General features: G+C 43.2%; 1 protein-coding gene across 2 annotated transcripts; it reads right to left on the bottom strand.

Annotated features, from left to right (window-relative positions):
- Window positions 1-89,806: 89,806 nt before the first annotated feature.
- zfyve27 (zinc finger, FYVE domain containing 27) lies at window positions 89,807-285,593 on the bottom strand. 2 transcript variants are annotated; one of them, XM_060842493.1, is made up of 11 exons: window positions 284,819-285,593; window positions 278,374-278,444; window positions 275,137-275,323; window positions 268,771-268,866; window positions 265,936-266,048; window positions 231,976-232,109; window positions 225,464-225,535; window positions 198,888-199,032; window positions 93,892-93,938; window positions 92,027-92,108; window positions 89,807-90,338 (listed from the first exon to the last, which is right to left on the bottom strand). In XM_060842493.1, the coding sequence occupies exons 1-11, from the start codon at window positions 285,139-285,141 to the stop codon at window positions 90,274-90,276; spliced, it is 1,335 nt and encodes a 444-aa protein (XP_060698476.1). In that variant the 5' UTR covers window positions 285,142-285,593; the 3' UTR covers window positions 89,807-90,273. The 2 variants fall into 2 exon arrangements, with proteins under 2 accessions (XP_060698476.1, XP_060698477.1); XM_060842494.1 differs by lacking the exon at window positions 225,464-225,535.
- Between the last annotated feature and the right edge of the window lie 2,765 nt (window positions 285,594-288,358).

Here is a 288,358-nt window from a genome sequence, read left to right as displayed (position 1 = left end):
GTCTTCCACGGGGGATTTGAGAGTCCCATGAGGGTGAGGAGTCAACAAAGAACCTTTGGGATGTTCTGAAATCTGAAAGGTGCTCAATTCACGCAAATTGTTTCTTTCCCGCTATCCCTTGATTGGCTTCCAAATTTCCGGTCCCATTTCTCATGGGTGCCAAGCTTAATGGGTGGCTACTGCACAACCAAATGTGGCCAATGTCATGCCAACAAATGAATGTTGACTGACCGCCAGGTGACCTGATGAAGGAGCAGCGCTCTGAAAGCTTGTGATTTTAAGTAAACCCTTTGGACTGTAACCTGTTGTCATGTGGCTTCAGACTTTTGTCCACCCCAGTCCAACACCAGCACCTCCGCATCTCAAATTGGGAGTCCAGATTGGAGTACCCAGCCTGATGACGGGGCAAGGGTGTGGAGGATGCAGAAGTGAGGGCTGGGAAGGGAGAGGTGGGGGTAGTGGAGGTGGGGACAGTGTGTCACAATCAGAGAACATGAGTGGAAAGTCCAGAAAGCAACTGGTCAGAGTAAAGCTCTGCTGCCTCACCAGAGACCTGGGTTCGATTTCAGCCTCGGACGATTGTCTGTGTGGAGTTTGCACGTTCTCCCCGTGTCTGCATGGGTTTCCTCTGGATGCTCCGGTTTCCTCCCACAGTCCAAAGATGTGCAGGCCAGGTGGATTGGCCATGCTAAATTGCCCATAGAATTAGGTGCATTATTCAGGAGTAAATGAAAGGAAATGGGTCTGGGTGGGTTACTCTTCGGAAGGTCAGTGTGGACTGAAGGGTCGAAGGGCCTGTTTCCACTCTGAAGGGAATCTAATCTAATCTGAATGGACCATAAAGGGGTCAGAGTTCATTTAAGAGGTTGGAACGAATGAGAAATGCAGGCTACAGGGTGTTGGAGAGGTGGGTCTTGGAGTGAAAGTTGACAAATACATGAGGCAGAATGGATTCCAAGGTGAAGTCAATACAGAGCAGTGTAGTAGAGTGCAAAGGATCCCATGTGGGGCATTTCTTCATTGATATCCTTTAGGAAAGGAAACTGCCATCTTTACCTGGTCTGGCCTACATGTGACTTCATACCCACAGCAATGTGATTGAATCTTGACTGTCCTCTGGGCAATTAGGGATGGACAATAAATACTAGTTTAGTTGGTGACACCCTCATCCTGTGAAAGAATAGAAAGAAGAAAGCACCAGCATGGAGCACTTGGGCTGAATGGCCTCTTTCTGTGCCACATACTCAATGTAAGCAGGAGATCACTACATGACCAGTGAGACCATTTCACAGGTACAGCTAATCCATCCTCAAATGACATAGAAGCATGCATGAGGGTCTTAGCAGAAGTGGTAAGGTCCCTACCTCTGAGCAAGAAGAAACAGGTTCGAATCCTTGTTTCAGAGCTCTGTCATAACATCGCTGAATAGGTTCTTGCAGAAATAGAACCTTTGAAACATGCATGTGTTTTAACTCTGCAAAATGATCAGGAATAATCTGGCTGATAGCTGTCCTGTGGAAACATCCTGATGGAGAATCATGTAATCCCTATAGTGAGGAAGCAGGCCATTCGGCCCATCAAATCCACACCAAGCCTCCAAAGAGCATCATACCCAGACCCATTGCCCTACCCCCATCCCTGTAACCCTGCATTTCCTATGGTTAACCCACCTCGCCCACAGATCCCTGGATGCTATGGGGCAATTTAGCATGGCCAATCCATCTAATCGGCACATCTTTGAACTATGGGAGGAAACCAGAGCACCCAGAGGAAACCTATGCAGACACGGGGAGAATGTACAACCTCCCTGAGGGTGGAATTGAACCCAGATCCCTGGAGCTATGAGGCAGCAGAGCTAATCACTGAGTCTCTTGGCAAATATAGTTTATGATGCATTGAACAGGCATGGTGTACATCATGTGGCTCCCAATCAGTAAGGTTGACTGCGAGGATCTGACTGGGAAGGTCTTTCTTTGTGGAATCTTTGAGGCCACTGCCATTGATCTTCTTGTCTGTTTCGGTTTCTGGACCAGGCTAGTGCAGATGGCAGTCAAGAGTGTGGAAAAGCACAGCAGGTCAGGCAGCGTCCAAGGAGCAGGAAAGCTGACAAAAGCCCAAAACATCAATTCTCCTGCTCCTCGGATGCTGCCTGACCTGCTGTGCTTTTCCAGCACCACACTCTCGACTCTAATCTCCACCATCTGCAGTCTAATGAATGCTACTACAAGAGGAAGTAAGGAGAATATGCTTCAGTTATCCAGAGCACATTGGTTCAGTGGTTAGCACTGTTGCCTCACAGCACCAGGGACCTGGGTTCAATTTCAGCCTCAGGTGACTCTCTGTGTGGAGTTTGCACATTCTACCTGTGTTTCTTCCTACAATCCAAAGATGTACAGGTTAGATGAACTGGCCATGCTAAATTGCCCATAGTGTTCAGGGATGTGTAGGTTAGATGCATTAGTCTGGGTAAATGTTAAGTAATAGGTTAGGGGAATGGGTCTGGCTGGGTGACTCTTCGGAAGGTCAATGTGGAATAGTTGGGCTGAAGGGCCTGTTTCCACACTGTAGGGATTCTATGATTTTAAGATCACCTCTCAAATACTGTCTGCAGTTGTTTTGCCTCCTTATGTAAGAAAGGATGGAAATGCATTGAGGTGGTTGCAAGGAGGATTCTGTGATTAATACTTGGAATGAGCTTTATAAGGAGAAGCTGGGCCTGTTTCCTTTGGAGTTTAGAAGAGCGGGGCGTGTCTTGATTGAAAGGTGAGTGAAACACTCCACAGAGGCCGGTATCCCATCACCATGTTACCCTTTACTTATATGTGCAGTGTACTTGACACTGACTCAGCTCCCTCAGAGCCAGCTCTCAGAGTGAACAGAACCTCTGACCCTCCTGTTTATATCAGTCAGACAGGACTCCCCAATTGGACCAGATTGACAGCCCCAATCAGGGAACTCATATTCTATGAGGTCCACCTGGCTGACCTAATTTCAATCACTTCAGCGGGAAAGAACGTTTATTGTCTCAAAATTAGGGGTTGCACTTTTCAGGCAGTGATGAGAAGTATTTTATTTTTCTTAGAGAATTGCATGGTTTTGTAACTGTGTCTCAGAGGCAACACCACTGAATAACTTCCAGGCAGAAACCAATCGATTCCTTTACAGTAAGGGAATCAAAGGTGATCGATAGAAAGGTGGTACACAACAGACTAGCCCTGATCTTATCAGATGGTTGAATCGGCTTGAGGGGCTGAATGGCTTACTTCTGCTCTATATTCATTCATCAGCTTCTAACCTGGGATTTGAACCTACAACCTTCTGGACTCTGGACACTCCTGACTGAGTACAGCACAATGGATTTGTTTTCTCATCCTCTCGTAGTTAACTCGTGTCACACTCCGAAAGATTGAACCTCTTTCTTTCAGGGTGTCCAAGAGCACAAGGTAGCACAAACATTGCTTTGAGTTTTATTTCGGTGCTATGTGAGAATCCTCCCTCCATTGAGAACAGAAGGTCACAGCTGTGAATAATTGTCCCATTCCTCACTGACACTCAATATTTTAAGAGCTAAAAAAAATTAAAAACAAGAGATAAACCTCAGGAGAAACAAGGGCAAGTTAGAGCATTTAAATTATAGAGAAATGATGCATAATTTTCTGGCACAGTATTAATATCAAACAAGCTTACATGGTTCCTCAGAGAAAACCATTAAGTAACTGGCCAATATAATTATTATTATTGGTTCCATATTAGAGTACCCAACAGAAAAATGATTGGCCTAGCAAAGCCTAATAGCAATAATTGACAGGGGTTTGGATTTTGACATGGATAGGACCAGATCCCACCAACACCCTTCAAAATATAGTAATGAGATAGCCAAGACCCTAACTTTCATACTGTTGGTTACTCATTCATGGGATGTGGGCATTGTTTCCTTGGCTAGCATTTAAAGAAGTTTATAAAATCATGAGGGGCATGGATAGGGTGAATAGACAAGGTCTTTTTCCCCAAGGTAGGCAAGTCCAAAACTAGAGGGCATAAGTTTAGTGTGAGAGGGGAAAGATTTAAAAGGGGTCTAAAAGGGCAACTTTTTCACGTAGAAGGTGGTGCGTGTATGGAATGAGCTACCAGAGGAAGTGGTGGAGGCTGGTACAATTACAACATTTCAAAGGCATCTGGATGGGTGTATGGATAGGAAGGGTGAGGGGGATATGGGCCAAATACTGGCAGATAGGACTAGATTTATTTAGGATTACTGGTCAGCATGAACAAGTTGAACTGAAGGGGCTGTTTCCATGCTGTCCAATTCTACGGCTCTATATTAAAAACTGCAATACACATCATTCAAAGTAAAAGGAATTTAACTAGTGTCTCCAGGGAACTGCCCGGGACTTTAGGGAGAGAACTTTCCTGACGCTGACTTTTATTTGTAGTCTTCACTGGGAACTCACTCGAGACAGCAGCTTGTACCAAGCTCCAATGTACTGAGCAGTCTTACTGTACAGTAACACGTGTTAAACAGTACTCCCGAGATGAGGATTTTAAAGTAATAAAATCATCTTCGAATAAGAAGTCATTATTACTAGAGCGTTGGTATATAGTTGGTGTAAAAGAAGTGACATTAAGTTTTTGAATTTTTTTAAAGTTAAGGAAGTGAATCTGCACGGGATAATACAGTATAGGAAGGAAGCTGGATCAAGAGTATAACAATAATAATTAAGAGTTACCTAAAGTTCCAGCAGATGAGTTGAAATTTTAGTTGCAAAAAAAAAGAACAGGAAATGACATCACCGACCTAAAGAAACCAAAAGTCTATAAATGGAGAGGCAGGACGTGTCACCAGTGTTTCACCAGAGACTCTCATTGATGATGTCACCCAGTCATGGTGACAAAGTGTCTGAAAACAAATCTTCCAGCTCAGCTCGCTCAGCGAGTTGACTGACACACTGACCCTGTCTCTCTGTTGGAAATGAGCTAGGTTGAGGTACAGCACAAGATTTTTTATTCATTCACCGGATTGAGATGTCGCGGCTGGGCCAGCATTCGTTGCCCGTCCCTAGTTGATCAGATTCTATTCCCTACAGTGTGGAAACAGGCGCTTCGGTCCAACCAGCCCACACTGACCCTCCGAAGAGTAACCCATCCAGACCCGTTTCCTCTGACTAATGCACCTAACACTATGGACAATTTATCATGGCCAGTTCATCTGTCCTGCACATCTTTGGACTGTGGGAGGAGACCAGAACACCCGAAGGAAACCCACGCAGACACAGGGAGAACGTGCAAATTCCACACAGACAGTTGTCTGAGGCTGGAATTGAACCCGGGTCCCTGGCGCTGTGAGGCTGCAGTGCTAATCACTGAGCCACCATGTTGCTCTTGAGAAGGTGGTGGGGAGCTGCCTTCTTGAACCACTCTAACTCCATCATTGTAGGTGTCCCCACAATACTCTTAGGGAGGGAATTCCAGGATTTTGATCCAGTGAAGGAACAGTGGTATATTTCCAAGTCAGGATGGTGAGTGGCTTACAGGAGAACTTGCTAGTGGTGTTGTTCCCATGTATCTGCTGCCCCTGTCCTTCAAGTAAAAAATGAGGTCTGCAGATGCTGGAGATCACAGCTGCAAATGTGTTGCTGGTCAAAGCACAGCAGGTTAGGCAGCATCTCAGGAATAGAGAATTCGACGTTTCGAGCATAAGCCCTTCATCAGGAATGAAGGGCTTATGCTCGAAACGTCGAATTCTCTATTCCTGAGATGCTGCCTAACCTGCTGTGCTTTGACCAGCAACACATTTGCAGCTGCCCCTGTCCTTCAAACTAGAAGCAGTTTGGGATTTGGAAGGTGCTGTTGAATGAACCATTGTGAGTTGTTGTATGTTATGAGTTGTATGTTGTGAGTTATAGATGGTACACACCGCTGCTACCATGTATTGATATTGAAGATAGTGAATGCTGCTCTTGTCCTTGTGGGTAAAAGTGGTCATGGGTTTGGAAGGTACTGCCTAAAGATCTTGGGTGAATTTCTGCAGTGCATCTTGTTAAAATATTCCTATTGATTGTAGATGGAGGAGGGAGTGAATGTTTGTGGATGTGGAGCAATTCAAGCGTGCTGCTTTGTCCTGGATGGATCAAGCTTCTTGAGTGTTGTTGGAGCTGCACCCATCCAGGCAAGTTGGGATTACTCTATCACATTCCCGACTTTTACCTGCAGTTCTCCCCTAAACTTTCCCCCTCAGACCTTGAAACTGTGCCCTCTTGTAGTTGATATTTCCACCATGGGAAAAAGAGCCTGATTATCCACCCTATCGATGCCCTTCATAATTTTGTAGACCTCTATCAGGTTCCCTCTCAGCCTCCATCTGTCCAGTTAAAATAATCTGAGTTTTTCTAACCTCTCCTCTTAACTAAAACCCTCTATACCAGGCTACATCCTGGTAATGGATGATCTAGCCAGCGGCATTCCTGTCAGGAATGTGACTTATCCTGTATAATCATCATATGGCCATTCCCCCATAACAACTGGGCCACTAGATCATAAAACCATTTATGACAATATAGAATCATGTAAAATTAATTTTAGACTCAAAATCCATGAAACCACTTCGAAACAGAACAAATCCCAACCAGAACTGATTTGAAAATTTTCCAAATTAATTCTCTCTCCCCAGTAGATTACAATATCAGGAAACTGTTGAGTACTGTGCCTTTAAGAGAGCAGTGTTCTATGCTGTTTCTCCAGCAGAGGGGTATTGTCACAGTGGTGTCAGAATGACTCCTTCAGACAGCCACTTGGTAAACGATTCTCCCTGGGTGTGTCTTTTTTTAAATTAGACAAAAGAATCACAAGTGGACAGGGTCAGGGCTCACACAGACCCAGGAAGGTTTTTAGTTTTGCTTTCAGTTAGAGAGAAGGTTTCTGCTGACTGCTGAGCTAAAGGCTTTGAGTTCCCGACAGCTGAAGTCTGAGACAGCGAGGCTTCTTCTTAAGGTCATTCAGCCCAAATGATCCATGCAGTGTCATATTATACAATGGTGCAATGGTATCATTGTGCTGGACCAATGACCAAGTGATACGAGATCAAGTTCCATCTCGATAACGGAGGAATTCAAATTCAAATCATTAAATAAATCTGGAAAAGCAAACTAGTCAGTAAAGGCAATAAATTAACTACCAGATTGTCTTAAAAATATATTTGCTTCCCAAATGTCCTTGATGGAAGAAACTCTGCCACCCTCAGATGGTCTGACCAAAACATGCTTCAGATCCCAGAGCCAAATTGATTGACACTTAACACTTCCTCGAAATGGCCTCACAAACTATTCAGCCACATTCAAAAATGGGCTGACCACTAACTTCTCAGGAACAATGAGGGAGACAGTGCTGCCAATTCGAGCAATCTTCGTATCCTATGAATGACTAAATGAAAAGGTCCCCTCCCAGCTTTCCTCCTCTCTCCTCTCAGTAAATCTCTCTGTTCCTTTGTCTCTCATTCCTGCCTAGATTGTCCTTCAATTCGGTTCAAACCGGTTTTGAGGGAATGCTGCTATTAATCTCATTTCAATACATGGGAAAGAACAGTGATCTCTCAGAGTGCCTGTGCCAAAATTAATCCCACAACCAACATCTTTAAAAATAGATTAACAGCTTTGTTGCTTCATGTCTATTCCATGCGACACTGTTGGCACAAAATGGCTGCCTCTTTCGACTCCATAGCAACAGTTGAAAAATAAATCAGTGCCTCCATGACGTGTTATGGTTAATTCACATTGAGAGCACTGTTTGAAGAATAAAGCATCATGATGTGGAATGAGTGGAAGATGTTATTATTGAGTTTGAACTTGTTTAATGGAATTTTTGTCTCTGTGGATTGAAGAATGATGAGGAAAGAATAAAAATAAAGAAGCAGCATCAAAGCAGTGGGGAGGAATAAGTGGTTTCCATCACCCGCTAAGAATTTGTTAAACCAGCATGAAGACAGCTGAGATAACTTCAACCATTAAGTTCTATAATCACCATGAGTTTATTTTACTAATGAAGAGGAGAATATTCAAGTTCAAATACGCTGATGAGGAGATTTAAGGAATGTGGGACCATCCTCTTAGTTGAGTCAAGGATCGGTGCTGGGTCCACTGCTTTTCATCATTTATATAAATGATTTGGATGTGAATACAGGAGGTATGATTTGTAAGTTTGCAGATGACACCAAAATAGGTGGTGTAGTGGACAGTGAAGAAGATTAACTCAGAGTGCAATGGGACCTTAATCAGATGGGCAAATGGGCTGAAGAATGGAGTTTAATTTAGATAAATGTGAGGTGCTGCATTTTAGTAAGGCAAATCAGAGCAGGAATTATACAGTTAATAGAGTGTTGCCGAACTAAGTGACCTAGGAGTGCAGGTTCATAGTTCACAGGTAGGTAGGATAGTGAAGAGGGTATTTGGTATACTTTCCTTTATTAGTCAGAGTATTGAGTATAGGAGGTGGGAGGTCATGTTGTGGCTGTATAGGACATCACTTTTGGAATACTGCATTCAATTCTGGACTCCCTGGTATCAGAAAGATTTTGTTAAACTTGAAAGGACTCAGAAAAGATTTACAAAAATGTTGTTCAGGGTTTGGAGGGTTTAAGCTGTCGGGAGCAGGTGGGGTTTTTCTCCCTGGAGTGTCAGAGACTGAGGGGTGACCTTATAGAGGTTAACAAAATCATGAGGAGAATGGATAGGGTAAATAGACAAGGTCTTTTTCCTGGGGTCGGGGAGTCCAAACCTAGAAGGCAGAGTTTAAGGTGAGAGGGGAAGAGTTTAAAAAGGACCTGAGGGTCATGTTTTTCATACAGAGAGTGGTGCATGTATAGGGAATGAGCTGCCAGAGGAAGTGGTGAAGGCTGGTACAAATACAACATTTAAAAGGCATCTGGATGGTACATGTATAAGAAGAGCTGAGTGGGATATGGGCCAAATGATGGCAAATGGGGATTAGATCAGTTTTGGATATCTGGCTGGCATGGAAGAGTTGGACCGAAGGGTCTGTTTCCATGCTGTACATCTATGATTCTATGAGTCAAGCTTATCGTCCTGACCCAGCCTCAATCACAAGGGCAGCACTATCTCAACCAAACCCTCACTAGCAGACCCAGCTCTCATAGAAACTGGCAGCAGAAGTGGGCCATACAAACCTTCAAGCCAGCTCAATAGGATCTTGGCTCATCCTTTACCCCAAAAACGACAGTCTCCCCATACCTCTTGATGCTTTCAAAACCTAAAAATGCATCTATCTCTTTTTTTTGGATAAATGTAAGGCCTTGGCCTCCACAACTTTCTGTGGTAGAGAATTCCGCAAGTTCACAACCCTCTGAGTGAAGAAATGTTTCCTCATCTCAGTCCTAAATGATGCACCCCATATCCTGAGACTGTTTCCTGGGAAGAGGTGGTCATGCCTCGGGAAGTCAACCAGGTTGATAAGGAAGCCACTGCCATTCTTGCACTGCTGGGTGGAAGCCCCAGTCTTGTTCTTGAAGTTCAGCTCAATAGGGAGAGAGCAGTAGACTTATTGGTGATTCCTGATGAAGGGTTTTTGCCCGAAACGTCGATTTTACTGCTCCTCAGATGCTGCCTGAACTGCTGTGCTCTTTCAGCACCACTAATCCAGAATCTGGTTTCCAGCATCTGCAGTCATTGTTTTTACCTTATTGGTGATGTAGCTTTCTTGTTCATCCATGTGAGCATGAGTGTGGACTTACTGTGATGAGCGTAGACAACTTTGGACACGTTACATACTATGGATTTCTTGTTCATGATGGCAAGGATCTGGTCTACTGTAGCATTTATTATTTTGCTGGATTCGACTGAATTATCAATCCCCCCCCAGCAATCCCTAGCCAACACAACTCTCACCATCAGCCCACACCCAACACAACTCCCACCAAAAGCCCCCACCAACCCAACTCCCATCAGTAGCCCCACCCAACTCTCACCAACATCCTCCAACAAACCCAACACTCTCCAACAACCCCCACCGAACCCAAATCCCACCAATAGCCTCTACCCAACCCAACCCAACTCCCACCAAGAGCTCCAACCAAGTCCAACTCTCACCAAGAGCTGCCACCCAACCTAACTCCCACCAATATCCCCACCCAACTCCCACCAACATGCCCCAACCAACACAATCCCACCAACAGCCCCTACCAAACCTAACATCCACCATCAGCCCCCAGCCAACCCAACTCCCACCAATAGCCCCTACCCAACCCAACTCCCACCAACAGTCCCCACCCAACCCAACTCCCACCAATATCCCCACCCAACTCCCACCAACATGCCCCAACCAACACAATCCCACCAACAGCCCCTACCAAACCTAACATCCACCATCAGCCCCCAGCCAACCCAACTCCCACCAATAGCCCCTACCCAACCCAACTCCCACCAACAGTCCCCACCCAACCCAACTCCCACCAATAGCCACCACTCAACTCCCACCAATAGCCACCACTCAACTCCCACCAATAGTCCCCACCCAACCCAACTCCCATCATCAGACCCACCCAACCCAAGTCCCACCAATAGCCACCACCAAACTCCCACCAATAGCTCCCACCAAACCCAACCTAACTCCCACTAACAGTCCTCACCCAAACTAACTTTCCCCAACATCCCCATCCAACCCAACTCTTATCATCACCCCCTCACCCATCATCAACACTTAGCATTGCAACATTTGCCAATTCCACATTGTTTTCAATTCCCTCCATGGCCTTGCTCCTCACTAACTCTATGATTGTCTGAAACCCCACAACTCTCTCAGATCTCTGCGCTTTCGAATTTGGGCCTCTCTTGCATCTCCAGTTGTAATCTTGCCACTATTAGTGGCTGTGCCTTCAGCTGCCTGGGCTCGAAGCTGTGGAATTCCCTCTTTAAACCTGTCTGCCTTCGATACTTTGCTTTTATTCTTTCAGACATTCCTTCAAATCTGCCTCTTTTGATGCTCTGCCATCTAATTTCCATTTTACATTCTATTTTGCTGTCTAATGTGGCTTCATAATGTGTTTGTGAAGAGAGTTGGGATGTTTTACTACCCTAAGTGTGTTACATAAATATAAGTCATTTTTTATTGATGAAAAGAGAACAAACCACTGAAACACTCTATATTTTAAAGGGGTGACGGGGGAAACTTAAATCAACTAGGATTAAAAAACTGCATTAAAGCCAAAATAAACCCAATATTTTTAACTCATTCTCTCCCGAGATTATAGCATGCTGCAATTTCTGGGCTCCCTCTGTTTTCACCTCAGACATTTCAAAATCAACATTTGTGTCAATGAACAATTTCATAAATACCTCCTTACAGTATCACCCAGGTCCTTCATCTAGCTTTCTCAGGAAAGCTTCTACAATGTCCCTTTAATCCAGCCTTCTGACCACCATTCCATAAACTGTTTGTCATGTAAGACTTGTATCTCATCCTCCTTGACATAGAGTTCCACATTTAAAACTTTTCTAAAACATTACTCCTTTGGCAACGACTCAAGACAGAACAATTGCCCATTGCTACTTTGGCAAACACTGCATGAGCAGTTTGTTGAAGTGCACAAGGACAGATTTATTTAAGAAAATGAACCATATATAAATCAAACTTGTGTACGTTATATTAAAATAGATAGATTTCTGAAGCGCTGGGGGCCCATTGATATACATTAACCACACACACGCTGTCCCAATATGTCTCGGCCACCTGACATATATATACTGAATTTAGTGGAGCCTAACACGCAACTTTTGATTTTGTTGGACACGTTCCCTCAGTGGGGGGATTCCCTAGCTAGTTGGTTAGAGTTTGGGTCAAATTAACAGCAACTGAGTGAGCTCATGAAGGAGGCAGTGGTGTAAAGGTGATCTCACTGGGCTAGTAATCCAGAAACCTGGGTTAATGCTGTGGAATATGGGTTCAAATCTCATCAAAGCAGCTGATGGAATTCAAATTAAAAGCTAGTTACTATTACAGAGACTCATGATCTGTTAGTGACTGTCATAAAATTCCATCTTGTTCACTAATCTGCTGTCCTTAAGCGGTCTGCATTACATGTAACTACAAGACCGCAGCAATGTGGTTGATCCTTAACTAACCCTGCAATGGCTGAGTGAGCTATTAAAGTCAATCCCATTTAGGGATGGGCAAGTCATGTTAGCCTTGCCAATATCCCATGAAAGAATTAAGGAAAACAACTCGCCATCTATCTGAGGGGAATTTGACAGAGTGATCATGCCTCAAGTTATATATTACAGATTCTCACCCTCTAGTGCACAGATATACCCTATGATTCCATCTCGACTACAGTTATTTACAGTTATTCTACTTTGCTAACTCTGCTTCTTCTTAATTTATTCATGGATTGTGAGTATTATTGCTAGTAAAGAAAGAACAAAGAAAATTTACAGCCCAGGAACAGCCCCTCCTGCCCTCCAAGCCTGAGCCGATCCAAATGTACTACCTAAACCTGTCGGTCAATTCCTAAACATCTGTATCCCCCGGTCCCCACCTACTCATGCATCTGTCCAGACACATCTTAAATGAATCTACCGTGCCTGCCTCTACCACCTCTGCTGGCAACGGGTTCCAAACGCCCACCACCCTCTGTGTGAAGTACTTGCCACGTGTATCCCTCTTAAACTTTTCACCTCTCACTTTGAAAGCGTGACCTCTCGTGTTGAATCCTTCACCCTGGGAAAAAGCTTGTCTCTATCCATCCTCTCTATACCCTTCATGATTTTGTAAACCTCAATTAGGTCCCACCTCAATCTCTTTTTTTCCTAGTGAAAATAAACCTAACCTACTCAACGTCTCTTCATAGCTAGTACCTTCCATACCAGGCAACATCCTCGTAAACCTTCTCTGCACCCACTCCAAAGCGTCCACATCCTTTTGGTAATGTGACTTCCAGAACTGTACACAGTATTCTAAATGCGGCAGAACCAATGTCTTGTACAATGTTAACATGACTTGCCAGCCCTTACACTCAATACCCCGGCCAATGAAGGTAAGCATACCATTTGCCTTCGTGATCACTCTATCCATCTATGCAGCAACCTTCAGGGTACAATGGACCTGCACTCCCAGATCTCTCTGCCCGTCAACTTTTCCCAAGGCTCTTCCTTTCATTGTATAATTCGCTCTGTTAATCTGTTAATCCAGAACCCAGCTAACGTTCTGGGGATCCAGTTTCAAATCCCACCACTGCAAATGGTGAAATTTGAATTCAATAAAAAAAATGTGGCATTAACAGTCTGATGATGACCATGAATCTTTGCCAATTGTTGAAAAAACCCACCTGGTTTGCTAAATGTCCTTTAGGGATGGAAACTACCATCCTTTCCTGGTCTGGCCTACATGTGACTCCAGACCCACAGCAATGTGGTTACTCTTAGCTGCCCTCTGGGTAATTAGGGATACCCTCATGCCATGAATAAATTTTTAAAATTCATCATAGAGACAGGCCCTTCTGCCCAACTCATCCATACTGCCCAGATTTCCTAAATTAAACTAGTCCCATTTTCCTGCGTTTGGCCCATATCCTTCTAAACCTTTCCTTTCCATGTACCTGTCCAAATGTCTTTGAAATGCCGTTGTTGTACCTACTTATATCACTTCCTCTGGCTTTCTAAACCCGAAAGGTAAAACTGGTTTAACCACGGCCAGCATCAAACTAACCCCGTCAGCCAAGCTCAGTGTTGGGACAACGGACTGAGCTCATTCGAAACTTCCGAACTGATTCAAAGAGGAGAAAGAAGGCACAGAAAGACTTGATTTCCCAAAGTGCCCTTTAGAACCTCCAGACATCCCAAAGCATTTCATAACCAGTCAAATAGTTTAAAAATACAGTCACCATGCTCTGGTTGACACTTGCAATCTGGTAAGTGCAGCATCCAATTGTTCTGTAATGTTATAGAATTACAGTGCAGTACAGGCCCTTCAGTCCTCGATGTTGCGCTGACCTGTGGAACCAATCTGAAGCCTATCTATCTTACACTATTCCATTTTCATCCATATGTTTATCCAATTACCATTTAAATGCCCTTAAAGTTGGCGAGTCTACTCCTGTTACAGGCAATGCATTCCACAGTACTCTCTGAGTAAAGAAACTACCTCTGACATCTGTCCTATACCTATCACTTCTCAATTTAAAGCTATGTCCCCTCATGCTAGCCATCACTATCCGAGGAAAAAGGCTCTCACTGTCCCCCCTATCTAACCCTCTGATTATCTTATATGTCTCAATTAAGTCACCTCCCAACCTTCTTCTCTCTAATGAAAACAGCCTCAAGTCCCTCAGCCTTTCTTCATAAGACCTTCCCTCCATACCAGGCAACATCCTGGTAAATCTCCTTTGAACACTTTCCAAAGCTTCCACATCCTTCCTATAATATGGTGACCAGAACTGTACACAATACTCCAAGTGCAGCCGCACCAGAGTTTTGTACAGCTGCAACATGACCTCTGACTCGTAAACTCAATCCCTCTATCAAAAAAAGCTAACACACCGTATGTCTTCTTAACAACACTATCAACCTGGGTGGCAACTTTCAGGGACCTATGTACATGGACACTGAGATCTAGAACATAGAACATAGAACATAGAACAATACAGCACAGAACAGGCCCTTCGGCTCACAATGTTGTGCCGAACATTTGTCCTAGCTTAAGCACCTATCCATGTACCTATCCAATTGCTGCTTAAAGGTCACCAATGATTCTGACTCTGCCACTCCCACAGGCAGCGCATTCCATGCCCCCATCACTCTCTGGGTAAAGAACCTACCCCTGACATCTCCCCTATACCTTCCACCCTTCATCTTAAATTTATGTCCCCTTGTAACACTCTGTTGTACCCGGGGAAAAAGTCTCTGACTGTCTACTCTATCTATTCCCCTGATCATCTTATAAACCTCTATCAAGTCACCCCTCAGACTTCACCATTCCAATGAGAAAAGGCCTAGCACTCTCAACCTATCCTCGTACGACCTCTTCTCCATTCCAGGCAACATCCTGGTAAATCTCCTCTGCACCCTCTCCAAAGCTTCCACGTCTTTCCTAAAGTGAGGCGACCAGAACTGCACACAATACTCCAAATGTGGCCTTCCCAAGGTCCTGTACAGCCACAACATCACCTCACGACTCTTGAATTCAATCCCTCTGCTAATGAATGCTAATACACCATAGGCCTTCTTACAAGCTCTATCCACCTGAGTGGCAACTTTCAAAGAGCTATGAACATAGACCCCACGATCCCTCTGCTCCTCCACCTGACTAAGAACCCTACCGTTAACCCTGTATTCCGCATTCTTATTTGTTCTTCCAAAATGGGCAATCTCACACTTGACAGGGTTGAACTCCATCTGCCACTCCTCAGCCCAGCTCTGCGTCATATCTAAGTCTCTTTGCAGCCGACAACAGCCCTCCTCACTATCCACAACTCCACCAATCTTCGTATCGTCTGCAAATTTACTGACCCACACTTCGACTCCCTCTTCCAAGTCATTAATAAAAATTACAAACAGCAGAGGGCCCAGAACTGATCCCTGCGGAACTCCACTTGTAACTGGGCTCAAGGCTGAATATTTACCATCTATCTCCACTCTCTGACTTCGACCGGTTAGCCAGTTCTCTATCCAACTGGCCAAATTTCCCACTATCCCATGCCTCCCAACTTTCCGCATAAGCCTACCATGGGGAACCTTATCAAATGCCTTACTAAAATCCATGTACACTATATCCACTGCTCTACCCTCATCCACATGCTTGGTCACCTCCTCAAAGAATTCAATAAGACTTGTAAGGCAAGACCTACCCCTCACAAATCTGTGCTGGCTGTCCCTAATCAAGCAGTGTCTTTCCAGATACTCATAAATCCTATCCCTCAGTACCCTTTCCATTACTTTGCCTACCACCAAAGTAAGACTAACTGGCATGTAATTTCCGGGGTTATCCCTATTCCCTTTTTTGAACAGGGGCACAACAGTGTCCACTCTCCAGTCCCCTGGTACCACCCCTGTTGACAGTGAAGACGAAAAGATCATTGCCAACGGCTCTACAATTTCCTCTCTTGCATCCCGCATAATCCTAGGATATATCCCATCAGGCCCGGGGGACTTGTCTATCCTCAAGTTTTTCAAAATGCCCAACACATCTTCCTTCCCAACAAGTATCTCCTCTAGCTTACCAGTCCGTTTCATACTCTTCTCTTCAACAATATGGTCCCTCTCATTTGTAAATACTGAAGAAAAGTACTCATTCAAGACCTCTCCTATCTCTTCCGACTCAATACACAGTCTCCCACTACTGTCCTTGATCGGACCTACCCTCGTTCTCATTCTCATGTTTCTCACATACGCATAAAAGGCTATCCTTGATTATCCTTGATCCTACCCGCCAAAGATTTTTCATGCTCCTAATCCCTTTCTTCAGCTCCCTCCTGGCTATCCTGTATCCATCCAAGGCTCTGTATGAACCTTGTTTCCTCAACCTTATGCAAGCCTCCTTCTTCCTCTTTACTAGACATTCAACCTTCCTCGTCAACCAAGGTTCCCTCACACGACAATCTCTTTCCTGCCTGACAGGTACATACATATCAAGGACACGTCATATCTGTTCCTTGAAAAAGTTCCACATTTCAACGACATCCTTCTCTGACAGCCTATGCTCCCAACTTATGCTCCTCAGATCCTGTCTTGCAGCATCGTATTTACCCTTCCCCCAATTGTAAAACCTATCCTGTTGCACGCACCTATCTCTCTCCATAACTAAGGTGAAAGTCACAGAATTGTGGTCACCATCACCAAAATGCTCACCCACTAACAAGCCCATCACTTGTCCCCCTTCGTTACCAAGTGCCAAATCCAATATGGCCTCCCCTCTGGTCGGACAATCTACATACTGAGTTAGAAAAGCTTCCTGGACACACTTCACAAATACTGCCCTGTCCAAGCTACTTGATCTAAAGAGCTTCCAATCAATATTTGCCCATGACTACTACCCTGTGGCTTCTGCACCTTTCCAAAATCTGTTTCCCAATCTGTTTCTCCACATCTCTGCTGCTATTGGGGGACCTATAGTAAACACCCAACAAGGTGACTGCTCCTTTCCTACATCTGACTTCAGCCCATACTACCTCCAAAGGCTCGAACTGCCTTTCTGCAGCCATTATACCATTTCTAATTAGCAACACCACACCCCCTCCTTTTTTACCACTCTCCCTAATCTTACTGAAACATCTGTAACCAGGAACCTCCAACAACCATTCCTGTCCCTCCTCTATCCACGTTTCCGTGATGGCCACAACATCATAGTCCCAAGTACCGATCCACGCCTTAAGTTCTCCCACCTTATTTCTGATACTCCTTTGTTGAAGTATGCACACTTTAACCCATCTCTGTGTCCGCAAGTATTCCCTGACAGTGCTACCTTCTCCACAGCCTCCCTACATTCTTGGACATCCTGAAAAACAGCTAACCTACTTGCTGGACTACAAGTCCGGATCCCATCCCCCTGCCAAATTAGTTGAAACCTGCCCGAAGAGTGCTAGCAAACCTACCTCCCAGGATATTGGTGCCCTTCTGGTTCAGGTGCAACCCATCCTGCTTGTACAGGTCCCACCTTCCCCGGAATGCAGTCCAATTGTCCAAATACCTGAAGCCCTCCCTCCGACACCATCCTTGCAGCCACATGTTCAACTGCACTCTCTCCCTATTCCTTGCCTCACTGTCACGTGGCACTGTCAACAACCCAGAGATGACGACTCTGTCCGTCCTAGCTTTTAGCTTCCAGCCTAACTCCGAGCTCCTGAATGACCTCCCCACCCCTCTTCCTACCTATGTCATTGGTGCCCAATGTGCACCACGACTTCTGGCTGCACACCTTCCCCCTTAAGGATTCTGAAGACAAGGTCCGAGACATCTCCGACCCTGGCACCCGGGAGGCAACAAACCAATCGAGAGTCTCGCCCATGTCCCCAGAACCGCCTGTCTGTCCCTCTAACTATAGAGTCTCCTATAACTAGCGCTCTCCTCCTCTCCCCCTTTCCCTTCTGAGCCTCAGAGCTGGACCTCATGCCAGAGACCCGGTCAGTGCAGCTTACCCCTGCTAGGCCGTCCCCCCCAACAGTATCCAAAGCGGTATACTTATTGTTGAGGGGAACAACCACAGGGGATCCCTGCACTGCCTGTTTCCTCCCCTTCTCACCTCTAACTGTTACCCAGCTACCTCTGTTCTCTGGCGTAACTATGTCCCTGTAGCTTCTATCTACCACCCTCTCAGCCTCTCGAATAATTCTCAGTTCATCCAACTCCAGCTTCAGTTTCCTAACGCGAGATCTCTCTGCTCATCTACACTACCAAGAATCTTACCATTAGCCCAGTACTCTGTATTCCTGTTACTCCTTCCAAAGTGAATCACCTCACACTTTTCCACATTAAACTCCATTTGCCACCTCTCAGCCCAGCTCTGCAGCGTACCTATGTTCCTCTATAACCTGCAACATCCTTCAGTACTATCCACAACTCCACTAACCTAAGTGTCATCCACAAATTTACTGACCCATCCTTCTACATCCTCATCTAGGTCATTTATAAAAATGACAAACAGCAGTGTACCCAAAACAGATCACTGCAGCACACCACTAGTAACTGAATTTTTCCCATCAACCACCACCCTCTGTCTTCTTTCAGCTAGCCAATTTCCGATCCAAACCGTTAAATCACCCTCAAACGCATGCCTCCATATTTTGAACAATAGCCTACTGTGGGGAGTCTTATCGAATGTCTTACTGAAATTCATATACACTACATCAACTGTTTTACCCTCATCCATTTACTTAGTCACCTTCTCAAAGAACTCAATAAGGTTTGTGAGGCACGACCTGTCCTTCACAAAACCATGTTGATTATCCCTAATCATCTTATTCCTTTCTAGATGATTATAAATCCTATCTCTTATAACCTTTTCCAACACTTTTCCACAACCAAAGTAAGGCTCACTGGTCTTTAATTACCAGGGTCATCTCTACTCCCCTTCTTGAACAAGGGAAAAAGCGAGGACTGCAGATGCTGGAGATCAGAGCTTAAAAATGTGTTGCTGGAAAAGCGCAGCAGGACAGGCAGCATCAAAGGAGCAGGAGATTCGACGTTTCCGGCATAAGCCCTTCTTCAGGATTCCTGAAGAAGGGCTTATGCCCGAAAAGTCAATTCTCCTGCTCCTTTGATGCTGCCTGACCTGCTGCGCTTTTCCAGCAATACATTTTCAAGTTCTTGAACAAGGGAACAACATTTGCTATCCTCCAGTCTTCTGCCACTATTCCTGTAGACAATGACAAAATAAAGATCACAGCTTAAGGTTCTGCAATCTCCTCCCTGGCTTCCCAAAGAATCCTAGGATAAATCCCATCCGGCCCAGGGGACTTATCTATTTTCACACTTTTTCAAATTGCTAACACCTCCTCCTTGCGAACCACAATCCATTCCAGTCTAGTAGCCTGCATCTCAGTATTCTCCTCAACAACTTTGTCTTTTTCCAGTGTGAATATCGACAAAAGGTATTCATTTACTGCTTCCCCTATCTCCTCGGACTCGACACACAACTTCCCCCTATTATTCTTGATTGGCCCTAATCTTACTGTAGTCATTCTTTTATTCCTGATATACCTATAGAGAGCTTTTGGGTTTTCCTTGATCCTATCCCCCAATGATTTCTCATGTCCCCTCCTGGCTCTTCTTAGCTCTCTCGTTAGGTCTTTCCTGGCTAACTTGTAGCTCTCAAGAGCCTTCATGTCTCATCCCAACATAAGCTGCCTTCTTCCTCTTGACAAGAGATATAACTTCTTTAGTAAACTACTGCTCCCTTGCTCGACCACTTCCTCCCTGCCTGACAGGTATATATTTATCAAGGACATGCAATAGCTGTTCTTTCAATAAACTACACATTTCAATTGTGCCCATCCCCTGCAGTTTCTTTCCTTACCCTATGCATCCTAAATCTTGCTAATTGCATCATAATTGTGCCTATCCCTTTCCATTGCCAAAGTAAACATAACTAAATTGTGGTCACTATCACCAAAAAGCTCACCTACCTCCAAATCTAGTATGAACCTGTGGCCTGGTTCATTCCTCAGTACCAAATCCAATGTGGCCTTGCCCTTGTTGGCCTGTCTACATACTGCGCCAGGAAACCCTCCTGCACATATTGGACAAAAACTGACCCATCTAAAGTATTTGAACTGTAGTATTTTCAGATAATATTTGGAAAGTTAAAGACCCCATAACAACTACCCTATTACTCTCACTCCTATCCAGAATCATCTTTGCTATCCTTTCCTCTACATCTCTGGAAGAATTTGGAGGCCTATAGAAAACTCTTAACAGGGTGACCTCTGCTTTCCTGTTTCTCACCTCAGTCCATACTACCTTAGTAGCCGAGTCCTCAATGGTCTTTCTGCCACCATAATACTGTCCTTGACCAACAATGTCACACCTTTCCCTATTTAACCATCTTCTTTATTCTTATTAAAACATCTAAGTCCCAGTACCTGCAACAACCATTCCTGTTCCTGCTCTATCCATGTCTCTGAAATGGCCACAACATCGAAGCCCCAGGTACCAACCCATTCTGCAAGTTCACCCACCTTATTCCGGATGCTCCTGGAGTTGAAGTAGACACATTTCAAACCACCTTCCTGCTTGCTGATACACTCTTGTGATCTTGAAACCATACTCCTGACCTCACCACTCTCAATCACCTGGACACTGGAATTACAATTTAGGTTCCCATCCCCCTGCTGAATTAGTCTAAACCCTTCCAAAGGGCATTAGCAAATTCCCCCCCAGTTCCCCCCACCTCTCAGGTTCAAGTGTAGATCATCCTGTTTGTAGATGATCCCAAACCTATCCCAAACTGAGCCCCAATTATCCAGGTATCTGAAACTCTCCCTCTTGTAACATCCCTGTAGCCATGGATTCAACTGCTCTCTCTCCCTGTTCCTCACCTCGCTAGTACATGACACAGGCGACAAACCAGAAATAACAATTCTGTTCTAGCTCTCAGCTTCCACCCTAGCTCCCAGGAATTTCTGCCTTAGATCCCGACCTTTCTTCCTACCTATGTCGTTGGTATCTATTTGGACCACAACTTGGGGCTGCTCCCCCTCCCCCTCAAGGATCCCGAAAACACGATCAGAGACATCACAAACCCTGGCACCTGGGAGGCAACACACCAACCGTGAGTCTCTCTCGTCCCCACAGAACCTCCTATCTGTCCCCCTTACTATGGAGTCCCCAATGACTATTGCTCTGCTCTTCTGGTATACTTGTTATTAAGGGGAATGGCCACAGGGGTTCCCTGCACTGTCTGCTGGTTCCCTTTCTGTCCTGTAACCCATCTGCCTTTTCTTGTACCTGAGGTGTGACTACCTCCCTGTAACTCCTCACAATGACCCCCTCTGCCTCCTGAATGATCCGAAGCTCATCCAGCTCCAGCTCCAGTTCCCTAACGCGGTGTTTGTGGAGCTAGACTTGGGTGCACTTCCCACAGATGCAGTCAGCAGGACACTCGTGGTGACCTACACCTCCCACATTCTGCAGGAGGAACATGCAACTGACCTAACCTCTCTTCCCACTATTCTAAATTCCCAAAGAGACGACCGAAAATTAAAGAGTAAAAGAAAACTAGTTACCTTACCAATCTGGCGCACAGAACCCTTTTTTTGGTTAGAGGAGGAGGATGGGCGGAGACACTATCTGAGGAGTGTTTCGGGTAACACAACCACCCAAATACATTACTTCACTTTCTCAGCAGACCCGTGCCCACCCCTGCTCAGCCTGAGCTCTGTCTATTAAGCTTTTAAAGCAGTCAATTACCTCCCAGCCGCCCCCACTCCTCTCTCATCGCTACCACTGGAAAAATGGAGGCCTGACTCTTGAGGTCAGACCCTTTTGATTCATTGATTGTATTGATTCATTCATGGGATGTGAGTATCACTGGCATTTATTGCTCATTCTTAGGTAACCAACCGTGTATGGTGGTGAGCGGGCTTCACGTACCAGTCTTTGAGATACTAGTACACCCTCAGTGCTGTTGGGAGAAGGGACTTCCAGAGCTGAAAATGTGTTGCTGGAAAAGCGCAGCAGGTCAGGCAGCATCCAAGGAACAGGAAATTCGACGTTTCGGGCATAAGCCCTTCATCAGGAATGAGGAAAGTGTGAAGGGACTTCCGGAATGTTGATCTTTTGTCAAGCTTGTTGGGTGTTTTTGGAGCTGCACCCATCCAGGCCAGGGGGAAGTATTCCATCACAGTTCTGACTTGTGCCTTGTAGATGGTGGACAGACTTTGGGGAGTCAGGAGGTGAGTTACTCGCTGCAGGAATCCAGGCCTTATATGATTAGATTAGATTACCTACAGTGTGGAAACAGGCCCTTCAGCCCAACCAGTCCACACCGACCCTCCGAAGAGTAACCCACCCAGACCCATTTCTCTCTGACTAATGCATTTACGGGCAATTTATTCTGGCCAATTCACCTGACCTGCACATCTTTTGGACTGTGGGAGAAAACCAGAGCATCCGGAGGAAACCCACACAGACACGGGGAGAATGTGCAAACTCCACACAGCCAGTCAGCTGAGGCTGGAATCGAACCTGGGACCCTTGTGTTTGAGGTTAGTCAAATTCAGTTTCTGGTCAATGGTAACATCTCCCCAAGTTTTTGATAGTGGGGGTTTCAGTGATTGCAACACCATTGAATATCAAGGGGCAGTAGTTAGATTCTCTTTGTTGAAAATGGTCATTGCCTGACACTTGTGTGACATAGATGTTCCTTGTCACTTGTCAGCCCAAGTCTGCTTATTGTTGCAGGTTTTGCTGCATTTGGATATTGGCTGCCTCCGCGTCTGTGGTGTCACAAATGATGCTGAACTCCCATTGTGCAATCATCAGCCCGTTTCTGACCTTATGATGGAGGGAGGGTTATTGATGAAACAGCTGTACATGGTGGGGGCTGAGACTCCCCAAGGAGTCGGGTCTATCAACACTTATTGGTAAGTGTTGGCATCCATAAGTAGTGTGTTTGCTTTTTCAATATAGTCTCTTTGATTTAGAATGACTGTCAAGCATCCTTTGTCTGCAGGTAGGATAACAACGTTTTTTATCTTTTTTATAGTCTTTCCAGTGCTTTCCTTTCTTGTGTATTGAGTGTGTTTCCTTCCTTTTTTTCTGCCTAATATTGGTGCGTCTCCTGATGAAGGGCTTTTGCCCGAAACGTCGATTTTCCTGCTCCTCGGATGCTGCCTGAACTGCTGTGCTTTTCCAGAACCACTCGAATCCAGAATCTGGTTTCCAGCATCTGCAGTCATTGTTTTTACCTGATGCGACTACCTGTCTGATGGTTTGCTGGGTTTCTTCTGTGAGTTGGTTGTCTTTTAATGTTATTTCTAATGCTGCTAAGAAATCTTTCTTATCTGCATCCTGACAGTTACAGATCCTTACAGATGTCAACACTTTCCAACAGGTGGCGATAGACCCGACACTACAACTAGAGAACTGAATCACAACCCTACTCAACAAAACTTCGGAAATCTGGAGAAATAAATAAGACCGTCTTCCAAAAAATGAAACCAGATGGATCCAACACACTATGCTGCTACGGATTACCCAAAATTCACAAACCAGGAGTCCCCCTCAGACCGATAGTCTCGCTACATGGAACACCATCTTACAGATTGACCAAGGAGCTACACCAAAGACTAAAACACTTAGTAGAAGACTCATCCACTCCACACAAGAATTCCTGAAGACCATTAAAGACACTAAGATAGAAGAGGATGAAATAATGGTCTCCTTTGATGTAACAGCCCTGATTACGTCAATCAACATTAACCTGACCAAGAAAACACTGACTACACTATTAAAAGACCCAAAGACACATACACCAACCACTAACTTCATCAACAAGGAGAATATCTCAAGCTAGTGGACCTATGCCTTACCACCCACCTCACCTTCAACAACAAAATCTACAGACAAACCAGTGGAACAGGGTTCTTAGCAGAGGCAGTAATGCAGAGACTTGAGCAAACAACTCTGCCAACTATCCAACCCAAACTCTGGGTCTGCGACGTGGATGACACCTTTGTCATCACTAAACAAAACAAGTTAGAGGAAACCTTCAAGGCCATCAATAATATCCTTACTGGCATAAAATTCACTAAAGAGGCAGAAAGCAACAATAAACTGCCATTCCTAGATTTCACATTAGGCCAAACAGCCAACAGGGAAATTCAAACCAGTGTCTACAGAAAAACAACACTTACAGACCAAATGGTAAGCTACAGAAACAATCACCCCAACACCCACAAACGAAGCTGCATCAGAACATCATTTCAACGAGTTAACACACACTGCAGCACAGAGGAACTACACAGACCAGAGGAAAATCACCTATACTGTGTATTCAAATGGAATAGGTACCCAATGAACAACAACAAACCCAAACAAGTAGACAAAACACGTTCAGAAACCTTAGCTACTTCTCCCTTACACCAAAGACATGTCGGAAATGACAGCCAGACTATTCAGCCCCTTAGCATCATGGTAGCCCACAAACCCACCAACACACTAAAATAGCAGCTAATGAACTTGAAAGACCCTATATAGCCAATGAGCAAAACTAATGTCATTTCCAAAATACCATGCAAGGACTGTGACAAACACTACATTGGACAAACAGGCAGGAAACTAACAACCAGGATACATGAACACCAACTAGCCACTAAAAGACATGACCCTCTCTCACTAATATCCTCACATACGGATGAGGAGGGACATCACTTCAACTGGGACAACACATCCATCCTAGGACAAGCCAAACAAAGAGAATTCCTAGAAGCATGGCATTCCAACCAGAACTCTATCAATAAACACATTGAGTTAGACCCCCATCTACCACCCCTGGAGAAAAGGAACAGGAAGTGACCTCACCACAGGAAATGACATCACCAACCCAAAGAAACCCAAACATATAAATAGAAGGCAGGAATTTACATCATTGCTTCACCTGAGGCCCCACTGAAGATGTTACCTAGTAGGGTAATGAAACATCTGGAAATGAACCTTCCAGCTCAGTCAGCAAACCTACATCCATTCAAAAGATTTTTATTACAGCTTCTAGAGGTTTACATATATAACAGACACTGCAGTGTCAGGGATAATATCTTTTTGATGAGGAACAGTAACACACTTCCATCAGAGAATCATGCTCAAAGTGGCCTGAGTTAAAGTGACTGAGACTTTTACACCCCCAGGTCACAGAAGATGATATAGTGGTGATATAATGAATACATCTGCTACATAGAAAACAGGAGCAGGAGTAGGCCATTCAGCCCTTCAATGCTGCTTCTTCACTTAATACCATCATGGCTGGTCATCCATCATGGCTGTTCCTTTTCTCCAGGGGTGGTAGATGGGGTCTAACTCAATGTGTTTGTTGATAGAGTTCTGGTTGGAATGCCATGCTTCTAGGAATTCTCTTTGTTTGGCTTGTCCTAGGATGGATGTGTTGTCCCAGTTGAAGTGATGTCCTTTCTCATCTGTATGTGAGGATACTAGTGAGAGAGGGCCATGTCTTTTAGTGGCTAGTTGGTGTTCATGTATCCAGGTGGCATGATACTAAGGGGCTGAGTAGTCTGGCAGTCATTTCCGACATGTCTTTGATGTAGGGGAGAGGTAGCTAGGGTTTCTGGACGTGTTTTGTCTGCTTGTTTGGGTTTGTTGCTGTTCATTGGGTATCCATTCCATTTGAATACATGATATAGGTGATTTTCCTCTGGTCTGTGTAGTTCCTCTGTGCTGCAGTCTGTGTTAGCTCGTTGAAATAATGTTCTGATGCAGCTTCTTGCTATGTTGAACCCTTGAGCCCTAAGTACTATATCACCTTCTTGAAACAAAAATGATGTTTTGGCCTCAACCACTTTCTGGGACAGAGAATCCACAGGCTCCCCACTCACTGGGTGAAGACGTTTCTCCTCATCTCAATCCTACCTCTATCCTTAGACTGTCAGCCTGGATTCTGTTAAAGCTGTACTGCATGGTAATTGTGAGACATAACACAAAAGGTAAGATAAGTGTACTTCAATCAGGAGACTGTACCAGAATTCAACTAACATCAAAACCCAAATTACACCTGGTGGCTGTGTTATAAATCAGACTGGGTAAAACTTCAGTAGATGAAAGGACTGCAGATACTGGAGATTAAAGTCGAGAGTGTGGTGCTGGAAAAGCACAACAGGTCAGGCAGCATCCGAGGAGCAGGAGAATCGACGTTTTGGGAAGAAGCCCTTCATCAGGAATGTGGCTGTGGGCTGAGGGGGTGGTGAACTCCAGCAGATCCCATTTGTTAACTCTTTCATGACCAGGTCCTTATACAACAGCAAGTTTCAACAAATAGCAATGTGATAGTGATCATAGGATCTGTTTTAATGATGTTAATTGAGGAATAAATATTGACCCAGGAATCCTATGGAGAACCTCCATGCTCCTGTTTGGAAGGGACGAGCATTTATGTTTAACTACCTTCATCTAAGAAGCCAAATATAATCTCCATTTAAAGTCTCATCTGAAAGACAGCAGGTCAGACAGTGCAGCACCCCCTCAGGACTGCTGTGGGGAGTGTGAGCCTGGAGCCATGCGTCATAAACAGTGCAGATCTCACCCATTGTGGAGAGACATCTTGCAAGGGTTAAAGAGAATAGATGGCTTCTGAACGTTCAGTGACAAAGAGCTGTGAGCAAGGTGGGGGTTGGAGAGATTCAGGGAAGTGACAATGGATGCTGTGCATTGAAACAGTACAACATCAGTTCCTGCATCTAGCTCTCAATGTGCTCCTTTGAAAACAGGGTCATCGAGCAGGCACTCTCACAATCAGATGACAGATCAACAAAAACTCTCACCCAAGGTCAACAGTGGCTGGGCTTCCCACTTTTGATGAGTGAGAAAATGACGTTTACACTGAAACTTCCCATGATCTTTCCCGTTAGAAGTTAAACTGGATACAAGACAGCATTTATCAGTCAGCAAGATATAGAGTTACAGAGTGTGTGCATGCTCTCACTGAGATTATTCGCTGGCTCTGATAGACAAGTTAACCTCGTCAGCAGGCAGGCTGAGAGAGGACACTTCTCACACTGACTTCCTTATTGCAAACATAATCAATGAAGAGGTATCTGTGCAGCTGCAGGATTGTGAATGATCTTTGTCATAGTTAGAGAGGGACTTCTCATTGTCTAACTATCTCTAAACAGGCTAGTCCAGAGACAATCCAATCGTACACCTTTTTACATCCCAGCTCTGGTTATAAAGATTTCCATACAGTACCTTGCTGAAATAGTGGCCCTCAATGTGCCTTACAGGCAATGAAACACTTTGGAAATGTAGATACTGTTGAAATGTAGGAACTGTGGCAGCCAAATCATGCACAGAAAGATCCCACAAACAGCACCATGATATTGACCAGATAAATCCATTTATGCTTGTGTTGTGTGAGGGATGCATGTTGACCAGCTCACTTGTGATCACTCCCCTGTTGTTCTTTGAAATTGTCCTCTGGGATCTTTTACGTACCCCTGAGGTCAAAGTCAAAAGTCACACGACACTAGGTTATCGTCCAACAGGTTTATTTGAAATCACAAGCTTTCGGAGCTGCTCCTTCATCAGGTAGAGTACTCCTCAGGAGACAGACAGGGCCTCAGTTTGTATTCTTATTCAGTGCAGCAATCCCCCTAGTGAGGAGAAAACTAAAAAATAGACTGGAAATTGTTCACACTTTGCTACTTTCAAATCAAAACCAAAACACAAGCAACTTACAAATGACACTTTAAAGAAAGTTATTTCTTATTGCGATGTGTGTATCATTTGCTCATCCCTAATTGCCCAGAGGGCAGTTAAAAGGCAAAAATGTAATCATGGGTTTAGAGTGACATGGAGCCAGGCTCGGTAAGACCAGCAGATTTCCTTCTCCAAAGGACAGTTGTGAACCAGGTGGGTTTTTTAAACACTGATTGACATAACCATTAGGTTAATTTGTAATCCAGAGTTTCATTGAATTCAAATTTTAACTTCAGCAGGGCCCCAGAACATGAGACTCAGAGTTGCTTATCCAGTTACATTCCCCTTTGGCCACCATCTCCCACTTACTGTGTACTCACTGAGCTCCAGCTCAATGGAAACTGTTCCTCTGAATTATGTCAGAAAATGGACCTTTCATTAAACACCTGGAAAATTAAAGTTTTCTTCCACAGCACTGCAACGTCCTCTTCAGTGAGATCCTGGAAAAGCTTGCAAGAGATGCTCAGTCTCAAGATAGTGGGTGGCACGGTGGCTCAGTGGTTAGCACTGCTGCCTCACAGCACCAGGGACCTTGGGCAACTGTCTGTGTAGAGTTTGCATGTTCTCCCCGTGTCTGTGTGGGTTTCCTCCTGGTGCTCTGGTTTCCTGAAGCTCAGGATTGACCATGCTAAATTTCCCATAGTGTCCAAGGATGCGCAGATTAGGTAGATTAACCACGGGAAATGCAGTGATAGGGTAGGGGGCTGGATCTGGGTGGGATGGTCTTCGAGGGACAGCACAGGCTCAAATCACAGAGTAAAGCTAACCCTTACACTATCCCCATCAAACCCTCCCAGGACAGGGGTCGCATGGTGTTAGGTAGAGAGTGAAGCTGCTTCTACACTGTCTCATTCCCCTACCTCACCTGTTGATAACAGTATAGTCAGGAAAATCTTCTGACTGGAACACAATAGCATAATTGTACACCTGTTATTCTTGTTGGTTGAACTTTGACCACATCAGGGAAAGCATGTCCTTGAGAAAATATGAAATGGGAGAAGCATAGTTGTTAATAAATCAGCCTTGTTATTCTGTGCTGCAAATTCAACGCAATACTCTGCCCACTTGAGTGGTATTTCTTTTCACCTTTTTAACAGCAGTGATTATTTGATCACTTGTTAAAATGATATAACAGATCTGGCTTGACTCACTCGTAAAACATCGATGCCACCTGAAAGATGATACATAGACATGCAGCATTCCCTCAGTCCTGGGGGTTTCAGCCTGCATTTTGGGCTCACCTCAATGGATTTCAAGGTTAAGAACTTGCATGTTGCCTGTGACCTTCAGTTAATCATCTGGGTTCAGATCAGGAGTGCTCCCCATCTCCTGCATTTGCTGGCAATATCCGAACATTCAACTATGGGACCTTGTACCTGAGGTAGACTTTCTTGTCACTTAGTGTCCACATACATGCTCTTTATCATAAACCTCACTCGGGAAGTGGCCAGGAGTTTTGTCTCATTCGAATATCCGGAGAGTATCAGATCCATCACACCCTCGACCTTGTTCTGTTTTTCATTGAGTTTTATTTTATTCAAGAGATGTGGGTGTAACAGGCTGGGCCAGCATTTATTGCCCAGAGGGCAGTTAAGAGTCAACCACATTGCTGTGGGTCTGGAGTCACATCGAGTCATAGAGATGTACAGCATGCCAGTCCAACCCATCCATGCCGACTAGATATTCCAACCTGCCACCTGCCAGCACCCGGCTCCAAACCCTTCCTATTCATATCCCCATCCAAATGCCTCTTAAATGTTGCAATTGTACCAGCCTCCACCACTTCCTCTGGCAGCTCATTCCATACCTATACCACCCTCTGTGTGAAAAGGTTGCCCCTTAGGTCTCTTTTATATCTTTCACCTCTCACCTTAAACCTATGCCATCTAGTTCTGGACTCCCCGAACCCAGGGAAAAGACTTTGTCTTTATCCTATCCATGCGCCTCATAATTTTGTAAACCTCTATATGGTCCCATCAGCCTCCAGGGAAAACTGTCCCAACCAGTTCAGCCTCTCCTTATAGCGCAAATCCTCCAACGCTGGCAACATCCTTGTAAATCTTTTCTGAACCCAGATCAGGATGGCAGCTTCATTTCTTAAGAAACATTAGTGAACCAAATGTTTTTTTTCTGACAATCAGCAATGTTTCCATCCTCATAATATCCTTAATTCCAGATTTTTCTTTTTATTAAATTGAATACAAATTCCACCAACTTCCATGGGCCGGATTTGAACCCAGATCACCAGATTGTTACTTTGCTCTCTGGATTAATGATTCAGTGATAAGACAATTAGGCCATTGCCACCCACGTTGAACTGCTCAGCCATGGTTTTATTGAATGGCAGAGTAAATGTGAGGCTTGAATGGTCTGCTTCTGCTCTTATATGCTCATGTGAATGCTTTTAAAATCTTCAGAAAAGGGCAGAATTTAACTTGATGTAAAGTTGATCAAAAGTTGTGAAAAAAACCAAAAGTTGACTGCTCGACTCTGTTAGTCACAATCCTTTAAAGCACCAATTGCAAAAGAAAACAAATTTCTTGGACAAATCCAAAGTTAAAGCAGGGCTCGAACAGTCTTGCAAGCCTGTTTTTACAATTAATGTGTTCCCCGCCCTGCATACGAATACTGCGACAATAGTGTGCCTGTGTACCACTCGCTGCTATGGATGAGTGTTTGTATGGGACACACAGAGACTGCATTCAGACTCCTAACCCTTCAGTTCCAGCTCTCCCCTTTGACCCTTGCACTGGTTGTAGACCCCAGCCCTGGAGTTTTGCTTGCCATTTGTGCAAAGAGCCACCAGCTGAGAGAAGACAAGGAAAAGTTGCCCGTGTGCAGTCGATAATTAGCGTAATCTTCCAAATCCATCTTGTCAGCAGCAATTGCAGGGTTAATGCAGTTAATCAATGTGTCTGTAGGGAAGCGGATTGTGTTCAGGTTCTTTTTAACCATGGCTTTTAAGGACAAGAATTAAGCTTGGCAAATCATGCTATTTGACCCACTCCACAAAGCAGCCCACTCTTGCCTGTTTACAACACAAGGAGAGTGTATTTGAGACGAGAACAGCAAATGGCTCCGAGTGCTTAGAATTGAATCGTAGTTAATGTGAGTGTGGGGGTGGGGTAGAGCCAGAGTATAAGGGGCTCTGAGGGAAATAATATTCTTTAATTAAATTTCCCTTAGCTGAAACTAAACACACTCTCATACTGAACAAACAAAAAAGAACTGCAGATGCTGGAAATCAGAAACAGAAGCAGATATTGCTGGAAAAGCTCAGCAGTTCTGGCAGCACCTGTGGAGAGACAGCAGAGTTAACGTTTTGGGTCCAGTGACCCTTCACCAGAACTGCACCCTTGTTCTGTGTGTTTATATGTCCTTCTTTCTGTTCCTCTTTTTAGCTTGTTTGCTGACCGCTACTTCCTTTCTGAGCGTCACAGAGCAGTACAGAAAGAGACCCTTCGGTCCAACCAGTTCATGCTGATCATATTCTCAAACTAAACTAGTCCCACCTCCCTGCTCTGGGCCTACATTCCTCCAAACCTTTCTTATTCATGTATCTATCCAAATGTCTTTTAAACATTGTAATTGTACCAGCATTCACCACTTCATCAGGAAGTCCATGCCATACCTGAACCCTGCTCTGTGTAAATAATTTGCCTCTCATGTCTTTTTTAAATCTCTTTCTTCTCATCTTAAAAATGTTCCCATTTGTCTTGCATTTCCCCCATCCTAGGGAAAATACAACTTTTATTAACTCGACTGAGACCCCTCATTTATTTACAAACTTCCAAAAGGTTGCCTCTCAACCTCCCTCATCAGATCCACGTTCCCACCTCCTCCCCCACCAGCCCTCACCTCACTCCTGGCACCTTGCCCTGCCACTGCCAGGACATGTAAAACCTGAGCCCACACCTCCCTCCAAGGCCCCAAGGGAGCCTTCCACATTTGACAGAAATTCACCTGTACCTCCACCAATGTGATTAGATTAGATTAGATTATCTACAGTGTGGAAACAGGCCCTTCGGCCCAACAAGTCCACACCGACCCGCCGAAGCGCAACCCACCTATTCCCCTACATTTACCCCTTACCTAACACTACGGGCAATTTAGCATGGCCAATTCACCTGGCCTGCACATCTTTGGACTGTGGGAGGAAACCGGAGCACCCGGAGGAAACCCACGCAGACACGGGGAGAACGTGCAAACTCCACACAGACAGTCACCTGAGGCGGGAATTGAACCCAGGTCTCTGGTGTTGTGAGGCAGCAGTGCTAACCACTGTGCCACCGTGCCGCCCTACTACTGTCATCTACTGTATCAATTGGACCCGATGTGGTCTCCTCTACATTGAGGAGACAGAGCGCCTACTTGCGGATTGTTTCAGAGAACATCTCACACCCACTAACCCCACTGCCCTGTGGCTGAAACTTCAACTCCCCGTCCCAGTCTGGCAAGGGTATGCAGGTCCCAGGCCTCCTCCATTGCCAAACCCTAACTATCTGACGCCTGGAGGAAGAATGCCTCATTTTCCGCCTTGGGACCCTGCAACCACATAGGATCAATGTGGATTTCACCAGTTTCCTCATTCCACCTCCCCCCACCTTATCCTAGTCCCAAGCCTCCAACTTGGCACTGCCCTCTTGACCTGTCCATTGTCTTTCCCACCCCCATCCGCTCCACCCTCCTCTCTGACCTACCACCTTCTCCCCCACCTTCATCTACCTATTGCATTCCCAGCTACCTTCTGCCTAGCCCCACCCCCCCTCCCATTTCTCTCTCAGAGCCCCCAGCCCACAAGCCTCATTCCTGATCAAGGGCTTATGCCTGGAATGTCAATTCTCCTGCTTCTCAGATGCTACCTGACCCACTGTGCTTTTCCAGCACCACACTCTCGACTCTGATCTCCAGCATCTGAATTCCTCACTTTCTTAACCTCCTACTTTCCAGTGAAAAAGTTACAGGCTATCCAGTCTTTCTTTATAACTCAAACCTTCCCTACCCAACAACATCCTGGTAAATCCCTAATGAACCCTCTCCAACTGAATAATATCCTTCCTATAACTGGGTGACCAGAATTGGGCACAGTATTTCAGAAGAGGCCGCACCAACGTCTGATACAACCTCATTTGTTCATACAAGGCAAGAATTTAGACCATATTTAACCAGTCCGAGATTGCCAATCCCAAACTATCTGCTCCATGGTGTGGTACTGCGATGGGACAGCAGTTACTGACTAATCTTGAATGTGCTATGTTGGATTTAAGTCAATAAGTCCAACTTAGCTACACTTTGGAGGAGTAACATAAATTCATATACAGGGATCCTTCATCTGCAAACAATAGGAATCTGTTCAAGGCTTGCCCTATTTTTGAACTATCCAGGAGCTGGGGGCTTTTATGAAAAAAGAGATCAAAAAGGCATGATGGGAAAGCAGGAACAGGGAACTGAGGTAAATAATCACTCACGATCATGTTGCACAGGGGATCAGACACGAAAGGTTGAGTAGCATGCTCCTGCGTTCCATGTTTCTATCGTATACTCTCCCTGGTGCTTCCACTACAGCAATGGCTCATTCAAGCACGGTCAACATGCTAACCAATCTCTTTCTCCAGAAGAATAAACATCCGTGATTGATTGAAATATGGTATTCTTGTTTCGGTCCTGATGTACACAAGATGGAAAGATGACAAGCCTCTCTCTTTAGAAATAGAATAATGAAACTTGCAGAGTTCCAATAAAATTCTTCGTGAGGTAAATTGGGCCAATCAATTTCTATTGGTCACTTTGTTGTTCTGTGAAGATGATAAAGTGATCCAGAGAGGAGGGACGTTTTGACATAGTTTTATTAGGATGAACCAGAAGACGATTTCTCCCTCAATGTCAGCAAACTTAAGGAGCTGGTCATTGACTTCAGGAGGTGGAGTGAAGGAAATGTATCATGGAGATGGTTGAAAGCTTCAAGTTCTAGCAGTAAATATCACCAACAATCTGTCCTGGTCAATCCAAGTGAATGCTACAGTCAAGAAAGCACATCAACGCCTTTACTTCCTCAGGATGCGAAGGAAATTCAGCATGTCCACAATGACACTTACCAATTTTTATAGATGCACCATCGTCAGCATCCCATCCAGATACATCACAGATTGGTATGATAACTGCTCTGCCCAAGACCGCAAGAAATTACAGAGCGTTATGACAAAGCCCAGTTCATCACGCAAACCAGCCTCCCATCCTATACTTCCTGCTGCTTTGGGAAGCAACCAACATAATCCAAGACCCCTTCCACCTTGGTTATACTCTCTTTCTTCAGGCAAAGGATGCAAACACCAACACACACCAACAGATTTAAGAACAGCTGCTTCCCCACTGTTATCAGACTTATGAACGGACCTCTCATATATTAGAGTTAATCTTTCTCTGTAGCGGTAACATTGTATTCTGTTCTGTTACCTGATGTAAGGTATGACTTGCCTGAATAGCATGCCGTTACAATACAGTGGTGAATGCCTCTGTCAATTAAACCAAACACCCAGAAAAGTTCTCCTTGCCTTGTAATCTGTTAAACTGTGAGTGACAGACAACTCCCAAATTCCACAATTTAATGACAATAACATCAATTTATTTTTTAACTCTAAAAGTGAACATTAAATAACAACTATTCACAACTCTAAGCCCCCTTTTTCTAACTGCGTATTATCTGCCTCCAACTCTATAACAATAGAGTTCCAATAAGACACTTATTAAAGTTACACCAACTTAATTTCAAAACCACACAGTGGCTAGTGTCATCAGCATCTGTCTTCTTAGAGTCATAGAGTCATAGAGATGTACAGCATGGAAACAGACCCTTCGGTCCACCTGCCCATGCCGACCAGATATCCCAACCCAATCTAGTACCACCAACTAGAACCGGCCCATAACCCTCCAAACCCTTCCTATTCATATACCCGTCCAAATGCCTCTTAAATGTTGCAATTGTACCAGCCTCCACCACTTCCTCTGGCAGCTCATTCCATAACTGTACCAACCTCTGTGTGAAAAAGTTGCCCGGAAGATCTCTTTTATATCTTTCCCGTCTCACCCTAAACCTATGCCCTCTAGTCCTGGACTCCCCCACACCAGGGAAAAGACTTTGTCTATTTACCCTATCCATGCGCCTCATAATTTTGTAAACCTCTATAAGGTCACCCCTCAGCCTCCGATGCTCCAGGGAAAACAGCCCCAGCCTAGTCAGCCTCTCCCTGTCACTCCAATCCTTCAACCCTGGCAACATCCTTATAAATCTTTTCTGAACCCTTTCAAGTTTCACAACATTTTCTGGCTGAGGTTTCTCCCTGGGTTGTTTTCTTTCTGTTTACAGTAAATGTGTTTCATTTCCTAATTTCTTGAGTCTCTTTTAATGACAGTTACTCTGTCTCTAATTTTTAAAATGCCTGCATTTTTATATCCTCAACAGTTGGATCATCTTACTAGTTCAATGTTCAATGTTAAATATAAACTCAATTGGGTTTTAGTATCCTGGGGTGTAATTTAAACTAATTGATTAAATTCAAATTGTTGTCAAAACAGCAACTAACTCAGGTATCCATTTCACAGCCAAATGTTATATCTTTTCAATTTTCCAGTCCACTCTGAGACTGCCATCTAGTCATATCACACAGGTGCTTGTAAGATCTCAGTTCAGAACAGCATTCACTCTCTTTTAAAGGTCTTCAATTTCATAACAAAGCAAAACAATACTTTTCACTGTACCTTGGTATGTATGGTAATAATAAAATCAAACTAAACCAAAATCAGAAAGAGTGGGGGATAAATCTGTTAAAAAGTGAACATTTAAAGGATATGGGACATGAGCCTTCGAGTCCTGGTGGGCATGGAGGAAATGGCTAAAGGTGGAGGGTAATGGAAGTACAGACACACTCTCAGACAGCTGGCACAGACACAATTGGCAGGAAAATGAATTGCAGCATTATACGGCTTGAAGGAGGCCATTTAGCACATTGTGGTTGTTCAAGCTCTTTGAGTAAGCTATCCTGTTAGTGTCCACTCCCTTACCCTTTCCCCATGGTCCCTAGAACATTCAGTGGAAAAAATGTTTCCATTCAGAGATAGGACACGAGCCGGAAGCATCAAACGGCCTCACTCGGTGCACTGAATCTCCATGTGGTTTTATCACTGCGCTGGCTGTGATAAGGGGTTCAGAGGACAAGGATGGAACCTCTCTGATCTGCAGCCCAATGTGATAACTGAAGCAGACGTGCGAAACCATTCAATAGCACACACCATGCTTTGGAATGAAAGAGTTGTGAAACACATGGTGTGTAAGAGCCATTGAATCCACAGGAAAACTGCCAAACCTTTCCTGGCACAGCAAATACAATGCTATTTACAGTTGCAGGTGCAAGACCAATTGGCAGCAAGCAATTTTGTTGTTTCATTTTGATCCAGAGGTTCTCTTGATCAAAGGGTAATCTCACATCTCGTAATTTCAGGCTGATTACTTCTCCTAGGAGTTCCAACAAACAACATGAGATCAGCTTGATCTGCAATGAATGACCACCCTCCATGGGACACACCTTCAGTGTTTCTGTGATCTTTCTGAGAATCAGCAAAACATACAGCAACTCACCGAGGCTCCTGAGACAGCATTTTCCTGAACCATGACCCACCCCACCACTTACACAGCCCAGGGAACAGCCACACACGAGTCTCCCCTTCTGGATGTGCAATCAGGAGCTGGCACAGACAGATCCACCCCCTCACCTCGAGGGAGCGACACAACACCGGCACCAATTGCCAAGTTCCCAGCATCTGATATGCGAGCATTTAGATTTGGGGGAGTTAGGAAGATGGAGAATTGAAGGTTGTTGGTGACGGGGTGGGGAGGTGAGGGCAGGGGAGCAGGGAAAAAGTGAGAAGATGTATGATGCAATAAGATGCATGAAGAAGATTGCAATAATTTTGGAATAAACAAAGCAAATCTGTTCCCGTGAGTTAACGCTTTAAGTCTGGTGACCCCTCCTCATTCACCAAACCCGAAATGTTAACTCTGTTTTCTCTCCACAGAGTTCACCCAGTTCTCTGGCCAGTTGCTAGTGAGATGGAGGCACGGGAATCAAGAGATTGAGCCCTCATGAGGAATGACACCATGGAGCAAATACAGGCCCATGAAGAGACGGGGGCTGGTACAATTATAACATTTAAAAGGCATCTGGATGGGTACATGAATAGGAAGAGTTTAGAGGGAAGTGCTGGCAAATGGGACTAGATTAATCTAGGATATCTGGTTGGCATGAATGAGTTGAACCGAAGGGTCTATTTCCGTGCTGTACAGTTCTATGACTGTAATTTGGAACCTTTAACTGTATTTTTTATTTACTATTTTATACAGAAAAGGATTATGATGTTGAACTCATAACTTATTTCTTTCTTTTCCTACTCTTTACCTAAGTTACCTGGTAGCTAAGATGGTGCCAAGGGTGGTGATATTGTAAACATTTTCACTGATCTCCTGTATCCCTCTACTTGAGTACATGTCACAACAAAACCTAATTCTAATTCATGTACTGCTCGACCCGTTGAGTTTCTCCAGTAGTATCTGTTTTTGTTTGTTGCAGATTTCCAGCATCCAGAAATCTTTATTTTATTTTCCAGTTCCTGTGAGTGGGTGGTATAAGGACTAGGGGACATGCATTTAAGGTTTTGGGCCATAGAGCTGAGAGTGGGGGAGGGGAGAAGAATGAGCAAAGATTGTTTTCCAAAGCCAGTGAAAATGACCCGGGACTCACTGCCAATGGGAATGGTGGAAGCAGAGGCAGGGAACATTTTGAAAAGGAAGGTGGGTGGGCACAGAAAGGAAAGAAATTTACAGAGCTGCAGGAGAACTGGGACTTCTCTGTTGGGTGGGGGGTAGTGGGGTGTGTGTGTGTGTGTGTGCGGGGGGGGTGGTTACTAGCATGGACATGATGGCCCAAATTGCTTCCTGTTCCATAAGTCTCTCGAAGACACATAGCGTCCTGACTTAGAACTACATCACTGTTCCTGCATTGTTGCTGGGTTAAAAGTGGAACCCCCTGACTACTCACACTTCAAATATTCTCACAAACATAGTCAAAAGTTACACAACTCCAGGTAATAGTCCAACAGGTTTCTTTGGAAGCACTAGCTTTCGGAGCAATGCACAGTGGCTCAGTGGTCAGCACTGATGCCTCACAGTGCCAGGGACCCACATTCGATTCCAGCCTCAGGCAACTGTCTGTGTGGAGTTAGGTGGTTTGGCCATGCTAAATCGCCTATAGTGTTCAGTGATCTGTAGGTTAGGTGCATTAGTCAGGGGTAAATATAGGGTAGTAGGTGAATGGGTCTGGGTGGGTTACTCTTTGGTGGGTCGGTGTGGACTTGTTGGGCCAAACGCACTGTAGGGATTCTATAACCTGGTGTCATGTGAATTTTGACTTTGTCCAGCCCAGTCCAACCCAACACCAGCACTTCCACATCATGACTTACACCATAGATCAGGAAGGCAGGTCATTGTCACTTTCACCCGTTTGTGGGGAAAGCAGTGCTTTGGACTAGCAATCCTGACCACAGGGCTGATGCTTTGGGTTCAAAGGGAAAATTATACCCTTTGATTTCAACGAAAGTCTAGCTTGATAGAGATGATGAGAAAGAGCCTAGTAAATTCACCACAGGCCGAGAGGACCAGAGGGCTGCTCTCTCATCAGAGAGGAAACGCTGGTTTAACCTGAGAGTCACCACATCTCAGGCGTGGGGAGAGGTTAAGAAGAGTCTTTCATGGCAACCTACGTAACAACTTGTCTGCTTTATTGAGATCCTTTAGGGAAAGAAATTGGCCCATCCTTACCTGGTCTGGCCTGCATGTGACTCTCAACCCAAAGCAACATAGTTGACTCCTAACTATCCTCTGCAGTGGCCCGAGCTAGCCACTCCATAGAATGGAATCGATAGAATCCCTACAAGAGTGGAAACAGGCCATTTGGCCCAACTAGTCCACACCGACTCTCCGAAGAGCATCCCACCCAGGTCCATCCCTCTACCTTGTAACCCTACATGGCTAAAGCACCTAACCTACACATCCCTGAACGCTATGGGCAATTTAGCATGGCCAACCAATCTAACCTGCACATCGTTGTACTGTGGGAGGAAACAGGACCATCCAGAAGAAACCCATGCAGACACAGGGAGAATATGCAACTCCACACAAATCACTCCACAAGAAAAGAGTAATTGGGGACAGGCGATAAATACAGATTGAACCAATGATATCTTGTGAACAGATTTTAAAAAAGAGGAAGGAATGCTAAATACAGAGACTTTTCCTTCACTCACATTCTCCCAATGAATTACTTTTAAAATGCAGCCATTGATGTCATGTGGGTAGAATTGGCAGCTAACCAGTCCAGCAGGAAGAATTGTTGTGGAGTGTCAAGGTAGTGGAAGATAATTTAGATAAGCCTTGGCCAGTTTGGTTTCTCAGTTCTTCTATATACTACACAGCCTCACAGAATAATAAAATACAGGTCAGTCCCTTTAGTCCATTATGCCTGGACAACTACTCCCTACACTCATCCCACTCTCCCCCACTTGCCCATAGCTCTGAATGTTCATCCAAGTACTTTTTAAAGATTGTGAGATTAGCTAACTCAACTGGCCTCCCAGGTAATGCATCCCAGTTCCCCCGCCTCTGGATGAAAAGAAATCCCTCAAATCCCCTCTTAACCTTCTGCCTTTCATTTCAAAAGTATACCCCTATTACTTGAACTTTGGACTAAGCTTCTCTACAATCACCCTGCCCATGCCCCTCATACTCTTATACATCTCTATTTCAGGTTGAGAAGGAGCTGTTTCCATGTTGTAGGACTCTCTGGCTCTATCAGGTTCCCCCCTCAAGTTTCTCTGCTCCAAAGAAAACAACCTGAGCGTATTCTCTTCATACACCTCCACAGAGAATATTCCATTTCAACAATGAGCCATTACAAAGATCAGAGTCCACCCAACGGCACTGGAAACTTGGGGTGGGTTAAGATATTTTCTAATCATTTGTTAGGACACACATTTGCTCATAGCTCAGAGGGAGATGCACTGCCACAGTGCCACATGAGTTCCCAAGTAAGGACTGTACCCCGATGTAGTAAGAATACTTTCCCAAGCAACCTGCTCAGAGATGTTAATACACTACTTTCAAGCAGGTGAGGCTGAGAAGCCAGGCTTCTTGGATCAGAGGTGCGGACACTGGCACTACCCCACAACAGTCCCCTTCTGGTTTGTCTGCTGTTACAGGCAGCAGAGATTGAAAACTCCCATGTTTATGTGGATTAATGCACAGCTGTAGAATCCCAACAGTGTGGAAGCAGGCCATTCAGCCCATCAAATCCACACTGACCCTCTGAAAAGCAACCACCCCAGACTCACCCTATCTCTGCAATCCCTATGGCAAACCCACCTAACCTGCACATTGCTGGACACAATGGGCAATTCAGCCAATCTGCACATCTTTGGACTGTGGGAGGAAACCAGAGCACCCGGAGGAAACCCACACAGACACAGGGAGAATGTGCAAACTCCACACAGTCACCTAATGCTGGAATCGAACCTGAGACCCTGCTGTGAGACTGGGGTGCTAACCACTGGGCAGCCCAGCTCTAGTATAATGGGAATTAACAAGTTAACAATGATGATGCATTTGATGATTTAACTCTGACATAAATAGACACAAGTTGGTAAGACTTTAAGGAGTAGAAAGTGTACATGAGAGAGTGGTATTCAGAATATTGACTGTAAATACAGAGTTTTACAGGACTTAGTGTCAGAAGTAAAGGACACAAATGCAGCAGGGTCAGAGAAGAAGCAATCTAGTTAACAGGAGAAACCAGAGAGTGCAGTACAGACACCCAATGCCCCAGACCTCATTGTAGGCAGAACCCATGAGAGTGGAACACAGTGTGGGCTTGAGTGCACGGGAGTAGCACAGAGACAGGAGCCAGAACACTCATCAGCAGAACGCTGATGACCTAAAGTTTACAGAAGAATAGAGAACCAGTGATTTAGAAATGCTGTGTAATACTTTGTAGATGTCTGTGCTTTGTTAACCTCTGAACTGGCCACTTACAGATTGAACAGATGTAACTGTTTCTCAGCTGGGTCACTCATTCCTGTCAGAATGTTTATCATTCTTTCTCCTCAGAAGAGTTCTGACAAAAGGACGGTGGGGGAAGTTAAGTGATAGACTGTTTCCCCTTTCATCTCCTTCCACAGCCCAGTCTAAGTAGGTGAAACTTTTAATACTCACTGCAATAGTATGGTCAGGATGTTCACCATTTACCAGATGTGGCTAACTGGGAATCCAGATGTGAAGAATCATTTCTGAACAGTAAATAAACAAAGACTAGTGAGACACCATTATTTGTCACGTGATCCAAATATTCGTATGGGCAAGATGTGCTTGTATGAACTTTAACCTCAATGTACCTTTGTTGGTTAAATGGGGGGACGTGAAGATGTGGCTGAAAGCTATTTGCTCATTGTGGCTTGCTTGCTCCTTGGTCATTGAGTGCTAATTGTTTGCTTATTAAATAAATTCTCCGGCATGAAAAGTACAGTCACCGGGATCGTGTGTTTTCTAACTCATTCACGGGATGTGCGCCTCACTGGCTGGGCAAGTGCTTTTGCACATCCTTCATGACCCTCAAGAAGATGGGGGTGAGCTGCCTTCTTGAACCACTGCAGTCCACCTCCTGCGGGTAGACTCACGGTGCCCTTAGAGATGGAATTCCAGGATTTAGACCTAGTGACACTAAAAGAACAGTGACATATTTCCAAGTAAGGATGGTGAGTGGCTTGGAGGGGGAAGATAGAAACATTGAAACATACATGATAGGAGTGGAAGGAGGCCATTTGGCCCTTTGAACCTGCCCTGCCATTCATCATAATCATGGCTAGTCATCCACCTCAATAGCCTAACCCTACTTTCTCCCCATAACCTTTGATCCCATTTGCCCCAAGTGCTACATCTAGCTGCCTCTTGAATATATTCAATATTTTGCCATCAACTACTTCCTGGGGTAATGCATTCCACAGGCTCACCACTCTCTGCATGAAGAAATATCACCTCATCTCTGTCCTAAATGGTCCACCAAACTGACAGACTGTGATTCTGGATCAGTGGTGCTGGAAGAGCACAGCAGTTCAGGCAGCATCCAAAGTGCAGCGAAATCGACATTTCGGGCAAAAGCCCTTCATCAGGAATAAAGGCAGTGAGCCTGAAGCGTGGAGAGATAAGCTAGAGGAGGGTGGGGGTGGGGAGAAAGTAGCATAGAGTACAATGGGTGAGTGGGGAAGGGGATGAAGGTGATAGGTCAGAGAGGAGAGGGTGGAGTGGATAGGTGGAAAAGGAGCTAGGCAGGTCGGACAAGTCCGGACAAGTCATGGGGACAGTGCTGAGCTGGAAGTTTGGAACTAGGGTGAGGTGGGGGAAGGGGAAATGTGGAAACTCTTGAAGTCCACATTGATGCCCTGGGGTTGAAGTGTTCCAAGGCGGAAGATGAGACGTTCTTCCTCCAGGCGTCTGGTGGTGAGGGAGCGGTGGTGAAGGAGGCCCAGGACCTCCATGTCCTCGGCAGAGTGGGAGGGGGAGTTGAAATGTTGGGGCACGGGGCAGTGTGGTTGCTTGGTGCGGGTGTCTTGAAGATGTTCCCTAAAGCACTCTGCTAGGAGGCGTCCAGTCTCCCCAATGTAGAGGAGACCGCATCGGGAGCAATGGATACAATAAATGATATTAGTGGATGTGCAGGTAAAACTTTGATGGATGTGGAAAGCTCCTTTAGGGCCTTGGATAGAGGTGAGGGAGGAGGTGTGGGCACAGGTTTTAGAGTTCTTGCGGTGGCAGGGGAAAGTGTCAGGATGGGAGGGTGGGTCGTGGGGGGCATGGACCTGACCAGGTAATCACGGAGGGAGTGGTTTTTGCGAAAGGCGAAAAGGGGTGGGGAGGGAAATATATCCCTGGTGGTGGGGTCTTTTTGGAAGTGGTGGAAATGTCGGCGGATGATTTGGTTTATGCGAAGATTTGTAGGGTGGAAGGTGAGCACCAGGGGCGTTTTGTCCTTGTTACGGTTGGAGGGGTGGGGTCTGAGGGCGGAGGTGCGGGATGTGGACGAGATGCATTGGAGGGCATCTTTAACCATGTGGGAAGGGAAATTGCGGTCTCTAAAGAAGGAGGCCATCTAGTGTGTTCTGTGGTGGAACTGGTCCTCCTGGGAGCACATACGGCAGCAGCGGAGGAATTGAGAATATGGGATGGCATTTTTGCAAGAGATAGGGTGGGAAGAGGTGTAATCCAGGTAGCTGTGGGAGTCGGTGGGTTTGTAAAAAATGTCAGTGTCAAGCCGGTTGTCATTAATGGAGATGGAGAGGTCCAGGAAGGGGAGGGAGGTGTCAGAGATGGTCCAGGTAAATTTAAGGTCAGGGTGGAATGTGTTGGTGAAGTTGATGAATTGCTCAACTTCCTCGTGGGAGCACGAGATGGTGCCAATGCAGTCATCAATGTAACGGAGGAAGAGGTGGGGAGTGGTGCCAGTGTCATTACAGAAGATCAACTGTTCTACGTAGCCAACAAAGAGACAGGCATAGCTGGGGCCCATACGTGTGCCCATGGCTCCCCCTTTGGTCTGGAGGAAGTGGGAGGATTCAAAGGAGAAATTGTTAAGGGGAAGGACCAGTTTGGCCAAACGAATGAGTGTGTCGGCGGAAGGGTACTTTGGGGACGTCGGGAGAGGAAAATACAGAGGGCTTGGAGGCCCTGGTCATGGCGGATGGAGGTGTAGAGGGATTGGATATCCATGGTGAAGATGAGGCGTTGGGGGACGGGGAAACGGAAGTCTTAGAGGAGGTGGAGGGCGTGGGTGGTGTCTCGAATGTGTGTGGGGAGTTCCTGGATTAGGGGGGATAGGACAGTGTCGAGGTAGGTAGAGATGAGTTCAGTGGGGCAGGAGCATGCTGAGACAATGGGATGGCCAGGGTGGTCAGGCTTGTGGATCTTGGGAAGGAGGTAGAACCGGGCAGAGTGGGGTTCCCGGACTATGAGGTTGGAAGCTATGGGTGGGAGATCTCCTGAGGTGATGAGGTTCTGTATGGTCTGGGAGATGATGGTTTGATGATGGAGTGTGGGATCATGGTCGAGGGAGCAGTAGGAAGAGGTGTCCTCGAGTTGGCGTTTGGCTTCAGCGGTGTAGAGGTCAGTGCGCCAGATTACCACTGCGCCCCTTTATCCGCTGGCTTGATGGTGAGGTCGGGATTGGAGCAGAGGGATTGGAGGGCTGCGCGTTGTGAGGGTGAGAGGTTGGAGTGGGGGAGGGGGGTAGACAGGTTGAGGCAGTTAATGTCCCAGCGGCAGTTAGAAATGAAGAGGTCGAGGGCAGATAATAGACCAGCGCGGGGTGTCCAGGTGGATGCAGTGTGTTGGAGGTGGGTGAAGGGGTCCTCGGAAGGTGGGCCCTGGTCATGGCAGATGGAGGTGTAGAGGGATTGGATATCCTCAGCACTGTCCCCATGATTTGTCCGGACTTGTCCGACCTACCTAGCTCCTTTTCCACCTATCCACTCCACCCTCTCCTCCCTGACCTATCACCTTCCTCCCCTCCCCCACTCACCCATTGTACTCTATGCTACTTTCTCCCCTCCCTCACCCTCCTCTAGCTTATCTCTCCACGCTTCAGGCTCACTGCCTGTATTCCTGATGAAGGGCTTTTGCCCGAAACGTCGATTTCGCTGCTCGTTGGATGCTGCCTGAACTGCTGTGCTCTTCCAGCACCACTGATCCAGAATCTGTTTCCAACATCTGCAGTCATTGTTTTTACCTGACAGACTGGGATGCCTGGTTCTGGATACCTCCACCATCGGGAACATCCTCCCTACATCTACCCTGTCTAGTCCTCTTAGAATATTATGGCTGTGATCCCCCCCATTCATCTGAACTCCAGTGAAAACAATCCTAACCCCGTCAATCTCTCCTGGTACATCAGTCCCTCCATCCCCGGAATCAGCCTGGGAAAGCTTTGCTGCACTCCCTCGAGAGCGAGAGCATCCTTCCTCAGAAAAGGAGACCAAAACTGCCCACAATATTCTCGGGGTGGCCTCACTGAGGCCCTGTATAACTGCAGTAACATAACCCTGCTCCTGTACTCAAACCCTCTCACAATGAAGGGGGTGGTGTTCCCATGTATCTGCTTCCCTTGTCCTTCTAGTAGGAACTGGTTGTGAATTTGGAAGGTGCTGTCTAAGGATTTTTGATGAATTTCTGCAGTGCATCATGTAGATGGTACACACTGCTGCTACTGAGCGTCGGTGGTGGGGAGAGTGGATACGAGATGAAGCTTCCACAAGGGTGGTGGAAGCAAATACAACTAAATGAATTTGAAAGGAAATTGGTCGGACAATTAAACAAATTAAATTCTCAAGGGAATGGCAACAAATTGGTTCTGTCTGGAATATTCTGTAGAGTTAGCATGGGCTCAATGGATTACATGGCCTCCTTTGTGGCATAATGACCATGACAAGGGAAGTGCGTTTGGATGTCTAGTCTCTCAGCTCTTAGTTAGCCATTTATAACTATATTTAACAGGTCGATAAAGTGCCACCTTCACATTAAGAATACCCTCCATCATGTTGGGTGGCACTATCACTGTGCTAAAAGGGACAGACTTCGAACAGATCTAGCAACTCAAGGCTGGACATCCAAAATACATTTCGTTGGAGATGACTGACCAGGATTGGAAAACTTTAGCGCTGAGGGAAGGTTGGGATCATTTAATTTGGAGCGAAAGAGGTTGAGAGGAGATTTAGTTGAAGCGGTGCCACAGGGCAGTATAGGTTAGCCCTGCTGCCTCACAGCACCACCCTCGAGCGACTGTCTGTGTGGAGTTTGCACATTCTCCCAGTCTCTGCGTGGGTTTGCTTCGGGTGCTCCGGTTTCCTTCCTCAGTACAAAGATGTGCAGGTTAGGTGGATTGGCCATGCAAAATTACCCATAGTGTTCAGGGATGTGTAGGTTAGGTGCATTAGTCAGGGGTGAAAGTAGAATAATAGGGTTGGGGATTGGGTCTGGGTGAATTACTCTTTGGAGGGTCAGTCTGGATCTGTTTCCACACTGTAGGGATTCTATGATCTGTTATACAATTATCAGGGGCCTCAATTGAATAAACAGGGACAGCTTTATGCAACAACAGGCAAAGCTCTGCAAGCATAAACTGAAGGCAATTGGTGGCAAGGGTTATATGGAAGAAGAAGATGATACGAGGGAATATGTAAGTTTGCATATTGTCCCCGTGTCTGCACGGGTTTCCTCCAGGTACTCCAGTTTGCTCCTACCGTCCAAAGACATGTCGGTCAGGTGGATTGGCCACAGTAGATGCTGGATATTGGGATAGGGTGGGGATTGGGTCTGGGTGGGATACTCTTTGATGATAGGAATCTGGAATGCATGGCCTGAAAGTGTAGTAAAGAAATGAACACCTAACAACATTTGCAAAGCCTCCTTAAAGAGCCCTGAAATGTAGAGCTATATCCGGGCCCAGCGCGGAGGAGAGTGACCTCCCTGCCCACTTTTTTGGAGCAAGTACAGCCCCTGGAATTAGGGGCGGATACATTGGCAGAGGTGAGGTCAGCCCAGCAGCAAAGATGGCGCCTTAGGATCAGAGACTTTGATGTTAGCTGGGTCCGGCAATGGCAGCAGCGAGGCGGTGATGGAGGAGAATGAATCCAGCTGGGAAGATGACACCTGAGAATCGACAGTTGGGTGTAGCCGGCGGTGAAGCAGTGGTGGAGGGCTGGTGGGGCGGGCATCGTTGACAGTGACGAGTTGGCTCAGGACTGATGGACTCTCCTCCAGCTAGATCTTTCTTTTCTTCCTTATTCTTAAATTATTCAAGTTGGCGCTGTTTCAAGGTGATAAATTAAGCTTCTCGCTGTATCTTGTTGTGTTCTTGCTGCAAAATACATGTGGCAATAAAATCAAATAAGCCGATTACAGGGTGGTTAGACTGGGCTGCACTGCTTTGGTCAATCAAGACACAAGATGGACAGAATGGCCTACATACAGTCATAGAGTCATACCGCATGGAAACAGGTCCTTCGGCCCTACCTGGTCCATGCTGACCATGATGCCCACTCAGCTAGTTCCAATTGCCCACATTTGGTCTGTATCCCTCCAAACCCTTCCCATCCGTGTACCTGTCCAAATGTTTTTAAATGCTGCTATTGTACCTGCCTTAACCACTTCCTCTGGCAGCCCATTCCATATATGTGCCACTCTCTGTGTGAAGAATTTGCCCCTCAGGTCCTTCTTAAATCTTTCCCCTCTCACCTTAAACCTATCCCCTCTAGTTTTTAATTCCCCACCCCTGGGAAAAAGACTATATGCAATCATCCTATCTATCTCCCTCATGATTTTACACACCTCAATAATGTCACCCCTCATTCTCCTACATTCCAAGGAATAAAGTCCTATCCTGGCCAACCTCTCCCTATAATTCAGGTCTACCAGTCCTGGCAACATCCTTGGAAATCCTTTCTGCATTCTTTCCAGTTTAACTATGTCTTTCCTTTGAGAAAGTGAGGACTGCAGATGCTGGAGATCAGAGCTCAAAATGTGTTGCTGGAAAAGCGCAGCAGGTCAGGCAGCATCCAAGGAACAGGAGAATCCACATTTCGGGCATGAGCCCTTCTTCAGGAACCATTCCTAAAGAAGGGCTCATGCCCGAAACGTCAATTCTCCTGCTCCTTGGGTGCTGCCTGACCTGCTGCACTTTTCCAGCAACACATGTTCAGCCATGTCTTTCCTATACCAGGGTGACCAAAACTGTAGACAGTACTCCGAGTGCGGCCTCACCAAGGACTTATATAACTCTAACCTGACATTCCAACTCCTACACTCAATGCCTTAATTCTCCATCTGCTCCTCTTACTGACATTGCTGTGTAGCAGAGGCACAGGGTGTGACTTTGATCCCAAAACTGAAAGATATGAGCTTGTCAGGTCACCTTTCAACTTTCTGCTTTCACAGCTTAACGTTTTAAGTTTCCTTGGCTGTGTGTTGAGGATCACCTCACCTCACTGTCTCTCATAAAACTGGCCTGTCTGCACCAGTTTAGGTAACGGATAAGCTTGACCAGGATGAAAGGTAGAGGGAACATGTCACTTTTAACAAACTGGAGGGGCCCATCCATTCTGGTGTATTTTGGCCAAAAAGTTGAAATCACAAATCATATCGAATCCTGATTGAGCCAGAAAATTCTGGCACCTTCTGCCTCCACCCACCCCCCCCACACACAGCTCTTTCAGCATTCACCTTCCCCACTCTCAAGATGAGTGACAGGGCAAATCAGAACTTGGGAGCAGATTTTTCGACAAAGATTCAACTGCTATCAGACCAAGGGGATTCATATGTAACTGAGTGTTGTTTTGATGTTTTCGAGACGTCTTCTGTTCTAGAGTTGGTTGAGAGGTTACGGAATCTGATTAGTGTAATCCTAACCTACCTCCTCCTAAACCACCCCCACTCTGTTAAAGTTGCCCCTATTTCAGAACGAACGGTTCTACACTGCCCCAGTCACTTAGAGAGAGTGCAAAGTTTGACTGCATTATGAAGGTCATATTCCTGTAATAGGGTGCCTTTTCTCTTTTGAGATTTTAATTGGTTTGGGCTTCACTTGGCTTATTTGTGAATATCTTTCTTCTGAAGAAAGATTGATTAATCTTAGACTTAAACTGATTGACTGAGCCAGCGCCCACTGCTTTCTAACTTCTCTTTCTATGAAGAAGTGCTTATGCACTCTCTCCTGAATGGCCTGCCTCTCGGTGTAAAATGATGTCCCTATCATCCTAGACTCCCTGACCAACACCAAACGTTTCTCTTCATTGATCCTATCAATTTCTGTTGAAACTCTCAACCAGGGCTCTTTAAAGGCACTGCCACAAGCTACTAAGAATCTTTGAGGGACTGAGGAGCCTGGAAGAGACCGTAGCAATTTGCTGCCAGTTCTAATTTCTCACATGTTGTGACCCCACCATTACATAGGAACAGAAGTAGGCCAATCAACCTTCCTGATGCAAGGTTTTTGCCTGAAACGTTGATTTTCCTGCTCTGCGAATGCTGCCTGACCTGCTGTGCTTTTCCAGCATCACTCTAATCTACAATCAGCCTTTCAGGTCTCGTCTGTCATTCAACTATATTGCAACTGATCTGTATGTGAATTCCATTAAACCATCTAAACTGGTTCAGTGGCTCAATGGTTAGCACAGTTGGCTCACAGTGCCAGGGACCTGGGTTCAAATCCTGCTAAAAGTGACTGTGTGAATTTTTCACATTCTCCCTGTGTCCTCCACGCACTCTGGTTTGCTCCTTCAGTTCAAAGATATGTAGGTCAGGTGGATCAATCACTGTAGATGTTGGGATCGGGTGGGATACTCATTGGAGGGTCAGTGAGGACAGAATGGTTTCTTCCCACACTGTAGGGATTCTATTCTGACCCTGTATCATTTCCCAGTGGAACACATTACCTTAAGGAGAATTATTTCTTATACATTGATGGGATGTGGCAATCACTGGATGGCCCATCCCTAGTTGCCCTTGAGAAGGTGGGGTTGAGCTGTCTTCTTGAAGTGCTGCAGTCCATGTGCTGTAGATAGACCCACAATGGCATTAGGGAAGGAATTCCAGGATTTTCACCTCATGACTGGAGGGTGATAGATTCCCAAGTCAAGATGCATCTTGGTGGGGAACTTTCAGGTGATGGTGTTCTTCTGTGCCGGATCCCATTCTCCTTCTAGACGGTGGAGGTTACTAGTTTGGAAGCTGTTGTTAGAGGAGCCTTTGTGAGTTGCTGTAGTCCATGTGCTGAGGGTAGTTTACCTTGATGACAAGGAAGGAAACTTTGACCAGGTCTTTGACCAAGTGACAATGAAGGAATTCTGACATAGTTTCAAGTCAGTATGGGGTGGGACATACAGAAGAACTTGCAAGGTGTTCCCATATAAAGACAGGCAGCTGCTGCCATTGTCCACTGGCTGGTGGAGGTTGTGAGTTCTGAAAGTGCTGTTGAAACAGCCCTGGTGCTTTGTTTCAATGCATCATGTAGATGGTACACACTGCTGCTGGGCTCCTCTGCGCCACTAATGGAGGAAGTGAAGGCTGAATGTTGACTGGCATTGTTGATGCATTTCAGTGCAAACACAGGGAGAAGGCAACAAGACCGTAAGACCATAAAATATCAGAGCAAAATTAGGCCATTCACCCCATCAAGTCTGCTCCGCCATTCAACCATTGCTGATGTATTTCTCAACCCCCTTCTCCTGTCTTCTCCCCATAACCTTTGATCCCTTACCTCTCAAGAACCTATATATCTCTGTCTTAAATACACCCAATGACTTGGCCTCCACAGTGCTCTGTGGCAATCAGTTCCACAGATTCACCACCCTCTAGCTGAAGAAATTTGTTCTCGTCTCAGTCCTAAAGCGTTGTCCCTTTACTTAAGGCTGTGCCCTCAAGTCCTAGTCTCTCCCACTAGTCGAATCATCTTCTCTACATCCAGGCCTCTCGGTATTCTAGTAAAAAGTGAGGTCTGCAGATGCTGGAGATCAGAGCTGAAAATGTGTTGCTGGTTAAAGCGCAGCAGGTCAGGCAGCATCCAAGGAACAGGAAATTAGACATTTCGGGCATAAGCCCTTCATCAGGAGTGAGGAAAGTGTGTCCAGCAGGCTAAGATAAAAGGTAGGGAGGAGGGACTTGGGGGAGGGGCAATGGAGATGTGATAGGTGGAAGGAGGTCAAGGTGAGGGTGATAGGCCGGAGTGGGGTGGGGGCGGAGAGGTCAGGAAGAAGATTGCAGGTTAGGAGGGCGGTGCTGAGTTTGAGGGAACCGACTGAGACAAGGTGGGGGGAGGGGAAATGAGGAAACTGGAGAAATCTGAGTTCATCCCTTGTGGTTGGAGGGTTCCCAGGCGGAAGATGAGGCACTATTCCTCCAACCGTCGTGTTGTGTTCTGGTGATGGAGGAGTCCAAGGACCAGCATGTCCTTGGTGGAGTGGGAGGGGGAGTTAAAGTGTTGAGCCACGGGGTGGTTGGGTTGGTTGGTCCGGGTGTCCCAGAGGTGTTCCCTGAAGCGTTCCGCAAGTAGGCGGCCGTCTCCCCAATATAGAGGAGGCCACATCGGGTGCAGCGGATGCAATAGATGATGTGTTTGGAGGTGCAGGTGAATTTGTGGCGGATATGGAAGGATACCCTCGACACGGTTCTGTCCCCCTTAGTCCAAGCACCCCCCACCTACGTTTGGGACACCACCCACGCCCTCCACCTCCTCCATGATTTTCACTTCCTCGGTCCCTAACGCCTTATCTTCACGATGGACATCCAGTCCCTGTACACCTCCATCCCAAATCACGAAGGACTCAAAGCCCTCCGCTTCTTCCTTTCCCGCCGTACCAAACAGTACCCTTCCACCGACACCCTCCTTCGACTGACTGAACTGGTCCTCACCCTGAACAACTTCTCTTTCCAATCCTCCCACTTCCTCCAAACCAAAGGAGTTGCCATGGGCACATGCATGGGCCCCAGCTATGCCTGTCTCTTCGTAGGATATGTGGAACAGCCCATCTTCCGCAACTACACTGGCACCACCCCCAACCTTTTCCTCCGCTACATCGATGACTGTATCAGTGCTGCCTCGTGCTCCCACGAGGAGGTTGAACAGTTCATCAACTTTACCAACACCTTTCACCCCAACCTCAAATTCACCTGGACCGTCTCAGACTCCTCCCTCCCCTTCCTAGACCTTTCCATTTCTATCTCGGGTGACCGAATCAACACAGACATCTACTATAAACCGACTGACTCCCACAGCTACCTAGATTACACCTCCTCCCACCCTGCCCCGTGTAAAAACGCCATCCCATATTCCCAATTCCTTCGTCTCCGCCGCATCTGCTCCCAGGAGGACCAGTTCCAATACCGTACAGCCCAGATGGCCTCCTTCTTCAAAGACTGCAGATTCCCCCCTGACGTGATCGACGATGCCCTCCACCGCATCTCCTCCACTTCCCGCTCCTCCGCCCTTGAGCCCCGCCCCTCCAACCGCCACCAGGACAGAACCCCACTGGTTCTCACCTACCACCCCACCAACCTCCACATACAGCGTATCATCCGCCGTCATTTCTGCCACCTCCAAACGGACCCCACCACCAGGGATATATTTCCCTCCCCTCCCCTACCAGCGTTCCGCAAAGACCACTTTCCTCATTCCTGATGAAGGCCTTATGCCCGAAACGTCGAATTTCCTGTTCTTTGGATGCTGCCTGACCTGCTGCGCTTTAACCAGCAACACATTTTCAGCTCTCAGTATTCTGCCAGGTTCAATCAGGTCTCCCCTCATCCTGTGTAACTCCATTGAATACAATCCCATAGGACAGAGACAGTAATAGGATGAGATGAAGTGTGCTGGTTAGATAGGCTGGTTGTGATCACTGAGCTCATGTATGCTACACAACCAAAACAGGGCCTTTAAGTCACTGGAGTGGGGTCTTCACAGGATTCTCCAAACCCATGGCTAAGAAAGCTGAGCCCACAGAAACCCATCAAGGCATGGTTCACTCAAACCCAGCTCCACTGGGTGGGACTTGTCATTCACGAACATGGTACTGCATTCTTATGGCAACCACAGATCGAGGACATGGCCGGAGATTCCCAGGAAGATAGCAGGAACACTGTAGGAACACCCTTGTCATATTTCCAAAGAGGTCAGCTCTGCACCCTGATTCACGGGAAAATATTTAAAATGCAGCAGACTAATCGAGGAAGATTTGATAATGATTTGGATGGGAATGGGACCCATGTCCCTACCCAAAGGAACGTGCCTTGACATGTAATTCACAATGCGAGGGCACAGTTTATTCCTGGAGTGTCTCTGGCATGAATGTTCGCGGGAAATGTACAAACTTCCAATTGCTCCAACATTATCTACCGCCAAGCCCCTCCCCCATCACTCACACTCCCCCTGCCCCGCCCACTACCCCACATCTCCCCTCCACCTGCACAGCCCTCCTCATACCTTCCCCCTCAAACCCTCACACACCATCTGCCCTGCACAGTCCCCACTCACACACCTCACACCTCCTCCCCACCCCCACCCTCCTCACCACCTCCCCTCCACCCTCCTCACAATCATCTCCTCCCACACATCCCCACCCCCGCACACTCCCCACTCTCACACCTCACACCTCCTCCACCCCCCACCCTCCTCACCACCTCCCCTACACCCTCCTCACAATCACTTCCCCCTCACACACCCCCACCCTCCTCACACTCTCCACTTACATACCTCACACCTCCTCCCCACCCCCACCCTCCTCACCACCTATCCCCTCCACCCTCCTCACAATCACCCCTCCCTCACACATCCCCAGCCCGCACACTCCCCACTCACACACCTCACACCTCCCCCCCACCCTCACCCTCCTCACCACCTCCCCCTCCACCCTCCTCACAATCACCCCTCCCTCACACACCCCCACTCCCCGCACACTCTCCACTCACACACCTCACACCTCCTCCCCATCCCCACCCTTCTCACATTCACCTCCTCCCACACACCTCAACCCCCGCACACTCCCCACTCACACACCTCACACCTCCTCCTCACCCCCACCCTCCTCACCATCTCCCCCTCCACCCTCCTCACAATCACCTCCCCACCACCCGCCCCCACTCCCTGCACACTCCCCACTCACACACCTCACACCTCCTCCCCACCCCCACCCTTCTCACATTCACCTTCCCCCCACACACTCCCTACCACCAACTCATTCACCGCCAACCCCACTGCCACACACACACACACACACACACTCCCACCGTCACTTCCCAACTCACATCCCCTACAATCATCCAGCCTCACCACCTCCCCTCCATTCCCCTCCCCACCTCTCCACAACGTGGCAGGGTCTGTACATCTTACTGTACCAGATTAGAAGCATTAACCCTCAATCCTGAGGGACCGCATGAGACAAAAGGTGGCCGATGAAGACTTATGAGTAACAGAAACACCACTATCAACCAGTTGGGCAGAACAGCCTGACTCTGTACTGTGTAACTCGACATACCTCAATATTCACGCCTGACAAAACTATCTCAAGTTTTGACATTTTTCAATTAACCCCCCCCCCACTCCATGTTCTCCAGCTTCAGTCACGATTCGGACAAAATTGGGCCTTATGTCTCAAACCCAGAACAACGTTGCCTTAAAATAAGAAACAAGTTAATTCCCGATGAGAGGGTATAGTTATTTCTGGAATTTCTGCCGATTTCCTGACAGTTTTGTCTTGGAAACAGGAGCCTGGAGAATGAAGTGGAATTCTCCGGATCTTAGGGGATTGATCAGGCCAGGATTTGAGTGGAGACTGTTTAAGGCATCACTCACTAAACAGTTTGGGTTTTCACTATCAGTATTACATAATGAAAGATGTGGTGCTGTAACAAGGCTGATGTATAACAGGCCTGCCATTTTCTGCTCCTCAGCACACAGCAGTATTATACTGCAACAACACATTCTGAGCTACTATACAGCTTGGTGGGGGAAGGGCTCAATTTCCTGAGTTGTTGCTGAAACCCTAATCATATCGTTGTGATCTCTAGAGTTTGCACTAGTATTTTCAGTGTACCACTGTACCATAGGTGAAAGTGAGGACTGCAGATGATGGAGATCAGAGTCAAGTTTAGAGTGATGCTGGAAAAGCACAGCAGCTCAGATAGCATCCGAGGAGCAGGAAAATCGATGTTTCGAGCAAAAGCCCTTCATTAGGAGTGAGGCTGATCTTGACTCTACCTCTATACCCTGTTCACCTCTCTCTTTAGATGATCTTGAAACAATTCTGGATGGTGTGGTCATGAGCCTGTTGTGCCATTCAATGACTGACCAATATCTGAACCCTGTCCACCTACCCTGGTTTCAATACTGCTTACTCAGCCTAAACCTACCAACAAAAACTGATGATTCTGAAGGGATCTGATGAAGGGTCACTGGACTTTGACCACGTTGGCTCTGTTTTCTCTCTCTTTCTCTCTTCACAGAGGCTGACAGACCCGCTGGTTTTCTCCAGTAGTTTAGCTTTGGATTTCCAGCATCCACAGTACTTTGGTTTTATAAAAACCTACAGCTTTGAAATCTTCAGTTGTTTATGAACTGCATGACCATTCTCGACAGCAGAGTTATAAATTTCCACTATCCTCTGATTGGAAGGACTAGTTCCTAAAGTCACCTCTACTCTAGTTTTAAGGATGGTCCACTATTGACTTTGATTTACTCAGCCAGAGAAGACAGTTTCTCATGAACAATTCCTTCAGTTGGGTCTTATAAAGCGACCAGTCAACTTAGGAAGGTAGTCGTGTTTTGGTAATGTCACTCAACTAGATTCCAATATGGCTAAGCTACTGTTTGAGAACAAAGGCTTAAATCCCACTAATGGCCAGATGGTGACATTTTAATTCAATAAAAATCATCTGGAATTAAAAGTTAACCTAATGCTGGCAGTCATAGAGCTGCAAAGCATGAAAACAGACTGCTCAGTCCAACACGTCCATGTTGACCAGATATCCTAAATTAATCTAGTCCCATTTGCCAGCATTTGGCCTATATCCCTCTAAACCCTTCCTATTCATAACCCAACCAGATGCCTTTTAAATGTTGTAATTGTACCAGCCTCCACCACTTCCTCTGGCAGCTGATTCCAAACACGCACCACCCTCTGTGTGAAAAAGTTGCCCCTTAGGTCTATTTTAAATCTTTCCTCTCTCACCCTAAACCCATGCCTTCAAATTTTGGATTCCCTTACCCTGGGAAAAGACATTGTGTATTTGTCCTATCCATGTCCCTCATGATTTTATAAACCTCTATAAGGTCATCCCTCAGCTTCCCACGCTCCAAGGAAAACAGCCCCAGCCTGTTCAACTTCTCCCTACAACTCAAACCCTCCAAACCCAGCAACATCCTCAAAAATATTTTCTGCATCCTTTCAACCATTGTTGCTTAAAAAGATCCATCCGGTCCACAAAACTGCTTAGAGAAGGAAATCTGCTGTCATTACCTGGTCTGGCCAATATGTGACTGCAGACCCACAGCAATGCAGTTGCCCTCTGGGCAATTAGGGATGGGCAATAAATTCTGGCATGGCCAGAGATGTCCACATACTATGAACAACCTCTTGCTTATGAAGAGAGTCAGCCTTCTGTGTTCAATGGAACCCAACCTTGTCTGGGTGACCCATTGTGTGAAATTGGAGCCACTGATTAAACCCTTTGTTGTATTCTCAAACGTGAAATGGCATCTTCTGATCTTTCCTCCCATAAGACAAACAGAAGCTAGGTTGATGAGAATGAAGATGGCTTAAGGTACAGACAGTGAGACCAAGAACGTATCCCAGTTACTTGTACAACAAGATGGGGAAATCTAAATGGCTTACTATTCAGGATAGAATGGAATGATAGTGGCATTCAGGCAGGATTGAAAAATGGGACAGAATTGAAGAAACGATCATCGGTCTTGTACCCCTAACCTTCCCATGTCCCCCTTGACCTCACCTTAGGGTGTTGCATCTGTCAGTGCTATATCCTTTAACTTGACAGTGATAGGAACAAACATCTCTTGGTCAATTGCATGCGTTGGAAGTTGTCGTCGAAACAACTTGAGCAAGCATGAGATTGCATCCACGCTGTCAGGGAGCTTGCTGTGTCCAGACACATTGACAGGCAGATGCTGTTTTCAGTTTGTGGTGTACAAGAATATGAATTGTAGGGTATAGCATTCACAGTCTGCATAAATCTGCCTTCCACTGATTGATTGTGAGACTTTTTTGGCTATTCGTAGTTCAGATGCTTCCTTCATCACCCAGAACAGCTGTACTATTTCAGCTTCACAGGAAACAGCTGCTGCACTCCCATCTTGCTGGTGGACAGAGAGTGCTACAAGAGGGGGACATCTTCACTCTTTCCTTGCTGGGGGGTCTCGAACTGTTTATTCGATTTCTGTTCTGTTTATGCTCCAAGCCGACAAATGTGAGCCGTGGAGAATTAAACAGATTCCATTTTGACACCCACTGAGCATTAGGATGTACCCCATCTGGTGTAATTACTGGTCAGACACAACCAACATAAAGCTCTGCGCTTCAGAGCAACCCTCCCTGTCCTGTCCCAGCAATGCAACGTCATCCATTACCCAATGGCTATCTCTCTCAAGTATTCCTGATCGGTATGTATTGTGACTTCAATAAAGATTTATCCTCTTTATTATCAGAACGCTAAGGGGCTTACTTGAAACTTTGCAGCATCGATCAACCAGTTTATGACAAAGAACTTCAAATTCTACAGCAACTTTCACAATCACCTGACCACACAATGTCACAGACAATGAAGTACTTTAGAAGCATAGCCACTCCTGCAATGCCTAAGAAACACAGCGACCTATAGATAAGATCCCACACACAGATAATGGTCACATATCCTGTTTTCCTTATGTCGATCATGGGCTAAATGTTGGTCAGTACACCACGGGAGGACTTAGCTATAGTAGCACCAGGTAAGCTTTAACCTTTCTCTTCATTTATCCATGGTATGTGGGTGTCTATTGCAGGGTCAGCATTTTATTGCTCATCCCTAGTAGCCCTTGAGAAGGTGAGGATGAGCTGCCTACTTGAACCTCTGCAGTCCATGTGCTGTGGGTTGACCCATAATGCCCTTAGAGAGGGAATTCTAGGATTTTGACCCAGAGACAGTGAAGGAACGGCGATATATTTCCAAGTCAGGATGGTGAGTGGCTTGGAGGGGAACTTGCAGGGGATGGTTTCCCCATGTATCTGCTGCCTTTGTCCATCCAGATAGAAGTGGGTTTGGGTTTGGAAAGTGCTGTTGAAGGAATTGTTGTGGTTATCGTGCATCTTGTCGATGGTACACACTGCTGCTGTCAGTGCATTGATAGTGGTGGGAGTGAATGTTGAAGGTACGGATGCTGTGATAATTGAGCAGGCTGCTTTGTCCTGGATGGTATCAAGCTTCTTGAGAGTTGCTGGCGCTGCATCCATCCAGTCAAGTGGGGCATATTTTAACACACTCCTGACTTGTGCTCTGTCAATGGTGCACAGACGCCAGGGAGTCAGGAAGGGAGTTACTTGCTGCAAGATTCCTAGCTTCTGACCTGCTCTTGTAGGCACAGTATTTATTTGGCTAGTCTAGTTCTGTTTTTGGACAATGGATGTGGACAGTCAGAAGGTTGAGGGTGGCTTAGTAAACGGGGTCAAAGTGGTTTGGAGAGTGGACAGGGAAGACATTTCATCTAAAGGGCAGTGCAGCACTCCCTCAGTACTGCATTGGAATGTCAGTCTCTTGGGAGTCAGGGCATTCAGGTTCAGAGGCAGGAATACTACCCAGTTTTGCACAAGACCTCCTGATAAGGCATAATAAACTTTATTAAAACTATTAAACACCTCAAAAATTAATTCCTGTGATCACAAGTTTGTGATAAAATAAGGCTGAAACATTCATGACAATCTTCAGCCAGAAGTGCTGGGTGGATGATGCACCTAGACCTCCCCCAGTGGTCCTCAGCATCACAGATACTCTGCATCAGTTCGATTCACCACATGATATCGAGAAACAGCTGGAAGCACTGGTTACTGTAAAGGCTCTGGGCCCTGACAACATTCCGGCAATAGTACTGAAAACTTGTGCTCCAGAACTTGCTGCTCCTCCTGCCAAGCTCTTCCAGTACAGTAACTATCCTGGCATCTACCCGCCAACTGTGGAAAATTGCCCACGTATGTCCTGTACACAAAAAGAAGGACAAATCCAACCCGGCCAATTACCGTCCAATCAGACTACTCTCGATCATCATTAAACTGATGGAAGGAGTCATCAACAGTCTAACAAGCAGCACGTGCTCAACAATAACCTGCTCAGTGATGCCCAGTTTGGGTTCTGCCAGGGCCATTCAGCTCCTGACCTCATTATAGCCTTGATTCAAACATGGACAAAAGAGCTGAATTCCAGAGTGAGTGAGTGTGAGTGTGAGTGTGAGTGTACGTCTGTGTCAGGGGGTTGAACAGCCCCTGATATCAAGTCTGTATTTCACAGAGTGCGACATCGAGGAGCTCTGGCAAAACTAGAATCCAGGGGCAAACTCTCTAACCACCAGAGTCAATCCTGGCACAAAGGAAGGTGGTTCTGGTTACTGAAAGTCAGTCATCTCAGCTCCAGGACATATCTGCAGGCATTTCTCAGGGTAATGTCCTCGGCCCAACCACCTTTAGCTGCTTCATCAATGACCTTCCCTCCATCATAATGTCAGAAGTGAGGATGTTCACTGAAGATTGCACAATGTTCAGCACCATTCCTGACTCCTCAGATACAGAAGCAGTCCATTTTCAGATGCAACAAGATCTGGACAATAACCAGGCTTGGGCTGACAAGTGGCAAGCAACAGTTACACCATACAAATGTCGGACAATGACCATCTCCAGTAAGAGACAATGCAACCACCGCCCCTTGACATTCAATGGTGTTACCAATGCTGAATCCCCCATACTATCAACATCCTGAGGGTTATATTGACCAAAAACTCAACTTGACTCACCACATAAACACAGTGGCTACAAGAACAAGTCAGAGGCTAGGAATACTGTGGCGAATAACTCACCTTCTGACTCCCTAAAGCCTGTCCATCATCTACAAGTCAGGAATGTGATGGTATATTCTCAACTTGCCTGGAGGGTGCAGCTCCAACAACACTCAAGAACCTTGACACCATCCAGGACAAGCAGCCCACTCGATTGGCACCACATCCACAAACATCCACTCCTTCCACCAGTGATGCTCAGTAGCAGCAGTGTGTACCATCTACAAGATGCTCTGCAGAAATTCACCAAAGATCCTTAGACAGCATCTTCCAACTCTATGATCACTTCCATCTCAAGGGACAAGGGCAGCAGATATATATGGGAACACCTTCACCTGCAAGTTCCCACCCAAGCCAGTCACCATACCGATTCGGAAATGTATTGCTATTCCTTCACCAGTCACTGGGTCAAAATCCCAAAGAGCATTGTGGGTCAACCCACAGCACACAGAATGCAGTGGTTCAAGAAGGCAGCTCACCCTCACCTTCTCAAGGGAACACAGAATGGGCAATAAATCTGGCCCAGTCAGTGACTCCCATATCCCACAAGTGAATTTCATAAACTCACATGAGCCTTTCTGATCTCCCACCTACTGCTCGCAAATGTTTTCTGATTGGATACATTACTACACAAGAAAAATCTATAATATATTAAGCCAAGGAAAGCAAGAGTCACAATTTTATTGAAGCATACAGTACCTGAATATGTAAATTTTGAGGTTTTAAAAAATCAAAGCAAGATGCAAAACACAATGTCTTTTTTTTCTGGTGCTATGTAAATTCATGATATTAAATTTATTATATGACTTTCAAACATTTTGTGGCTGATTGACAATTTGTCAAACACCTAGTTGAGAAAAGATAAACATTTTTTAAAGTATTGGCTCACGGACCCCTGACCCCTGACCCCTGATATAGGGACAGGCCCTGATGCTGTCATGCTCCTCCTAGAGGTCAGCACTGGAACTGTCCTACTGAAACCATGACTGACATCAACTGCCCATTTCCACATTTCTTGGCCAGAATTCTATGATTTTTGTTTAACTAACTTTCAGGATAATGATAATTCCATAAGAACAACATTGCTGAAACATGTTTCAGATGGATGGACAAATACTCGATTAAGGTCTTAAATCAGTCTTTCATTGCAAGAATTGTAATTGCTGCAACTGTACAGGGCCTTGGTGAGATCACATCTGGAACGTTGTGTACATACAGTTTTTACCTTACCTGGGGAAGGACATTCTGACCATGGAGGGAGTAAAACAAAGGTTTACCAGACTGATTCTTCGAATGGGAGGACAGATGTATGAAAAGAGATTGAATCAGTTAAGACGATGGCATGGTGGCTCAGTGGTTAGCACTGCTGCCTCAAAGCACTAGGGTCCCAGGTTCAACTCTAGTCTCGGGGAACTGTCTGTGTGGAGTTTGCACATTCTCCCTGTGTCTGCGTGTGTTTTCTCCGGTTTCCTCCTACAGTCCAAAGATGTGCAGGTTAGGTGGATTGGCTGTGCTAAATTGCCCACAGTGTTAGGTGCATTAGTCAGCGAGAGATGGGTCTGGGTTGGTTACTCTTCAGAGGGTCGGTGTGGACTTGTTGGGCCGAAGGGCCTGTTTCCACACTGTAGGGAATCTAATCTAATCTATATTCACTAAAGTTTAAAAGAATGAGAGGAGGATCTTCAAAGACATCTATAAAATTCTAACAGGACTAGACAGAAAGTCCAGAACCAGAGGTCACAATCCAAGGGTATTGCGTAAGCCATTGAGGATAGAGATGTGAAGAAATGTCTTCACCCAGAGAGTGGTGAGCCTGTGGAGTTCTCTATCACAGGAAATTGTTGAAGAAGGAGTTAGATATAATTCTTACAGCTAAAATGATCAAAATGAATGGGGAGAACAAGGGACTGAGTTGGATGGTCAGCCTGATCATTTGAATGCTAGGGCAGGCTCAAAGGGCTGAATGGCCTGCTCCTACATTTAAGACAGACATTTTGTGCACTCACCATACATGATGGATCATGTCCTTTTCGAGATTTTAACGTTGCTCATCGACAAATGAATGCCCCTATCTAGCAAAACCCCGGCCAGATGATCTTAAGGGGACGGTATAAAACAATGTGAATCAGAATTTCAGCGAAGCGAGGGATAAATTGGGTTTTTCAACCATTAGACCATGTTACCACTCATCACCTGTTGTGTGTAGCGTGTACTTTAATTATTTATCACCACTATTACCCATCACCATTACTATGTAACTTAAAATACTACAATTTTATTATTAAAATATGTAAAATTTAAAATACTAGTTAAAATCAAACCTATTTAAATTGTTAAAATATTTAAAATTTAATGCTAAAATTAAATTTTGTCAATAGAGAATATTAAGAGTCCATAAAGATCTGTAGCAACTCGAGAGTCAAAGATAAAACGAGGTTTGTGATATTCTTGAGCGAAAGATTTAAATTTCATGATACCAAGGTCTTTCATTAATTCAGTGTTCTTTTCGAGCCACTTCCCTTGGGATCCTATCACAAAACCGTAAAAAGATATATTTCCTCCACCAGTGAGGTCCATTATCTCTTTTTCTAGATGCTTATATTTGCTTTTCTTTTCTTCTCAAGCCGACTCAAGAGAGTTCATCTATAGGTCCGTTCTAATGGTAACATCCACCACGACAATCTGACGTTCTTTCTTAAAAATTAAATCCAGAATCCAAAGTTTTCCGTATCATCTTTGATTCGCGGTTCTATATATATAATCCACCCATTCTTCCTAACAAACTTGACTAATTCCTCTACTATCCTATTATGTCTTTTAATTCTCATGTTTTTGACGTATGGGCACCATCCAGAAATATGCGCAAACGTCTCCGAAGTATCATTACACCTCCTGCAATTCTTAATATTGAACAGCCTTCCGTACGATAACATCGCCCATGTTGGAAACAAATCTGTTCTTAACAGGATTGAATTAATAATTTTGGACGTCTTCATAAATTGCAATTTCGTCAACCAACTGTTAGATATATTATTGTTTTTATAATAATGGACACCAGCCCCTTGACATGGAAGGGCCATCCACCTCTGTAATTCAATGGATCTCCAATTTGCATAGTTTGTACTGCTAAATTCTTCCATCTCATCCTCACTATCTTCCACGATAATACCGTCTTCACCCAATTGCTGATTTATATTCAGGTTCCAGATCGTTTCCAGCACTTTTAATTTACTAAATTTATACATTTTCACAGCCACACTAGTACCCTTGAACCGAAACAAGGCATGCAAAATTGCGTCCTCGGATTTATGTAGCGTTCCATACTTCCGCAAAATTGAAATTGGGATGAAGGTTGACAATCTGTTTAATGCAAGGCCACCATCACGGGATTTAGCATATAACACTCCATCCGTGATGGGTTGCAGGAGGTGTAAAATTTCTTTAACTGCACTTTTAATTATGTTGTCTAGTTTATTAAGATAATTAATTGAAAATTCTGATAAAATTAGATAATAATATAGCCTAGGAATAAAATACATTTTTAGAAGTTCTAATTTTGCACAGGTTTTAAAGGGGACCTTTAAAATTTCCTATCCATATGTCTAATTGGCTTTCCCAGTCTGATTGGCTTACGTCAATCCACGGATCTATCTTAGCTCCTAGGTATTTATCCGTGTTTCCCGGGTCTATAAACTTTGTATTCCCTTCATTTAGCTTCCCATTTGCTTTATCGTTATATATGAATGTCTTATTCTTATAAGTAGAGTCCTTTCATTTTATTTATATTGACCTCCATTCCCGTATTGTTACAAAACTTTTCCACAAGGTTTAGATTGTAAACCATACCATCATACGATCGAATAATTAGAGCTATATCATCTGCGAACGCTAATGTTGCGCAGTGACAACTATCCCTATCTAATCCTAAAAATATTCCTTTCTTCTTCTCCTCGATGGTACTTATCAAGGGGTCCATTATTATATTAAAAATAATTGGTGACAGTGCATCACCTCGCTTGACACCTCTTAAAATTTTAATTTTTCCAGTTTTACAATTAAAACCTTCTACTTGAGTAAAATTATCATCATATATGTTTGTAATCAATTGAATAAATATTAAGGGGAGCTGGAGTCTTTTAAGGGCAGTTATAATTAGTTTATGGCCAACTGTATCGAAGGCTGTTGCTAAATCCACAAAAACCACCGCTAAATCTCTTTTATTCTTTTTAGCCCCATTAATAATATTTTCCAGGATTTTAATGTTTTCCTCACATCCTGCTACACCAGCCATAAAACCTTTCTGTCTTTTGTTTAAATTTATCACTTTGCTTAATCTATACGCTATAATTTTTGTGAATAACCTAAGCATAATTGGGCCTATCGTAATTGGCCTCCAATTATTAATGTCTCTTAATCCTTCTTCCTCACTCACTTTAGGAATCAATACCGTCCTACTTATCTTCATTTGATCTGGGATTTTGCCTGTTTATCCAAATAGTATATAATCTAGGAAATAAGGTATTATCTTTATTGAATATCTTAATTATCTCTTTCAGCATTATCCTATCTGGTCCTGTAGCAGTTTTCACATCCATCGCCTTTACAGCTTGATTCACGTCCTCCACCATTACAGGACCAGTCAGAATTCCACCTACTGATCCCTCACCTTGACTTTTGTATTTAGCAAAACCTCTCAAGTTATTTTTATCATTAGGATTAGATAATCTCTCTTTGTAATAATCCTCTAACTCTTCCTTACTAAGGGGGCATTCGCACTCTGCTGGGGCCCCCATTAGGCTTCTCGCTAGGTATTGCCTCTTTGTATAAAACCTGTATTTCTTTAAATTTGCCCTTCTTTCGACTATGTCTTCTTTTAGCTTTATTTTCCTTCCTATTTCTTCTTTGTCCACTATCCTTTAGTTTAAAACCTACTTGATTAACATATTTTGGAGATGCCGGTGTTGGACTGGGGTGCACAAAGTTAAAAATCACACAACACCAGGTTATAGTCCAACAGGTTTAATTGGAAGCACTAGCTTTTGGAGCGCTGCTCCTTCATCAGGTGTTGTGTGATTTTTAACTTAGTTTAACATAGTTCACTTTCTTAGACTTATCCTCTTCACTATTCTTATCTAATTTATCCATTATTATACCCATGATATTGTCATAGTCCTTAATAGTATCTTTATTCCTACCCATTTCATCTTCTATTATTTTAATTAATTCTGTTAGTGACCTACCTTTATAACCTAACTTTTCTGTCGTATTATTATTATCCTGATGACTCTTCTCATCTGTTCCTTTTTCCTCTGCTACCATATCCACCTCCTGGTCACTATTCTTCATTTCATTATTATCATTAATATTAAGGACCACTTCCTGATCTATACCCTTGTCATTATCGCAATTTTTACTCTTTTGTTTAGTAACCTCCTTTTATCAGAGATTTGTTTAGCTGTTTTAGTTCCTATTTTCTCCGCAATGACTTTATTAATATTTTTACAGCCACTAAATTCTAATTCTAAGTGTTGCAACTTTTCAATTTCATCACTAAACCATATTCCTCTCTTATTTCTTTCTCCACTTTCCAGCTTATCCCTCCTCTCTATTTTCCCTCTTTTCCTCTTTTCATTCCTTAAATTGGGATGTGCATGCCTCTCATGTTGCCCCAATCCTCTGGCTGTCATAAATTTTAATGGGCATATTTCACACTGGTATGGTTTTTCAACCTACCCTTCTTCATTATTATTATTATTATGACCGTTTTAATACACCTAGGATAGTGACACGCTACTGCATGATAATTCCCTTCCCATTCACACTTACTACATCTAATTCTCACTGATTTAATCCCCTTGCATACCTTTAAATGCTTCCTAAACATTCCCGTGGTATTGTAAATATTATTACAATAATTACATTTAAAATTTTCTATTGGGTATTTTACTATTATCTCTAATTTATCCGTTTCCCTAATTATTGGGTGAATAATCCTACCTTCATGCTGCTCCTCATTGCTCTCTGATCCTCCATATTGACTAAAATCAAAAGGCCCATTAAAATTCGAATTAAAAATCGTCCAGCTGTTAAATGAACCAGACTGTAGAGGGGCCTTCCCTACTAGGCTTTCTATTCGAATTATGTCCTGATTACTCTGGACAATGTTAACAACTTCCTCGTGCCTGCCAGAGGACAGCCTTGCTGGAGTAATCCTGAAGGTCTCATCCATCTGTGTTGAGACAGATTGTCCAGTCCGTTTTTGGCTCATATATTTAGTGCACGGTGCCGCCAATAACAGCCATGCGGGGTGGTTATTTTCCTGATCTCCCACCCAACCACAAAATTTTGGAATTGGCCATAATCGCCGCTGCCAAATTTGGCTACTACTTTTGACCGAATGGTCACCAGCCGTCTCGTATCTTTTCTGAGGTCATATTCGCCGGCCTGCTTCGAGTACTGCTCAAACAACGGATGAGAACAATAAAAATGCCAGTGGCGCACAGCACCGGTCAAAACCAAGGTAAACCCAAAGATAAAACCGATGGTAAAACCAGACTAATACACCCTCTAAACAACTTAAAGGTGCATCTCCATTTAAAGCTTCCTCTTCCAGGCCGTTACCAGGGGGAACCACGAGGAGGTTCGATCTTACTTAGTAATCGATAAAATACGTACAAACGATCACAAAGGTGACTACGCAGGCACCGGTTGGAGAACAACAACCTTAAAAACACTGTAGTCACATCCCCCCTTAATGAAATCTGGGTTTACTGCTGTCTTACCCACAGAGTTTCTCTAACATGTTCAATTTTTGTTTCAGATCTCTAGAAAATGCAAAATTTTACTTTGGTTGCACTGACACAGATGAGACCAGCAATTAAATAGATTGGGAAAGCAGAGCAAAAATGGGTTGAGACACAATTTTATCCTTCCTTTCCCAAGGAGTTCTTTGAGACAGAGTCAGACAGTTGTGAACACAGCCCAGACAATTACACAAGCCAAACTTCCATCCATTTGCTCCGTTTTTCCTTCGCAATGCCTCAGACAGGCAACCAACATCATCAAAGACCCCTCCCACTCCAGTTATACTCTCCCAACCTCTTCTGTCAGGCAGAAGACACAAAAGCTTAAACACACGTACCAACAGGTTCAAGCACAGCTTCTTCCCCGTGGTCAAACGGGTGAAAGTCCATGAGGAAACAGAGGATCGAAGCAAACATTGAATGAGTTACTTTTTAAATAGTTTATCAATATAAAGAAGTTTTATAAAACACTATTCTTTCCATTTTAGCCCCAACTGTTACTTTAATGTACAATAATTGTGAGGTCTTTCACCACTTAAGGTCCATCAGTGATAGTCCCCTGACAATACACCATTCCCTATGCTGATAGCTCCCTCCCACTCCTCTCCATATCAAACAGAGAAGTGGAAACTGAGGTAGTAGCTCAGTGGTTAGCACTGCTGCCTCATAGTGCCAGGGGCTCAGGTTCGATTCCACTCTCGGGTGACTGTCTGTATGGAGTTTGCATATTCTTCCTGTTTCTGCATGGATTTCCTTTGGGTGCTGAAGTTTCCTCCCACAGTCCAAAGATGGGTTAGCCACGGGAAGTACAGGGTGACAGGGTAGGCGAGATGGGTCCGGGTGGGATGCTCTTCAAAGGGCCAGTGTGGACTTGATGGGCCAAATTGCCTGCTTCCACACTGTAGGGATTCTATGGCGCATCATCAGAAAAAGTCAATAACTATCTCACAGTGTAACTTTGATGACAAAGTGGGAATGCAGAATTTTCTGGCGATGCCAATGAATTTTGTATTGATGTGTAACAGGCCTATCATAAATAAAAGGTTGTGTGTTCAGGAATCTATCTGCAGAGCAATACAGAGTGTTCCTTTAATCTCATACATTCATATCAACAAGTTCAGAACCAAAGTAAATCAGCAGTCACCATATCAAGGCATTTCAAATGATTTTCTAAGTATTCCTTTGTTGATAAAATGGAGTTACTGTTCCAGGACACTGCTCTTCATTACCCCTCATCCATCAGTCCCAGATTAATAATTATCGCTCAAAGCTGAACATTGATGTCAGACAGCATTGAGAATGTTTACACATGTTTAATCTCCTGTCTGAAAGGCAGCATCTCCAACAGTATCTGATCATTTCTGAATCAAGTTCAGCAGGGAGTAGATAAGGAGTAAAACTCCCTTTAGATTGTCCCCATCAAATCTTTCCTGTAGTAAAGACAGTTGAAATTATTGGAAACTTCAATCTGCTTAGCTCTTGAGAAATAAATTGTGACTATGTCGTGAAGGAGGAATTTCTGGAGTGTGTACAGGATGGTTTTCAGGATCAATATATTGAGGAATCACCTAAAGAACAGGCCATCCCAGACTGGATACTGTGTAAACAGAATGGAAACAGCCTTACTTTTTCCATTATGCATTCTTCATAGAACCAAGCAGTTGATTTGTATCTCTTTTTAAAATATTTTTACTCAGTCCATATTTCCAATCTGTCTAGGTGTGTTGCATTTTATTATTTTTTCACAATTACCAGCTGATAAATGCAACATTTGTTTATCTCAAGAAAGCCTTGTTCATTTGGTTCCTTTTTAAGCATAAATATATTTGGATTGGGAAAAGGTATCCATGAAGAAGGAATTTTAGAGCACATAGAATGCAGGATCATGAGAGAGCTGGAAGACCTAGCCATTTAGGTACAAAATCAGGGGACAGAGAGTGGCACTGGATAGTTGTTTTTTTGACTGGAGGCCTGCGACCAGTGGTGTTAGCAAGAATTGATGCTGGGTCCACTAATTTCTGTCATTTATATAAATGATTTGGCTATGAATATAAGAAGTATGATTAGGAAGTTTGCAGGTGACTCCAAGATTGGTGGTATAGCAGACAGCGAAGAAGGTTACCTCAGAGCATAATGGGATCTTGAGCAGCAAATGGGCTGAGGAGCAGCAAGTGGAGTTTAATTTAGATAAATGTGAGGTGCTGCATTCAAATCAGGGCAGAACCTATACACTTAATCATAGATTCGCTACAGTGTGGAAACAGGCCATTCGGCCCAACAAGTTCACACCGACCCACCGAAGAATAACCTCCATTCCCCTACCCTATTACTCTACATTTACCCCTGACTAATGCATCAAACCTACATGTCTCTGAACACTACGGGCAATTTAGCATGGCCAATTCACCCTTACCTACACATCTTTGGATTCTGGGAGGAAACTCACGCAGACATAGGGAGAATTTGCAAAGTCCACACAGACAGTCGCGTGAGGCTGAAATTGAACCCGGGTCCGTGGAGCTGTGAGGCAGCAGCAGTGCTAACCTTTGAGCCACTGTGCACTAATGGTAAGGTCCAGGGGATTGTTGCTGAACAGAGACACCTTGGAGTGCAGGCTCACAATTCCTTGAAAGTGGAGTTACAGGTAGACAGAATAATGAAGAAGGCATTTGGTATGCTTTCCTTTATTGGACAGAGAAGTGAGTATAGGAATTGGGAGGTCATATTGCGGCTGTACAGGACATTGGTTAGGCCACTTTTGGAATATTGTGAAGGCGTTTTGTAGGTTTATCTTCACTGCTCAGTGCATTAAATGTAGGAGATAGGAGTCCTGTTGCAGATGTCCAGGACATTGGTTCGGCTACTTTTGTAATACTGCATTTAATTCTGATCTCTTTGCTGTAGGAAAGGTGTGGTTAAACTTGAAAGGGTTCAGAAAAGATTCACAAGGATGTTGCTGCGTTTGAGCTCTAGGGAGAGGCTGACTACATTTGGGCTATTTTCTTTGGAGTGACGGAGGCTGAGGAGTGACCTTATAGAGGTTTATAAAATCAAGAGGGGCATGGATAGGGTAAATAGACAAGGTCTTTTCCCCAGGGTAGGGGAGTCAAAAATTCCAAGAGGACTAAAGTTTAGGGTGAGAGGGGAAAGATTTAAAAGGGACCCTAAGGGGCAACATTTTCATGCAGAGGGTGGTGCGTGTATGGAATGAGCTGCCAGAGGAAGTGGTGGAGGCTGGTAAAATTACAACATTTAAAAGACATATGAATGGGTATGTGAATAGGAAGGGTTTGGAGGGATATGAGCCAGATGCTGGCAAATGGGACTAAGATTAGGTTAGGAAAACTGGTCGGCATGAACAAGTTGGACTGAAGGGTCTGTTTCCGTGCTGTATGACTATGAATCTATTGCGCGAGGCCTCTTAGGGAACAGTAACCATAACATGACAGAATTCTTTATTAAGATGGAGAACAGCATTGTTGATTCTAAGACTAGTTTCCTGAATCTAAATAAATAAAGCCATGACAGTATGAGATGCAATTTGGCTATGATAAATTGGGGAACATTACTTAAAGCGATGATGGTGGATAGGCAATGGCAAACAGTTAAAGAGTGCATGCAGGATCTGTGATACTAGTTTATTCCTGTCTGACATAAAACTAAAATGGGAAAGGTGGCCCAACCATTTCTAACAAGAGAAATTAGGGATTGTATTAGATTCAGAGAAACGACTTACAAATTGGGCAAAAAAGTATCAGGCCTGAGGACTGGGAACATTTTGATTTCAGGAAAGGAGGACAAAGGGATTAATGAAGAGGAGAAAAGTAGAGAACGAGTGTAGCCTTGCGGGGAAGATGCAAACTAATAGTAAAAGCTTCGATAGGTACGTGAAGAGAGAAAGGATTAGTGAAAGCAAGTGTAAGTCCTTCACGGTCATAAACAGGGTGCGTTATAATAAGGAATAAAGAGTTGTCAGACTAAGTAAATACATACCTGGGTTCTGCCCACACAAAGAAGGACACAAGCAGTGTCTCAAAAATGTTGGCGGTCACAAGGTTGAGTGAGAGGAAGGAACTGAAGGAAATCAGTATTACTACAGAAATGATTTGGGGGAAATTGATGGGATTATAATACATTAAATCCCCAGGACCCAATAATCTACACCCAGAGTACTTAAGGAAATGGCCTGAGAAATAATGAATGCATTGGTGGTCATCTTCCAAAACTCTATAGACTCTGTACCAGTTCCTATGAATTGGAGGGAAGCTGATGTAACCCCACTGTTTAAAAAAAGGAGTTGGAGAGGAAACAGGGGATTGTAGCCTGACATTGGTATTAGGGAAATACTGGAATCCATTATAAAAGATTCAATAGCAGAGCACGTGTATAACAATGACAGGATTGGACAGAATCAGCATGCATTTATAAAATGGAAATTATGTTTGACAAATCTATTGGCATATTTCTAAGATGTGCCTCATAGAGTTGATAAGGGGGACCAGAGGATTATGATTTACTTGAACTTTCAGATGATTTTCAATAAGATCCCAACAAAAGAGATCTGCATCTAAAAGTAAAGCACATGGTGTTGTGCATAGTGTACTGATATGGATAGAGAACTGGAATCAGAATTCAGTTTGTCACATGAAGTCACATGAGTGCAGTGAGAAGTTTACAAAGTTGCCACTTATGGCGTCATCTTAGGTACAAAGGTACCCAGGTACAAAATCTTAGGAATAAATTAGAAAATAAAGTAATAAAAAGTTCAGCATTACAGTCCTCCAAATGGACCACCCCAGGCCTCAATTCCACAGCACGCCAGGCCTCACCTCCAGACCACGCCAGGACTCACCTTCAGACCGAGCCAAGCCTCACCTCCAGACTACACAGACCTCACCTCCAGACCATGCCAGGCCTCGCTTCCAGACCGTGCCAGGCCTCACTTCTAGACCGTGCCAGGCCTCACTTCCAGACTGTGCCAGGCCTCACCTCCATACTGCCCCAGGCCTCACATCCACACCGTGCCAGGCTTCACCTCCAGACCACACCAGGCCTCACCTTCAGACCACACCAGGCCTCACCTCCAGACCGAGCCAGGTCTCGCCTCCAGGCCGAGCCAGGTCTCGCCTCCAGGCCGAGCCAGGTCTCACCTCCAGGCCGAGCCAGGTCTCACCTCCAGATCGTGCCAGGCCTCACCTCCAGGCCGAGCCAGGTCTCACCTCCAGGCCGAGCCAGGCCTCACCTCCAGGCCGAGCCAGGCCTCACCTCCAGGCCGAGCCAGGTCTCACCTCCAGGCCGAGCCAGGTCTCACCTCCAGGCCGAGCCAGGTCTCACCTCCAGGCCGAGCCAGGTCTCACCTCCAGACCGTGCCAGGCCTCACCTCCTGACCATGCCAGGTCTCACCTCCAGACTATGACAAACTCAACCATATACTGCACAAAGGATGCAGCCTCACTCTGGACATCATGCTCCACAGCAGCCAAAGGCCCACTGGCTCCCCGGGCCCAAGCTCTGGGCCTATTGAAACCAGGAGTCCTCGTTCCAGGCTTCACCAATGCTGCTGCCGATGACCCACTGACACCGCTTCGGCTTTCCCACATTATCAGAAAATGAAAGAAAAGCACTGGTTCACAGACAAAAAACAAAGGGTAGGAAGAAACGGCAGGCAGTGACTAGTGGGGTATGATAGGAATTGGTGCTTGGACCCCAGTTATTCACAATATTCGTTACTGATTTAGACAATGGAATTAAATATCTCCGGATATCTCCACATTTGTAGCTGACACAAAGCTGGCTGGGAGAATGAGCTGTAAGGAGGATGTAGAGAAGTTTCAGATTGACTTGGACAAGTTGAGTGAGTGGGCAATTGCATGGCAGATGCAGTATAATGTGGATAGAATGTGATATTATCCACTTTCATAGCAAAGTCAGGAAGGCTCATTGCAACGAGTAACCCACCCGACCTACTCAACCTTTCCTCACAAGACAGTCCCTCTATATCTGGTATCAGCTGAATGTCCCTTCTCTGAACTGCCTCCAACACTAACATATCTATCCTTAGATAAGGGGCCCAAACTATTCACTGTTTTCCAGCTGTGGTCTGACTAGTGCCTTGTTTATTGTATATTATTTTTATACTCCATTCTCTTTGAAATTATTGCCAACATTTCATTTGTTGTCTTTATTACCAGATAAACTTGAATGCTTGCTTTTTCCGAGATTCATGCACAAGGTGTGCAATTCAGGTGTCCTTCCTTTCGGAAGGATGTTGTGAAACTTGAAAGGGTTCAGAAAAGATTTGCAAGGGTTGTGGGTTTGAGGTATAGGGAGACGCTGAATAGGCTGGGGCTGTTTTCCTTGGAATGTCGGAGGCTGAGGAGTGGCCTTATAGAGGTTTATAAAATCATGAGGGGCATGGATAGGGTAAATAGACAAGGTCTTTTTCATGGGGTGGATGAGTGCAGAACGACAGGCATAAATTTAAGGTGGGGGGGGGAAAGAATTAAAAGGAAGCTAAGAGGCAACGTTTTCATGCAGAGGGTGGTACGTGTATGGAATGAGCTGCCAGAGAAAGTGGTGCAGGCTGGTACAATTGCAACATTTAAAAGGCATCTGGATGAGTACATGAATAGGAAGCGTTTAGAGGGATATGGGTCAGGTTCTGGCAAATGGGACTAGATTAGGTTGGGATATCTGGTCGGCGTGGTGGGTCTGTTTCCATGCTATACACCTCTATGACTATATGACTCCTGAATTCCCCTGTACCTAGGCTCTCTGCAGTCTTTTTCCATTTAAATAATGTGCAAAATTTGCAGAAGGTCGCAGACATGGAAGAGATGATGGAGATAATGAGCGAGAGGGATGAATAGAGGGATGGAAATGTAGCCAAGGGGCCCAGGCTGAGCTGACCAATGCCCAGTTCTGTTGAAGGCGCCATCTTTCAGTTGAGACTTTGTTGTGGTCCTGAGGCCTGAAAATCTGGTGAAGGGAGATTCAACCATGGTTTTCAAAAGAGAATTGGACAATTATCTAAATGTGTGCAGGATTATTGGGAAATAGGTGGGGAGTGGAACTAGTTGAGGTTCGTTTGCTGAGAGCCAACACAGAGAGAATGGATCAAAAGGCCTCCTTCTGTGCTTTATCCATTCGAGATTCTACTCCATCAGAAACATTCACAGCAGCTGAGATCAAACTGTGTGACTAACAAGGGCCTAAAGCTAATGCGTTAAGTGACACTTCAAAATTACAAGGTTGAACTGTGAAGTATAAAACAAAAGGGATATAAAGTCTTTCAGTCAATCAGCAGTTTCTTCCTATTACTCAATGACAAAATACATGATTAAAAATTGTCAAAACATCCATGCTGAAACATTTCTTTCAATTTAATTTCAAGATCGGAAGGGATGAATACTGAATCTAATTAAATACCTACTCAAGCTTCACTGTTTGACCTTGTCTGGGCCTGGGATAAGTCAATTCTTTCAAAGGTTCACCAAGTGTCTCTCCCTGGTGTATGTTCTATCCGCAAATGCATCTATCTCACTTGATAAAATCTGCTTCAAATAGTCTGAGGTTACAGAGCAGTCCCCTGCAGGAACCGTACTTCCATTTTAAGCTAATTTCCAAACTTTCCCACCACCCGCCACATGCCTCACCCCCACCCCTTCACCTCCAACAAGCTGCTCTCTTCATCACTGCTCTGTGCTGAACATAAATCTCTCGAAGTTCATCCGTGTCTCTAGATGTTGTCAATTACGTTCCAGCCAGAGGAACAACCCCTCATCGATCGATCAGGCACTTTACCACCTTCCAAGCACACAGACGTACAAATCCAGAGCAGGAATAGGCCATTCAACTCCTCAAGTTCGTTCCACCATTCAATCAGATCATGGATGATTGGATTGTAACCACAAATCCACATTTCTGCCCACCACCCAGTAACTTTTCACTTAACGAGAATCCATCTACCTCTGCCTTAAAAATATTCAAAACTTCTGCTTTCACCACATTTTCAGAAAAATAGTTACTCAGACTCACAATTCTCTGAGAGTAAAACATTTGGCTAGTCTCTGACTTATACGGGTGACCTGTGATTTTTAACAGCTATAGAGGTAACATCCTGTTCACAACCGTCCTGTCAAGACCCCTCAGCTTTTTATGTTTCAATCAAGTTGTCTCTGACTCTTCTAATTTCCAGTGGACACAAGCCTAATCTGCTGAGGCTTTCCCCATTAGACATCCTGTTCATTCCAGATTATCACCGGGCAAACGTTCTCTGAACTGCCTTCAACATATTATATCCTTCCTTAAATAAAGCGAGTGATACTATACACAGTACTCCAAATGTGGTCTCATCAGTTCCCTGTAGCATAACGTCCCAACTTTCGTGCTTAATTTCACTCTTGAAGAATTGGTGGATTTTATTAGCTTTCCCGATTACTTACTGTACCTGAATACTAACAATGACTTACTGTGATTTATGCACTTGGTCACCCAAGTCCCCCTGCATCTCAGTGCTCTGCAATCTCTCACTATTTAGATAATATGCTTCTTTTTCATTCTTCCTGTCAAAGTTGACAACTTCATATTTTTCTACGTTACTCTATTTGTCACATCTTTGCTCACTCGTGTAAACTTACCTTTTTTTATCCGCCTCATGTCATTTTCATAATTTACTGTCCTACTTATCTTTGTGGCATCACTAGATATGGTGACCATACCTTCTGTCCTCTCTTCCAAGTTATTTGGATTGCTATTTCTCAAATGACATGCTTCCACATCATTCTCTTCAAATTTCGGCAAAGCCTGCCCTGACTTAAACATCACATGACCAAAGCACAGATTAGGATTAGAACCTTTCTCTTCAGAAGCCTCCCAAATTTAAGGTTTCACTTCCTTAAGCTACATTGTTTGTAATTGATGGGAGACAAGGTTATCCCTCTGCCATAAAAGCTGACAACTCTGTGGTCTTCAGTACACCCTGATTTCAATTATTAAATGTAAAGGATTATCAGTAACAAGGCTACTGGTGCTCTTTAATCTGGTAAAAAAAAATGCTTTTTGGGGAGGAACCTAATAGAGTTCACTAAAATTATGAAGAGGTTTGATAGATTAGATGTAGAGAACATGCATGTACTTCTGGATGATGACGAAGATCGTACAGTCATAGAGTCATGCAGCACAGAAACAGACCCTTCCGTCCAACCAGTCCATACCGAAGATAATCCCAAACTAAACTAGTTCCACCTCCCTGCTCCTGGCTTATAGCCCTCCAAAGCTTTCCTATTCAGGTACTTACCCACATTTAAATGTTGTAAATTTACCCACATCCACCACTTCCTCTGGAAGTTCATCCCACACATGAACAACCCTCTGTGTAAAGAAATTTGCCTCTCATGTCTTTTTCAAATCTCTCTCCTCTCACCTTAAAAATGTGCCCCCTAGACTTCAAATCCTCCATCCTTGGGAAAAGACAACTACCAACAACCCTATCAATACCTCATGACCAGGTGTCATTACTTTTAGATAATCACTTGTAAATCCAAACCTGGGACTGAAATGCCTCGTAAAGCTAATGGCACGGTTCAAGGTACTAAATAGCACTTGGTTTCGGACTTAATAGATTCATAAATGAAGCCAACTGGGCTTTATTGGCAGAGGAATTGAGTTCCGGAGTCCTGAGGTCATGTTGCAGTTGTATAGGACTCTGGTGAGGCCTCATCTGGAGTATTGTGTGCAGTTTTGGTCGCCATACTATAGGAAGGATGTGGAAGCTTTAGAACGAGTGCAGAGGAGGTTTACCAGGATGTTGCCTGGAATGGTAGGAAAATCTTATGAGGAAAGGCTGAGGCACTTGGGGCTGTTCTCATTGGAGAAGAGAAGGTTTAGGGGAGATCTGATAGAAGTGTATAAGATGATTAGGGGTTTAGATAGGGTAGATACTAAGAACCTTTTACTGCTAATGGAGTCAGGTGTTACTAGGGGACATAGCTTTAAATTAAGGGGTGGTAGGTATAGGACAGATGTTAGGGGTAGATTCTTCACACAGCGGGTTGTGAGTTCATGGAATGCCCTGCCTGTATCAGTGGTGAACTCTCCTTCTTTATGGTCATTTAAGCGGGCATTGGATAGGCATTTGGAAGTTATTGGGCTAGTATAGGTTAGGTAGGATTCGGTCGGCGCAACATCGAGGGCCGAAGGGCCTGTACTGCGCTGTATCCTTCTATGTTCTATGTTCTAAAGGATGAAGCAATAGTGATGTTGGATAGGATAAAAATAGACAAGGAGAAACCAATTCTAAGGTAGGCAGTCCTCTGAGAAGTTAAGATTTCCTGGATTGGATGGAATACATCCGAGGTACTGAGGGAAAGAATCGGTGGAAATTGCTAGGCTCCGGCCACGATCTTCCAATCCTCTTTAGGTATGGAGGGTTGTTCGCATTACAGCCCTGACCGAGATAAACCCAACAAATGCAGTGCAGTCATCTTAACGTTGGTGGTGGGGAAACAACTGTGACAGCAGATTAGGCTTGTGTCCACTGGAAATTAGAAGAGTCAGAACAACTGTGACAGAATGGCAGAGTATCCTTCCAAAATGTAGGTTCATAAACAAAAGTCAAGATGGATTTGTGAAAGAACAAATGAGGTTTGATTAACTTGATCGATTTATTTGATAAATTAATGGAGTGGTTTAATGAGCAATGTAGTTGATGTGCTGTGTAAGGACTTTAAAAATAAATTGACAAAATAACAGACTTAAAATCTATGGGATTAAAGGTCATGTGGGTATATAATTGGCTAAGGACAGAAAGCAGAGTGTTGTGGTGAATGTTTGTTTCTCAGACTAAGGGATAAGATGCTCACCAGTTGCCAATTTTAAGACAAATCCTCTTTTTGATCTGTCTTAATGATTTGAGCTTATGTGTACAGGGCATAATTTCAAAGTTTACACAGGACATGAAACTTGGGAACAAAGTGAGGACTGAGAAGGATAGTAACAAATTTCAGCAGGACATGGAAATGTTGGTGAAATGGACACGCATAGCAGATGAAATTTAACACAGAGGTATGTGCAGTCATTCATTTTAATAGGGAAATTCAGAACATATTAACTACAGGCACAGTTACACGTTTAGAAGTTACTTAGGTAAGTACATGAATAGGAAAGATTTGGAGGGACGTGGGTCAGGAGCAGGCAGGTGGAACTAGTTCAGTTTGGGATTATATTTAGCATGGACCCTGAAGGGTCTGCTTCTGTGCTGTGTTACTTTATGACTCTAAATGGTAAAATTGTTCCAATGTAAATTGTAAAAACAGAGAGACAGACTCAAGGATTGCAGATATTTTCTAACAACCTGTTCAGACATGTCATTATACACCTCTGGAGCAGGGAAGACTTCAACTCAAGACTCCTGGTTCAAGGCAGGGACATCACCACAGTACCACAAGAGCCGCATAATTTTGTTTCTTTCCATGATTTTCTGTAAAGAACTGTTTGTACTTATTTATAGCCAATGTATTCAGACATGTTATGACACATCTCTGGGGGCTTGAATCTAGACCACCTGGTCCTAAGACAGGGGCACTACCACTGTGTCACAAAACCTCAAGAACTACAATTTAATCGAGGTAGAGGACATTGCTACATTTTTGAACCAACCTGTTCAGGTGTGCGAATGACACACCACTGGAGCAGGTGCAATTTGAATGAAGGCCTTCTGGCTCAGAGGTAGGGACACTACCACTGCACCACAAGAACCATTCCTCGACTTGTTTGTAATTGTTTCTAATTAACCTGTTTAGAGATACTATTACACACTTTGGAAGCAAATGGGACCTGAACCCAGACCTCACGGCTGACAGGTAGGGACACTACCATTGCACCATATGAACCCTTCCTCCACCTGTTTACAGTTACCACCCAAAATTGAATCTAGGTGCTGTCTTCAGATGGGCTTTGGTTATACCACTTAAATAGGCATTAAAGATACCACCAGAGCAATCCTTCTCATCGTGAGACTTCGCTGTGTGAAGAATAGCTGATGTCTCTGCCCAGATAATATTCAGTTGTATGTTGTAGGGAGAGGTTGAATAGGCTGGGGCTACTTTCCTGGACCATTAGAAGCTGAGGAGTGACTTTATAAAAGTTTATAAAATCATGAGGTACATGGATACAGTGAATAGTCAGGGCTTTATCCCCAGGGTAGAGGAATCCAAAAATAGAGGGGATAGGTTTAAGGTGAGAGGGGTAAGATTTAAAAGGGACCTACAGGGCAGCTCTTTCATACATAGGGTGGTGTGTGTATGGAATGAGCTGCCACAGGAAGTGTTGAAGGCTGGTATATGTAAAAGGCATCTGATGGGTACATGAATAAGGAGGATATGGGTAAAAAGTGAGGTCTGCAGATGCTGGAGATCAGAGCTGAAAATGTGTTGCTGGTTAAAGCACAGCAGGTTAGGCAGCATCCAAGGAACAGGAAATTCGACGTTTCGGGCCAGAGCCCTTCATCAGGAATCCTGATGAAGGGCTCTGGCCCGAAACGTCGAATTTCCTGTTCCTTGGATGCTGCCTAACCTGCTGTGCTTTAACCAGCAACACATTTTCAGCTAAGAGGGATATGGGCCAAATGCTGGCAAATGAAACTAGATTAGTTTAGGATATCTGGTCAGCATGGACGAGTTGGATTGAAGGGTCTGTTTCCATGCTGTACATCTCTATGTTCTGTAGTTATCTGTTTTGATCACCTATCAATGGTACAAATTCACGCTTGTGTGTAACTGTGCAATGTGTCAAGGTTACTCATGAGTTTTGAGAAGCCAAGATGTTGGCAAGGTTGCTGCATGGTGGTCCAAAGCAAAACGATGAAAACAGAATAATGTTCTTGGTATTAGGTATGGATACCACCCTCAATGATACCACTTGTCCACATCTGCCTGATTTATTCATGTGCTCATTGGCCCCTCAGTGAGCTCTACAGTGAAGTCCTTTAAATATTATTTTCAGAGGAAATATCTTGGATGAAATGAAAACCCACATGGAACCCATCAAAGAAGCAAGCACTTTATGTTCAATGCGCTTACTCTTTTTTCCCTCATGCCCCCTTCCCATTTGAGCTATCTCTTTCAAAATAACAATAATCCTGCTATTAGTTTGAAAATAAAAACAGATTTAACAAAATAAGATGAAAGATTTTGTCCCTCAAAATCAAATCCAAACTCCTACCCCATAACATGCGTTGTAATAAAGAGCAAAGTGGCCTTTTCAACCATCATATAAAACATAATTATTTAATTAAATACATACATCCTTATTTCAAGAACAATCAAGTCTGCATAAACCATATCCCAATACAATCCTAACCCAAAGCTTGGAATTCCAAAGGACTAAAGTCACGTCCTTTCCTCCAAAAAAAATGGAAATTCCACACTCATTCTGCAGCCAATTCAAGGATTCATGACGATGACCAAATTTGGTGATGTTTATTTTACTGAACACTGTCGCTTCTTCATTGTCCGAGGACATCGACTGGTCGACTTGTATTACCTCTGTGCCATCAATTTCTAATGATTTCCTATTTCATTAGCATGGTTTCTGCTTAGATTCAGTTATAGAGACTGACACTGGTTCAATGCAGCCAAGATAGCCAAAAGGTTACAAGTAACTTGTAACTTAATTGGTGAGAGTCATTAAGGATCTGAGGCTGCATGATTTGCATACACAAGTTCATCCTGACTCAGAATCCCAAATCAGGATAGTGCAACCTGTGTTCCATGTAATTAAGTCAATCAGGGTCAAATCTATAGAATGTGCATTTTGTCATCCAATTACTACAACGCGAATAATTTTCAATTGATCTACTCTTTGAAACTCATTCATCCTTTGCCACTGATTTACCTTCCAGCATTAGATCAAAATGAACCATAAAATGCAGTATCTCTCTCTCACAATACATAATTTCTACAAATGCAGCAGTATAAAATATCCCAATCCAAACATAACATTTCTTGGCAAATTCGAGGGGTCTTTATCAGGATTTAATTGTATTACATCCCTCATTAATCTCTTAAATGCCAGTAGGTCCCATTAGTTTAAATGCCTGTGACATAACATCTCATTATTTGTGCTTAAAACATACCACTAATTTCTGGAAGCCTTCCAAATCTGGGAAGGAAAACCACAAAGGAAGAGAGAGAGAGCGAGTGAGCGAGCGGAGTTCGACTCAGCCTCAAAAATCCCTCTGAGATCTAACCCTTTCATCAATGTGTTGCCTTTAAAATCATGGGTCTCAGTGGCCCTGTAAACATACTGCTGGCCTGAGTCCCCTTTCTTGTACAATGTACGAGTATCCAAACTTTTTCTGTCTGCAAAGTTGTGGTGTGTGCAGAAATCCCCATATAAAGTTTAAACCATGTCCTTATAAATTGACTTCTATTCACAAACTATTGATATTGTCAGTTCTTAGACGTTAGGGAACTCTCTCACCTTTGTGACTTGTTAAGATGAATGGTTGAAACTTTGACATCGACCGTCTCACCTGAAAAACAGTGTTCAATTCTCAATCTGGATTAGAAAAGGGAGGTTACGCTTCAGTGCACAAAGCCCCTCCTGGAGCAACTCAGTTTAGTTTTGAGTATTTTACCTGAGGAAAAATACATTGCTCTTGCAGGATGTTTAACAGTTTACCAGCTGAATGGATTAAATTATAAATTCCACTGCATAATCTTGATTTGGCATAGGAGGGAGTGGCTCGATTGCGATGCACAAAAATGAGGGGGGGGGGGAAATCAAGAAACAGGAGATCATAATCTGAAAACTATCACATGGTCTACTATTACACACATTACCCATTGTGAGCCACTAATAGTCCCCACTAACAGTCATTCATTCTCCTAGACTGACTGTCTCATCTATCCTACTTTTCTTCTCTCTCTGTAGGTTCTATCTCCCACCTATCCTTACCCCCCACCCTCACCCAGTTTTGTGCATAAAAATCAACATTTTCCCAGCTACCATCAGTTCTGAGGAAAGGTCACTGATCCGAACCTTTCACTCGGATTTCTCTTCACAGATGCTGCTGAGATTTTTCAGCAAGTTCTGTTTTTGTATCTGAACATTGGAGCCAGACCACTTAGGAGAAAACCAAAAAGATTTTTTTTCACAGAATGCGTGATAAAACTCTCGAATTTTCTCTTAGCAAAGGCTGTGAATGGTGGGGAATTAGTTCAAGCTTCCCAGACAGGGATAGTTTATTATAGCAAAAGCATTTCGAGGTGTAGAGCTAAGGCAAGTAAACAGATCACAGAAGATTTAATGTCGTGGTGTAATTTGTCTGAGGGGCTTTCTATTAATCATAGCCATCAGTAAAGCAACAGGGCTGAAGTATTCCTTTCCAAATTATTATGTCCCAAACATTCAAGTCTGGTAAATAGTCAAGGAAGCAGCATAAATGCACATTGAGAGAAAAAGGAAGTTACCTCACTTTTTTGTGAGCACTGACGCAACAAAGTTTAAGGGCTGATTATGTTTAAATAATCAGTTGGACTAGATGAGTTAGAAGGCATAAATACCTTACTCAAAACAAATTATCTAACAAACCAGCAGTAAAAAAAACAGTAGAATAATAGATTAGACAGTGTTATTCCTGGAGCAGAGGCTGCAACATTTAAACATAAGCAAGAAAGATTTGACTTAGATCGAGGATTACGTCACACTTGACCCATCAGGAGAGAATTGTGCCTGTTTTTCTGTCATTTCCAAAGGATGGGCTGTGGTCATCCATTGGCTTGATCCATACTTAAGGACAAAGTACTCTAGTGGTTTGCCATTGCCTTGCCCATGATGGCTGAGCAGGAAACTGCCTCTCGTACCGCCTGCTGGCGGGTGTACTGAAAGGATTTACCAGATTGATAATCAATATTTGGCCATGTTAGAAATGCATCTTCCAAGGCCACATGTCCTAGTGTGGGGGTCAAACCTGGAACTCCTTGCCTGAGATGCAGGAGATAGGGGTGCTATCAACTGTGCCACAAGGCCTCATAAGGACAGCATTGCATACATACTCATTACGCTGCCATTTACATACAGTCAAACCCCAGATTTTGCAATGTAAAACTATAGTAGAACTGAAGCTTCGGATATTTTACGTTCTTCTCAAAATGTAAAAGACACTTGGCATTGTATAGGTACATGTGCAGAGGTTGACTTAACTCAGACAGATCTCCAAGTGAATTCCAACAGCAGGATTGTGGTCCTGCTACAAAATGAGGTGTTAAGGGTACTTATTCACACTGGCAAAACATGGTCCCCAACAAGGAATAATGCACTGTTGTTTATTATGTCTCTAAACACGGTCTGGACAACGGATCGGGAGATGCAATATCAAAATTTGTCCGCCTAACTGAATGTGGGTGGGGGGCTGCATCCAGAGAAAGATTACAACATAGTTAATTATGTGCAATATCAGTGTGAAATAGGAACAGGAGTAGGCCAGTCAGCCTGCACGCCGCCCCCCCCCCCCCCCCCCCCCCCCCATTCAATAGGATCATGGCCGATAAAACACTTCAATGCCTTTTACTCAACACCATCCCCATAATCCTTTACACCACTAGTAGTCAGTAATCTCTATATTAAACCCTTTGCGCAGAGTAGTCCAAATTTCACAACCTTCTGAGTTTTAAAAAAAACTTGGACCTTTGACAACCCACATATTATTAAGTTGTGCCCGCATGGCCTTCTGAGTCCCCCACAGAGAATACATCTTACCTAAATCTGCCCTGTCTAACCTTCAATAAACTCTGTAAATGTGAGTTGGTGTTTTTTAATAGGATGAATGAAGTTGTTATGGGTTTGAGGTGGCTGACTAATACTGACATTTTTTTTTCAAAATATACATTCAGTATCATTGACAGAACTATCATTGGCTATCCTTGAGAGCATGGTGGGGAGTTGATTTCTTCAACTGCTGCAGTCCATGTGGGGTAGATAAAAAAATTAGTAGTGTTTGGGGAGGCAGGTCCAAGTTTTTGACTCAGCAACACTGAAGAAATCATGACAGTTCCAAGTCAAGATGGTGTGTGCTCCCTTGTGCCTGCTTCTCATCTTTCTTGGAAGCAACTAGCGAGGTTCTATAAGTATCCACATGGCCAATGATTTCCAAATACTGAGAATGAATTAAAAACAGTGGAGCTGCAAATACACAGATAGAAGCAGTAGGGATATCTGTGGTACTAGCCTACTGGAACAGTTGGTCTCTAGATTGTAAATGACACCCATTGATCAGTATACTTTCAGATCATGAACATTGTCCTGTGAGACTGTGCATGTGGGGCCAAAAGTCCCAGTTACTGCACCTGCAGAAAGCAGGCTGTTGAAAGATCTGGTGTGTACTATATATGAACCCCAGGCTCGCTAACTCTAGCTTGCAAGTCTTGCCAAAATGACTGCAAGAAACCACTTGATTAATTTCCTGTCTGATTTATATTAATGAAAAAACAAACAAGCAGTTGAATCAGAATTATCCAACAGATTAATGACATTTCAAATAATTAGTATAAAGCCAAGGGTCTGTATTGTTTAATAAAACAGTTCCTTTTGACGAACATTACAAGCAAACAATGGGGAAAACACACTAACTTTTGCAGTAAGACATCTGGAACATGTAGATTTGAAAAGTTCACATTCAGAAGCACCATCTCATGCAAGGAAAATGTCTCTGAACATTTAACAAGGGAGACAGATGAGCTCCTGCAAACAGGCAGTGAGAACGAGGGCTGATGCCTTGTGGTTTTGAGAAGCTTGAATTCATTGACAATGGAAAGTTGAAACAGATTCATCCTAACAGACGTGGGCATTGAGACAGGGTACTAAATGGCACAGCACCATGCCTACTGCTGGATTTTAAGAACACAGCTTGCACTTAAGCTTCGCTGATTAATTATCCTTGGAAAAGTGGGTCGTATTCAGTCTTTCAGACATAAAGGTTGTGGGTTTAATCCTTGCTCCAGATGACTCAGCACAACTTAGTACTAGGCAGAGGTGGGTACTGCAGATGCTGGAGATTAGAGTCAAGATTAGAGTGGTGCTGGAAAATTACAGCAGGTCAGGCAACATCCGAGGAGCAGGAAAAATCGATGTTTCGGATTCCCGATGAAGGGCTTTTGCCCAAAAAGTCTAATTTTCCTGCTCCTTAGATGCTGCCTGACTGCTGTGCTTTTCCAGCACCACTCCAATCTTGACTCAATTCAGTACTATCCAAGGTCTTGCTCGAGTCAATATAGAAGGCAGAACACAATTCAGGACAAGATAAAATAGCTGTTGAAAGTAAATGTTCAGATATTGGATCACTATAGTTAACCCCTTGTTTCTATTCACATTTGCAAGTGCAGACATTCACAAATCGGGGATGTCCCGTAAGGTTGAAGGCACACTGACTTTCAAACTTATGTTACCAGAGGCCAGGTCAGCCCTCTCAGATAAAAGTAAATAAGCTCATCACATCATTCTGAAGTAGCACAGGGCAGTAGATTTTCCCAGTATCTGGTCAATATTTAATTCCCAACCTACCCTGAGAAATACAGGTGATCTGGACATTTATATAGTTGCTGTTCACAGGCCTGTGTATATATTGGCTATCATGTTACAACAATGCTGCATTTTCAAAAAGCAAATCAGAGCAGGACTTATACACTTAATGGTAAGGTCCTGGGGTGTGTTGCTGAACAAAGAGACCTTGGAGTGTAGGTTCATATCTCTTTGAAAGTACACACGCAGGTAGGCAGGATAGTGAAGGCAGCATTTGGTATGCTTTCCCTTATTGGTCAGAGTATGGAGTACAGGAGTTGGGAGGTCATGTTGCGGCTGTTAAGGACATTGGTTAGGCCACTGTTGGAATATTGTGTGCAACTCTGGTCTCCCTCCTATTGGAAGGATGTTGTGAAACTTGAAAGGGTTCAGAAAAGATTTACAAGGATGTTGCCAGGTTTGGAGTATTTGAGCTATAAGGAGAGGCTGAATAGGCTGGAGCTGTTTTCCCTGAAGCGTCCAAGGCTGAGGGGTGATGTAATAGAGGTTTATAAAATCATGAGGGGCATGGATAGGATAAATAAACAATGTCTCTTTCCTAGGATGTGGAAGTCCAGAAATAGAGGGCATAGGCTTAGGGTGAGAGGGGAAAGATATAAGAGAGATGTAAGAGGCAATGTTTTCACACAGAGGGTGGTATGTGTATGGAATGAGCAGCCAGAGTAAGTGGTGGAGGCTGGTACATTTACAACATTTGAAAAGCATCTGGATGGGTACAAAAATAGGAAGGGTTTAAAGAGATGTGGGCCAAGCACTGCCAAATGGGACTAGATTAGGTTAGGATATCTGATCAGCAAGGATGGGTTGGATTGAAGGGTCTGTTTCCATGCTGTACATCTCTATGACTTTATAACAATGATGATGCTCTGCTGTTATGAAAATGTGCTGTATAAATGTCTGATTATTTTAGAATTTTATCTGCAGGAAAACACTTTGTTGTAGAACATCCATCTAAAGGGGGAAAAAAGGGTCAACTGCGTCAAATAAATATACCATTCAAAAAGGATACCTTTCTGAACTTTAGATGGTTGGTGTGGACTTGTTGAGCCAAATAGCCTGTTTCTACGCTGTTGGGATTCTAGTATTCTTTGGTCTCCATGACTGAATCCATCACAGAATCCCAACAGTGTGGAAACAGGCCATTTGGCCCAACAAGCCCATGTCAACCCTCCGAAAAGTAACCCATCTAGACCTATTCCCCTAACCTATTACACGGCATTACCCCTGACTAATGCACCTAACCTACATATCCCTGAAGACTACGGGCAATTTAGCATGGCCAATTCACCTAATCTACACATCTTTGGACTGTGGGAGGAAACCGGATCACCCGGAGGAACCCAGACAGATATGGAGAGAATGTGCAAATTTCCGCACACACTTCCCCAAGGCTGGAATTGAACCGAAGACCCTGGCACAAGGGGCAGCAGTGCCGCCCATTGTTTGGGACATTTACTTCCTGTTTCCTCTGCATCCCACACCTCTCCCCATCTCCATTGGACAGTCACCATGTACACAAACGCCTTCATTTTCACACCACTCCATCTTTTCATGATATATCTGCACTTCAAAGGTGCAATACAACTCTCAGGATTAACTCAAAGGCCCCTGTAAACTAAATCCAACGATCCATCCTGACACAGCAAAAGAAAATAATTGACCAACAATAAAAAAGTAACCGGACTCCAGCAGGTTCAAGGCCCTGGCCTTTTTGCACTATCACCAATCCAACACAAGACTGGAACTGTCCCAATATTATGCTGTTAGGTAAGAGAGCTCATACTTGCTTGCGTCTTGAGAAAGTTGAATTATATCGTGCATTCTGCAAGCAAGCCTAGCAACTCTCTGGGATGATCCTGGATTGCCAACAATTTTTAAAAAACATCAGGTGGTGAAACGCTGGTCATTGTAACACTGTCCTGATTACCACCTCTGAACAGAATGTAGGCCATCAATCCCTGTCATCTGCACATTATTCCATGGAAGATGAGTGATTGGTTTTTCGCATCAAATCCCATGCACTAGAGAGTGGTTCATACGTGGAATGCCAGAGGAAGTGATAGATGCAGGTACAGTTACATTTAATAGACATTTGAATAGGTACATGATTACAAAAGGTTTAGAGGGATATGGGCCAGATGCAGGCAAGCCAGACTAGTATTTTTTTTAAAGATTAGATTCCCTATAGTGTGGAAACAGGCCCTTCAGCCCAACAGGTCCACACTTACCCTCCAAAGAGGAACCCACTCAGACTCATTTCCCTCTTACTTATGCACCTAACACTGTGGGGCAATTTAGCATGGCCAATTCACCTGACCTGCACATCTTTGAGATTGTGGGAGGAAACCCACACAGACACTGGGAGAATGTGCATACACCACAGAGTCACCCGAGACGGGAATCAAACCAGGCTCCCTGGTGCTGTGAAGCAGCAGTGCTAACCACTGAGCCAGCGTGCTGCCCCAAGTTTAGTTTGTGAAACTTGGTCGGCACGGACGGGTTGGACTTAAGTGTCTGTTTCAGTGCTGTATTACTCCACTCATTTTAATGGGATGTGGGCACCACCAACAAAGTCACCATTTATTGTCTTCTTCTGATACCCCAGATAAACAATTTGCTTGGTCATTTCAGAAGACGTTGGAGTCACCGTGAGGCCAGACTGGGTAAGGATGGCAGAGTGGGCCAGATAGGTTTTCACACAAACTGGGTAAAAACAAGGACAGCAGATGCTGGAAACCAGATTATAGATTAGAGTGGTGCTGGAAAAGCAGTTCTTGAATAATGGCAGACTAGCGAGTGCGTGTGCGTGTGTGGTCGTGTTCCTGGGAGAACTCAATCTCAGATCTTGGTCAAAGCAAAACCTTTTCTAAGTTCAGCAGCAAACCTGGACAGTATCCAGAGATAACGACAGCTTGTTGACCAACACTCAATAACTAACGGATGTTTCAAGGAGGCAAGTTCAGATACATATAATAGTTATTCATTAATCCAACAAGGAATTAAGGAGACTCATCTTTGCCAAGAGTGGTAAGAACGTGAAACTCGCTGTCCCGGGGAGTAGTTGAGGTGAATAACACTGATGCTTTTATGGAGAAGCTAGATAAATACGTGGGGGAGAAAGGAATAGAAGGACAGGCTGTTAGGGTAAGATAAAGTAGTGTGGAAGGAGGCTTGAATGAAGCTTAAATCCAGGTGAAATAGCTTGTTTGAGTGCTGGAGTTTATATGCAATTTTGTGCTAGGCAAAAATTAGGAAGAAAATGTATAAAACAGAAGGCGATCATTCTGCAATCTATGCAGGGAGCATTTGTGCTAAAGCACTACGAATTGAAACTGGTGTGATGGATAGATTTTGGGGTGCTGCTGTGTTGTCTTCTTCATATTATAGTTATAGGGTTCAGGGAAATTACTGAATGCCAGCCCAAATCACTGAGCAAAGGGAGCAAAAAGGAGAAGAAACCCAACCAGTCTTTTAACACAAGTATCCTGATCCAGGGATAACCTGGGCTGGTTGTTGAATGAAGAGAGTGGCGCCGGAAAAGCACAGCAGGTCAGGCAGCATCCGAGGAGCCAGAGAATTGACATTTCAGCCATGGGCCCTCCATGCTCCTCGGATGCTGCCTGGCCTGCTCTGCTGTTCTAGTGCCACACTTTTCGACTCTGACTCTCCAGCATCTGCAGTCCTCACTTTCTCCTGGCTGTTGAGTGAAGCCAAGCAGTCATTAATCTCAAGAAACTTTCATCACAATTTCTCTCAAATAAACCTTAGAATCCATTTAGATCACTTAAACAATTGATGACATGTTCACAGATGGTCCACCAACCATCAGTATGTAATATTCCTTTCTCTTGAGCATTTATCCAGTTTCCCTTAAATGCATGATTCACCTCAACTCCTGCTTTGGTACTAGGCTCCACAGGGAATGGGGCTTCAACTTTCAGACCAGGCTAGCTGTTAAAAGTTATGGCTAACAGCAAGAAAAATGACACTAAGAGCAGTTAAAACAGATGCAAGAGAAAAATTGGAGCTTTCTTTCACCAATCTTTTGAATAGTTCCATTTTTAAAAACAATAATTTTGATAGAATAAGCAGGAAGGAGGAGCAACTCTTGTGATGCAGTGGGAGCCTCTAGGTTATAAGCTCCATGTTAGAGTCCTACAGTACTTGATTGTCATGGGGGATCTATTCATTGCTAGAACAAACAGATTGATCGTCATCCTGTAAATTCTTCCAACACACCAAATGGTAGGCGTCAGAGTGGAAGTGCTTCCTAGTCAGCTATTCTGCTGAAAGCAATGGCAAACCACTGCATTACTTTGTCCACAGACATTGACCAATTGAGTGGGAGTCAACAGCGCAACCCTCAGAAAAACAAGGGCAGGAGGAAAGACTGACAAAACTGTTTGTATTGCCTGAAGGGTCAATACCCAGAGACCCAGGTTTGAGGCAACTGGCTGGAAAGATATGATGGAGATGCCTGAAGAGAAATGAAAGCAGATTGAACAGGCACTTTCAAAAAGGGAAATGAACGGGAGATACATGTAGAACTGTAGGTAAAAAGCAGAAGATTGGGAGCAATGGGATAGCTTTTCAAAAGGCTGAAATAGCAACGATGGGTTTAATTTTTGAATTGGATAACTTGGACAAACTTTGTAAAAAAAAATGTTTTGGAAAAAAGCCTATTATTGAACACCAATGTGATGACTTAATAATCTGAAAATGAAAGCTAATGTCCACACTCCAGGAAAAATCCCACAATGTCACAAATCTTGTGGTGCTCTTCTGATATTTTTCTGCAGTGTCACTTTTATTGAGAAAATATCAGACTTACATCACACATATCAAACTAAAGGGAAAGCATAAAATACAATCTTAAGAAACATGGTTTGAGGGGAGGTGGAGAGTTTTACCAACTCTTTAAATTGTGTTCTACACTGCACTCAATACAAAAAGAAAATTGAAAAGATTTAATCACATGGTATATACAGTAGAAAGCAGCATTTAGAGGGGAGGATATGTATATATTATATATTATTTTAGTTTATATGACAAACAAACATGGATTCCAGAAACAGTTTTGCTCTCATGGTCAGACTGCAGCCCTAATCCCTTAATACAGAAGAGTTCATAGTACATACCGTTCATGCCCATTCTCCAGTTCTCTGATACAGTACATTTTAGTTAAAACATAAAAATTAAATTTACATTTAAAAGGTGGGGGGTGGGGGGGAGAAATAGAGTCGATGCCTTGTCCTATTTGCTCAAAATGAGGTTGCACTGTGCACACACAAACACCATCTCCCGTTGGGCATCTGGGGCTGAAAGAGAGACAGAAAAACATTACACTACAGTATCACCTGTAGTCAGCATTTTCTAACTGGACAGAACTGAAAATTCTACCGATTGTTCCCATCCAACCAGGAGAGTGGGCAGTTTTAATTGTAAATCCCAATACAGTTCCTGCCAACCTTGCCCATTAGGATCGGTTTTTCAGGATATTGACAATTTCCATTCCAATCAGGATGGATGGATGAAGTGATAAGCCTGATCAAAAGGCTCTGTATCAGAAATCTCAGAAGATACACATGCAAACTTCCATACTGAAGGATAACAGAGTTGCGAGTGTGGGGCTGGAAAAGCACAGATGGTCAGGCAGCATCTGAAAAGGAGAATCAACGTTTCAGGCATAAGCCCTTCACCAGGAATAACAGAGGTCTGGATTTAAATCTGACCCACATCAAATTGACTGAAATATCATCTCTGGTTACAGCAATGCAAAGCATTGATTGGATGACATCTGCAGCACTGCGTTCAGTTCTGGGCATCACACACTAGGGAGATTATACTGAATTTGGGAGGGAGAGCCCAGTGTTCAGCAGAATAATTCTGTCACTCCAAGGATTAAAGGACAAGATGAAGATTACACAAATTAAGGCTTGCATTTCCTGGAATTTAGAAGATAACGGTGTGGGTCTGATAGTTTCTCTCTATCTACTATTGCTCGGGATTTAGGGCTATACAAGCCTTCAAGAAGTGAATTTATGAAACATTGCTCCTTACAAAGGGTGGTAAAAGTTTGGAACGCTCTCCAACAAATAGAAAATGATGCTGGGTCAAGCATTAGTTTTAAACCTGAGACTGATAGATTTGTTCATCAAAAATATAACAGAATATGAGGCAAAGGCAGGTATATGGAATTAAGTGAATGATCAGTCAGGTTCATAGTAAATACAGCTAAATAACTTAATCCTCAATTCCCAACCAAGAATTAGGAGACTGCAGGACTCTATCTAGTTTGAAATTTAGCAGCTATGCGAACTATAAAGCTGCTAGTCCATCTGTGTACACCCAGAACATTCAAATGGGATTTGCAATAGAGTTAGTTTTATTTAGTGCACATAGTTATCAGTCTTGAAAATGTTCTTAAACTGATAAAACAAATCACGTATGTATGTTCAAAACATTTGATTTGAAGAAATTAAGCCGAATTCATCAATAACTAACTTCACAGTTGCATGTTCTTTTGATGCCTGTTTATTCTTCTCCTCAGAGTGATGGTTCACACTATGGTGAGTTCCATAGACAATGGTGCCACTATTTTGGTAAGAGTCTATGTATGTTGGTATGTTCTTGGAGATGAGGAGAAGAACAGGCAATCATCTCCAGTCATAAGGGTAATTTGATAGCAATCAGGAGCTAGAATCAAAGCTGCCTTTGAGCACAGAAGCACCAAGGCTAGTCAGAGAGCCGCATACTCAGCTCAGCCAATGGAGGGGAAGTGACACCTAGACTTTATAGGCATACGCTATCACATTAGGCAGTACAATCTCCCATGGTATTACCAGAGAGTTTACCTGGCTTTGTCTTTTGCTCAAAGCAAACATGTTGATCCATACATATTGAACAGCCACTTCAAATCATCTTTGGAAAATTGTTAATTGAAAGAAAAGCGCCAAAAGACTGAAGAAAGACACAGGACAAGGGAAGTAGTAAAAGTATTAATTACCAGTCGCTCCCATTGACGATTTGGAAACTTTGTATGAACAGCATCTCGAGCAATAACTGTTGCCACAGTTGCTGCAGTTACGCTAAGCATGAACAGAAAGAAAAAGAAATTTGATGAAGGAGGATTTATTTAACACTGGTTCAGTATATCAGCAAAAGAACTAGCAAGCTACATGATATTCATTACCAACATTCAATGTGTTGCACTGCACTGATCCAAACCTTATCCAGCACAAGCCATCAATTCATAGTGTGTACACAGCTTTCACTATCTGTCCCCCACTGTACACAACACTACTGCAGTCTGGATAAAATTCTAACTGATAAGTAGACTTTACATTGCACTGAGCTAGGAAAAGGAAAGATCAAGCTCAAGAGGGGCACTGGGGGCAGGGGCTGGAGAGTGGAGAGGGTTAGAAAGAAAACATCATATGGGATGGGGAGGAATAAGCCAAAATATCCAACAGGAATAATTAAAATGATAGCAAGAGAAAGATTGTAAATGGATCAACCGAATGCAGTCATGACCAACGTTGAAGACAGAACTTGAAAAGTGATTTACAGATAATGAGATGTTTTTGAAATGTACATTTTCTTGTTCTTCCATGGGGTGTGGGCATCAATAGCAAGGTCAGTGTTTGTAACCTGTCCCTAATTGCCTTTGAACTGAATCGTCAGCTAGGCCATTTCAGAGACCAGTCAAGAGTCAACCACAGTGCTGTGGGTCCAGAGTCACACTGAGGCCAAATAAAGTAAGGATGGCAAATTTCTTTCCTAAAAAACACTGGTTAACCAGCTGGGTTTTACAATAACCAGGGATAGATCCATAGTCACCATCGACCGAGACTACCATTATATTGTAAAAAGAATGTAAATTCAACCAGCCAGATTTCAATTTATTCCTCTAAGAGAGGAACACAGACTCTTTATCATCTACTGAGATGGGAATACACTCAATGGACTTCCCTCTGACAGTGTAGTGCTTGTCGCTCAGTACTGCCCCCGACAGTGCAGTGTCCCTCAGTACTGCCCTCCGACAGGGCAGTGTCCCTCAGTACTGCCCTCCGACAGGCAGTGTCCCTCAGTACTGCCCCTCTGACAGTGCAATGCTCCTCTCAGTAATGCCCTCCGACAGGGCAGTGTCCTTCAGTACTGCCCTCTGACAGGGCAGTGTCCCTCAGTACTGCCCTCTGACAGGGCAGTGTCCCTCAGTACTGCCCCTCTGACAGGGCAGTGTCCCTCAGTACTGCCCCTCTGACAGGGCAGTGTCCCTCAGTACTGCCCCTCTGACAGGGCAGTGTCCCTCAGTACTGCCCCTCTGACAGGGCAACGCTCCTCTCAGTAATGCCCTCCGACAGTGCAGTGGCCCTCAGTACTGCCCTCCTACAGTGCAGTGTCCCTCAGTACTGCCCTCCTACAGTGCAGTGTCCCCCTCAGTATTGCCCTCTGACAGTGCAGTGTCCCTCTCAGTATTGCCCTCTGACAGGGAAATGTCCCTTAGTATTACCCTCCGACAGTGCAGTTTCCCTCAGTACTGCCCTCTGACAGTGCAATGCTCCCTCAGTACTGCCCTCTGACAGTGCAGTGTCCCTCAGTACTGCCCTCTGACAGTGCAATGCTCCCTCAGTACTCTCTTCCAACAGTTACCTATCTTTGACAGAACAATGCTTCGTTAATACTGCAATTAACATATCTGGTTAGATTGTTGTGCTCATTTCTCTGAAATAGATTTTGAACCCAAAACCACATCAACCATCCCTAACACTGCTGTTTAACAGTTCCATCTCTTATATTTAATTTCTTTAAAAAGATAGACATTATGCTTATTGATTTAATACATAATTACTTTTATTAAAAAAAACTTACTCGTTTCTTCAGAACTGAAAACGTGGCACTGCAGCTGTTACAATTTCCTGAAATGAAGGAAAAAAAAGTGTAATAAAAACAAATTAAAAAGCACAGCTATTAAAACAAAGCTTCTTCCACCCTGACTCTGCATTCCTCTTCTGTTATTATACTCCTGATTACCACAGCATGCTCTGGAACGATCACTAAACATTAATTCAATGGAATTACAGTTGTCACAAATGATCTCTTGCTTTGTCCCACCTTACTGGAGATCATCACTGAACTGCATGAATTAAATAAACAAATGTCTTAGCACTGCATTTGTGAGGGAAAGGCAATGCAAAATTAACCGAGTCTTTCCAGCAAACAATGCTGCATGCTGTAGGAGAGGCAAGATATGTTGTTGGCATGGGTGAGGGTGTTGCAACTTATCAATAATCTCTGTGTGCCTGAGCTTGGTGATACCCAAGTAGTTTTTGTCCTCCCCAATGTGTGACAGGTAGAAACACTGCTTCACCTGATACTGGGCTTTTGCTTGGATTCCAGGCTCCCTCCATTCCATTGCTGTAGTGATGCACCCTACAACAATAGTTTGCATCTGTACAGTGCCTTTGGTGTAGCGAAAGGCCCCAAGGCACCCCACAGGAGCATCAAACAACATTTAACACAGAGCCACAGAAGGTATTATCAGGAAAGATGATTAAAAATAAATCTTGGTTAGAGGTGGGCTTTCAAGAAATTCCAAGCGGCAGAACAAAGGCAAAAGTCTAAAGAAGGAGGTCCAGGAACTCTCACAGCAGACAGCAGGAGGCATCAATGAGGGTGCGATGTGAATCAGAGATGTGCAGAAGGTTAGAAATGAAGGAGTGCAGAGATTTTGCAGAGAAGGGCTGCGGATTAGGTGGTGGTTAGAGATCAGGAGAGGCAAGACCAGGAAGAGAATTGAAAAACCAGGAATGCTTTGTTTGAAATCAAAGACAGCAGGCTAATTTCACCCTAAATCCAAGCCAACGTCTTTTTTCATATGCTGTCTCACATCCGTAGAAATTCTCAGATACCGTTAAGATTTTAGAATGCCATTTTAGAAACAAAGGAGTACATTAACCAAAATGTATTTATATTAACATTTTTTTTAAAAAGTGAAAGGAATGGTAAGTAGTAATTTTGTTTTTATCATGTATTTGTAATTGACTTTAACCCTTCAAACGTAACAAAATTCCTTTCTCCTTGGACCAATCTCTTTATAAATGTTCCAGCTCGCACACTTTTAATATTACAGCAATGAAACCACTCAAAGACCAGGATTAGCTTTATTACAGGGCTAGTAATCACAACGGAAATAAGCATTTAAAATCCAATTTTAATTAAAAAATAATAAAATTTAAGTGTTTTCTTTCCTCATTGTCCTTTTATCCCTTTCCCTTTGACTTCACTGTGCTCTCCTATTCCCCATCACATTTTCTTTTCATCACTCAAGTTTCATTTCTATTCTCAACAATGCGTCCTTTTGGAACCACTGTAAAAGTTATCGCCTGTTTCTCTCACGCTTCCAGTCTCCCCTTTTCCAGTTTAGACACATAAACTCAGATATTTATAAGCGCTTTAACTATTTCATAACTGTTCAAGTGGATTGCTATGAGCCAATCTAAAGCTCAGAATGTGAAGAATGACACAGTCATACCAGTGATGAACTTTTATGAGTACAGAAACACAACAGGGAGGCCTCTGAGCATTGATCAGATAACTATCTAGTGTACAAACACACGGACAGCTGGTTCCACAAGTCACTGCTGCATATGAACATCAGAGGTCTGCACAGCGGCAGGAAAACTTACAGGGAATGCAAATTGCGAGTTAGGCTGTAGGGAGTCAGACATAGGGAGAAGCAAAGGTAAAATTTGAAACTGAGCTGAATGATAGGAAACAGAGAATAATGGTCAATGAACCTGAGGAAGTTCTTCAGGTGTCAGTATTGGGTCCCTTGCTTTCCTACTACAGAGGAACCTTGATTGTCCGGCATTCAATTATCTGAATTTCAGATTATTCAGCAAGATTGCAAGGTCCCGATGCTTGGCAAACCTCTGTTATCCAGCATTCAATTAACTAAACGAAATTCTCCCTGCCCGTGTCCTTCGGGTAATCAAGGTTCCTCTGGACATATTACTGATCCAGATCTTGGAGTGCACAGGATAATTTCACAGTTAATATGAATGACACAAAGATTAGAAGTAATGGAAACTGTGAGGAGGACAGCGTCAAACTTCAAAAAGACATTGACAAGTTGATGAAATTGGCAGATAGGTGGCAGATGAAATTCAATGCAGGAAAGTGAGGTGATGAACTTTGGTAGGAAGAACATGGACAGACAATATATAAGAGACACAGGAGCAGAGGAACCTGTATGTATTTGTGCACAGATCACTGAAGGTAGTAGGACAGTAGAGACACCAGTTAATAAAGCATACAGAATCCTGGACTTATTAATATAGAGTATTTGAGTAAAGGCCATAGAGTACAATTCAAGGAGGTAATGCTGAACTTGTAGAAGACACTTGTTAGACCTCAGCTTGAATAAAGTGTACAGTCCTGGGCAAAACATTATAGGCAAGATGTTAATGCATTGGGAAAAGTGCAGAGGAAATTTATAAGAATGGTTCTTGGAAAGAGGTTGCTGTAGGTCTAGATAGTCAGGGGACAGTGTTGTGGCAGGAACAGACTGGTAGAGGACCATTGTCTTCTGATGTTTAAACTCAGGCCCATTCCTTCATTTGCTACTGGTGAATGTGTTATGACGGTTTGGGGTTCAGCCTCTAGGTGTATGCATACACCAGCATTGTTTGCATATTGCCAAATTGATGACAGAAGAGAGGGTGGTCTTGGACCTGGATTGGAGGAAATGCAGGTTGAACAGTTTCTCATTCATCCAATAGAGAAAGTCGACTCCGCTGGAAAGTTTCATTGAAACAGGTTGGGGCATGAAGCCAAGGAGAATGGAGAAGAACATTAGTGTGATGACATAGCCTTGCTTGACCTGTTCAATGAGAGTTACTTTCACAGTATCAGCAGTTACGTGACTTGTTTAACCAATCTAGGAGCTTTTCATCCTTTCAGTATACAGTGTGATATGTTGCCCAAGTATCAGCAATTTACTGTGAAAGGTAGCTCACCAAGTGAAAAGAAAATAATGATTTAGATAGGTAGCATCCTTGGGCAAGGTTGAGAGCAGCAGGGTTGAGTATTGGGGATGCAGAGTTCAAAGAGACAGTCTGGAGGTTGTAGTCCTTGCTGGAACAATATTGTTTAAAATGTTAAAAAAAAACTTTCATGCATCGAGCTAAAGTAGGCACATAGCATCTTGGCTGAGGAGCTAGCACTTTCACCTTACAGCCAGAAGGATGTAGGCTCAAGACCCACTCCAAGACCTGAGTGTATAGTATGGCCTGATACTGCAGTTTGCCATTCTTCAGACAACACGTTATCACTGAGTCCTCACCTGCCTCTTCCAATAGTTCATTTGAAGATTGCTTAAAGTTACTTGATCAAGAGAAGGAAGTTCTTCTTACAATATGTCAATCCTTCAGCACTCAACAACAAATTAATAGGTGATTTACCTCTGAATGGCAGCTACATTGGCATATGATAGTGGCCTCTTCAAAAAAAAAGCAGTCTACCGCTATTGAAGCTCTTCAGAACATTATGAATATTATAGCAAAGATGTTATATGAACATAAGTACATCCTCTATTTCAGCAACATAAGGCTCACCTGCTTGATGAGAGTTGGGCAAACCTCATTCAAGTGCGACTATGAGCTAAGAGCTTAATGTAAATATGAAGCTTTGGAAGCACCATTAACAAACCAGACCGCAGGCACCATTAACAGATTAGTCATGATTACAAGAGCAGAAGTCAAAGTGTTCTGCAATGAGTGCTTTGCCTTCTGATCCATCAATGTCTCAAAACATGAATGCAGTTAAAAATTCACAACTCTCTTGCGGGCCATGTAGTTGCAACATCAATTTAGCTCAACACCATCCAGGACAGTGCAGTTTCCTGTATGAGGTGGATGAGATGCTCAGGTTTGCACACATTTACTGTCATAGAGATGTACAGCAAGGAAACAGACCCTTCAGTCCAACTTGTCCATGATCATCCTAAACTAATCCAGTCCCATTTGCCAGCATTTGGCCAATATCCCTCTAAACCCTTTCTATTCATATACCCATCCAGGTGCCTTTTAAACGCTGTAATTCTACTAGCCTCCACCACTTCCTCTGGCAGATCATTCCATACACGCACCACCTTCTGTGGGAAAACATTGCCCCTTAGGTCCCTTTAAAATCCTTTCCTTCTCTCCTTAACCATATCCCTCTAATTTTGGATCGCCCTACCCTGGAAAAAAGACCCGATTCATACCTCGCATGATTTATAAACCTCTATAAGATCACACTTCAGCCTCTGACATTCCAGAGAAAATTGCTCCAGCCTATTCAGCCTCTTCCTTCGACTCAAACCCTCCAACCCAGGCAACATATAGTAAACCTTTTCTAAACCCTTTCAAGTTTAACAACATATTTCCTTTAACAGGGAGACCAGAATTGAACACAGTATTCCAAAAGTGGCCTAACTAATGTTTTGTACAGCCGCAACATGACCTCCGAACTCCTATACTCTATGCACTGACCAATAAAGGCAGGTGCACCAAACAAGTTTTTCACTACCCAGTGTACCTGCGAATCACTTTCTTCCTCGATTTACATTTAGCTTCCCCCAAGCTTGCTGGAGATGTTCAAGATGGTTGGCGCCTTCACAAATGCTTCTTCTCCAGTTTGAGCAAGAGACTCCCAGAGGTCATTGGGGATGCTGCATCCTTTCATATACTGAACATAATACTGATCCTCCCCTAAATCGCAATGTAGTATCAAATGAACACACAGTGCCAACTCAATGAGGTGGCTTTAACAAAATCTATTTTTCCTAGCACTCCTACTGAGATGCAATATTAGGTTCCCACTGGTTCTCCAACTTCTACTGGGGGCGGGGGAAATAGAAAGATCCCTTGTTGCATTAACTGAATTCTGCCAATGATGTGACACATCTTGTGTCACTCTCTTTTCACAGGACAAGTATTGGTGAAGAAGTTTGGATAGATAACAATCAATGGCATAGATCAACAAAACACAAAACTACTTTGCTTGCATTTCTCCTCCTTCCAAATATCCTGGGCATACATCCTGGCTGATCAACTTTGCCAAATTTTTTCAACTGCTTGAAGAATCTGCTGGCTGCAGCTGTTACTTAATAGCCCCTCAAAAATCGCTCAAGCCGTTTTGTTTTCTTTGGAGCAGAGAGAGAAATACAGAATTCTCTGGTGGGCTCTGCAAGACAGATGGAGCTGGTGAGCCTGAGTCTTGTGGATGTGCTGGGAACCAGCTCTGAATTACACCCCTTCCTCTTTCCAATGGCTCATATCTAAACCATATTCTTGCTATCCAGAGGTGGCAGTGAGAAAGGTGACATGCTTTGGTATCATATAGTGCTCACAGGGTGGTATTTTACTCAAATAAGTGCATAAATAGTTCATGCCAACAAGGTCTGAAATGGTCAGCAAACTAGTTCAATGTGTTTGTTCTCTTATGAGCTCAAGTTCAGAAATTGAAGTAAAATCATGTGTCTATAACGTGGTTTGTACTCGGTCCATGGAAAGAGTTTAACACGATGAGTTGAATGGCTTTTCTGCTTTGCACAGTTGTGTATGTTTTTTTTAAATGAAAAAGAACCTTTCATAATGTGCTTTAATTCTATATTTACACTGGATAAAATATCTTAAAACTCTGTAGCATCCAAGTTCCTCTCATTTTCATTTTAAATTTAATATTAGAGTCTCGTGATGCTAACATTAAAACGATTTATAAACCTCTATAAGATCGCACTTCAGCCTCCGACATTCCAGTGAAAATTGCTCCAGCCTATTCGGCCTCTTCCTTTAACTCAAACCCTCCAACCCAGGCAACATATAGTAAACCTTTTCTGAACCCTTTCAAGTTTAACAACATATTTCCTTTAGCAGGGAGTCCAGAATTGAACACAGTATTCCAAAAGTGGCCTAACCAACGTTTTGTACAGCCACAACATGACCTCCCAACTCCTATACTCTAAGCACTGACCAATAAAGGCAAGTGTACCAAACAGGTTTTTCACTACCCAGTGTACCTGCGAATCACTTTCTTCCTTGGTTTATAGTTAGCTTCCCCCTGAGCTTGCTGGAGGTGTTTGAGATGGTGTTAACTTTTTGCCTCTCGTGGCCACTTAAGAATGCACCATAGAGTTTTAAATGAAAAATTCAAGTCCTACTTCCAGTAATATTACTGAAGAGAGTGACATGTAGCTGAAACGCTTTGTCTTGCATTCAGTTGGATAAATGGAAGATACAAAACTTTAAACGATTATAACAACTTAAACTATAGGAGACAAAGGTCCTGATTGGGTGCTAAGTCAACTCTGATTGGCTACTGTAAAAATGCAACAGAGAATTATGGGCCCACCAAGCTCTTAGGTAATTCAAAAGAGGGCAAAGGCTTGAATGCATGCCTTTTTGGCGCAGAGAATAGGCCACGAGTATGAACATGTCACTTCCAGAAAGCATTAATGTGCAAAGACATCTAGCAGTTGCTGAAGGAGCCCACTCCCCTCCCATTTATCTGAGGATACCTTCTCCCCAGCCCACTCCCCTCCCATTTATGAGGATACCTTCTCCCCAGCCCACTCCCCTCCCAATTATCTGAGGATACCTTCTCCCCAGCCCACTCCCCTCCCATTTATCTGAGGATACCTTCTCCCCAGCCCACTCCCTTCCCATTTATCTGAGGATACCTTCTCCCCAGCCCACTCCCCTCCCATTTATCTGAGGATACCTTCTCCCCAGCCCACTCCCCTCCCATTTATCTCTTCACCTCGGAGGCTCCCCAGCTTCATTCCCGATGAAGGGCTTTTGCCCAAAACGTCGATTGTCCTGCTCCTCGGATGTTGCCTGACATGCTGTGCTTTTCCAGCATCACTCTAATCTAGACTCTGATTTCCAGCATCTACAGTCCTCACTTTTGTCCTGAGGATAGATCCACCTTCTCCAGCAACAGTACAAGTTTGATAAACAGCAGGACAGTTGCCCTAACCATGATTCATTCCTCAATCACATCACAAAAAAAATCACATTCTCTGGACATTGTTGACTGGGCCTCTTGGTGTGTGCACTTTGTTAGCTGTGTTACCCTCCATTGCAGCATTGCCTACACATCAGAAGCAGAATTATGGGGGAAAAAAAATCAATATCTTCAATAATCATCACTGCTCCATTAAACTTAAAGCCACAACACACAAGGAAAGCATTAATCTCCTAGACACAATGGTATTTAAATTAGCACAAGACACCAGGCATGAGTTAGCCACAAATACTTTGTACATACAAAAGCTGACACACACTTCCATATACAAAAAGCCATCAGGCTAAACACACTTTCTGAGGACTGATAAGGTCAGAACTAAATGGTTACATGTTTGTCTTTGAACATAGTGACTGCATTTCAAGTAATTCACAGTATTGTGACAGAGGTTTAGTAATGCACTCACTACATTCCTATCAGCAGCAAATGCAAGATAGGACGAGCCTGGGATTGAACTCATTGCTGATTTTATCTATTCTATTTATGGAGGTGATTGCTGTGACTCCTGCATGAATTTTCCTGGCCATTGTGAGGACTTCTGGGGCAAACTCACTCACTGCCCCATGTATTTTGGTTCTGCTTGGAGACTAAATAATGTGGCTTCCCACTGTTGCTTGTGGTCACTTGGAAAGCAAGAGGACTCCTCATTATTCAACTTAATGCCAATTGTGTCTAGGAAATTAATGCTTTCCTTGTGTGTTGTGGCTTTAAGTTTAACGGAGCAGTGATGATTATTGAAGATACTGATTTTTTTCCCCATAATTCTGCTTCTGATGTGTAGGCAATGCTGCAATGGAGGGTAACGGAGCTAACAAAGTGCACACACCAAGAGGCCCAGGTGACAATGATATTGGCATGGTGGCTCAGTGGTTAGCACTGCTGCCTCACAGCGCCAGGGACCTAGGTTCGATTCCAGTCTTGGGCGACTGTCTGTGTAGAGTTTGCACATTCTCCCCATGTCTGCATGGGTTTCCTCCAGGTGCTCTGGTTTCCTCCCACAATCCAAAGATGTGCAGGTTTGGTGAATTGGTCATGCTAAATTACCCGGAGTGTTAGGTGCATTAGTCAGAGGGAAATGGGTCTGGGTGGGTTACTCTTCGGAGGGTCAGTGTGGACTCGTTGGGCCAAAGGGCCTGTTTCCACACTGTAGGGAATCTAATCTAATTTAATCTATTTCATTGATAGGCACCTGCTAGGATACAGCATTGCTGAAAACTATCCTCAGAGAATTTGTAATTTTCTGAAAATAGAAGACCCTGCACCTATTGCTTTGCTGGCTAAGAGTCTCAGGAAGGGGCAGCTAACTTCCAGAGAAGTGATGAGTGTTGCACGTGTAACTTGATATGAGAAGATTTATCTTGAATGACTCTACATGCTGTGTGTATACAATGTTGTGACTCTGCCTGCCAGTTAGTTTGGGCCTGCACACAGATCAGTTGGTGGCTGTAATACTTGTTTCATAACTTATAATGTACTTTACTGTTTCAAATATCCACAGAGTCTTCTCAAAACCTGCTAACCCACAGAGTTAATCAATTCCTAATCAGGAATTGACTGGTTATTAGATCGTTATCAAAAAGTGTCAAATATTAGTCTGCAAGTAAACACCTTTCTTTCTTATAACAAGGCACACAGACCTATTTGAGCTTTCGAATAAATGGCTTATCGTGAGGGGAGGGGAGTATGGGGGAGGGTGGGGGATGCCTGCTCTACTCATTTCTCTAAGGGTTTGTTTGTGAACTCAGGGGAGCATCGGAAAGGTGATGCTTTCTAACTGGGTTTCCTCCTACAAATTTATTTATTGTCAGGCATAATTTGCAGCACACACAACGCAGAGATAGCGCAATGCTAATGGGAAGTATTTCCCTCTTCATTTCTAAGGAAATCTCAATGCTGCTCAACTGTAAACTCATCAAGTCACTGTGCACTTGGAGCTATACTATAAACAGGAAACTAGCTGCAGCTGCTACAGAGGAGCCTGGCATTTCAGACTCCAACAGACCGAAGACGCAGGTGATGAAAACATAAATAATCCTGCATTCCTTGCACGTATGCTTTGAATTTTAAGCTAAAGTAAAGAACAAGGACAGTGTAAGAAGTTAAATGAAGCTAATATCAAGACAAAGAGCCCACACCATAACTGGCAAGACACATTTGAGTAAATCTCTTCTGCACCCCCTCGAAGACATTTCCATCCTTGCTAAAATGTGGTATTTCAGAACCGCACTCAACACATCAGCTTAGGCCTAATCAGTGCTTTATAAAAGATTAACATTACCTCCTTACTTTTGTACTCTATTTCTCTATTTAAAACATTCTGGAGCCCTGAGATCTTAACAGCCTTCTCAATGTGTCCCATCAACTTGAAAACAAATGTTTGTACATCTCCAGGTCTCTGTACCCCCTCTAACATTGTACAGTCTCACTTACTTGGCATTGCCTCTCCTCATTCTCCCAATCAAAATATATCACTTCATAATTCTTTCTATTAAATTGCATTCATCATGTGCCTGCCCGTTCCACCAGTTTATACCTTCCTGAAATCTGTTAGCATTCAGCTCATGATTTACCACATTTCTGCGTTCTATACCATTTGCTAATTTTGAATTTGATTCCTGTGGTTGGACTGAAAATCCTGGGTAAAAATAGACACAAGGTTTGCAGACTAAACTCATGGATTCACTTAGAATGAAGCAGGAAAGTAAACCACAGTTAAGCATTGTGATCGTCACAAGTAATTTCAATTAGGAGTTCATGAAAATCATCTTTACCCAGAGTGTGGGGAGGATATGGCACGCATTATCACACAGTTGATGTGGTTAAATGTAGCCAGTGGACTCCAGCGTTGCTGTTATCCTCAACATTCTTTCTCTAAATCACTCAGAGCCATGGCAGAGAAAACAAAACTTGTTGCTTACCCTCTCTCCTTCATTCTTATGACAGTACAGGTCAAAGCTGCTTTCACCTACGGCCTATCACCGATGCTGGGCCAGTCTACTAAGTACTGTCACCTCAATTAAAAGAAAATACTTGCATTCCTATAACAGTCTCAGGATGGCTCAATGTACCTTCACAACCAATGAAGCTGAATTACAAAATGAAGATTTGTGTTATAAGGAGTGGCTGCACAGGCTGGGATTTCTTTTCCCTGCAGCATGGAAGACTGAGGGGTGACCTTATCGAGGTTTATAAAATCATGAGAGGCATAGGTAAGGTAGATAGCCATGGTAGGAGAATCTAAAACAAGAGGGCATAGGTTTAAGGTGAGAAGTGAGAAATACAAAAGGGTCCAGAGGAGCAATATCTTCACAGAGTTTGGTGAGTGTCTGGAATGTGTTGGGAGAGATAGTGAGAGGGGTGAGTACAATTTTATCACATAAGAAATATTTGATCAGGTATGTGTATGGGATAAGGATGGAGGGGTATGGACCAATGCAGGCAAATGGGACTAGATTAATTGTGAAAACTGGGTGGCATAGACAAAAGTTGGACCAAAGGACCTCTTCCATACTGTAAATCGCTATGATTCTATGACACAGTAAAAATGGGAATTGAGCCCAGAGTGAACATACTGTCTTTTTGAAGAGAGTTATCCACTACATCCCCATTCTACTACTCGTTTCTTATATTCCTAAATATCCCTTTAAGTACTTGCCAAATTCTCTTTTGCAAGTTACTGTGGAATCCTTTTTCACTAATCTCATGAATGAATCATCGCAATTCATTGTGTAAAAAGTAAAATGCACATTTGTTACTGGTACTTATGCCAACATTATATAGGAGACCTCTGTTCATTGGCCCTGTTATTATTGACAAGGTTGGATGATGCAATCACTTGGAGCTGTTCCAGTACAGCAACAACACTGGCATTTTGCTGACAATGTGGAAAATTGTTTTTGTACACAAAAAGTAGAACAGATCTAACCCAACTAATCAATGCATCATTAGTCTAATCGCGATCATCAGCAAAGTGAGGGAAGATATCGGTAACAATGCTATCAAGCAGCACCTGTTCAGCATTAACCTGCTCACAGACACTCAGTTTGAGTTCTGCTAGGGCTGCTCAACTTCTGACCTTATTACAGCCTTGGTTCTAGGCCCAACCATCGTCAACTGTTTCATCGACTACTTTTCCTCCATCATAAAGTCAGAGCTGGAATGTTTATCGATGATTGCACAATGTTCAGCACATTCACAATGAATTAGGCACTAAACATCTACTGCATGTTCAAATGCAGTAGATCTGGATAATATCCAGGCTTGGGCTGACAAGTAACATTCACACCACACAAATGCCAGGGTATGACCATCAAAAATAAGAGGCTAACTATTGCCCCTTGATAGTCAACGGTGTTACCATCACTAAACCCCCAACTGCCAATATCCTGGGATTACCACTGACCAGAAACTCAACTGGAATCAACACATAAACACAGTGGCTACAACAGCTGGTCAGAGGGTGGGAACACTGCAGTGAGCAACTCACCTTCTGACTCCCCAAAGCCCATCCATCATCTACATGACACAAAATTGTGATGAAATATTCCCCACTTGCCTGGATGGATGCAGCCCCAAGAACATTCAAGAAGCTTGACATCATCCAGGATAAAACAGTGTGCTTGATCGATATCACATCTACAAGCATCCATTCCCTTCAACACCAATGCTTCGTACATACTGCTGCTACTGTCTACAAGATGCACTGTACAAATTCATCAATGATCCTCAGACAGCACCTTTCAAACCCACGGCTATTTCCACCTAGAAGGACAAAGACAGCAGATACATGGGAACGCCACCACCTTAAAGTTTCCATCCAAGCCACACAATCCTGACTTGGAAATATATCGCCATTCCTTCACTGTTGCTGGGTCAAAATCCTGGAATTCCTTCCATGGGTCAACCCAAAGCTAGTGAACTGCGGTGGTTCAAGAAGGTATCACCACAACTTTCTCAAGGGCAACTGGGGATGGGCAATACATGCTGGAGCAGCCAGCGACACCCACATCCATGAGTGACAAAAAACAAGTATGTCAATTTTGACAGGGACATAGTCACCTGTACAGAAAATTTGAAAGCCATTTCTGTACACAATGGGATGTTGATCCCATTTTTTCAAGTTTAGTTTTATAGAAGTCAGATTACAAGAAATAGCCTGTGTTTGAGTTGATGTGTTAACTTTAACGTTTAGCAAAAAGGCGAAGTTTTTCTTGGATAAATTCATTCCACATTTAAAGAAAATCAGACACGCTGGAAAATCTTCAGCTTGTAAATATTGTTGAACTTTCTAGCACATTCTACAAATACAATGGTGACAGCAATGCTTTTAGAACAGTGTGATGGTAACAAATACCAAAACAGGGAAAGACATGTTAAGTGACAGAAAGCACAACATAGAAAAGGAATTGACTTCAAGCAGATGTGGAGAAGTAACTGAGAAACACAACGTCAGAGGACAGTAAGCAGACACAACCGTTCAGTTCAATGTGGCTGTACTAGCTCTTTGAAACAACCATTCCATTAATAACACACTGTTTTTCCTCTCCACCCTCAAGTAATTATCTGATTCTCTTCTCAAAGTTGTTAATTGGTCACTGACGTTGTCAGGATTCCTGAAAAGTATGAGGCTTTTTCATTCACGGGATGTGGGCATCACTGGCTTGACCTGGGATTTGTTGCATGTCCCGAATTGCACTCGAAAAGGTGGTGGTGCAGTGCAAAGCTGGTTTTCACTGAAGGCTGGGGCAAAATAAGTTATAGTGATGGATAACAATGTCACAAAATTATACCCTTTCATGATTTTCTCACCATCGCCAGCTCCTCTCCTGAAATAATCAATTTCTAGCCAGGGGAAGATTCCGGAAATGCCCTCAAAGAGCTTCCCACAAGATGTTACTGTTCTCTCATAGGAGGTCATCAGAGCCAGGTCTGATTACTTTCCAGCACAATTTGCTGGAGTGTCATTAAAAACTAGAACCCTGGTGCTCACTTGCACTCAATCCCGTGGGTCTGGAGAACATTTACAGCTTCCCTATCACTGCCGTCTTTGTAAAGTCATGACACGGACCACCTCTTGAACTCCTGTTGGGCTCGCTGGCTTAAATGGTGCAGAGAAGACATGAGGAAAAAATTATGTGGTGAATCTACTTAGCTGCAGCCCTGGGCAGACATCCAAAGGACACGTTAATGACAACTTGGATGAAATTCAGCTACCTTTGTTTTCTTAATCTTTCATGGGATGTGGTTGCCGTAAGGCCAGCATTTGTTGCCCATCACAAATAACTCTTGAACTGATTCGCTTGCCTGACCATTTCAGAAAGCACTTAAGATTCAACCACATTAATGTGGCATGGATTCTCATGTAGGTCAGACCAGGCAAGGATGGCAGATTTCCTTTCTTCATGGGCATTAGTATACCAAATACATGTTTATGACAATCGGTGATAGTTTTGTGGGGGTCACCATTACTGGGATTAGGTTTCAGTTACAGAATTATTTATTAATTGAATTTGAATTCCACCAACTGGATATGAATCCATGTGCCCATGCCATTAGCTTCCATGTCTTCATTACTAGTCCAGTACCATAACCACGTCACTACGTCACCATCACCTTCACATTCAAGAGATGTGCAACGCTGTAGGGGTAAGCACGTCATTAACTGTCTTCGGCCAATTCAATTCACTCCATGTGATATTAATAAACAGCTGGAGCTCTGAATTTTGGGAAGGTTAAGGGCTCTGATAACATTTTGTCAATTGGACTGAAGATGTGTGCTTCAGAACTTACTGTATCTTTAGTTAAATTGATCCACTGTAGTTATGACATGAACTAACACCTGAAAATGTAAAAAAATGCCCAGTTATGAAGCAGGTCAAATCTAATTCAGCCAATTAGGAGCCTATCAATCTACTCTAGTTCATGAATAAAATGATGGAAGGTAACACCAAGCAGCATTTGCTAAGCAATAATCTGCTTGCTGACTCGGCTTGGGTTCCACTGGGGCTACTCCTGCCTTCGAAACAGCCTTAGTTCTAACATTGACATGAATATGGAATTCCAGAGGTGAGGAGAGAGTGACAACCCTCAACATTAAAAGTGCATTTGGTTGAGTGTGGCATGAAGGGGCCCTGGCAAAACTGAAGTCAGTGCAAATAGGGGAAAGTTCTCCTCTGGCTGGAGTTATACTGACACAAAGGAAGATGGTGTGGTTGTTGGAGGTCAATCATCTCAACTTCAGTACATCTCTGCAGGAGTTACTCAGGGTGGTGTTCTCGCATTTTCAGCTACTTCCTTAATGACCTCATCGCCATCATAAGGTCAGAAATAGAGATATGACAATATATTGCTGATGAGTGCATAATGTTCAACACCATTCATGACTCTTCAGGTATTGAAGCAGTGTGTGTCTAAATGTAGCAAGACATGGATTAAGTCCAGGTTTGGGCTGACAAGTAGAAAGAAGCACTCACACAACTAGGCAATGGTCATCTCCAAAATGACCATGCAACCATTACCCTTTGGCATTCAATGGTATTACTATCACTGAAACACCCAAATCAACATTGGGTTGGGGGGGGGGGGGGGGTGGGGGGGAAAAGAGGTGGGGTTGGTGGTGGTGGTGATGGTGTTACCATTGACCAGAAACTGCACCAGCAATTTAAATATTGCATCTACAAAAGCAAGTCAGAGGCTAGGAATCGTGCGGCGAATAACTCATCTCCTCACTCCCAAAACCGGTTCACTATCTAAAAGGCAAAACTCAGAAGTATGAAGGAATATTCTTCAATTGCCTGGATAAGTGCAGTTCCAACAACACTCATCCTGCCCACCACTAACAGTCTGAAGCAGCAGAGTGTACTATCTGCAGAAATGCACCAAGCCACTTTCCAAACCCATAACAAAACACTATGGATACCAGAAATAAAAAAATGAAAACAGAAATTGCTGAAAAAACTCAGCAGGTCTGGCAGCATCTGTGGACAGAAAGCAGAGTTAACATTTCAGGTCTAGTGACCCTTCATCAGAACTGATTTTAATAAGGAAAATGTTGGCATATTGCTGAAGATGGGGTGGGAAGTGTGGAATAAACAATAGGTGGAGATGAAGCCCAGAGAGATAAACAGTTGGATACACAAAGGAATGGATGAAGGACAACTTGGGATAGTCAACAATGGGCTGTTTGTGGTAGCAGCCCACATGATGACAGGGTCTGGTGTATGGGGCTTGGGGTGATGACATGGCCATTGTCAGCCACTAATGATCCCCATTAGCAGCTACTGATTCTCCCAGGCCTGATCTTTACCTATTCCTTTGTGGGTCCAACTGCTGTTCTCTCTGGGCTCCATCTCCACTTATCGATTATTCCTCCTCCCTCCCTATCTTAGTATATATATCAACCTTTAAATAGTTACAATCAATTCTGAAGGGTCACTATACGCCGAAAGTTAACTCCGCTTTCTATCCACAGCTGAAGCCAGACCTGAGTTTTTCCGGCTACTTCTGTTTTTGTTTACCTCCAAACACATGACTACTTTCACCTGGAAGAACAAGAGAAGAAGGTACATTGGAACACCACCACCTGCAATTCCCCCTGTGAATCACTTACCACTGTGATCTGGAAATAGATCACAATTCCTTCAGGAATCCTGGAACTTTTCCCCTAACAGAACTCCGAGTGAACTTGCACCACATGGACTGCAGCAGTTCAAGAAGCCAGCTTACCTCCACCTTCTCAAGGGCAACTAGGGATGGGCAATAAATGCTGGCCCAATGAGCAACACTCTCATCCCATAAATGAAAAGAAAACTTGCAACACCACTTAGCCAGGACAGTGCAGCTCAGAAGAGGAAAAATGGCTGAAAAGAGGAGAGTTGTGGTTCAAGAGTTGGGTTAAAATTGAGGAGGGTTCTGAAGGGATAAGGCAGAAAGGGTCTGTCAGACAGATGCGTTTAAAAAGGGAGAAATCCAGCCAGTCAGTTGAAGGAGTTGCAGGGACCAACATCAGAATAAATTCAATTTGGAGTGAAGTATAAGGTACACATCAAAAAAAAAAGTTGTCTGTCAGAAAATCTAAAACTTTGTATGTGAATGTTTTTACTGCATCAAACTAAATTTATATATTTCTAAAAATGGTCTCACTGTATATAATAAGATTCTAAACCTTGCAAATCTCCAGCTCTTACTCACTCCTTAAACACTTTTGCCAGATGATGTACAGCGGACCCTTGGGAAATGTTTAGGTAATTAAAGCAACCACTAAAATGTCAACTAAAATAAATATTTTCACTATCTCAATTATTCACTCTGGCAATCTCAAATGGACGCATATTGCTGAATTCCACCCCAACAAAGAATTTCCCTTTGGGCTATTGATTATGAGCTATCTTTCCTAATCTGGGATAAAGTCCACAAAACTGAAACAAAAATGCATCTTACAAACACATGAATTAGGAGGAGAGGTGGGCCATTGACCCTTTGAGCCTGTTTTGCCATTCAAAAAGATCATTGCTTACCTGTTTGTGTTTCGAATTCCCATCTACCCAGATAACTCTCAGTTAGCTGTCTAAGAAGAATCACATTAATTACATTCAATGTCTTCTGAGGCAAAGTAGTCCAAAGATCCAAAGCCCTCAGAAAGAAAACTCTCCTCACATCCGTCCAAAAAGGATGAGTTGCTAATTTTAACACATTAGTTCTGGACTCACCAACTATAGGAAATAACCTTTTCACATCCAAATCTTGTTGAGGCTAGTCAGGATCTTATACACTTAATTAAATCAGCCCTTCCTCTCTAGACTCCAGCGAAAAAACACACAGCCTGTCAAAACTCTTTTCTCATAAAACCACCTGTTCAATCCACATATCAATCTAACAAACCTCCTCTGAACCACCTCCAATACATCCTCACTTTTATGTTCAATCCCTGTCATAATAAAGGATAGTACTCCATTGGCCTTCTTTCTATGTTGTACCTGTATATGAATGGTTTGAGAGATATGCACCAGAACACCTAGAACTCTTCTCACCTTAGAATTCTGCAGTTTTTTTAGGTGATACAACACTTTTTAAATTCTTCCTGCTTCACATTTTTCCACTGTCATACTTTAGCCATCCACCTAACCTATCTATAGGTTCGTCTGCAAACTCCTTATGTCTTCTTCACAAACTTTCCTATTGCTCTTTATGCCATTTGCAAATTTAGCTTCCATACCTTTGCTCCTCTCCTCCAAGTCATTTAGGTAAATTGAGTAAAGTTGAGACCCCAGTGCAGACCTTCAAAAATGATGAGGAGAAAATGTTCAACTTTTTAAACATTCAAGGCCCTTTTTGAATTTTTTTGCTGTATTCTTTAATAGGACGCCGGCATTGCTGGTGCTGCTGGGAGTGGCATGGTGGCACAACAGTAAGTACTGCTGCCTCTCAGCACCAGAGTGTGGGCAACCACGTATATAGAGTTTGCACATTTTTCCCATGTCTGCACGGGTTTCTGCCAAGTGCTTGGTTTCCTTTCCCAGTCCAAAGATGTGCATGTTAGGTGGATTGACCATGCTCAATTGCCCTGTAGTTTGTCCAGGGTTGTGTAGACTAAGTGGATTAGCGATGATAAATTAGATTAGACTAGATTAGACTTACAGTGTGGAAACAGGCCCTTCGGCCCAACAAGTCCACACCGACCCGCCGAAGCGCAACCCACCCATACCCCTACATTTTACCCCTTACCTAACACTACGGGCAATTTAGCTTGGCCAATTCACCTGACCGGCACATCTTTGTGACTGTGGGAGGAAACCGGAGCACCCGGAGGAAACCCACGCAGACACGGGGAGAACGTGCAAACTCCACACAGTCAGTCGCCTGAGTCGGGAATTGAACCCGGGTCTACAGGCGCTGTGAGGCAGCAGTGCTAACCACTGTGCCACCGTGTGGGGTTGTTCTGGATGGGATGTTCTTTGGAGAGTCAGTGCAGACTCAATGGGCCAAAGGCCAATGGGATTCTATGACACAGTTCTATGCCTCTATAAGCACTTGTTGCCAATCCCTAATTGCCCTGGAACTGGGGGCAGTTAAAAATCAACCATATTGCTGCCTGGAGTCACATGTATGGCAGACCAAGTAAGAACAGATTTCCTTCCCTACAGGACATTTGTGAGACAGATGAGTATTTACAACAATGATAATTTCATTGTTATCATTACTAAGACTAGCTTTAACTATCAAATTTGTAAAACTTAGTAAAATCTGATGTGCAATTTAAACCTATGCCCCAGAAATATCCAGTCATAATTGTCACTATGCTACCATCTCTCCCAAAGTAGTTGCTGATCTCCGATTGCATTTCACATGGACAGTAAGGATCAAAAATAAGTTTCAGACAAAACAGGGTTAGAGAGTAAATAACTTCAGGTACAACTATCCTAATTTTAGATCACAACATCTTGCCCTTATGTTTTCTATTTCTATTATAAATACTGAGGTCATTTTGATCTTAGGCAAAAGAGAGAAACAAGCAGTATTTAACAACTGCCATCTACGTTCAAATTGCAACTGTTAAGTTCACATTTATCGTTGGTACTGTCAGTGTAAACTAGCCACAGTAATTACATCTTACTGCAGTGGTTTTACATAATGAGGAGGGTGCTGGTGAAAGGAAATTACAGCTTGTCAAGTTTACACAGGCATTATGAATACAAATGTAAAGGAATTTATACTAGAGAAAAGGCAGCAGGTAGTATGTGCTTGCACGATTTTTATAGATTATCATTATTTTTAAGGGATTCTCCTTTTGAGATGGTCAGTTATGAGCAATTCCAGCCTGTTTCAACTGAGGGTGTGTGTGTGTTTGGCAAGTAAATTAATAAGTTTGTAAACCGGATTCACACAGTAGTCTAACCACATTAAAGTTTGAGGGTTTGAATGTTGTGACACAGAAATAGTCTATTTAGATGATGAGATTGTGCCCCCTGTTTTTCTCGACGATAATGTTGTCTAATCTTGTTCCTTCCTCAAGATTTTTATTTTTTTACTCTAAGTCTAGACTGGTGAAAAACAAGAACTTTTTTTATAATTAGAAAATGAAAGTTCTATCTTTCAGTCATTCTTACAGGCTGTTGGGCTACTCATTAACTTGCACTGAGTCAATAGCTATCCAACTGTCTTCATATGCACAGAATAGCTAAGCCTAATCCTGAATGTGTCTCTCACAATTAGACTCTCTCTCACTGAGGGGAGCATTCAGAACTAAAGTCACCTCTTTCTTCCCTTTTGGTCATTTGGCTGAAGCCAAATGTATACACCACGTTAGGTACTCCATTTCAAGAAGAGCCTAACTCAGTGAAATGAGGTTTGAACTCAAGGCTACCTCTGGACACAGCCTTGACCTTAAAGAGGTTTATAAAATCATGAGGGGCATGTATAGGATAAATAGACAAAGTCTCTTTCCTGGGGTGGGGGAGTCCAGAACTGGAGGGCATAGGTTGAGGGTGAGGGGGGAAAGATATAAAAGAGACATGAGGGGCAAAGTTTTCAAGTAGAGGGTGTTGTGTGTGTCTGTGGAATGAGCTGCCAGAGGCTTGGACAATTGCAACATTAAAAAGGCATCTGGGGAGATCCAAGATGGCGGCGACTCAGCAAGTCTGAGTTTACAGTGCTCTTCCCAAAACCTGGGTAAAGTGAGCTACTCACCCCCACCACACTTACCAAACCACCCAAAAAAATTTTCTAACCTTAATTAGCTGTTTACTATTATATTTAAGCAGTTTAATATTAAGTGGATAATGAGTAAACCAAAGGGATCCCGCAGCTCTCAGAAAACAAAGACCCCTCCCCCACCCTCCTCTCCTCCTCCGGCTGCAGCTGATGTAAAAACAGGCCTTGAAGAGATGATTGCCAGGCTGGAAACGACACTCGTCAATTTCATCGCAGAATCCAGACAGAGATGGAATGCATTCGAAGAAAAGTTACAAAAGTACAGCCAGGCTCTCGAGGAATTGCAGGGCCGAGTGGAGGGGGCGGAGCTAAAGGCCACGACCTCCGAGGCTGCAGCACAAACAGCTGCAGAACAGGTGCGAGCTCTGGAGCAGAGAGTCCGGGCCTTTGAAATCTACATGGATGACCTGGATAATAGAAATCGGAGAAAGAATATCCGTCTTCTGGGCCTCCCTGAACAAGAAGAGAAGGGACAGTTAGTAGTATTTCTGGAGCGATGGCTGCCCCAGCTTTTAAACCTGGGGGCTGAAACTGACCGGGTAAGGGTGGAGTGGGCCTACCGGGTCGCAGTACGCGGATCTGGCCCAAACCAGCGCCCACGCCCGGTCCTGTTCCGGCTGCAGAGTTATAGGGAGAGGCAGATACTCCTGGACGCCTCCAGAAAGCTTGGAAAGGATCCTAAAGCTATGATCCATGAAGGATCCAAGATTATGTTATTTCAGGACTTCTCCCCGGCTTTGGCACGAAGGAGGAAGGCGTTTGATGAGGTGAAGAAATGTCTAAGGAACTTAAATATTCAATACACCTTACGCTACCCAGCGACGTTATGCTTTACCCACGAAGGATCCGAGTATAATTTTAGATCAGCAGAAGAGGCTAAGGAACTTTTAGACTCGTTTAAATAAATCGTAAGAGACAATTTATGTTGGCTTGCCTCTTCCACACTCCGTGGGGAGAAGTGGATACTTTACTCTACTTTACTTTTGCTTCTGGGAGCAGGGTTGTCTTCCCTTGCTATTTTATGTTATTATACTTAACTGTAATTTGTTGGAGTTGTAATTTTATAGTTATGGGTGTTTGTATGTGGCATTGATGCTATCAGATATACTCAGGTATGGGTGGGGAGGGGTGGGGGTGGGGCGCTCACTGTTAACTCTAGCTCGGTATTATATCTAAATCCTATTAAGGAGCGCCCGGGTCAAGGGTGGGACACTGTTTGGGAGAGGATATGGTGGACCTTTAGAAAGGAAGTAAGGCCCCCTGAGAATAAGGGGGAGGATCTCCATTCAAACATGTTTTTTTTTGTTCTTATTGTTTGGAAATAGTTTCCTTTTTATTATACTGTTATGAGTGAATTAGAGAACTTTTTTCTTGTTTGAAGGATGTAAGTGACTCAACTATACACTCTGGATAATTGTGGATTAGATTAGTAGTTAACTGAGTTTCATTGTTTTTCTTTCTTCTTTAGTATCATTCCTTTGAATTTTGATGATTATATATTTAAGATCTATTTTTATATTAATGTTTGTGCTTGAAAGTTCTGTTTATTTTTGTAAATTTGTCAAAATATTAAATTTCTAATAAAAATATCTTTAAAAAAAAAGGCATCTGGATGGGTAAAGGAATGGGAAGGGTTTAGACAGATATGAGGCAAGTGCTGGCAGATGGGACTCTATTGGGTTAAGATATCTGGTCGGTATGGACGAGTTGGACTGAAGGGTCTATTTCCGTGCTGTACGTCTCTATGACTCTATGGTTCATTTGAAAAGTGAGCAATGAGTTTCTTTAAATCAGTATGAATTTAACAACTTGGATGTGGCTCCCCTTCACCAGCTACATTCTTTACAGGTTCCAATGGACACAGAAATCTCTGTCATATGGTCCCAGGCAGTTATACAAAACCAATATTTTCCTAATGGCTATCATAAAGTTTGAACTTCTCTGGATTCCTGTGCATTAATCTGCTTCTAAATTCCTTCTAGATGGAGACTAATTAAATCAGAACCCACTCCAATGGAGTTGTAAGTAATTGCTGCTGTTAATGGGAGTGCTATTGTTAGATGAAGAGTCAGCCCTCAAGTCTAGTCATCAACGCAAAGCCTCCTGACTCCCAAAGCCTGCCCACCATCCACAAGGCACAAGTCAGGAGTGTGATGGAATACTCCCTACTTGCCTGGATGGGTGCAGCTCCAACAGCACTCAAGAAGCTTGATACCATTCAGGACAAAGCAGCCATTTAATTAGCACCACATCCACTACCTCCACCACCAATGTTCAGTAGCAGCAGTGTGTACTACCTACAAGATGCGCTGCAGAAATTCACCAAAGATCCTTAGACAGCATCTTACAATCTTATGACCACTTCCATTTAAAAGAAAATAAATGCAAGGCATTGCGTTTTGGTAAGAAGAACAAGGGCAGTTCACGATAGGGCCCTGGATAGTGTTATAGAACAGAGACCGAAGGGTCCAGGTGAAGATCTAGACCCCCTTGCAGAGGCTCTTGGTCTCTGGATCGGTCAAAAACATCACTCGGAGTACAGTCTGTTTAAAGCAAAGTAACCAGTTTAATAAATTAAGGCAGTCCAGCGCAGATTTGTCCAGCAACACGGAGGTTAAAAGCTTCTGTGTTCCATGGAGAAATGGCGCAATTACAGTCGAAAATTACACATTATTTATATGTTTTTTTGAAGGGATAGTACAGCCTTAATTACAAGAAAAGACCAATCACATATAATAAGGTGACATGATTTACAGCAGGTTAATCTAATTATATTTCTTGGGAAAGGGTTCTTAATTATAAGAAAAGTCCAATCAACTGTAATACAGTGACATGATTGACAAAAGGCGAATCCAATGATATTCCCTGGGAAAGGTTTTTTAATTTACATAGATCACCATCTCTTGCTAGCAATTCAAGGTTAGTTCGAATACAAGATCACTGTCTTATGATTCATATTACGAAAAATCCATTGTTCTCTCTCATCTCTAAATACAACCAACTTAGCAAAGCATCAGTTCAACCTCACAGAGTCAAATCAGTATTTGCAGCCCTTTTAGAGTCATAGAGATGTACAGCATGGAAACCGGCCCTTCGATCCAAACTGTCCATGCCAACCACATATCCCAACCCAATCTACTCCCACCTATCAGCACCCAGCCCATATCCCTCCAAACCCTTCCTATTCATATACCCATCCAAATGCCTTTTAAATGTTGCAATTGTACCAGCCTCCACTGCTTCCTCTGGCAGCTCATTCCATGCCCGTACCACCCTGTGTGAAAAAGTTGCCCCTTAGGTCTCTTTTATATCTTTCCCCTCTCACCCTAACTTTATGCCCTTTGTTTTTTTGTGCTCTTTTAAATTGAAAAGCCATTTTGTGGTTAATAAAAATCTACATATACTTATTGCTTCTGACAACAGCCTAAATTCAAATTTTAGATCCTCACAGGTACCTACTTCATTGACAGTTGCATCACAGGTAGACAGAGTGGTAAAAAAGGCATTTGGTATGCTTGCCTTCATTGCTCAGACCATTGAGTTTATGTTGGGGTTGTACGGGACACTGGTGAGGGCACTTGGAGAATTGTGTGCAGTTCTGGTAGTTCTGCTATACGAAGGATATTGGAATTGAGAGTGTGGTGCTGGAAAAGCACAGCCGGTCAGGCAGCATCCGAGGTGGACAATCTACGTTTCAAGCATTAGGTCTTCATCAGGAATGAGGCTTATGGACCAATGGAGGCTGAGAATGGGAGGTAGCTGAGAATACGATAGGTAGATGAAGGTGGAGGTGAAGGTGATAGGTCGGACTGTATGGTGGAGTGTATAGGTGGGAAGGACGATGGAAGATACGCATGAAACAACCCCACTACCCCGTGGCCGAACACTACAACTCCACCTCCCACTCCAAGGACATATAGCTCCTGAGCCTCTTCTATTGCCAAACCCTTACCACACGACGCCTGGAGAAAGAATGACTCATCTTCCACCTTGGGACCTTCCAACCACATGGGACCAACGTTGATTTCACCAGCTTCCTCATTTCCCCGCCCTCCACCTTATCCCAGATCCAACCTTCTAACTCAGCACCATCCTCTTGAGCTGTCCTACCTGTCCATCTTCCTTCCCGCCTATCTGCTCCATCCTCCTCACCTTCAGCCCCACCTTCATCTATTGCACTCTCATCTACCTTCCCCCTCACCCCACCCCCTGCCATTTCTCTCTCAGCCCCCTTGACCTGCAAGTCTCATTCCTGAAGAAGAGTTCATGCCAGAGATGTCGATTCCCCTGCTCCTTGGATGCTGCCTGACCTGCTGTGCTTTTCCAGCATCACACTCTCAACTCTGATCTCCAGCACCTGCAGTCCTCACTTTCTCCCGATCAGAAGAATATTATTAAATTGGAAAGGGTGCAGAAAAGAATTACAAGGGTCTTACCAGGACTGGAGAGTTTCAGTTATAAGGAGAGGCTGGATAAGCTGGCACCTTTTTCCACTGGAGTATCAGAAGTTGAGAGATGACCTTATAGAGATTTATAAAAGCATGAGGGGCATAGATAAGGAAAAGATCTTTGCTATTCACCTTAAGGTTGGGGAGTTCAAAACTAGTTAGTATAATTTTAAGGTGAGAGGAGAAAGATTTAAAAGAGACCTGAGGGTAAACTTTTTCACACAGAGGGTGGTTCGTATGTGGAATGAACCACCAGAGAAGTGTTAGACACAGTTACAATTACAACATTTTAAAGACATTTGGACTGCTATATGAATAGGAAAGGTTTAGAAGGATATAGGCAAATGCAGGCAAATGGAACTAGTTTAGTTTGGGAAAACTTAGTCAGCATGGACAAGTTGGACTGGAGGGTCTATTTCCGTGCTGTATGACACTATGGCAGCAGATGCATGGGAACACCACCACCTACAAGTTTACCTCCGAGCCACTTACCATCCTGACTTGAAAATATTGCTCTTCCTTCATTGTAGCTGGGTCAAAATCTGGGAATTCTCTCTATAACAGTATTGTGGGTCAACGTACAGTATATGAACTGCTGCAGTTCAAGGCGACAGCTCACCACCTATCTTCTCAAGGGGAGCTAGGAATGGGCAATAAATACTGGCACAGCTGGTGACGCCCACATCCCACAAGTTAAATAGAAAAAAGAGAGATGACAATAAATACCATCAGCAAAAACAATATATGTTAACAGATCAAAAGTGGTCAGTATTCGCTCCAGTGTTGCGTTTTCAAGGTTTTAAGAAACATGGATCTGAAATAACAAGTCAGTGCTAACAAGAGTGTGTGAGAAAATGCGTTTTAATAAGTGATGCCCCCTAGACTCGCAGTGCAAATAACACAACATCGATCATTCACTGCAAAACAGTTCTAGCAGTTTCTCGACAACCAGACATTCCACACGTAGCTTGCTGAATGGGGTGTCAGTGAGAGCAAATCTCAGGACACTTGAAAGGGAACTGTTGCACAGTTCAAACTATCTAATCAAATTTATCACTGTCAGAGTATGCAGACACCACTGATAGAGTACATTAATTTCACTAATAAAGTACAACATTCACCTCAAGTTGCCTGCAAGAATGGCCACAAGTCAATTCTGTAATATTAGGAAGAGTTAATTATTTCAAATGATCAGTCTTTACAAATGTAATGCATAAAAGTTCAGCCAGTCAATAATTATATATTATTTACAGAGTAATCACAGACCATTCAACTCAACTAGTCTGTGCTGCTGTTTATGCTCCACACGAGCCTCCTCCAACTCTAATCACTTCATCTTATTCTCTTCTCCTTCATGTACTTATCTTGCTTACTCTCTTCAGCAAAATGGAGGATGAAATATTATAGTCAATGAAAATCAATTGGAAAAACAGAAAATCTAAGGAGAACACAGAATTAAGTAAATTATTTTAAACCTTGAAAAACTGTTTTTGCATTTTATAACATGCTGCCCTTTCCATCTTAGTTGGACATTTTTGCTTCAAACACTACATATGGCTTTGACAGCATCACCCAAATCCCAAGACCAACTAATAAGAAAACTCCCCAAAGAGGAGAGGATGCAGTGGACATTTATAAGAATGATACGTGGTATAAAAGGTATTCAATTGTATGTACCGTACAGAGAAGGTATCTTGTGTATTCATTCATGAGAAACCACTGGCTAAGTCAATATTTATTGCCTGTCCCTAAAACCCTGGCAAAGGGAGTGGTGATCTGCCTTTATGAACTACTGTAGTCCTTGTGGTCATAGAGTCATAGAGACGTACAGCACGGAAACAGACCCTTTGATCCAACCCGTCCATGCCGACCAGATATCCCAACCCAATCTAGTCCCACCTGCCAACACCCGGCCCATATCCCTTCAAACCCTTCCTGTTCATATACCCATCCAAATGCCTCTTAAATGTTGCAATTGTACCAGCCTCCACCACATCCTCTGGCAGCTCATTCCATACCCATACCATCCTCTGTGTGAAAAAGTTGCCCCTTAGATCTCTTTTATATCTTTCCCCTCTCACCCAATACCTATGCCCTCTAGTTCTGGACTCCCCAACCCCAGGGAAACGACTTTGCCTATTTACCCTATCCATGCCCCTCATGATTTTATTAACCTATATAAATGTAGGGACACCCTGCATCCTGTTAGGAAGGGAGATCTAGCATTTTTATCCAGCGACAGTGAAATGATGACAAAGCAGTTTCAAGTCAGGATGATGTGTCGCCTTGATGGAAACTTGCATGTGATGGTGTATCTGTGCATCTGCTACTCTTGACCTTCTAGGTGGCAGAGGTTGTGGATTTGCAAGGTACTGTCTAAAGAGTACGGTCTAAATTTCCTGAAACTATAAATTCTAACATTTTTAAACTAGAAGTTGCATGTGGAAAAAGCAAGAGGTGGTCAGTTGATGGAATGATGGGTACAGGTTTGTTACTAATGCAGTCAAGTGTTGGAAATAAGTTGTAATATCAGTGAATACTGTGATAGTTGTGATACTTCCTATACAGTGCTGGTTCTCATGTTAAATAACCCAGTGATACATGAATATAACGGCAAAACAAAATTGTTTTTATATGTAATGCTCCATTTGTTTAGATGAATCTCTCAAACTTACTTGAAAAACACCAGGGAGTCCTCTCTCCTGCATCCTGCCCAACATTTCACCTTTGCCAACAGCAGATTGGTCCCTGTTCTGACCAATATTTAACAGGCATAACAAGTGTAGAATGGTTATGTCACCTATAGTAGCAGTCACTTTGGAAAGCAAATGAATGTTGCTATAGGTGACGTATCTATTCTCGACCGTGAGAATTACTTTAATGCATTTTAATATCATGCCTGTGCTGTCTTGTAATTATGATGATGGCAGTGCTTTCTTGTCATTTACAGATAAGAATCAATACAAAAGAACCAAACCTTTTCTGGCTTTTGCCTGGATTATTCAAGGTTTGATGCCTAGAGTGTGAACCACATGCCAAGGATACCTTACTGTTTTGTTACTTCCATCAAAATCTGTTTTGGGGTTTTCGGTGACGAAGTTTGGAAGATACCTTGCCTTGTTCTGCAAAGTAACCACCTGGGAAGGGAACACAATTGTTGGCTCTGAGCTCATGCAAGACCTTGACAAATGTTAATTGCCAAATAAATCTATCATTTCACACATCTGAGGCTAGTAAAACAAGATCTGTGAACACAATCCAGCGAGATTTTTCTGCAGTCAAGTATTCTGCAGGCCACAAGGTTCGAGTTTCCCAAATTCTCCACACTTTCCCTCTACCTATTAGCATATTATAAAGAAAGAGCTGCTTGTATTTATATGACCACATAACATCTTAAAGCACTTTACAGTCAAAGTGCTGACTGTTGAAATGAAGGAAAATGCAGAACTCAATATGCAGAGAGCAAATTCAACAAGGAACAATATGCTAAATCATCAAAACATTTGTTTTAGTGATACTCCTTGAGGTTTATTCCTAGGACCCCTGCTCAGTTTGAGTGGTACTTTTGATGTGTACTGAAGTTTCTAAACTGGGATAGAAACCTATACCTTAGGCTAGTGCAGTTGATGTAGTTTATATGGACTTCAGTAAGGCTTTTGACAAGGTATTGCATGGCAGACTGGTTAAGAAGCTAGGAACCATTGACTTAGTGATGAGAAGCAAACAGTAACGGTCAAAAGATGTTTGTGTGACCAGATGCCTGTGTACAATGGCATACCACAAAGCTTCGGTATTGGATCCCTTGCTGGGATTTGTAATGTACATTATGGATCTAGATACAAATGTAGGAGATCTGTTCAGTAAGTTCATAGATAACACAAAGATTGGTGGTGTGCTAAGTAGCAAAGAGAAAAGTCTTAGGACTAGAGAATAACAAACAAGCTGATCAGATGGGCTCCACAGCAGCAAATGAAATATAATCCTAATGAAATATCATCCTCAAAAATGTGAGGTAATGCATTTTGGGAGCTCTATGAATGCATATTGAATGGCAGCATCATAGGAAGTACAGAGAATCAAATGAACCTTGGTGTGTCCTTGATTAAAACTAGGACAGATAGTCTAGGCAGAGGAACCTCTATTAGCTGTACAACACAGGCAGGGGGTATTTTGTTCAGATAATCAAATGCCAGATAACACAATTTCGCTAAGCATCGGGACCTTGCGATCTTGCCTGATAATCCAAACTTTGGACAATCGAATGCCAGATAATCAAGGTTCCGCTATGCTTGCTTTTATTAGTTAGGACATTGATTACAAGAGCAAGTAGGATATGATGCAGCAGTATATAATGTTAGCTAGACCACAGCTGAAATACATGTGTCACACTATAGGAAGAACATTATTGCACTCAGGAGGGGAGAGGAGGTTCACCAGGATATTGCCTGGACTGAAGAGATTTAGCTACAAATAGAAACTACACAGGTTAGAGTTGTCTTCCTTTGAAAAGAGCAGGCTGAGGGGAGAATACCCGGCTGAGGCAAAAAACGTTGAGGGGGATAGATGGAGAGAGATAGGGAGACACTTTTCTTCTTATTAGAGGGATAAATAACTTAGAACAATTTCAAAATTAACAAAAAAGGACTGGATAAAGCTAGCATTGGTTTAAGAAAGGCAAATGACACTTAGAAAGTCTAGTGGAGTTTATTGAGTATGTAACCGGATAGATTAGGGGGACTTAATGGATGTGTTGTGTTTAGGCTTTTGATAAGGTCTCTCATAAGAATTTGATGGGCAAAGTTAAAGCACTGGATGGATCAAGAATGAGTTGATGGACAGAAAAGAGTGTGTGAAAATAAAGAGGACTTCTTTCTGAGTGGCAGACAATTCGTATAGGGTATTAACAAGGATAAGTGCTTGAGCCCCAGCTAGTCACAATATAAAGCACTTGTACGAAAGAATCAAATGCAACATTTCCAATAAAAACAAAAAGTGCTGGAGAAACTCAGAAGGTCTAGCAGCAACTGTAGAGAAAAAAAAGTCAGCATTTCGAGTCATCTCGTTTCATCAGGACTGAAGCGGATTTGAAACACCGATTCTGTCTTTCTCTCTACTGATGCTGCCAGATTTGCTGAGTTTCTCCAGCACTTTGTTATTGATTCAGACTTCCAGTACGCGCAGTTCTTTGTTTTTCTTTTATGCAACATTTCCAAGTTTGTTGATATTACAAAACCAGGAGAGATTAAGAGTCATAAAGAGGCAAAGAGGCCTTAAGGTGATTTAGGCAAGTTGACTGACTAAGAAGGCGCATGACAAATGCAGTACAAATGTGGCTAAATGGGAAGTTACGCACTTTGGTGTGAAAAACAGAAAGGCAGATTATTATATACATGGTCATTTATGGGAAATCTGGATGTACAAAGGGACTTGGGTGCAATGGAAGTAGACAGGGAGATACAGCAAGTAATTAGGATGGCAAACAGTATAACGGACTTCAATGCAAGAGGATTGGAGTTCAGAAGTAGGGATATCATACTGCAGTTGTACAGAGCCTTGGTGAGAACTGGAGCAATGTGTGCAGCTTTGGTTTCTCTATCTAATAAAGGATACACCTGCCATTGAAGGAGTGCAGTGGAAGTTCACTCAGCTGATCAACTGGGGACGGCAAGACTTAGGAGGACAGTTTGGTTTTACTGGGTGCATATTCACTACCGTTTAAAAGGATGAGAGAGGATCTGATTGAAATGCACCAAATCCTTACAGTACTGGACAAACTATGCCTAGGCAAGGACACAATCTCAGGGTATGGGATAGATTATTGAGGATTAAGATGAGGGGAAAAAAAAAATCGATTTACTCAAAGAGTACTGAACTTGTGGAATTCTCTAACAGAGAAGGTGATGGAGGTCAAGTCTCTGAAAGAGATAAAATAAGTTTTAGATTTTCAAGTCATCAAGGGTATGGGGAGAAACTGGAATTATGACAATGAATTAGAGTTGGCTAGAATGGTGTACACCTGCTCCTAGGTGTAAACACCTCATCCTGTTCTATAATTCTAGGCATAGCTTTAAAGTAAGGAGCAGGAGGTTTAGAAGTAATACGAGGAAACATGTTTTTCACCCAGAGGGTAGACAGATATCAGGAATTCACTGCCTAAGAAGGTGGTAGAAGTGGGAATCCTCAAGACATTTCAGAAGTATTTAGGTGAACACGTGTAATGCTATTGCATACAAGGCTACAGGCCAAGTGCAGGAAAATGGGATTAGAATTGATGCTCAATAACTGGCATTCAGCTGTTGAGCTGAAGGGCCTTCTTCCATGCTGTAATACCTCTATGGCTCTTTACAACCTTCACGCTCAAAGACAACAGTCGTATACAGAGACTGACTGCTGACAATTACTTCTGTTGAAAAGAAATTCTGTACAAAAACACTGCTTTTTCGTGGCGCTCCTGACGTGGCCTTCCAGAAGTTCGGACAGCAAATTTCTGAAAACATTTCTGCAGACAAATTGCAGGCTTTTTAATAATTTTGAAACTGCTACTAAACACAGTGTAACCTCAGTTTATTTAATTGCACCTTTTGAACTTTTCCCAGCATTTTCCTTGCTAACTCCATTCACAAAAACATTTCCTGGGTTGGATTAAACTCTAACAGCTTGTACATAAAACTTTGATCTGCCTCAGAATATAGGCAAACAGTATAATTCATCATGCACATTTGACATCAGTATACAATGAATGCAGGGGCAGCTGGAGGAAACTGGACAGAGAAAGAAACCTACGGCTAAAAGGCAAGGCAGTCAAACAGCATTTAGGTATGCAGCTTTGATTCCAAGGCACTCCACAGGAGCCTAAAGACCAAAATAGGCTGTAAGGAGCATTTTTGAGGAGGAAAAAGAGATGGAGAAGTTGAGGGAGGAAATGCCATAGCTTAGACAGCTGGAAGTATAAATGTTAATGATGGGTGGCAGGTTCAATTCCCGCCTCAGGCAACTATCTGTGTGGAGTTTGCACATTCTCCCCGTGTCTGTGTGGGTTTTCTCCGGGTGCTCTGGTATCCTCCCACAGTCCAAAGATGTGCAGTTTAGGTGCATTGGCCATGTTAAATTTCCCGTAGTGTTAGGTGAAGGGTAAATGTAGGGGAATGGGTCTGGGTGGGTTGCTCTTCGGAGGGTCGGTGTGGACGTATTGGGCCGAAGGGCCTGTTTCCACACTGTAAGTAATCTAATCTAATCTAATCATGAAGTGAAGGCAATGAGGGGTGCATACAGGCCAGAACTGGTGAAATGTACAAACTGCAAAGAGACTCGGAGATTACAAAGATATGGAGGGCCCAGGAAGGCCGAGCTGAAGGAGTTATGAAACAACGTATAGCATGGAGGTCATTTAGCAATTCCAATCTATGCTAGCTCTCTCTGGAGTATTTTGTTCACTTTCATGCTATGGCACTATCCTCATAACTTTTCAAATATATTTCCATCAAGTGTCCAACTAATTTCTTCTACAAGTTACTGATTCTCTCTGCTTCCACCAGTCTCATGGGTAGTGAGTTCCAGAGAATTAACATTCTCTGCTTTAAAAATAAAGTTCTTCCTGACAACCCACCAGCACTTCTTGCCCAAGACCTTTAACTTGTATCCTTTAGCTCTTGCACCAACAACTAATGGGAACAGTTTTCTTCCTTACCTTACCCAAACCTGTCGTTATCTTGCTCATCAAATCTGCCCCCACCTCACTCTTGTTTGTTTCAAGAACAGCAACTGCTGAAAATGTGTTGCTGGAAAAGCGCAGCGGGTCAGGCAGCATCCAAGGAACAGGAAATTCGACGTTTCGGGCATAATGCCCGAAACGTCAAATTTCCTGTTCCTTGGATGCTGCCTGACCTGCTGCGCTTTTCCAGCAACACATTTTCAGCTCTGATCTCCAGCATCTGCAGACCTCACTTTCTCCTCAAGAAGAGCAACCCCAGCTTCACCAACCTAACCCTGTACTAAAATTACTGAAACCACTCCAATAAATCTCTTCGGCACCCTCTCAAAAACCCTCAGATTCTTCCTATACTTTAGGAAAGTTCAGTATCACTTCCCTGCTTTGTACTCAATGTCTCTATATACCAAGATCCCATATGCTTTGCTAACCACATTCTCAATATATCCTGCCACCTTTCAAATTAAAGGCATATATACCTTACAGGGGGGACCTACAGCCATGGAGAGATTTGAAAACAAGGATGAGAATCTTAAAATCAATAAGGAATGGGAGTCAAATGTATGATAGTGAGCAAGAAATTATATTGAAATCATCTAAAATATCCCTTTTCCCTCCAAAAGAGAAATTCAAAAGTTGCAAGCATAGTTCCATCCAGGAGGTTTCGGTGAGGCTACACAATGTTGGCTACAAACAGCATTAAAATCATAGTAGGATTACTGCCAGCCAATCCCCTCATGCTCACAAAGTCACTACATCCAAGTATAGACATCACTGACAATAATCCCAGTGTCTTATATTCTTGCTGATTAACATCTCCTGGGAAACTTGTAGTTAGTACAATTCTTCTCCACGCCACTGAAGTCTTTTCCAATCCTGTATCATCTTGACCCAATTAATAATTAGGAATTAGGTTTATTGTCTCTTGTACTGAAGTGAGTACAGTGAAAAGTTTACAAGTCACCACTTACAGCGCCATCTGAGGTCCAAAGGTCCAAACTCCTTAGCCTTTGAACTAGGAGCTTGGCCAAGGCATGCAAACTAGTCTAGTGAGCTAATGGAACACCCAGGGATTGCTCCAGATTTGGAGATCCTGCTTTTGTCAGGTAATGTAGAAAACCAAAGTCCTGCGCTGTTCAGATATTAAAGATCCCTTTGTACTGTGAGAAAAGGGTGCTGAGTTCGCCTGAAGTTTCGGCCAACATTCCTTCCTCAACTGATAGCACCTGAAACAACACGGCAGCTGGTTACTCAGCTCATGGCTGTGTGTGGATGTTATTAGCTCAGGAATGGATGCAGTATTTGCCTACATAATGATAGTCGCTGCTATCCAAGAGCCAAGGAACAGCGTGTGAATTATTTTGAATTGTTTCGATGTGAGAAGCTCTAGGGAAGTGTAAGTACTTCCCCATGATCAGCTTCCTTTGTAGAAACAAAAGTATTTATTTTCCTGACAATGTAGTAGATGCAGAGAAAAAGCAGAGCAGGCTCTGCAATATGGATGCAATATCCTTGCCAACCCTGCAAGGAAACCATTGTATACTTGTAAGACAAAAAGAATCACTTAGCATATCAAAAGCTGACTTGGGCACTCTATCCTTTCAGCAGGCTTGCCAGGTATGTGTGTTAATTATTCAAAGAATTTGTTTGTGTCTTGCACATGTGAACCAAATCATTTTTTGGCGTCTCCTTCTATAAATATTCATTTATCTTTGAAGCCACGGCATCCCTTCATGTCACAATCTATACATGTGAGAATCATTTACGAAAGAAAAACAAAAAAACAAATCCAAAAACTCATCGGTTTTAAAACCCTGTGGTGGGAAGCACAGTGGTCGTGGGCATCACCAGTCCCAGCAGCTTCCCCAGTTCTCAAGGTGACACATTTACTTGGGGTAAAGGTTCTGTCAATACTGGTGCCAGCATCAAAATCCCCCCTGAGCACCAGCCTTCAAGCAATCATTTACTATATAAGAGTCAAGAAAGTGGGGATCAACCGATAGCTAATTCACCGTGAAGGTCATTAATGCTCAGCCTGATCTGGTTCTTATGAATACATTTGGGCATGTACATACATTTACAAGTAGGAGGGCACTGGGCAATGACTGAAAGCCACGTTGATCGCCAACCCATCCCCACAATACACCCCTGCACCCCGTTCCCCCTCCCCCACCCAAACCAGATTTGTTCAGGCGTAAGAGACTGTAATTTCTTCTCAGTGATATTCTAGGAATAGTTGGAGAAATAATCGTCAATATCAAATGCCATCGATTCTCCCTGTGTTTGCTTGGATTTGCGCTGGGTGCTCCAGTTTCCTTCCACAATCCAAATGTGTGCAGGTTAGGTGGATGCACCATGATAAACGTGGGATTACAGGATAAGCGGTTAGGTCTGGTTGGGATGCTCTTCGGAGGGTTGGTAAAGACTCAATGGGTCAAACAACCTCCATCTGTACTGTAGGACTTCCACGATTTAGGCAAAAAATAAGCTCATTAAAAATGCATAAAGGCTATTTCCTTTCAAATAAATGGGAAGTAGTGTGAACAATAGTTATCACTTTAGGCTTTAATTTCCTTTTAACTAAACTTCAATAAACAATGTGCTAGGAACAATGCATAAAAGTCACCTAAGTTTCTGTGTATACACACACACACACACACACACACACACACACACACACACACACACACACAAATAATAGTCTGCAAATGCAATATTGCTGACTGCCAGGATCCAATTACTTGGAAACAACAAAAATATAAACAGGAACACTTGCCAAATGACACAGTTGTGTTCTTTCTGATAAATTGAATAACAGATCAATTCACCCAACAAGCTGATTGTGAGAGTTTAATCAATGATGTGCACTCATGTGAGTATATTTTGATTATCGTACTCCTATCTACACAAACACCAGTAATAGATACAGATCTGAGTGCCTGGGTGGTTCAGATTAGACATCTAAACAGATGTGATATGCATTACTCAGGTCCACAATCCCACACAGCATACCGCTCTCTACAAGTCTTTGCCAATTTCAGGGTTGGTGGTGCCCAGAGTCAGGATTTGAACGTTTAACAATACAAGATGTGCTTTTACTTCAGATTTACTCTGCATTATTTTCAATGTTTGGAGCTAAATGTATATGAGGATGTGCTGCTGTCTTACACTAATCAAAATGCAAAACTGTACAAGTGCATTCACTATTGATTCCTCCCTTTATTTCAAAGCTCAATGAGAGTTGACAGAGCACAACTACCAAAGAAAAGGCAGGTTTGCATTGCTTCCTATTAAATGGAAATTGCAGTATTTCACAGGACAGCTAGCGCACACAGCTGATGTCATGAGGAACATCCCTTCACCACTAAGCACTAATAAAATGTAATGTCACCAAGTTCTAAGCCCAAATGTGCAGTGAGTGGGAATCATCGTCAATCATACCTCATCCAAAAGAGTTCAGTTTCATCTGAGCAACATTTATTTAGCGTCTTTCACAAAGCCAGGATAACCCAAAGTGTTTCACAGGCAATTAATTGCTTTTAAAGCTGGTTTGCAAAATAGGACACAGCAGCTTTCATGACCTCAGGACAATGTTTTCACAGGCAGTGCAATAATGTTGAGTAGTAGTCACTGTTGCAATATAGAAACTGTGCCAGCCAATATGTACATATCAAATTCCACAAACAGCAATTAGAAAATGACGAGATGATCTTTCTTGATCTTGGGTGAAGAATAAATATTCACCAGAGCACAAACCCTCTCCTGTTCTTCTTTGAATAATACCACACCAATCTGAGCAGTCAAATGAGAATTTTGTTTTGCTACCAGCTGAAAGGATACCATTTCTCTCGATTACAAAGTGTCAGCTAAGATTCTATATCAGGTCCTACAGTGGTCAACAGTCTAGCTAAACAAGCCAAGGTGATGCTCAAAACCCTTAGGGAAAGGTACTATCACAGCTGCATGGAAGAAAATTAAGGCGAAAATTGTAGGAGGATGGAAATATCAAGAGAGGAGGCAGCTCTGGAGATGAAATTAGTGTGTCATTTATTTTTAATAGAGTGAGGGATTTTAAAAAATTTTTGCTTATTCCTATTAAATGCCCAGCTCCCTACATCCCATGAAAAAGCTTTTATTTTCAAGATGCCCATACAAATATGAAATATTACCAGAAAATGAATGAAGGATTCCTGGTAGAAAAAGGTAGGAATTCTATGGGCAGAAGTTGAGTAAACATGCCTATATTCTCTGTTGTTTAGAAGAATTATTACAATGAAACTTAGAAAATGTTGAGGGTTTAATATTGGTGGTGACTCAGAGGCTGCTTCCCATGGTTAGAAAGTCTGGAATTGAATGTAACAGTCTCATGATAAGAATAGAATAGAATATCCTTTATTGTCACATGTACTCCATTGTGGAATACAAGAGAGACAAAGGAAGCACGTGGTGAGGTCAGTGCAGGAGAGACAGAGAGAAAGAAAGAAACTGACACTGCCCTTGCTGTCTGAATTCGTGTACCGCTGGACATCGGAGTGCGTCTGGGAAAATTAACAAACAGTGAAGTTCACAACTGATCTTGGAAGAACTGTTGGGCGAAGTTCACAGTACAGAATCAGATAAGTGAATTATTTTAAGTGGACCACTGAACGCCTGCAGTAGTGAGTAGAGTGGGTTCTTTCTTGATTATATGTTTTTGGAGCCATGTCTCTTGATTAAACTTAAAATATAAGCCATAACTATTAATTTAACCTGGGGCAGTGTTTGTAGAGGAATAAGACGGTGATATTTTCTGGGTCTGTGGATTGGAAGAAGCAAAAATGACCTTTAGTAGAGTGATATGTGCTTCTTGTCAGATGTAGGAGTTTAAAGAGAGTTTAAGGGTTGCTGCGGATTATGTCTGCCATAAATGCTGTTGGTTGCGAATCTGATCAGATTGAGTGGACCGGTTGGAGAGACAGTTAGAAGCAATGAGGAATTTGCAACAGCAACAGTATGTGATGGATGGCAGTTATAGGAAGGGGGTAAAGTCTCAGATACAGTCACATAGGTGGGTTAACTCCAGGAAAGGTAAGAGAGGTAGGCAGCTAGTGCAGGAGCCTTCTGTGGCTATACTCATTTCAAACAAGTATGCTGTTTTGGAAAATGTAGGGGGTGATGGATTCTCAGGGGAATGTAGCATGAACAGCCAAGTTTCTGGTATTGAGACTGGTTCTAATGCAATGAGGGGTATGTCAGGTTCCAAGAGATCAATTGTGTTAGGGAATTCTCTAGTTCGAAGTACAGACAGATGTTTCTGTGGCCAGCAGTGAAAAATCAAATGGTGTGTTGCTTTCCTGGTGCCAGATCAAGGATGTCTCGGAGAGGGTGCAGAATGTCCACACTGGGGGGAGGGGGGGGTGGGGGAGGGGCCAGCGAGAGGTCATTGTCCACATTGGAACCAATGACATAGGAAGGGAAAAGGTTGAAATTCTGAAGGGAAAATACAGAGAGTTAAGCAGGAATTTAAAAACGAGGTCCTCGAGAGTAGTAATATCTGGATTACTCCCGATGTTACGAGCTAGTGAGGGCAGGAGTAAGAGGATAGAGCAGATGAATGCATGGCTGAGGAACTGGTATATGAGAGAAGGATTCACATTTTTGGACCATTGGAATCTCTTTTGGGGTAGAAGTGACCTGTACAAGAAGGACGGATTGCACCTAAATTGGAAGAGGTCTAATATACTGACAGGGAAATTTACTAGAGCTGCTCGGGAGGATTTAAACTAGTAAAATGGGGGGGTTGGGACCCAGGGAGATAGTGGGGAAAGAGGTCAATCTGAGACTGGTACAGTTGAGAACAGAAGCAAGTCAAATAAACAAACAAACAGTCAGGGCAGGCAAGGACAAGATAGGACTAATAAATTAAACTGCATTTATTTCAATGCAAGGGGCCTAACTGGGAAGGCAGATGAACTCAGGGCATGGTTAGGAACATGGGACTGGGGTATCATAGCAATTACAGAAACATAACTCAGGGAAGGGCAGGACTGGCAGCTTAAAGTTCCAGGATACAAATGCTACAGGAAGGATAGAAAGGGAGGCAAGAGAGGAGGGAGAGTGTCGTTTTTGATAAGGGATAGCATTACAGCTGTGCTGAGGGAGGATATTCCCGGAAATACATCCAGGGAAGTTATTTGGGTGGAACTGAGAAATAAGAAAGGGATGATCACTTTATTGGGATTGTATTATAGACCCCCATATAGTCAGAGGGAAATTGAGAAACAAACTTGTAAGGAGATCTCAGCTATCTGTAAGAATAATCGGGTGGTTATGGTAGGGGATTTTAACTTTCCAAACATAGACTGGGACTGCCATAGTGTTAAGGGTTTAGATGGAGAGGAATTTGTTAAGTGTGTACACGAAAATTTTCTGATTCATATGTGGGTGTACCTACTAGAGAAGGTGCAAAACTTGACTTACTCTTGGAAAATAAGGCAGGGCAGGTGGCTAAGGTGTCAGTGGGGGAGCACTTTGAGGCCAGCAACCATAATTCCATTAGATTTAAAATATTGATGGAAAAGGATAGACCAGATCTAAAAGTTGATGTTCTAAATTGGAGAAAGGCCAATTTTGACGGTATAAGGCCAGAACTTTAACTCTCCCTCCCACTCCACCAAGGACATGCAGGTCCTTGGACTCCTCCATCGCCAGAACATAACAACACGACGGTTGGAGGAAGAGCGCCTCATCTTCCGCCTGGGAACACTCCAACCACAAGGGATGAACTCAGATTTCTCCAGCTTTCTCATTTTCCCTCCCCCCACCTTGAATCAGTCGATTCCCTCGAACTCAGCACTGCCCTCCTAACCTGCAATCTTCTTCCTGACCTGTCCGCCCCCACCCCACTCCAGCCTATCACCCTCACCTTGACCTCGTTCCACCTATCACATCTCCATCGCCCCTCCCCCAAGTCCCTCTTCCCTACCTTTTATCTTAGCCTGCTGGACACACTTTCCTCATTCCTGATGAAGGGCTTGTGCCCGAAACGTCGAATTTCCTGTTCCTTGGATGCTGCCTGACCTGCTGCGCTTTAACCAGCAACACATTTTCAGCTCAGAACTTTCTAAAGCTGATTGGGGGCAGATGTTCACAGGTAAAGAGATGACTGGAAAATGGGAAGCCTTCAGAAATGAGATAATGAGAATCCATATAAACTATATTCCTGTCAGGGTGAAAGGAAAAGCTGGTAGGTATAGGGAATGCTGGATGATTAAAGAAATTGAGGGTTTGGTTAAGAAAAAGAAGGAAGCATATGTAAGATATAGACAGGATAGATCAAGCGAATCCTTAGAAGAGTATAAAGGCAGTAGGAGTATACTTAAGAGGGAAATCAGGAGGGCAAAAAGGGGGCATGAGATAGCTTTGGCAAATAGAATTAAGGAGAATCCAAAGGGTTTTTACAAACACATTAAGGACAAAAGGGTAATTAGGGAGAGAATAGGGCCCCTCAAAGATCAGCAAGGCCGCCTTTGTGTGGAGCCGCAGAAAATGGGAGAGATACTAAACGAGCATTTTGCATCAGTATTTACTGTGGAAAAGGATATGGAAGGTATCGACTGTAAGGAAATAGATGGTGACACCTTGCAAAATGTCCATATTACAGAGGAGGAAGTGCTGGATGTCTTAGAGCGCATAAAGGTGGATAAATCCCCAGGACCTGATCAGGTGTATCCCAGACCTCTGTGGGAAGCTAGAGAAGTGATTACTGGGCCTTTTACTGAGATATTTGTATCATCGATAGTCACAGGTGAGGTGCCAGAAGACTGGAGATTGGCTAACTGTTTAAAAAGGGTGGTAAGGACAAGCCAGGGACAACAGACCAGTGAGCCTGACATCAGTGGTGACCAAGTTGTTGGAGGGAATCCTGAGGGACAGGATGTATATGTATTTGGAAAGGCAAGGATAGTCAACATGGCCTTGTGCATGGGAAATCATGTCTCACAAACTTGATTGCGTTTTTTGAAGTAGTAACAAAGAGGTAGATGTGATCCATATGGACTTCAGTAAGGCGTTTGACAAGGTTCCCCATGGGAGACTGATCAGCAAGGTTAGATCTCATGGAATACAGGGAGAACTAGCCATTTGGATACAGAAATGGCTCAAAGAACTGACAGAGGGTGGTGATGGAGAATTGTTTTTCAGACTGGAGGCCTGTGAACAGTGGAGTGCCACAAGGTTCGGTGCTGAGTCCTCTGCTTTTTGTCATTTACGTAAATTATTTGGATGCAAGCATAAGAGGTGTAGTTAGTAAGTTTGCAGATGACACCAAAATTGGAGGTGTCGTGGAGAACGAACAGGGATACCTCAGATTACAACAGGATCTTGGCCAGGTGGGCCAATGGGCTGAGAAGTGGCAGATGGAGTTTAATTCAGATAAATGCCAGGTGCTGCATTCTGAGAAAGCAAATCTAATCAGGACTTATACACTTAATGGTAAGGTCCTACAGTGCGTTGCTGAACAAAGAGACCTTGGAGTGCAGGTTCATAGCTCCTTGAAAGTGGAGTCGCAGGCAGATAGGATAGTGAAGGCGGCGTTTGGGATGCTTTGATTTATTGGTCAGAGTATTGAGTACAGGAGTTGGGAGGTCATCTTGCAGCTATACAGGACATTAGTTCGGCCACTATTGGAATACTGCGTGCAAGTCTGGTCTCCTTCCTATCGGAAAAATGTTGTGAAACTTGAAAGGGTTCAGAAAAGATTTACAAGCATGTTGCCAGGGTTGGAGGATTTGAGCTATCAGGAGAAGCTGAACAGGCTGGGGCTGTTTTCCCTGCAGCGTCGGAGGCTGAGGAGTGACCTTATAGAGGTTTACAAAATTATGAGGGGCATGGATAGGGTAAATAGACAAAGTCTTTTCCCTGGTGTGGGAGAGTCCAGAACTAGAGGGCATAGGTTTAGGGTGAGAGGAGAAAGGTATAAAAGAGATCTAAGGGGGCAACTTTTTCACTCAGAGGGTGGTACGGGTATGGAATGAGCTGCCAGAGGATGTGGTGGAGGCTGGTACAATTGCAACATTTAAGAGGCATTTGGATGGGTATATGAATAGGAAGGGTTTGGAGGGATATGGGCCGGGTGCTGGCAGGTGGGTCTAGATTGGGTTGGGATATCTGGTCGGCACGGACAGGTTGGACCAAAGGGTCTGTTTCCATGCTGTACATCTCTATGACTCTATGACTATGATTACAGTGAAAAGAGTTTACAATGTCTGCACCTTATCTTCGGTACAGGTAACCAAAAGAGAAAATGCTGGAAAATCTCAGCAAGGCCGGCAGCATCAAAGCTCTGACAAAGGGTCAGTCAGACTCAAAACATCAGCTTTTTTCTCTCCTTACAGATGCTGCCAGAGCTATTGAGATTTTCCAGCATTTTCTCTTTTGGTTTCAGATTCCAGCATCCGCAGTAATTTGCTTTTATTTGATACAGGTAACCTTGGATACAAAGGAGGAATAAAAAGTATTTGCTTTACTTGACGGACTTTAAAAAAAGGTTCAAAATAAGCCATCATTAAAGTCAGGTTGAAAACTATATTGCAACAGCTCAGCCTCCACATGTGGTCTGACGATAAGAATTGGTCATTTGAGATTGAGAGGAGCAGAAATATCTTCATTCACAGGATTGATTATAAACCTTCGGAATTCCCCACAGGAAGGGCTGTGACTACACAGTCATTAAATATATTTAGGGTGGAAGTCAACAGATTTTCAGATAATAAAGGTTCAATGGATTTGAGCACAGAAAGTGGGGTGCATGTTGAAGTTCAGTTACAAAGTTAAATAAAAACAAAATACCGCAGTTGCTGGAAATTTAAAATAAAAACAGAATTGTGGAGGTACTCAGCAGGCCTAAGAGCATCGCTGGAGAGAAAAACACAGTTAACATTTCAAATCCAATATAATTCTGAATAACAATCGTATCAGACTTGAAATATTGACTCCATTTCACTTTGCGCAGATGCTGACAGACCTGTTGAGTTATTTCAGCACTGTGTCTTTATTTCAATTACGTGCTTTGTTGAACGGTAGAACAAATTTGAGGCACTATGTAGCCTACTGCTCCTCCTGTTCTTATGAATTCTTGGTGATTGGTATCATCCTGTAAATTTCTAAACAATTATAGAGTTGTGGTTCTGTTCGCCAAGCTGGGAATTTGTGTTGCAGATGTTTCGTCCCCTGTCGAGGTGACATCCTCAGTGCTTGGGAGCCTCCTGTGAAGCGCTTCTGTGATCAGAGGAAAGATCACAGAAGCTCTTCAGAGAAGGCTCCCAAGCACTGAGGATGTCACCTCGACAGGGGACGAAATGTCTGCAACACAAATTCCCAGCTCGGCGAACAGAACCACAACAACGAGCACCCGAGCTACAAATCTTCTCCCAAATTTTGAATTATAGAGTGACATTGAAAACTTCAAATGATAAGATAGGTCACAGACCTGAAATAGTAAGTCTCTTTCTACAGCTGCTGTCTGACCTGAGTATTTCTAGCATTTTCTATTTACATTTTAGATTCCCACCACCCATAGTGTTTTGCTTTTGTTCTTTAAGCTTCGTTTGAGATGCAACAAACAAAGATATTTACTGAATAATAAAGCAACAGAAAAAAATCACAAAGCACAGAATACTTTTTTAGAATTGTAGTCAGTAAGCTTAGTTAATCCCTCAAACGAGTAAGATACAAACAAGAGTACTTACAGACCGATGTGTCACAATGAGGTATTAGTAATATTCTGACTAAAAATGTCTATTTGATATTTGATGTTGACAGAGATTAGCATGCTTGTTTACCTCTAAAATAAAACAAACTGCAGTTGCTGGAGATCGGAAATAAAAACAGAAATTGCTGGAGAAACTCAGCAGTGTCTAGCGGCATGGCCTCACAGCACCAGGGTCCCAGCAAAACATTTTTAAGCTCCCATGTTCAATCCCAGCCTCAGGCGACTGTCTGTGTGGAGTTTGCACATTCTCCCGTGTCCTCTGGTTTCCTCTCACAGTCCAAAGACGTGCAGGTCAGGTGAACTGGCCATGCTAAATTGCCTAGGAGAAAGTGAGGACTGCAGATGCTGGAGATCAGAGCTTAAAATGTGTTGCTGGAAAAGCGCAGCAGGTCAGGCAGCATCCAAGGAGCAGGAGAATCGATGTTTTGGGCATGATTTCTGAAGAAGGGCTTATGCCCGAAACGTCGATTCTCCTGCTCCTTGGATGCTGCCTGACCTGCTGCGCTTTTCCAGCAACACATTTTCAGCTCATGCTAAATTGCCCCATAGTGTTAGGTCAATTAGTCAGACGGAAATGGGGTCTGGGTGGGTTACTCTTCAGAGGGTCGGTGTGGATTGGCTGGGCCGTAGGGCCTGTTTCCACACTGTAGGGAATCTAATCTAATCGATGGCAAGAAAGCAGAGTAGAGTAACAGAAATTGCTGGAGAAACATTCTTTGATGCAATCCTACCTGAGTCCCTCCCTAGAACTCTTTCTCCAGTACTTCAATGGTAAAATGGATGCTTCCCATTCTTGTTCTGAACAGGAAACACTTATCAATTTCACTTCCAATCTCTGCCCTCACCTTCACTGGATCCATCTCAAACTCCCTCCTTCCTTTCCTCGACATCTCTCTTTCCATTTCCAGGGATAGATTGGCTACCGATCTACAAACCTACCAACTCCCACAGTTACCTCGACTAAACAACTTCACACCCCACTTCCTGAAAGGACTCCATTTCATTTTCCCAGTTTCTCTCTCTCAGTGGAATCTTCTGATGATGCCACCTTCCACAGGGGGATCCCGCCGTAATGTCCACCTGTTTCCTCAACTGAGGAGTCCCCACTACCATGGTCGACAGGGCCCTCAGCCATGTTTGACCCATCCCCCACACTTCGCATCCCTTCCCTCCCACAGAAACATAGGGTCCCCTGATTCCCACTTACCAAATCACCAATCTCCACATCTAAAGTATTTTAAATTGTCAGTCCTGTCACCTCCAACAAGTTGCCATGACCAGACTAAAATTGCCCTCCGCTCCCTTGTCAGCATTCCTCAGGAATCATTCCCTCTGGTCCACTCCTCCTCCATTCCCAAAATCTTCCACAGCCTCTAGGCACCTTCCCGTGTAATCACAGAAGAGATAGTATCAGTCTGTTTACTTCGTCCTTCCTCACCATTCAAGCTCCAGACATACCTTCCAGGTGGAGCAATTTACCTGTACTTCAATTGTTCACATCTCTTCTACGTTAGGGAGGTGAAACACAGACTGAGTGACAACTTTGCAGAACACTTATGTTCTGTCCACAAAAATGACTCTGAGCTTCCAGTTCGCTGCCACTTCCACACCAACATTTCTGTTGTATGTCTGTAGCAATGTTCCAGCAAGCTCAAGAAGAACCACACCTCATTTTTCAATTGGGGATCCTGCAGCCTCCAGGACTCAACATCAAGTTCAATAACCTTAGAGCCTGACTCCATCCTTCCATGATTTCTAACCACACCTGATCCTTTTATTCTGATATGGGTTGCTTTTAGCACAGTCATGTATTCTCACATACTCCTCAGCCCATTATCAAATGATATGGGCTATATTCAGCACAGCTCACTTATTCTTTACTACTCTTAGTTCTTATGATCACTTATTTAGCTTTCCTACTATCCTGGCCAGCTACCCATAATCTCGTTTATCTACCTCCTTCCCATCTCTCTCTCTGTGTCTAGGCTCCATTTCCAAATACACAGCTTCACATAAATATCATCTTTTCCTGAACTGTTAACAGTTTTGATGAAGAGTCACCAGATTAAAAACGTTAATTCTGCTTTCTTCCCCATACATGCTGCCAGACCTGCTGAGTTTCTCCAGCAATTTCTATTTTTGCTTGATTACCCATTTGGCCAAAATCAAGATACAAATGCATTACATTAAGCTGGGATAAGTGTCTGTAAGTACATCTGGTACTAACCATAAAGAAAGGAGCCATTTTGAATCCTAGAAACACGTGTTTCATTTTTACCAGGACTAGACATTTACATGTTAGAAAAGTCAGAAGAATCCAAACCAAAGAAGCATCAAGAAAGGAGGAATAACTTGCATTGATATAGCACCTTTCACAATGTGAGCCTGTCCACAAATGCTTTAAAAGCCATGAAACACTGTCACTGCTCAGTGTTCACAAGTTGTTGGTTTGGATGCACATTTACTGGAAACTGGATTGAGACTGGTCAACTCCTCTCACACAGAGGTGTGGGAGAAAGAGGAGTTCATCTGCCTGCTTCGACAATCCTCAAACCCACAGTTCAATAAGGACATGTCAAGAAATCCATGCAAACATAAGCAACCTTCACAGACTCTGCCTAGTTTGTGTAAATTTGAATAACCAGAGAGAAGGCAGAAACTATTTGCTAAGGGGATAAGCAAGACTTTAGGATACTAATCATGAGGCTACAAACTAGGCTGTTCATCACTACGCTCCCCGAAGCATCAAGTGTTGCATGGAAGATCACAATATACATTTATTACACAATAACTATCATCAACTACCTACCTTGTAGCCACACAGGCCCACCGAATATTTTATCTCAGAAATTACTTTTTATAACACTTAAGATCAGTAATATAGTTAAAATGTGCTCATTTGTGGAGTCTGGGTGAAAGGGAGAAAGATTTACATCAGTGCTTTATCACACTAATATTCATTAAGCGCAATGCCTCCCTTCATTGAGGAAATGTGGCAGCTATTTGCACATAGCACGATCCCACAAACGGTAAGGCAACACCTGATCTCCTTAGTGCCCCTGGGATTTGGTCTCAAATCTAGACCAAATTGAAAGGAATTAAAGTCTTTTTTGAAGGTTGGAAAGCTCCTAAGTAAACTGAATATAAGGCGCTCTCAGTCAGCCTCCCAAGAGATATTGCATTAAAATGCCCACACTTCAGCACCAACCGACATCAGACGGTCAATTGTATTTGAAAAGGCCACAAAGAATGGCAGATGTGAGAAATGAGAATAGTGAACATACTCAACATATACATTGTGTTAGGCATATGGCATAGATTAGACAGAAGATAATAGATGGTTGACGTATATCAAGTCAGGGGCTTTAATGGTGTCAATAAACAGTAACATCAAAGCTCAGGCAGTTTAGGTTGTCATATACTTTCAAATCAATTATAGCCTTTCACTGGCAGGCCACATATCCTGCATAATACATTAACTGATCGGCTGTGACATTGCTCATAACTATATTATAATGGTGTCTATGTTTCAAACAGTAAAGCGCTGACTGCAAAGTCACGAAAGGCACTATATAAATGCTCGATTCTTTTTAGAACTCTGGGAGGAGGGATGGGTTATGACATTTCGCTATTAGCAGAGGGGTGCTGTCAACCTTGCGCAGGGACCATTCCGTCTGGAACAGTTTGGTCGACTCTGCGACCCCCAACATCTCCCCAAAGCCCCACAACACCTTTCCCTGGAATTGCAGAAGTAGTAACACCTGCATGTTTACCTCCTCCCTCCTCACCATCCAAGGTCCCAGATACAGCTTTCAGGCGAAGCAGCAATTCATCTGCACTTTACTCAAACTACTGCATTCACTGCTCACAATGTGGTTTCCCGTATTAATGGGAGATGAAACGCAAACTGGGCAACCACTTTGCAAAAATGAACCTGAGCTTCCGGTTGTCTGCCACTGTGTTCCCTGGCCAACATCTCTGTCTCAGGCTTGCTACAATGCTCCTGTGAAACTCAGTGCAAGCTGGAAGGGGAAACACTGAAACATTAACTCTGCTTCTCTCTCCACAGATGCTGTCAAACCTGCTCAGTTTTCCCAACAATTTTATATTTTATTTGGAGTTAAACATTGTACTAAACAGAATTTGAATGACTAAGTGAGTTTATTTCACAGTGAGATGAACGTATAGAGCAACAGGTGTGATTTGCCTTTCCTTTTCCAGCAAAACCTATCATTGCATCATGATGCAAAGCTCATGACGCTGTGACACGCATCACTTTGATGTGTTATGTTACTTGACAAAAACAGAACTGCCTGCCTGATGGATGACCTTTTTCCAGAGCGCAGCATCATCTCTCACCTTCAGCCTCTTACCTGCACACACAGCTTTTGCTATGTAAACTGCAAGGTAAAGGAGCAGCAGTGGGCCATGACACACCTACTCCACCTATCAGTAACATCATGGGCTGATCTCTAACCTGTACTTCACTTCTCACTTGATCTGCATTCCCTTTGTATCTTTCAGGAGTGCAATTTTTAAAATTGAACTCTGCCTTGATAATGCTTAACTACCAAGTATCCTCATCTTTATGGATTAGAGAATTCAAAGGATTAATAGCCTTCTTAGTAAAGAGATATTTCTTCATTTCATTCCAAAATTGTTTTGCCTAGAACCTGAGAATAGGAACCTGGAACATAGAATAGTACAGAATAGATGTTGTGTCGAGCATTTATCTTAGAACATAGAAAAGTACAGCGCAGAACAGACCCTTTGGCCCACGATGTTGTGTCGAGGTTAATCCTAATGTAAAATATAGTAACCTACGCACCCCTCAACTCACTGCTATCCATGTGCATGTCCAGCTGTCGCTTAAATGTCCCCAATGACTCTGCTTCCACCACCACAGATGGCAACACATTCCATGCATTCACAACTCTCTGCATAAAGAACCTTCCTCCTTTATACCTTCCTCCTAATATCTTCAAACTATGACTCCTTGAACCAGTCAATCCTACCCTGGGGAAAAGTCTCTGGCTATTGACTCTATCTATTCCACTCATTATTTTGTATACCTCGATCAGGTCTCCTCTCTTCCTCCTACTCTCCAGAGAGAAAAGTCCGAGCTTATTCAACTTTTCTTCATAGCCCTCCAGCCAGGCAGCATCCTGGTAAACCTTCTATGCACCCTCTCCAAAGCCTCTGTATCTTTCCTACAGTAGGGCGACCAGAACTGGACACAATATTCCAAGTGTGGTCTCACCAGGGACTTGTAGAGCTGCAGCAAAACCTCGCAGCTCTTAAACTCGATCCCCCTGTTAATGAAAGCCAAAACACCACATGCTTTCTTAACAACCCTATCCACTTGAGGGATCTATGTACTTGCACACCCAGAACCCACTGTTCCTCCACACTGCCAAGAATCCTGTCTTTAATCCAATATTCAGCATTCGAGTTCAACCTTCCAAAATGCATCACTTCGCATTTATCCAGGTTGAACTCCATAGCTCTGCACCCTGTCTATGTCATGCTGCAGCCTGCAGTAGCCCTCTATACTATTGATGACACCTCCAACCTTTGTGTCATCTGCAAATTTACTAACTCACCCCTCAACCTCCTCATCCAAGTCATTTATAAAGACTACAAAGAGCAGAAGCCCAAAAACAGAGCCCTGCGGGACCCCACTCAACTCTGACCTCCAGGCAGAATACTTTCTATCTACAACCACTCTGTGCCTTCTGTCAGTCAGTCAATTTTGAATCCAGATAGTCAAATCTCCCTGTATCCCATACTTCCTGACTATGAATGAGCCTACCATGGGGAACCCTATCAAATGCGCTGAAACCCATATACACCAAACCCACTGCTCGACCGTCGTCGACCTGTCTTGATATCTCCTCAAATAACTTAATAAGATTTGTGAGGCATGACCTGCCCCTCACAAAGCCATACTGACTGCCTTTAATCACACTGTGCTTTGCCAAATAGCCATAAATTTTATCCCTCAGAACTCTTTTCAAAACTTTGCTGACCATAGATGTAAGACTGATCTTAATCCAAGATCATTCGAACCTACACACTTCTCAATTTACTACCGTCCATGTGCTTTTCCAGCAGTCGCTTAAATGTCCCTAATGTCTTTTGACTCTACTACCACTGCTGGCAGTGCATTCCACGCATCCACCACTCTACGTAAAGAACCTACCTTTGACAACCCCCCTATAACTTCCTCCAATCACCTTAAAATTATGACCCCTCATGACAGCATTTTCTGCCCTGGGGAAAAGTCTCTGGCTATCTACTCTATCTATGCCTCCCATAATCTTGTACACCTTTATCAAGTCACCTCTCTTTCTTCTTCTCTCCAGTGTGAAAAAGCCAGAGCTCACTCAACCTCTCTTCATAAGACAAGCCCTCCAATCCAGGCAGCATCCTGATAAATCTCCTCTGTATACTATATCTAAAGCATCCACATCCTTCCTATAATCAGGTGACAAGAACTGAACACAATATTCTAAGTGTGGTCTAACCAGGGTTTTGTCTAACCAGGCTGCAGCAAAACCGCTGAGCTCTTAAACTCAATTCCCTGTTAATGAATGCCAAAACACCAAACACCTTCTTAACAACCTTATCAACTTGGGTGGCAACTTTGAGGGATCTATGTACATGAACCCCAAGATCCCACGGTTCCTCCACACTGCCAAGAATCCTGTCTTTAACCTTGTATTCAGCATTCAAGTTTGACCTTCCAAAATGAATCACTTCGCATTTATCAAGGTTGAACTCCATCTGCCAGTTCTCAGCCCAGCTCTGCATCCTGTCAATGTCATGTTGTAGCCTGCAACAGCCCTTGACACTATGAAACCACTGCCCTTTGTGTCACAGGCAAATTTACTAACCCACCCTTCCACTTCTTCATCCAAGCCATTTATTAAACACTACAAAGAGCAGAGGCCCAAAAACAGATCCCTGCAGGACACCACTGGTCACCGCCTCCAGGCAAAATACTTTCCATCCACTACCACTTACTGTCTTCATTTGGCCAGCCAATTCCATATCCAGACAGCCAAATTTCCCTGTATCCCATATCTCCTAACTTTCTGAATGAGCCTACCATGGGGAACCTTATCAAACGTCTTACTGAAATCAATATACACCACATCTACTGCTCAACCTTCATCAACTTGTCTCGTTACGACCTCAAAGAACTCAATGAGGCTTGTGAGGCATGACCTGCCTCGCACAATGCCATGCTGAGTATCTTTAATCAAACTATGTTTTACCAAATAGTCATAAGTCCTATCTCTCAGAATCCTTTCCAGTACCTTGCTTACCACAGACATAAGACTACTGCTCTGTAATTCCCAGGGATTTCCCGAGTCCCTTTCTTGAACAGAGGAACAACATTTGCCTCGCTCCAATCAGTCAGTACTCTTTCTGTGGAGAGTGAGGATGCAAAGATCATCACCAGAGGCACAACAATCTCATTCCTCACTTCCCGTAGTAACCTTGCATATATCTGGTCCGGCCGTGGGGTCACAACTATCTTGATGTTTCCCAGAATTTCCAGTATGTCCACTTCCTTAATATCAATTTGTTCAAGCCTATTAACCTGGCCCACTGTTCTCACTATCAACAATGGCCCTCACTCCAGTGAATACAGAAGCAAAAAACCCATTTACGGCCTCCCCTACCTCTTCACACTCCAGGCACAAGTTCCCGCCAACAATCCCTGATCAGCCCTACCCTCTCTCTGATCATTCTCTTATTCCCCACGTACGTGTAGAACACATTTGCGTTTTCCCTAATCCTTCCTGCAAATGCTTTCTCGTGCCCCCTCCTAGCTCTCCTCAGTCCATTTTTGAGTTCTTTTCTAGCTACCCCGTAATCCTCTAAAGTTGTGCCAAATCCTTACTTTCTCAAGCTTAAGTAAGCTTCCTTTTTCTTTTTGACGAGAAGCTCCTCTGCTCTTGTCAACCAAGGCTCCTTCACCTTACCATTTCGTGTCTGTCTCAGTGGGACAAAGTTATTCAACACTCACAACAAATACTCCTTAAAACAGCCTCCATATTTCTGTTGCACCTTTCCTAGAACAATTGTTCCCAATTTACATTCCACAGCTCCTGTCTAATAGCAGTGTAATAGCACCTCCCCTAATTAAATACTTTGCATACTTTATGCTCCTATCATTCTCCATGGTATGGTAAAGGTGAGGCAGTTGTGGTCACTGTCACAGAAATGCTCTCCCACTGAGCAACGTGACACCTGGCCCGGCTCGTTGCCGACGACTAAATCCAATATGGCCTCCTCTCTAGTTGGCCTATCTAAAAATTGAGTCAGAAATCCCTCCAGGATACACCTGTCAAAATCAGCTCCATTCAGACCACCTGAACTAAGGAGGTTCCAATCAATATTGGCAAAGTTGAAGTTACCTATAACAACAATTCTACTACATCTGTACCTTTCCAAGGTCTGCTGTCCAATCTGTTTTTCCATCTCTCTGCTGTTATTAGGGGGGGTCTATAGAAAACACCCAATAAAGTGACTGCTCCTTTTCTGCTACTGACTTCCACCCATACTAACTCAGTAGACAAACCCTCTTAAACAACATTTTCTGCAGGATGCACTCTTTAATTAACAATGCTACTCGTGCGCCCACCCGCCCCCTCCCCTCACCACACCCTCCTTGCCCCTCTCCCTGGTCTTTTTAAAAGATCTAAACCCTGGAATAGCCTGCAACCATTCCTGCTCCTGTGAAATCAAATGTCTCTGTTAGGGCCACAACATCGTATTTCCAAGTACTGATCCATGCTCTAAGTTCATCACTCATACTCCTGACACTCCTTGCATTGAAACAGACACACTCTAACCCATCCCTTTGCCCCATCAACTGTGTATCCTTCCTGTCAGACTCTCTGCATTCTATTTCTGCCTGTTCAACAACTACCCTCTTCTCTGACCTGTAGCTCTGGTTCCCATCCCTCTGCTAAACTAGTTTAAACCCTCCCAAAGTGCTCTAGCAAACCTCCCGCCCAGGACATTGGTGCCCCTCCAGTTTAAGTGCAACTCATCCTTCATGTACAGGTCCCATCTTCCCCAGAAGGTACCCCAATGATCTACATATCTGAAGCTCTCTCTCCTGCACCAGCCCTGTAGCCACGTACTACAGGGGTAAAAGCAATGACTGCAGATGCTGGAAACCAGATTCTGGATCAGTAGTGCTGGAAGAGCACAGCAGTTCAGGCAGCATCCAACGAGCAGCGAAATCGACGTTTCGGGCAAAACTCCCTCACTTGCATGTGGCATTGGTAATAATCTTGGAATTACTAATCTGCTCGTCCTACTTTTTAGCTTCCAACCTAACTCCCTGAAATCACTTTTTAAAGCCTCATCCCTTTTCCCAGCTATGTCATTGGTGCCAGTGTGCACCACGATTTCTGGCTGCTCACTCTCCCCCTTCAGAATCTTGTAGACATGAACAGAGACAACCCAGACCCTGACACCTGGGAGGCAACATAGCTTCTGGGAGTCCTGTTCACAACCACAGAATCCCCTGTCTGTTCCTCTAACTATTGAGTCTCCGACCACTAACGCTTGTCTATTGCTCCACTTCCCTTCTGAGCCACAGTGCCACAGACTGGCCACTATGGCTTTCCCCGGTAGGTCACCCCTTCCAACAATATCCAAAATAGTATCTTTATTATTGAGAGGAACGGCCACAGGGGATACCTGCACTGTCTGTCTTTCTCTTTCCATCCCCTGATTGTAACCCATCTACTTTTTTCCTGTACCTGAGGTGTGACTACCTACCTGTAACTCCTCTCAATTACCCCCTCAGCATCCCGAATGATCCGAAGTTCATCCAGTTTCAGCTCCAGTTCCCAAATGCGGTTTCCGAAGAGCTGGCGTTGGGTGCATTTCCCGCAGATGAAGTCAGTGGAAACGCTAGTGGTGACCCTTACCTCCCACATTCGGCAGGAGGAGCATGCAACTGCCCTAACGTCCAATCCCACTGTTCTGAATTCCCAAAGAGACGATTGAAAACAAAACTAGTAACCTTACTGAATTGGTGCACAGAACCTGTTTTTTGGTTAGAGGAGGAGGATGGGTGGGAGATACTTTCTAAGTGTGTTTCGGGTGAGCTCCTGCTCAGCGTGCACGCTGCCTATTCACGAGATACATTATTAAAGGATTAATTTACCTTCCCAACAGCCTCCTGGTCCTCGCTTTCACTGCTCCTGCTGCTGCAACAAAAATGGGTTCTAGACTCTCTACACAGAGTAAACAGTTGTCAGTACCTATCCTATTAAGCCCTCTCAAAATCTGTTTCAATGCAATTTAATTTTTCTAAACACCACAAACTGTAGGCTGGTTGTACTCAAGCTCTCCTCACAGAGCAACCCATGCACCTGAGAAATCAATTGTCATTCTGTCCCCTCAAGGTGAATATATTCTTCCTGAGGAATGAAGACTAAAACTGGACATGGTACTCCAGGTGTAGTCTCAACAAAGTATAACCTCCCTGAAATAAATACCAACATGCCATTTGGCTCCCAAATGGTTTTCAGTACTTGCAAGTTTAACTTAAAATTACAGTTTAAGTTTACTTGCAAGTGTTTCCAAGTATTTACAGTTAATAGTTTCTCAACATTGAAAAACTGTTTTTTTTTAATACTTTCAAAGTGAATAACCTCACAGTTCTGTGTATAATAAGTAGTCGCCTTTAGTGCCAAGACAACTCAGCAATAAAATAGCAGACTGGCAAGGAAAATGTGATAAAACAACTGCTTGGATTATACTTTACCCAGAATAAGAGGGTTCCATTATGAAGAGAGACTACAAAAATTATGACTGCTCACTTTGGAATAGGAAGGATTAGGAGGTGACTTAATAAAGATCTTCAAGATGAACAGCTTTGATAGAGGTGGAGAAAGAATGCTCCTTTTGGCAAGTGGGCTAATAACTAGTGGTGTAGACTTAAACTTGTTGAGGAAAAAAAAATCCAGTGGGGATATGGTTTTCATTCAGAGCTGTCAGAATCTGCCTGAAGAGGTGGCAGAAACCAATCCCAGAAATAACTGGAAAAGGCATTTGAGGTTAAAAAACTTAAGAGACAAAAAGCTGCAGTGATGGCCCAAGTTCTTTCAAAGAGTCAGCAGAGGTACAACTGGCTGAATGGCCTCTTTTGTCTTGTACATTTCTGCCATTCCATTTCTCACTCTGTCTGTTTTTTACCAGGTAATAGCGGGATTTTGGTGGGGTTGGCGGGGGAGGGGTGGAATTTCCACAACACAAATGCAAAAATTCCTTCATGGCCACAAAACTGATTGAGCAAAAGAAAAACATTGCCTGGATATGAGGTGAACATTCCAACTGCTTGTTCCAGTGTAGTCTAATGATTTATACAAATGCACAGAGTGTGACTGCCAAACTGAGGCATGCTGTGTTTAACTATCAGAAAAAGCTGAAGGGTTGGAGCTATTTACTCTAGGGAAAAAAAGGCTGAGGGGCAACCTGATAGAAGTTGCAAAAATTATGAAGGAATTTGATAGGTCAAGTGTAGAAATGATATTTTCACGTGTGGGAGAGACCAGAAGTAAGGACAATAAATACAACTTAATCACTAGCAGTAAATTCAACAGAAATGCCTTTGATCAGAGAATGTTGTGAATGTTCCAGTCATTAACACATGAAATAACTGAGGTGAATAGTAATGATGCAGTTAAGGAGAAGTGTATGAGGGAAAAAAGAATAGGAGATACTGATCGAGTGAGATGAAGAAAGATGGAAGATGCTCTGCAAGTAGTCTAAACACCAGCATTAACCAGTTAGGCCTAAGCATTTGTTTCCACACTGTCAATGCTTTATAATACAACAAATGATTTATAACCTGTAGATTAGAAATGAGACAGAATACAAAAAAAACAAGTAATGTGGAAAATAAATAATTCTCTGCAATTCTATGTAAATAGTTAGAAATCTGTTGAGATGTTGGTTTGCCAAAAAGCCAAAATCTGTCAAGACCTTTAACTTTTTTACAGTTGATAATTACTATCATGGCCAAAAGTTCACCTTCTCATAAGATTCAGTGTAATTGAAAAATAAAATCCAAACTCATGAGGGAGTAACGTTAAACTGAAAGGTGCACAGGATCATTACAATAGGCTGTCATTTGGTGTATCATGTTTCTTCCTTCGACAGAACTTTGGAGAAATCAATCCCATCAGGTTAATCTCCACAGTGGAATATTGGTCAACCTGCATCCTGCTGAAAAATCAACCCGATAAATCTCAAGCCTTGCAATTTCCTCTGAAATTAACTATGCTGCCGTACACGATCAACCCAACACAATTCATTTCAAATAGTCACGATTTGGAGATGCTGATGTTGGACTGGGGTGTACAAAGTTAAAAATCACACAACACCAGGTTATAGTTCAACAGGTTTAATTGGAAGCACTAGCTTTCGGAGCAACGCTCCTTCATCAGGTGGTTGGTGAACATTTCAAATAGCAACTTTAACTCAGTCAAATATTTCAAGGTGCTTTACAGGAGTGTTGGAAAGCAAAATTTGACGCTGGGTTACATAAGAAGATATTAGACCAGGCGAGGTCAAAGAGGCAGATTCTAAACAGCACCTTAAAAAGAGAAGAGAGGCAGAGAGCTTGAGGCAGTGAATTCCAGAGCTTAGGGTCTGGGCAGTTGGAAGTACAGTCACTGATGTGTTGGGAATGCAAGCTGTTCTTTTCCCAAATGATAAGTTTGAATGAAGAGATTTCAGCCTATTTTCTTCACCTTCTAAAGCAGTGACCTCTGTCTTTTCAACATAAATTTACAAGAGGAAGCTCAGATTTGTCTTTGGCTGTAAATGCATCACTAACCATGGATAATTGAAAAACAAAATGGGTTCAAAAAAAATGAGGAATGGTTGGAAATTCACAGCAGGTTAGTCTTTAGGGAAAAGAGGTAGGTTTACATTAAATTAAAAACCCTCACCAATATTTTTTCAGAGAATGAAAAATCTGGTTTCAATGTTTTTATTTTCAACTTCCAACATAAGAAACTTAAAAGAAAACTTGGTGCTTAAACTCTTCTGGTTCTCATGATCTAAAAGCATTAATGTTGATATTGGTTCCTTCAACCGGTTGCACAGAAAACCTAAATGGTTAAGGAGTAAAGAAATGACGAACCTGCATTTATATAAAGCTTCCCAAGCCCACAAGACATTTCCTATTAAATACGTTGTTTTTGAAGTTTAAGTCAATGCTGAAGGATAGATCATTGAGGCAGTTGAAGAGTGTGGTGCTGGAAAAGCACAGCCAGTTAGGCAGCATCCGAGGAGCAGAGAGTCGACATTTTGAGCACAAGCTCTTCTCCTGCTCTTCGGATGGTGCCTGACTGGCTGTGCTTTTCCAGCACCACACTCTTCGACTCTGATCTCCAGCATCCGCAGTGCTCACTTTCTTCCCCAGATAATGATGGCAGCTAATTGTTGGACAGGAAGATCTCACAATCAGAAAAATAAACGACCAGTTATTTGGTCTTAAAGCAGTTCAGGGAAAAGATCACTTGACTGATTCCTGCTGAAAGGATGTTTCTCCTTTCTGGGATAAGACTAGAATTATGGGAGCAGAAAAATCGACGTTTCAGGCAATGAAGGCAGGGAGTCTCCGGGGTGGAGAGATAAATGGGAGAGGGGGGTGGGGCTTGGGAGAAGGTAGCCAAGAGTACAATAGGTGGATGAAGGTGGGGATAAAAGTGATAGGTGAGAGGGGAGAGTGGAGCGGATAGTTGGGAAGGAAGATGGACAGGTCATGAGGATGATGTGAAGCTGGAAGGTTGGAACTAGGGTAAGATTGGGGGAGGGGAAATTAGGAAACTGGTGAAGTTCACATTGATGCCGTGGGGTTGAAGTCTTCCGAGGCGGAAGATGAGGCGTTCTTGCTCCAGGCATCAGGTGGTGAGGGAGTGGCGATGGACGAGGCCCAGGACCTGCATGTCCTCGGCAGAGTGGATGGTGGGGTTGATTGGTGCAGGTGTCCCGGAGATGTTCCCTAAAGCGCTGTGTGAGAAGACATCCAGTCTACCCAATGTAAAGGAGACTGCATCGGGAGAAACGGATACAATAAGATCTTAAAGTAAGGGAACCCTTAGGAAGTAGCGATCATAATATGGTAGAGTTCAGTCTGCAGTTTGAAAGAGAGAAGGCAAAATCAGATGTAATGGTGTTACAGTTAAATAAAGGTAATTATGAGGGCATGAGAGAGGAACTGACAAAAATAGACTGGAAGCAGAGCCAAGCGGGGAAGACAGGAGAGCAAAAATGGCAGGAGTTTGTGGTTTTAATTGAGGACACTGTACAGACGTTCATCACCAAGAAAAGAAAGATTATCCGGGGAGGGATTAGACAGCCATGGCTGACAAAGGAAGTCAGGAAGTGTATTAAAGAAAAAGAGAGATCCTATAAAGTGGCCAAGAGCAGTGGAAAATCAGAAGATTGGGAAGGCTACAAAAACAAACAGAGGATAACAAAGAGATAAATAAGGAAGGAGTGGATCAAATATGAAGGTAGGCTAGCCAGTAATATTAGAAATGATAGTAAAAGTTTCTTTCAATACATAAGAAACAAATGACAGGCAAAAGTAGACATTGGGCCACTTCAAACTGATGCTGGAAGCCTAGTGATGGGAGCTAAGGAAGTAGGAGAACTTAACAAGTACTTTGCGTCAGTCTTCAAAGTGGACGACATGAGTAATATCCCAACAATTAAAGGGAGTCAGGGGGCTGAGTTGCGTATGGTTGCCATTACAAAAGAGCAAGTGCTAGAAGAGCTAAAAGGAAAGATTATCCGGGGAGGGATTAGACAGCCATGTCTTCTAGGCAGAGATTGATAGATTCTTGATGTCACGAGGAATTAAGGGCTATGGGGAGAATGCTGGTAAGTGGAGTTGAAATGCCCATCAGCCATGATTGAATGGCGGAGTGGACTCGATGGGCCGAGTGGCCTTACTTCCACCCCTATGTCTTATGGTCTTAATAAATGATATTGGTGGATTTGCAGGAGAAACTTTGATGGATGTGGAAGGCTCCTTTGGGGCCTTGCATGGAGGTGAGGGAGGTGGTGTGGGAGCAGGTTTTGTAATTCTTGTGGTGGCAGGGGAAGGTGCCAGGAAGGGAGGGTGGGTTGTTGGGTTTGGGATGGGGGGGGGGGGGGGGGGGATGGATCTGACCAGGTAGTCACGGAGGGAATGGTCTTTGCAGAAAGTCGAAAGGAGTGGGGAGGGAAATATATCCCTGGTGGTGGAGGTGGCAGAAATGTCGGCGAATGATGCAGTTTATGCAAAGGTTGATAGGGTTCCTGCTCCTCAGATGCTGCCTGACCTGCTGTGCTTGTCCAGCACCACTCTAATCTAGACTCTGATCTCCAGCATCTGCAGTCCTCACTTTGCCTAGAATTATGGGATACAACTGGAAAATAAGAGGTCTCCAATTTGGGAAACAGATAAGGAGAAATTACTTCTCTCAGAGAGAGAAAAGGGAAAGTCTCTCGGTCATAAGTAGTGGAGGCTAGGTCACTGAATAATTTTAATAATGTAGAGGTGCCAGTTTTGGACTGGAGTGGACAAAGTCAGAATCACGTCACCAGGTTATAGTCCAACAGGTTTATTTGAAATCTCAAGCTTTAGGAGCGCTGCTCCTTCATCAGGTGAACTTTAAGGTAGAGGTGGATAGATTCTTGAACAACAAAGGAATCCAGGGAGCAAGCAGGAAAGTGGAGTTGAGGCCAAAAATCAGGTGATACAAATGACAGAGCAGGATCAAGGGCTCTGCTCCTATCTCAGTTGTACTGTATGCACCTTTGCTTATTTTGGGTGAAAAGCAAATATTGTTGATGAGATAATTTGCTCTCTGTCGATTAATGGCAATTTTTAAGCCCGTCTGTTCAGATGGAAGTAACCCCTCTTCTGAAAGACTACAACACTGATGACACAGCTCTGCTGTAGAACTAGATTGAAGCATCACCTTACATTAAATGCATCTTGAATCGAACAGACTTTTTGGGAGTGCCACCAACTGTGCCAAGTTAGTAAGTTTGACCACAGTAAAGTAGCAGAGAAAAGGATTTTTAGTAAATCCTTTAAGCATCATACTAGTGAAAGAAAGGATTACACCAACCCCCACACAGCAACTATTCAACCTTGGCCTCCTGCCCTTCCCAGACGATTGCCCCAGCTGCACAGGAATCTCTGTGTCCAAGAGTATTTCCTTGTCTCATTCTACACCTACAACCAGGTGTTTTTTATTCTGGTAGCAAAGTACAGGGACATATAACCTACAGAATATTTCACAAAAACAAAAGAAAACTTAGTAAAGAAAAAAATCTTTTGTCAACTATTCTACGGCGTCTGTTTATCGTCATCTGCAGGTGCAATAATCCTTCTAAAATCCAGGGAGATGCTGTGCGGTTCAGCATGATTTTATCCAGTAATGGTCTGTGGAGTTTGTTTTTCTTTATAAAAAAGCATTCACTTTCAGTGTAATGCATTTCTATCAATCAGTATAATTCATCATATTCCATTAACGGCTGCTTCACAACTCTAAGCATTTTCCAGCCCAGCGGACTTCTCACCTCATCGGCTGAGCAGATTTGATTAATGAACACTTGTGTTTTTCCTACCTGCTGAGGTCATATTGACTGTCAAAACTTATTTTACAAATGAAAAATGTTCTCAGCTCTTGTAAATACAGGCATCATCCCAATGTGGTTATGTAGACATATACTGTACTTGATAAAACCAATGCTCAATGTGTGACCAATTGAAACAGTCAGTGGAAAGCAAATGGTACAACCATACAGGAGTACTTTAAAGAACTGGTGCAGACAGTATAAAAGTGGCTGTCAATTGGAGTGAATGCATAAAGTGATAGAAATGTGTTAACATGTCAGTCAATACCAGAGAGAACAGGGACAGAATGCAACCCTCACTGTTAACCTGGATCATCTCCCAACCTCTGCCCTCAGAAGACTTCAGATTATGTAAAACACTGATGCCCACCTCTTAAATTGCACCAAGTCTCACTCACCGATCTTTCCTGTGCTTACTCATCTACACTGGTAAGACTACACTTCAACTTCTGGACAATAGCTGAATATATGACACAAAACTTCATGTTTTAAAATATTTACAGTGATAATGGATTGAAAGCACTATTGAATAAACACTATTTTGTAAGCAATTTATACTTTAAACTATAGATCTGAGCGTTTAACATCTCTGAATAAACTCACTATCAGATAGGTATCAAAATATCCTTTAAATGGATACCCAATTCTGCCAAAATCCAAATGATTCTTGGCTCCCAATGGACCTCATCTTTACCCTTCTTAGCCCGGTACATTTTAACTCCAGAAGCCTCTTGCTTAATGTGGTTTTCCCTCAGGTCCTCTTCTCCTATTAGAAGTTAGGCAAACCTTCAAGCCTTGTTTAAGTGCCCCCTGAATTTGGCATCTTCAATCGGAGTATGAGCTCCCATCAGCAATCCTACATGGTGAACCATCGGCGTCCTGCTGCCCACAGCTACTCTTCCTTGCTTAGACTCAGACATACGTTCGGCACATGAAAATTTCCAGGGAAAATTTCCTTTTTCCTCCCAATACCTATTTCATGACAAAGTTAATCATATTCTTTTCAGGTGAAAATGCTGATTAATTGGTTAAGATCCCAACTCTCTACCTTGGAAGTAAATGGATAATTTAAAAACATAACTTTAAAATCTGACATCCTCAACATTTTCCTAGGATTTTGGAAACTGGCTCTTTATATACTGTTCGGATACAGACTTGTGCCATTGTTTCCAAGTGTGAACGCCTTCCATCATTTTTTCCAAACAAAGGAATCTGGATCCTCTAATCTCCAAAATCAAACCATACAAGATGTAAAGATGGACTTCAGAACAGTTCGTTCCTGATGAAGGGCTTATGCCCAAAACATCTCCTGCTCCTCGGATGCTGCCTGACCTGCTGTGCTTTTCCAGCGTCACACCTTTTGATTCCGAACAGTTCACATGACTCTCTCCATTTTCTCTCAAAATTGAACAAAATCCCAAAGCCGAATTTTATAAACCTCATGAAAAACCTTCTCCCAGTTAAGCACACAATTTTACATTTCTTATCATTCTAAGACTTCACCCCTCTGTAATCTGCTCGAGCACCACAATCAGGTGTTAAATGCTTTGCGACTTCACAAGGACGTGAAAAATATTTCATAAATGTTGGATTCCTTCCTCTGCTTTACTCAATTTACATACATTATTATAAAATGTTCACCATACTTTCATCCTGGTTTTATCAGCGAAAAATACTTGCATTTGCACATTATTGCACACCTTAGAGCTTTACAAGTAATTACAATCTTCTGCTTAAATTTGTAATGTAGGATGCCTGTCTGCCAATTTTGCTCCCATCAAACTTCCACAAACAACAATGTGGCAATGACTAGATAATCTGCTTCTGTGATGTTCAGCAGCACACCGAGTACTGCACTGAAGGATAAGCCACAACATTGTGCAAGAGGGAGATTTGAATGCAGTATCTTGGGACTCAGAGATGAGGGTGCTCCAACTGATTTAATTGCTGACAAATCAGACAGTTAAAACAAAAATAGTACCTACTTACCTGTGGAACCCATAGACTTTCTGCACTGTATCTACTGCCTAACTTTGCAACAATTTGAGAAAGAGAACACCTGCAGCACACCACACAGCTGACATTTGAGGGAAAAGGTACAGAATTAAAGAAAGCATTCCTAACTTAATCAGCTCACATGTCATCTCAAATTCATGCCAACAGACTTCGTGAAATGTAAGTTTATCACTGCTTCTGGTGTGACAATACACATGGTCACGACCGTTTAAGAATCCTTGAAGCTCTCCATTCCCACAATCTCTATTACACCGCTCTTAGCATACATTTCTCTTAGGACCTCCACCCAACAAAATGACCTGAACATAGAAACAAGCATTGGCCACTGGATTTCTGATCACATTACTTTTGTTTGTTCAGGGATTTGGGCATTGCTGGCTCCATCAACATTATTGTTTACTCCTAATTACTCTTCAGAAAGTGGTGGTGATTGCCTTCATGAACTTCTGCAGTCCATTTGGTGTACAGACACGCACAATGCAAGGGAATTCCAGGCTTTTGGCCCAGTGACACATTTCCAAATCAGGACTATGTGGTTTTGACAGGTACTTGCAAATGATGGTGCTTCTACATGTCTGCTGTCTTTGTCCTATTAGATGGTAGTGTTCATTGATCTGTAAAGTGCTGCCTAAGGAGCCTTGGTGAAATTTTGTAGCTTTTCTGAATTTCTTGAAGATCTTGATAACGTGTATCAGTAAAGAAGTGAACACTTGCTGATATGATGCCAATCAAGTGGATTATTCCGTCCTGGATGGTGTCTAGCTTTTGGAGTGTTGTTGGAGTTGCACTCATTCCAGGCGACTGGAGAGTATTCCATCAGACACCTGACTCATGCTTTACAGATAGCAGACAGGCTTTGTAAGTCAGCATCAAAAGTTCAATTTTTTAGAAATAAAAGTTGATTAATTATGAGGAAATGCTACAGGAACTGGAAGTGTTCACATAGGGCATGAAAAAATGTTTCAGAAAACTGCAATGAAGTATTGGACCTTTAATAACTCAGAAAAACTTATTCCTTATGACATATCTGGCATAATCACTAGCAACAACTAATGCTCATGGAATGAAGTTCAGAGGAAAAACACTGATTGGACAGTAATGTTTTAGCCACTTCATGGTGTTGTGTGTTTAGAACAGGATACTTGGGAAGTAGTGGATCTGGGTGTAAATGAATATGGATGTTCATCAGAGGTAATCCCGCACTCTAACTGGTCACACCCTCAGATTCTGGTCATGCAGTTCCATTTTTACTTGGATGAATTGTCTTCACTTACTGTTTTGATCTGTTTGGATGTCATGGGCCTAGAATATTGCCAGGGATTAATTTTAGTGTAGTTGTCTCATTGGGGATAAATATCACATCTGAAAAATAAGTTCTACCTGCCTTGTCAACTTGAGATATCTGTAAACTAATGGGGTACAATGTGAGAGATGGATGTAATCATTATTTGAAAAGACTGGAGTATTAACTCTGAAAAACACAAGACAGAGAGGGTTGATTGAGGACTTGAACATTGAGGAAGTGTTTAAAAGGTTAAGCACGAGAAATGTTTCCACTGTCGGGTTGTGAGAATAATCACAACTAAATCCAATTAGGAATGTCTTCACCCGGAGAGAGGTGAAAATGAGGGAGTGATTGAGGCAAACTGCATATATACATTTAAGTGGAATCCATACAGGAGACAGAGAGAAAATAAAGAAACTTAATTACTATGAGGTAAAGTGGGAAGGGACATAACGATGCAGAGTCACCAGATTCTGCATATTGTTCACAGATCATTCTTGTGTAGACCTGCGAGTCTGCCACAGCCAAGATTAAAGGCTAGAGTTCAAGACAAAAAGGACTTATTCCTTCGGCATTGAAAATGTGTTGCTGGAAAAGTGCAGCAGGTCAGGTAGCATCCAAGGAACAGGAGATTCGACGTTTCGGGCATAAGCCCTCCTGAAGAAGGGCTTATGCCAGAAACGTCGAATCTCCTGTTCCTTGGATGCTGCCTGACCTGCTGCGCTTTTGCAGCAACACATTTTCAGCTCTGATCTCCAGCATCTGCAGACCTCACTTTCTCCTCCTTATTCCTTCTGCACTCAGTTGCCCCAAAGAAGGCAGGATGGTGGCTCAGCGGTTAGCCCTCTAGAGACCTAGGTTCGATTCCAGCCTCAGGCAACTGTCTGTGTGGACTTTGCATGTTCTGTGTCTGTGTGGGTTTCCTTTGGGTGTTCTGTTTTCCTCCCACGATCCAAAGATGTGCAGGTCAGGTGAATTGGCCATGTTAAATTGCCCATAGTGTTCAGGGATGTGTAGGCTAGGTGTATTAATTAGGGAGAATGGAGAGTAGTTGGGTAGGGAAATGGATTGGGATGGAATGCTCTTCGGGCGGTTGGTGTAGACTCGTTGGGCTGATTGATCTGCTTCCACAGCGTACGGATTCTATGAGAACTTTTATCAGGAAAATTCCCAAGTTATGATAACGGCTCAAACCAGTGAAAGGAGTCACCATTCATGATAAAGACTTTATATTCCAAACCTGTAACCGCAAACAAATTCTTTTGTCACAGAGAGATTTCTATTAAAAGCCAACTTTAAAGCTCTTTTTAAAACAAAAGACAGGATGAGGGAAGTGTCACCCTCCTCATGAAGCCCATTCCTTCCACCATGACATATAATTCTATACTGAGCTTGAACCAATCATTTCGTTGTCTCAACTTTGTTTTTCATTTCACATAAAAGTAAACCAAAGGTGCTATTCCTCTCCCTGGAGGGAATGAGTGTGCTGGTGAGAAATGGAAATAATTGAGTTGGCCCCAGACAGAAGTTCACCCATTTCTTACCATCTCACAAGTGAGGTTCTGAACAAGGAGGCCTAAGGGTCCCTTTCCCAGGTTACCAACAATTAAGAGTCTTAAGGAGAGGGCCTCAAACCACTATCTCCCCAATCACCTGCCTCATGGCATTTGAGATGGGTGCCTAGTTTCCCAACTCTGAAGCCTGCATGCTGGGGGCACTTCTAATGTTTTAATGAGGTGATTGGAGGGCAAACGGATGTGTTTTCTCAGCGATGAGAGCTGGCGTTATTCCCTGTCGATATGCCCAACCCCATGCTTAAACAGAAGGTTAGGAAAAGCTGCCTCAAGTAAATCTCGAGATCTTAAGCTAAGAAAGACTTACTCCAGGTGCTGAAAGAATAGCGAAAACACATGAGGAGGTTAGGAAATACCAGTATGGAGAAAGGAAAAAGAAGAGAATATTTCAGGTATAAGTCTTTTATCAAATGTTATGCTACACTTTGCCTCTGCTTTGATATGTCACAGAGTCATAGTCATAGAGATGTACAGCACGGAAACAGACCCTTCGGTCCAACTCGTCTATTCCGAACAGATATCCCAACTTAATCTAGTCCCACCTGCCAGCACTTGGCCCATATCCCTCCAAACCCTTCCTACTCATATACTCATCCAGATACCTTTTAGATGTTCCAGTTGTACTCATCTCCACCATATATGTCACGTCACATCATCTCAGAAACCACTGCAATCCTACACATCCCAAAATCTTTGTTAACACTTCAGTTCAAGAAAAAGAGCGATTTGAAAGATCTCTTCAGTATTTGTACATTTCTATCCCAGAGTATAATTTCAGCGCCCCATTAATTCATTTTGAAGGCTTAAATATTTCATTTTCTACACTGCTTCTGTCAATCTATTTAACTTGCTTCAAAGCCTCAGAAAGACCTCACTGTAAAGCACATCAATCGGTGATGCCCTGGAACCATTTCTCTGAAGCCACAAGTCCCCAGCATCTCTGCAAATACATTTTATATTTTGCCAAGTGTCAGTAACAGTCAGATGATGGAGGAATCAAATCCGTCCTTGAGATGAAAGCACAATCCAGGTCCACATTTCTACTGCAGTTCTGATGGACCATTGTACTGTTGGGAGCTGTCACCTAATCAAGCTGTTGTTAAATCATTTGTCTTCTCAGGTGGACGTAAGAACTAAGCATTGTTTGAAAAGGAGCAAAGTATTTTTCAGTGTTCCGACCAACGTGCACCTCTGAAACAAGATTACTTGGTCATTTCTGACACTGATACTTCCATGAGCTTGCTAATTGCAAATTGGCTGCCGCATTCTCAATATGATAACAGAGACTAAATTTCAACAATTTTCTCTCTAAAACATTCTCTAGGGTTAAAGGTGCTGCAGAAACAATACTCCTTCTATATGTTACTTGGTAACAGGTCCCAGAGGAACTGAATTAAACTTCACCTAAATCAGTAGTGGCATGGAGGAATGAAGATCAAAATCCTGTAATGTACAACTTTTCCATTTTTACTTTAAAAGGCTCTGCATATATAGTAAGTGCATGAGTTACAGAGACATCAGTTACACAGCCAGTCACTTGCAAAGAGGTGTAGATTAGATAGCTTAGCAACGTAGACAAGCAGGTTATAATCATTGCCATCACAGGATAAAACTTGGTTCTATAACTGAAAGCTTGGCAGAAACCCCAGAGATATATGCTAGGCACTAAGCCCAGACAGACAGCTATGAGATACAATTGCAATATCATTCATCCCACACACATTCAGAAAGAATTAAGATAAAGCCTAAAAGAAAAATAAGAGATGAACATCGTTTGCAAAGGAATACTGAAAGATAAGGCGCTATTGTGGCATTTCTTCATCAGTTGTGAAAGTAGTACTGGCTTTTCGAAACGTAAAGGCCCGATAATATGAAGCTATGAGAGGTTAATATTGACTCGTTGATTTGTTTAATTTAAATGAATTAACACCTCTAGAAAAACAGCAAGCAAATTTTGAATTTTATTTTAAATTTTAAGTTGAATTATTAGAAGATTTTAAATGTCCATAAGGTATACTGCAAAATAGTGGCCACGAACTGCCCGAGCCTTAACTATGTATTTCTTTTGAGATGTTTCATCACATAAATAGAACCACTACATACTCTACATTTTTGAGACAGAGCTTGGCTACATAGTTGTGATGAAACTACACATAGTCAATGTTAACTGCCAAAATCTTTATATATTCTCTGGAGTTCCACCCAGCGTTATCGCATTCAAAATCTATAATCCGAATAGGCCTGTAGTTACTATATCGGTTAACACTCAAAGGATGGTGGCTTCTATTAAATCTTTCTGAACAAACGTGTAGCCTAAGAGAAGTAAACAAGATTGCGTTGGTGCATACACGGGGATATGCGTATAGGGGTGGGGTTGTGGCAGAAGAGGGATGGTATGGATAAAATTCAAATGTAACTACACTGAAGCTAGTCTGGATTGAGAATTAGCTGTTTTAATTCCACAAAACTCCAGGAGGTGTGAGTAAACAAGACATTTCTCCCATCACTGGATGAACATCTACGGTCCGTAGACATGACTCATCCGTATTTCCCATTGTCATATTATTGTCACACTTTTCCAACAGTTTAACTCCATTAGAATTCCTCAATTCCACCTTACAAGCCTGTGTAAATGTACCAAGTTGTGATTTAAGCCCATTGCAACTGTAGCACTATGGTGTTACATCTCTCAGATCCAAAGTCTGTACTGCACAAACTCCTGAACCACAACTCTACTTTCTAACTCAGCAGTTCCAAAACTTTAATGTTTTATTATAAATAAAAACATTATAGCCAAATGTTATACAGGTGCAAAAATCAAACAAAAAGCAGGGTTAGACCACATGTTATTTAACTCATGTCAATCAAAAACGCTACTCGGAATGGACCAAGAGGGAGGACCATTACCAAATTCTTAGGGTAACTAGCAAAAGACGCGATAAACCAGTTTTGTCAGCAAAATCATGCCCGCTGAATGGAATTAATAATCAATTCAATTTTCCCAGCATGATACCTGCACGCACAAGTTGCCAGTAGCAGTACTAGATAGCAACCTGGAACAGAAATCCTGACTGATATTTTCTTCCCTTCTGCTCTCACCAATGGATAGTGAAACCATTTATGGAAACTGGATGGGCACTTAAATTGCCAGGGCATGGTAGGCCATGGACCAAGTGCAGGTAAATGGGATGAATGTGTTTGCTGGTCAACATGGTGGGATGAAGGGTGTGCTTTTATGCTGTATGACTCATGGACACACTACGGCCTTGGCAGAGATTGGTTAATTGAATATGTAATGTGGGACGAAAAGGAACTTCTTTATGTGGACGGTGAGCTCATAAGTTTCAGCATGTGAGTGGTGGTGCATTTGGGTAATGGAGGAGAAAAGAGAAAGAGATATAGACACATACACAAAAAGAGAGAAAGAGAGAGAATACAAGTGTCACAAAATTGCATTGCCAGCAAACAACACAGCTCTCTAGGCACCAGATGAATCTAGACATACAAAATTGGTCCTATTCCCTTGTAAACTGTCACTGGGCTCAATGGCTCAGCTGTAAGTTGATGTTTGTGTAGAACAGAACTCAACAGCAAATAGGATAAGGAATAGCAGTATGCGCCTGGAGGAGCCATGTATACAGTGTAGAGTAACTTTGTAGTTATCACACTGAGCAGCAATCTAGAGGTTAGGCATACCAATGCTAGCAAGCTGTGGAAAGGAACAAATTTGGTGATTTGTGCATTGCCAGATTTTCATTATAAATCCGATCAGTCTTGGTTCCTGGTTTTGATCACCATCCAAGCCTCTCATACGCAGTACATTTGTGCAGATGTAAGATGGTGTGGGTCAGTCATACTTCCTTGGGGCCAGGACCTCCTTTCTAGATTCAGTAGGATGACTACTCAGTAGGGAACAGTGCCCCAGCATGAATTGACATCAGGAACATAGAAGAGAGACACCAAAAAAATATCTTGCTAGTAAGGCAAGAAGGCACTTGCCTTCTTCAGGATTAATATTCATGCCTGACTGACAGCAGCAGGCAGCATCACACCTAATGCAACAGAAATTATTGTAACATCGCACTTTTTGTAGTAACATGTCAAAAACATGTTACATCAATGGCATTTGCAACTGATTTTTCAAACTATTGAGGTTTTTGTTTTGGCAAGAAAAATCATTAATTCAATGTCTTTATAATAGAGCATAAATAACACCTTTAATGTATTAAAACATTCCAAGATTGCTTTGCAGGAGCAATACTTATCAAAACCTGAGGAGAAGTCACATTTAGATGTATTGAAACTGGCTGTTTTAAAACTTGGTCGAAGGGATGTGGGTTTGAAAGACCACCTTAAAAGGAGGATAGAGAAAGCAGAAGCCCAGTGCTTAATACCCAAGCAGTCAAAAGCACAGCCACTAATGGTGGTCTTGGATACAACAGAGGATAGAATTGAAAGGCTGCAGATACCTGAGAGAGTTGTAGAAGTTAGAGAGATCCTGAGGATTATAGTCACATGGGGTACAAGAAACACAAGTGTGAGCAAACTGGAAGCCAATATATGCTCAGAGATGATCCATGAATGCCATGCGGTTTATAACGAAAGGGCAGAATTTTGATGGGCTCAGGTTTATGGAGTGCAAAGTCACAGGTCAGCAGGAGAACACTGCAGAGGACAGTAAAAAGTGGCAGGTGATTTTAAAGAATGGATGGTGGAACTAAATTACCAAGAGAAATATTGATCCACATATTTCTGGAACTTGCAACAAAAGTGATTTTTCATTTAACCAGAGTCCACGTTGGATTCCATGAGAGCTTTTGGGTCTCTGAAGAGGGCTGATAAGGAATTATTGATATAGCTTCACACACACAACGAGTTCATTCATCACCCACCTTTCTTGCTGTCACTGCATAACCTGTTACTGACTAATAGGGGTACATACCTGTCAGATGTTATCAGATAACTAGCAAGAGGAAACAATCGGCTGGTAAGTGGACAGCCAGACTACACAGTCACATCACACCCTTTCTGCTGTCACTCAGCCGGTCTGTTGCCTTGCACAGCTTAAGTGCATGTTTGGTGTCTGCACAAAGTTTCACCAAACCGGCTAAATTTATTTGTACAGAAGGTTGGGAATTTAACCTCTAGTGCATGTCATGCTAATTCGCAGTTTGCCAGGCTCAGTGCAGCCTGCGCTGCTGCATTCAGTTGCTCGGTGTTGTGGTGGCTGTAGCATGTTCAGCACCACTCTTGTTTCTGAATGATGAGATTTTAGCATAAACCCGTTCAATATTGTGGGGATGCTGGAATGTCTGAGGTGCCAAATTTCATATGAGATGTTAATCTGCGGCCCCCATTTGCCTTCTCAGGTGAATGAGAAAGATCCTATGTGGCACTATTTTTAAGAGAACCAGGAGAGCTATTGTTTTATTGCTCAACCAACATGAAAAAAGCCAGGTTAAACACAGCTGCTCATGGGAGCTTGCTACATGGAAACTGCATTTCCTTCATCACAAAGTGACGACATTTCAAAGCTTGTTTCACAGCTGAATGGGAGGACAGAAAAGTCAATAAGAGTTCTCAGCTCAGAGAGGTACCTATTGGGAAGGATACAGGTGTATGCACTGAATTGATCAAGCTTATGTATGACCTGGTCATAGTATAATTACAGAAAAAGAGCAGGTCATTCAGCCCATCAACTCCATGCCAGTTTTCCACCTGAGCAATTTAACTAGTGCACCCTCTCCCACCCTTCCCATATAGACCTGCAATTCACCACCCTCCTTAGGTGTGTTTCAAATTCACTTTGGAGAATGACAATTGAATCTGCTTCCACCCGATAATGTGTGTAATACATTCCACATTATGACTGCCCACTGTGTAAAAAGGCTTTTTGTCATGTCACTACTGGCTCTCTTGTCAAACAGTTTACATCTGCATTTTCTCAATCATGACCGGTCAGCCATTGGAAATGGTTTCTATCAACTCCATACGGATCCGTCGTGATTTTCAGCACTTCCTACACAATCTCCTTTCCACCTTCTAAGGAGAGCAACCCAAGCCTCTTCAGCCAGTCCAGGGAAATGAAGTCCCTCATCCTGGAAGCAACTTTGTAAATAGGCAGCAAGAAAGTTTAAGGTTGTGTTCGAGGTATTGCAGATTGGATGAAGAGTTGGAAAGTTACCATTACTCTGGGCATGAGCGTGATGACACAGCAGTTTCCTTGGGGAAGTGCAGCAACATTTTACTTTCATCAGGACATGGCATTAAAATGACGTAATAAAGCTCAATGGCCATAGCAGCAGTGATGCAGAATCGGAGTTTGCAGCATGGGTAGTAGAGTTATGTGCAGAAACAGAAAATTGACAGTAAGAAGAAATTAAGAGACAGAGAGAGAAAAGAGCAAAACACAAAGTAAGTTGTATGCATAGAGTATAATATGATACATGAATGTATAGAGTTATGTTGATAAGTATATAGATACATGGGATACAGGCTGGTGTGCTGTAGAATTACATTATCCATTCACATGAGTTCAAACCAGGGTCAGTCTGATGAGATGAAAGGTAATCTGTTGACTGTAAGGATCCAATATAAAATTAATTCAGACAGTCTCAATCCAGTTCCTTGTATGTGTGAGGTTATGGCACAAAACACCCACCAAAGCCAATCTATTAGCCTGTCACTAATTACACAGAACACAGTAGATATTTTTGTGCATAGTTTGGTTAGCTGCACTCCCTATTAAAGTTACATGACATCTGAGTAAAGGATACTTAAATACAGCCTTTTTTTCTATTCATTTTCAGGACATTTGCTTTGCTGGTAAGTTCATTACTTTCTTCGTTTGCAACAGTAGATTGCAAGACAATGACAGATCAGGAAACGATGGCAGATGCTGGTCCCAAAGCAACATGGAACCACCAGGGCAACTCTCAGTGACTTTCACCACAGCACGCAGAATAGAACAGCACAGGAATAGGCCCTTCAGCCCATCATGTCTGTGATAACCACAATGCCATTCTAAACTAATCCCAACTGCCTGCACATGGACCATATCTCTCTAATGTTTGCCTGTCTAATGGCCTCTAAAATGTTGCTATTGTATCTGCTTCTATCATGTCCCCTGGTACCAGGCACCTATAACCCTCTGCATAAAAAAAAACTTGTCTCACACGTCTCCCTTAAACTTGTGTGCCCTTAGTATTTAACATTGCACCTTGGGGAGAAAGACTCCGACAATCCATCCTATCCATGCCTCTCATAACTTTGGATATTTGTCTCAGGTCGCCCCTCAGCCTCTAGTGAAAATGATGCAAGTTTGTCCAACCTCTCCTTATAGCTGAGACACTCAAATCCAGGCCACATCCTAGTAAACCTCTTTTGCATTCTCTCTAAAGCCTCCAATTCTTTCTTGTAATGTGGCAACCTGAAATGCACAATCCACAAAATGCGGCCTAAGTAAAGTTTTACAGCTGTGACAGGACTTGCCATCAATGCTCCTAAGGTCCTGCCATTACTGTACACTTTCCTTTTGCATTTCACCTCACATCTGTCCTAATTAAACTGCATCTGCCACTTCACCACCCAACTTTCCAACCGATCTACATCCTGTTGCATCCTTTGACAAGCTTCCTCACTATCCACGACTCCATCGATTTTCAACGTTCTAATCAGACCACCTACATGTTTGTGGAAACCATCTATATTATAAGCAACAGAGATGCCAACAGAGACCCACTGGGGGTCACAGATCTCCAGTTAGAAAAACATCCCTCCACAACTAACCTCTGTCTTCTATGACCCGGCCAACTCTGTATCCAGCTCGCCAACTCATCATGGATTCCAAATGACAATCTTCAGGACCAGCTGACCATGAGGGACCTTGTCAAATGTTTTGGTGAAGTTCATGAAGAAAATATACTGTCCTATCCTCAATCATCTTCTTAACTTCATCTTCTTAACTTCCTCAAAATAAAATCAAATTTGTTAGAAAACAAAGCCGTGCTAAATATTCCTAATAAGTCAATTTTCTTCCCAAGTGTGAGTAAGTCACATCCCTAAAAATCTTCTCCAATAATTTCCCCACCATTGATGTAAGACTCACTGGCCTGTAATATGGATTATCCTTGCTGTCCTTTTTAAACAAAGGAACAATGTTGGCGATTCTCCAGTCTTCTGGGACCTCGACTGTGACTAAAGGAAATGTAAATATTTCTGTCAGGACCCCAGCAATCTTCTATTTGCTGCCCTCAGTATCCTGATATAGATCCTATCAGGCCCTGGGAACCTCTAAACCTTAATGTTTACCTCAAGAATTAACACTGCGTCATCCTTAATGTCAACCTATTCCGCCCTAATCTTCGCATCACCCATGCCCTTCTCTTCGGTTAATACTGACATGAAGTATTCATGAAGGATCTCACCCATTTCCTCTGGCTCCACACAAAGTGGACCTATCCTTTCTCTAGCTACCCTCTTACTCTATATACGCGCAAAATGCCTTGGAATCCTCCTTAATCTTACTTGTCAAGGATATTTTTTGGCCCCTTGAAGCCCTCTTAATTCCTTGTTTTAAGTTCTTTCCTGCTTCATTTATACTCAAGGGCCTTGTCTGACTTCAGTTTTCTAAACCTCACATATGATTCCTTTTTCTTTTTGACTAAAACTTTCAAAATCTCTTGTCACTTAGGGTTCATGAATCTTGCCACCTTTATTCTTCATCCTCATATGAACATACTGTTCCTGAACCATGATCAATAGACCATTAAAAGATTCCAATGTCAGATGTGGATTTACATTCAAACAGCCACCCTAGAATTTCTCCAGTTCCTGCCTAATACTAATGTATGTAGCCTCCCCCCTCATCTGAGAACCAATCTTACCCTTATCCATAACTATCTTAAAAAACTAATGCAATTATGATTGCTGTTCCCAAAATGATCCCCTTCTGAAGCTTCAATCACTAGACCAGGCTCATTCCTTAATATTAGGTCTAGTATGACTCCTTCCCTAGTTGGACTACGTACATTTTGTTTCAAGAAGTCTTCCTGGATACATCTAACAAATTCTGCCCCATCTAAGGCCCTGGCACTAAGGAAGTTCCAGTCAATATTGGGCAAGTCAAATCACCCACTACAACAACCCTGTTGTCTTCACACCTTTCCACGATCTGCCTACATATCTGTTCCTCTATCGCACGCTGTGTTTTCGGAGGTCTATAGTATAACCCTATCACAGTGACCGTAGCTTATTTGTTCAGGAGTTCGACCCATATGGCCTCACTGAACGAGTGCTCCAAGATGTAATCCCAGTACAGCTGTGACATTCTCCCCAATCCCTTCTACATCCTTCTCTATTGCGCTTGAAACACTCAACCCTGAAACTTGGAGTTGCCAGTCCTGCCCTTCTCTCAACAAAGTTTCTGTAATGGTTACAACATCATAGTTCCACGTACTAATCCAGGCTCTAACCTCACCTGCCTAACCTGTATTTATTTTTTGCATTAAAAGTAAATACACATCAAGTAGTCATGTTCATTAACCTGGCCCTGCCTGTTGTTGGTTTTAGATTTACTTAATCTCTATCTTCACCTCAAGCACTCCACATGCTGACCTACTAATCTAGTTTCTCTCCAGCCTGCCTGCTTCCACCACCCCCATGCCCTAGACGACACCTTAATGATCTAGATATCTGATGCCCTTCTTTCTATGCTAGTTCTTTAACCAGACATTCAACTGTGTTATCTTCCTATGTCTGGCTTCACTAGCACATGGCACAGAAAGTAATCCTAGGGTTACAACCTGAGGGGTTCAAAATCAGATTTTAAACTTGCAGTATTTTTTCATAACTGAATTCAAGTTCTCAAACTTTTATAGAAGGAATGTATACTCACGTACCCTAGATAACTTGTTGAAGTCTGCCTAACCTTATTGCATAATTAAATAATAGAACCATTGCATCACTACACCCCATGCACAGCATGGGGCCACATTACAGGGATTGCAGCTAAACCACATTGCTGGCAGAGAGCAAGAAGAGAATCATTCTACTTCTAACAATGTTATAACTCAGGAGTGTCCACCACATGGTCTACAGGCAAGATCCAGCCTGTGAGTGCTTGTTATCTTGCAAACTTCAGGACGGATGCTTTCAATTTGTACACTTAAGACATAAATTGTTTCGACTGCTAATGTTAGCTGAGCTTTCTTGACCTGGAAGTTTGGAAAAAATTCCTCCTTCACTGGTGAATTTAGACCAAACCAGACATTAGTTTGCTCCTACATTGTCATTTTTCAAGGTTATCCTCAGCATCATTACACAGAAAGGAGTTTATGGGGAAACAAACAAAAAGGAACACTTTGACAAGCAATGCCTTCTTTGACAATCTGCAAACTAAGAGCACTTGAGAGAAGATGGAACAGAAAGTGGAAAATGGAAAACCAAACTTGCTTCTCCCCACCTCACAGCAAATTTTGTATCAGTGGCAAACAAGCCTGCATGACTGGAGAAGAGCACTTGCACATAACAAAGCAACAAATTAAATTTCTACAGTGCCTTTAATGTAACAAAATGTCCCCAGACACTTAACAAAAAGTGTTATCAAACTGAATTCAACACAAAGTCAAATAGTAGGATGGCAATAATAGTAATAAGGTAGATGACCGATAACTTGGTTGAAGAGATAGGTTTTAAAGAGGGCTTTAACGAAAGAAGTACTGGGAGAGCTGTCAGTAAGCGAGTTCCAGAGGTCAAGCACCTACTGTAAAAGCATGGGTAGCAATAAAAATCAGATGTCCACAAAAAGCCAGAATTGAAGAAACAGATATCCTGGTGGGTTGGCAGGCCTGGAGAGGGCAACAAAGATTAAGGGCGGCAAGGCTGTGGAGATGTTTGAAACAAGCAAGAGAATTAAAAATATAGCCTCTGCTGGACCAGCAGCTAACACAGGTCAATGAGTGCAGGTTTAATGTGCAAACTGTCTCACTATGGATATGGGAGGCTACATTACAGATGATCTCAAACTTATGGAGATGCAAGGCGGACTCTGCAGCTCTGTGATGTTGGAAGATACTTGGACTATCGTCCGTCCATTAAACAAGGGAGTGACAAAGAGGGATGCAAACACCAAAAAGGTCACCTGACTTCTAAAGTAGGACTTTGCGCATGCAGCTGGAAATCACGGCAGAGAAAACCGATCTGTTTGGAAGATGCAATGTGTCCAGTGAAGTGGGACAGTGGTGTATCTTTATTTTTAATCAAAACAAATTATGAAAAGATAAGATTGACAGAGTGATGTAAACCTCATTCCAATGCTTGATCCATACATTCAATTTAATCAGGCACAAAGCTGCTTGACAGTACAAACCAAATTCCTCATTTACTATTAAATTGGCCTGCTTTCAGATAGATTGAACAGATACATTCTGGAAGAGGCAAAACCCCAGAGGGTTCTGTTGATATGCCCCCTTCAAAAGAACATGCTGAGACTTCAGGAGGCAGACTGATGCCAATGAGTTTTGAGAAGATTTGTAGCTCAGGTTGAGGTTCTGGATGTAGGTTTGCTCACTGAGCTGGAAGGTTCACTTTCAGACAATTCATCACCATACCAAATAACATCTTCAGTGAGCCCCCAAATGAAGCACTGGTGGTATAGTCCGCTTTCTATTTATATGTTTGGGTGTCCTTGGGTTGGTGATGTCATTTCCTGTTCTTTTTCTCACAGCATGGTAAGTGGGATCCAAGTCAATGTGTTTGCTGATAGAGTTCCAGTTGGAATGCCATGCTTCTAGGAATTCTCGTGCATGTCTCTGTCTGGCTTGTCCTAGGATAGATGTGTTGTCTGATGCCAATAAAACCAAGATGGTGTTTATTAATGATTAGTTTATAATATTTGTAATATTCACTGATCAGACAAGTGTCTTTACTAATACTTCAAGCAGACCTATGCTTCAAGAAGCAGAGTAAACATCAACTGGGGTAAGATGGTAACATCACTGGGCTGATAATCCTAGAGCTTGATACAGGGGTTCAAATCCCACCACTGCAGCTAATGGAATTTGAAAGTAATGAATATATCTGAAACTAAAAGCTCATCTCAGTATAGGAAACTATGATAACTACTATTGATTGTTATAAAAAATCACCTGATTCACCAATGTCTTTAGGGAAGGAAATCAGCCATCCTTACTTGGTCTAGTCTACCTGCAACTCCAAACCACACAGCTGTGGTCAACTTCTAACTGACCTCTGAAATGGTCCTAACAAGCCACACAGTTCAAGGGCAACTACAGAAGAACAACCAATGCATCCCATATCCCAGGATAAAAACTTCATAGAATTGTGGAAATCACAGAAGAAAAGAAGCAAATGGACTTATTGTGAGGAGGATGGTATAGATATAAAAAGATTTTAAAAGTACACAAATGATTCTGAATTACAGAGCAGGATTTTGCTGTCAAGATTGAATGGGGTTCGCAACCTACATTGTATATGTTGCTGGTTAACCAAGACTCTGTTGCGATGCAGTGATGCCAACAGCACAGGTTCAATTCCCACACCAGTCTTCTCAACTTTGACCTTGTCCAAAGCCCGGTAGACATCAGGTTAAACTACCACCTGTCCTCTCTCTCTAATGAGAGGACCTATGTCATGTGAGGACTGTTGCAACTTTAGAAGGGAAATTCTCCACAAGATAGTGTCTTGCAGTAGTGTCCATGAATGCAGACAGGACATCAAAGTATCCAAAGAACAATGTTTCGAGCATCAGACCTTCATCAGGAATGATACGAGGAATGCCCGAAACGTTGACACGAGGAATGCCCGAAACGTTGATTCTCGACTGTGCTGGTAAACTGGCAGGCCAGTTTGAAGTGAATGTCCTCGTCTGTCCATCACCCACACTCTCCCATTGGGACCTTAGAACTGTGCCCACACACTAACATGTTCATGCTGCAGTCTGATTACACAAAGCCACACTGTACCAAACACTATATGTTGCATGCATAATTACTCTGTGTGCACCCATTTCAAAAAAGCACCCCCCCAATCACCAAACCTCTGCACTTTTTCTTTCTTTTCATATCAAGAGACCAAATATTAAGATTCATAGTCCAGGATATTTGCAAGGCTGGAAGTATTAAAGTAAAATAAGGACAATCAGAACAGAACGTCTCTGATACTCTTAAAAGCCTGATATCAGAGATCTGTGGTTTCTCCTTTAGAAAGGGGTGGGAGTTAAAGAGGAAAAGGAATACAATTCAAATCAGGATCAGTGCCAGAGGCTTTGATGTAGGTGTAATTTAAAAAAATACATTTCAATAGCACCTTCCATGACCTTAGGGCATATAAAGGGCTCACACCTAATAAAGTACTCTTCAAGGTACATTAACTGAAGGAAGGGATGATACGGAGATGCTGGTGTTGGAGTGGGGTGTACAAAGTTAAAAATCATACAACACCAGGTTATAGTCCAACAGGTTTAATGTACTTCCAATTAAACCTGTTGGACTATAACCTGGTGTTGTGTGATTTTTAACTTTGAAGGAAGGTAGTTCACATGACTGCTATATCATGCACAGCAAGCTCTCACAAACAGCAGAATTATAATGACCAGATCATGGCACAGCGAAGGGGACCCGTGACTGGCCTTCAGGCCCATGGCGAAGCACTTAACAAAGTTGAACACTTTTTCTTTATTTTTTTGCTTTTATATTCTATGCTTTGGTTTATTTTTCTGTGCTTTAAGATGGTGCTGGCGAGTGGCAACGTTCTACAACACTTTTCACTGTAATATGTTACATGATAATAAATAGATAAATACATAAATATTGATCAGGACATACCAATTTTTCTTTCAGATTTAGCAAGTGCAGAGAAAAAAGAAAGCAAAGAAAGAAAGAGATTCGCAGAGAAAGAAAGACAGGGTAATAAAGGGACCACAATAAAGGGGACAGAGAGAGAGAAAGAAAGAGAGAGAGTAAAAGATGATAAAAAGACACAGAAAGAGAGAGAGTGATAAAGAGTGAGAGTGTGATAAAAAGAGAGAATACAATAAACAGAGAAGAAAAAAATCCTCCTGATATTTTTAATATTGTATCCCAACAGTAAATAGTCAAGTCAAATCCAAACTTTTCCTAACCCATCAAATAAAACTACCCTGGGTCAGCATGACATGTTCAACTCCACAACTAAACGTAGTCAGGATGTTGGGAATTACAGCGTATTGAAATTTATACGCTTAAGATTAAAAGGAGACTGTATGCTGATCTGAAAATCAAGGGAAGTATTGCTTTTTTGTATTTTTATCTGGAAGCACTTGACTTCCTTATCGTGCAATAATTCCCTCTTAAAACAAAGGGCTTTGTCTTGTTCTCGGGTGCTCTCCCAGACCCTCTGAAGTAACCAACTCACCAGCATGCTTTTCAATATTACCAAATGTTTCAAATTATTTTCTCAAACAGGATTACTCGATTAGGATTCATAGGGAAGGAGTTTTCAGCCAACCCTGTGCCCTTCCTGTTGGAATCCCAAGACACGACCAGCTTCAACACAGTCTCCTTTCAGGAGGCATGTTTATTTACCACATAGTTATTGACATAGGATATCCTAGTTAAACTCATTAAGTTTATTTGCAATAGACTTTGGTGCAATAACTTACTGGAGACAGCATGAGCTTATTACAAGTCAAGAGGGTGGAGTCGGAGACATTTCTCATAGCTCAATTCTGCAGGACAAAAGGTGCTCACTACATTACAGCACTGCAGTGACATTAATTAACACATACACATGCATACACTCTCATTTGCCCTTTTAATTCCCTGGCTGTTTTCATTTTCTTCAGGGAAAGAAAGGGATGAACACTCCAGTTGCTTTATTTTGTTGAAGTGCCAGCTTGACCACACAGTAGCGCACTTACTTCAGGAGGCACAAGAGGTGGATTGAAACCCCGCCCTTGGGGGTAATAGGCTTATCTTATGAGGAGAGTACGAGAGCCTATACCCACTGGGGTTTGGAAGAATAAGAGGTGATTTTATTGAAACATATAAAGGTCCTGAGGTGACTGGATAGGGAACATTCTTGTAGGGAAAACCAGAATCATGGAAAAACATTTCAGAAAATAATATGAGGTCTCCCTTTTAAGTCAGAGATGAGGAAACTTGTTTCACTCAAAGGGCACAGTCAGTCTATGGATTTCTCTCCCATGGACAACACTGGAGGTTGCATCAATGAACATAACCAAGATTGAGTCTGATAGATTTTTGATTGACAGAAGACTCAAAGGTTGGGGAAGGGTAGTCTGGAAATGGGAGCTCAGGATACAAACAGATTAGCAATAATCTTATTGAATGATACAGCAGGTTCAATGGCTTACTTCTGCTCCTAACTTCCTTGTTCCTCTATTCTCAGATTTGAATACCCCATCTAGTTTGGCATGTCAATGCAGCAAGACTGTTTCAACACTGTTGAATTTGCTATCTTTCAGGTGAATTACCCTCAGATGGACCCAAAAAGCTTTAAAGGCCACTCGTTACTTGCGATGTGTTTACTGCTATTATAGGCAAATGTGGCAACTGCTTCTCTCACAGTGTGATTCAAACTAAAATAAATGCACAATCAATCTTTCCTTGGTAATGACATCTAAAGGATGAATACTAGCCAGGACAAAAAGGTCTTGCCAGTTCTACTTCCATCCAAAACTCCAAAATCGGGGTCCAGTATAATCTCAAACAAAAGATGGCACCTCTGATAACTGCGCTCCTTCCAACTGTACTGTAAACTCACTCACACCACGGCCCATTGACCCACCACCCATGCATTCACTGACCCTAACTAATTCACTGTCTAGCAATACTTCAGTTTTAAAATATTCATCTTGTTTTCAAAGCCTTCCCATAGCCTTGCTCCCCAACCTCCATAAATGCCTCAATCACTCTCTGCACTCTCCGCTCATCCCCAAACACAGCCTAAAATTCCCAGCGATGTCTGTGCTCCTCCAAATCAGGCCTTTTGTGCACCTTCAATCAGTCCAACATGGATGAATGTGGGTTAGTGTTGCTGGAAGAGCATAGCAGTTCAGGCAGCGTCCGAGGAGCAGTAAAATCGACTTTTCGGGCAAAAGCCCTTCATCAGGAATAAAAGCAGAGAGCCTGAAGCATGGAGAGATAAGCTAGAGGAGGGTGGGGATGGGGAGAAAGTAGCATAGAGCACAATAGGTGAGTGGGGGAGGGGATGAAGGTGATAGGTCGGGGGCGGGGGGAAGGTAGAGTGGATAGGTGCATCGCCCCTCCCCCTAGTCCCACCTCCCTACCTTTTATCTCAGCCTGCTTGGCTCTCTCTCTCTTATTCCTGATGAAGGGCTTATGCTCGAAACGTCGAATTCTCTATTCCTGAGATGCTGCCTAACCTGCTGTGCTTTGACCAGCAACACATTTGCAGCTGTGATCTCCAGCATCTGCAGACCTCATTTTTTACTTATAGGAAAAGAAGATAGGCAGGTAGGACAGGTCATGGGGACAGTGCTGAGGTGGAGGTTTGGAACTAGGGTGAGGTGGGGGAAGGGGAAATTAGGAAACTGTTGAAGTCCACATTGATGCCCTGGGGTTGAAGCTTTCCGAGGCGGAAGATAAGGCGTTCTTCTTCCAGGCGTCTGGTGATGAGGGAGCAGCGGTGAAGGAGGCCCAGGACCTCCATGTCCTCGGCAGAGTGGGAGGGGAAGTTGAAATGTTGGACCACGGGGCAGTGTGGTTGATTGGTGCGGGTGTCCCAGAGATGTTCCCTAAAGCGCTCTGCTAGAAGGCGTCCAGTCTCCCCAATGTAGAGGAGACCGCATCGGGAGCAACGGATACAATAAATGATGTTAGTGGATGTGCAGGTAAAACTTTGATGGATGTGGAAGGCTCCTTTAGGGCCTTGGATGGAGGTGAGGGAGGAGGTGTGGGCGCAGGTTTTGCAATTCCTGCGGTGGCAGGGGAAGGTGCCAGGATGGGAGGGTGGATTTTAGGGGGGGGCGTGGACCTGACCAGGTAGTCACGGAGGGAACGGTCTTTGCGGAAGGCGGAAAGGGGTGGGGAGGGAAATATATCCCTGGTGGTGGGGTCTTTTTGGAGGTGGTAGAAGTGTCGGCGGATGAGTTGGTTTGTGCGAAGATTGGTAGGGTGGAAGGTGAGCACCAGGGGCGTTCTGTCCTTGTTATGGTTGGAGGGGTGGGGTCTGAGGGCGGAGTTGCGGGATGTGAACGAGATACGTTGGAGAGCATCGTTAACCACGTGGGAAGGGAAATTGCGGTCTCTAAAGGAGGAGGCCATCTGGTGTGTTCTATGGTGGAACTGGGGCATAGCTTTAAATTAAGGGGTGGTAGGTATAGGACTGATATTAGGGGTAGATTCTTTACTCAGCGTGTCGTGAGTTCATGGAATGCCCTGCCAGTAACAGTGGTGGACTCTACCTCTTTATGGGCTTTTAAACGGGCATTGGATAGGCATTTGGAGGATAGTGGGCTAGTGTAGGTTAGGTGGGCTTGGATCGGTGCAACATCGAGGGCCGAAGGGCCTGTTCTGTGCTGTATTTTTCTATGTTCTGTGGTCCTCCTGGGAGCAGATACGGCGGAGACGGAGGAATTGGGAATACGGGATGGCATTTTTGCAAGAGGTAGGGTGGTAAGAGGTGTAATCCAGGTAGCTGCGGGAGTCGGTGGGTTTGTAAAAAATGTCAGTGTCAAATCGGTCGTCATTAATGGAGATGGAGAGGTCCAGGAAGGGGAGGGAGGTGTCAGAGATGGTCCAGGTAAATTTAAGGTCAGGGTGGAATGTGTTGGTGAAGTTGATGAATTGCTCAACTTCCTCGCGGGAGCACGAGGTGGCGCCAATGCAGTCATCAATGTAGCGGAGGAAGAGGTGGGGAGTGATGCTGGAGTAATTACGGAAGATCAACTGTTCTATATAGTCAACAAAGAGACCGGCATAGCTGGGGCCCATACGTGTGCCCATGGCTACCCCTTTGGTCTGGAGGAAGTGGGAGGATTCGAAGGAGAAATTGTTAAGGGTGAGGACCAGTTCGGCCAAACGAATGAGAGTGTCGGTGGAAGGGTACTGTTGGAGACGTCGGGAGAGAAAAAAACTGAGGGCTTGGAGGCCCTGGTCATGGCGGATGGAGGTGTAGAGGGATTGGATATCCATGGTGAAGATGAGGCGTTGGGGGCCTCAGGAAGTCTTGGAGGAGGTGGAGGGCATGGGTGGTGTCTCGAACGTATGTGGGGAGTTCCTGGACTGGGGGGGATAGGACAGTGTCAAGATAGGTAAAGAGGAGTTCAGTGGGGCAGGAACATGCTGAGACAATGGGTCGGCCAGGGTGGTCAGGCTTGTGGATCTTGGGAAGGAGGTAGAAGTGGGCAGTGCGGGGTTCCCCCGGACTATGGGGTGGGAAGCTGTGGGTGGGAGATCTCCTGAGGTGATGAGGTTCTGTATGGTCTGGGAGATGATGGTTTGGTGATGGGGGGTAGGGTCATGGTTGAAGGGGCGGTAGGAAGAGGCGTCCTCGAGTTGGCACTTGGCTTCAGCGGTGTAGAGGTCAGTGTGCCAGACTACCACTGCGCCCCCTTTATCTGCTGGCTTGATGGTGAGGTTGGTATTGGAGCAGAGGGATTGGAGGGCTGCGCGTTGTGAGGGTGAGAGGTTGGAGTGGGGGATGGGGGTAGACAGATTGAGGTGGTTAATATCCTGGCGGCAGTTGGGAATGAAGAGGTCGAGGGCAGGTAATAGGCCAGCGCGGGGTGTCTAGGTGGATGCAGTGTGTTGGAGGTGGGCGAAGGGGTCCGCGAAAGGTGGGCAAGAGTCCTGATTGTGAAAGTAAGCTCAGAGGCGGAGGCGGCAGAAGAAGTGTTTGATGTCACGGCGGTGTATTAAATTCATTGATGCGTGGACGGAGGGGGATGAAGGTGAGTCCTTTGCTGACGACTGATCCTTCGTCCTCAGTGAGGGGAAGGTTTGGAGAGATGGTGAAAACTCGGCAGGGCTGGGAGCTGGGATCTGGTGTGGGTGTGGAGCTGGGAGTGGGGGCAGAGCCAGTAACTGGAGTGGGTGTGATGGTGGGGGGAATGGGGGTGGAGTCATGAGCGGGTTGGTGTTCCCCTCAGGGTTCTGGGGGCCGGGAATGGTGACAGTGGGATCTGTGGGGGGAGGGCATGTCAGCAGAATGCAGGTGAGTGGCGTTAGTGGGGGCGGAAGTGGTGGCAGACATGGCAGTAGGGGTGGCAGAAGTCACTGAGCGTGTGACATCAGCAATGATGAGAGGGACGGAATTGATGTCACATGTGATGCAAGAGGAATTGAGTGGGGCGGAAGTGGTCGTGGGAGTGGCCATGATGGGGGCGGAAGTGACATCAATCAGCGTGGGGATGGCAGCTGCACCAGCCGCATGGCTAATGGCGTCCGAGCAGTTGCAGAGGCCGGGGGAATCTTCTGGAATGTTTGAGGAGCGCTGGTTATGGGGGTGAGTAGATAAAAGTTTGTTGTACTTACAGTTTTTGATGTTTGAGATGGTGTTGAAATACTGTTTGTTGAGAGTATGAATTCTCCTGAGGATGTAGTACAGAGTGGGTCCTTTGCAATTCTGAGAGAGTGTGGCCCTCAGCTGAGGCAGGGCTGACTGTAGAGAGGTTAGGTGTCGGCGCATTGCTGCTAGCGTGGAGCGGAGGATCTTGAAGGAGAACTGTTGCTGGTGTTTTTGAATCTGTAGTCTGTAATGTTTGTCCTGTTCGGGTCCAAACTCTGCTGGTTTAAAGGTGGTCCATTGCTTGTGTCCTACTTGCTTATCTTCTTTTCCACCTATCCACTTCACCCTCCCCCTGCCCCCGACCTTCACCTTCATCCCCTCCCCCACTCACCTATTGTACTCTATGCTACTTTCTCCCCACCCCCACCCTCCTCTAGCTTATCTCTCCACCCTTCAGGCTCTCTGCCTTTATTCCTGATGAAGGGCTTTTGCCCGAAACGTTGATTTTACTGCTCCTCAGATGCTGCCTGAACTGCTATGCTCTTCCAGCACCACTAATCCAGAATCTGGTTTCCAGCATCTGCAGTCATTGTTTTTACCAAGGGTGAACGTGTGCTCAGTGCCCAAACTACAGGATATCCCTCTAAACCTCTATCATTCTCTCTGCCTTTAAACTCAACTCTTTGAGCAGGGTTTTGGACATGATCCTAACAATTAGTGGAAACAGAATATCCTTCTTTACGATGTCAAAATTGATCATAACTTTGAATATTCCAATAAGGTAACATCTTAAACCATTCCTGGTATTATTCTAGTAAATATCATTTGCACTATATTAAAGCTGGTCAGAGAAACACAAGTTGCTGTTTCTGAAGTGTCAGCCTAGAATACTTACACAAGAGAGGGGCTTGAACCCACAAACATAAAAGCAAAATAGTACAGATGCAGTCAATTTAAAATTAGAAGAGAAAGTGTTAAAAATATTCAGGAGGTCTGGAAGCATCTGTGGAGAGAGAGAGCAGTTCACATCTCAAATGGAAAATGACTCTTCTTCAGAACCCCTGAACCCCAGATCTAAAAATGGCACATTCAACTCAGGGCTTTAACTTGGTTTCTCGCTCCGAGATTCCTGCCAGACATGCCAAACATTTCCAGCACTTTTTTTCTTTATTTGTACCTAGAAATCTCTGAGGTAGAGGTGAATGTGACCCAAAAAAGCCAAGTTGTCAACAATCAGTAGATAAATATGTGAAGTCCAGTACTGTAAAGGGCTACAGGAGGAAACAGAAAGCCTGGTAGAAGCTGACTGTCTGAACCACTGAGTATCTCTCACAATAATCAGATCAGCTCATTTACCTTGTCAGCAGACAGCCAAATTTAGAGCTGCCATCAGCAGTCGAAAAGGAAAGCTAAAGGGATGGAAAATAGACAAAAATCCATCTAGGAGGAGGGGTACAGAAATTGCATGAGTAACAAACTTTTCCTGCCACTCAGGCGATGAACTGAAATAACAATGGGAATTCATTCAAAATAAAACAGCCAGCCTCTTCTGAGGGTGGTGAACAAAGTTTATATGGCCATTACACAAGATAGATTATTGGCATTTTTTTTAAAATAGAGGCACAAAAAAACATTTTTGTTCAAAATTGTAAAGGATTACGATATGGAGCCATGTAATACACTGCCATGGTGACCAGCATCGAAGGACAAGATTTAACATAATTGTAAAAGAATCAGTGGGAAGATGAGAAGAACTTCTATTTATGTATGGAGAAGTAGTAATGGGGAATAGAGAAATAGCTGAACAAAGAATAAGCACTTTTTGTCAGACTTCATGGTGGAAGACACGAGCAATATCCCAAAAATTCAAGAGAGTCGAGAGGCAGAGATGAATATGGTGGCTATCACCAAGGAGAAGTTGCTAGAAAAATTGAGAGGTTTGGAAGTGGATAGATTGCTTGGACCAGATGGGCTACACCCAAGAGTTCTGAAAGAGATAACTGAAGAGATAGTGAAGGCTTTAGTATTGACCTTTCAGGTATCATTGGACTAGGGAAGGTCCCAGAGGACTGGAAAATCATTAATGTAACCTCCCCGTTTTAGAAGGGAGCAAGGCAAAAGATGGGAAATTATAGATTAGCCTGACCTCAGTCGTTGGCAAGATCCTGAAATCCAATGTGAAGGATAAGATTTCTGAATACTTGGAAGTGGATTGGTAAAACAGGGCAAATTCAGCATGGTTTCATCAAGGGGAGGTCATGCCTGACAAATCTGTCATAATTCTTTGAGGAGTAACAAGCAGGTTAGATCAACAGAGTCAGTGGTATTAACTATCTGAACTTAAAGGTGCCGCCACACAGGAGGCCGCTGAGTAAGATAAGGGCCCATGGTGTTAGAGGCAAGGTGCTAGTATGGCTGTCTGGCAGAAGGCAGAGAGTGGGGATAAGAGGTCGTTTTCAGGATGGAAGCCAGTGACTAGTGGTGTCCCACAAGAGTCAGTGTTGGGATCATAACTTTTCCCTTTACACATTAATGATCTGGATGAAGGAACTGAAGGCATTCTGGCTAAGTTTACAGATGATACAAATTTAGCTGGCAGGAGAGTAGTATTGAGGAGATGGGGAGGCTGCAGAAAGATTTAGACAGGTTAAGAAAGTGGGCAAAGAAGTGGCAGATGAAATACAACATGGGAAAGTGAGAGGTTATGCACTTTGGTAGGAAGAATAGAGGCATGGACTATTTTCTAAATGGGGAGAAAATTCAGAAATCAGAAGTGCAAAGGGACTTGGGAGTCCTAGTCCAAGTTTCTGTTAATGTAAACTTGCTGGTTGAGTCGGTCGTTAGGAAGGCAAATACAATGTTGTCATTCATCTCAAAAGGACTAGATTTTAAAAGCAGGGATGTGCTTTGAGGTTTTAGAAAGCTCTGGTCAGATCGCATTTAGATTATTGTGAGCAATCTTGGGCTCCTTATCTCAGGAAAGATGTATTAGCCCTGGAGCAGATCCAGAGGACATTCATGAGAATGATCCCACGAATGAAAGGCTGAACATATGAGGACTCTGGGACTGTATTCGATGGAGTTTAGAAGAATGAGGGGAGATCTGATTGAAACCTACGGAATACTGAACAGCTTGGACAGAGTAGATATTGGGAAGATATTTCCATTGGCAGCAGAGGTGTGAACCTGAGGAAATAGCCTTGGAGTAAAGGGAGGACCTTTTAGAATGGAGATGAGGAGAAACTTCTTTAGCCAGAGAGTGGGGAATCTGTGAAATTCATTGCCATTGAAGGCTATGGAGGCCAGGACATTGAGTATATTTAAAAGAGATAGATACATTCTTGATTGCCAAAGGGATCAAAGATTATGGGGATAAAGCAGGAAAATGGGGTTGAAAAATCTGTCAGCCATGATTGAATGGTGGAGCAGAATCGATGGGCCGAATGGCCTAACTTTGGCTCCTATGTCTTATGGTCTTATTTTATGCAACAAGTTCTGATGTTCTGGAACGCACTACTTCCACAATGAAAGAAGTAAATTCAACAATAAGAGAACTGGATAAATATTCAAAAAGGAAGAAAATGAGGAGTGTTGTGGATAGGGAGAGGGAGAAATTAGGATTAATTGGATATGGAGAAGGACCCAGCACAGTTACAACGGACCAAATGCTTTCTTTTTGTGCCACTAGATTCTATGATTCCGAATGGATTACCATCAAAAGGATGGTCAGCCTTTTGCCAAATCCACTCAATTCGTTTTCCATGTGCACAATCTGCACCAACAAGTACGTTGGCTAAGGGTGCAAGTGAATGGCATGGGTCAGAGAAAACTCACACTTCAAGGGTCAACAAGCCTCACCTACTGAAAACAATCATGAGAATTTCATAGCAATGGTCATTTCATCACAACAGCTCATTTATCTCCCTGTTACGTTGGAACATAGAGGTCAACTATGGTGACCCATCTGTCCCAGCACCGCTAGCAGAGCTAAACTCTATCCTTTTATGGAAAAAGAAATCAGAATATTTTGTTGATCTAGGAGTGTGGGTTTGGTGAAGGATTTATTAGAATGTTTATCTTGAATTAAATAAAGATTTAATTGGAGCAATCTCCTCAGTAATTCAACGTTTAACTGCTTGGTAAATTATTAACAAAGGATTTCAGAGAGCAAAGGATTAAAATTCCTGGTCACCTGCAGAAAGGCTCCTGATCTGTGCGATAGCTTGTTTTGGCTGGAGTTGGGGAGGGAGCAAGGGAGAGGAATGCCTGCATACTTTCCAATGTCTGAGCATTCTAGTCTTCCCTATGAATAACATGATGCCAATTACAGAGCCAATTACAGAGCTAACAATTGTTTTGGTTTTGAACTGCGGGGGGGGGAAAGCCATGCAAATGACCAAGACCCATTATCCCGTGAAAAGCAAAAGAAAACAAGCGAGGTAAAATGAGCAACCGTGATTAATACCAATCATCTGATTAAGTATAAATGAATTAACACTACTACCAAATCACTGGTGTTGTAAGATAAATTACAGACATGTAATAGCATCTCTGAACAAAAAAAAACCCTGAAAATTGGCAGGAGAATAAAATTAGGGATGGTGAACAAGTCAGCCCCAAAAGCTTATTCTACCATTGAGATTGAAGTTAATGCTCTGTGTATCCACCTTTGTCCTTTATCCCTCAAAATTGTACATGACAAAAATCTATCAATTTCAATTTTTAAATTAATGACTGATTAAGTGTAATTTCCCATTTGCCCAAGCCAGGACTGAACCTTTAACACTCTTCATGTACACAAATGTTTCCTAATTTCACTACTGAATGATCTGGCTCATGTTTACGCAGCGCCCTGGGATTCTAGGCTCCCCAACTGGAAGAACCAGTTTCTCTCTATTTACCCAACCTGTTCCACTGAATATCTTAGAAACAATAATTAAATCACCCAGAACCTATTGAAGTCCAGGGACTATTACCCTAGTTTGCGTAATCTTCCCTTTTAAGAACATTTTCCAGTTTCCATTTGAAGATCTGAATCAAGAGGGGGATGTGGTGGCACAACAATTAACATTGTTGTTCCACAGCACCAGTGACTGAGTTCAATTCCAGCCTTAGGTGACAGTGTTGTGTGAAGTTTGCATGTTCTCCCAGTGTCTGCATGGGTTTATTCCAGATTTTCTGGCTTCCTCCCACAGTTGAAAGGTGCGCAAGGTAGGTGGGCTGGCTATGCTAAAATTATCCATAATGATAGGGGTGTGCAGGCTAGCTGGATTAACCATGGGAAATACAGGGCTTCAAGGACAGGGTAGGGGGCTGGGCCTGGGCCTGGGTGGATTGCGCTATGGAAGGCCAGTGCAGACTTGATGGGCGGAATGGCTTCGTTTCACACTGTAGGGATTCTGTGATTCTCAGAACTCAAGACAGAATTTTAAAAATTTGTTTTAAAAACTTTTTTTTTCGAAGTAACATTGATGTAGAAAGTCCCCCAAAGGGTGTGGTTTAGGCAGAATATTGGATTCACTCTTCAGGTCCCAATAATTAGATTTTAATGTGACGGAAGGAGGATGGAGGGACAGTTCTGTCGCCATTAGATAGAAAACAATGGATCCCACCATACTATAGAACTATACTCCTACTCGGGTGTCATTTAGGCAAGCTTTTCACCGTCTAAAACCTTAAAGGCACTTTGAGATACATGCAAGAAAACGTTAAGATTCCTTTATAAACTGTGAAAGGCAAATTGTCAGACTTGACAAGAAACTTGGCAGTTCTAAGAGAATTAAGCAATACATGGAAGTAGTGCAAGATGGTGAAGTCAAGGTAAGAGATCAGCAATGATTTACGCTACATGGCAGAGCAGGTTTGAAGGGATTGTTTCTATTTCTTATTTTCAAGTTGCATTTCAGGGCACTACTGAAGGTTAGAGAAATCAGGAAAAATAGCATGAGTTGAGTACCAATAGTTCAGTGTCATTGGGTTTGACTTTTAATTGTCTGTAGGCTGCGCAAAATGAGCCCATTGCGATAGGTAGAGAGTACTGCAGACGTAACCTGTGCTGATTAGGTATCTTGGAGGTGGGGGTGGGCCGTGCAGTTGAGCAAGAGAAAGAAATGTACCTAAGCCATATGAACACAGTTAAAAATACTAGGAATTGGAGCTCATTTTTCTGCTCATTTTCCTTAAAACGAGTGTGGCACAACTCAGCGGTTTTCACGTCAATCCTGGCCTATTCCAATCTTAACATGTTAACTAAAAGCCAATGCTGCCTGTCCAAACGAAATCAAGGAAATTGAACACTAAGAAAATAACAATGATCTCTTCTCCTGGTGTATGCAATGCTTGAACTCTTGACCACAGACACAAATCGGACTTGACACTGATATTTTTGATTAAATCCTATTAGGATTCCACAAGGTATTTTCTTCATGGTTGGAATAACAGTTCTGCTTAAAAAATAAATTGCCCAAATTCATTTGATATTCGTTTTTATTCTCTCTCCACCCCTTTCCTCAATGATCTCATTTGGGACGGCCTGAACATAAATTTAGATACGTGTGTAAAAGGAACAAGCAATCTGATCAAAAGTGGCAGAGACGGGGAATACATAACACATCTCCCTATCCTATTGGAAAGGAGAGCAAGGGAAAGGATTTAGGTGTAAGGGCAAACTGATGGACAGCTACCTTTGTTTCTAATGAATGGTCATGCCTGAAGTTTTAACTTATCCTTTTCTTGCCCTGCTGCCAAAATAACATTCCAATGTTCTGCAACTTGCAGCAATAGTTTGCAGAAAGTGAGGACTGCAGATGCTGGAGATCAGAGCTGAAAATGTGTTGCTGGAAATGCGCAGCAGGTCAGGCAGCATCCAAGGAGCCGGAGAAGGGCTCATGTCCGAAACGTCGATTCTCCTGCTCCTTGAATGCTGCCTGACCTGCTGTGCTTTTCCAGCAACACATTTTCAGCAATAGTTCGCAGCCAATATCCATCTCTCAATCGTGATCTCATTTGCTTTTGCTGTTGTGGAATTTGCTGTACTAAAAATGGCTGCCACATCTTCTACAGCAGTGCCACACTCCAAAAGTATGTCATCTGCTGTATGATGTTTTAGGATGCTCATGAGTGGTGCTGTGCAAGTGTAGTTTTTGCTTTTTTTCTTGAAACCAATATTCTGATGACTTCACTTGTATAAATTGTTGAGCAATAAACAGTGGCACAGTGGTTAGCACTGCTGCCTCACAGCGCCTGAGACCCAGGTTCAATTCTCGCCTCAGGCGACTGACTGTGTGGAGTTTGCATGTTCTCCCCGTGTCTGCGTGGGTTTCCTCCGGGTGCTCCGGTTTCCTCCCACAGTCCAAAGATGTGTGGGTCAGGTGAATTGGCCATGCTAAATTGCCCGTAGTGTTAGGTAAGAAGTAAGTGTAGGGGTATGGGTGGGCTGCGCTTTGGCGGGTCGGTGTGGACTTGTTGGGCCGAAGGGCCTGTTTCCTCACAGTAAGTAATCTAAAAAATCCGTGCTGCTCCTGTAATGTAACAGCCTTAAATCAGCTCACCATGCTCACCAGGCCACTCTGCTGTAGCTCAGGTCAATAAATCCAGCTGTCTGTAACTTCTTGATTTGGACGCAAGAGTTTAGCACCCAAGTGGCTGAATGCATAGCTGTCAACAGTGTTGTAGTTAAATTCAGATATGCAAGGGGCCAGAATTGACACAGCAGAGAGATTGTTGCCACCTTACTACAGCAAAATACTGCAGATGCTGCAAGTCCAAAACAAAACAAAAAAAATACTAGAAACGCTCAGAAGGTCAGACAGAGTATCAGTGGAGAGAGAAAGACAGTTAACATTTCAGGTCAATGATTCTTCCACGTTCCCAGCATTTTCAGTCGTTAACTCAGAATGCTGTTATGCAAACAGGTGTAGTTTGGCAGCATCTTCCTTCTCCGGAAATATAGGAACTAACAGCAGAAGTAGGCAATTTGGCCCTTAGAGCCTGTTCTGCCATCCAAGGGGTACACAGATGATCCTTTATCACAACACCATCTTTCTGTGATTTCCCAATACAGTTAGATGTCCTTAAAACTTAAGAACATATCTGTCCTTCTATAATATATTCAAGTGACTTGGCCTCCAAGGCCTTTCGGGGTAGAGAATTCCACAGATTCACTACCCTTTGAGTGAAGAAAAAAGAGCTGAAAAGTGTCATTGCTTCTGACTAAACTGCTCAAGGCACAGTTGCAATATGATCTGTAGTTTTTAAATGGAGTTGCAATACTATACGAAGTAGAGGCTGGGCAGTTACCAAGTGCATTTAGACAGAAGTAGCTGTCTAATACAACCATTCAACTTAAAGAAAAATGGATACTTTAACCTCCCCACCAACCCCACTCCACAAGCTTTTTAAGAGTCATAGAGATGTACAACATGGAAACAGATCCTTTGGTCCAACCAGTTTGTGCCAACCAGATATTCTAAATTAATCTAGTTCTATTTGCCAGCATTTGGCCCATATCCCTCCAAACTCTTCTTGTACCCTTCCAGATGCCTTTTAAAATGTTGTAATTGTACCAGCCTCCACCACTTCCTCTGGCAGCTCATTCCATACATGCACCACCCTGTGTGAAAAAGTTGCCCCTTAGGTCCCTTTTAAATCTTTCCCCTCTCACCTTAAACCTATATCCTCTAGCTTTGGACTCCCCCACCCCAAGAAAAAGACATTGGCTATTCACCCTATCCATGCCCCTCATGATTTTATAAACCCCAGCCCATTTCAACCTCTCCCTATAGCTCAAATCCTCCAACTCTGGCAACACCTTTGTCAATCTTTTCTGAACCCTTTCAAGTTCTACAACACCTTCCTATAGCAGGGAGACCAGTATTTCAAAAGTCAACTAATCAATGTTCTTTACAGCCGCAACATGACCTCCCAAATCCTATACTCAATGCCCTGACCAATAAAGGCAAGCATACCAAACACCTTTTTAACTATCCTGTCTAACTACAATTATACTTTCAAGGAACTAAGAACCTGCATACCAAGGTGTCTTTATTCAGCAACACTACCCAGGACAAGTTTTGTGAAGATCTGTAGCTCAGGCTGAGGTTCTGGATGTAGGTTTGCTTGCTGAGCTGGAAGGTTCATTTTCAGACATTTCGTCATCATGCTAGGTAGCATCATCAGTGAGCCTCCAGTGAAGCACTGATGTTATGTTTTGCTTGTTATTTATGTGGTCAGATTTCTGTGGGTTAGTGACGTCATTTCCTGTTTTTTTTCCCACAGAGGGAGGTAGATGGGATCTAAATCGATTCAGATCCTATCTACGTCTGAATAAAAGAAATGACATCACTGAGACAGAAATAACATCACCAACCCAAGGAAATCTAAATACATAATTAGCAAGCAGGACCTAACACCAGCGTTTCCCTGGAGGCTCACTGATGAAGTTACATAGCATGCTGATGAAACATCTGAACACAGACCTTCCAGTTCAGTGAGCAAATTTACATCCAGAACTACCCAGGGCCTTACCATTAAGTATATAAGCTCTAACCTGATTTGCTTTTCCAAAATGCAGCACGTCATATTTATCTAAATTAAATTCCATCGGCCACTCCTCGGTCCATCAACCCATCTGATCGAGGTCCTGTTGCACTCTGAGCTAACCTTCTCGCTGTTAACTACACCTCCAATTTTGCTGTCATCTGCAAACTAACTATACCTCCTACGTTCACATCCAAATCATTTATATAAATGACAAAAGGGCATGGACCCAGCACCAATCTTTGTGCACACCACTGGTTACAAGCCTCCAGCCTGAAAAGCAACCCTCCACTATCTGTCTCCTACCTTTGAGCCAATTCTGTATCAAAATGCCTAGTTGTCCATGTACGCCATGTGACCTAATCTTGCTAACCAGCCTACCATGTGGAACCTTGCTGAATGCCTTACTGAAGTCCATATAGATCATGACCACTGCTCTGCTCTCTGCCTTCATCAATCCTCTTCACTACACCTTCAAAAAACTCAATTAGGTTAGTGGGACATGATTTCCCACACACAAAACCTTCCCTAATCAGTCCTTGTTTTTCTAAATCCTGTCCCTGAGGATCCCCTCCAACAAACTGTCCACCAACGAGGTCAGGCTCACCGGTCTATAGGATTTTCCTTACCACCTTTCTTAAATATTGGCATCACGTGGGCCAACCTTCAGTCTTCCAGCACCTCATCTGTAGCTTTTGATCATACAAATATCTCAGCAAGGGGCCCAGTAATCACTTCCCTAGCTTCCCACAAAGTTCTCGGGTACACCTGATCAGATCCCAGAGATTTATTAGCCTTTACGCGTTTTAAGATGTCCATCATCTCCTCCTGTGTCATATAGACATTTTTCATGACATTGCCATTTATTTCCCCAAGGTCTCTCGCTTGTATATCCTTATCCACAGTAAACAATTGCAAAATACTCTTTTAGTGTCTCTCCCATTTCCAGCAGTCTTGTTGATCTTTAAGGGGCCCTTATCTCTCCCTAGTTACCCTTTTGTTCTTAACATACTTGAAGAATCCCTTTGAATTCTCCTCATCTATATTTGTCAAGGCTATCTCGTGTTCCCTCCTTTTTGCCCTCCTGATTTCCTCTTGAATGTATTCCTACTGCCATTACACTCTTCCAGGGATTAGTTGTGATTTGGTCAAAATTTATAAAAGTGCTACAAAATTAGAACACAAAAGGCCATCGAATTTCAGGAACGCAGAGTCAAGCTTGCACAGAGGGGGCATGATAAGTAATAGTGCCTTTTCCTTCCTCAGAACTTCCATCCTTCTCCATGTCACTCTCTTGGCCAAAATATAGTTGCCATTTGTATAATAATAAGGGAGTCCTGAAAACGGCTTAGCAAGTCCACAACAAAATAACATCAAAGAGTGGTGAAAATTAATTTAACTTTGAAAAGTGAACTAGATATCAACATCAAAACTACCTGCCCGGCAAATGGAAAAGAGGAAGGTGTGGATAACGTAATTCAGCAACAGGTTGTTGGCTGGTACTAAGAACCTTTGGGTGGACACCTTGCCCAGTGAGGAATGCTAGAAAGTCTAGCAGCTCTGTTGAACAGATGCCATCAGAAAGGCAGTGGTTGCTCCCAGTACTACACTGACCCAGGGCCTCGAGACCACTGGCTCCCTGGGTGCAGGTGAGTCATGAATAGCGAGAATCACGGCGAAATGGACTTGGCAGGCCCTTCCTAATGTTAAGTATCTTTATCAGGCACTAAGTATCTTTGAACAAGGGATTCCACTCACTTGAAAACTGGGAAGCCACAAGCAGCCAAATGGGTGGCTTCTCCTCGTGTGGCAAGATAACTATCAAGCCCTGATGAGGGGCTCTAGCCCAAAACGTCGATTCTCCTGCTCCTTAGATACTGTCTGACCTGCTGTGCTTTTCCAGCACCACACCCTCGACTCTGATCTCCAACATCTGCAATCCTCACTTTTTCCGAGTTGATTTCAACCCTACTGATCCCACATGGACTCCGGACTACATTCAGAAAAGATTCCTCACGAAGGGCTTATGCCCAAAACATTGATTCTCCGACTCCTTGGATGCTGCCTGACCTGCTGTGCTTTTCCAGCACCACTCCCTCGACTCTGATCTCCAGCATCTGCAGTCCTCACTTTTCCGAGGTGACTATCAATTCCAGTTATATTCTAATGAGGCCATTAAATGGAAATCCACACCCCACTCAATGACCTCAACTGAAGGAAAGGAGCAAAAACAGGGCCCTCTTGTATCAGTGGTAGCGTCCTTACCCATGGACCGACCCAAGTTACAGTCCCACCTGTTCCAGAGGTGTGTAATAACATCCCTGAACCGGTTGATTAGAAAAGTAGGCTAAAATAAAAAGAAAGCAAAGGCCGTCTGCAAGTCTTTCCCGAGTGGGCATAAATCAAGTCAAAAATGAGAAGGTTATGCCTCCCATCTGATTAAATACTCCCATTGCAGGGCTGAGCATTAAATTCCACTCTTATTAAATCATTTGACTATCCAATCAGCAAAAGTGAAGCTGCGCCTGAGTCACTGCTTACACTTCACATCAGCTCTGATGAAGAGTCATTTAGTCTCCAAAAAACCTTCGGATGCTGTAATTCGGAAACAAAACTAGGAATTGCTGAGGAAGGATCACTCGACCCGCAATATTAACTCTGACTTCTCTCCACAGATACTGCCAGACCTGCTGAGTTTTTCCAGCAATTTCTGTTTGTGAGTCATTTAGACTCTAAATGTTAGCTTGCTTGTTCTCCATGGATGCTGCCTGCATATCCTGATCTCCTGCATATTTTGTTTTCAGTACAAGTGAGAATGGGAATGTGAAGATAAGGACAGGATAAATCATAAGAACAATACAATGTTCAGTCATTTAGCACTTTGATAAAGTTTTGAGAGTAACAAAGTGGCAGTAAAAGGTATTAACTACATGGTTTGACAAGATGCAAGGGAGATGATGTCTTAATACTTCCTGACATTGGCTTTTTCTCAGGATGGAAAGGTCACCTACAAGAGGGCACAGGTTCATGGTGAGGTGGGGGGTGGGAATTTGGGGAGAAGTGCAGGAAAAAGTTTTCTAACAGAGGGTGGTGAGTGCCTGGAACACATGGTCAGTAGAGGTGGTGGAAGCAGGCACATTGGAATGCTTAAGGTGTATCATGATAGACACATGAATGGGAAACCGACAGAGGGATAAAAATTGTGCATGGGTCAATAAGTACTGGGTCAAAATAAGGACTAGGAAGAGGTCCTAGTGGGAATAGGTGGGCCGAAAGGCCAGTTCCTGTGCTGTACTGTATTGTATTATTGCTAATCTCCTCTCAGCTTTTGACAATGATTGTTTTAATGCACAAAAGTTTATAGAATCATAGAACACTCCTACAGTGTGGGAGGAGGCCATTCAGCCCCTCTAGTCCACATCGATCCTCTGAAGATCATCCCACCCAGACCCACATCCTTATCCTCATAAGGCCATATACACCATAGCCAACCCACCCAACCTGCACATCCCTGGACACTATGGGCCATTTAGCATGGCCAATCCATCTAACCTGCACATCTTTGGACTGTGGCAGGAAAGCCGTGCATCCAGAGCGAACCCACACAAACAAGGGGAGATTGCGCAAACTCCACACAAACAGTTGCCCGATGGTGGAATCAAACCCGGGTCGCTGGTGTGGGAGGCAGCAGTGCTAACCACTGAGCCACCAATGGTTGGAGGAAAACAGCACTTTCGTTGAAATAAAAGTCATATTTGTCAGTAAATACAATCGCTAGAATAACACATTATACGTAAATGGGTGTTTCTGACAACTGAAACAATACCCAAGTTTAATAGATTGGACTCTATTAAACAGTGCCTGATGTTTAATCCACTGATTTCCTCTCCACCTCTCTTCCCCGCTCCCCCCAACACCACAACCCTCTTTGGTCATCTTCGTCTCTCAATTCCTTAATCCTAGGAAACAGAATAAAATGCAGAGAGTTTGAATTTAATGGCTTCCTGTTATTTGTCAAAGATTGGAGATATTTGAGGAAACACAGCAAACACTGACTTGTGAAAGTCAGCTGGACAGCAAGATTTGTGACACAGAACATGATGCCTTTCCACCCTTCAACATGCTGCACAGAAGTTCCAGCTGAATTTGAAACAGTGAACTAAAGGGTCGGTTCATGTCAAATCACTTTCCCTAATTCACCAGATTAAACGGTGGTGCCAGATACAATCACAGCAATGGCTGATTTGGCTCAAATGGTATACATGACTGTCTCATGCATTATAATTCTAACCACTCTTACTAAGTATGTCAGCTTGTTTAAAATATCTAACTCCTGTGATTCTTCAAGCAGTTACTATCTGAAGGCTGCAATTCATTCAGAGTGAATTGCAGATAAAACAAAGCGCTCTCAGTCCTTACTTATGTGGTCTCTCATGTAAACTAAATGGCAGTCTCCCTTTCACTGTTTGACAGGGAAATTGTATTTTGCTGGGATTTCTGCACAGTTATGAGCAACATAATCCTTTCATTACAACAGAAAAAGAAGGAAATTGCACTGATCTACCATCTCAGGATGATTTCAAGAGTCTCACAATTAATGAAGGAGTCTCACCATATGGTTTGCAATGCAGTGGAGCGTGGCAGTCAGTTTGCAAAGAGTAAGCTCCCACAAACAGCAATGTGATAATGATCAGATAATCTGTTTTAACAATGACAATTAAGGGATAAATACTTAATAGAACATGGGGTAAACTTCAACAGCTTCTTCAAACAAGAACTGCGGATGCTGGAAATCAAAAACAAACTCAGAGGTTGCTGGAAAAATTCAGCAGGTCTGGCGTCATTTGTGCAGAAAAAGCAAAGTTAATGTTTTGGGTCCAACGACCCTTAGAACATAGAAAGTACAGCACAGAACAGACCCTTTAGCCCATGATGTTGTGCTGAAGATTAATCCTAATGTTAAAATAAAATAACAACCTACGCACCCCTCAATTCACTGCTGCCCATGTGCATGTCCAGCAGTCGCTTAAATGTCCCCAATGACTCTGCTTCCACCACCATCACTTTTGGCAAAGCATTCCATACATTCACAACTCTCTGCGTAAAGAACCTTCCTCTGACATCCCCTCTATACCTTTCTCCTACTATCTTCAAACTACGACTCCTTGTGCCAGTCAATCCTGCCCTGGGGAAAAGTCTCTGGCTATTGATTCTATCCATTCCTCTCATGTATCTTGTATACCTCGATCAGGTGATCTCTCTTCCTCCTCCTCTCCAGACAGAAAAGTCTGAGCTTAGTCAACCTTTCTTCATAAGGCAAGCCCTCCAGTCCAGGCAGCATCCTGGTAAACCTCCTTTGCACCCTCTCCAAAGCCTCTGTATCTTTCCTATAGTAGGGCGACCAGAACTGGACACAATATTGTACCCCAAAGATTCAGCAGTTAAAGAAACGTCATCACATTCTGCAACTGCTTCCTGATGCTATGAATGCAACGATCTTGAGTAAAACATCCAAAGTGTCCTTTCAAATGCAGGATGAGTTCAGGGCAAAGCCGAGTGTTAGCCTGTACTATTTACAGCAAGTGTTTGACAACAAAATCTTGTAACTGACAAGACTCCAAGTTTGCAAAGTAGGCATCAGCACCATTCCCCAGTATGTCACAGAGATTTGTACCACTTATCACCAGCACTTAAAAGAGCTAAAGAAATTCCAGCAGCAACGCCCCTGTCAGATTCAACAGGAGGATGGTCAAACAAATGCTGGTGTCTTTCTTGAAGCCAGCTCTATTAACATTCGGGCAACACTCTGTGGTAAAATCAACTCCTATGAACTGGATACTGCATCCAGTTGGTCAAAAATCATCTCATGTTGAAGTTTTTTTTAAACTCACAAATGACCAGTATTCTAGGGGAAGGTAAAGAAAACACTCCAAAGACACTCAGAAGTTGTCCTCGAAGGATGTCTGCATCGACATTAATGACTGGAAGGAACTTGGTACCAACCACTCGACCATGCCCACCAAGCTTAATCACACTGAGTCACTGTACAATGAGGCATAGCAGCAGCAATGGAAGGAAACAAAGGAAGCTAATTCCAAACGCTGGATTCTGTCTAATGGGGCATACCCAAATACCTGTAGGTCAAGAACTGTCCCGTTCAGTTACATGAAGACCCATGACAGAAACTCTCAACTCTGAGCAGACATACTCCCCAAGTCAAGATTGGCTCAAGCTTTCTTTTTCCACATATAAAAAGGAATGCATTGCAATTCTCAATTATCATAGAGGGATCTGAACTGAGTCTGCAAAATTGTTAATCAAGTTTTACAACCTCTAATCCTTCTTTCATTGTCCAATTATCAACATACTTGCAGTGTGGTGAACTCAACTTTGATTTTTCAAAAGTGAACAGTCTATTCAACTCCCTACATTTTAACAGGGATTGCATTTCAAAAGTATTTTAACTCGTTGTAAAATGCTTTGGGACATCCTGAATATATGAAAGGTACAACAGAAATGCAAGTTCATTCTCCTCCTTTCTTACCAATTGTCATCAGTTCATACTATTTGAGGAAAACTATCCCAATGTCAATTATTAATACATATGAAAAGGATATCACTGCTAATTGTTCATTTTTTTGAACTACTGCATTATTTTTGGTAACTCTACCTTCCAAAACACTGTTGCAGTACAGAATAATTTTCAAACATCCAGTCAGCACCAAACAGTTCTGAGACATTTACAAAATGGTATTAAATGCAAAGTAAAGCTCCTTCTGTACTGTTCCCATCAAACATTCCCATGGCCGATATAGTACAGCAACAGTTTCAGATTAAGTTCCCTCTCCTCTTTTAAAGTGAAAGTAAAGCATCCTCGATACTATCCACATCAAACACTACTGATATCATCAAACACTTCCAGAACACATACAGCATGGGGTTAGATACACAGTAAAGTTACATTAGCAACACTGCACAAAGATGCAGTGGCCAGATGCAAAGTGAACCTCCTTTTGTGCTGTCCATTAAGACTACTTTGTCAGACACTGAGGGTTATATGTAGATGCAAGTTTTCTGCCCGTAGGAAGAATATGGCTCAGCTCCAGCAGCCCCTGCTGCACCAAGCCACTTAGTAAGTTTAAAAGGATGTCTAATGGTAAAGATTCCTCTTGAAATGAAGTGTAATCTGATAATATTTTTAGTCATGATGCCAAATAACAAGACAGAGTCTCCATCAAACAAAACTCACAGAATAAGACTGGGAGCTGTAAAATAAAAAGAACAGAATGTGCAATGTGAAGAGGTTATTAAAACTTGAAGTATTTTTCAGAACAGGTGCACTGCTAGGACTTAGGCAGGGATCCAATTTAGAGGAAATCAGTTGCTATTCACACACTGAAAGCAACTGTAAAGCCACAAGAAAACACAAGGGAGGAGGGTAAAGTAGGTTGTAGGTTTGCTGACTAGGGGCAGTATTTGCTGCCCATTTCTAATCGCCCTGAATAGGTTGCTTGCTTGGGTCATTTCAGAGGGCAGTTAAGAGTCAATCACATTGCAGTGGGTCTGGAATCACATGACAGTCAGACCACAATTTCTCCTTCGAATCCTCCCACTTCCTCCAGACCAAAGGGGTAGCCATGGGCACACGTATGGGCCCCAGCTATGCCTGTCTCTTTGTTGGCTACATAGAACAGTCGATCTTCCGTAATTACACCGGCACCATCCCCACCTCTTCCTCCGCTACATTGATGACTGCATTGGTGCCACCTCGTGCTCCCGCGAGGAGGTTGAGCAATTCATCAACTTCACCAACACTTTCCACCCTGACCTTAAATTTACCTGGATTATCTCTGACACCTCCCTCCCCTTCCTGGACCTCTCCATCTCCATTAATGACGACCGACTTGACACTGACATTTTTTATAAACCCACCGACTCCCACAGCTACCTGGATTACACCTCTTCCCACCCTACCTCTTGCAAAAATGCCATCCCGTGTTCCCAAATCCTCCACCTCCGCCGTATCTGCTCCCAGGAGGACCAATCCCACCATAGAACACACCTGATGGCCTCCTTCTTTAGAGACCGCAATTTCCCTTCCCACGTGGTTAAAGATGCCCCCCAACGCATCTCGTCCACATCCCGCACCTCCGCCCTCAGATCCCACCCCTCCAACTGTAACAAGGACAGAACACCCCTGGTGCCCACCTTCCATCCTACAAACCTTCACATTAACCAAATCATCCGCCGACATTTCCGTCACCTCCGAAAAGACCCCACCACCAGGGATATATTTCCCTCCCCACCCCTTTCCGCCTTCCGCAAAGTCCATTCGCTCTGTGACTACCTGGTCAGGTCCATGCCCCCCACAACCCACCCTCCCAACCTGGTACTTTCCCCTGCTACTGCAGGAACTGCAAAACCTGTGCCCACACCTCCTCCCTCACCTCTAACCAAGGCCCTAAAGGAGCTTTCCACATCCAAAGTGTTACCTACACATCCACCAATATCATTTACTGTATCCGTTGCTACCGATGCAGTCTCCTCTAGATTGGGAAGACTGGGCGCCTCCTAGTAGAGCGCTTTAGGGAACATCTCTGGGACACCCGCACCAATCAACCACACCTCCACGTGGCCCAACATTTCAACTCCCCCTCCCACTCTGCCGAGGTCATGGAGGTCCTGGGCCTCCTTCACCACCGCTCCCTCACCACCAGACGCCTGGAGGAAGAACGCCTCAACTACGCCTCGGAACACTTCAACCCCAGGGCATCAATGTGGACTTCAACAGTTTCCTCATTTCCCCTTGCCCCACCTCATCCTAGTTCCTAACTTCCAGCTCAGCACTGTCCCCATGACTTGTCCGGACTTGCCCTATCTGCCTGCCTCCTTTTCCACCTATCCACCCCACCCTCTCCTCCCTGACCTATCACCTTCATTCCCTCCCCCACTCACCCATTGTACTCTATGCTACTTTCACCCACCCACACTCTCCTCTAGCTTATCTCTCCACACTTCAGGCTCACTGCCTTTATTCCTGATGAAGGGCTTTTGCCCGAAACATCGATTTCGCTGCACTTTGGATGCTGCCTGAACTGCTGTGCTCTTCCAGCACCACTAATCCAGAATCTGGTTTCCAGCATCTGCAGTCATTGTTTTTACCTCCCTGACAGTCAGACCATGCAAGCAAGATAGACAGGCTGCACGCTGTTAGAACACAGCAAGCCAGGCAGCACCAAGAGGTGGAGAAGTTGACGTTCCGGGGGAAACCCTTCTTCAGGACTTCTTGTCAGAATCATCTACTCCCCCACCTCCCGATACTGTCTGGCTTGTTGCGTTCTTCCAGCCTCCTGCCTGGATTCCAGCATCTGCAGGTTTTTTTTGTCTCAGACCATGCCATGGTGGGATTCCCCAGAACGTTAATCTGGATTTCTGGTTTCTTCCAAGTGTAGGATCCTTAACAGATAACAAAAGGTCTTCGGGTGGCATTAAGGGTCACAGGACCGGAATGCTAGTCATGGGTTTTTAACAGTGTTGGTAGGACATAAACTTTCTGAGACAGAATAGAGGAAAACATCTTGTATTTTGGTCAAACTGTACCATTTTGTAGTAACTGGATCAGCTCTCAAAATTTGGAAAGACCAACAGAAGTCCTTTAGATCAATGGCTCCCAATCTTTTCAGTTTCAAGGCACACATCAATCAGACAAACAATTCTACACTATGACCACTTTTTAAGTTGAACTGATGGCTCACATACGTCATGCTTACCTGCATTTACCCTGAGTTTTTTAGGTTAGATTAGATTACTTACAGTGTGGAAACAGGCCCTTCGACCCAACAAGTCCACACCGACCCGCCGAAGCGCAACCCACCCAGACCCATTCCCCTACATTTACCCCATTCATCTAACACTACGGGCAATTTATCATGGCCAATTCACCTGACCTGCACATTTTTGGGTTGTGGGAGGAAACCGGTGCACCCGGAGGAAACCCACACAAACACGGGGAGAATGTGCAAACTCCACACAGTCGCCTGAGGCGGGAATTGAACCCAGGTCTCTTGCGCTGTGAGGCAGCAGTGCTAACCCCAGCCTTACTACAGAGGTTTGCAACATAGCGCATATATCAAGCTAAAGAAGGATCAAAAATTAATGCCTTGCATCTACTGGCAACAAATACATTATCTTTGACTGGGAGCACAGACACGGTTCAAAATCTGCTCAACTCAACTAATTCTAACTACACGTGAACACAGCAAAATGCAAAGTAGGATAAACTGCAATTTGTTGGGTTACTGGGAAACTTAGGACTATGTTGTGCACAATATCGCAAATCAATGCATGTATGATCTAGGGGGCTTATGTATACACAGTTGGTAGAGATGGCTGCTATCAGCAGCTACTACTTCCAGTAGTTGATGCCAAGGTTCTGGAGGAGATTGGAAGCATGTTCACTATCTTGACACTCAGATAAAATGGCGTTGCTTCCCAAACTTTTCACGGCACACTTCTCACCTGCCGCAGCATACCATTGTATCAGGTCACATTAGTTGAAACCCACTGCTTTAGTTTGGTAACACTCTGGAGAAAGAAACTGGGTGGCACAATGGTTAGCACTACAGTGACACGGACCCAGGTTCAATTCCAACCTTGGGCAACTGTCTGTGTGGAGTTTGTACATTCTCCCTGCATCTGCGTGGATTTCTGCTGGGTGCTCCGGTTTCCTCCAACAACCAAAGATGTGAATATCAGGTGAACTGGCCATGGTAAATGCAGGTCTACGGGGATAGGGGGAGTGGGTTGGTGGGTGGGATACTCTTCGGAGGGTCAGTGCAGACACGATTGGCCAAATGGCCTCTTTCTAGACTACAGGGATTCTATGAACTTTTGGCTTAGAACTGGCAACTCGAAAGTAAGGTTGAAATCATCAGAGTTCCTGAAATATGTCAGGATTGTGAAAGTGATCTGATCCAAAAACCAAGGTAACACTGGAAGGAAGACAACAGATGTGAGAGCTCAGAGATCTAGAGGCCCAGCACGGTTGATGGAAATAAATTGAAGGGGATTCATGAAACCGGTGGGTGGTGCTGACTTTGGCTTTCTATTCAGTTCTCATGCAGCAATATCTCCAGAATACTCTTTCTATGCTGCCAAAGCATTAGGTTCCAGCCTTCCATAGTACTTTATTCTACAGTTTAACTCCAAAGCTAGGCTGTGAAAATCTTGAAATGAACAGTCTATATATGGTCACTTCCAAAAGATCATACCAGAGAATAGAGAACAGTATACTAGCTACAACAGAAAGTCATAATTTATTAAAGTCCATTATAACACATGCTCCAAGAGAAGATTTACTAAGAGGTGTGAGCAAGAGCAAATGAGTGAGAGGGAGAGAAAAAAAATGGAAGTTAAAAAAAAATTCCAGAGAAATAATACAATTTTATTTTAAATTTATGCAACATCACAGAAATTCACTCATTTATTAGAAATACCCTTCTGCATCTTCAAATTAAATTCTCTCCCAAAATACAGGTTTAACGCATTTGACAAAATTACATCAATTAAAATTTGGGGGAATGTAATTGCCACTTACCGTAGTTATTGGTCGGATAACGTTTCCGCAGTTTTTCAGTCAACTTGGAGACTTTGCTCCTGATGAGCTCATTCTTATTAAAAAATCCATTGTCCTGCATGGTCAGATCATAATCCCCAGTGCACTGTGGACCATCATCATCCTCCTAAAGACAAAATAAATCATCATCAGATCAAAGGTCCCTATAAGTTTTCATTAAATCCAAAACATACTAAGTAAGTTTGAGAGAAAAAGCCAGTAGCTTTCACAATTGCACACCAAGTTTTGGTCCATATCAGCTGTTTAAACATGGTCATGGAGCCACAAGTAGATAACACATATGTTCTACTAGTTTGTGCTCATCCCAGGTTACTAATACGTAGACATCTTGGAGTTCTAGTTTAGGATTCACCATCCAATAGGTGAATAAGAAAAAGGAGTGATACAGGGCTGAATTTGTTAGGCTTCAAAAGGGAAGACAGCTAGGATTAAGTCAGTAGTTGTAGTTGTTTAAGCGACCTCAGTGAGCAATAATGAATGAACAAAATTATTATGAGATTAATAAATACATTACAACAGCAACAGGAAGACAACCTGGTTTTTGGTAGTTTGGGCCAAGATCAGGGTGATCAACCCAACCTCCAGGCTTGTTGAGGGTACTAGGCAGGAAAACATATACTCTCTTTAACACACCACTTACTCAAAAGTGGAATATAGCAAACTAAGAGTTACGTGCATCATTCAGGCTTTCGTGAATTATAAACTTGACGATTACTTTGAACAGTTATTCAAACTGAGGACTGGCAGAAAAATGGAATTTGTCGAAAAAACAAAGACTAGGATTAACAACACATTGTTCATCAGATCATGTCTCAAAAGTGTGCCAAATGTCATTGCACTTAAATGTAATAATTGCTCTGATATAGATAAATGTGACTGTAATTTACCTGCAGTAAGATCACACTATAGAGATGAATGAACAGTTTTTAATTGATTTATCGTGATTATGTCTCAGCAGCAATGTCATCCAGGACACAGGAAACTCATCTTCAAAATGTGATATGGGGCCTCGCATGTTGATTGGTATGAATGGACAACACTGCTGATAGTGCAACACTCTGTCAGTATAGCATTGGAGCGCCAGAGATTGTGTGCCTTAACTTCTTTTTGGAATGAGTTCCACAACAGGCTAAGTTCCTGCTGAAAGGTAATTTAGTGGGTGCTGGCTGTTCATTTAGCTGTATGGGAGCAGACCGCTAGCGTTACCAGGTTTCTGGAGGAGCAAATCAGTACGTAATGTTCTCAGGGAAACTAGAGTTGACCAATAAATGTTGCCTTTCCAGCAATGTCCCAACCTAAAATCACATTTTGAATAGATTAGATTAAATTCCCTACAGCACGGAAACAGGCCCTTCGGCCCAACAAGTCTACATCAACCCTCTGAAGAGTAACCCACCCAGACACATTTCTCGAAATTTACCCTTGACTAATGTACATAACACTATGGGCAATTTAGCATGGCCAGTTCACCTGACCTGCACATCTTTTGGAATGTGGGAAAAAAACTGGAGCACCCAGAGGAAACCCACACAGAAAGAGGGTGCTAGAACCAGAGTGCTGTAGGGATTTAGAAAATTGTGGCACTAAAGGAGATTAGTGAAATGACGAGATCACAGTGGAATTTGAAAACTGTTTTAAAATGGAAATTTAAAAATGGGGTGTTGCTCAATTGAGATCAATGTCGGACAGCGAGCAGAGATGAACAAGGACATAGTCAGAATTTTGGACAGGCATAGGTTTGGAGAGACTGGAAGATCGGAAGTCAGCTAGGATGGCACTGAAATAGTCGAGATCATAAAGCCATGAATGAGGATTTTAACAGGTGAGTTTCAGCAAGTTGAAGTTAGGTAATGTTACATATGTGAAAACAGGTGGTCTTAGTGGTAGCACTGACATGTGGTCAGTTGCAAAGTAAATGGGGCCAGTTAGTTCAGTTGATTGTATAGTGATGCTAACAGCATAATTCAATTCCTGCACTGGTTGAGGTGACTGTGAAGGTCCTGCTTTCTCAATCTCCTCTTTTACTTAAGTTGTGACCACCTTCAGATTAAATTCACTACGAAGTCATCTCTCTCTCTAATGAGACAGCAGCCCCAAGGTCAACTGGGAGTATGTTGACTTTACCTTTTGGTCTGATGCCCATCTCTGAATCAACAATGACACCCAAGATCGTGAACAGTCTGGTTCAGTTCGTAGCAGAGAAAGCACTGCTGCATTAACAAATCCATCGTAAACAGCCTTGTGAGAATTACTGTTCATAGTAGGGGCAATTCGGTACAAACATGAACCATTCAAATTTTAATGAACTTAATTTATGGACTAGTTTATTCAGTACCAAATTAAGTTTAGATGATAACTCCATAAGTGTGCATAAAACAAAATATACGATTGTGTGAATAACACAAAATTCCAGACATATGGCCTGGGTAAGCGTTTGCATATGTCTGTCATACAGACTAATAAGAGCACCAATTGTGCCGCCCCGTGCCTTTGGAGCAGAACTAAGTATCATGGTTTATTGCTAAAGGATGTATGGGGATCCCTCTAGTAAATCAAACAGACAAAACAAGGAAGGGAAATCCCTTACTTTCCACTTGTACAAAAATAGTTTTCTAACAATCATAAAGAAAGCTAATGAGCACAGATTTTATCCTTATTCAAGCTTGTGAAAATGCCTTAGGCTATCACCATTCAGTTAGTTAAAAATCACATAACACCATGTTATAGTCCAACAGGTTTATTTAATGCTTCCAAATAAATCTGTTGGACTATAATCTGGTGTTGTGTGATTTTTGACGTTTCCACCCCAGTCCAACACCAACACCTCCACATCATGGCTGCCATTGAGTTAATTCATTTAGGGTTCAGAATGGAGCACGCTCTCACTTCTGAATCCCAAGGCCTTGAGTTCAATGTGCTTCCCAGAAAACCAAAAGAACTGCGGCAGCTGTGAATCAGAAACAAGAACTGAAATTTCTGGAAAAGCTCAGTAGGTTTAGCAGCATCTGTGCAGAGATGTCAGAGTTAACATTTTGGGTCAAGTGACCCTTCCTCAGTTCGGAACTTCCTCACAACTGAGGAAGGGTGACTCGGCCTGAAACCTTAACTCTGATTTCTCTCCACAGATGATGCCAGATGTGCTGAGCTTTTCCAGAAATTTCTGTTTATGCTTCCCAGAAACTTGAGCACAAAGTCCAGATTGACACTTAGCGCCATACTTTGAGATAAAATATGAGACTGAGGCCTTATCTAGCTTCTCAAGTATTTGTAAAAGGTCCCAAGGCACATTTTTTTTTAAACAACCTATTTTTCTAATCAACCTAAAAATAACAAATGCTGGAGATTACAATGGACGTGCAGGAGGCTGGAAGATCACAGCAAGCCAAGCAGCATCAGGAGATGCAGAACTCAACATTTTGGGTATAACCCTTCTTCAAGACCTGGACCAGTTCCACCACAGAACACACCAGATGGCTTCCTTCTTTAGAGACCGCAATTTCCCTCCCCACGTGGATAAAGATGCCCTCCAACGCATCTCGGCCTCATCCCGCCCCTCTGCCCTCAAACACCACCCCTCCAACCGTAACAAGGACAGAACCCCTCCCCCAGTGCTCACCTTCCACCCTACCAACCTTTGCATAAACCACATCATCCAACGACATTTCCGCCACCTCCAAACAGACCCCACCACCAGAGATATATTTCCTTCCCCACCCATTTCCGCTTTCCACAAAGACCACTCCCTCCGTGATTACCTGGTCAGGTCCACAGCCCCCAGTAACCCACCCTCCCATCCTGGCACCCTCCTCTGCCACTGCAGGAATTGCAAAACCTGCGCCCACACCTCCCCCCTCATCTCCATCCAAGGCCCCAAAGGAGCTTTTCACATCCAAAGTTTTACCTGCACATCCACTAATATCATTTATTGTATCCGTTGCTCCCGATGCGGTCTCCTCTACATTGGGGAGACTGGACGCCTCCCAGCAGAGCGCTTTAGGGAACATCTCCAGGACACTTGCACCAATCAACCCCACTGCCCAACATTTCAACTCCCCCTCCCACTCTGCTGAGAACATGCAGGTCCTGGGCCTCCTCCACCACTGCTCCCTCACCACCGATGCCTGGAGGAAGAACGCCTCATCTTCCCCACCTCGGAACACTTTACCCCCAGGGCATCAATGTAGATTTCACCAGTTTCCTTATTTCCTCTTCCCCCACCACACCCCAGCTCAGCACTGCCCTCATGACATGTCCTACCTGTCTATCTTCCTTTCCATCTATCCACTCCACCCTCCTCTCTGACCTATCACCTTCATCCCACCCCCATTCATCCATTGTACTCTATGCTACTTTCTCCCCATCCCCATCCCCTCTCATTTATCTCTCCACTCTGCAGGCACACTGCCTCTATTCCTGATGAAGGGCTTTTGCCCAAAACGTCGATTTTCCTGCTCCTCGGATGCCGCCTGACCTGCTGTGCTTTTCCAGCACCACTCTAATCTAGATCCTGCCTATTTTGAATCCCTGCACCTGCAGTTTTTTTGGTCTCTAAAGGAGATTACAGCAGGTCAGACAGTATCTGTGAAGAGAAAGCAAACTTAACATTTAGAGTCTAGATGACTCTTCATCAGACCTGATGTGTCATCCAGAGTTGAAACGTTAGCTTGCTCTCTCTCCATGATGCTGTCTGACCTGCTGTGATTTCCAGCATTTGTTGTTTTCAGTACAGATTCCAGCATCTGCAGAAATTTGTTCCTACATTGAACAGTTGATTAGAAATAGATGTTATTACACACCTTTGGAGCAGGCGGGACTTGAACCTGGGTCAGTTCAAGGATGGGGATGCTAGTTTTCAGAAGAAAACTACAGCTCTCTTTAATGTCCTCAAGGCAATAGTTATCCCTCAATCAACACCCTGAAGACATGATTTGGTCATTGTCACAGTATTGTTTATGGGATCTTGTGCAAATTGGCTGCCATTGTTTTCAACAATAAAACATTTTAAAAGTATATCAATCGGTTATAAGGTGCTTTGAGATGGCCTGAGCATGAGAAAGGCTATGATGAGTCATCCAGGCTCAAACCATTAGCTTGCCTTCTCTCCAGTGATCATTTTATTTGTTTTCAGTTGAGAAAGGCAGAACCTGATTACAAAATATTTTGTACCAATGGTCTGATGTGCCCTTAACGCAAACTGGGAACAAGTTAAAAGTGTAAACCTATTATTCAGATGGAAATAATCTTGCTCAAACCAACTGAAGAATAAACAGTATTACCCAACTGCGCCCTTATCAATCTAATATTTTTATAGACTAATCTCCATTTGCTTTGATTTTCTGCAAATCTAAAACGTGCACTCCACTACACAACAGCTTTCACTAATACTCCAAATTATACTTGCAAATAATATTTAAAAGAAATCAAAGGCTACTTACAATACTTAAATACCCAAGGATATCAGGTAATTAGGAAGGATAGGCAGGAAGGAAAGAGAGGTGGGGTCGTGCTCTTAACTAAGGATGAGATTAGGGCGATAGGGAGAGATGGTATAGGAAACAAAGGAGCAAAATGTTGAATTTATTTGGGTGGAGATCAGGAATAGTAAGGGGAAGACATCGCTGGTTGGAGTAGTCTATAGACAACCCAATCGTACTACTACAGTGGCACAAGTGATCAATCAAGAAATATCTGATGCATGCAAAAATGGGAAGGCAGTAGTCATGGGGACTCCAACATGCACATTGACTGGCTGAATCAAGTCAATAGAGGCAGTCTTGAGGAGGAACTCATCCATGATAACTTTCTTGAACAGCATGTTACCAAACCTACAAGGGTGGGGGGAGGTGTGCAATCTTAAATCAGTCCTGTATAATGCGACAGGTAAAATTAATGACCTCGTAGTTAAGCAACCTCTCGGAAGAGTGATCACAGTTGATCAAATTTCATGCACAAATGGGTGTTATGCTGAAATAAGGGAGACTGTAATGGGATGAGGAAGGAGTTGGATAAATTTAGACTGGGAATACACGTTATATAGTGCAACAGTTGAGGAGCAGTGGAGGATTTTCAAAGAGATTTTTACAGTGCTCAAGGAAAGTATATTCTGGTCGAAAACAAGTTAGGAAGAGCCAGCCTTGGATAACCAAGGAAATAAAGGAAGTCATCCAATCAAAAGCTCAGGTTTACAAAGTGGCAAGAGTAGTGGGAAACAGGGAGACTGGGAAAACTTTGAAAAGCAACAAAGAACCACGAAGCAAGCAATAAAGAAAGGAAAGATAGATTATGAATGCAAATGAGCAGAATACAAAAACTGATAGGAAGAGTTTTTATAAATATATAAAATGGAAAAGGGTGGCTAAAGTTGATATAGGTCCCTTGCAGAGAATTAATATTGGGTAGTGCTGAAACAGCAGAGGACTAGAATATATGTTGTGTCAGTCGTCACAGTGGAAGATGTGTCTAACATGCCAAAGAATGATGTTAAGGATATGATGGGAGGTGAGGATCTTGATTTCATTGTTATTACTGAAGAGGTAGTGTTGAGCAAACATGAGGGTGTAAGAGTAGATAAGTCACCTGGTCCTGATGGAATGCATCTCCGGTTGCTCAAAGAAATGGTGAAAGTTATAGTAGGTACGTTAGTGGTAATTTACCAAAATTCACTGGACTCCAGGCAGATTCCAGCAGACTGGAAGACAGGGACTGTCACGCTGCTGTTTACAAAAGGCTGTAGACAAAAGGCAGGTAACTGTAGGCCAGTTAGTTTAACATCTGTAGTCGGGAAAATGCTGGAGGCCATCATTAAAGAAGAAATAGTGAGATATCTGGAATGGAAAGGGTTCCATCAGGCAGATGCAGGATGGATTCAGGAAGGGGAAGTGCAGTGGATGGAGGGGAATGGGTGGATGTTGTATAATTGGATTTACAGAAAGCGTTCAATAAGGTGCTGCATAAAAGACTCATGCATAAGTTAAGAATGCATGAAGTTGCAAGGAATGTACTAGCATGTATAGGGGACTGGTTAACCAATAGAAAGCAGAGAGATGGGATAAATGGATGTTTCTCTGGTTGGAGATTAGTGGTGAGTGGGGTGGTGCAGGGGTCGGTGTTGTGCCCCAACTGTTCATGATATATATAAACAATATGGAAGAGTAGATAGTGTGTAACGTATCCAAGTTTGCCGATGACACTAAATTGAGGGGAAAGGCAAATTATGCAAAAGAATGTGGAGGGTCCGCAGAGAGATTTAGCTAGGTTGAGTGAGTGGGCAATGGTCTGGCAGAGGGAGTACAATGTTGCTAAATGTGAAGTTATCCGCATTGGAAGTAAAAATAGTAGGTCAGTGTCATTTAAATGATGAAAGATTGCAGCATTCTGTTGTGCAAAGCGACTTAGGAGGGCTCGCACATGAATCGCTAAACGTTCATTTGCAGATGCAACTCCTGTCCTCTATCATGGAGGTCTTAGACAACAGAACACACGAGAGGCTGGACCAGCCGCTATCTCTGGACGAGCTGACCAAGGCCCTCGAGTCCTTCGAAAAGAATAAAACTCCCGAAAGCTTACCGGTCGAGCTCTATTCCGCTCTGTGGGACTTGATTGGCCAGGACCTGCTGGAGGTGTATGTCAGTATGCTTCGGGCAGGTACCATGAGTGAATCCATGAGGAAAGGCATCATCACCCTCATCTACAAGCAGAAGGGGGAGAGGGAGGAACTCAAAAATTGGAGACCAATCTCACTGTTGAATGCGGATTACAAAATTCTGTCAAAGGTAATCGCCAACCGGGTCAAGTCTGCTCTGGGGTCGGTGATTCACCCTGACCAAATCGGTGCTGTGCCGGGCAGGAAGATCGCCGAGAGTCTCGTACTCCTCAGGGATACGATCGCCTACGTGCAGGACAGAGGGTTGGACACCTGCCTGATCAGCCTGGACCAGGAGAAAGCCTTTGACAGGATATCACACAGGTATATGAGAGATGTTCTCTCCAAAATGGGCTTTGGGGAGGGAATCTGCAATTGGATCAGACTGCTCTACACCAACATCGTCAGTGCAGTCTCAATCAATGGATGGAAATCAGATAGCTTCCCAGTCAGATCTGGTGTCAGGCAGGGCTGCCCTCTCTCTCCTGCCTTGTTTGTGTGCTGCATAGAGCCATTTGCCGAGTCCATCAGGAAGGGTGCGAGCCTGAGAGGGGTGACTATTCCTGGCAATGGGAGCCTGCAGGCTAAGGCCTCACTATACATGGTTGACGTCGCCGTTTTCTGCTCGGATCCGCTGTCTGTGCGCAGACTCATGTGCATATGTGACCAGTTCGAACAGGCCTCGGGGGCCAAGGTAAACTGAGGCAAGAGCGAAGCCACGCTCTTCAGGAACTGGGCCGACCAATCTTCGATCCCCTTCACCGTCAGGACCGACCACCTGAAGGTGCTGGGTATTTGGTTCGGGGGCGCTGGGACGTGCACCAAGTCTTGGGAGGAGGGTATCAGCAAAGTGAGGCAGAAACTGGGCAGATGGAAGCTACGGTCACTCTCCATCGCGGGAAAAAACCTGGTCATCAGGTGTGAAGCACTGTCATTGCTATTATATGTGGCACAGGTCTGGCCTGTTCCCAGAACCTGTGCCACTGCAGTCACCCGGGCCATCTTCCAATTTATATGGAGATCAAATATGGACCGGGTCCGAAGGGACTCGCTGTACAAAGATCTGGGCAACGGGGGAAATAATACACCCAATGCCACCCTCACCCTGATGGCCACCTTTGTGTGTGGCTGTTTCAAGCTGTGCTTGGATCCCCGGTACGCAAACACCAAGTGTCACTACGTACTGAGGTTCTACCTGTCCCCGGTGTTGCGAAGGATGGGCCTGGCCTCGCTGCCACAGAACGCTCCGAGTAATTGGACCGTTTCGTATCACCTGTCCTTCGTGGAGAAGTTTATGAAGAAAAACACCTTTGACCACAAGTCCATCAGGAAGTGGTCAGCACGGAGTGTCCTTGAGACCCTTCGGGAAAAGGAGAGGGCGGATCCTATCGAACTGTTCCCTGAGCAAACTGTCAAAGCCATTTTGCAGAATGCCTCAACACCAGAACTTTCCAACAAGCACCAAGACATGGCTTGGCTGTGACGAGAAGGGCTCTGCCTGTGAGATCCTTTATGCATGCCCGGACTCTCAGCCGCACCGCATGCTGCCCTCGAAGAGGCTGCGGGGGGGAACGAGACTGTCACACACCTCCTTCTCGAATGTGGCTATGCAGTAGAAGTCTGGAGAGGTTTGTCTCGAGCAGCGCCATGACGCAGGACTCCGTGCTCTACGGCCTGTTCCCCAGGATGCACACCGAGACGAACATCAACTGTGCCTGGAGGATCATCAACTCAGTGAAAGACGCTCTCTGGGCGGTCCGAAACCTGTTGATCTTCCAGCTGAAGGAGTTGGCCCCGACTGAGTGTTGTAGACTAGCACATTCCAAGGTCCAGGACTACGTGTTGAGGGATGCGCTGAAGCTTGGGGCAGCTGCCGCCAAGGCGCGGGGGGAAAGACCACCGTTTAACATCTGCCTGTCTAAAGAAGATCAGGGGGCCCATGCAGTCATTTGGGGTCTGCTGATGCCTCAGCTAAATATATGGGCATATGATTGAAAAATGTACAGATCTGTATATAAAAATGATAAATTCTGATCTCTCTATGTAAATGTTTACATATGTATGGCATGACCAACTGTACAGACCATCAAATTATTTTATGATGAAAGTACATTTTTGAAATAAAGAAAACAGATAATCAGGAAGCGAAACAGAATACAGGCTTTCATTGCCAGAGGAACTGAACTTAAGAGCAGGGAGGTTCTGCTGCAATTGTACAAGGTGTTGGTGAGGCTGCACCTGGAGTATTGTGCACAGTTCTGATCTCCTTACTTGAGGAAGGATATACTGGCTTTGGAGGCGGTGCAGAGGAAGTTCACCAGGTTGATTCTGGAGATGAGAGGGTTACCTTATGAGGAGAGGTTAAGTTGCCTGGGACTGCACTCACTAGAGTTTAGAAGAATGAGAGGTGATCTTGTAGAAACATATAAGGTAATGAAAGGGATAGATAAGATAGAGAAGGCAAGTTGTTTCTGCTGGTGAGTGAGACTAGGATTCGGGGACAGGGTTTCAAGATTAGAGGGAGTAGATTTAGGACAGAGATGATGAGAAACTACTTTTCCTAGAGAGTTGTGAATCTATAGAATTATCTGCCCGAGGAAGTAGTAGAGGCAGCTTCATTAAATATATTCAAGACACAGTTGGATGTATTTTTGAAGGTAAGGGAATTAAGGGTTATAGGCATAATGCAGGTAGGAGGAGCTGAAACAATGGATAGATCAGCCTTAATTTTAAGGAATGGCAGAGCAGGCTTGATGGGCCAAATGGTCTCCTCCTGCTTCTATTACTATGAAACTACAAAGACTCACTCCCATTCCAAAAAATACTGCTTTTGATTCTGTGTTTAGTTGACACACACAAAAGAAATTGCATCAAAACACTATTCAAAAGGGCCACAACACACTGCAGTACACCAGAACTGCAAAATGAGGAAGAAGAACACCTATACAATGTATTTGCCAAAAACGAATACCCGCGCAATTTCATCAACAGATGCCTAAGGGAAAGACAACGGAACAAGGACATGCCGCAACCCAAAGGACTAGCCACACTATCATACATCAAGAACATTTCTGAACTGACAGCCAGACTGCTGCGACCACTAGGACTCATAACAGTACACAAACCAACAGCCCCTCTCAGACAACAACTCACCAGGACAAAGGACCCAATACCCAGCATGAGCAAAACCAACGTAGTGTACAAAATCCCACGCAAGGACTGCACAAAACAATACATAGGACAAACAGGAAGACAGCTAACGATCCGCATCCATGAACACCAACTAGCCACGAAACGACATGACCAGCTATCCTTAGTAGCCACACACGCAGATGACAAGCAACATGAATTTGACTGGGACAACACGATTATTATAGGACAAGCCAAACAGAGAACAGCCAGGGAATTCCTAGAGGCATGGCACTCATCCACAGATTCAATCAATAAGCACATCGACCTGGACCCAATAGACCGACCACTGCAGGGGACAGCTGGAACTGACAACTGTAAGTGGCAGATTCAAACCACTACAAATGCTGGAGGAAAGATCTCAGAAGCACTTCACAGGAGGCTCCCAAGCACTGAGGATGTCACCTAGACAGGGGATGAAACGTCTGCAACACAAATTCCCAAGTCGGCGAACAGAACCACAACAACAAGCACCCGAGCTACAAATCTTCTCCCAAACTTTGAGTTGACAACTTGCATTTATGGTGGTGATGTAAGGGAGGAGTAGCACCTCTCTCAGGTACACTCTGAAGAGGCTCTTCTTTCATTTGTTTTCTTCATCCAGCTCCCATAGTGACTCCATGTATGGCAGCACCCAGACCCCAATAAATCACTTCAGGAGCAGGCAACACCAACTGGGGAGCCATGAGGTCTTCTCCCTTTAGTGATCTATGGATTTCCCTAACCTGGCATGAGGATACTGAATTCCATTGGGCTGAGCAGATATGACCAGTCTAAGGTCCAACTGTCTTGAAGGCGAGTCGTAGTATGGATGCAAGTCCAATTCAAATAGGATAAAGGCAGGCAGTGGGAAGAATGCAGATCCAAAGAGCAGTTATGGTACCTGTTATTCTGTCCAATAAGGAACCACAACATTAAAATTATTTTTATTGATAAATCGTCACTTTTCATTGGCAAAAACTATCATACTCAAAGATGAAATGCTCCTGTGCATAAGATTTGAACAAACATAGAAATGCTTGGCATTTGATAATGTTTTCTACACTATCATCACTTTGTTTCCTCAGAAAGCAAACCCCGCTTGGACAAATGTAACATTCTGCAGGGTGAGAGACAGTTGTGACACTATTTAAGGGAGGCTAGTTAAAAGAGCACAAACTTAGCACAAGGGAAGTCAGTTTGCTAATTAAATACACCCCTCAATCCCATCCTACAGGAGAACCATTCCACCACAATATTGCAGGATAGCAGCATGAGACGATGGGAAGCACTCCCACACACTGAATAATCTTTTGTCATGGATGACTTAAGAATTCTGAAGCAAAAATCAATTTGGGTGGGTAAAGTCCAGAAGTGGCACAAAGCCACAGGCCCCAACCACACTCAAACTTGGCAGCAGGTCAACATCTAATCTGGGAAAAATCAGTCATGTTTGTGCTGTCATGAGTTTAGGCAGATTAGGCTAGTGTGGGGAGATTTATAATATACTTCATGAAGTTTGAAAATAACTTGACCCAGGCAGCGTGTTGCATTTACTTTGGGAATGTTCAGTTGTATTTCTAAGATGGTTTGGATAACTAAGTTAGAGGTGACGCAGCAAGGCACTCCAGTTTTATTTGATATTTTTAATGAATTAATTACAGTAGGAGACTATGCACTGAGTTCTGATTTAAAAGAGCAGGACAAGCTGCATTTATCTGGACAAGCACTTATTTCCATTAAAGTGGACACCATCTCCCTACTCTCTGCACAGAAGCTCTTCCATGATCTTAGTCTTGAGTTCAATATCCTGGTTCTCAAAGTAAAAAATGAGGTCTGCAGATGCTGGAGATCACAGCTGCAAATGTGTTGCTGGTCAAAGCACAGCAGGTTAGGCAGCATCTCAGGAATAGAGAATTCGACGTTTCGAGCATAAGCCCTTCATCAGGAATAAGAGAGAGAGAGCCAAGCAGGCTGAGATAAAAGGTAGGGAGGAGGGACTAGGGGGAGGGGCGATGGAGGTGGGATAGGTGGAAGGAGGTCAAGGTGAGGGTGATAGGCCGGAGTGGGGTGGGGGCGGAGAGGTCAGGAAGAGGATTGCAGGTTAGGAGGGCGGTGCTGAGTTGAGGGAACCGACTGAGACAAGGTGGGGGGAGGGGAAATGAGGAAGCTGGAGAAATCTGAATTCATACCTTGTGGTTGGAGGGTTCCCAGGCGGAAGATGAGGCGCTCCTCCTCCAGCCGTCGTGTAGTTGTGTTCTGCCGGTGGAGGAGTCCAAGGACCTGCATGTCCTCGGTGGAGTGGGAGGGGGAGTTAAAGTGTTGAGCCACGGGGTGATTGGGTTGGTTGGTTCGGGCGGCCCAGAGGTGTTCTCTGAAGCGTTCCGCAAGTAAGCGGCCTGTCTCACCAATATAGAGGAGGCCACATCGGGTGCAGCGGATGCAATAGATGATGTGTGTGGAGGTACAGGTGAACTTGTGGCGGATATGGAAGGATCCCTTGGGGCCTTGGAGGGAAGTGAGTGTGGAGGTGTGGGCGCAAGTTTTACATTTCCTGCGGTTGCAGGGGAAGGTGCCGGGGGTGGAGGTTGGGTTGGTGGGGGGTGTGGATCTGACAAGGGAGTCACGAAGGGAGTGGTCCTTGCGGAACGCTGATAGGGGAGGGGAGGGAAATATATCCTTGGTGGTGGGGTCCGTTTGGAGGTGGCGGAAATGGCGGCGGATAATACGTTGTATGCGCAGGTTGGTGGGGTGGTAGGTGAGAACCAGTGGGGTTCTGTCTTGGTGGCGGTTGGAGGAGCGGGGCTCAAGGGCGGAGGAGCGGGAAGTGGAGGAGATGCGGTGGAGGGCATCGTCGATCACGTCTGGGGGGAATCTGCGGTCCTTGAAGAAGGAGGCCATCTGGGTTGTGCGGTGTTGGAATTGGTCCTCCTGGGAGCAGATGCGGCGGAGACGAAGGAATTGGGAATATGGGATGGCGTTTAGCGGAGGAAAAGGTGGGGGGTGGTGCCAGTGTAGTTGCGGAAGATGGACTGTTCCACATATCCTACGAGCGGAGGAAAAGGTGGGGGGTGGCAGTATATTCCCAATTCCTTCGTCTCCGCCGCATCTGCTCCCAGGAGGACCAATTCCAACACCGCACAACCCAGATGGCCTCCTTCTTCAAGGACCGCAGATTCCCCCCAGACGTGATCGACGATGCCCTCCACCGCATCTCCTCCACTTCCCGCTCCTCCGCCCTTGAGCCCCGCTCCTCCAACCGCCACCAAGACAGAACCCCACTGGTTCTCACCTACCACCCCACCAACCTGCGCATACAACGTATTATCCGCCGCCATTTCCGCCACCTCCAAACGGACCCCACCACCAAGGATATATTTCCCTCCCCTCCCCTATCAGCGTTCCGCAAGGACCACTCCCTTCGTGACTCCCTTGTCAGATCCACACCCCCCACCAACCCAACCTCCACTCCCGGCACCTTCCCCTGCAACCGCAGGAAATGTAAAACTTGCGCCCACACCTCCACACTCACTTCCCTCCAAGGCCCCAAGGGATCCTTCCATATCCGCCACAAGTTCACCTGTACCTCCACACACATCATCTATTGCATCCGCTGCACCCGATGTGGCCTCCTCTATATTGGTGAGACAGGCCGCTTACTTGCGGAACGCTTCAGAGAACACCTCTGGGCCGCCCGAACCAACCAACCCAATCACCCCGTGGCTCAACACTTTAACTCCCCCTCCCACTCCACCAAGGACATGCAGGTCCTTGGACTCCTCCACCGGCAGAACACAACTACACGACGGCTGGAGGAGGAGCGCCTCATCTTCCGCCTGGGAACCCTCCAACCACAAGGTATGAATTCAGATTTCTCCAGCTTCCTCATTTCCCCTCCCCCCACCTTGTCTCAGTCGGTTCCCTCAACTCAGCACCGCCCTCCTAACCTGCAATCCTCTTCCTGACCTCTCCGCCCCCACCCCACTCCGGCCTATCACCCTCACCTTGACCTCCTTCCACCTATCCCACCTCCATCGCCCCTCCCCCTAGTCCCTCCTCCCTACCTTTTATCTCAGCCTGCTTGGCTCTCTCTCTCTTATTCCTGATGAAGGGCTTATGCTCGAAACGTCGAATTCTCTATTCCTGAGATGCTGCCTAACCTGCTGTGCTTTGACCAGCAACACATTTGCACCTGGTTCTCAAATGCTTCTTTCTGCAGCCAAAGACTGAACTGACACAATGGAGGCGGTGAAGAATTTCATTATCTTTATCTGTCTATTCTGAGAGCAGATTCCCAAGGTACGGAAGACGGACCTCATTTCCAGGATCCCACCGTTGATCATAAATTAATGGTCAGGCAGCTGTGGTGCTGCGGAAATTGGTTGGAAGAGAAGCTTCATTTCCTAGACGTTTGATGAATGGCAAATTTTCTCATTTGTTTTGGAAGAAATGAAAATCATCTGAAATGCAGTTCGAGTCAGGGAGCACACAGGCACCATTTGCACACTAGCATAATCTGTACATTGAAACTCCAAGGTTGAAATTAGAATGGTTTTACTTTGCATTGAAGGAGATGCAAATTGAATAGTTTTCCATCTGTTGTGGATCGTCTTGAGACAAGGTGCAGTTTTGCAAAAAGAAATATGAAGAAGAGAGTCAATGCAACCTTCTTTGACCCCAGTTCTTACTGAGGTAAGGTAGAGGGAGATGGCCTTCCAAAACACATCAACACTTGTAGTTAAAACCTCATATCGTGTTATCTCAGTGAGGATGATGTAAACTACATGCGCATGTTCCTCATGCCATGAAATGGAACAACATATTGCAGATAGAAGATAATGACAAGAAACATCAATGTAAAGCCATAGACATTGTGCTGAATTAATTTTTCAACTCAACACCCTAACCAGAAGGATGCTGATTATTTTAATGTGGGCAAAAGAATATCAGAAGTACTAACCAGCTAACTTAGCCATCTCTTGGTGACAGAATTACACTCTTCCTGCAAACATAAAAGCAATCAGTGCAACAGGAACTAAATCACCTCTCCAGCCCATTAAATAATATTCATGGGTGCAGAAGGGTAATGGATTTTGTAAACTGTTCAGAACATACAACACTCATTCAGTAAAAAGAACATTGCCACGAATTAAGTTGAGTAAAAAGAGAATGCCTACCCTTTAAAGTCTCACAAACATTTTCCATTATTGAAAAGGAGTATCCATTTGAACATTCACATGCTACTTACCGTAACCAGCAGCTGATGCTCCTTTTGGAATAAGCAGAAAAAAACAAAGAAACAATTTGAAATACTGAACACGGGTTTAAAAAAAACACACACAATGCTTAGCAGAATTCATTTTGTAAAGCTAATGGCAAATTTGTCTCGTCTTATTAGACCACAGGGCTGCTTTCTCATTAGAGAGAGATGTCTGGTGGTGGTTTAACCAGAGGGTCACCACGCCAGAAGCGAGGGGAGAACTTAAGAAGACAACACATCTGAAAGAACCTCAATCACATTAAATATTAACTTTATTTCTGAACCTCTCCATGGTCTTAATTATCTCTGATCCTTTCTCAACTCTGAATCTTTGAGTTATCTGCACACCACCATTGAATGACTTCTTGTGCCAGCCCAATTGTAATTGCTCCAGTATTGGTGACCATGTCTTCAGCTGCCTTGACTCGAATCTTTGAAATCCCTGCCTTTCTTTCCAGTGTTAAGGTACACCTTATAAACCACCTATTTGGTTGCCTGCCCTAATCTTTCTTTGTAGCTTCGTGTCAAAATTTGCTTGATAACTTGTGATGTACTGTCTTAAAATATCCTCTTGACTTAAATTTGAGAATCACATGCACTCTGTGCCTATCACACTGGGGCAGCACGGTGGCTCAGTGGTGAGCACTGCTGCCTTACAGCTCCAGAGATCTGGCTTCAATTCCTGCCTTGGGTGACTGTCTCTGTGGAGTTTGCACATTCTCCCCCTGTCTGCGTGGCTTCCTCCGGGTGCTCTGGTTTCCTTCCACAGTACAAAGATGTGCAGGCCAGGTGAACTGGCCATGCTAAATTGCCCATAGTATTAGGTACATTAGTCAGAGGGAAATGGGTCTGAGTGGGTTACTCTTCGGAGCATCGGTGTGGACTGGTTGGGCCGAAGGGCCTGTTTCCACATTGTAGGGAATTTAATCTAATCTAACTTTGCTGTGAAGTCCCTTGGGACCTTTTACTACCTTAAAAGGTGCTAAACAAATAAAAGTCATCACCGTGGTCAATTCTGATGCTGACAGATCTGCTATTTAGTTCCAACACACTCTACTTTTATGAAATGGAGATGCCGGTGTTGGACTAGGGTGTACAAAGTTAAAAATCACACAACACCAGGTTATAGGTCAACAGGTTTAATTGGAAGCACTAGCTTTTGGAGTACTGCTCCTTCATCAGATGGTTGCCACAACCACCTGATGAAGGAGCATCGCTCTGAAAGCTAGTGCTTCCAATTAAACCTGTTGACCTATAACCTGGTGTTGTGTGATTTTTAACTCTGCTTTTATTTCAGCTACTCATTAGAATTTCTAATTTATTTCTGAACATTACTCGAGTTGGTTTTAATTACTCTGAACAACTCAATTATGCAAGAAATATAATATTATTGTTAAAGCAAAGTCAACAGTTTGCATTTTTAAAAATTTGTCAGAATGGCATGGTCTCTGGGAGAGAAGGGAACAAGTCAAATACAAATTAATACATCTGTACACTGCCCCACTAAACATTCCCTGAGTAGTTTAAACATACACTACATGTCTTTCTACACTGCACTATTTTACATTCCTTAGGCAGATACAGCAGTTGCACAGAGTTCAGCATTTCATTCCCCTCTTAACATGTATTTTGGTTCCAATCTCAAAGATGCACTTTCTACCACAGGTCGTTCTGCTATAACGTGATGGTTGCACACTTGAGCAACCTTGTCTTAGTAAAAAAAAGTACTTAAAGTGTTGGTAACGTAATCATGTTACAACCAACACATTTTAAAATTTTGCGCTTTAGAAACAGTACCCACCATTTGTTAAACGTGTTACAGCGAATTTCTGTTAACAAAACACTCATTATAGCAGAACGACCTGTATTACAATTACATTTCCCAATCTACCTTTGAAAAGCAGCCAATGTGCTGCAAACTATCTAACTGTTACCAACTCCCTTTACTCCTCATTAAGGGCACTGCCAGGCAGTGAGATTTGCCAATCTGTCTGTGCTTCTGCAGTGCCCATTCGCACTCTTAACCGCTGATCTCGCGATGCTACATAGCAATCAGCTGTAGGAACCTCAGTTGATTTTTCCTTGCCTCATTCTAGGAAAGCTGACCATTCTTAGTACCAGACTGAGATAAGGTAACTGACACAATATGTTCACCAATGTTAGTGCTGTGCTTTATTTAGATCAGTCACCAAAGGGAAATTTATCTACTCTTAATCATTTATCGATTTTATTACATTGTTTGTAAATCTTTAAATCTAAACAGTAGCAGGAGGCTCAAAGGGGTTACAGTAACAGGATCAACAGAGAAAGCAAGGCACATTTGACATCAGCCAACTTAGCAGAGGATTGAGTTGTGTGGTGGATTGTGAAGAAGGTTATCTAAGATTACAAAAAAAAATCTTAATCAATTGGCTAAAGAGTGGCAGATGGAGTTTAATTTAGATAAGTGAGGTTTTGCATTTTGGTAAAAATAAGGGCAGACTTATAGAATTAAAAGCAGGGCCTTGGGTAGTGTTGTAGAACAGAGAGATGTAGGGGGTTCAAATACATAATTATTTGAAGTTTGCATCATGTATAGATAGGGTGGTTCAGAAGGCGTTTAACATGCTTGCATTCATTGTTCAGACTTTTGAGTATAGGAGTTGGACCGTTATGTTGAGGTTGTACAGGATGTTGGTGCAGCCTCTTCTGGAATAACGTTCCCTGTTATAGGAAGGACATTATTAGGATGGAGACGGTTCAGAAGAGAGTTACCGGGATGTTGCCAGGAATGAGGGTCTGAGTTATAAGGAGAGGCTGGATAAGCTAGGACTTGTTTTGACTGAAGCATGGGAAGTAGAAAGGTGACCTTATGGAGGTTTATAAAATCATGAGGAGTATAGGTAAGGTGAATGGCAGGATTCTTTTCCCTTGGGTGAGAGATTTCAAGATTAGAGAGGACATTTTTAAGATGAGAAGACAAAGATTTTCAAAAGACAAGAGGGGCAATTTGTTTATACGGAAAGTGGTTCATGTATGGAATGAACTTTGAGAGGAAGTAATGGGATGCAGGTACAATTACAACGTTCAAAACACATTTGGATAAGTACATGAATAAGAAATGTTTGGAGGAATAGGGGCCAACAGGCAGGTGGGACTAGTTTAGTTTAGGATTATGTTCAGCACAGACTGGTTGGACAGAAGGATCTGTTCCCATGCTGTATGATTCTATGACTCTAGAATTTGTACTTATATACCCTCTTTGAAGATGGTATGATTGAAAAATACAGAAAATAAAATATCTTTGAAGTGGGAAGTGAAATATGGGAAATGTGGCAGCCAATTTGCACACAGCAAGATTTCACAAACAGCGGTGCTCTCACGACCATATAATTTGGTTTAGGCACATTGACTAAGGAATGAATATTAGTTAAGGTGCCAAGACAAACTCCCCTAGCTTCAAAATACATTTAGCAGTCAACAGAGATCGCTTTTAGGGCCTCAAGTATAATCAGAAAAGCATCTCTAACAGTACAAGACTCCCATAATACTGGCCTGGGACAGGCTGTATGAACTACATATTCAAGTTCATACAGAAGGAACCCAAATTCTTCTGACTTATACATGAGAGTGCTGCATGCTGCCAACTCTGGCATGGCTGACATACTGGGCCAGAGATAGGAAACAAATGGTCCGCTGGACTACACCACAAGATTTTAGGCACTTTTCCCTCTAACAACGAAAAAAAATTTCCAAAAACTCTAGCATATAGGAAACCTGCCCTAGAATTATGTCCACCTGACCAGGTTGCCAGATATTAGGAACTGCGGTGTTCTGCATTTTCAGTGCCTAGTCCTTTTTGAAAAAATCTCTTTCATGGGATGTCAATGCTGCTAGCATGGTCGGCACTTTGTTACCTGTCCCTAACTGCCTTAAAAATCAATAACTTTCTGGGCCATTTCAGAGGGTAGTTGAGACCTAACCACATGTAGACCAGGCTAACTAAGGACAGCAAATTACTTTTCCTAAAGGTCATTTGGTGAACCAGGTAAGTTTATACAACAACTGGTGATAGTTTAATGGCACCTTTAATGAAACTGTTCATCAATTTCAACTTTTCCCTTGATCATAAGTCTAGTAGAAGTAGAAGAGAGCATGAAGTGGTCAAATCAACACCAAAAATCCAACCAGATTAACTGGCTGTTCAGAGAAGAAGACTGGTCACATTTAATCCAGTTTAGACTAAATGGTACTGCAGATCCAGGCAAAGTGCTTGACTTGGAATTGCTCTCCAGCATGTTAGACAATTACAGTTCTTTGAGTCACCTAGAACAAGGCAATAAATGTGGACTTGCCAGCCATGCTAACATTCAGAAAATTATTTCTTTATTTGAATCACTTCCTGCAACAAGACAATTTGAACCTAGATGGATTTGCACATGGCAGCACAGATAAGCTTAGGAACATGCCAGTGAGGAGTCAAAGGCATATGCCCCATCTCCACAATACTACAAAGTATCCAAACTCTGACACTGTGCCATGTTCAGAGTTGTGGATAGACATTTTGCACGTTAGTTCTCTAAGCAGGTTCAGATTTTCAACTTTGAATTTAACTGCACACTAAGAGGGACTGTTACATATCATTCTGCTCAACTTGTCCTTTCTGGTGTGAACTCTGCAATATCTCCATGGTAGATCATAAAAATAAACCATGAGGAGTCCACATCTATTCACATAAACTGAAAGAAAATCAAAAAGTAAATTCCGGAAATTACACATAAATGATTGTAAAGGACACTGTGCCAAATAAAACCAGACATGACACGCATACTTGGCGTAAAATTGGGCCTGAAGATTTTATAGGCTGAAATTGCGGTGTGTGAAATTAGTAACAAATGTGTTGACGTGCAACTTTTTTGCCCACTGTTTTATAAAATGATACGGACTCATTTGTCTGAAACCCCTTTTAAATTCAACAGAACACTCAGTGACTTTACAGAGAGTGGTGGGTGTGTGGAATGCACTGCCAGCAGTCATAGTAGAGTTAAATGCATTAGGGACATTTAAGTGACTCTTGGATAGGCACATGGAAGATAGTTCAATGAAGGGTATGTAGATTAGTCTAATCTTAGAGTAGGACAAAAGCCCGGCACAATATTGAGGGCTGAAAGGCCTATATTGTACTGTACATTCTATGTTCTATTATAACATATTTCCAAAGCAGGACAAAATAACAGGACAGCAGCAATGAGGGGAAAGGGCTCGGAGACGACTATAACCTGAGCTGGAGTTACTCTAGTGACTACACTTCAAAATTACAAAGACTGCATATATTTGGGAAATCCAGTAGCTGTGAAAGACACTACACATTGCAAATATTCCTCAAGAAGGAGAGAGAGGCAGAGGAGGAGAAATTTGGGGAGAGGGTTTCTGACTGTGCAAGCTGAAGGAAAACTGGCTGAAGGACTCTGTAAAGGAGGCTAATGGAAGAGCAGGAATTACATCAAGCGTCATGTTATAAAGGAATTTGCAGTTGCAGGCAGGTTCAAAGTTAAAAGTAGTGAATAATAAATTCTAAAATGGAATGCAAGAGGAATTTCTTTACCCAGGGAACATTGGGAACATGAAACTCACTATCATATGAAGTTATTGAGAGCTAATAGCTTAGATATACCCAAATGAAAGTGAGATAAATCTACATGGGAGAAATACACTGATATGGCTATTGGGAAGGAGACTCATGTGGAACATTGAAACTGACATGGATCTGTTAGTCAAATCATACATTTGAGAGTTGTACTCACAAAGCAATGTAACTTTACTGAGGAACATCCTTTGTTATTAATACCACACATAGCAATTCCCACCCATTCATTTCTCCCACACACCTCTGTTTTCTTGACATTGTGCAAACATCTTTTAAAGTTTTGCAAGATCCCTTTCACTTCGTCATATTCATCAGATAAACTGAAGTCAAAATAGTACACTAATACCTTTTGTTTTGATCCCTTCTCCCTGTGCCCTGCTAACAAATCCAATCTCGAAAACAACGGTAACTTTGTGTTGTTGAAGAGTTAGGACTAAATCCAGAAGCAGATGATTAAATCTGGGTTTAGGATCTACTTATTTCAATTGGAAACATGTGGCAGCAGAAACCTGGCTTTAAGTCATGTTCAATTCTTTTTTCTTTATGCTGCAGACAAATAATCCCATTTCTCAAACCCCTAATCCTATTCAGTCTTCTCCGAACATCATAATGAGAGACCACGAATTCAACAGAGTTTAGGCTGACTCTATTCTCACTTTTGGGCAGCATGGTGGCTCAGTGGTTAGCACTGCCACCTCACAGCACCAGGGACCCAGGTTTGATTCCAGCCTCAGACAAGAGTGTAAAGTTTGCACATTCTCCCCATGTCTGCGTGGGCTTCCTCCGGGTGCTCCTGCTTCCTCCCACAATCCAAAGACGTGCAGGTTAGGTGAATTGGCCATGCTATATTGTCCCATAGAGTTCAGGGATGTGTAGGCTCAATGCATTAGTCATGGGAAACGTAGAGTCATAGGGCAGGATAATGGATCTCAGTGGGATACTCTTTGGAGGGTCGGTGTGCAGTTCTTGTGTCAAAAGGTCCATTTCCACACTCTATGAATTCTAATTCTAATTCTTGACTACCTACAACAGTCTCAATGAGAATTCTGGAAGAAAAACATGGAAGGTGTGTAATTCAGTCCTTTTACTAGACAAGAGATAGGAGACAAGATTGCATCACCAGTCACCCCTGCTATCCCAACTAGGATCTCCCCAACACAAACACAAATCAAGGGTGGTGAAAGAGGATATGACTTACCTGGACAGCCTCAGAACAAGGGACTAATCATTAAAGGTCAAAAAATTTCTTCACTCAAATGACTGTGAATCTTTAAAATTGGCTACACAAGGGGATTATGGATGCTTCACCAATGAATATCATTAAGGCTCTCAGGATGTTGTGGTTCTGTTCGCCGAGCTGGGAGTTGTTCTTGCAAACGTTTCGTCCCCTTTCTAGGTGACATCTTCAGTGCTTGGGGGCCTCCTGTGAAGCGCTTCTGTGCTGATTCCTCCGGCATTTATACTGGTTTGAATCTGCCGCTGCAGTGGCTGGTATATAGCGTCTAGGTCGATGTGTCTGTTGATCGAATTCGTGGATGAGTGCCATGCTTCTAGGAATTCCCTGGCTGTTCTCTGTTTGGCCTGAGCACCCGAGCTACAAATTTTCTCACAAGCTCTCAGGATGTTGGTGAAATGAAACCTAGAATGTTGTGTACAGTTCTGGCCTTCACATTTGAGGAGGAATCTACTCGTATTAGAGACGAGTCAGGGGAGGCTCATCTGGTTGATTCCCAGAATGAAGCAGTTGTCTTACAAGGAAAGGTCGAGCAGTTTGAACCTATCTTCATTGGAGTTTAAGTGAATGAGGGGTACTGAGGGGGTTTGACAGGATTGATGCTGAGAGGTGTTTCCCCTTATAGGACAATCTAGAACTTGGGGCACAGTTTCAAAATAAGAGGTCGCCAGACAAGTTGGAGATCAGGAGGAGTTCCTTCTCTCAGGGGATTCTCTACTCCAAAGTGTAAGGGAGATTGGGTCAGTGAACATATTCAAGGTCAGTTTGAGCAGATTTTTGATTGACAACGGAGTCAAGGATTATGGGGAGCAGAATGAACGTGGAGTTGAAACCACAATCAGATCAACCATGATCTGATAGAGCACACACTCAAGGAGGTGCCAAGTCCACTCTTTTGCTAAGGTTCACATTTGCTAAGCCATCAAGAAGTGAAGGTAACTCTCTTGGACACTTAATACCCCATGTGTTTGCAGCTAGTCAGGGCAACCTTTCAATTTAAAACGTGGATATCAAGATTATCAATTAGTCTTGCAATGTGGCAGCCTTACACTTGTGAGAAACAACATATACTTCTACACGTGGAACTCTACTCTGCAGGCGAAAGCAACATCTCCGGGTCTTGCATCTTTTTGGTCTAAACAAAATAGCTCAATAGCTGGGAATTCAATTTTGAAGAATCAGACCAGACTCAAAAGGTTAACACTTTTCTTTCTCCAAAGATGATGCCAGACCTGCTAAGGTTCTCCAGTATTCTCTGCGCTTGTTTCCGATTTCCAGCGTTCTCAGTACCTTGTCTTCACATTAATTCAATAGTTCCCTGGTGTACTGTTTATGGAAATGTTCAGACCAATCAGAGCTGACTTGCCAACCAATCAGCACTCTTCTCATGCAGGATACATTATTGTATATGTCCTGATGAATACGAGTGACAAATACTTTGACAGCTTGTCTCTCTCTTTAGCATCAATAAAGTGCAGTATCTTCCCTATATTTTGCTAGAACCCTTTGGATAATAAAATAATGGTGTTGGGGGCAAAATGGCTTTTTGATGGCGACATTGTAATCCATCCCACCAATGTTTACTTCCCAATTAACAGTGGGAAGGCAAGTTTGCCTGAAGGCATGCTGTGTCAGGAAGGATGGTTGGTTACATGACATCCATGTGGTAAAAATCACCAGTAATCATTCCAAGCAGAGTTGGCAATCTGAGGCCTCCCCTATTTATATGATGCCATTCTGCAAAGAGACAGTCCACTGAGCCAAGGGTAGATATGCAAAGGCCTCTTCACTATCTCTGGAATCAAAAAGAGGCTGTGAAGCTTTTCATCTTGAACTCATCTTGACTGATGCAAGAATGTGAAATTGTGGGGGAAATTGAAACATGGCTTTCTCACATCTGTTCAGATAAGTGTAACATAAACAATTTTCAACCTCATGCCACATTCTGTACTACCAAGTTGCTACATGGTCATTCTATTCTACAAAGATTCAAAAGCTGTTCAGGCACTAATGTCTTCCAGAATACATACAACATTTTATTACCGTATAAAAAAAAACTTGGGAGAGCAGGAAAATCCACATAGAAACCAAGCAGGTCCAGTTATTTAGCAGGGCCATTAAGTAGATCAGAGCCCCAATGACAGAAGCTGTTTTACACTGAGTTCAGGACATGGTTGCGACACTGGAAGTAAAAGATTTTATTTATTCAGTGTTTTCTTGACCACCAGCTTTTGAGAATCTTGTAGGTTTATTATTGGAGTTTTGTTTTGTTGGTTTGGGGAGGGGGGCGCGGGGGAAAGAGGCGGATGCTTGTGCTTGGCCTGGGGTGGCAGCCGAGATGGAGAATGCACTCTTGGCTGCAACAGTAGTGCCCCGTACGGATCCAAGAAGCAGCTTTACAAGAAGGCATTAAACACTTAATAAAAGACTCATTTCTATTACTTTCCAATTGTTGCACCTGAATTTTCTAAACTGTGTCAAGAAGGAATATGAAAGAAAGAGAAAGCATTGTGCCTATTTAAAGAGTCAGGGGAGGGAAGCGGAAACGCAAGTGTTTGCTACAAATTGGCAGTGCAATTTATATAAAATTAAAGAGCAATATATTTCCGATAAGTTGCTCATTCCTGAAATATTGTACTGCATAACAAATTAAGCTTTACTTATTATAGCAGGCATAATCGGTAAATTAAAAATATTGTACATATTTAACACGTTAATACATCTCTTTAGAAATGTTGCATACAGGGATTTACCTTGAAGTGTGGAGATTGTTGTGATACAATAGCAGCAGCCAATTTGCACACAACGATTTCCCACAAACACAAGAATTGCCTGTTTAATTTATTTTCTTTAAGGTGATGCTGAGAAAAGATGGTTAGCCACCGCATCAGAACAACTCCCCAGTCTTTTTCACATGGTGTCATGAGAATGTTTTAAACATTGGGCTGAACAACTGGATATCACCTCAACGTCACATCTCAGTGAAATAGCACCCTGATACTCTGTTCCCTGATGCTCTGCAAATAGTGATGAATAGTGAAGGGCAGCTTGAAATCCTAGTCTTATGATGTGAAAGACTGGATTAATACTTACCAGCCAGGCTGACAAAAAAATAATAAAATGGGTACTACTCAATGCAGAATTCAAAAGAATTTTCATTATCTAGAATGTTTTGGGAATTTAGAACTTCTGACCACAGGGAGTAGATGAGGCAAATAGGATAGATAGGAAAGCTTGACAAATATACAAAGGACAAACAATTAGAAGGATATATTGTTACAGTTAGACAATGACAGGCAGGAGGAGACTTAAATGCCAGCATGGACTAGAAGGATGAATCTGTTCTGTGACTTCTACTCAATCCTGGCTTTTAACTGATCCCAGGGAGAATCAATAGTTTTGGCAATGAAAATGATAACCGAAGAGCAGCATGATTGTGGGATTTTAACATATGTTTGGAGATCGTCTTTAGTGATCTTGATTTACCCCTGTGACTTAATTATTTGATCAATGCAACAAATAAGTCTCTCAGGTCAGAGGCATCGAAATGCAGAAACTTATGATTCTAGACTACAAAGGACAATCTTCCTTCCAGCATCTATCTCACCTCTATTGCATCTTTAAATTCATCTTCTGCTTCCGGTTCCTCTGGCTCCTCCAAGGTTCCTACAGTTACTTCCTACAGGGAGAGATCAGAAGCAGTACTGCTTTAAATGAATCATTGATGGAAAAAAAAAGGACAGAGGGAAATATAATCCTTGCAAGAAATAGTGAGGAGGCAATGGCCTCGTGGTGCTATCGCTATTAATCCAGAAACTCAGCTAATGTTCTGGGGACTCGGGTTCAAATCCACGGGTTGGTTGCAATCCAAAACTACTGGATATAGGTTTAGGGTGAGTGGGGGAGAAATGTTAAAGGGATCGAAGGGGTAACTTTTTCATGCAGAGGGTGGTGTGTGTATGGAATGAGCTGCTGGAGGAAGTGGTGGATGCTGGTACAATCACAACATTTAAAAGGCATCTGGATGGCTACACAATTAGGAAGAGTTTAGAGGAATACGGGTCAATTGCAACTGGATTGATTTCAGATATCTGGTCGGCATGGATGAGTTGGACAAAGGGTCTGTTTCCAGGCTGTACGTCTGTATGACTCTAAAAAGGAAGTGGGCGAATAACTAAATCCAAATTGGAGATTACATAGCATGACACTATGAGACAAATCTCAAATTATTCAAATACTTTTGCATGACAAGCTGAATCAAGCAAGCAGTTTTTAAAAAATTATGCAGGTACAGGATGTGGGTGTTGGCTCAAAGGCAAGCATTTATTGAGTATTGCTGAATGCCCTTGCAGTGCACTGCTTGGGAGGGACGTCTACCATTTTGACTCTAACAGTGATGAAGGAACAATGAAGTTCCCAAATGTGCTGTTTGGAGGGGAGTTTTTTTTTTAGAAGTTCTAGACAAATCACTGCACAAGCCTTTATCAGTCTCCACTGCAACCAACATTTTACAAGCTGCTTCCAAGTTAATAGTTTATTCAAACACAGATAGTCCTGCTGATTTTAATTCTATCATCTTGGGATCTTTGGAAGGATAACTAAAAAGAAATAAAATCACCAATTTCCATTTCCTTTAACAGAAAGCATTTAGCATTTTACAATTCATAGGACAGTGTCAACTAACGCCATTCATATTACTTACACTTAAATTAAAACACAATTATTGTTTGCCGCAGTTTTCACTTGACATTTAGTTATATAATTGTGATCTGAAAGGGGACTCTTGTGGCATAGAGATAGCATCCGTACTCCTGCACCAAGAGATCGAGTCCAAGTCCAACCTGCACCAGAGGTGTGTAACAGGTTGATCAGAAAAATAGTTAAGAGGTGTCATGGAGACCTCTGTGGCACCGTGGCAATGTCCCTACCTCAGGACCAGAAAGTCCAAGGTATACAATAACATCTCTAAACAGGTTGATTAGAAAAGTAGGTTATTAAAAAAAATTGTGATCTGGAATGTATTGCCTGAAAAGGCAATGAAATCAGATTCAATGAAACTTTCCAAGAGAATTACTAAATACTTGAAAGATTTTCAGGGTCACAAAGACTAAGCAAGATTTTAAGGAATGTGAGAAAAGTTTGATAGCTCTTCCTGCCACAAGTTAAAAATGACAAATGAGCTGAACTACAAGATGCCTTGTGCAAAGTTTTTCTCACTGAAGGATAGGTTAGCAGACGGGGACATAAAATCATGCGTAACACCATAAATACCATTCAAATTGTTCAATGTTTGCCCTGCAACAATTTACATGTGGCGGGAGAAGCATTAGGTTCAGGGACCAACTGTGTATTTTAATTAGCCAATGAATTAAACATAATTCAACTTTCCCCGACTCAGTGGGTGGAGTCTGGTACCAGGTAGAAAGGTCAGCAGCATGCATTGCATGGCCAAGGCTGGGTCTAGAGGAGCTGCCTTCTTTAATGTTGCCTGCTAGGCCCACTGGAGAACCTCTACACTCATGCAATGTCTCCTCCCTCTAACCCCCGGCCCTTGCATCCCACCTCACAGGGACTGTGACCCCAAATTCCAACTCCAATAATGGAGCTGCAGTCATTTCTCCCAGTGGTGTCGCTAGTACTAAGGAACTTCAGGCCAGCTGATCAATGAAGAAGTCTCACTTTGAGTCAATAAGATCGCTATGAATGTTAAATGGCTGCAAGCCAACCCACTGGAGTGTGGGCAGGCTCATCCCCAATGTCTAGACAAGCAAAGTGAAGGATGGGAGAACAGGATCCGCAACCCAAGTTTGAATTCTTCCCTATTTCATGAAAGTCAGTAGACTATAGAAAGAGGTTACATCAATAATGATTTTCATGACCTCATGGCATCTCAAAGCAATTCAAACAAAAAAGGTAAAGTGCTGGCCATGAATTGCACCTACTTTTGCTAATGCAGTAGATGATGTGCTCATATCAGGATCACACACAAAAAGTAACAAAATAATCAGAAGCTCTCCAAAGAAGGTCATTGCGTGAACATTGAGTCTCTCCAGATGCCACCACACCAATATTTTCTGTTTGTAATTGATTTGTTGGTGTTAGTTGAAGAACAAACATGAGGACGAGGGCAGTTTCCATACCAACTCTATCATTCTGAATTAGGGCAAGAGGTAGTGGATACACACTCAGGTGGAGGCAAGCAGCTACCATTCTAGGTGTGAATGGTATGGGAAGAAAGAGAGCAGGGGAGGAGTAAATATGCAACAGGGCTAGAAACTGCAGGGGCGACGAGGTGAGTGTAAGAGTACGATTGCAAAGGAGAGAAAGAAAGCAGTAAGGAAGAGCATGAGTAAGGCAAAAAAAAACCTTAAACACAACAGGAGAAAGATTGCACAAGCAAGCAACTGAGGAAAAAGCAAGAGCACACACTAAATCAGAATTTTAAGGCTGAAAATCCTAAATTTATGCCTTTACTCTTTTCAGAGTGAGTTTGTGAAGGTCTGGCACCTATTTGTGGTTTTGCACCTTCTGCATTGGCATTCCAGCTGTTTCCAAAGCACAGCATGCCAGAATCTATATCCTGGTTTCATGTATAAAGTGCCAAGATCTATATCCTCAAATAACACACAAGTAAGACTTCTAACCTCTTGTAACATGCAACATTCCACAACTCACTGTGGTACACAATGTGCTATGGCACATTCACTCCTTTGACATAAAATGGACCACAAGCTGGCTCTTTATTGAGTACAATGCCATAAATTAAAAGAACTACTTGTATTTATTTGGTGCCTTTTGATTTTTTCAAATGTCCCAATGTGATCACAACTTTAATAGTTTCTGCTTTTAAGCGTGTCTTTGTTATGCAAACACTCATTGAGCAAGTTTGACATGTTGGAGCCTCACAAGCAACAAACTTGCAAATCATTAGTTCAACTTTTAGAGTGGTGTTAGAAGGGTAACTATTAGCCAAGTCAGGGGAAAACTAGTCAGGGAAGGTTCCTGTGTACTTCTAAGCAGATAACTAATGCTTTTGGTTGACCAGCACCTCCGAAAATCCAGCCTCTCTTCACAGCTGGACTACTTTTTGCTGCTGGTTTCTTTCTGAGTATGTGCATGTTCCTAGTAGAGAAGGTGCAAAACTGGACCTACTCTTGGGAAATAAGGCAGGGCAGGTGACTGAGGTATCAGTGAGGGAGCACATTGGGGCCAGCGATCATAATTCTATTAGTTTTAAAACATGATGGAAAAGGACAAACCAGATCTAAAAGTTGAAGTTCTAAATTGGAGAAAGGCTAATTTTGATGGTATTAGGCAAGAACTTTTAAAAGCTGATTGGGCACAGCTATTCACAGGTAAAGGGACGGCTGGAAAATGGGAAGCCTTCAAAAATGAGACGACTCCAGAGAAAGTATATTCCTGTCAGGGTGAAAGGAAAGGCTGGTAGGTATAGGGAATGTTGGATGACAAGGGAAACTGAGGTTTTGATTAAGAAAAAGAAGGAAGCATATGTCAGGTATAGGCAGGAGACACTAAGAGATCCTTAGAAGAGTATAAAGGCAGTAGGAGTATACGTAAAAGGGACATCAGGAAGGCAAAAAGGGACATGAGATAGCTTTGGCAATTAGGGTTAAGGAGAATCCAAAGGGTTTTTATAAGGATAAAAGGGTAACTAGGGAGAGAATACAGCCACTCAAAGATCAGCTAGGCAGCTTATGCGTGGAACCGCACAAGTTGCGGGAGATACTAAATGAGTATTTTGCATCAGTGTTTACTATGGAGAAGGACAAGGAAGATATAAAATCTGGAGTAATAGATGGTGACATCTTGAAAAATATCCACATAACAGAGGTGGCGGTGCTGGACATTGAAACATATAAAAGTGGATAAATCCCCAGGACCTGATCAGGTGTACCCGAGAACTCTGTGGGAAGCTAGGTAAGCGATTGCTGGGCCTCTTGCTGAAATATTCGTATCATCGATAGTCACAGGTGAGGTGCTAGAAGACCAGAGGTTGACTATGGTGGGCAGGTTGGAGGGAATCCTGAGGGACAAAATTTGGAAAGGCAACAATTGATTAGGGATAGTCAGCATGGCTTTGAGCATGGGAAATCATGTCTCACAAACTTGATTGAGTTTTTTGAAGAAGTAACAGAGGATTGGTGAGGGAAGAGCGGTGGACGTGATCTATATGGACTTCACTAAGCGTTCGACAAGGTGCCCTATGGGAGACTGGTTAGCAATGTTAGATTTCACGGAATACAGGGAGAACTAGCCATTTGGATACAGAACTGGCTCAAAGGTAGAAGACAGAGGGTGGTGGTGGAGGGTTGATTTTTAGACTGGAGGCCTGTGACCAGTGGAGTGCGACAAGGATCAGTGCTGGGTCCACTACTTTTTGTCATTTATATAAATGATTTGGATGTGAGCAAAAGAGGTATAGTTAATAAGTTTGCAGATGACACCAAAATTGTAGGTGTAGTGGACAGCAAAGAGGGTTCCGTCAGAGTACAACGGCACCTTGATCAGATGGGCCAGTGGATGAAGAGTGGCAGATAGAGTTTAATTTAGTTAAGTGCGAGGTGCTGCATTTTGGAAAAGTAAATCAAAGCAGGACTTAAATACTTAAGGTAAGGATCTAGGGAGTGTTGCTGAACAAAGAGACCTTGGAATGCAGGTTCATAGCTCCTTGAAAGTGGAGTCGCAGGTAGATAGGATAGTGAAGAAGGCGTTTGGTATTCTTTCCTTTATTGGTCAGAGTATTGAGTACAGGAATTGGGAGGTCATGTTGCAGCTGTACAGGACATTGGTTCGGCCACTGTTGGAATATCGCATGCAATTCTGGTCTCCTTCCTATCGGAAGAATGTTATGAAACTTGAAAGGGTTCAGAAAAGATTTAAAAGGATGTTGCCAGGGTTGGAGGATTTGAGTTACAGAGAGGCTGAACAGGCTAGGGCTGTTTTCCCTCGAGTGTCAGAGGCTGAGGGGTGACCTTATAGAGGTTTATAAAATCATGAGGGGCATGGGTAGGATAAATAGACAAAGTCTTTTCCCTGGGGTGGGTGAGTCTAGAATTAGAGAGCATAGGTTTACGGTGAGAGAGGAAAGATATAGAAAAGACCTAAGGGACCATTTTTTCACACAGAGGGTGGTACATGTATTGAATGAGCTGCCAGAGGAAGTGGTGGAGGCTGGTACAATTGCAGCATTTAAAAGGGAACTGGATGGATATATGAGTAGAAAGGGTTTGGAGGGATATGGGCCAAGCGCTGGCAAATGGGTCTAAATTAGGTTAGGATATCTGGTCAGCATGGACGAGTTGGACTAAAGGGTCTGTTTCCATGCTGTACAGCCCTATGGCTCTGTGCTTACACAATCATAGCAGCTGGATGAGAATTTTAGAATTGACATACTGTTTAATTGAGATCTGAAGTAAGCAGATGTATACATGTCAACACTTCATGTATATCTTCACATCTTTCATCTTTTGATCTAATCTGTTCATTTTTTTTGGTCCTTTGTTTGTGGAATTTGACCTCACTGGCTAGACCAGCATTCATTGCCCATCCCCAATTGCCCTGAGGGAGGTGCCACCTTGAACTGCAGCAGTCCATAATGTGCAGGCACATTGACAGCTGTTCAGAAAGGAGCTCCTTTGCATCTGCTGCACTTGTCCTTCTCAAAGGTGGAGGTAACAGATTTGGAAATTGCTGTTGAGAACCCGAGGTGAGTAGCTGCAGTGCATCTTGTAGATGGTGCGCACTGCTGATGATGCAACCTGAGTACAGAAGCAGGACTGCCACCCTTGGAGCAGCAGATAATCCCAAACACACCCAAATCAGAAATTGTGGGCTTAAGTCTCATTCAAAGGCACAGTCTCTCAGAAAACCAATTAAACCAAAGCCACAAATGCCCTTTCCAATGACCAATTGATGGAAAAACAGGAAGCTTCTCCTCAGTGTCTTTGCGCTAACATTCATCCCCAGATTATTATCAATAAATCAAAACTATCTGATCAAAATCAGATTATTGTTTGTGGGTTGTGATATACGCTACATTCTGAGAGTATTTCTTGAGGGAAGTATACACAGGTCTGTGGAATCCAATAAGCTTCTTACCTCTGGAGTACTTCCAGTTGGAGTCACATCCTGGTTTAAACCACCTTCTGACTCAGGCATTGTAACCACTTCCCCTCCAATACCAGCATCGGAACTATAATTCTGTAGTAACGCTACTTTGTAATCGATAATAACTGCAGAATGAAAGAAAAACATAGGAGAGAAAAGATGTAACAATCCATTGCAAAATGTTGCATTTCTTATACCCCACACTCTTTCAAATCAACTCAAGAGCTGGATAAAGCAACGGACTAAGGTGAAAACTGGGATTGTTTTAATGGCCCACTGAGTAAATAAATCTGCCTGGGTTCAAGCTACACAAACTGAGGAAACAAGATGGGGATGAGGGGCACTGATAGAACTGTGACAGAGGCTTTAGAATGAGAACAACAAATGTTCAAAGTACGGAGCAGGTCAGGCAGAATCTTTGGAGTGAAATAAAGTTAACTCTTCAAGTCTGTGACAGAAACAAAGACTTTCAACAGAACTGAGAAACATTTTATGAGCAAGGGATGTGTCCAATAAGGACACATGGAAATCTGTGAAAGAGTGCAAGAACAAGAGAGATTGAACGGCAGAAGACTGTGTGCTGCAAATGTGTTGCTGGTCAAAGCACAGCAGGTTAGGCAGCATCTCAGGAATAGAGAATTCGACGTTTCGAGCATAAGCCCTTCATCAGGAATAAGAGAGCCTCCTGAGAAGACTGTGTGTGCTTGAGAGAGATTTAGATTGCATGTGAGAGACACAGAGAGAGATTGTGTTCAAGAGAGCGAGAGAGATTGCATGTGCTAGAGAAATTGGGTGCGCTCGAGAGAGAGAGAGCGTGACATCGCAGGTGTCCGGGAGAGCGCGAGATTGCGGGTGCTCGGGAGAAATTGCGTGTGCGAGAGAGAGAGAGAGAGAGAGAGAGAGAGAGAGAGATTTCCATATGCAAGAAAGATTCGAGAGAGAGAGACAGAGAGATTGTGGGTGTGAGAGAGAGGTTAATTCACAAATGGCAATGCCACTGAATATCAAGAGGATATAGGTAAATTTCTTCTTGTTAGAAATGGTCATTGCTAAATTTCACTTGCTACTTATCAGCCCAAGCCCGGATGTTGTTCAAGTCTTGCTACGTATGGACAAGGACTGCTTCAATATCCGAGGACTTGTGAAGGATACTGAACATTGCACAATCAGCAAACATTCCCACTTCAAATCTCTTCATAGACGGAAGGAAGGTCATTGAAGCAGCAGCTGAGGGTTGCTGGGCCAAAAGGGAAAACAAAGTGCAAAGAGAAAGAAAATATGGTCTGAGAACATTGAACCCTGTGTGGAGTCCAGAAAGCTGTTCAATGTCTATCTGAAAGATCAGCTGCTGTTCCTCAAGTTGACATCCAGCTTCAATGGCAGAGACGGCAGTAAGCCAAGGACAAACAAGCATGACAGCATGATGGAGAATTAAAATGAGAAGCTACCAGAAGCTCAGCATCATGCTTGTGGACTAAAGGGGAGTGGTCCATAAAGGATCACGCAGTCTTGTTTGGCCTCCTGAGAAGGGAGTACAGATAAAATACTGCTTCATGTTGGTGAAGTGTTTGGGGGCTTTACACGGCGAGAACAAAAGAGATAAAAGGAAGCATTTGTACGGAAAGATGCAATGGGAAGATGATGGGGCATTGAGGTTAACTGAAGGAGACACAACAGTATCATAGCTGCAAATGTGTTGCTGGTCAAAGCACAGCAGGTCAGGCAGCATCTCAGGAATAGAGAATTCGACGTTTCGAGCATGAGCCCTTCATCAGGAATAATCCTGATGAAGGGCTCATGCTCGAAACGTCGAATTCTCTATTCCTGAGATGCTGCCTGACCTGCTGTGCTTTGACCAGCAACACATTTGCAGCTGTGATCTCCAGCATCTGCAGACCTCATTTTTTACACAACAGTATCATACACTAACAGTTCATTCAGCATCCTCAAAGGGGAGGGTGTAGTGATGACACCACATTGGAAATCATAGAATGAGTGAAAGAGGATCCATTGCACACAGAAGCTGCTGGAGTGCAGGGTGAGGACAAGGAAAACCCAATCATGGCTCTGAGGAAGGGGAGATGGGTAACAGTAGAAGTGTGGGAAATAAGACAGATACAATCAAGGATGCTGTCAACCACGGTGAGGGAGAATCTCCATTTAAGGAGAATTTTAAAAAAAAGAGAGAGAACAAATGCAATGGAGCGAGATGAAGAGGAAAGAATGGAATAGAGTCCTTATGGAAGTTTTGGCCTAAGTGGTTTAAAGAAGGGGATAAAAAAAAGTCGAAACAAGACTCTTGCTCTTCATTATTGCAATATCTGTATCACAAAGAATTAGGGTCTTAACAATGAGGCCTGGAAAACACCTCTATAACCCAAAACTACAAGGGGAAAAGGTAGCACAGTAGGTATTTGATTGGATTAGTGACCCAGATTAATGTTCTGGGTTTAAATCCCACCATGACAGCTGATGAACTTTATTTTGAACAATGATCAACTGTCTCCATCTGTCAAAAGTGGAGCCCCTCTCAACACTGAGCAAGTTTCTGGCCTTATGGCAATAGGATATGCTTTCCCAATCTTACAACTTAACACGGAGGCCAGCGGACCATGAAGCAAACCCTCATCTTCACATGAGGCTAAGAAGAAACAGCAGCTGACCGTTAGATTCCTTTTGAAGCATGCATCTCAGGTGATCTATCATTGAAGGTCATAGAGTCATACAGCACAGAATCAGACCCTTTGGTCCAACCAGTCTTGCCAATCATAATCCCAACTAAACCAGTCCTATCTGCCTGCTCCTTGCCCATATCCCACCAAACCTTTCCTATTCATGTGCCCATCCAAGTGTCTTTTAAACATTGTAATTGCACCCACATCCACCACTTTCAGCAAGTTCATTCCACACGCAAACCACCCTCTGTGTAAAACGCTTGCCTCATCCATTTTTTTAAAAATCTCTTTCCTCTCTCCTTTAAAATGTACCCCCTAGTCTTGAAATTTTCCATCCTAGGGAAAAGACAATTATCATTAACCGTATCCATACCCCTCAGTATTTTCTAAACTGCTATCAGATTGCTCCTCAGCCTCATATGCTCCACTGAAAAAAGTCTCAGCCTATCCAGCCTTTCTTTATAACTTAAATCTTCCATACCCACTACATCCTGGTAAATCAATTATTAACAAAACACAAAATGCTGGAAACATTCAGCAAATCAGGGTGGATCTATGGAAGGGAAATCCAGCTGTGTGACCTACGGAACATTCCCAGTGCTTTCTGTGTGTTTATTTCAGGTATTCAGGAACAGAGATACTTGCATTACTGCAATACTTAATACTACTGAGTGGATGTGGTCACATCTTGTGGTATAGCTGGTCAACCAGGTTGATCTCACGCTCCAGGCAAGTATAAAAAAGACACATGAAGGGATAAGAAATAAAAACAAAATCTATTCAGGTGCTAATATCCAATTCTAGCTCCTTAAACTAATAGAAAGCCCACTGCCTTGCAACTATTTCTATTACCTGCAAGGAGAGAACAAGCTGAAAAGTTCAGCCCAGCAGGAAGCCACGTGAGAAATAGAAAAATGCAGTATTTGCCTTTGCCAAGCAATGCTGTTGGCACACACAAGTCCTTTTGGAATACAGCGTGCAGGCAGATGCAAAAGTACAAATGTAAGATTTTCATTCAGATGGAAACATTTACGGAGAGAGGAAGGAGATCACAGCCCACACCAATACAATGTTTAAAAAGAAAACAATCTGAATGTGTAATCTGGAGAGCATGGTGATAAGCAGCGTTAGCAACCGCAGACCCTTAAGTAAGTCACGATCACGGGATTCCTTCCAGTCACAGAATCTGATCTAAAGATGCACCAAAAGCCAAATGCTCATATAATTTACCAAGAGGTTTCAACAATCAAAGTCAAAATGATGGAATATTATTGCACAACAATTCCACATTATATTTTTGTTTCAGGGATTGCATACTCTTCATGGAACCATAGAATGAAATAACACAAGGCTATTTAGCCCATCTGTCTGCACCTTTGAAACAGCAATCCAATTTCATGCTTTTTTCAAAAAAAAATCTGCTAATCATCCTGTTCAGAAATGTAATGACGTATCGGTGGAGCAGGTAGACTTGAATCAGGGCCTCCTGGCTCAGAAAAATGGATGCTACCACTGCACCACAGGGTATTATTTGGGTGTTTAATTATATTCAGGTTGCAGGGACTAACTGTGAATTAACTTACGCTTCTCTGGAAGACTGAAACTGTGGCTCTTGAAGTGCAACTTTATAATGCATCCTTCTCTAAATAAAAGTTGATTCATAGAAACAAGAATTTAAAAGGAATAGGTTAATCAGCCCTTCAGAACTATGCTGTCACTCAATAGGTCACGGCTGATCCTCTTCCTCAAAGCTATATTCCCATTTTCTCCCCATATCCCATGATGCCCATAAAAATCGATAAACTTATCTCCCTTTCTTAAATATGTTCACGAACACAGATTTACTATCTTTTGAGGAAAGAAATGTTACCTCATCTCAGTTCTAAATAGTCTATCTCTGTCCTGAGACTTTGTCCGCTAGTCTCTACACCTCAGCCAAGGAAGTCATCCTCCATGCCTCTAATCTGTCTACCCCTGTTAGACATTTTACACATTTCAATCAAATCCCTTCTCATTTTTCAAAATTCTAGTGAATACACATGCAATCGAACAATTTAGTCTCACAGGACAGTCCTGCGACCCTAGTGTAACTCTACTGTGCTCACACTATGGCAAGTATGGTCTTTCTTACGTGATACTCCAGGTGTGACTTCACCAAGATCCTGTATAATGGCAGTGAGACATTCCTACTTCTGAACTCAAATCCTCTTACAATGAAGACCAATATATCATTTGCCTTCTTAACTACTTGCTGAATCTGATCTTCTTTGAGGGCCCTATTCTCTCCCTAGTTACCCTTTTGACCTTAATGTATTTGTAAAAACCCTTTGGATTCTTCTCAATTCTATTTGCCAAAGCTATCTCATGTCCCTTTTTTGCCCTCCTGATTTCCCTCTTAAATATACTCTCACTGCCTTTATACTCTGCTATCCTATCTATACCTGACATATGCCTCCTTCTTTTTCTTAACCAAACCCTCAATTTCTTTAGGTCATCCAGCATTCCCTAAAAACTACCAGCCTTTCCTTTCACCCTAACAGGAATATACTTTCTCTGGATTCTTGTTATCTCACTTCTGAAGGCGTCCCATTTTCCAGCAGTCCCTTTACCTGTGAATATCTGCCCCCATCAGCTTTTGAAAGTTCTTGCCTAATACTGTCAAAATTCGCCTTTCTCCAATTTCGAACTTCAACTTTTAGATCTGGTCTATCCTTTTCCATCGTGATTTTAAATCGAATGGAATTATGGTCACTATGGCAGTCCCAGTCTATGTTTGGAAAGTTAAAATCCCCAACCATAACCACCCTATGTTTCTAACAAATAGCTGAGATCTCCTGACAAGTTTGTTTCTCAATTTCCCTCTGACTATTAGAGGGTCTATAATACAATCCCAATAAGGTGATCATCCCTTTCTTATTTTTCAGTTCCACCCAAGTAACTTCCCTGGATGTATTTCCAGGAATATCCTCCTTCAGCACAGCTATCCCTCATCAAAAAGTCACTTCCCCCCCTCTTTTACCTCCCTTTCCATTCTTTCTATAGCATTTGTATCCTGGAACATTAAGCTGCCAGTCCTGCCCATCCCTGAGCCATGTTTCTGTAATTGCTGATATCCCAGTCCCATGTTCCCATTCCCTGAGTTCATCTGCCTTCCCTGTTAGGCCCCTTGCATTGAAATAAATGCAGTTTAATTTATTAGTCCTACCTTGTCCCTGCCTGCCCGCAAAGATCAGCAAGGCGGCCTTTTGTGTGGAGCCACAGAAAATGGGGGAGATACAAAACTAGTATTTTGCATCAGTATTTACTGTGGAAAAGGATATGGAAGATAAGGAATGTAGGGAAATAGACGGTGACACCTTGCAACATGTCTACATTAGAGAGGAGGAAGTGCTGGATGTCTTGAAACGCATAAAGGTAGGTAAATCCCCAGGACCTGATCAGGTGTACTCTAGAACTCTATGGGAAGCTAGAGAAGTGATTGCTGGGCCTCTTGCTGAGATATTTTCATCATCAGTAGTCACAGGTGAGGTGCCGGAAGACTGGAGGTTAGCTAACGTGGTGCCACTGTTTAAGAGGGGTGGTGATGACAAGCCAGGGAACTATAGACCAGTGAGCCTGACGTTGGTGGTGGCCAAGTTGTTGGAGGGAATCCTGAGGGACAGGATGTACATGTATTTGGAAAGGCAAGAACTGATTAGGGATAGTCAGCATGGCTTTGTGCGTGGGAAATCATGTCTCACAAACTTGATTGAGTTTTTTGAAGAAGTAACAAAGAGGATAGATGGGGACAGAGTGGTAGATGTGAACTATATGGACTTCAGTAAGGGGTTCAACAAGATTCCCCATGGGAGACTGGTTAGCAAAATTAGATCTCACGGAATACAGGGAGAACTAGCTATTTAAATACAGAACTGGCTCAAAGGTAGAAGACAGAAGGTGGTGATGGAGGGCTGGTTTTCAGACCTGAGGCCTGTGACTAGTGGATTGCCACGAGGATCGGTGCTGGGTTCACTACTTTTTGTCATTTACATAAATGATTTGGATGCGAGCATAACAGGTACAGTTATTAACTTTGCAGATGACACCAAAATTGGAGGTGTAGTGGACAGCAAAGAAGGTTACCTCAGATTACAACAGGATCTTGACCAGATGGGCCAATGGGCTGAGAAGTGGCAGATGGAGGTTAATTCAGATAAATGCGAGGTGCTGCGTTTTGGGAAAGCAAATCTTAGCAGGACTTCTACAATTAATGGTAAGGTCCTAGGGAGTGTTGCTGTACAAAGAGACCTTGGAGTGCAGGTTCATAACTCCTTGAAAGTGGAGCCGCAGGTAGATTGGGTAATGAAGGCGGCGTTTGGTATGCTTTCGTTTATTGGTCAGAGTATCGAGTACAGAAGTTGAGAGGTCATGTTGCGGCTGTACAGGACATTGGTTAGGCCACTGTTGGAATACTGTGTGCAATTCTGGTCTCCTTCCTATCGGAAAGATGTTGTGAAACTTGAAAAGGTTCAGAAAAGATTTACAAGGATGTTGCCAGGGTTGGAGGATTTGAACTATAGGGAGAGGCTGAACAGGCTGGGGCTGTTTTCCCTGGAGCGCAGAGGTTGAGGGGTGACCTTATAGGGGTTTACAAACTCATGAGGGGCACGGATAGGGGGCACAGCTACGATAAATAGACAAAGTCTTTTCCCTGGGGTCGGGGTGTTCCAGAACTAGAGGGCATAGGTTTAGGGTGAGAGGGGAAAGATATAAAAGAGACCTACGGGGCAACTTTTTCACATAGAGGGTGATACATGTATGGAATGAGCTGCCAGAGGAAGTGGTGGAGGCTGGTACAATTGCAACATTTAAAAGGCATCTGGATGGGTATATGAATAGGAAAGGTTTGGAGGGATATGGGACAGGTGCTGGCAGGTAGGACTCGATTGGGTTGGAATATCTGGTTGGCATGGACGAATTGGACAGAAGGGTCTGTTTCCATGCTGTACATCTCCATGACTCTATCTGCCTGTTTACCTTCATTGACTGTTGCACACGGACAGGGAGAAAATGAGGACTGCAGACGCCGGAGAGTCAAAGTCGACAGGTGTGGCGTTGGAAAAGCACAGCAGGTCAAGCAGCATCTGAGGAGCAGGAGAAACAACTCTCCTACTCCTCGGATACTGCCTGACCTGCTGTGCTTTTCGAGCACCAAACTTTTCAACTCTGATGTACAAGGACAGCCAGATCCCATTGTACATCCACACTCCCCAAAGTATCATCATTGAAATAATGTTCTTCCTTTCTGTTTTGCATACCAAGATGTATAATTTCACAATGTTTGACTGCATCTACCATGTTTTTGCCCACCCACTCAAGTCACCCAGAAACCTCCTCCTAACTCAAGCCCAGTTTTTGTCATTAGCAAACTTGGAAACGTTGGTTCCCTCATCCAGGTCATTTATATATGTTGTGAATAACTATGGGTCAAGCACTGATCCTTGCAGCTCCCCACTAGTCAGTGCCTTCCATTCAGAAAAAGACCCATTTATTCCTAAACACTCTTTTCTGTCAACAGATTCTCGACACATGCTAATTTATTATCCCTAAGCTCAAGTAATTTAAATATACCCACTAACCTCTTAGGAGGGACCTCATCAAAAGCCTTCAGAAAATCCAAATACAACACATTTACTGGCTTTCCCATATCTATTCTACAAGTTAAATCTTCAGAAAACATTAGATTTATTAAGCATGATTTCCCTTTCATGCATCCATGTTGGGTTGGTCAAATTCTATTAGTGTTTTCTAAATATTCTCCTTTCATACCTTTTATAATCAATTCGAGTATTTTCCCCACGACTGATGTTAGGCTAACCAATCTGTAATTCTGTTCTTCCTCTCCCTCTCTTTTACAATGTAAAATGTAAGATTTATTTCTACCTGTCATTGTCTGGCTACATAGAATAGGACACCCATAATTCTTAAATACTCCCCCCTTCAAATATTTACTCAATCCCCTTTTAAAAGTTACTTTCAACTCTGTGTCCACAATCCATCAGACTGAGAATTCCAGGTTATAGCGACTCATTGTGTAGAAAATGTTTTCCTCATGTCACCTCTGATTTGATTTCCAATTACCTTCAATCCATCTGATTTTCAGTAGTCTTTCTGTGCCAAACAATACTGTACTGACTGCCCAACCCACCAACCATGGCGGAGACCCCAATGTGGGCAATGGAAACCAGTTAATAGTCAAATCCCAAACTTGGAAATTATATGTATCAAGCAGCAATTTCTTCAGTGGATAAGAAGCCAAGTAGAGCTGTTAAAAAACATTATCTAAAAGCATTTTAAAAAAATGCATCTATTGTGAATGACACCATGAACATAAGTATGCAAGCACAGCAGCACAGCCTTGTGGCTAGTTAATGACAGCACATGCATGACCAACCACTTGAGCATTTGAACGAGGTGGAGGATTTGGGCAAGGGGGAGAGCAGCAGACTAGTGGCGATGCTGCTGGACTAGGGGAACAGGTACAGTAAGAGCCCTGGTCTCTGGGTACAGCCTTCTAAACTCCTGGAAGAGTACCTTCCCAGGAAACACAGAGGCTAGAGGCAGCCAGGCAGCAAGCCAGTCGTGCACTCGTGGCAAAGCAGTGGAGTAGAAGGGACCTATTTTGCCTGAAAGGGGAGTCTCCATTTAATCAGCCCCAGCCTCCACTTCATCCCCAGCTTGGTATCTCCAGCAGAATTTTGCTGTTATAGATAATTACACAAAATAAGAGAAGTCTTAATGGATTGTGGAGTGAAAAAACAACTTTTTATGATCTACAATGGGTCATCAGGATAGAATGATCAGTAAATGCATGATTCTTCTGTACCCCAGATTGCGATTCTGGAGGGAACTAACAATCTGCTACAACTGTAGTATTGTTGCAGAGTTACAGGCCTTTACAATGAGTTACCACATTGATAGGAAGTTTCCAGTTTTAAAGAAGGGTCACATTGAATTCAAAACATTAACACTTTCTCTTTTTCCACAGATGACACCAGACCTGCAAGGTCTTCTCAGCACTTGAAATTTTTACATGAACTATTTCATTGGATGGTGGCAGTGAGTGATCATAACATAACACAGCTACAGGGTGAGAATAGAAAGATTACAAAGAACTTCTTAACTTTTCTCATAATTTGTCATTGGAATGTGAATGCCACAGGTAAGGCAAGTGTTCATGAGCCAGCCCGTAATTGCTACGGAGGTGGTGGTGGTGGGGAGCTGAGGAGATCTACTCTAGCAGAAAGGTAGAGCAGCTGGTGGTGAGCCATCTTGTTTAATCACTGCTATGCTATTTGCAAGGGCAGTTAAGAATCAGCAATACAGCTGATTTACAGTCACACACAACAAGAATGCACAACGATGGCAGATTTCCTGGCCTAAATGACATCAGTGAACCAGATAAGCTTTTTCAAATATTCAGCAGCTCCACTATAACCTCTAGTGAGACAAGAATTTTATACCAGCTTTATTAGCTAATTTAGTTCAAATTCCCTCTCCTCCCATGTGGAATTTGAACTCTATACTTTGGAGCATTAGCCCAGGCCTCTGGATTAAAAGCCAACAGTACCAATGTAGTACTGTAACATGTAAAGGTGTGCCATAGGCAGACATTGAGCCACATACAAACTGCATCTTTTAGGAAATGGATCAACATTTCTCAGAATATCAGAATTTAATGCAAACTCTATTGAGCCAAACAGTGCAGTAGTTTCTGCACTGTACAACTCAAGATTTTAGCTCAGAGAATTGAGCTACTAGTTTCAGGTTGATCTAGCGCATTAACAGCCAGACACAACAGGCCAAGTAGTTGCAGTCTGTGTTGGTCAACCTCTTGGTATGTAGGACTGATCCGTATACAGCCTTTGCCTTCTAAGCTTTCAGAGGAATTCAGTAAACATTATTCAACACAGCAACAGAAGGTATCTGGAAGCAATTTCAAAGCTGGAATCTTACACAGGGATTCCAATATGAGGGTTATAAATAGTTGAATTGATTCAAGTGGTTTACAACATCTGAAACTCTTTGATTAGATTATGGCATGTAATCATCTGTGTGTATATCCATTATACACTAGCAAACCCCTCAACTCAGTCAGGCAAATATTTTCAAATATTCATTATGCCATAAAGTATCTGAAATTAGAATAGAACACAAGAAATAGGAACAGGAGTGAACCATACAACGCATCAACATTCTAAATCATTAAGTTCACAGCTGATCTTCTACAACAACTTTGCTTTACCACACTATTCCTATATTTGTTAGCGGCTAAAAATCTTTTGTGCCCAATCTAAATCGCACTTAAAAAAACTGACCATCTACAACAATTTAAAATGGAGAGCTCCAAAGTGGGAAAAATAACATCAATTCACCCCATCCTAGATGGCTGTTACCTTATCCTGACAGCATAACAGATATTTGCAGATTAGCTAAAGAAGGGAACCAGCCTCTCACCATCCACACTGGCAATCTCAGTGAGAATTTTATATGTATCAATGAGGTCACCTGTCCTTCTTCTTAAATACAGAATGTAGGCACATTATACTCAACCTTTTTTCCCACTGGGCAACAAGCTCATCCCAGGAATTATTGTAATTGAACTTTGATCAAGAAATTTTTGATTAAAGTCTTTTAACAATTCATTTGTACTTCTGATTTTGCCCATTTTGGTGATATCCTTCAGGGTATTATTACAGATATCTTATTGCTAAATGTCTATTAATGTTATTTATCATTGTGTCAAATAGAAATGCAAGAAATAAACAAGTTCCTAAAGTATGTTCTGATGGAACAGTCTCACCCAATACTCACCCTTTTTTTGCCTGCCTGTTTTGTGAATGCTTAGCTCAGAAACCTTTTCTATGCCATATCCCAAAACTGAATGCTGACAATGAGCCCTCTACTCGTACAAACTGATATATTCACAATATCTGAGCAAACATTGCTTTCTTAAGCTCATACACAAACCTACCTTACTATTCATGATTTATAAAAACAGACTTATCACTTTCCCTTGCAATTGTCTTGACTGCAGAAAGTGAATGCAATAAAATAATCAAAGATGGCTTAGACATAAACTAGATGAAAGTGAGGACTGCAGATGCCGGAGGTCAGAGTCAAGACCAGAGTGGTGCTGGAAAAGCACAGCAGACCAGACTGCATCCAAGGAGCAGGAAAATCAATGTTTCGGGCAAAAGCCCTTCCAGCACCACTCTAACTTAGACTATAAACTACCATCTTGATTAACAGAAAATAAATAGAAGCAAGAATAACTAATTCACTGTATGATGCAGAGTCCAGCCTCAGTATATATACACTGCTAAAACTGGACCCAAACATGTTCCTTATATACAAAAACAGAAATCACTGGGAAGGCTCAGCAGGTCTGTGATGAGAAATCAGAATGAATGTTTCAGGTCTGGTGACCCTTTGTCAGAACTTAAAGCTCTTTGTACAGTTTTCCAAAGATCTCCAGTCTAAGTGACAATTTGTGATAGTTTTAAGAGGCTTTTTCAATACCTTGACTTAAAGAGGTCAAATATACTTGCTGACTGATGCATGTACCTCCCCTGTATTCGACCAACTCGGAGAGTGCACAAACCTTCAAACAACTCAAAGACCACTTAGACTCATCACTCATTTCAGAATCCATCAAACTGAAATGGAAACAAATCATCCTAGAATCTGAGGGGACTGCCCAAGAGAAGAAGAGATCTACAGTGAACAATAGGAACCTTTCACCACGTTATTACCCAATAGCTCGCTTTGACATTTTAGAACTGTCTCCATCTCATTTTCTGAATGTTGTCCGGAAAGGTTCCACGGCAGACGACAAGCCGCAGGAGTTTAAATGAGGGGCCATGCCTCATTTATCAGCCTAACTGGGTGTGCATCAGTCGGCTGCTTGACCACAATTGAGCCCCACCCTGCCTGCGCCTTGGTGCCCATTTGTGCTCACTTTTGGAGCTGGAGTCAACGAATGAATAGGCAGCAATCTGCAACTTGTTATTATGTGGTTAGACTAATTTTGCTTGGAGCTGTTGCAATCCAGAGTGAGTGATCATCAGGCAACAGGATATTTTTCATTGTATTAATATAATTCTAATACTGCATGCTCCACACAGACTCCCCCAAGGGCAAACCAAACTGCACCAAACAAATTCCAGATGAGCGGCCCTTTCTGAATTTTGAAAGAACAGAAGAAAAATAGGAACTCTGTCCAGACACACAAAGCCCCAGATCAAATGACAATCTATCAAATTCACAAGGTCACCAGTAGTCAGATCTCCTGTTGTCAGTCAATGGACCTCCAAAAGAGAGTGCTTTGCAATGGACAGGGAGAGATTTGGGTATGGGAGGGAGAGTTATTGGAGCAAAGGGAAAAGATACTACAGTACTGAGAGTTCAGTTGTCAGACATTCAAAATTCCGTTAGATCAGCACAAATTTGACCTTTCATCCAGAGCATAGTTGGTATTGGGAAAAGAGTAACTCTCCTGAAATAAGATAGTGGATTCAAAAGTTGGGGATAGTAATTTTCAGCTTGACAGAGTTATACCCGACCCAGGAATGCTTGAGGTTCTCTCAGTTTAGTTAAACAAAAATTTACCCTAAAAGAACATTTTGTTTTTTCAAACAAAGAAAAACAAACTTGACTTCCTTTCCTTCCTACATAAGTTTCTTTTATTATTAAGTTGCAAAAGAATTTCAAACCAAGGAAGAAGTCAAAATAAATGGACCCTTGTAGTTCATTCAGCACTTGCTAAAAGATACATATATGAACAAAGATGATAAGTTGATTTCAGCAACAGGTCACAGGGAGGTCGGGTGTGACAGGATTACCTTTGGATATCAAGGAATGAAAGTGTTCCCGAGGAAGACATGCAGCTGGATGCGGTGGGAGAGGGAAGGTCATCTGTCTACTCAGAGGTTAGCCCAAAAATCTGTTCAGCTCAAGAAGCCCAGTGTGCACCCGTTCAGATACTAAACAATAACACAGGCTCCTTTCAAGGCTCTTTTTTTCCATATTTGGTATCATGCAGCACTGGGCCCTTTCAATTCCATTGTCTAAATAAATCACATAAACCAGGGTCACGATCCAATCTACTTAAGTACTCAATAAAAGGAGTATACAGAGCAAGGAACCCAAAACAGTCAAACCAGAAACACAGGAGAGGATTAGGCTACTCACCCTGTGAACATGAACTGATCTGTAATTCAACTTCATTAAGTAGCACCAACTCCGTAACCCTGAACAAAAAGCTACAGAACCCAGCTTGGATATTTCCAAATCAACACCTGGCCTCAAGATTTTTTAGATCTTCTTTAGATTACTTTACAGTGTGGAAACAGGCCCTTCGGCCCAACAAGTCCACACCGACCCTCCGAAGCGCAACCCACCCAGACCCATTCCCCTACATTTACCCCTTCACCTAACACTATGGGCAATTTAGCATGGCCAATTCACCTGACCTGCACATCTTTGGATTGTGGGAGGAAGCCAGAGCACCCGGAGGAAACCCATGCAGACACGGGGAGAATGTGCAAACACCAGAGAGTCGCCTGAGGCAGGAGTTGAACCCGGATCTCTGGCACCGTGAGGCAGCAGTGCTAATCACTGTGCCACCATGCCACTTTGACAATCTAAAATATGAGAGGTCCGTTCATAAACCTGACAACAGCGAGGAAGAAGCTGTTCTTGAATCTGTTGGCATATGCTTTCAAACACTTGTATCTTTTGCCCAATGGAAGAGGGTGGAAGAGAGTATGAGCAGGGTGAGGAGGGGTCTGAGTATGTTGACTGTTTTCCTGAGGCAGCGGGAAAAATACTTCTTGATGCTCCCACTGTCTGAAGGATCTAACTTTAATTATATGTTGTTAGCACCCTCCCACCTCCATCAGTTTCAAACTCCTTTCACCAGAACAAAAGGTTTTTAAGTCACACTTTTTTTTTTGTTTGCCCCATCAAATCCTTTAACTAATTTAAATATCTCAATTAGATTACTTACAGCGTGGAAACAGGCCCTTCGGCCCAACTAGTCCACACCGACCCTCCGAACAGCAACCCAGCCAAACCCATTCCCCTACATTTACCCCTTCACCTAACACTACGGGCAATTTAGCATGGCCAATTTACCTGCACATTTTTGGACTGTGGGAGGAAACTGGAGCACCCGGAGCAAACCCATGCAGACAGAGGGAGAATGTGCAAACTCCACACAGACAGTTGCCTGAGGCGGGAATTAAACCCGGGTCTCTGGCGCTGTGAGGCAGCAGTGCTAACCACTGTGCCACCGTGTCACCACTTAAAGAAATACAAGCCTAAGTGATGCAATCTCTCACATAATCCAACCCTTTTATTCCTGCTATCATTTTGTGCTGCATTCTCTCCAAGGATAACTATAAGATTCCTACAACATAGCTTCCAAGACTGCTGCTGGTCTTATTGGACATGCATTATTACCCAGCAGGTTCTGCCAGGGCCTAAAGTGAATGTTGATCAGAACACACAACCTTAGAGACTGACTTTCAGTCTCCAAGTCACTGATGAAGGGGAATATCCTAGAGCAGAGGGAAACCATTCGCCCCCAACAGGCCTGTGTCGGCTCTTTGAAAGAACTGTCCAGAAAGCCCCTTTCCACATATCCCTTTCAATGATGACAAAGGGTTGTAGTTAAAAAAAAATCTCAATTGTGTCTCAAGCCCCATTGTAATGTGGGTGAAAATACTGGCTTCTAATTTACCACGCAACAAGGGTAAACTTCAAGCTTCAGTTTCAAAACAAGTAATTTAGTTAATTTAAAAAGGTATTTAATGAACCATATTTTCTCCATTATCCACTTGAGTAGTCAAATGGGAAGCTTATCAATAGGTTATAGAAGTAACAAAACCTGATGTGCACGGTTTGATTTGTAAAGACAAAGGTGTCAATCTCCTAAAAATGGAAGGGGCTTAGCTTGTGGAATTTTGTAGATCTTGACTTCGATCATTAGAACACAACAATTCCAAAGAAAAAGTCATGCCGGGCAGGTAAAGTATCAAGCTAAGATGTACAATTGCCTCGTTTTAATTTGCTTCTTGCACAATGCTCTTAAATTCATTGTCTCAAACTGATCCCACTGCTGCTATCATTAGTGCTTTACACTAGTGTTAATGGAAACATCAATTATACCAATGGACATTTATGAAAATTTCACACCCACTGTTTGCCTTCACTCACATCGTAATGAATAACCAGCTTGAAAAAGCATTTATTTAGGAAGTTTCATTTGTCTTAAATCTGCAACTACAAAATATGACATTCATTTTAATTGTTTCTTTCTTTTCATGATATGCAATCATGACCATAAAATTCTACATACACAAGACAGACGAAAGGCCAATTAGCAGGAGACAAATGTATAACTTTTGCAAATAAGGAATCTCACATAATTGGGGTACGATTACAGAAACAAACAATTAATCTTTGTGCAGTTAGCATGACATGCAGAAAGACTTATTGTAGATTAGATTTCATTCGAAATTCAGGGAAGGGTAGATATTGCCCCCAAATGGTTTTAAAGTGTTACTACTCAAAAGAATAGCAGCTGGCTTTAAAGCAAATCCATGTTCTCCACACAGAACTACTTTATTTCAAGTCTTCTTTTAAAAGAAAACATCATCTTCCCCACAACCTCCCCCTGCATACCCCTCTGGGTATCTGTTCTCAATAATCATTCTTCATGCAAGTGGAAACAGTGAGCATTCATTCTTCAGTTACAGCATAGTGACATGGAACAGAAATATTAGTTAGCTCTTCCACTCACCAAACCCTGAGTGACTGAAGCCAGTTGTACTTAAAGGATACGGACTAGGCAATTTAGGAGTGAGATGAAGAGAAATTTCTTCATTCAGAGTGTGATAAGGCTGTAGAATTCTCTGCCACAGAAAGCATTTGAGGCAGAAACATTGACATGTTTTCAACGAGGACTTAAGATGTATGGGTCTTAGGACGAAAAGGGATCAAAACATATAGGAGAAAGCAGGAACAGGGCACTGAGTGGATGACTGGCCATGATCATATTGAATGGCACAGCAAGCTTGAAGGGCCAAATAGCCTACTCCTGCTCTTATTTTCTATGACTATATCTCTTGCCCCATAAGATGTGAATCAGACAACTCAACAAAATAGAAAACTACAAATGATAGGGGTAATGCTTTCTTCCACATTAGCTTTTCACACTTACCTTAATGTTGCCAGAATGTTGGTTGATCACTCTTTTCCATTTCCTTACATTAGTCACCCTTTCCTTTTCCAATCCCACAGGACTCAGTCTCTCGCTACCACATCCTTCCAGCTGTTCTTAGGCCTCCCTATCCTCTTTCCTGGCAGTATTACTTCAATCTTTCATCTCACCACATTTTCACGTACTTTCACAGAATCTCAAGACGGTTTTGGTGCAGGTGGTGGTTACTCGGCCCATTCTGTCTCAACCAACTTCCTGAGCATTTCAATTTAGTTCCAATCTCCTCCCTTTTCTCTGTAAACCTGAACATTACTTAAAAAGAAACAATCATCAATACCGTCTTGAATGCCACAACTGAATCCAGCCCATCAGTTTCAGGTGGTGCATTCTGTATGCTAACTACTCGCTGTGTGAAGTTGTTTTTCTCTCACATCACATTTGCTTAAAACTGTGCTTTCCTGTCTTACCTTAATACTTGCCTGTACCTCTGTTTTTGTTTTTGCCGTTGTTTTACCTATTATTGACTTATCTATCCTACTTAACTCTGTGATCTGCCTATATTGCTCGCAAGACAAAGCTTTTCACTGTGCCTCGGTGCACATGACAATAAATTCAATTTATCTGCTTAAAAATAGAAATAGTTTCTCCCTGCCTATTCTATCCAGATTCCTCACAATTTCATAAAATTTAAACCATATCTCTTCCTAGCCTTCTCCACACCATGATAAATAGTCTCAACTTTTCCAGACTTCCATCTGAACTGATGTGTCTTATCCCTGGAACCACAATCACAAACCTCTTCCGCAGTCTTTCCAACACAATCCCAACCTTCTTACAGCATGGAGTCCAGAAATGTAGGCAGCACTTTGGCTGGGATCCAACCAGTGTTTTATGTGCAAGTTCATCATAACCTCCCTACTCTTGTACACTGTGCCCCTACCTATGATGCTTACAATACTGTGTACATAGTGTTAACAGGTCTTCTACTTGTCCTGACACTTTTAGTGACTTATGTACATATATACCTACGTCTTTCTACTCCTGTAAAGACATTTGGATAAGTATTCTGTTCTTTGGTGCAATGAACGAAGGGAGTTGCTATAAAGTGCACCACCTTAAACTTTTTTGCATTGAACTTCATCTGCCACTATCTGGCCATTCCACTGATGTGTCAATTTTTTGTTTGAAGCTCTACAGTCTACCTTCATCAGACTCACAAACAGTAGCTCCCCAGTTGAAACAAAAGCTACCTGATGATTTAATGAGTTTTACTCTCCTAATGCTGACATGTGGAAGAATTTTGAATGGTGGCATGGCAGTTTCTTGCCTCCAGAGGTTCAGACACCTTACATGTAAAAGATTAATTCCCCAAAACTAACAGGAATTACTTCCAAAATATTAATATAAACCACAAAATTAGGTGATGATGATAATATCAAGGATGGAGCTGAGATACAGATCAGCCATGGTATAGTGAATGTGAGACAATTGAAGGGCTAAATGGCTTACTCTATAACAATATTCAACTATTGCTCAAAATACTCAAACTTGCACTTAAACAATGTCACTATCAATATCCTGAAAACAAACAGTGCCATGAGGGATCAAGTCTGGAACCTATCCAGGATAGGAACCTATCCAGGATATCCTATACATCGATCATTCTTCATGCAATGAAGAGGTTTCTAATATCAAATCATTTGTTCTTTGCTTTGTTGTCTGCATTTACATAGCACTCTGACATGGTAATCTTTGACTTGCCTGCACTGGCTAACACACAAGATCCCCAGTCAGACAAGTAGCAAAATCTAAGACAGAATAAGTTACCTCTGGCAGCATGTCATGCACACAATTGACAGATCAAGGCTCTGAGTGAATGATGATGCATTAACATTCTATCCATAGCTCAACACAGCATGAAGCACCAGTGGTGAGGAGTTGGTAGGTTTTAAAACATTGCTTTTGTAAATAGGATCATCTGTAGCAGATGCTCTCTTTAAGAAGCCCACTACAATTCAGAGTACAAGTCTGAAGATAAAAGCAGTTTTATTTCACCAACAATTCTCTTATGGAGGGAGAAATAAAATGCCATTGATGTTTCATTAAATGTTTCTCATCCAGAGGCAGCATGCATGTTTTTTTCTGGATAGTTACATCATACTTAGCTGAGATGTAGATTATCAGAGAGTACTACTCTGCTCCTCAAACCTTAAGGATAATGCATTACCTGAAGAACAGTGGAGTTCTCTGCATTGTCTTGGTTAACACTAATCCCTCAACATGCTTCACTAAAATGGATGATCCAATGAAACATTCATGTGATACAGCAAGTGATTAGGAAGACAATCGGAATTTTGTCATCGCTTGCAAGGGAAATGGAATATAAAAGTAAGGATGCTTTGCTACAGTCATAGATGGAGTTGGTGAGATCATATCATTGTGTGCTTTGTACAGTTTTGGTCTCCTTATTTAAGAAAGCATTTATTTTCTTTTGAAGCAGTTCAAGGAAGGTTCACAACACTGACACTTAGAATGGAGAGGGGAGGGGCATTGGATATCCTATGAGGCAAGGTAGAACAGGCTGTGGTGTTTAGAGGAAAAGGTGGTGATCGTACCAAAACATACAAGACCCTGAGAGGACGTGAAAGGGTGGACGTTGAAAGGATGCATCTCCTGGTGGGAGAGACTAGAAATAAAAGGCATAGCCTAACAATAATTTTCATTAAGATTGAGATGAAAGGAATTTCTTCTCTATCAGAGATTGAAGAAGATAATTCAAAATATTCTCAAAGAGTGATGATTGTAATTACATTTTTTTCAGGTAGATCAACTTCCTCATTTCTCAAGAATCTAAGGCTATTGGCATAGTGTAAATGTGGATTGGAGGCCACAATCAGATCTGATAATGTTGGAGCAGGCTTGAGAGGCTAAATGATTTGTGGGAACTTTTTTTCAGAAATTGATTTCAGTGTTTTCTCAGTCTTCAACACAAGCACTTTGGCACTGAAGTCATGAAATACGGTAAAAAAAATGCAAGTTCTTTCTTTCACTCCAGTATTCCAATAGACTAAATGCTGAAAGTCCCAAGTCAAGTTGCACTGCACCACACACTTATACATGCACAGAGTCAGGCAGGGCTCCTCTTGCTGATTGTAATACAAGTTGAAATGGTGTTTGACAAGAACAGGACAGGTTCTAATCTGATGTTTTCTAAGTGCAATTACACACTTTGGACACCTCCTGACACCATCACAGTTCCAGCCCAGCCTGATAAAAACAAAGTACTGGAGAAACCAAATGCTCTGGCAGCATCTTTCGAAATAGAAACAGAGTTAATGTTAGGAGTCTGAGATGATCCTTCTTCAGAACTCGACGACATTAACTCTGTTTCTCTCTTTCCCCAAATGCTGCCAGAGCTACTGAGGTTTCATTTGATTTCCAACATCTGCAGCATTTTGCTTTTATTTGAAATTACCTATTCTCACCTACTGTGGTCCATCAATTAAACAGAATCATAGAAACACAGAACCATTACAGCACAAATGAGACTATTTGGCCCATCATACCTGTATCGCCTTGTTAAATGAACATTGTTATCTAATGCCATTACCCTGCTTTCTTCCATAACCTTGCACATTATTTTTGTCAAAATAATCATTCAATGCTATCAAATACCTTACAGAAAGTGTTGGCTTCAGACCCTGCCATAAATTCAGAAATGTCAAGAGGTAAAAGTTGATAACGTTCCCTGTATTCAAAAAGCTGACTTGACTCCATGCATTTCTGTATCAAAAAGAGCTGCTTGAATGGGGTGGAGAAGGCCTGCCTGCTGACACTGTCCAGCTTTAGTCAGAAGAAGAATAGGTAATTGGGATGGTTGGAGGCAGGGCTTGCAGTTCTCTGAACTGTCAACGGATAAATTGCAGTAGTTACATGCAAGCAGTTTCATTTAAATATAAAGAGGGAAAATTGAATGAATCCAGACCCAACAGGATGTCATTTTGCAGAATTACACAAACTCCAAAATTAGTTTCCATTAATGCTCTGAAAAGTGGGATCTCACAACGAACATGCAACCCTGCTTCCTAACACTCAGTCTCTCTCTCAGACTCTGACCTATTTGTTACTCTTACTCCAGACAGGATTCTGTGGCTATTTATTTTTTTCCTTAAACACTATTATGATTACACATATTGTAAGGGCGACTCTGGTTCAAGATTTCCTGCAGTTAAGCAGAGAACCAAAATTGGTGCTTTTACTTTAATTATGACTCGAATGACAGCGGAAACTGCTGGAAATGAATCTACAATCAATCTGAAACAGTGTACCGGATCTGCCTGTTCTACAGATTGTTCATTAAAAGTTGTGACATGGGTTAAAAGGCCTATTAAAGAAATGCAACAAAGCACTGGGGGTTCATTTCTGAAGAGAAGGACATTTGAAAAGCAGAGAAGTTATGTTAAACTTGCACAGATTGTGGTTGGAGCATACAAAAGCATTGTAATACATAGACCAGAGCTGTGCACAAATATGACATCAAGGCACTTTAGAGGTCAAGAAAGATTTGTTCAAATGATAAAATTATAAGAAATAGGAGCAAGACTTGGTCATTTAGCCCCTTGAGCCAACTCCACCATTTGATAAAATCATGGGTAATCTGATTGTGAACTTAACTCCACTTTCTTGCTTGTCCCTTATAATGCTCAACTCCCTTGGCAATCAAAATCTATCAAATTCAACCTGGAATACATTCAATAACTCTAAAGACTCACTAAATAAAAAAATTCTCCTTATCTTCATCTTAAAGAGTATCTTTTATTTCTATCTCTGATGAAAGGAAATAACCTCTCAGCAGCTACTCTGTCAAGCCCCCTCAGAGCCATACATGTTTCAATAAGGTCATCTCTCATCCTTCTAAACCACAATAAGTATAGTCACAACCCACTCATCTATTCCTCATGAGACAATCTCTTTATCTTGGGGATCAGCCATGTGAACCTTCGCTGAACTGCCTCCAATGCAATTATATGCCTCCTTAAGTAAGAAGGTCAATTCTGTACTCCGCAGTAGAGTTCTACCAATGCCCTGTACAGCTCGAGCACTTTTATGCTCTAACCCCCTTGCAAAAGCCCAACTTCCATCTGCCTTTGTAATTACTTGCACGCTAACGTTTGTGATTCATGTGTAAGGACACTGCAAAGCTCTTTGTACCACTTGTTACAGTATCAGTAGAATTCTCTGCTTTTTGATTCTTCCAAAAGTGGACAATCCCGCATATCCCCTTATTTAACTCTATTTACTAATCCTCAGCCATTTCCATGATTTCCATTATTGATTCAGTCTCATCCTCTGAGTGGCCTTGAGCAGATGTTATCTCCTGTCTCCCCACTGCCTGCCCATGACCGACAAAGCATAAATAAGGGGTATGATGGAATATTTGCCACTTGCCTGGATGAGTGCAGCTCCAACAGCATTCAAGAAGCTTCACACCCTCCAGGAAAAAGCAACCCATTTGACTAACACTTCATTCACTATCTTTAACATTTACCAATGGCAGTCAGTGGCAGCAGTGTACATCATCTGCAATGTGAACAGCATCCTGACTTGGAACTATATTTGTTGATCCTTTACCATCACTGGATCAAAATGATGGAACTCTCTTCCCAACAACACTCTGGGTGTCCCTATCGCACAAGGACTGCAGCAGTTCAAGGCGGCAGCTCACTGCCACCTTCATAAAGGTAATTAGGAATAGCCAATGAATGCTGATCCAGTCAGTCGTGCCCACATCCCATGAATGAATAACAGAAAGCTACTCTAATCCTTACCATATACTCACAAAGATTTTAGCCATGGTTTTTATATCACTTGCTATTTACTTCCAATTTTTCTCTGTTGCTTTGACTATTACTTACATAGATGTAGAAATTTCCACTTGTATGCGAGACCAAAGTAAGGAATTATAAATGTAATATAGTCACCAGTAAACACAGTAGGGAACCCTGGAAGAATATTTTTACTCAAGAGACTGATTAAAATGCTGAACTTGCTAAAATAGGGGATACTTGAAGTAATTAGCATAGATGTATTTAAGGGGACCATGATGTGTGGGTGTTGGTGTTGGTGTTGGACTAAGTGGGCAAGGTCAGAAGTCACAAGATACCAGGTTATAGTCCAACAGGTTTGTTTGAAAGCACAAGCTTTCAAAACACTGCTCCCCCATCAGGTGAAAATGACGTCGGAGCAGCCCTTCACATGCTTTTGATTTCAAACAAACCTGTTGGAGTAGAACCCCGCATCATGTGACTTTTTTACTTCGGGGAACCTAAGTATGCATAGAAGGGAAAAAGAAACAAAGGGTTATTATTTGATATGGTTCATGAAATAAGTTTGAAGTTGGCTTGTGGAATACAAACACCAGCATGGGCCAGTTGAGCAGATGTCCCATTTCTACACTGTAAACACTACTAATTCCATGTACTTTCCTGCATACTAAAGATTTTCCCCAATTACAATGATGTAAAATTCATGCTTCCTCTATCCTCAATGTTCAACAGTCTGTTCATATCTTAACCCACAAGTTGCGATTGCAATCACTTGTCTTTGACACACACTGACCAAAACAGCCTTTGCTTCGTGGCTTAAGACATTGTCAACAGAAGAGTGTTGCTTAAATGTAAAGGAGTTCATTGCTCCATCAGTGTAAAACAAACTTCATGGCACCAATTTGATGATGATCAAGGGTATTCTATCCAAAACGTATTTCTCAATTTTAAAAAATTCCAGTTATTACCTTATTTTTAAAAAATATTTGTTCATGAGACTTGGACATTACTGGCTTGGCTGGTATTAATTGCCTATCTCAAACTGCCCTGGAGAAGGTACTGTTAGCAAGGGAGTTCCAGGGTTTTGACCAACCAACAGTGAAAGAAGAATTAAATATTTCTAAGTCAAGATATTTTATGGATGAAGGGAAATTTGCAGGTAATAGTGTTCCCAAGTCTTGGTCTTTCTAGATGGTGGAGAGAGTGTGTTTGGAAGATGCTTTCAATGGAGCAATTGAGAGTCGCTGCAGTGCATCTTGTAGCTAATACACTGCCACTGTGTGTTGGTGGTAGATGGAGTAAATATTCAAGGTGATCCATGGCAGTCCAATCAAGTCCTGGATGGCAATGAGATTGTTGAGCGTTTTTGGAGATGCACACATCCAGGCATGTGGAGTGCACTCCATCATCGTTCTGATTCATATGTTGTTCAGGGCCACCATGTGGGCAAGCATTGCAGAGTCAAAGGTGAGTTACAGAATTGAAAAATGTGTTGCTGGAAAAGCACAGCAGGTCAGGCAGCATCCAAGGAGCAGGAGAATTGACGTTTCGGGCAAAAGCCCTTCTTCAGGAATGAGGAAGGTGTGTCAAGCAGGATACGATAAAAGGTAGGGAGGAGGAACTTGGGGGGGGGTGCGTTGGCAATGCGATAGGTGGAAGGAGGTTAAGGTGAGGGTGATAGGCCGGAAAGGGGGTGGAGATGGAGAGGTCAGGAAGAAGATTGCAGGTCAAGAAGGCGGTGCTGAGTCCGAGGGTTAGGACTGAGATAAGGTGGGGGGAGGGGAAATGAGGAAGCTGGAGAAATCTGCATTCATCCCTTGTGGTTGGAGGGTTTCTAGGCAGAAGATGAGGCACTCTTCCTCCAGGCGTCATGTTGCCATGGTCTGGCGATGGAGGAGGCAAGGACCTGCATATCCTTGGCTGAGTGGTAGGGGTAATTAAAATGTTCAGCCACGGGGCGGTTGGGTTGGTTGGTCCGGGTGTCCCAGAGGTGTTCTCTGGGACGTTCTGCAAGTAGACGGCCCGTCTCCCATATGTAGAGGAGGCCACATCGGGTGCAGCAGATACAGTAAATGATGTGTGTGGAGATGCAGGTGAATTTGTGACGGATATGGAAGGATCCCATGGGGCCTTGGTGGGAAGCGGGGGTGGGCGCAAATTGCAGGGGAAGGTGCCGGGATTGGAGGTTGGGTTGGTGGGGGATGTGGACCTGACGAGGGAGTCGCAGAGCGAGTGGTCTTTCCGGAACGCTGATAGCGATGGGGAGGGAAATATATCCTTGGTGGTGGGGTCTGTTCGGAGGTGGCGGAAATGACGAAGGATGATACAATGTATCTGGAGGTTGGTGGGGTGGTAGGTGAAGACCAGTGGGGTTCTGTCCTGGTGGCGATTGGAGGGGCGGGGTTCAAGGACAGAGGAGCGGGAAGTGGAGGAGATGCGGTGGAGAGCATCGTCAACCACGTCTGAGAGGAAATTGCGGTCTTTGAAGTAGGAGGCCGTCTGGGTTGTTTTCTTTCCGGAACGCTGATATCACCCTTACCTTAACCTCCTTCCACCTAACGCATTCCCAACGCCCCTCCCCCAAGTCCCTCCTCCCTACCTTTTATCTTAGCCTGCTTGGCACACCTTCCTCATTCCTGAAGAAGGGCTTATGCCCGAAACGTCGATTCTCCTGCTCCTTGGATGCTGCCTGACCTGCTGCACTTTTCCAAGCAACACATTTTTCAGCTCTGATCTCCAGCATCTGCAGTCCTCACTTTCTCCGAGGTTACAGAATTCCCAGCCTCTGACCTGACCTTGATTCCACAATATTTATTTGGCTGGTCCAATTCATATCCTGATTCTGGTCAGCCACCACACATCATACTGCCACCACCCCACCCTTCCTCCTCACCGTCCCATCACCTCCCACCCCTCTTCCAAACAGGATGTTCAAGAGTGGCGAATCTAGAGATGTTAATACATTGAATATCAAGGAGAGATGGTGAGGTTCTCTTTTGCTGAAGGTGGTCATTGCCTAGCTTTTCTCTGCAGGAGCTTGTTGTGTGTAAATCAGTACTGGCTTTCTTGCATTGTAACAGGATTACCGGCAATAATTAATTTCACTGGCTGGAAGTCACTTCGGGATGGCCCAAAGTCATGAAAGGTGCAACACAAATGAAAAGCTTTCTTTCCCTAAATCAAAACTTCCCACAGTTATGTCATTAAACATGACTTGCTGGCCCAAAACTATAAAATGGCAGACCCCCAAAAAGTGGATCTACAAATCTGCTGCTATCTTAAAAGTAGGATGAAGTTCTGCAGAAAGTTAAGCTAAAACAGGCCACAGGCTGGAAGGAGCTCAGATTCTTATACCCTGCAAGAAAAGCACAGTTGTGAATCCGTCATTATCCTCTCACTGGAATGAATTTCATGCTGTAACACAGTACAAATGATTCCATTCTGCTCGGCTATTAAATGCAAATCTAGTTAAGCCCCTTTCCAGCCACTAACATACGCACGAGTACACCAAGAGTAGATGTTTCTGGGTGGGGGGATGGGGGTTTGAAGAGTAGGGCGAGGAGGCAGCCCTTCCCCTGACCCCGTAGGGAAATGCTCAACATTATTAAAATAGACTTCAAACAAAAGCAAAAAGCAACATGGGTAACATGATGCATAACTCATTCCAATCAGCAGGAGCAACTCAAAGGGCACTGATCTGTTAAGTGTATCCTTAATCTTTGCAAACAAACATTCTATCTAATATTCATTAGGCTGCAATCCAGCCATTTTCAGTAAGAAAAGCAAACATGTACCTCAAAACATCTTCTTGTCATTCTGTCTCAGCCAGAAGTCATGTGAGTTGCACAGAAGAAATTTAAATATCCATTTAGCGGGTGTTTGTTTTTAAACATTGAAATGTGGTTCCCAAAAATTTCTCAGCTCAAGATTGATTGGTATTTGTTGGGAAAGTACGTCAAGATCAGTGGTGGAGCTAAGACACAGCACCGCAATCGGAACACATGGATGAACGAGTGTGAGAGGCTGACCAGCTTCCTTTTGTTCCTTTATGAACCCAGCATTTCAATTTGGGGGAAACCAGAAGATTTTGAAAATACACAGATCAGATTTTAATGATAGGTTTTGGAGGTCTTCAGGCAGATAAGCACACACTCATTCTGCCTTAATGGCATGGTCAAACTTATGGAATAGTTCTCATTATTTTCCTGCAGATTAACTGTCGTAAATGGATGTCACAGGTTACTTGTTCTGCCATTCATGGAATTTTCTAAAAGCACTCTATTCAATTCTTCTGAGATGTACACAACTCTTGCTGAAGACTCCACAATGAGTTGGCCCCAGTCTGAAAGGCAACTTGGCAAATGTTTTGTGAGATACAAGAAACCAAACTAATTTACAGTACTAGAAGCTACCAGTGGCGTGTTCTGAGTTAGCTGATCTCAGTGTGTGAGACAGCTGAAACAGTGAGCAGCCTCGATGATCCTGGAAGTGAGGAAAGAGGGGTCCTGCCCTTAGCCAGGTTGAAGGAACCATTGCCAGGGTTGTCAATGATACACCCCACGCAGTTACCAATACTGAACAATTGGGACGCAATACAAACACACAGTCTGTATCAAAGCTTGCTGACCTACGCCTTTGCTGTGTCTGACCAAATTCAGCACCAGTTGCTATCACCTGAGGTAATTTTATGGAGAGAGCAGGGATTGGGTGGGTGGGGGAGGGGGAAGCTGTACACTTATTGTTCTGTATTACTCGCAGTTTTTACTTTTTAAAATCTGTATCAGACAGTAGGAGCTCACTTTTACCACCACTGACTATTGGTCCGAAATAACAGAGTACCTTCAGCTGACCAAACGATGATGTGGTGGAGTAGTGCCAATAGAGGATCACTTTCTGAGAACAACATTTTGACAGCTTGCCGTGTCAAAATGACCTGTCCCATTTCTGAAGAGCAGGCTTCAAAATGCTTCAACTCGCTGTCATTCCCTAGGGATAAGAGAAATGAAGGCCATGCAGTCCATCAAGGTTCTGCCTTCTGAGGGACTGAGGGGAGTTCTTCCCCTCCCATCACAGCTTCTAGCTGCCTCTTGAACAACTGTGATTTTTCTGCCCCTGCTCTACCCAGGGACCATCCCAAACAAACATCAACCGTGTTGTTACATCATTCACAATCCTTAAATTATTATTTCTGTAGCAATGATTAAATCGACCAAGCACATAAAATAGTGTATTTCATCTGCATTGCTTCATTGGAGCCCTTTTTTATTCCACATGATGAGAAAGATAGTAAGACAGACACTGACTGTTCACCTTGATTTCAAACCAAGCAATACGAATCAAATCAAAGGACTCTCTTTTTGCTAGCTCGAGGGGTCTTACCCAAAATCAGTTTGGACAACCCCAAATTATGACCAAGGATTCACAAAACTTACTTTTTTTCTCAGCTCACTTCTAACCTAATAATATTTCTCATTCCAGTTAGTGCATGGCATTAAAGCACGTCTCACCTATCCTCAGAACTCAGTGCTAAAAGCTAAGTTCCACAGAGTAAGGCAGTGTTATTGATTTTGGCTGTCCTCAGCCACTTGAAACAATATGTAAACAAAGTTACAGTCTCTGCAACGTAAACCTGTCTGAAGTCTGTAGACCAGAGGGATATGAGTGAATAGAGACAGCGACAGAAAAATTAACAGCCGGAGATAAATAATTATCTTGACTGAACTTGGAAAGGAGACCCAAAATCAAAGGAACAGACAACAGGAAAATAAACAGACAAAAGCACATCAAACAGTAAACAGGAACAACAAAAGTGAAACAAAACTTTGCGAAGGAGATGTAAAATAAACACTTGGTAAAGATTACTTGCAACTCAAGCTGAACAGGGCCAGGAAAACCCCAGGCTTAATCTGTGCTCCATGCTGAATTAGTTAACTCAACCAAGGAGGGAGTACAGTTCCTAGAAAGTTGGCTTCAGTGCCGTGAGCAAGGGTGAAGCAGAGGAAAGAAAAGTTGGTTAGTCAGGGTTTTCACTGACTGAAACCCACCAAATGCAGGTAGGTGGTGAATATGCAAGGTAAAAACCAGGCTCTCCCCTTTGCGGCCATTCTAATGTCATTCTGGATCAGTGGTGCTGGAAGAGCACAGCAGTTCAGGCAGCATCCAACGATGCTGCCTGAACTGCTGTGCTCTTCCAGCACCACTGATCCAGAATCTGGTTTCCAGCATCTGCAGTCATTGTTTTTACCCATTCTAATGTCATGTCTATATTAGTTGAAGAGTCTGACAACACCTGTTGTCTTGATCTACATGTGAACAATAACCATTTGGATGCAATAATAAAGGAACTTGGGAAAAAGATGGCCATTCATTCCCTCTAATTCTTTTTTTTTCCATTTCATTATGTCTTCTGGAGGTCCATGCATCACAGCATCTCGCAGAATCAGATGCAAATACAAATGCATCAGCACAGCGACCAGCATGCACGAAACCTCCCAGCTGCTGCTGTGTGTGTGAAACTTGCCATTTAACCTGTTCTGTGACTTCTCTCTATACCTGCATGAGGTTTTTGCTCCAATCGTTTTACTAAAAAAAAATCTATTTCAGTTTTAAATTAACTGATCTTACATGAATGGCCATTTATGGAAGAAATTCCAAAACTTCTCGACCCTGTGCACGCAGAAGTGTTTCCTAATTTCACTTATGAAAGGAGTGGCTCTAATTGTTGGACTGCATCCCTAGTGCCAGACTCTCCAAACAGTGGAAATAATTTCCATCTGCCCTTAATATCTTATAAACTTAAATTAAGTCACCGCTTAACCTTCTAACTTCCAGGGAATAGAACCCTAATTTATGTAATTTCTCTTTGGAATTTAACCTTTGCAGCTCAGGAAGACAGAACACTATCAAAACTTGAATCAGTGCCTCTGGGGAAGTTTGGCACAGGGGGAAGCATTCAAGGGGATGAGATCAGGGTACAAAACAAAAATTAATGATCAGTATTAAAGATCAATGAGGAAACAAATAAAAGGAGATATTACAGCACTCTATGGGGACAGACTTCATTGCAATAACTGTACATGCATTTCCATGGAAAATAACTTTCACACCAGGAACTGGTTTCTAGTCAGATTTTGACAGCTGTGATCATATTCAAAAACTATGCCACCAAAATCTACTTACTTCATATGTGGCAGCACTTTCATGACTGGAATCAAGCCTCAATTAATGCATGGGCTATGGATATGCCAGAGCAATGGAGTGATTATTGAAAGTGCCAAAATGGACTCTGTGCATGCAGAGCTGATTATGTTTGCTGGTTGCGACAGGCTATAGAAAGTGGCTAAGCATACACCACTGACAAAGTTAAGGCTCCCCTTACCCAGAGTATCCATGGTGTCGGTCTCCTCGGTTACCTCACGTGTTGAACTCTCCCAGTTCTCAGGAGGCCTTGCCTGGGGCCTGAAACAGTAGCTGCAACTGTCTTTGCCCTCCCTCTTCTCCCCTCCCTCAAACGGCCAGGGTCTGGATTAACCAGGGAATGGTGCTGTTACTTGGGCTACACTGCAGCAGCAGCCACCTTTCAAAGGCCTCACAAACTAGCTCCTCTCATTCAAACAAAATGATTCGCAGTGCCATCTTTTAGACTGGTTATTGATTTCTGTTGCATTAGAATGACATTGGGCACCTCTTGGGCACCTTTTTAAAAAGGTGGCATCTGCAACATTCACAGGAACCGCACAAATAGAAATGTTGCCCAATCCAGTGAGCGCAGATGCGCTGGAATTCACAACAACAATGTAAACAGAGTCAGGCAATTAAGCACATGAAGGAAGTTAAACTAGTAGTTTAATTGCATCACAAAAGTACTGTCCAAGAGCAAAAACTCCAAATTGCCTACCATCAGGAAGTATCTCATTTGTGTTGTGGTGAATGTGTAGACATCCACTTGTCTGTGTGCCTAGCAACCTACTGTCAGATCAGTAATCTCTGATCCTGGGCTTCCAGCATTGGCTTCATGGATGCTTACATCATTGCATAGAGCCCTGTAATGCTGTGGGGACACCGATGATGGATTAGACCAACTGAGTCTTCATTCACCTACACATTATTTTGTAGCCTCAGAATCATTTCTCTCATCACAGGAAATATATGAAGGCTCACCCCATTACATCAACAGAAAATTAACTTTTATTCATCCATCTTTCATAACCTTTATGCTTTAGTCAATGAAATACTTTTGAAGCATAATCCACTGTTGGAATACAGGAAACACTGCAGCCAATGTGCACACAGCAAGCTCCCACAAGCTGCAGTGATCAGTTTTACCTGAGATGTTCTCAGCAAACGTGCCTGTGGCTTCTGGGCTGAACATTTCAATTAAAAACAACAGCTCCAAAAGAGCAACAATTCATTAAGCCCTGGCACATGGAGTGTCAGTCTGATGTTTATACTATGCTTCTGAAGTGAGAATTGAACCCACAGCTTTCAGATATTACCTACCGTTTTCACAGAGCCTGTCAGGTGGGGTGGGCGGGGCATCTAACAAAGGGTGATTCAGACGGGATGCAGCAAACAAGTGTCCCTTGCTTATAATAATAACAAAGAAGCCTTTATTCCCTAATATTAGGGCCATAAGTTTACAGCGACTAGTCAAATTTTGTCTTCAAAGTTTCCACAATTTTTAGCAGCATTTTGAAGAATTGAGTATCTGAATTCTATCCTGAAAACAAGCAGTCTAATTCTTACATTTTGATTCTCAGCAAAGTCATCCCTGAAAAATCTGGTCTCTCACCAAGTCTGACTTTAAATAGATTTCACTGAATTATAACTGGGCGTGCAGTGCGACACCATGCCTGCTAACTGTGTTCAAGTTCAGAGCTATCACCATCAGTCACGATGTAAGATTACAGCAGCAGAAAAACTATTGGCTTGAGTTTTGAGTCACATGTTGTTACGTGTCAAGATGCAGTGAAAAAGTGTTATTTTGCATGCTATACAGAGTGTACCATACAAAGTGCATCAGAGTAGCAGAACGGACTGCAGAATACAGTGTTGCAGCCGCAAAATATCTACATTAACATTTGAGAAGTCCTACAAAATTTTGATATCAGCAAGGAAGTTGTTCTTGAATCTAACTGTGTATGTATTAAAAAGCTCGTTTCATACTATCAGCTGGCTGCAAGGATCCTACCTGAAATGAGGTTTGCACTGTCATAATTCAGTTGCAAAACATTCATCTGTCTCCTATTGAGCGTTAAACTGAATGTCTCATTCAAAGGTCACAGCATGGTTGTATACAATACTGCATTGGGGGAAATGGTGAAGCAATGGCAATGTCATTGGACAGGTAATCTACAGCCCCAGATCAATAGCTTAGAGACATGAATTCAAATCCCACCATATTAGATGGCACCATTTAAAATCAATAAAATTGGGTTCACTACAAAGAACAGTAGAGCACAGGAATAAGCCCTGCGGCCCACTAAGACTGCACCAACACATAGTGCCTTTCTGAACTAAGAACCTTGTACCTCTATGCATTCTGCATTCCTCTATTCCCCACCTATTTATGTATCTGTCAAGACACCTCTTAGATGTCACTATTGTATGCACCTCCACCATCTCCTCAGGCAGCACAATCCAGGCACTTGCCACCCTGATTTTAAAACATCTCCTTCAATTTATTAATTTTTATCTTCAACCTATTTCCCCGAGTAATTGGCATTTGTACCCTGGGGAAAAAAACCCTAACTCTAACAATTCTATCCACGCCTCTCAGAGGTTTATAACATTATATCATGACGCCATCTCATCCTTTAACATTCGAGCAAAAATGAACCAAGTTTTTCCAATCTCTCCTGATAACTAATACTTTCCAAATCAGGCAACATCCTGGTAATCTATTTCTATCTCCTCTCCAAAACCTCCACATCCTTCTGATAATGCAATTACCAGAACTGTACTCAATATTCCAAATGTGGTCTAACTAAAGTTCAATACAACTGCAACATGACCTGCCAGTTCTCGGCCTATGTCCTGCTGTACCGTCTGGCAATTCTCCTCACTTTTTCACAGCTCCCCCAATCTTGGTGTTATCTGCAAACTTACTAATCAAACCACCTCCATTCTCCTCCAAATTATTTATATATATTACAAGCAGCAGGGGGCTCAGTAATGATTCCTGCAGAATACCACTGGTCATAGACCTCAAGTCAAAAAAACACCATTCTACCATTAATGTTTTCGAGAACTAAGCCAGTTCTGTTTCCTCCTTATCAGCTCCCCGCAGATTCCATGTGGCTGCCATCAGACACCTTAAAAAAGGCCTTGCCAAAGTCCATATAGCCATGTACTGCCATACCCTCATCAATCATACTTGTCATTGCATCAAAAACCCAATCAAGTTTGTGAGTCAAGACCAGCCCCTCGCAAAGCCATGCTGCCTTTCACTAACAAGTCCATATTTTTCCCCAATGTGAATAAATCCTATCCCTAAGAATCTTCTCCAGTAATTTCGCTACCATTGACATGAGGCTCACTATCCTCGACCTGGACTCATACCGGCCACTGCAGCGGACAGCTGGAAATGACAACCAGAAGTGGCAGAGACAAACCACTATAAATGCCGGAGGAAACATCACAGAAGCGCTTCACAGGAGGCTCCCAAGCACTGAGGATGTCACCTAGACAGGGGATGAAACGTTTGCAACACAAATTCCCAGCTCGGCGAACAGAACCGCAACAACGAACACCCGAGCTACAAATCTTCTCCCAAACTTTGCTCACTATCCTGTAATTTCCCAATTTATCCCTGTTGCCTTTCTTCAACAAAGGAACAACACAGGCTATTCTCCAGTCCTCTGGGACCTCTCCTGTTACTGAAGAGGATTTAAAGGCCCCAGCAATTTCCTCACCTGCCTCTCTCAGCATTCTAACGCAGGAAGGCATTCTCCTGCTCTTTAAAAGAATCAGCTAATCTTTTGAGGCAACTGGGAAGCTCATAACTCCTCAGTCACAAATACCTATTACTCTGAACTGGAAACATCAAAGGAGTGAGATACGGACAAGGGCACTCTCAATTTTATACAGATGCTGAGGAAGCACTTGAGACCCAGATCTTAATCTCTCCTTTCACCAGCATATTTTCATCAATTAGACCATCACGTCCACATTTTCAATCACTTACCCCTATAGAAATCTGCATTTCCCAGAAATAACAAACTGTTCAGAAGAACCATGACCCAGCAGAGTGGGAGGAAATAAACGATGGAGAGCGTTCCCAACAGACTCCCATAAAACCTAAACAAAACACAGAGTATGGTGAACATCCAGCATTAGCAAATCCAGATTCTAAACTTGGGTTCTGATGACTCCATGCATTGTATAACAGGAGGGGGTCATTGAACCCTTTCCATCATTCGCCCTACTGTGAAGAAGGTTCATGATCTAATATTATTTGGAAACCCAAATTCTAAAGTGGAAAATTCACATACAGTTTTCCCATATTGTCAATGTTAAGAAAGACTTAGTTTCACTTTTGAGTTCTGAGAATAGCTCCAGTGTGTGTCTGGAAATTTGTTCACATGCAGTTAAATAAAGCTAGCTAAAAAAAAGCCTAAAAAAAAAGCCTTAATGCAGTGCCTTAGAAAACAAAGTAGAAAGGAGAAAAAAAAGAACTTCTATTTTGCAACAAGTCGTCTCATGACACAAAAACAGGAGAGAAATGGGCTCTTTTTAGAAAAGATAGAACTATTTGGGTGAGGAAGTAATTATGCAGGTTCCTTTAAAATAGAAGGCCATTTAGGGAGAAAATAAAGCCTGCAAGAGCACCAACGCAGTTTAGTAGTCTCCAGAAAAATTAGGCAAGAGAAAAATCCTGAGTGCTGTAATGAAGGTTACAATACAAGAGCAGTGATATACTGCGGAGGCTGTTCAAGGCCCTGGTCAGATTACAACTGAAATATTGTGAACAATTTTGGGAAGGAGGATGCACTGGTGTTGGAGGGAAGCCAAAGAAGGCTCACAACAATAAGCCTGGGAATGATGGACTTGTCACATGAGCAGCAGGTGAGGATTCTGGGTCTATACCTGATGAACTTTAGAAGGACGAGGGGGAATCTGAATGAAACTTACATCGTACTGGGAGGCCTGGATACTGTGGAAGTGGAGAAGATGCTTCCACTAGGTGGTGAGACTAGGACCTGGGGGCACAGCCTGAGGGTGAAGGGATGACTCTTCAGAACTGAGGTGAAGAGGAATTTCTTCATACAGAGCATGGTGAATCTGTGGAACTCATTGTTGCAGAAAGCTGTGGAGGCCAATGCATTAAGTGTATTCAAAACAGAGGTAGATAGGTTCTTGATTCACAAAGGGATCAAGGTTATGGGGAAAAGATATGAGAATGGGGTTGAGAAACATGTAAGCCATGATTGAATGGCAGGAGACAAAAATGGCCTGAATGGCCTAATTCTGCTATATCTTGTGGTCTTATTAGGAAGTGAAACCTTGGAACAGAAGGCTGTGGAATGGCAGTTTAAGGAATCCATATTAAAGTTTGGAAGAAGATTTGTAGCTCGGGTGTTCATTGTTGTGGTTCTGTTCGCCGAGCTGGAAATTTATGTTGCAGATGTTTCGTCCCCTGTCTAGGTGACATCCTCACTGCTTGGGAGCCTCCTGTGAAGTACTTCTGTGATCTTTCCTCCAACATTTATAGTGATTACTCTAAATCATTATAAATCACTATAAATGCCGGAGGAAACATCATGGAAGCGCTTCACAGGAGGCTCCCAAGCACTGAGGATGTCACCTAGACAGGGGACAAAACGTCTGCAACACAAATTCCCAGTTCTGCGAACAGAACCACGAATCCACATTAAGAAGGAAGGAAGCCAAGTTATCAGTTTGCTTAAGCGTGTCAAATGACATCAACAAGAAGATAGTATTAAGTGAATACAGAAGTTTGCCAGAACAAAACTAATTACAGCAGTACTCCCTGAATGAGAAACTTTAAAGTGGCCCTGCACCGAGGTTTCAGCATCTCTAAGGTTGGTGTTGAAAGTAAAAAGTTTATCCTTTTGTTTCAAATAGTTCTTATATAGTGCCAATGGCGTTATAATTTGATTTCTTTTATATGCAATAAACTTGCATTTCTTTTGTTGTAGCACATTGGAATCCTTTAGCAAACATGTTCAGTGACTGATCACCTTCATAATCAAACTACAAAGATATAACTTATGGTCTATCTCACCACATCTCAGTCAGGAATCATGAGTCCAATATTGCCACTAGTTGGGATCGTAACTGAAGACATAAACTGAAACCCACCCACCTGCTTCAGCCCTGAATACTACTTTAAAAATACCTTTGTGGAGCAAAACAATTTAAAAAATCTAATTTGTTGCTCTTCATTGAATCAGTATTTACTAATTTTTCGAGGATGGGGAAGACTATCAATAGAAACTTCAAAAGAGCATAAGCAAATAAAATGTGACACTGATTGGCATAAGAGATTGAGAATAGGTCACCAAAAGCTTGGTCAAACGGCTAGGTTTGAAAGACTGACTTAAACGGAGGAATGAGATCCAGAGGAGAAATATTAAGGATGTTATTTCAGCACTAGGCAGAAGACATGATGGTTAAAAAAAAAACAATTAAAATCAGAACAGGCAGTGGGCCAAAACTGGAAAAGTAGTGGTCTTGGAGAGTTATGGAGAGACATAGAAGGGGCTAAGCGTGTGGGAGCTTGCTTTGTGCAAATTAGCCACTGCATTTTCTACATTACAACTGTGACTATATTCAAAATGGATGACAATGGCTGTAGAGCATTCTCGGACACCCTGAAATCACAAGCGGTCCTAAATAGAAACAGGCTCTCTCTTTTAACGATTACGTTGAAATAGAACAAACATGACAATCACTATATTGGCCAAGGTTAGGAAATTCACTGCACGTTAACTATCCCGCATTATACCTTCATTCCCCCAACCACCTTCACCTCCAAGACAATCAAACACTCACTCACAGAACAGATAGCGAATGGTCTTCCCAGTATAGGACTCGGTATGCAGCCTCGCAGCTGCTACAGGTCTTGTTCACCATCTCATCTAGGTGAATTAAACTATAGAGAAAAAAAAACAAACACCAGATGGAAGCATTATTATTAAAAGGAGCACTCAGCATGTATTTTAATCCAAATAATGGATCCCGTCAGCAGCTATTGAGTCTCCCAGGTTGACCTTTGTCTGTGGAATTGTGTTTCTCTCCACATGGGCTCCATTTCCACCCCCACCTATTATTCACTTGTGCACCCTCCCACATTCCATCTTCAGCACAGATACTAACATTTTCCGAGCAACAATCAATCAGTTTTGAAGGGGGGGTCACTGGACCCAGAATATTAACTCTGCTTTCTTTTCACAGATGCTGCCAGATCTGCCAAGTTTTTCTAGCAATTCTTGCTTTTGTTTCGGATTTCTAATGTAAACACTCTTTGGTTTTTGTTTTGTTCAATCCATAAACACTTGCTCAGGATGAGTAAATCTGATGACAATTCATTCATGGGATATCTCCTATTATCAGGCTTCTTGCATTGCTCACATTTAATGTAAAAACAGGTCAGGAAGTCTCACTTTGAAAAATCAAGATCGCAACCCCAGTAAACCCAGGAGGCACCATTCAGTGTGCACCAATACATCTATGCACTCAAATAATTCACTGCAGAAAATGAGAATGATATCCTAGCTGCTTCTTCAAACTCAAAGAATGAACGATGACATCAGTCGCATGTAAACCCACATTCTCCTCTATCTACTACACCAATGAACTGCACCACACCAGCTACAGGCGAGTCCTGTAATCATACAGTATAGAAACAGACCCTTTGGTCCAACTCGTTCATGCCAACCAGACTCCTAACTTAATCTAGTCCCATTTACCAGCATTTGGCCCATATTCCTCTAAACCCTTCCTATTCATGTGCCCATCCAGATGCCTTTAAATGTTAGAGGAGAAAGTGAGGTCTGCAGATGCTGGAGATCAGAGGTGAAAATGTGTTGCTGGAAAAGCGCAGCAGGTCAGGCATCATCCAAGGAACAGGAGAATCGACGTTTCGGGCACAAGCCCTTCTTCAGGAATCATTCCTGAAGAAGGACTTATGCCCGAAACGTCGATTCTCCTGTTCCTTGGATGCTGCCTGACCTGCTGCGCTTTTCCAGCCTTTAAATGTTATAATTACATCAGCCTCCACCACTTCCTCTGGCAGCTCATTCCATACATACACTACTGTCTGCATGATAAAGTTGCCCCTTAGGGTCCCTTTTATGTCTTTCCCCTCTCACCCTAAATGTATGCCCTCTAATTTTGGAACCCCATCCTGGAGGGAAAAAAAACCCTTGCCTATTTGCCCTATCCATGCACTTCATTTTTGTTTATAACTCTGTCACATCCCACTACCTCAGCTGTAGGGGATCAATAAAACTAGTCCATGCTGTATCTCAAATTCACCCATTTGAAGATGCTTCAGTATTCAATGGTTAAGACCATACCTTGTGATACCTTCCTGTGTCAAAAGTGTTATATCAATACAAGACTGCACAAAAGATAATCCACTGAACTCCAAGCTAGAAGGAACTGTTATGGAAGGTTATAAACTGAAATATTAATTCTGCTTTTCTTAGACTCTGACTGACCTGCTAAATCATTCAGCATTTGCTGGCTTTTGATCAGATTTCCAGCTTCCAGAGCATTTTGCTTTTGTAAGGACCAAATGGTTTATACGTTTGGTCAAAAGAATAAGTTTTAAGGAGCACCTTAAAGCACATACAAGACACTGATGAAGAACATTTAGGAAGAGAATTTCTGAGTTTTGAACTTTGGCAGCAGAAAATATGACTGCCAATGGTAGAATAAAAAGAAATGGGAAATGCCAAAATTGGAAGCGTTTAAAGAGCTTGATGCGGCACTGAGCTGAAGCAGGTAATAGACAAGGAGGAGCATATGCCATCGAGGAAATGAAAACAAGAATGAGAATTTAAAATCAAGGTGTTGTAGGAGCAGAAAGTAATATGATCGAAAAACATAGGGTTGATGGGTGAATGAAAATGGCATGAGAATAAGCAGCAGAGTTTTAGATATGCTTAAATTTGCAGACGGTGTAAGATGGAGGCCAGCATTGCGAGGTCACAAATGGAGCGGTTTGCTGGTGGTTACAGAAGCACAGTTCCTCAGGTAACAATGTGGTCCATGTCCACAGCAAAACCTGAAAAATAGCCAGGCTTGGCCTGATATGCAGCTGTCCATATTTACATTAGACAAGTTTCAGGTACTAATCACATCCTACAAGCAGAACAAGAGTATAGTCATAGCAAGGCAATCCTAAATCAATAAACCAGATCAAAGCTCTAACCCATCTGGATACTGACAGCACTCTGCTGCAATTTAAATAACTTATATTTTATTACTGATTCTCCCACCTGCTAAGTCCTGGTGGTCATAAAGTAGGTTAGAGATGGCTATTCTAAGGTAAGTGGCTCACCTCCTTCAGTCTCAAAGTCTCACCACCAGCTAGAAGGCACAAGTGAGGAAAATGTTTTGCCTTTAGCTGAATATGTGCCAGACTTGACATCCTAGAGAACAAAATAATCCATTTGATTGCATACCATCCACCACTGGAATACGGTGTCTGCAGTATGTACTGTTACAATACAGCAAGTTTCCAAGGCTCCTTTGCAGCATCTCCCCATAACTCTGCAACTTCAACATTTCCACTGCCTACAAGGACTTCTAAGTTCCCTCCAAGTTACACATCTATTCGTTCATCATCACTGGGTCGGGTATTATGGAACTTCCTACTCAACAGCATAGAGGAAACACTATACTTTCACAATGCAACATCAAGTCAAAGTACCATCACTTATCCAAAAGGTAACTAAGAATTTACAAAAATTAGTTTTTATGGAGGGTCTTAAAGAGAAGGAACAAAGAGGACAGTAGAGCTAGCAGGAGATTAGGTTAGAGGTGTTTAAGGAAGACATTTCAAATATGAAGCTTAAGACTGAAAACAGTCACCAACAGTGGGAGAGGAAATCTTATGAGAGACTGGAATTATAAGGACCAAGTTACAAGGGTAGCTGTAGGAAGGAAAGCAACAAAACGATCTGAACATGAGAATAAAAATTTTAGAAAGCAGTCAATATAGGACCAGCGTTCATCAGCAACAACAATGCATTATAAGAGCTTATTGCAAGATGAAACACAGCTCACAGAATTCTAAATGAGCTGAGATTTATGCAAGATGGAGGATGGAAACCAACAAAGAAAGGATGGCAACAGTCAAGTTGAGGGGATTGGTATCTCAAAGCACTTCAGGTTTATTATGTTAACAATAGTTGACAGGAAAAGATTATGTCCTACTCAATTATGAAAGCTGCATTCTATCCATGATGTCTATGCGTATTTGAATATGAAGTTGCAGCTCTTTTAGTCTACATCAATTTAAACAGCGAACTACTGAGGCTTTAAAAGGAGTTAATTTTAATAGAAAAATTACTTTGACATGTTGGCAACAAGGGTTTTTATTTACATAGTGCCTTATTGGAGTAAATGTCCTTAGGCTCCTTGCTGCAAGAGTGCAGCGAAGTTGTTTCTGCCTTCGTGCTGACTACACAATCTGTGGCCTCCATGCAAGATCAGCAGAAAGACAGGATCAATAGAGTGGAGAGAAAGGTGGGGCAGGAGAAGGATGAAGCAGTCACACAAAACAAGCATCTGTTCCTTTGTGTGATTTGCTGTCATTCTGCTGGATGAATGAACAAACAGGAGCTACTTTCCCTCATCACAACAACCTTTGAGAATTTTATAGCAATGCACAAGTGTTGAAGGGAAATAGCTGGGAGGGACTCAGAACAAAAGAACGTCAAACAGTCATTTCCTCATCCAGCTGAAACCAGAATGCAGCAAGCAATTTACCACTGACTGAAAATGATCTTATTTGAATTATCTGATAATTCAATTGATTTTCACATTAAATTCTGACCTGTGTTAATTATATTACTTACTTAATGCCATGAACTGGTTTGTTCAAGCTAGTGTGTAAAACGCTCAATTTACAAGTACATAAAAGGAACTAAATTCTAAAACAGTTGTTCTTATGGCACAGAAACCCTCTTTTTAAAAACAAGGTGTCCCATTTTTCTAGCCATTATAGGTATTTGAGACAAAAAAAACCCTCCAGATGCTGGAATCTAAGGTAGACAAGCAGGAGGCTGGAAGAACACAGCAAGCCAGGCAGCATCAGGAGGTGGAGAAGTCACCATTACAGATGTAACCCTTCTTCAGGACTGGGGGTGGGTGTGGGGAGGGGGGGGGGGCAGAGTGGTGAAGTAAGGATAGGCGAACACAGGTACAGGGTACAACCTAGTTGGTCGATGGGAGGAATGCATCTGGTTGTTGGCTGGAAGGAAGGGTCAGTCAATGGAATGGAGGGGGGAGGGGGTGAGAAGGGAGTCAGAGGATGGGAAGGGAGGTGATTTGAAATTGGAAAACTCCAGTGTTGGGTCCTCCAGGCTTAGCCTTCCCAAGCAAAAGACGACGTTTTGTTTCTCCAATTTGCAGTTTGATTTGTTGTGGCAAAGGAGGCGGCCAAGGATGTTCATGTTGGAAAGGGAGTGGGAAAGGGAATTAAAATGGGCAGTGACTGGGAGGTAATTTGCATATATTTCAAGCTCTGGATACAAACACAGTTCTGAGATGTTCCAATGTTAACATATCCTCCAATGAGATACCAGTCCCAAATTTTCAAAGTCTTCTAAACTACGCAAATCAAAAGAAAAATGCAGTCACTAAAGGTCTGTAAATTATACACCAAGGTCCTCAGTCGAAAGCATCAGTTGTAGTGAGAGAAAAAAAAAGAGGTTACTGCATCAGCCTTGGCTCCAACGGTAGCACTCCCCAATCAAAAAGACATGGGTTAAAGTGCCATTTGCAGAGACCTGAGCACAAACATCTGGGTGATTATACTCCTCAAAGAGCACTGTGCTGTTACAGAGGTCGTCTTTCAGACGAGGCATTAAACAAAGGCACTGTCTAGCCTCTTAGATTAATGTAAAAGATTTTAAACATTATAAAATGTTCTGCAGGTCTGGAATACTTTATCCAGAAATCTCAAGACTACTTTCTTTTTTGGATAAGCGACATTTGTTGTTTTCAGATACATTTATCCTATAGATCCACTCTGCTGAAAATGTGTTCCTGGTTAAAGCACAGCAGGTTAGGCAGCATCCAAGGAATAGGAAATTCGACGTTTCGGGCATAAGCCCTTCATCAGGAATCCTGATGAAGGGCTTATGCCCGAAACGTCGAATTTCCTATTCCTTGGATGCTGCCTAACCTGCTGTGCTTTAACCAGGAACACATTTTCAGCTGTGATCTCCAGCATCTGCAGACCTCATTTTTTACCCTATAGATCCACTCTGGCCAAGTGAAGTTTTTTTTCCCAAACTCAGCGTGTTTACAAGTTTGTTCGGGTCTGCTTTCGAAAATTCTTTGGGATAAAGATACCAGACCTGTACTTCAAAGACAACTATCTAGGCCAATATTTACTCTGCAACCCACATCACTAAAACAGATGAACTGACCAATGTTATAAAACTATGGGATCTTGCTTCATTTCACTGAGCCACATTCTTACTGCATTCATAAAATGTGATGTGTCACTGGCAAAGACATTTATTAGACAGAAGTGTGTACTGCAGATGCTGGAGATTAGAGTCAAGATTAGAGTGGTGCTGGAAAAGCACAGCAGGTCAGACAGCATCTGAGGACACAAAACGTCGATTTTCCTGCTCCTCAGATGCTGCCTGACCTGCTGTGCTTTTCCAGCACCACTCTAATCTCTGAAGGACATTTAGTGTCCATCCCTAACTGCCATTAATGGAGTTACTTGCGATGCTACTTCATAGACAGATTAAGAATCGATACACTGGTGTAGATACAGTCACATATAGGTCCAAAGCAGGGAGGAATGGCACATATCTTCCTCCAAAGCACACAACAGACTAGATAGGTATCTATGACAATCTGGTAACTTCTTGCTCATCAATACCAATACTACCTTTTCATTTCAGATACACTTAATTAATTGAACTTAAATGCTCCAGATACCAGGAGTTTTGAATTCATGACACAGATTAATAGACAGGTTTCCAGATTATTAGCCCAATAAAAAATTCCCCATGCTGCCCCTCCCTCTGTTTTCTTGCACGACAACAGGGACTAGAGTACTGAAGTACATTAATGACTGTAGTGTGTTTAAAAACTCCTCACGTTATGGAAGGTACAACATAAATACTGTATCATCACTGCAACACATGATCATCAAAGGTAAACTTACAAAGCTTTGATTTCAACCAGAGCTTCCTGTCTGCTGATTTTAACCTTCTGAAGATCCTCTCTTCGGACACTGTGATTTTTCTGCCTTGCGAGGGCTTGCTCACTGAGCTGCTCCTGGCAGCAGTTCTGCAAATACCCAAGTACAGCAGGGGTAGAAATAACTAGTGCGAGAAGAATGAACCAGCCAGCTGCAGAAGAGAAAACAAGACAATAAATGACCTCCAGCATAAGCTGCAAATAAAAAAACCCTGCATTGGAACTTTCGCTAAAACAGAGCATGTTCACTGGTGAGGAGCTGATCATTTTCAGATAGTCTGTGTCAGCGTCAAGAGCTACTTCATTTGAGCCCCATACAAATGCAGCCACATTAGTTGAAAGCTTGCACTTTCAAATAAACCTGTTGGACTATAATCTGGCGTTGTGAGATTTTTAGTGTCAGGTGGGACATTGAGAAGGTCCAGGGTAAAAAAAAAAGTAGAATTTCTACAACCATCCTCCCAAACTCCCACCATGAACCTTGGAGACAGGCCAGAAGCAGTCACTTGGGAGATGATTCAAATCCTGCAGCAGTCTTCCATCAAAGCTATCGTGGTAGATCCCAGTGGGTATTTGCATCACAACAGTGTCCCTTTCTGCACCAGAATAATGTATTTATGGTAATTGAAAACATCAAATTCCTAAATGGCAGGGGCAAATAAGAACATAACAAGAGCAGAAGAGAAGGATAAAGCGTTTGGTCCCTCAAGCCTGCTCCACTATTCAATAAGAGCATGATTGATTTGATTGTGGCCTGACCTCCACTTTTCTGTCTGCTACACATTACTGTTAATGCCCTTGTCAAGCAAACATCCATCCAACACAGCCTTGAATGAACTCAACTGACTCAGTTCCCACTGCTCATTGAGGAAGGTAACCCAAAAGATTAACAACCCTCATTTCCATCTTAAATGGGAGGCCAGTTTGTCACGATGGGCCCAACACTCTCCTCCTATTCTGGAAAATTCTATAATTACGAGATCACTACTTTACTGCCAAGCCAATTCTCTCTCATTCTGGATTAGTGATGCTGGAAGAGCACAGTGGATCAGGCAGCATCCGAGGAGCAGGAAAATCGACGTTTCGGGCAAAAGCTCTTCATCAGGATTAAAGGCAGAGAGCCTGAAGGGTGGAGAGATAAGTGAGAGGAGGGTGGGGATGGGGAGAAAGTAGCATAGAGTACAATGGGTGAGTGGGGGAGGGGATGAAGGTGATAGGTCAAGGGGGGGGAATAGAGTGTGGAGTGGATAGGTGGAAAAGAAGATAGGCAGGTAGGATAAGTCACGGGGATAGTGTTGAGCTGGAAGTTTGGAACTGGGGTGAGGTGGGGGAAGGGGAAATGAGGAAACTGTTGAAGTCCACATTGATGCCCTGGGGTTGAAGTGTTCCGAGGCGGAAGATGAGGTGTTCTTCCTCCAGGCGGCTGGTGGTGAGGGAGCGGCGGCGAAGGAGGCCCAGGACCTCCATGTCCTCGGCAGAGTGGGAGGGGGAGTTGAAATGTTGGGCCACGGGGCGGTGTGGTTGATTGGTGCGGGTGTCCCGGAGATGTTCCCTAAAGCGCTCTGCTATGAGGCGTCCAGTCTCCCAATGTAGAGGAGACCTCATCAGGAGCAGCGGATACAATAAATGACATTGGTGGATGTGCAGGTGAAACTCTGATGGATGTGAAAGACTCCTTTAAGGCCTTGGATGGAGGTGAGGGAGGAGGTGTGGGTGCAGGTTTTGCAATTCCTGTGGTGGCAGGGGAAGGTGCCAGGATGGGAGGGTGGGTTGTAGGAGGGCGTGGACCTGACCAGGTAGTCACAGAGGGAACGGTCTTTGCGGAAGGCGGAAAGGGGTGGGGAGGGAAATATATCCCTGGTGGTGGAGTCTGTTTGGAGATGGCGGAAATGTCGGCGGATGATTTGGTTTATGCAAAGGTTGGTAGGGTGGAAGGTGGGCACCAGGGGTGTTCTGTCCTTGTTACGGTTGGAGGGGTGGAGTCTGAGGGCGGAGGTGCGGGATGTGGACGAGATGCTTGGAGGGCATCTTTAACCACATGGGAAGGGAAATTGCAGTCTCTAAAGGAGGCGGCCATCTGGTGCGTTCTGTTCTAAAGAAGGAGGCCACTCTCATGCCCACTGAGAACTAGACCAAATTTACCTAACCTTTATTTCATAATGGAACCTTACAGCCAGCATAGGTGTCGAGAATCATAGAAGAGGCCCTTCAGGTCATTGAGTCAGCCCCAACAAACAAAATCTACAAGAGTCTCACCTTCCAGCACTTGGCCTATAGCCTTGGATGTTACAAATTCACCTGTTCACATGCTGTGAAGTTTACCACCTCAACCATCCTTCCAGACAATGCATTCCAGGTACCGCCACCCTCTGGGTGAACATTTTTTTCCTCAAATGCCCTCTAAATCTTTGACCTTTACCTTAAAATTATGTCACTTGTTACTGACCGCTCAACTAAGGGGAATGGCTGCTTTCAGTACACCCTGTCCATGCCCATATAACCTTATGCATCTCTCTCAGGTTCCCCTCAGCCTTCTCTACTCTAAAGAAGACAACCTGAGCTTATCCAAGCACTTTCTGTAGCTAAACTGCCACATCCCAGGCAATATCGTGATGAATCTCCTCCATACCCCCTCTAGTGCAATCACATCCTTCCTGCAGTGTGCTGACCAGAACTGCGCACTGTACTCCAGCTGCGGCCTAACCAAAATTCTGTACAGCTCCAAAATAACTTCCCTGGTCTTCTGCCACTACTGATAAAGGCGAGTCCAGTATGCTTTCTTAGCTACCCTATTAACCTGTGCTGCCACCTTTGGTGATCTATGGACAAAGATCCCTCTATTCCTCTGAGCTTCCTAATGTCCTACCATTTATTGAATATTGCCTTGTCTTGCTACTTCATTGTAATCACCCACGTCAAGGTTAAATTCCATCTGTCAGTTCTGCCCATCTGATCAATTTGTCAAATCTCCTGTAGACCTTCTTCCTCACTGGCGAACATCAGGCTAATCTTTGTGTAATCCACAAACTTGCTTATCATTCCCTCACATTTTTTTCTATGTGATTTTTTTTAATATCACAAACAATAAGGGACCCAGCACAGATTCCCTATTTATCCCTGGCCTCATAGGTAAAAGAAAAAGGGAGGTATCCGCATACACTCCCCATTCTGGAGATCACTACTATTAACAATCAGATCTTACCTTCTGTAAGCGTCAGGAACAACACATTGAGAATGATGCAACACAACATGGAGCATTTGGGTGCTTTCCATCTGCAAAACAATAAACATGATTAATAAATCTGGCAGCACCTGACTACTATAAAACCCTTTGCTCAAAACTAAGCCCCTTAACGATATGTCAACATTAGGGTATGCAGACTAGCAGCTGCAGTTTGCATTAAAGCAAAGCTAGAAATGCAAAGCTCATTAAATACTGATTCAAACAGTGTAGCAGGAGGCTTTTCAGCCCATCATCCCTGCACCACCACACTGAAATAGTTATCTGCAGAGAACTGCAAATGCCTTCATTCCAAGCATACATTCACATTCTTCTTAAAAGCTATTATTCAAGATGCTTCTACGATCTTTTCAAATGGTTCATCCGAAATCATCAGAATGCACTGCAAAAAATAAAAAACCGTCATTTCAAACCTTCATCCTCTTGTTATCAGCCCTTCTATCAGTTTCGAATAGTTTAATTTATTCTACCCAACCCCCTTTGTAATTTTGAACATTTCTATTAAAACTGGCCCTGAAAACCTTCTCTGCTCTCAATATAGAGTCACCGGTGTTTTAGCTCCCAATACTTTGCTTCCACATTTCTGGTTGGAAGGCAGGAGAAAACTTAACAGCAGATATCCTTCCTAACTAAATGTTCATGCTCATGAAATATCCCTTCAAAATGAAAATAAAAATGTTACATAGTGCCTTACTGAGGTGGCAGTACCTTAATTGCAATCTGACTTTCTATCACAATATGCACCATTAAATTTAAAAAGTGGAATAAAAGACCGCAAATGTGAAATTATAATGTTACAGAAACACCAGGAAAGAAATTATATTTATAGCTATTACATCCAAACTTTAAAATTGGCCTCTTGCCACTCAATGAAGAAATGTGTTTCCTAATAATATCTTTGGAATATAATTTTCTCACACATAACCACTGAACAAAACCAGAGATTAATCAGGTAGGAAGAAACATAGACAGAGAATGAGCCTTTATAGTCAATCAATCTAGTTCAGTAGTCCCTCCGTAAACACGGAGGATATGTTCCAAGACCTACCACGGAAGTCTGAACCCGCGGATAGGTGTGAGTCCATTCATTTAAATGGGAAATTTACCTTCCCAGCAGCCCCCAGTCCTTGGTTCTGGAAGGTTCCCTTTAATATATGTTCAGACTGCAGTAAATCGCAGGGAACTGAAACCGCGGAATCTGGACCTGCAGATATGGAGGTCCCCCTGTAATCCTAAGAATGTTGGATTAGGACGTCTCAGCAAAACTCACATTTTATTTCCTTCAAAGTTACATCACACTTTATAACTGAAACATCAGTGAAAAGTGTTAAGGGTAGATGGGGAGACTTCTAATCATGCAATCATTGAATGATTTGCCCTGGTAACTTATTTCACAACTTGCCTGTGAGTAAGAAAAGTCCTGCCTGACTTCCTTGCTAACTCAGGACTTCCCTTTCTTTAAAAAAAACTTCTTAATCCTGAAATTTAAATTGTGAACCATTTTTTTGCAAATAAATCAACTCACCAGCAGGCATCTTGTTCGACCACCTGCCACAGAATACTTCCTGTGTTTGGTCAGTACATTCAGGCAATAAGAAGCTGATAGCAAAGCAAAGCTCGACCTTACCTCTGGTCTGAGACAACAGAAGGGAGTAATGATAGGCCTTGGGGATGTTGTAGTGGAAAGACAATAGAATCAAATTTAACTCAAGTCTGACAAAGGAATATTGGATCACATGAAGATTGATGTGCGCATTCCATGCGATCAAACGAAAGAGAATCTGTCTCTGTCAAAGGGCTAATGGTGGATCTTAGTAAGGCTTCCATGCAGCAGACTGGCCAGAAAAATTGAAGTACACAGGATACAGGGGAGATAGATGCCGGAGAGACTTACAAGAACATTGCCAGGGCTTGAAAATTGCAGGAAAGACCCCAAAGGATCCTTCCGTATCCAGCAGAGATTTTCCTACACATCCACTCATCTACTGTCTCTGTTGCTCTCGTTGTGGTCTCCTCTATATTGGGAATACAGAAGGCCAATTTGCAAAATGTTTCAGAGAACATCTCTGGGGAACACATGCAGAACAAGCCCACTGCCCTGTGGCTGACCACTTCAACTCCACCCCCACACTCTGCCAAGGACATGCAAGTCCTGGGCCCCTCCAAAGCCAAACTCGACACCTGGAAGAAGAATGCCTCATCTTCCACTTTGGGACCCTCCAACCACACTGCATCAATGTCGATTTCACCAGTTTCCTCATCTCTTTTCACGTCCAACCCAACACCACCCTCTTGAACTGTCCTACCTATCCATCTTCCTTCCCACCTGCTCTACCCCCACTCTGACCTATCACCATCACCCCCCCCTACCTTTATCCACCTATCACCTTTTAAACCACCTTCCTCCCATTTCTCTCAGCCATCTTGGGCCCACCCCTACATTCTTGATGAAGAGTTTATGCCCAAAACATCAACTCTCCTGCTCCTCGGATACTGCCTGACCTGCTTTGCTTTTCCACTGCCACACTTTTCGACTCTGATCTCCAGCATCTGCAGTCCTCACTTACCCCCCATAAAAACTGGATAGGATACGGATGCTTTCTTAGAACAGAGAAGGCTGACAGTTGACCTGATTAGAGTGGTGCTGGAAAAGCACAGCAGGTCAAGCAACATCCGAGGTGCAGGAAAACTGATGTTTCGGGCAAAAGCCCTTCATCAGGAATCAGTGGGATTTGAAGCGGTGGCTAAAATGTTGAGCCAGTGCAGACATAGGGGTTGACTGAGCTCTTTCTGTGCTGCAATGTTTCTATGATTCTAGGTCATTGTCAAAACTTGTTCTTCTGTGAATTGTAATACAGGATATTCACTGTTCATTTACACAAAGTAGTAAGACATCTAGTCAAGGTTGCATCCAGAGGCCAGCAGTGCAGCACCTCTCCAATGCTTAGCAATCACAAACCGTATAGCGAACTCCACAATTCACTTTGGTAGATGTCTTTTGTAAATTCTGACAGCAATATGTAATCATTTATAAGCAGTAAATTGCCGCATTGGTTTATCATTAATTTCAGAACAGCAGGGGGGTGTAAAGAAAGGAGTGTAAAGATGACATTTGATTGCTTAAAGTTATTCCACCCCTTAACAAAAATCATAACTTTTTTTTCTATTGAGCTCCATCCACTCATACAATCCTCATATACCCTTTACTTTTCAAAAATCTATTGAACTGTTCTGGAATTTACTCAACAAACAAACGCCCAATGCTGATTGGAATTTCCAAAGTTTCACAATTCTTTCATTGAAGAAGTTTCTTCTCATCTTAGTGCTAATGGCCAATGACCTTCTGCAACTGTAATGCATGTTGCAAATGTGAGGAAATAGAAATATTTTATTTCTAAAGTTAAATCACCAGCATGAAATTACTATTATTCGGGTTTTTAATGGGACAAGAGGGCACAAACTGCTCGCACTAACTCACTTCAATAAGGTTGAGGATACTGGTTGTATTGATTCATTGGTCACTGCCACTCCAAGCAGTGTTTCCACTAAGCTGTGTTTGTGTGTGCAGCCGTCCTGAAGTTCTGCCCATACCAAATCATACCCATGCATTCATTTCTGGTTTCTCTGGCTGCTACTACACACGTGCTGGAGACATTACCAGGATTGTAACTTCTGAGGTATCTGTTGACCTATCATATTCAATATCACTCTTGTTGTATCTTTGGTCTCTTCTCGTTAGGCAGATCCTCGAATTGAAGGTTACTTTCGTCCATTCCAGGGTGATGAGTCCTGACATGAGTAAGAGCCCAATGCTGGATCTGTGCAAAAGCATGGATGATACAGTGGTATCTGAAGAGATGGGTAGATGGGATGCCTGCGGGTCTGCACGCTCCTTTCATTGCTTGCGCTGGTCCTGTCCAAGATGCTTCTTTTCCCGTTTGGACAATCACAATCAATGGATTCTCATGATTCTGTCAGGATATTGCTTTTTCAGGCAGATTTTGAGAACATCCTTGAAGTGTTTCCTGCACCTTGTTGGTAGCCACTTGCCATGACAGAGCTCAAAATAGGAGTCTTCTGACAGTAAGCAGTATCTCAATGTCTGGGGATGTTAGCCTGACAGAGGACACTGCTGGTGGGAAAGCAGGATTTTAGGCTGGAATGCAAACAGCGATGACCACGTTGCTCCCATATCAGCACATTTGATTCAAACATTTTAAACAGCACCGCCTTGCACCACACGATCAGCTGCTAAATCCTCTTAGCATTGCACAATCAAAATCCTCTTACCATTCCAGGGCAAGGACAACTGGTTTCCAAATCGCACTGAACTAATTTAGCCATGCGATTCTGACGTCGTGAATGAGCAGACCAGCGCTAGTGCAGTAGGTATAGACCAGCAGAACTTAAGATTACATGGAAGCCCTTTAGACATGCTCCCAAAATGGACACCAATTCAAATCACTGCTATATGTATTATAGCCACAAACACTGATGAAACAGATTGCACTGTCACTTCACTACGTGACAGTGATGTTAAACAGGCAAGGCTCCTCCTGCTCATGACAAGAAAACTTTTAGCCCACTTCAATCAGTGTTCTGAAATTGCAAATCTACCATCCCCAATATATTCATGTACATAGAGTCATAGAGATGTACAGCACAGAAACTTTGGTCCAACTCGTCCATGCTGACCAGATATCCCAACACAATCTAGTTCCACCTGCCAGCACCTGGTCCATATCCCTCCAAACCCTCGCACTATTCACATACCCATCCAGATGCTTTTTAAATGTTGCAATTGTACCAGCCTCTACCACATCCTCTGGCAGCTCATCCCATACACGTACTTTTTATATCTTTTCCCTCTCACCCTAAAACTATACCCTCTATTTCTGGACTCCCCCACCCCAGGGAAAAGACTTTGTCTATTTGTCCTATCCGTGCCCCTCATGATTTTATAAACGTCTATAAGGTCATCCCTCAGCGCCCAACACTCCAGGGAAAATAGCCCCAGCCTGTTCAACCACACCCTATAGTTCAAATCCTCCAACCCTGACAACAACCTTGTAAATCTTTTCTGAACCCTTTCAAGTTTCACAACATCTTTCCAATAGGAAGGAGACCAGAATTGCATGCAATATTCCAATAGTGGCCTAACCGATGCCCTGTACAGCCACAACATGACCTCCCAACTCCTGTACTCACCAAGGGAAAGCATACCAAATGCCTCCTTCACTATCCTATCTACCTGCAACTCCACTTTCAACGTGCACTCCAAGGTCTCTTTGTTCAGCAACACTTCCTAGGACCTTACCATTAAGTGTATAACTCCTGCTAAGATTTGCTTTCCCAAAATGCAGCACCTCATATTTATCTAAATTAAACTCCATCTCCCACTTCTCAGCCCATTGGCCCATCTGATCAAGATCCCATTGTAATCTAAGGTGACCGTCTTCACTGTCCACTACATCTCCAATTTTGGGGTCATCTGCAAACTTATTAAATATACATCCACTTGTCCTGGAAATATGTCAAGCATCTGGGTTGCAGCCTTAGCTCAATGAGTACCATTCTCAGTTTAACTCAGGTGACCAAGTCTCACTCTAAAAACCCGAACAGAATATCCAAGCTTGCATTCCAGGCAGTATGAAGGTAATGCTGCATTATCAAAGGTCCCACTTTCATGCAGAACATTAAACTGGGGCCCCATCTACCCTCTCAAATGGATGTAGAAGATTCCATAGCATTATTCAAAGAACAGAACTATCCCCTTCAGTGTCCTAAGTCAATAGTTATCACACAAAAGACATTACAGAAACAATGTTACCTGGTAATTATCACATTGTTGTTTCTGAAATCTTATTGTGTCTAAATGGACTACAACATTGCCTCTGTGGCTTGAATTCAAAAAGTATTTTAGCGATTATAAAACATTTTTGACATCCTGTCAGCAGGACTGTAGAGTAATCAGCACAGCATTGATCTTACAGAATGGGAGAGCAGGCTCAAGGGGTTAAGAGGCCTAAATGGTATGTTGGTAAAATAAAATACTTCTCAGTCTGAATCTTATAATTACAGTCTTTCCACTTACAACTCATAAGTCAAACCTCTTAACAGTCATGTATATTTCTCAAATGTAGCTGTGTTCAATAAACTAGTTTCCATTAGGTAACAAAGTTGCATTAAATATAACATTGTGCAATGGAAAATACCATCTTAAATAGCGCATGCTTATTCTTGGCTCTTTACCCTATTTCTGTCCCCACAAACACAGGAGGAAAAAAAAAGGTGCTCAGTAAATTATTGCAAAAAGAAACCATTGTAAATAGCAAAGAGGACCACAGAACATCAGGCACCAAGTTAGAGGAAAATTGCAAAAGAGAAACATAAATATACAACACACCTGATTAAATACTTCACCATCTCCCAGGCGTCATACAGCGGCTCTGCGAAGAACTCTAGCCTCTTGAAAGCCACCACCAGGCTCAGGAGGTCAAAGGTCTGAGGGGGTCTGTGCCTGGTCTTGGGCTCTGCCGGAGGGTTGGCTTCCATCTCCGGCAGGGGGCTGCTGGCACTGAGTGGGGGGCTGCTGGTGCAGCTGGCAGCAACGGTGCTGGTGGCTGTGGTGGCAGCAGGGGGGCTCCCAGCAGAGTTCCTCCTCTCACCTCCACTCTCTGCCAGCCCTGCAGCCTCCCAGGTAGGGGAAGTGCCCACAGCAGACTGCATAGCTCCAGATATATGTTAGCAAAATATAAATGTTACAGCTGTACCTCTAATATCTAAACATCCACATTGATGTGCAGTTATATATGCAACAATAGGGACAGGTGTAGTGACTTTGAATGAAATTGAGTTAATGCTGCTGCAATGGGACCCCAGTCCTGTCACTACAATGTTGGGCTGTTGGCAGCATACAGGGGTCACGGGGGGTCAATCGGTTGCTAGGAGACGAGGCCCAGTGGCGGCCATGACAGTTTCGGACGCTCCGCGCTCTCCTCCACCTCCGCGTAATTTTTAAAATTTTATTCCCCGCTGCGGGCCGCCGGAGGTTTCTTCTCCTTCTCCGGTGCTGCCCCGGAAGGCGCTGCTCTTTTCCCCCGCCGGACCGCTCCGGTGTTTTCGCTTCTTTCCTCCGCCCTCGCTCTGTCTGTCGCTCGGAGCCAACCGTCACCCCTCTCCCTCCCTGCCAGTCCCCGCCCCCACCTCGCCACCCGCGGCAGGCAGCAGCAATCGAACTCCGCTCGCATCGATGAAGGATTGTGGTTGTAAGCCCCCACGGCTCCTGCAGGGGGCACTCTCACCGCCCTGGGCGCCAGTAGCAGCAGATGAAGGAAAAGTCACCTGTTGCAGTGCAATGGTAATACCCCCACCTCTGGACTAGGAGGACCAGCTGCTCTTGTAGTTTTATTTTCCTTTATTCATTCGCAGGATGACGGTCATTTATTGTCCATCCCTAATTGCCCCTAAGGGCAGTTAGGAGTTCACCACATTGCTGTAAGTCTGGAGTCACCTGTAGGCCAGACCAGGTAAGGATTAGAGGTAAAAAAAACTGCAGTTGCTGCAACAGACAGGCAGGATGCTGGATGAACACAGCAAGCCAGGCAGCATCAGGAGCTGGAGAAGTCCACGTTTCGGTTGTGACGAAGGGTTACACCCAAAACATCGACTTCTCCACCTCCTGATGTTGCAGTGTTCTTCCAGCCTCCTGATGACCAAATAAGGATAAAGGACATCAGTGAACCAGATGGTAATCGATAATCGATTCACGGCCATCACTAGATTCTTAATTCCAGATACTTACTTACTTATTGAACTCTAATTCCACCATCTGCAATAATGTGATTTGTACCCAGGTTCCCATAACGTTATCTGAGTCTCTGGATTAACAGTCCAGTGATAATATCACAAGGCCATCACCTCCCACTATTGTGTATTAAAATCTCTGAACAGCTTGATTAGAAAATATTACAAATGTTCAAGCCCAACGTAGTCTTACCAGACCATAGGGCTTCTCTATCTCAGAGAGAGACAATTGGTGGTGGTTTAACATGAAGGTCACCATGCCTCAGGTGAGGGAAGAGTTTCAGAAGTTGAGCCTTCATAGTAACCTCAGCTGGCATGGGAATAAATTCATTTTGAATTGGCATCGCTCTGCATTGCAAACTAGCCATCCAAGCTAACCAACTCACTTGTAGGGATGCAAGTAGCTTCCTGCTTAACAAAGATGACCACCATCCATGCCATGTTTCTTTCATTCATTTATGAAGCATGGATGTCACTAACCAGTCCAGCATTCATTACCCATCTCTAATTGATTAGAGGGTAGAGATTCAACCACATTGCTATGGGTCTGGAGTCACATGTAAGCCAGACTAGGTAAGGGTGCCAGTTTCCTTCCCTAGAGGCGTTAGTATCCCTATAGTGTGGAAACAGGCCCATCGGCCTAATAAGTCCTAGGGAGTGTTGCTGAACAAAGAGACCTTGGAGTGCAGGTTCATAGCTCCTTGAAAGTGGAGCCGCAGGTAGATAGGATAGTGAAGAAGGCGTTTGGTATGCTTTCCTTTATTAGTCAGACTATTGAGTACAGGAGTTGGGAGGTCATTTTGCGGCTGTACAGGACATTGGTTCGGCTACTGTTGGAATATTGCATGCAATTCTGGTTTCCTTCCTATTGGAAAGATGTTGTGAAACTTGAAAGGGTTCAGAAAAGATTTACAAGGATGTTGCCAGAGTTGGTGGATCTGAGCTATAGGGAGAGGCTGAACAGGCTGGGGCTGTTTTCCCTGGAGCGTCAGAGGCTGAGGGGTGATCTTATAGAGGTTTACAAAATTATGAGGGGCATGGATAAGATAAATAGACAAAGTCTTTTCCCTGGGGTCGGGGAGTCCAGAACTAGAGGGCATGGGTTTAGGGTGAGAGGGGAAAGATATAAAAGAGACCTCAGAGGCAACTTTTTCACGCAGAGGGTAATATGTGTATGGAATGAGCTGCCAGAGGAAGTGGTGGAGGCTGGTGCAATTGCAACATTTAAGAGGCATTTGGATGGGTATATAAATAGGAAGGGTTTGGAGGGATATGGGCCGGGTGCTGGCAGGTGGGACTAGATTGAGTTGGGATATCTGGTCGGCATGGACGGGTTGGACCGAAGGGTCTGTTTCCATGCTATACATCTCGATGCCTTTATGACTCTATAAGTCCACACCAATCCTCTGAAGAGTAACCCACCCAGACACATTCCCCTACCCTATTATCGAATATTGACTCCTGACTAATGCGGCAAAAGTGAGGACTGGAGATCAGAGTCAAGATTAGTGTGGTGCTGCAAAAGCACAGCAGGTCAGGCAGCAAAGAAGGAGCAGGAAAACAAAATCAGCGTTTCAGGCAGGAGCCCTTCATCATGGATGAGGACTAATGCACATAACCTACACATTCCTGAACACCATGGGCAATTTAGCATGGCCAATTCGCCTAACCTGCATGTCATTGGAGTGTGGGAGGAAACTAAAGCACCCAGAGGAAACCCATGCAGACACGGGGAGAATATGTAAACTCCACACAGACAGTCTCCCAAGGTTGGAATCAAACCCAGGTCCCTGGTGCTATGAGGCTGCAGTGCTAACCACTGAGCCACTATGCCACCCATATTAGTGGAGAAGATGGGCTATTCTGACAATTGACAATGGTTTGAATCAGAGCCTTCATTCCAGATGTTTTTAAAATTCAGATTCTACCATCTCCCATGGCAGGATTTGAACTGAGGTCACCAGAATGCTATCTGGCGCTCTGTGTTAATAATCTACTGATAATACCACTAAGCCATTGGAAATTCAAAGCTGCTGAATTGCAATTTGTGCAAGACATTTTTTTTCCTTAGAGAAAAGAAAGCTGTCGGGTACTGTGATTGGGGTGCATAAAATTATGAGGGGTATAGATCAGGATAAAA

This window comes from Hemiscyllium ocellatum, chromosome 22, assembly GCF_020745735.1.
Source record: "Hemiscyllium ocellatum isolate sHemOce1 chromosome 22, sHemOce1.pat.X.cur, whole genome shotgun sequence".
Taxonomy (NCBI): domain Eukaryota; kingdom Metazoa; phylum Chordata; class Chondrichthyes; order Orectolobiformes; family Hemiscylliidae; genus Hemiscyllium; species Hemiscyllium ocellatum.
This window is presented reverse-complemented; position numbering and strand designations above follow the sequence as displayed.

What these genes read in the sequence shown, in the direction of transcription:
- zfyve27 (XM_060842493.1), bottom strand. Translation starts at nt 285,141, where the DNA reads ATGCAGTCTGCTGTGGGCACTTCCCCTACCTGGGAGGCTGCAGGGCTG. An exon ending in GACCATTCGCTATCTGTTCT is followed by an intron (nt 266,049 to 268,770) that starts GTGAGTGAGTGT and finishes TGTTTTGTTTAG; the next exon opens with GTTTTATGGGAGTCTGTTGG. An exon ending in AAATGCAGATTTCTATAGGG is followed by an intron (nt 232,110 to 265,935) that starts GTAAGTGATTGA and finishes TTCATTCTGCAG; the next exon opens with TTATTATCGATTACAAAGTA.